Here is a 288,358-nt window from a genome sequence, read left to right as displayed (position 1 = left end):
CCAACGCACAATAAGCATTCATTAGGTGCCTCTTGGGTACAGAGCCCTGACCAGGAGCTGTGGGTGGTACACAGACACCTACTATGTGCTAGTCGCCATGCTAAGCACTTTGCAAATGTTACTTCATTCGGTTCTCCCCTTTCTGAGAGGTAGGTGTTATTACTATCCCCATCGTACAGCTAAGAAAAGCAGTAAGGGGTTGAGTGGCTTGCGCAGGGTCACACAGCCAGTAAGTATCTAAGGCTAGATTTGAACTCAGGTCTTCATGGTTCCAAGTCCTGGACTCTTTCCATTGGGCCACCCACTGCCTTGACATCCCTAATCCCCAGTATTTTCAGTGATAACCGCATTAGAGGCACACAATCCAAAGTCATGGGGAGGTCCCCTTGAAGGCAGCACTGTATAATGAAAGGAAAGGGAGATTGCAGTTGAAATGCACCCAGGTAAGTCCTGCTGCTTGTGGGTCTGTGTGATTGGAGTCTGTTACCTAGGCTAGCTTAGGCCTTTTTCTCCTTTCCACAAGACAGAACAGGCACGCTCCAGGGTTTAGAGAAGGCAGGGCAGCAGGGATCGGGACCCACTCTCCCTATTTAAAGTTCTCAAGAAATCTTCCAGATATAATCATATTTGATTAGCCAGTCATGAACTCCTTGAGGTCAGAGATGGGGCATTAGTCTTTTTTTCTCTCCCAGAGTACCACACAGTGCCTGACACATGCTAAACCCTTAGTAAGTATTTGTTGACACAACAATTGTCTATGGTAGATGCTAAAGATTTTAAATCACAATTATGACCAGAGGAAACTAAAAAACAAAGCAGTTACGCAGCTAGATGAGGCAGAGGCAAGACTGGATCCAGACCTGTCATGATTCCAAAAGGAATCCTCTGTACACAACACTAGGCCAGGGAGACTCAAATTCCTGGAGATTGTGTCTGGAGAGAAAGGGCATTCTCATCTGAGCAAAGGCACCAGGGGATGAAGGTGGATGGAGCCCAGTGGACAGAGGGAGACCCAGTCAGCTGAAGACCCCAGGAATGCATGGAATCAAGCAATCAATCAACAGCCCTTATTAAGTACCAGGGACTTGAAGAGGTTAAAGACAGTCCCTGCTCTCAAGGAACCTACAATCTAAGAGGGAGAAAACAAGCAAATAAATGCATAGAAAATGAGCTATATACAGGATAAATTGGACATAATTAACAGAGGGAATGCACTGGAATTAAGAGGGGTTAGGGCAGGCTTCCTTTAGGAAGGTGGGATTTCAGTTAGGACTAAAGGAAGGCAAGGAGGTTAATAGTTGGAGTTGAGAAGGAAGAACATTCCGGTCATGGGAGACATTGACAGAAAATTCCTGGAGTCAAGAGCTGGAGAGTCTTATTTGTGGAAAAGCCAGATCAGTGTCACTGGATCCAAAAAGATGTGTCAAAGGTGGGGTGAATGCCAAATAGAGCATTTTAAGTTTGATTCTGGAGACAATAGGGAACCAGTGGAGTTAGTTGAATAGATGAGTGACAAGGTTGGACCTGTGCTTTAAGAAAATCACTTTAGTGACTGAATGGAGAATGGATTGGAGTGGAGAGAGACTTGAGGCAGAGACACCCTGCCCCCCAGTAGCCATTACAATAGGCCAGGCAAAATATAATAAGGGTCTGCACCAGGATGCAAGATCAGAGTAGAGAATGGGACACGTTGCAAGGGTGAAATCAATGGTTTTGGCAATAGCTTAGATATGAGGAATGACAGATAGTGAGAGGTCCAGGATAACTCCTAGGTTGAAGCATGGGGGCCTGGGAGGATGGTGTTGCCTTCTACAGTAATAGTGAAATAGCAAGAGAGAGTTAGGAGGAAAGGTAATGAATTCCATTTTGGACGTGCAAGTTCAAGGTGTCTACTAGACATTTAGTTCAAGATGTCTGAAAGACAATTGAAAATGTGATATTGGAGGTCAGCAGAGAGATTGGGACAAGGTAGGTATATTTGAGGATTATCAGCACAGAGATGATAATGAAATCCTTGGGAGCTGATGAAATCACCCAATGAAGTAATAAAAAAGGAGAAGAAGTCCCAGGAAGAGCCATGAGAGATACCTGTGATTAGAAGTTGTGATCTGGAGGAGGATTCAACAAAAGGGGAGGTAGAGGAGTGGGCAGAGATAAGAGGAGAATCAGGAGAGGTTGTGTCTCAAAAAGGCTGATCATCTTCTCAAATGCCTACCACTCCTCCCCTCCTTAAAAATCTTGCAGAATATTTTCAAATCCCATATAGAAAATCCCTCACCAGGGAGTCATTAATATAATCCCAGGGTCCTTCTTTTGATGGACATTCTAAGTGAGCCAATGGTTCACAATGTACTAGATAAGGGATAAGTGATATGGGTAAGGATGATTCTGAGGCCCTTTAAGATGAGAAAGCATCTGCCAAATTACCTTAGAATATGTAGCCTATATTCATCTGAGTTTTAGTGGCAATCATATTTTAGTATATCCTCATTTCCTGGAAAAGTGGGAATTTCCATATGGTCTAGATAATAAGTTTCTATTAAGCAGACTTCTGATTAAGAAAGGCATTGCATTCTTTGTACAATTACAGGTAACAGAGTTTATGGAGATTTTTTAATCCAGTGTTAATTAGGAAAGTGATTACCAGAAAGTATGACAAATATTGGAAAAACCAACATCTTAAATAAACCTGGGGGCAAACAATGTAGGAAAAAGGATGGAAGCTGGGGGAGATATCTAACATCCCATCAAAAATGTGAATCTGGGTGCTCTGTGGGATGAGATATTAGCTATAATGATAACTAATATTTGTATAGCACCTAAGGTTTATAAAATGCTTTGGAAAATACCTTCTATTATTTTCTTAAGAACCCTGGAAGGTAGGTACTGTCATCTCCGTTTTACAATCGGGGAAACTGAGGCAGACAGTGGTTATGTGACATGCCCAGGTCACACAGCTAGTTAGTGTCAGAGACTAGACAGGCCTTGGTGAGTTCTAGGACTCCCAGACTCCAAATCCAATGTTCTATCTGCTGTACTCTCATGGATTTAGAATTGAGAGGGAACTTCATGATCACTGTGTACAATTTCCTCATTCTATAGCTGGGTCTGAGGTCCCTGGAGGTGAAATGAGATGCTGAGCCTGACCCAGTTAATAGGGAGCAGAGCAGTGAGTCACAGTCGAGTTCTGACCAACCTCACCTGCTCATGTCACTCTGCTCCCGCTTCCTCATTTGGGTTCATACATCCAATAGACCACTGAAGGCTATTTCATTCCCAGGCCTAGAATCCCTAAAATACTGAGCAGCCTTTGAGGACATATTGTTTTTGCCAAAATGTAATCATCTTAATACACGCACACTTCTCTATATATACATACACATCTAGAAATATGCCTTTCGTCCAGACACAAGGAGGAATTTGATTAAATTAAAGACTGGCTCATTTAAATCAAAGAGAAGAGACTACTCCCTTATTCCTGGATGGGTAATAAATCAGTCTACTGAATTCATTCAACTGGGGAGGTCATAGAGTCAAGTACTTCAGAGGATTTCAAAAGGGGGATGAATAATTTCATGTCCAATAATCACATTGGTAGCTCTCCTATTGAGATAATAGCCCCATGCTGTGTGTAGAGATCCCTGCTGTTCAACAGCAGGGTCATGGAAGATTCCCAGGGCAGCTGTGTTCAGGCTGGATTTGATCTAGGGGTGGAGAAGGGACAATGTCTTCCTTTCCAAGCATCAGTCATTTTTCACTACAAGCGATGAGCAAACAAAAGGCATTTTCAAGGGGGATTGTATTAAAAGACCAGCTATCTCTCCTTTCCTGCCCCTGAATGATCTGAACACCTTGCACATGCCATATCCCATGAATGAGATTTCATCTTGCAGAAGCTAAGTCACATAAAGCTGCCTAATCCTTCCATTTTTCAAGGTATCTGAGATCTCAGTGCTGAGGACAATCCTGCTGATTAATTGGTTGGTACAGATCATAACCTCCACATCTTCTCATCCTGTGTGTTTCTTGCACATGCCTTTCTATAAATCCTCCCAAAAGGATCTACTCAGTGGGCAGGAAGCTGTCTCTGGGCTCTCTCATACTTGATGGTCATCAAGACAGCCATCCCATTGTCCATTCATTATCCTCTGTCTTGATGAAAGGTCATGTCCATGTCCACCCACATGTACTTTAGTTGATGCCTCACACCCAGGCTATCATTGATAGTAAATTGACTCATATTTGTCAAGGATATTCCCATCAGCCTTCGGTGTATATATGGTAAACATACCTCCAGTTTGGTTTAATTGGCCAACTCAAAGTATATGCTAATTCGGTAAAAGTCCAACTGTAGAGATAAGGTTCTGGAGCCCTCCCAGAGACTGAGGGTGAACTCTAAGCTTTAAATATGGTCTATTCATTATCCATAATCTCTCTGGTAACCTTTAATTTGATCTCGTTTTGGCTAAAATGAAGTTTTGGACTGAAGTCAGTCAGTCAATAAGCTTTAATTAGCTGCCTACTATGTCCCATGGATTGCACGAAGTTCTGGGGATTCAGTGGAAGGCAAAAACATGGTTCCTGCCCTCAGAGATCTCACCTTCTATTGGAGGAGATGACTGGTAAATAGTTAGTTACACAAAAGATACATTCAGAGTAAATAAAAGTAATCTGAATGCAGATGGTGCTAGAAGCTGGGAGGGGGAAAGGTTGAGAAAGACTTCCTGCAAAAGCCTAGATTTGAACTGAGTTTTGAAGGAAGTTAGGAAAATGAAGAGGCAGAGTTTCCAGGCTCAGTCCCATAGATTAATGGTCTCAAGCCATACCTACAGGACAACCCAACTGGGTCCTGAAAAGGTTCCTCACTATCACTGGAGGAGAAACAGAGCCTCATCTTCAGGGAGGTATATAGGGCAAATCTCATATCATTGCTCCCACTTCACCGAAGAGGAAACTAAGTCCCAGTGAAGTAACAATAGTAACAAATGCTAATGTTGGCACTTGGACCCTAGACTCTTGACTCCACATCCAGAAATCACTCAGCCCAGATGAACCTCACTGCCTCCCCTAATCTCTGGACAGGTTCTACCCTCTGATTTCTGGGAGTCCTGGCTTCCTCCAAAGTAGACTAAGTGATAGCCCCTTGGGTGGTCACCAGATATGATTCCTGAATATTTTGATGGGTCTGTCATCTCAGGGATAAGGGAGTTCCTTCCAAAGGGGCAGATTACTAGCCACTTAGGGTCTCTTCATCCTTAGCCTGAAGTTTGGCTTCCATAAAGCACAGAGCCTGAACAGGCATCAGCTGCTCAATAACCCCTCACTACTTTTGAGTTGACAGACAAGAGATTACCCAATAGTTTCCCGTGGGGAAATTGAATTCATTTAAAATAGCAGCTGGGACAAAACATTGAAGAATATACTGTAGTGACCAGGTTGGCCTTGTCAGGAAGCTCCCTGGATGATTTATTTCTTCTGAATATATGAGTGGAAACGAGGTGAAGTCAGGTGGCCAGTTATGACTGTAGCCATTGGCAGAGCTATAGGAAGGAAGGGTTGGAGGCTGAATGCTCCATTCCAGGGTCACAAAAGTACACTTCATCCATCACTTTTCTGACCAATCCATTCATTTACAATCTATTTTCTCTTTAGCAGGAAATAATTTCTCCTCCACCAAAGTTCCCCTTCAGGCCTCATAGTGGCCTGGAGCTGACCTTGGGTTCTCTAAGGCTGTATCCACAGAATACTAGCTCTGGCAGAGTCTTCTGAGATACAGTGGCTACAAGGATGGGCCAGGGAACAACCTATGTTCTCTCGATAGCAGTCTGGCTGCTTTCAAAGCCTCCAGCAAAAGGCAGCACAAGTGACACTGTTTTGGTTGAATGAAGTAACTCACAAAGGGTTTTTCCTAAGATATGCTAAGACTGCCCACACTGGCTGAACCAAGGAGCCCACAAGTTGAAGCACAGTTAAACACATTAAAAAAATAATCAATCCAGATACTGTTTCCAGACTATTTAGGAAAAAATAAAAAGTTATATTCTGTTGCTGTCTTTTTTTGAGGTGATTGCATTTCAAACAACTGATGGGTCAACAAATACAGAAGGACTTTTAATGCTGGAATCAAGCTATGATGGCAGATACCCTCCCCACCCCCACTTAAAGGAGGTACTAGCTCATCTGAGACAATGAGACAGCATGTGCCACTCCCAGGATGATCTCAAATGCTCCACCTCTCAGCCAGCTAACTCCCACCACCTGCAAATAAACAAGATGAGCAACTACTAGCCAAAGAATCTCCCTTCCATAGAAAAGATATAGGTAGGACTCAGCTCCCTTGGTTCAAGCCAAACCAAACAGTGAGTCTCCCAGCTCCCATAATGTGGGAAACCAGCTAAAGGAAACCAATGTCATTGTGGTCTACCTCCAAGTCCCAGACTCATCCTCAAGTTACTAACCAAATTTAGTAGATCTCTACCCTCCACTCTTCCCCTGGAAAGATGATATTAGATCCTAGTCTCAAGAGTTAATAGCCTGGAGTGATACCCTGCCAGAACTTCACTCTACCCAGGGCTATGTAGGTCATCTGCCTTCAGGTTAATGAGAGGTATCTCTTGTGTCCTTGCAACAGCTCAGAGGAGGAAGGTTCCCCTGGCTTTAGACAAGATCTTTACTCTATTATTGCCAAATTTCATTGAAAGGAGTATATGGTTCCCCATATTCCACCATCACAAATCACATGAGCTCAAAACAAAAGAGAAGTTCTAAAATGTGCCAGTCTGCTTACTTGATGGCATCTGTACAAGAGGGATCTAAACCCTCAGACTGAGGCTGTCTGCAGGCTGTAAACTCACTATTTCTGCTTTGGTCACCAAAGAATGACATTATGTGTTTATTGTTTGCCGAAGTAAGACCTGTAATTGAATTCCCCATTTGAAGGAGGGAGTGGTGGATGGAAATGCAATGCTCGTTAGCACACATCTCCCATCAGTCCCTTATTCACTCTCAGAATAAACACATTGAGTTATCCCTTGTTAAATTCATCATTTTCCATTAAAAGAGTGATGGGGTTGGTCAAAGGTATTGGCTAAAGAGAGTTACACAATCAACATCGTGTGAAATGAACTTAAGCACAGCTTGGATGTATGGCTTCCAGTGGGCAACACTTACTTCAGGCTGTACACGTGAAGGGGAACCTTGGAGACAAGCTCTCATTTCTGTTTGCAGTGCAGATTAGTGAAAGTGTTCTGTGTTCTGTGCATTGAGCACAGCAGCATATCATCAATCTCATTGTTCAAATTTGATTCTTGTAATGATCAGGAGTGATTCTTGGACTGAGCAGTATGGACCAAGGAGGGACAGGGACCAAGACCTATAGTAAAGTCAGTGACAAAACCAGAGCTAACACTCCCCACTCCAATGCTGTCGCCTTACCACTCAGCTTCCTGTCCAGTAAAGATGGAGGCTGGGGATGAGATGGTTGGGATGCCTAAACCCACACTGATCTGACCATTTTCCAAGTGCACCAATTTAACCAGCCAGGACATGAAAATCATCTTGATTCCACTTAGATAATAATGGGCTGAGGATCCTCTGCTCAGTAATGACCCAGAGCACTCCCAGCATTTTATCAGCTTTTACATCTCCTTCCACTTGCTTATTTGTTTGTCGGTCTTTATCTCTGTGTTCATAAAGTTTCCATACCGTAACAACAACAGTGAACGTTCAGAGAAAACCAAACACAAAGTGACGATGATCCAAGAATTTAGGTGAAGGTTCAGAATGTGTTGAACTGCTCAGGGTCTTAGGATTTCTCTTAGAATTTAGAGGGACTTAGTCATCAGATCATAGGTTGAGAAGTGAGAAGGACACCTTAGAGCTACCAAAGCTACAGAATCATCATCAGAGCTTTCATCTGGAAGACATCTTCAAAGTTACTGAGTCACAGGATCACAGGCTATAGAGTATGAGTCATCATGGAGAATATCAAATTCAAATTTTCTATATGAATAAGCTGGAGCCCTGAGAAACGAATTGTCCAGGGTTACACAATCCCTAAACAACTGAGCAGCAGCTTGAATCCAGGTCTGATTCTAAAAGGAGTGTCTGTTGGTCTACCCTACCCTTCCAACTCCTTCATTTTTAAGGCATAGAAAGATTAAATTACTTGCCCAAGGTCACAGAGCTAAGCTGAGGTCCAGACTCAATCACTGTCTAGGCAAGACTGGATAACCTGCAGCCTCAAGGCCACATGTCCTTGAGTGTGGCCTTTTGACTGGGTCTAAGTTTTGCAGAACAAATCCTTTTATTAAGAGTATTTGTTCTGTGAAGTTTGGATTGAGTCAAAGGGCCACACTTGAGGACCTAGAGGGCCACATGTGGCCTTGAGGCCACAGGTTTCCCTCCCTTGACTCTAGTCTAAGAAAAGTATTTAGAAGTTTTTGTTGTCTCCCCAACTAGACTGTGAGCTCCTGGAGGACTCCTGGAGGGCAGAGACTGTATTTTGCCTTTTCTTTCTATCCTCAACCTTTAACCCAGTGCCTGGCACATAGTACACATTTAATAAGTGCTTATGAACTGAATGTAGACGATCCAGTCACTGTGAACTTATTCAGATACAAGCCATAGTCTACCTCCTATTGAGGGAGTAATGATTCTTCATAGCTAGTTAGCTTGATTCTTGTGTTAGGATGTCAGATCTTCTATTCAACTCTGATGTTTTCATCAAGAATGCTTAAAAGTCCTCTATTTAATTGAATGACCATTTTCTCCCCAAAGTATTATATTCATTTTTGCTGGGCCGATGATTCTTGGTATTAATCCTAGCTCCTTTGACTTCTGGAATATCCTATTCCACGCCCTTCAATCCCTTAATGTAGAAGCTGCTAGATCTTGTGTTATCCTGATTGTATTTCCACAATACTTGAATTGTTTCTTTCTAGCTGCTTGCAATATTTTCTCCTTGACCTGGAACTCTGGAATTTGGCTATGATATTCCTAGGAGTTTCTCTTTTTGGATCTCTTTCAGGAGGTGATCAGTGTGTTTTCAATATTTATTTTGCCCTCTGGTTCTAGAATCTCAGAGCAGTTTTCCTTGACAATTTCATGAAAGATGATGTCTAGGCTCTTCTTTTGATCATGGCTTTCAGGTAGTCCCATAATTTTTAAATTGTCTCTCCTGGATCTATTTTCCAGGTCAGTTGTTTTTCCAATGAGATATTTCACAATATTTGCTCTTTTTTTCCATTCCTTTGGTTTTGTTTTATAATTTCTTGATGTTTCATAAAGTCATTAGCTTTCATCTGCTCCATTCTAATGTTTAAGGAATTATTTTCTTCAGTGAGCTTTGGGATCTCCTTTTCCGTCTGGCCAATTCTGCTTTTTAAGACATTCTTCTCCTCATTGGCTTTTTGGGTCTCTTTTGCCATTTAGGTTAGTCTATTTTTAAAAGTGTTATTTTCCTTAACATTTTTGTGGTGTCCTTTAGCAAGCAGTTGACTCATTTTTGATGATTTTCTTGCATCACTCTCATTTCTCTTCCCAATTTTTGCTCTCCTTCTCTTACTTGATTTTCAAAATCCTTTTTGAGCTCTTCCATGGTCTAAGACCAATTTATATTTTTCTTGGAGGCTTTAGATAGAGTAGCTTTAACTTGGTTTTCTTCTGCATACATGCTTTGGTCTTCCTTGTCACCAAAGTAAGATTCTATAGTCTGATTCTTTTTCCAGTTTTTACTCATTTCCCCAGCCATTTACTTGACTTTTGAGCTGTTTGTCAGAGTAGTTCTCTGCTTGCAGGGAATGGGGGGGTATATTTTCAAGGTGTTTGAACCCCCCACAATCTGTGGTCCCAGAGCTTCAGAAACAGTGCTTCAGAGCAGCTGCCCCTGCTCCTACTGTTGCTGCTGTGGATTACTCTGCGCCCTACCCTGTCCACCCTGTCACCCTGGGGCTGGAGTCAGACCACTTCACTCTCCTCCACTGGTCCCACAGGTATTTTCCACTGACCTTCCAATTTATCCTCAGCATTTTAGAGGGTCATGAAGTCTGGAGACCACCACAGTCTCAAGAGAGTAAGCCACCCCAAGGCCTGCTCAGATCCCCTCTGTGCACTTGTGGCCCTCACCAGACTGCACTCTGCCCCCAGCATGGCATGATAGACACTTCCTGGCAACATTCAAGGCTGTCTTGGGCTAGAAATTTGCTTCACTCCTTCATTCTGTGGGTTCTGCCACTCCAGAATTTGTTTAGAGCTATTTTTACAGGTATTTGGCTGGGTTTAGTGGAAGCACGCTAGAAAGTCCATGCTGTAACTCTGCCATCTTGACTCCCAGAGATCTACTTTAAAAGCTAGGAAAAAGGCAAACATCATGAACAAGAAGCAAATCAGAAAAGCAAAGGCCATAGAATCTTAATATGGGGACAAAGACCAAAATATGAATGCAAAAGAAGACAGCATTGACACTATACTCACATCTGAAATCTCAAAAGGGAATATGAACTGGTCTCAAGCACAAAGAACATTCTTGGAAGAGAGCAAGGATTTTAAAATCCAAATTATAGAGGTAGAAGAAAAATTGGCCAATGATTTTAAAAATACAATTGACAAAATAAAACAAGAATTCACTGAAGAGAACAATTCCTTGAAAAGGAAAATTGGGCAAATGGATAAGGAGGTACAGACCTAATTAGAGAATAAAATTTCTTAAAAGGAACAATTGGACAAATGGTAAAGGGCATACTAAAGTTAAGTAAAGAAAACAACTTATTAAAAATTAGAATTTGGGCAAGTAGAAGCTAATGACTCTATGAGACATCAAAAATTAGTCAAACAAAATCTAAAGAATAAATAAAATAGAATAAAATGTGAAATATCTCATTGAAAAAACAACTGACCTGGAAAATAGATAAAGGAAAGAAAATTTACTAATTATTGGTCTACCACTAAGTCACGATGAACAAAAAAGCCTGGACAATATCTTCCAAGAAATTATCAGGGAAAACTGCCCTGAGGTCCTAGATCCAGAGGGCAAAATAGTCATCAAAATAATCCACTGATCATCTCCTGAAAGAGATCCTAAATTGAAAATGCCAAGGAATATTGTTGCTAAATTCCAGAACTATCAAGTTAAGGGGAAATACTGCAAGCAGTCAGAAAGAAACAATTCAAATATCAAGGAACTACAGTCAGGATCACACAGGACCTTGCAGATTCTACATTAAAAGATAAGAGGGTTGGAATACAATACTCCCTAAGGCAAAAGAACTTGGACTATAACAAAAGACCAATTACCCAGCAAAATTGAGGATAATATTTCAGGCAAGGACATGGACATTCAATGAAATAAGCATTTTCCAGATCTTCATGATGAAAAGGCCAGAGCTCAATGGAAAATTTGATCTTCAAACATGAGTCTCCAGAGAGGCATGAAAAGGTAAATGGGGAGGGGGGAACTTGTTATTCAATATGGGCAAACAGTTTACATCCATATATGGGAGGATAACACTTGTTACTCTTGAGAATTGTGTATTTATCATGACATTTAAAAGGTACATACTTAGAGGGAATGTGTATAAATAAACTGAGATGATGATAAAAAAAGTAATTAAAGGCTGTGAAAGGATTGTAACAGAAGAAAAGAAAAGTAGGAAGCAGAAGAAGGCAAATCACATCACACAAAAACGCATAAAAACATATTATAGTAAAGGGAAAGAGGGGAAGGAGATGAGCATTGTTTAAAATCTGATGCAAGGAGAGAACAACATACTCAGTTAAGCATAGAAATATAACTCACCCTACAGCCAGTAGGATCAGAAAGGGGAAAGAAAAGGCAGGAATTTTTAAAGGGAGAGAAGAAGTAGTAAGGGAAATAAAAGGTAAGGGACTGACAGAAGGGAGGGAAGACTGAGGGAAGCGGTAGACAAAAATAAAACTCTGTTGAGGAGGAGAAGGGAGAAATAAAAGCATAAATGGGGGGAATAGGATAGAGAGAAAGATAGTAATCATAACACTGAATGTGAATAAGATGAACTCTCCCATAAAATGGAGACATATAGCAGAATAGATTAAAAACCATAATTCTACAATATATTGTTTACAAGAAACACATTTGAAAAATCGGGATACACATGCAGTAAATGTAAATGGTTAGCACAAGATATATTATGCTTCAGTTGATTTAAAAAAAAGCTGGGGTAGCAATCCTAATTTCAGTCAAAGCAAGAGCAGAAATAGATCTAATCAAAAGAGATAAGGGAGGAAACTATATCCAGCTAAAAGGCACCATAGATAATGAAGCAATATCATTACTAAACATATGTACCAAGTGGTATAGCATTCAGATTCTAAGGAAGTTACAGGAAGAAATAGATAGCAAAACTATATTAGTGGTGGATCTCAACATCCCCCTCTCTGAACCTGAGAAATCTAACCTTAAAATAAATAAGAAAGAAATTAAGGAGATGAATATAATTCTGGATAAGGTAGATATGATAGACCTCTGAAGAAAATTGAATGGGATAAAAAGGAATATACCTTTTTTGTTCTCAGCAGTACATGGCACATAAACAAAAATTGACCATTTACTAGGGCATAAAAAACTCACAATCCGGTGAAGAAAGGCAGATAGTCAATTTCCATTTCAGATCATAATGGAATAAAAATTATATGTAATGAAGGGTCATGGAACGATAGACCAAAAATTAACTGGAAACTAAATAATGTAATCCTAAAGAATGAGTGGGTTAAACAACAAATCATAGAAACAATTACTCATTCAAGAGAATGACAATAATGAGACAACCTACCAAAACTTATGGGGTGCTTCAAAAGCAGTTGTTAGGGGAAGTTTTATGCCATTGAATGCCTATATGAATTAAATAGAGAAAGAGGAGATCAATGAATTGGGCATGCAACTGAAAAAAACTTGAAAAATAACAAATTGAAAAATCCCAATTAAATACCAAATTACAAATACTGAAAACCAAAGGAGAGATTAATAAAACTGAAAGTAAGAAAACTATTCAACTAATAAATAAAACAAGCAATTGATTTTATGAAAAAAACAATAAAATTGATAAGTCTTTGGTCAATTTGAATTCTAAAAAAGGAAAAAAACCCAAATTACCAATATCAAAAATGAAAACAGTGAATTCACCTCCAACAGGAAGAAATTAAAATAATAATTAGAAATTACTTTCCCTACTGTATGCCCATAAATTTGACAATCTATGTAAAATGAATGAATATTTAAAAAATATAAATTGTCCTCATTAACAGAAGACAAAGTAAAATACTTAAATAACTCCAGGTCAGAAAAAGAAATTGAACAAGCCATCAACAAACTCCCTAGGAAAAAATCTCCAGGGCCAGATGGATTTATGAGTGAATTCTATCAAACATTTAAAGAACAGTTAATTCCAATGCTATATAGACTATTGGGGGAAATTATTGAAGAAAGCATATCCTACCAAATTCTTTTTATGATAGAAATATGGTGCTGATACATAAACCAGGAAGAACCAAAACTGAGATAGAAAATTATAGACCAATTTCCCTAATGAATATAGATGCAAAAATTTTAAATAAGATTTTAGCAGAAAGATTAGAGCAACTTACCATGAGAACAATACATTATGATGAGGTAGGATTTATACCAGGAATGCAGGACTGGTTCAGTATTAGAAAAACTATGAGCATTCTTGATCATATCAACAACAAAACTAACAGAAACCATATGATTATTTTGATAGATGCAGAAAAAGTTTTTGACAAAATACAACACCTATTCCTACTGAAAACACTGGAGAACATAGAAATAAATGCATCCTTCCTTAAAATAACAAGCATTATCTGCCTAAAACCTTCATCAAGTATTATAAACAATGGGGATAAGCTAAATGCATTTCCAATATGATCAGGGGTGAAACAAGGATGTCTGTTATCACCACTGTTATTCAATATGGTACTAGAAATATTAGCTTTAGTAATACGAGAAGAAAAAGAAATTGAAGGAATTAGAATAGGCAAAGAAGAAACTAAGTTATCACACTTTGCCGATGATATGATGATATACTTAGAGAATCCTAGAGAATCAAGTCAAAAACTACTTGAAATAATAAACAACTTCAGCAAAGTTGCAGGATACAAAATAAACCCACAGAAATCACTTGCATTGATATATATTACTAATAAAGTCCAACAGCAAGAGATAGAAAGACAAATCATATTTAAAGCTACTGTAGATACTATGAAATATTTGGGAGTCTACCTGCCAAAACAGACCCAGGGAATCTATGGACAGAATTACAAAACACTTTTCACACAAGTGAAGTTAGATCTAAGTAACTGGAAAAAGATCAGTTGCTTGTGGGTAGGCCAAGCTAATATAAAGAAATGACAATTCTACCTAAATTAATTAACTTATTCAGTTTCATACCAATCAAACTACCAGAAAATTATTTTCTAGAGCTGGAAAAAATAAGGTCAAAATTCATGTGGAAGAATAAAAGTTCCATGAAAATTCATCTGGAAGAACAAAATGTCCAGAATATCAAGCGAATTAATGATAAGAAATGATAGGCAGGGTGGCCTAGCCCTACCAGATTTTAAATTTTATTGTAAAGCAGCAATCATCAAAACCACTTGGTACTGGCTAAGAAATAGAGGAGTAGATCAATAAATAGGTTGGGTATACACGACACTGTAGATAATGATTATAGCAGTCTACTGTTTGATAAACTCAAGAACCCCAGCTTCTGGGATAAGAACTCACTGTGTGACAAAAACTGCTGAGAAAATTGGATAATAATGTGGCGGAAATTGGGTGTAGACCAATGCCTGAGACAGTACTCAAGAATAAGGTCCAAATGGATAGAAGATCTAGGTATAAAGGCTGATACCATAAAGAAATTAGGTGAAAAGAGAGAGTATATTTGTCAGATTTATGGAGAATGGAGAAATTTATGACCAAACAATAGAGAACATTATGAAGTACAAAATGGATAATTTTGATTACATGAAGTTGAAAAGTTTTTGAACAAACAAAGCCAATACAATGAAGATTAGCAGGGAAACAGAAAACTGGGGGGAAAATTTTACAACTCCTGTCCGTGATAAAGGACTCATTTCTAAAATATATCGAGAATTGAGTCAGATTTACAAGAATACATGTCTTTCCCCAATTGCTAAATGGTCAAAGGATATGTACAGGTAGTTTTCAGAGGAAGAAATTAAAGCTATCCATAGTCATATGGATGCTCTAAAAATGATGCTCTAAATCACTATTGGTTAGAGAGATATAAATCAAAACAACTCTGAGGTACCACATCACACCTATAAGATAGGCTAACATAACAAAAACAGGAAGATGCTAAATGTTGGAGAAAATGTGGGAGAGTTGGAACATTAATTCATTGTTGGTGGAGCTGTGAGCTGATCCAACCATTCTGGAGAGCAATTTGGAACTTCTCCCAAAGGGCTACAAAAATGTGCATACCCTTTGACCCAGCAATGTCACTTCTAGGGTTGTATCTCAAAGAGATCATAAAAATGGGAAAATGTCCCACATGTTCAAAGATATTTATAGCGATTCTTTCTGTGGTGTCCAAGAACTGGAAATCGAAGGAATGCCCATCCATTGGGGAATGACTGAATAAGTTGTGGCATATGAATGTAATGGAATACTATTGTGCCATAAGAAATGATGAAGAAAGACTTCAGAGAGGCCTGGAAGGACTTATATGAACTGATGCTGAGTGACAGGAGCAGAACCAGGTGAACATTGTGCACAGAAGCAGCCACAGTGTGTGAGGACTGTTTCTGAAAGACTTAGCCCTTCACATCAATGCAAGGACCTAAAACATTCCCAAAGGACTCATGAGGCAAAAAACCACCCACATCCAAAGAAAGAACTACGGAATCAGAACTCAGAACGAAGCAGACTGTTTTTTCTTGTGTTATGTTCTGATTTGGTTTGGTTTTCTGGTGGTTTTTTTCCATTCCTTTTAATTCTTCCATTCAACATGACTAATGTGAAAATGTGTTTAATAAAAATGTATGTGTATAAGATTGCATGTCATCTCGAGGAGGGGGGGGAAGAGAGTGGGAGAAAATCTAAGATTTATGGAAATGATTGTTGAAAACTAAAAATTTTTAAAAAAGAAAAAGAAAATCTTGTACAACTCTTGACTATGCTCTCCCAAAAGTTCACCATAAGGAGCACATCTTCTGTGCTAAATGTTTTCCTCCTTGTCTCAACCTCTATGACACTGTGAAGGTACCTGTGGAACACTCTGTGACCTCACCTGTTGTACTTCCTTCTTGCCATATTACCAGTCCGTCTTCTCTTCTTTCCTTGAAATGCATCATCGCACTTGGCAAAAGTCCTGGTCCTTGAACCTAGTGTAAAGAAAACATTGTATGCTTGAGTTCAAGATGAGTCTCCTTCACACATGATCCTTCTGGGAGGGGTCATTCCTATCCTTTTCAGACCACAGCCCAAGCATCTATTTAACTTTGTTGGCTTTCACAAGTGCCTTATCCTGTGTCAGACATACACTCCTGGCTTGGGGCACTTGGAGATGAGGGGAGACCATTCAGAGCACTGGTTGCTGCTTAGGATCTTATAGAGATGGCTCACGTCTTTCTTAATGTACTTTAAAATAAATTCTATGCAAGCAAACTAACCCTGAGAAAGTCCCATTTGTCCAACCACAAGAATCCTTTGAGCATAGTAGCCTGAACACGAAACCCGTTGAGATAGGTAGTACAAGTGTTTTTGTCCCAGTTTTATAGGTGAGGAGACAGACTCAGGAGGGTTAGACAAATTGGCCAAGATTACAGAGGCAACAACTATCTAAGCTGGGGCTCAAGCCTCTCTTCTCACATGTTGGACCCCCTGGCTTCTCCACCAGGCATATATATATATTCATCAAACTTGTGGGTGGCAAACACAGCCCATGACTATTGAAGACATAAACACCTACCTTAAAAACCTTCTACATACACTGTACTGGGTGAAATCCAGGGGAGCCTCAAGGATGATAGCACATGGTCCTTGCTCTCAAGTATGATAACATACAGTCTCTCTCTCTCTCTCTCTCTCTCTCTCTCTCTCTCTCTCTCTCTCTCTCTCTCTCTCTCTCTCTCTCTCTCTCTTCTCTCTCTGTCTCTCTCTCTCTCTGTCTCTCTCTCTCTCTGTCTCTCTCTCTCTCTGTCTCTCTCTCTCTCTGTCTCTCTCTCTCTCTCACACACACACACACACACACACACACACACACACATAAGCTAAGATAAGAAGTGTTTCAGGAAAGGATAAGGAGTTTAGGTTGGATGATAGAACGGCTGCCATAGTCATTATGGGACCAGAAAAGACTTCATGGATATGACAGAGGAGGAAAAGGAGGAGGAGATGACTTTCAGCATAACATCCATCCCAGGATGCTGCCAAGGAGATGGTGATGCCTCTCCTATGTGATTCTGTTCAAGAGATTTCTACATCATTTGACCCTCCACTTTCTGGGTTAAAATTGGATAGATCTGGATGCCTGAAGCCTCCTTGATCTTCCTAACTAATGACCCAAGTTAAGGTTTCTGGTTTGGGGGAAGATTGGGTCATGCCTACCTGAGAATTTCAACCCGAATATCAACAAATATGCAATAACTGGCCTGTCATGCACCTACTGGGCTGAAAGCCCTTGGCTTATTTCACACACACCCTAACCCTGCCTTCATTGACTGGGATGCCCACACAAATAGGATCACATCCACGGGCACCCATAAAGTAGCAGTGGCTTTTCTCCCAGAGAGATAGAAGTCAGGAACTAGCAGAGGAACCCAGCATTATGTTCTTCACTGTCACCTTGGACGTATTGCTGGTTGCCGCAATTATCAAAGCCTTTCTGCCTGGTTTTCTATTTCTCTTGCTGGTCAGGTATGCTTGGTTCAAGACCACATACCAACTACTGTGCTAGTTGCCTGGGACACCCTGCAAAAATGGGACACTCGTGTACATTGATTGAGATTTGTATCTTTGAGGATGGTGCAACTAGGTTATACAGAGGATAGAGCACCAAGCCTGGAGTCGGAAAGACATGAATTCAAATCTGGCCTCAGACACTTACTATGTGACCCTGGACAGGTTACTTAACCCTATTTGCCTCAGTTTTCTCATCTGCAAAATGAATTGGAGAAGGAAATGGTAAATCACTCCAGTGTCTTTGCTAGAAAACCCCAAATGTGGTCAAAAGGAGTCAGACCTGACTGAAAATGACTGAATAACAACCAAAAAACTGAGGATTCCCCATCAAGGAATAAGCCCAGATTTTGCCCCTCATTCCTGCTCTAAACTTCACTGCCTCACCTATTTTCTCTCACACCATCCCCTAACTTATCAAAGGACCATAGTTACCCCTTGCTTTATTGTGTTTCAAAGTTCCTCTTCTTCTTAAAATATTTTTATTCATTCTTCCTTCTTTCTACTTTGGTATCTTCTAAAAAATTAAATAAAAGCTAATTACTAGAAATGGAAGAAATTTGGATCTGGTTGTGGATAAAAAAGGAACTAAGTGAGGTCAGGTTGAAGAGAGCTGTCAGAAAGTGAGATCACCTCAGTGTAGCTGATAGAGGATTCCCAGAGTATCATGGCAGAAAAAACATCTTCCCTTCTCTGCCTTCCTGAAAACAACCTATCTCAGCCGTACCTCACACCAGATGCCTGTGGATGGACAGACTGGCAGGTGAAGGGGGAGTTCTCCAGTGAAGGAGCTGTTTCCAACTCCCAAACAGCCAGGTGTATAGGGACAGAGGGAATCAAAGCTTGTTAAGAAGGCAAGCCAAAAATCCCAGGAATTTGCAAGCAAAACAGGTGAAAATGTAACTGGTGATAATTGAAAGCTAATTATCTTCAGCATGCAATTGCCAGCCAGGTGTTCTGAGTCACATAAAAGGCAAGATTGGGAAGAAAGTAAAGATGTTTGCTTTTGGCAGAGATGAGAGAAATTGGAGTTTCCTGACTGGGGCTTCAATCTTAAAAAATGAGAAGCCTGGTTTTTTCACCTTGAAACTGTTCCCAGAAGGCCAGGAATCGGGAAGTGAATTAGGGTTGGGTCTTTGGTCAAAGGTACCTACTTGGGGACTTTATCTGAGTAAGCCAGGCCTGGCTCCGAGAAACTGCTACAACCCTGGTTCTTGGCTCCAACTGAGTGGGGCTGGCCTTCTCTACTCAACGTTCAGTTAGGGTCAAAGAGGTTGAGAGACAAATACGGGCTGTCCCTAGAGGCAGGGGATTTAACTTCCACATGCCAGAGTTCAATGTTATGGAATGTAGAAGCTGCCAATTTGGTCACCAGAAGGAATGGGTCCTCTAGAAGGAAGAAGGCTTTCAGGGACAGCAGGAGATACTGGAGCAGGCATCAACACATGAAGAATATTTGGGGGTTATTTAGTGTCCAGTTTTCAAAGGACAAGGCTTGCAAAAGGCTCAGAAGAGGATCATTCTATTACCACATTTGAAAAATGAGGGAACTGGAGCCAGAGAGAAGGAAAGTGACTTTCTGAAGGTTACACCTCCAATCAAGAACCCAATGCCCCCCATCACCCAATCCAGAACCCAATGCTCCTACCTCCCAATCCAAAACCCAAGACCCCCCACCTACCAATCCAGTAGACTAGGTGTCTTTTAATTCCCTATGAATTCCAAATCTTCTTATCTTTTGTGTACTGCTCTGTCATATTTGCACATATTATCAACAAAACATATACCTCTTGAAGATTAGGGAGCTAATTATTGGGTCTGTTGATTAGCCCACAAGACCTTTTCTCCTCCACCTTCCCTTTATTTGTGACCACGCTTTAGTCATTTCCTGACTTATTATGACATGTTCTGAAGGTGGTAGAACTGGAGTCACATTGGGATTCATGCAACACTCACAGAAGAAAGGAGAAAGAGGAGAGGGAGAGGGTTGAGAGGGAAATAAATGAAGAGCCCCAGCAGAATTGGAGAAAGGGATGAGGATGGAGGCTGGGACATAATAGGAGTGATAATAAGGTCTATGCCAAGGAGAATGTCTCCTCTAAACCTTGCCCCTCGTCTATGGTCTAGCCCAGAGTTATTTAATAGATGTTTAAGAGCCAGTTGGGTGGTGGAAAGGGTAGAGTTACAATCTAAAAACCAGGAAAAGCTGAATTCAAATCCTGTCTCAGACATTTATGAACTGTGTGGCCCCAGATTTAAACCCTGTCAGACTCAATGTTCTCAGATCCAAAATAAATATTAGAATAGCACTTACCTTGCAAATTGGTTGTGAGGATAAAATAGTGAGGTAGTATGTATGTGTTAAAAACCTTCAAGGGCTGTTGGCCATTATTAGTCTTATTGTTGTTATCATCACCATCATCATCATTGTTAAACATCTGTATCCCTTCAAAAAATGATCTAATCAGGAATGCACATACAGGACATGTTTAACAGGCAACTGGGTGGCAGGTAGGTATGTGTGTCTGGTATTATATATATATATATATATGCATACACATACATGAACACATAAGTATATACATGGGCATCTAGGTGGCACAGTGGGTGTAGAGGCGGGCCTGGAGTCAGGAAAACTCACCTTTGTGAGTTCAAATATGTCTTCAGACACTTTGTAGCTATTTGACCATGAGCAAGTCACAACCTTGTTTGCCTCATTTCCTCATCTGCAAAGTGAGCTGATGAAGGAAATAACAAACTATTCTTTGCCAGAAAATTGGAAAGGGAGTCATGAAAAGTCAGATGCCAGGAAAAAAAACTGAAAATGTACATACATCCATAAATCTGTATATACAGTCAAGTAATATTCAACAAGTATTTAATGTTCTCTCAAGAATGAAGACCTGAAGACACAAACAGAAAAATATCTAATGGGGAAGAAAAAGGAGAGTTGTATAAAGAGATGGATGTGGCCTCACAGGAAGCTCATTGAACAACTCAAGGCTGAAAAATGAACATGCACAAAAGACGAAGTCAAGGACAAGAAGAAAGAATGATTGACAAATCTGGGGCATCGTTCTCCTGTATTCATAGTACTGAGAATAGGAAAAGCAATCCAAGACAAGTTTGGGGAAGAAGCTAAGATAATCAAATGGCCCTTGTTCTTTTACAGTGTAGAAAGAGAAGGACGAAAAAAGGGTTAAGATTCCTATTCTGACTGCATAGGATGAGGACAACAGACAACAGAGAAAAGGCAGATTTGCTCAATTTTACTTTTGCTTCTACTTCCTCGAGCAGAGAAAGATCTTCAGATTATAAAGGACAGAACATAACAAAAAAAGTGCTCAATGGATTTAAACTCCAAGTAAGTGAGAATGTGATAAGATAATACCTGACTTCCCTGGTAACCCCTGGGTTCCACATCTACATCAATCACACAGAAGGTCTTGATTAAGTCAATAAATAAATCTGAAGTGTAAACTAGCTGTGAATAAATAATACAAGAGGATTAAAATCTTTTGGTAATTGCATAAAGACAGATGACATCACATAGGAGAACATTTTGTGATTGGTTGAACAACCCTGACTTATCTGTGAGCCTATGTATAAAATGAGGAGTAAACTCACTAGGTGGTAAGACAAAAATTTGGAACTTGACATCTTATGGAAATGAGTGTTGAAAACTAAAAATGAAGTAATTAATTAATAAAATGGGGTATAGAAATCTATCTTGTCCTATAAGGAAGTAAGAGGGAAGGGGATGGTGGGGGTGATAGAAGGGAGGGCAGACTGGGGGAAGGAGCAATCAGAATGAATGCCATCTCAGGTGGGGGGAAGGGAGAAATGAGGAGAAAATTTGGATCTCAAAATCTTGTGGAAATGAATGTTAAAAACTAAAAGTAAATAAATTAATGTGGGGAACTACAGGACATAGGGCTCCAGAAAAGTTCCTGAGAGGAAATCACCCTTTGGGAGGGAAGAGGGTCTCTCTCCTCACTGCCCATTCCATTGACCATATTGTCTGGCCATGTTATCTGTTATCTACATACCAATAGAAGAGAGTGTATCAAGAAAACACACAAAGTTTGAATATAGACAGAGAGAGAGACAGCAAAGGATACAGTCAAGGTCTAAAGGAGTGTGACCTCCTGGAGTGCAACCTCTAATAGAGAAGGATGTGGGCTATGAACTCAAGAGAGGACTCCCAGGAACCAACAATTGTGTGTTAACCTTTGGCCACAAGCACTCTTTATGACAATTGCCTAATCTCCCATACATCCATGTGTACCTGTGGGACAGTGGGCCCCAGCCTCTGAAGAGAATGTTTTTCTAATTTTCCATTCTTCCTATACCACAACAAATATCTTTGTTAAAAACAAAATTAAGTCCAACTGATTACCAATGTGAAGCCCACCAATGGGTCTTATGAGCAACAATACTTGAAACTGAGTTCTTTAAGATGATCCCTAGGACCCTGAGAATATAGTCAGATGGGGGTTCACTGGGATCAGAAGTGGGAGTTGGAGAACTGGCCCCACGGGGAGGACACTACACTGTAATGAGCTCAAAACACTAGGATCATTTGAATTGTATTTCCAGGTAGTAAAAAACCTGACAGTCATGATCATTGAATCACTGCCTCATATCACTGGAAGATCATGAAGAGGAGGAAATGTAGTTCGGAACTAGAAAAGGCCAAATGTTGTCATGATTTTAAAGAAGAAGGTGATGAAGGTTATAGGCCAATTAGTTTGACTTTGACTTTTGAAAAAAAATCTAAAATGCATTGTTAAAGATGCATTTTCTGCACACTTAGAGAAGATCATTAAGAACCAGAAAGTGTTCAAGAGCAGATCATGCTAACCTAACGCATTTCTTTTTGTAATCGGTGACTAGACTGGTAAATTAGTGGCATTCTATAGGTATGCAGTTTATTTAGATTTCAGAAATGTGTTTGATAAAGTCCCTCATACTGAGGGGAGAGCTGGAGAGATGTGACCTAGTTAATTATTTAATTGGAAACAGATGGATAAAACTTCTTGATTCAAACAATCACTTAATCAATAAACATTTATTAAAGGCCTACAGTGTGAATGATCTGAATGAAAGAATAGTGATTAATGGCTCAATGGCAACCCTGGAGGAAAGAATAGAGTGGATGGTCTAGGAAAAAGTGGGGAGGAGGGGATGAAAGAGAAAAGGTAAAGAGAGAGAAGTATCCTCAACCCAAAGCTTAGACCCAATTTCAGGATGGTCTACACCTTAACATACTTTGCTCTGATGGACCTCCCTGCTAAAAACATTTAGCAGCCTTTGAACATTCCCATATCCCAGGCAACTAGTTGGAAATTAGCAGAGGTAATGAATGAAAGGGGGCTGGAACCAACCCTTTAGGTTTTGTCACCTCAGTGTAAGAGCATTTGGCATATAATCCCTGATCCTAGGAAGAACCTAGCCAATATCTACAATGCCTCAGATCCCTGGATCCCTCACTTGCCACATTTCCCTTGAATAAAGGACCTGGTGGAACCCAACTCCCACCCAAACCCCACTCTAACCCCTGCAACCAGCCTGAACTTGAGCAGACTGGCAAAGAACCAATACCTGATTCAGGAGTCTTCCAATATAGCTATCTTCTTTCCTGCCCCATCTGCCTTGCAGCAAAAATGTAGAAGTAGGCCTTGGAGCCCCCATATAGAGCTCCATCTATCTACCAATGACCCATTTACTCAGCGTGAAACATGAATACCAAGCTGCAGACTTTCTAATGTCTCCACTCCAGACCTTAGAAACAGAAGTATTTTTATTGTTGATATCATGTACTTCAAGGAAAGCAAATCAAAACCCAGTTCTAAAATTGGGATCTGTCTGTGCTGATGGAACATCTGGGTGGTGGTAATAGAAGGAACAGTAATCATAATAATAACTTAGGGGTTTTGGTTATACAGAATTAGGGTTCAAGGCAACAACCATGGCCCTGGGAAGGTACCAGTGGGATTTAGTTTGGTTGGGATGCCGGTAGTCAGTGCCATGCTTATTCTCCAAGGCAGCAGGGCTTAGGCTTAAGCATGACTTCATTCTGACCAGTCATCTATCTGAACACTCATCAAGGAGTGGACTCACTGCACAAATGAAATAAACAGTTTAATAGAAATGTTAATAATATTTTAATGAGTGGGAGAAAAAAGCCTTTCTATGAAGAAATTCTCTGTTCATTAGTTTGGGAATAATATCATTTTAGTTAATTAGCAGCGAAAGTAGAACACCATGAAAAGGTTTGATTTTGCCCAAAGGATGCTGTTACCCTTTCAGAGAGACAATCTTGTATTTATTAGCACATCCTGGCAGGTGCTGGGAACCCAAACCATTACAAAGTTTTCTTACTCTCAGAAAATGCTATTGCTCATCTTTAATCAAAAGTACTCTCAAGGAAGACTCCTGGGTGGAGAAATTCAGCATGGAAGGTGTGAGAGAGAGAGACAGAGACAGAGACAGAGACAGACATACGGAGACAGACAGAGACAGAGACAGAGAGAGACAGAGATACAGAGAGAAAGAAAGAGAGAGAAAGACAGAGGGAGAGAAAACGAGAGAGCACACAACATAATTCTGGGCAAGACGGACCTTCAAGGAAAACCCTTGTTCAGAGGTGTGAAGATCTAGATTTCAGCACACCCTGGAAGGAGCAGAGCAGTATGTTCTTGTGAGCAAGAAGGTGGAGCATCCTCGCTCTGTAACTTCTTGAAAGATTGTGAGTCTCCAAATGGCACAACAAGCTTGAGATAGAAAGGAAAGCAAATGGTCTAACTCCTATGTATCTCAGAAACAAAATCGTGACCACCTCTACTATGCTTATAGTGCCATCAGCTTCAAATGATGGAGCAAAATTTATTTTCCCATTCAAGTCTGGGCATCAAAATGCCACCACCTGCATGAAGTTCAAACAACACTTCAATGCTTTAAAGTGACCTTGACCATTAATGGCACAATACAATAATACAGTGGGGGGAAGTTTCTGTGCTTGTGTGTGTGGGCATTTATATGCTGCTAGGATCTACTCTGTCGTGCATTTCCAAATAGTTGTCTTCTTCATCATTTCAGTCCTGAGAGCCAAGATCCTTTAGGGATTTGGGGGCTATAGAGGCTGCAGGTCTATGTTATATCTAGAGTCTCTTTTAATGAAGTATTGTATAGCATATTACATATATAATATAATTCTCATGTCACCAACAAAATAAGAGGCAAGTATTATTATCCATATTTAATAGAAAATTAAGCTTGAAATTAGAGAGGTTGAGGGATTTAGCCCAAATTCAACTCTTAGTAAAAAGTGGAGCCAAGAAGCAGTATTTCAGATTAGCTCATGAAATGCCTCTGTGAATGGATGCACGCAGACTTAGATCAATCCCTGATCTCATCTCTAACAATATACCCATCACCACTCTCAGTAAAACCTTGTCCTACTTTCTCCTCCTGGGTTGTTTTTGTGCATGTCCTACAATAAATATTTCCCTAGAGATGTGTTCCAACATATTAGAGCACCGATACAAAGCATTTTCACATGTCATGGATGGCGCAGTGACTCTTTAGATGTTGATCTTTGCCCATTTATTCTAGGCTAACTTCCTTTTCCAATTAGTTGCATGTTCAATGACTTTAATTACAACCCTTTTTGCTACCAGGCTTGGTCATCCATGTGCCACAACTTACTCTACACAAAAAATATCTTTTCATTCCCTTTAGCAGAGTCCACAACTTTAATTCTTTCACAATAATGATGATCCATAACTTGCCACAATCCATCCTCACTAGACGAATATTTGAGATAGAAGACATAGGCCTTTGTGGTCCAAATAGCATTGGACCATGGAAAGCATTGTGCATCTGCTCAGTTGTTATCCAATCTCATTTTTGTCAAATGTGTGTGTCTGAGAACATTTTCAGAAGTCATCCAAGACAGACAGGCACTGTCCAAGACAGGTGTTGATGGACTACCTCAAACGACTGCCTATCCATCTTCATGCCATAGTCTTGACAGTAAGAGTTCTTCATCATCCATTTGATTTTCCCTGCATGAATTGCCAGATCAGTCTCTTTTGAGTAGATGTGAGGAGTCTTCCAGCAATCAGCAAAATGTTCAGCCACAAACAGGAGTAATTGGAGGATTTCACCACTCATAAGGAAGCCCTGCAAGACAAATTGGAAGATTACATGAGGAACAGAGTCCCCCAGATTTTTGCTTGCCTTGATGGGCACATGGTGATACTAAACTAGATTTGGGTGGTTTCAGCTAGCCACTAATCTTCTAAGAACTTTAAAGATGCTTGAAAGATAGCTTGTTGGAGCCCTTAAGGTTGCATTTCACTGGTCTGAGCTATAACCAGAAAATGATAAACTCTATAGGATCTCACACTTTCTATACCTATTAATCACATATATGGATATGAAGATACAAAATAGTGCAAAATTTCTGTCAGACTCTTGCCTTCTCATCTTTTCAGCAGGGATATCTGCAGCACAAAAAAATGATCATTCACAAAAAGATTCATTAATTTTTCTCTAAATCTGTGAGATAGAACAGTAAATTCCTCCAATAGTAAAGCTCACTAGTCATTGATGACTTCTCATTCCATACATCTGTGGTCCATAGCCATACACATTCTTGTAAGTTGGGGCCTTTCTACATTTCATGGTAGCAATGCAGCATGTAGGCTACCAGAGGTAATCATTTCTTGTTCTTGCTGCATGACCATCCCTACCGTTCAGACAAAAATCCTCTTTTTTGATGTGTTCTTCACTTCCTCCCAAGCATACATCCCTTTATTTCTCCTGGCTGTCCTACTTTGACACTTCTCACTTTTCTACCAGGCTCTAGGAAGCTCATTATTGGGAAAACACCATCACCTTGAAATATTTCATCAGCCTTGGAGCTCCTTCTCATCATTGCCTTCTGTCCTCTGGTTGGCTGGTGGAGCCATGAGCTCTAAGCTTCATTTAAGGAGGGAGCTCATCTCAGAACATCTCATTTCTCATCTGACTGCCGTACTTTGTGACTTCTCACTTTCCACCATGCCCCCACATTGGGTACATTTCCTGATCAACTCCACTTGACTCTCCCACCCCTGCTTTTTATCTTCCTTTTGTTTATCGTCATCCTCTTTTAAGTTGTGAGCTCTTTAAGGGCAGGAACTGATTTTTCATACTTGAATCTTCAGAACTTAGAACAGGGCTGACAAATAGTAGGCACTTAAAAATACTTGTTGACTGACTGCCATGTCTACTGTCAGTCACAATGGAGCCGTTGTTTGCTCTTTAAGTGAGTAAACATTTTAATTTTTCAGATATTGTGTCACAGGAATCTTATATACATATATAATTTTGGTGCTGAAACATTGTTCTCTCTTGTTTTTTTTTTAATTTTAAGGAGATTTAAAAAACACTATGTTAATCACAAAAGACAATGTGGCCCACTCTGCTTTAATTCTTCAATCATGGGCCCAAATCATTGTTTTAATAGGAGGACTTGTTCAAGATGGATGTGTTAATGGAAGAGTTCAATGTGTTATATCTTCTATTGCATATCACTGTCTTAAACTTAATACTCTTTAATAAAATGCATCTTTGGCGCTTCTTGTTGCCTTCCCCAAAGTTACCACTGAAAGAGCCTTCTCTTGTAACAAAGTGGAATGGAGTGAAGTCAGGTAACCCAAAGATAATATCCAAAACTGTATTCCCCATTTCACACTTCTAGTTACCACCTTTTATGTTGATAGACATGTATCACCAGTTGTCCTCTGAAGTTACACTTCATTGATCAGAATGCTGAATTCTTTTAATACTGCTTTCCTTTAAATTCCTTTGGGAACCATGTCATTGTTCTGGTTCTATGAGAGTGGAAGAGCAATGGGTTTAGGATGAGAAGATATGAGTGCAAATCCCAACTCTGTGACTTGTTAATTTGGTCAGGTCACTCCATTTTTATTGAGGCTCAATTCATACTGTGAACTGAAAGGGTTGGACTTGGAGCTAGATGATCTATAAGGTCTTTTTCATATATAAACCTATGATCCTATGAAATTGGGTTTATTTTACTCTGGATTCAAACACAGATGCTTGAAACAAAATCCCATATATGTTCACACCTATTATGTGGTGTTTGATGGAGTTTTCAGGTTCTTTTAACTTCTTTAATGCAGCACTTGATTTCCATGGGCTAAGCTTTCTTTGGAAGGTGGCTTTTGCAAGTCCTTTAAGAAGTGACTGTGTATTTTGTTCATTTTGTCCAGTGTCTGCTCTTTTATCTATTTCCCTTTTCTATGTTAATTATTTAAATAGAGCAGATTGAATCAGTAAATCACATGTATCTTCTCAGTTTTATTTTTTCTTCCATTCGGTGCTGATTTTCCTTTCTTGCTCTAATGAGTCAGTAGTCTCAATGCACAGAGACAGTTGATTCAGAAATTACTCTAATATGCACAATCAGTAATTTTCTGTCTATGAAAATATGATCAATTTCATTTTTGTGGTGCTATTTTCACTACTTCTCAATTATTTTCTCAAAAGAATTAAATTATGGAATGTATTCATCATATATAGAACTTAGGGTCCTCCAATACCTAGAAACTTCCAGTTTATTATTGCTGAACATGGTTTTAAAGAGTAATAGTGATGTTAATAATAAAAATAATGTAATTTTTAACATTTGTGTAGCACTTCAAGGATTTCAAAGCACCATAATGTAGAATCTCCTTTTACCATTACAAAAGACCTGGAAGATGGAGGAGCTAATATTTTTCCAATTTTACAGATGAGGAAATTGTAACTGAGAGGTCATGACTTGAACAGAGCCACACAGATATGAAGTGCTTGAGGCAGAATTTGAACTCATCTCTTCCTCCCTACAAGCCTTGTGACATCAGCTAAACCCCTTAGTCCCTTCTGAGTTTTTCAAGTATTGGGATGGGAGTTAGGAAGACCCAAGTTGTTCTACTTCCTAATTGTGCGATCATGGGCAAGTCAATGAACTTCTCTGAACCCACTTTCTTTGTCTGAAAAATAAGGACAAATGGGACCAACCCCACAACTTAAGCAAAGGCTGTTGAGATTTTCAAATGAGTTTGTGTATGTCAAGGGTCAAAAACATAAAGATTCTATGAAAATTATATTTATTATTTTCCAACATATTTTCTCCATGCTTCTCAATTACTGCCTTTGCATAGAAATCACCCAGCACTGAAGTATATGCTAATTAATTATGGAGGATCTTATGACATTCTTCATCCAATTAATTTCTTCAAAGAATGGCTTTACTTCACCTTCTGCAAACAATGTCATTTCATAGTCATGGCAAATGCTGATCATGAATGTTGCAATATGAGGTGATGATGTATTTCACACAAATGGTTAAATGCACACTGATTGCTTCGCTTCTGGACCCATGATCAAAATCATTTCCATCTGTTAATTGCTTTGTCTTTCCAAGAAGAACCTGTGAACCTCTATTCTATTAAGTACAAAGCCCTTTTTGACTTCTAGTTCCATTATGATAAAAATGTCAATATCCATATATAACTGCCATACTACATCAGCCCATTGATCACTTTACAAGGACCTCACATTGAAAGGACCACCAGCTACTTTAACGTTTAGAGACAATTTAAGCTCTTCATGATTCTTAATTTATGTTAAATCTTCTATTTATCTCTGTCACTGAAGAAGTAGTATGAGTATGTGGTACATGGGAGACTACCCTACAGAACTGAAGGCCTTTTTTGGTTTCTTGTTTGTTTGTTTGTTTTATGAACTGCCATGACCAAAGAATCTGACAATGATTCTAAACTGCCCCCTGAACAAAAACCAATCTTTTAACCAAATATTCTCCCAGCTATTCTCCATGGCACTGAATCATGAACCACTATCTTAAAAGACTTTTTGAAAATGCAAGTGACATGAGGCAACAGGGAGACATAATGGGAGCAAACAGAGTGTCATCAACCATCTCTTCCAAAAATGTATGATTGGAAAAGGAGGGGAAGCTGTCAGGCACCAAGATCAAAGGATAACAGATAGACAGCCCAAGTGACAGCCTAGCATCCATGGAATACAAAAATGCCTAGAGGAGCATTTCCAGTGAGTTGAATGGATCATCTTTGGAAGTTTTATGGGAGGACAGAGAGAGGAACTGAAAAATGTTCAATGGCACCAACATATTTACAGTTGCACTTTTGTGATAGCAAAGAATTGAAAACAAACACTGATTGAGAAATGAATAAAGAAATTATAGTCCATGTGTAATGGAATATTCCTGTACTGTAAGAAAGGTTAAATGTGATGAATTCAAAGAAGAATGAAAAGATCTACATGAACTGATGTAGACTAAAGTGAGGAGAGGCAAAAAAAGTACATACAGAGTGACTACAACAAAGTGAATGAAAAGAAAAGCCACACAGATATGAATGTGTCAGTCCTATAAAGAGCAAGCATGACTAAAGAAGAGATGTGAGACAACTCTCCCCATCCACCTCTTTGTGGAGGTCAGAGGTTCATAGGTGTCACCCACTGAAAATGTTAGTCAACTTTTTCAGTGTCTTGTTAGTTGTGCTGATTTTCCCCTTTTTTCTTTTTATTTTCTTTTTTGCCTTTCAAAATACTAGTACTTATATGGGATGGATCTACTGGAGGGGAAATAAGAGGGATATCAAGGAAAATTATGATGATGTAAAAAACAAAAGACACCAATAAAAAACATTTTTAGAAGAAAAATATTAAATATCCTGGATTAGCCATGATCTACAGAACTTGATGGACTAGCCATCTCAATGGGTAATTAAATGATCAAGTAGTACTTCAATGTGTTATAATTTATTGATTTCTAACTCTCATAACTAATAACCTATGACCATTTACTTTCAGTTATCAGGAATCATTAGGTCATCAAATCATTTGTCAAAGAGGAGTTTCCCATGTATATTTAGCAAATTCTATGTCTCCTAACAAGCTATGTCCATGGATGAGCATCCAAGAGAAGTCAAGACCAAGATGTAAGCTTAGAATGTAGGTCTTGGAGAAGAGCAGGAGGGAGTAAGATGCTGTAAAACAGCATCCCTTTCTCCCTGAATTCACTCACACTCTCCCCCCTGCTCAGAAGGAAGTCTTGTAGAGAGTAGGCACAGAAGAGTACTACGCAGCTCTCTCTTTTATCTGTTCCTTTGATGTGTCTGGATATTAGCAGCATTCACTGAGTTGGGATCCTGTTCTTTGGATCCTGTTGTCTCTACTAGCCACTCTTTATAAGATAACAAACAGCTCCAGAACACCTTGGTTCTAGTCCAATGCGTCCTGTCTAGTCTCCTTAAATAGCTTGGTGACCTTGGGCAAGTCACATAATTTCTGGTATCCCATTTCTTCCATAAAATGTGAGTTTCAGATGAATAGATTACTAATGTACCACTCAACGATGAAAATCTTATAGGGGAAAGACTCATGCTGTAGTTCTAGGAAATTGAGCCAACATTTCGAAATGTGAAATGCTGATTCATTTCTCCAGAGGTCATATGTATTCATTACTTGGTTGGCAAAATCTGGCATTGATGAAAACCTTGAGATATGCCTCTGAAAATCATCGACATTATTCATTTCCATACCATGGCAGCAAGAGGAGATGATTAATTAGAAGAAGAATCCATATGAAAAACTCGTGGTTCACCCATGGAATTTCCCATATGTTTAGAAAGTATTCTATTCTGAAATATACTCTGAGAAAAGTTAGAATTTTCTAGCAATAAGTAAACTATTCAGATTTCAGCTTCATTATGTGTGTTGTCCTGACACCATAAGTGCCCTGCCCCCCAAGACTGCAGGCCTGTGGAGACAAGAGTCTCGACCAGCAGCACCTCTTCCTTCAGTGGGATTTATGCATGAGTCTTTGGAATCTCTTCCATCTCACCCTCAGGGCTGGAGAACTGGAGAGCAATAGGACTGGTCTCATTGTAGGAATCACATATAGACTGTCGCTATGGGCTTCATCAGCCTTCTAATGCTCAAAAAGAGAGATTTTTTGTGATAAAGGTGGTCCTTTTTACCAAGAAGTATCATAAAGAATACTGTCAATAGAAGACATGAGTTCAAACACACACACACACACACACACACACACACCTACTGGCTATGTAATTGTGGGGGTGGCACTCAATTTCTGGGCCTCAGTTTCCTCATCTTAAAAATAATCATACTGGATGTGCTAACTTCATAGGAATGTGGCAAAGCTCAAATGAGATGTTTTTAAAAACACCTTGCAAGCCTTATGGTCCTGTGTGTATGTCAAGTATTTATAATGCCAAGCTGAGATTGTTTTTGATATGTCTCTGCCTTCATTTGCTTTGGTTTCTTTGTCAAACCCAGAATTTTCACCTTGCATCCCAGAATCCCTTTTGCCACTATGGTAGAGCTGAACATCCAGGGAATTTATAACAAACCTGAAACTTGGCCCTGCCACTTGGTCAGGACAGTATATGTGTGTGTGTGTGTGTGTGTGTGTGTGTGTGTGTGTGTGTGTGTGTGTGTGTAATTTTGTGAATGTTTGAGAAAATATTTCCCCATTCAATGGGTTGAGTGAATGTTGTGTGGGCACCACCCTTCTCCTTACCTCTTCCAGTCATAGCAAAATTGGATGGCTATCGCTTTGCACTTGTTTTATGGAAAGACAACTGGCAAGTGTGCAAACAAACTATACTTAGCTGACTCAGAATTCGATATGGAACAGCAGGCCTTAGAAGTTTCAGGAGAAGGCTGACATTGTGACAGGTATGACTTACTACAACTAAGACTGTGGAAGGGTCCATGACACACACATAGATTGGGGAAAGAACAAGGCCAAGGGAGCTTTCATGGAGCTGAAAAAGAAAAGCTTTTTCTATCCATGCTCCAAATACTGAAACTGAAGGGGTGAAGTTGATGGGATTCTGTAGTGCTTTTGAGTTTGCCAAACATGCACAGAAATGAAAGCTCTGTTTCATGTCTGAGCCCATTTGTTTCCCAAAATGTGACTTGAGTAACAATTATCTTATCCCTTTTACTGATAGAGACACTAAGGCTCGGAGAATGTCAAAGGGCTTGCCCACGGGGTATGTGTCTGGTGACTCTTCATGGCTTATGCTCCTTCCATTCCCTGGACAACAATCCCCTCATAAGTAGACAGAGCGAATGAAACCATCTATTCACTAAGATCCTTTTCAGTTCCAAAATACAATTACCCTAATTCTCACCAAATACCAGGGCAATGCAGATGGCTAAGTCCTTCATCAGTTTCAAATTTGGATTTTTTTAAATTTTATCTTCTTTTTATTGATTCCTTTTGTTTTCACAACACATATAATTGTGAATACTCTTCTAACAAGTGAAGCTCCCCTTGTAGCAAAGATTTTAACAGAAATAAAGGGAAAACCACTTCATCCAAACTAAAAAGTCAAATGTGAGAATATATGTAATAGTCCACAGTCCTCCTACTCTGCACTGAAAAGAGGAAAGTGTAATTAAAAATGCACATATTTTAATTTCAAGCAAGTCCACAGCTCCACCAACAATGTATTAGTGTACCTGTCTTTCCATAGCTCCTCCAAGACTGATAGTTCTCAGTTTTTGGCAATTTTCTGTGTATGGAGTGAAAATTCCAAGTAGTTTTACTATTTTTCTTATTTTTGATATGGAACAATCACATGATTTTTAATAGTTTGTGATTCTTCTTTTGAAGACTTTAGACTCTTTACTGATTTATCTACTGCAGAATAGACATATTTTATCTGTATATTCACACCTTGAATATCAGACCGTTAATATACAATACCCATGTGGCTCTGTAATCTCATCAGAATGGATGTTCCCTTCATGTAGTGCCAATGCAATATTCACAGCACCCATGGCAGGTATGAATGTCACGGTGCAATTCAGAATTGCAAAATACCACAGACTCTCCACATGGAAGGCAGAACCAAAACATTTATTCAGACCCAAATCCATCAGGGCAACAAAAATCTATACACAATAACAATGCAAAGGACAATGCCATCCCCAAATCTCACCCCTCCTGCCCCCCGCTAGGCTTACCACTAACCAGGTCCATTACACGTATCACAAGCAGGACATCTTAAACAAAATCCCAATCACAAAATCACTCATGCTCCCCAGCAGCCAGCAATTCTTCCTAGCTCTGATTGGTCTCAAGACTAACTTCTTCTCAGCTCTGCTCTAGCTTTGCCCCTTCCTGCTCCACTCATTCAGTGAAAAACCTCCCATCACAGGTTCCATATGTCTTAATGAGCCTATTAAAGAATAGGAAAAATTTTTCCAATTCAAATTACCATTACAGATACACATCATGATCCATCCATTCCTGTGAAACTCTTGATCATGTATGTCCTCCTTAAGTTTACTACAGAAGACCTGCCCCCATTCCTACTAACTGCTCAAAGACACCAGGAGAGCACTCAGCTCAGACTTTTCTTATCAGAGGTGTTGGTTACAAAGATTTATTCTCCTAATTGATTCTTTGCCTTTGCACACAGTCTCTTGTATTTCATGTCATTGAGATTGTCTATTTTTTTCTTTTATGCACACTTCTAGACCTTGTTGACTTAATAATGAGTGCTGTCTCAAGCTACCCTTGGTTGTGAATGACTCCTGATATGGCTTACCTTGGTTTTCAATAGTAAGACTCAGTGCTGCAGTGTGTTCATATGGACCTAGTTCCAGGATAAGGCATAAGACATCAGTCTAAAACTATTTGTTTGCCAAAGTGCTTTCCAGTTTTCCCCCAAATTCCCAAGTAATGTATGTTCTCTGATTTATTGAAGTTATTGACTTCATTTGCTTCTAATAATTCCCTATCTAGACTGTTACACTGCCCTACTTTTCTATTTTTAACCAATACTAAAAAGATTTTATGATTACTGCTTTACCATATAATTTGAAAATTGTAAATGTTCTTTCCTCCCTTCATACCTATCCTTCTTATTTATGGATTCAGCTAATATTGCAACAAGAAAGCTTTCTGTAGTAACATGAGTATGGTTTATTTCATACAATTGTTTGCAGACATTTTGGTCATTGGACAAAGACCTCACTCTGATGATAGCAACTACTCAACTACTTCAGGAGAAGAAATGGATTCTTAACACCCACTATTCCCTTCTGATCCCTCTGTCACTAGCTCTCGAGGAGAAGGGGAGAACAGTGCAGCACTGAAGTCCATGGTGTATTACTACTTATTGCATGAGTTACTGTGGCCAAAGAACTCATCCCATTGGGTTGGTCTGCTGCTAGTGGCCATCTCTGAACTTCACTAGAACATTCCTTGAACAACAGACCAAATCTGTTGGCCTGTCCATTCCAGAAGTCTTTCCAGCTTGGAATAAGCTGTCAGACCTTGTGCTCACCAGCCTGTTCTTAGTCAAATTTGGGTCCCCTTCAGGCCACAATGAGGTCTCAATACTTATGAGGAGCTTAGGAGAGAGACTGACATGTAAGGAGTTAGAAATATGATGCCTTATGTAGACCAAGGGATGGAAAATAGTTGGAAGCATTCAGTCACCCTTCATTCAATTATCCAAACATTTTTGAACACCCATATGTGTAGAAAATATAGATTTGACACAGTCTATGCCCTGGTGGGGCTCACAATCACTAATTTGTTCTGAGATTCATATTTTAGCTGGGCTCTCTAAATCAGAGTTGCAGCTTGGATTCAATTTTAACTAAGAGCTAAAAAGGCCATGTCAGTGTGCATGTCACTTCTATGGTACAAACCATGCAGAATGAGAATCTGGGAAAAACAATCAATTTCATAGGCTGTCAACACTCTCATACTTGCAGAGGAGATGAGGAGAAAACAGGTTTCCATCGGCTATGAGGGCTTCCCTAGAGAATTGACAAGCAGCTTCACCATCTGGGCACTGGGAAAGCATTGCAGCTTTCCCTCTTTCCTTTGCCTCCTTCAGGCAGCACTTTATATTGATGCTGCAATTCTGCAGAAGGATTGGATTCAATTAACAGACTGCTCCACCATGAACTTTTGTGCTGTTTGCAACCCCAGCTCATTGTGATCCATTGCAAAGGCCAACCTTCGCTGATATAAATGAGAAGGCTCACTGGCAGCAGAAATGGCACCTAAGTCAGCTAAGGATGTGACAGATAGTCTGTTGATTTCCCCCAGGGTCCTTAAGGGAGTAGCCTGTAGAAGGCATAGGAAATTGTCAAGATGGAGAAATCTCAGCAAATTTTGCATTTATGATGGATACCAGTTGTTACAGCTGAATCGATAATGGAGTTATGCATGTTGGTCAGTAAAGAGAGTAAAATGGCCAGAAGGGCAATGCTGAGTCAGGCATTTTAGATATGCAGAGAGAGGAAAGGAAAGTTGGTTGTTCTGCACTTCATTTTATACTCCTTTGAATAAGACAGTGTTTTAACCAAGGCCTTCTGCACTGAGGGGGACATTAGCCTATAAATGCACTTAAGGCATCTGGCTCTTGTTGAGACATTCAGATTTACTTCTCAAATGCAAACACTTTTCCCATTTATTAAGAACCATAATCAAACTAAAATACTTAATTAAAGCATTAGCTACAGGAATACATACTGAAACAGAACTATCATGCAGAGACTGCTAATCATTGGATTTTAGTCAATGGAAGGCACAGAGCTGGATTTTTTCAGAGCTTGAATAACTCATGGGTAGCTAGGCCCATCTTTTGATCACTCCATAAGATCAGTTCAGAAGACATCTTTCTCACCCAGTGAGATTTCTGTCCAATGCAATCAAGATCCATTCAAGGTGCTGGAAGATTAACTCTCTGAAATGAGGAGTTGCATCATAACAACAACAAAAAAAACATTGTTCTTGAAGCTCAGGAACTGGAGTTAGGTTGGGAAAAGTATCCTCCTTCAACTCTCTCCCTCCTAAGCTCCTCCTGTACCCTCCTCCAACTTTCTATCAAAGAATATTTTAAACAAAAAATAAAATGGCTTTTTCCTGTCATATTAAAAAGAAAGCTGACAGTGCCCTGTTGTGGGCACCTGAGTTGAAAGAGGGAATTGTCTTATTTTTTGCTAACAAATATGTATGTGTTTGCAGCTGTCCACAAATACCCATCCTATTCTAAGCCCTCCCCTAGACAGTGGCAACTCAACTTCTCTATGCATGATTTTTGATATATTGGACTCTGCATAAAGAAAACCTTTGGCCTACAGGCAGAATGACTTGGATCCTGAGAGACCAAGGCTGACTGGAAAAGATGAACCTGTCCCTTTTTCATCTGCTCTCCTGTTCTGTCAAGGGAAGAACTCATTAGAAAAGAATACAACTTGTTTTCTCTAAGCTATGAAATTGTGGATCAATAACTTAGTTGATGTGTTTTCATAGCTACAGCTTTGAATCTATGAGTATGTTTTGCAACTGCCTTCTTGAAGACTTATCTATGGGCATAAATAGAAAAAAGGGAAAAGTTCTGAAGAGGGTCCCTTTCCATCCTCACCATTTGGAGGAAAGAAAGGGTGGGTAGGAGATAGAGAGGAGATGTTTCAAGCCTGAGTGACTGAGAAGATGGTGGTGCCCTATACAATAATAAAAGAGTAGGAGGGGAGAGAGTGTTAGAAGGAAGGGTAATGGGTTCTAGTTTGGACATGAGCCTACGATTAGAGAGAAGGTATGATCTGGAGGAGGATCCAGCAAAGAAGACTTAGAAAGAGTCGTTAGAGAGGTAGGAAGAGAACTGAGTTTCTTCATTTGCAAAAAAGGCAGGTAGAAGACTTCATGATCTTCCAAGTCTAACACTTATGATTCTGTGATAGGACAGACAAGGTGCTGGAGAGGCTGAACAGAACCTTTGTGTCCTGTAGGTATGTCTATCTGCTTCAGAGAAGATTGGGATGGATTAGGAGCATGTCCAGAGCATAGAAGAGGATGGGAAAAAGAAGATGCCTGTTGGCAAAGGGGAATAAACCTAAACTATCACTAGTAAAACTGAGTAAAAGAGGGAAAGGGGCTTATCTCTGTGAGTGAGGTTCTAGCAGCCAGCAGAACCAAAGCAGCTGAAGAGACAGTAATCCTCCTAAATCTCCCTGATCTGCTTAGGCTTTTCTGGGGATAATGCCCACATGCTGCTTTGCTACAGTCCTGCAAGCTAAACTCTGACCTGAGGGCCAGTCCTGGGGCCCAGATACACAATGCCCAGAGCAGTGAGAGGCTGACTCCTGGAAGACCATGTGTGCATTTGCGGGGTTCAACTTTCCTTCTAGGAAAAGCAAGGACATCTTAATGAGAGAATCCCAAATAAAAGGTTTTAGTGAGAGAAGATTCCCTTTAAGAGATTCAAGAAATTCTAAGTCCATCTGATCTTTGCTCTGTCTTGAATCCTTAACTTTCTCATGTGTCTGATTATAGGCCCTCTGGGAGCCTGAACCTTAATGATTGTTTTTAAAGGATTTCAAGGAAAATGACTTAGAGAATCCTGTCAATGGCAGCCAAGGAGACCCCCAAAATGAGTTCCAGGACAGCTGGAACTAAAGCTATGTCACAAAGGCTGTGCCCAAGTTCCCAAACATAGAAGGTGATGAATTTGGAGGATTCCAATGCCACTGAAAATCCTTCAGCAGTGTAGAAAAAAGTTGAGCTTAGTTCTTAATTAACAAGAATAATTGAATTAATTTGAAAGCTACCAGATGTCCTGTTGGAATGAGCATGGATAATCATAAAATAATAACAATAGCTAACATTTCTAGAACTCTTACTATGTCCTAAGAACTGTGCTAGGCATTTTAAAATTTTTACCTCATTTGGCCCCTTACAACAACCCTGAAAGGTAGGTGATATCGTTATCCCCCTTTATGGATGAGGAAACTGAGGCAAACAGTGGTTAAGAGACTTGCCCATGGTCACACAGTAGTATCTGAGCCCAGATCTGAATTCAAGTCATCCTGACTCTAGGCCCACTCCTCTACCTACCACGCCACCTACCTGTCCAGGAGAAGGGTTATGGTACCTGTACTGAGCACAAATATTCCAATTATAATTTTCATGTCCAGTTATACTTTATTCCTGATTTCAGCCAGATTGAGATGATGAGTGTTTTCCAAAGGTGTAGAGTTATAAGTGAATATATCTTGACATAACACTGATGTAATAACTATTCTCACTTAATGTCAGATAATCTCGATTTGGAGGTGAATTTACTGGCTCTTGACACTAAATCACTCATTTAACAATGAGAAAATAAGTCCAGGCAAGACTAGACTTACTTGACCAAAAGAATATTGCTTGAGAGCAGCAAAAGGCAGGATTTGAATCCAAGCTTTCAGCTCCAAATTCAGGGTTCTTTCCACTATTTTATAATGAATCTAACTCATCGCATTCAGGAAGTCATTAGATTCTAGCCTAGGCACTTGGTAGAAGGAATAGGCTGTCCACAAAAGGTTTTGAATTAGTCATTCACCTGGAACAGGTGGCATTGATGATAGTCCTTGAACTTGCTTTGGAATGTAAGGCGAGGGGGGTCAGGGATAATGGAGGAGTAGATTGAGTAGCAGCAATCACTGGCCATCACTGTTAACTCTGAAGAGTATGGAGCATCACTTTTGTTGATACAAAAAGGAAAGACTCAGAACTCAGAGTTCATTTGTCAGTCTTTACCACAGCAATAATTTCTTCTACAACATACAAGATAACTGAGCCTACATTTACAGCCCCAGTGAGGAGGAAGGCAGCCCAGCCCATTCTGCTTTGGGAGGAGGAAGGTGGTCCATTCTGCTTTGGAATAGCCCAATGGTTAAGACATTTTCAAAGCAAGCTTCCCTGAAACTTAAATTGCTCTTAGTTCTGCCCCAAGGACTCAGAAATATGTCTGACCTCTCTTACTAAAGGGAACCCTTGAGTTAATTGATGACAGGCATCACGTGTTCTCAGTCTTCTCCTCCCCTAAACTAAGTATCCAAGTTTCTTTGGTCAGCATTTTACAACCTGGATGCTGGGTCCTTCACCTCCCTTGTTTCTCTCCTCTGGGTATTTGCCAGTTCATGAGTAGCCCACCTAAAAATGGCACCAGACCTGGAATGTATATTCCAATGTAATCTGAACAAAGGAGAGTCCAGTTGGACTCTAACCTACAGTCTTCTTCAAGTTCTGCCTCTTTTGATGCATCTTCTAACACTTCTAACCCTAATTCTGAGCTTTCTTGTCTGCCAGGTCACATGACTGACTCCTATTGACCTGTAGGTTCCCTAAACTTTTCTAATACTGACCTTTTAGGCAAACAAGTACTCAGCCATTCTTCTCTTATCCTCTACTTGTGAAGTTCATTTTTTGGACCCAAGTGTTACTTTACATTTGTATTTACATAAACTTGCCAACAGTTCTCTAGTGGAATGGAGTGTGTGCATGTGTGACATATTTAACTACATTGAATTTCATCTTATTCAACACAGCTAAATATTAAGTGCAAAGATCTTTTGGCACTCTCATTCTGTCATCCAGTATATTCTTGGTGTTGTTCATTTTCAGTCATGCCCAACCCTTTTGGACTTCATTTGGGGTTTTCTGGGCAAAGATACTATTCCTTCTCCAGATAATTTTACAGATGAGAAAACTGAGGCAAAGATGGTAGAGTAAGCTGTCCAGGGTCACATCATTAGTCAGTGTCTGAGGCCAGATTCGAACTCAGGGAGATGAGATTTCCTGATTCCAGGCCCAGCACTCTATCTACTGCACCACCTAGCTATCCCCATCCATTGTGTATGAGTTATCCCTTTTAGATTTTTTTTAATCTTCAAATTTGATAAGCATGCCATCTATATTTTTATTCAGCTCCTAGATAAAAATGTTAAATAACATGAGTCAAACAAAGGTTCTTGGGAAATATGACTGGGTACCCTTCAAAGATGATAGCCAGTCCTTAAATTTTCCAATGTTCAAGTAGTTATGTGCACTCATCAATTTGAATGTTCCTCTAGCAATGTCAATTGAAATCCAATCATGCCTTCCCATCTTGTGGACAGAATTTCTCCTCCATGACCTCCCTGAAGTTCATCCCAAGGTCCACCCAAAATACTTGAGGCCTTCATCACTTTCTTTCTCCTGGCACAAAGTAAATAGGTATTCTTTCTGTGTAACCTTTAAATCAATTCTGAATGAACCTAATTTGACTACCATCTGACACACCTCTCTCTACATTTTCTACAAGCATGGCATAAGAAAATGTGCTAAGTTCTTTTCCTAACATCTAGGTAAACTGTATGCCCAGCATTCCTTTGATCTCTCATCCAATTAAAGAGGGAGAGAAGGGATGATATCAGTATCAGCTGTTTTGGCTAAATTTTTGACAGCAGTTGTGTTCATTGATTCCTTTTCCAGATGTTCACAGTCTCTAATTATACATTTTAAAAAGGTTCCAAAACTCAAAACTAACTCATTGGCAGGTGCCATGCTTTTTCCTTTTGTCCAGACTGGGAAATCTGTCCTTCTCCAATCTTGTGACACTTCTCCCAATATCCCACTTTTTAAAAGATCACTGATGAAATTTCAGCATTAACACTGCTCAGTTCTTTCAGGACTCAAGGATGTGATTCATCTGAGTCAATTGACTTGAATTCATTAAAGCTAAGTCATTTATCCCTTAGTATCCCCATAATTATCTCAAGTACTAACCGTCTGCTTTCTATTTTCATTTTGTTTTGTTTTGCTTTGTTCTGAGGTGTGTCTTTTTGTTCTAACCCTTTTCAGTCCATAAGTAAATCTGCCCAGCCTGGGGCATGGGGGACCCTTAAATACTGCAGTATTCAAATGGATCTGTGATCTCAACCATTCCTTCCAACTGAGTAAACTCCATCAGTGCCTGCCCACCCTGTGTGACTCTTGTCTATGTTCCCCCATAATACCCCAGAAGGGGTCAGTCCAACCCTGGAGCTCTCCCCCACTTTCTTCTTCCATCACAAGAATACCAATGCAGAGTTATCACTGTCACCTGTCATCCCTCACTGTCATTGCGTGGCCAGACCATCTTCTCTGCCTAGCATGTATTTCCCTAAGAGTAGACTTCACTCCTGTTCTGCAAAATCCCTTTTTTATTTTATGTTATTACCCATTAGGAGGCTTTTAGGATTAGGGTTCGGGTTAGAATCAGAGAACTGATTCTAACCCTAGCCCTAAATACACTCTGATCTCTCTCAGAACATACTTCCCCATGACTTTCTGCTAATATTCACTGTCAACTTTGCAGACACTGTTATGTTCCTTAATTTGGCTCCCTATAGTAACACTGGTAGATTGTCAATATTAAAAATTTGGTCCTTTCTTTCTCAAATAAGTTTGAGGTCATTAAATGACATTGTTATTTCTCTGAAGTCAATATAGTTTGATCACTCTCTTCTATTTAATTCCGTGCCTAACTTGTCCACTTCTATTGTGTTTCTCAGACACATACTGATGGACATGCTCTATGAGTCATCCATCCAGCTGTGTGTAATAATCTGCACAATAGATATTCTTCATCTACTTAGTCTTTTCTGCATGGATGGTCAGGTCATATTCTTTTAGGTGGTTATGGATTTACCCCACATGATTCTGAGACCCTGTACAACCAGTAAGGTGTCATCCATGAACTGGAGGATCTCCCATCTCTTTTTGACTTGAATTCTGACAGGGTCTCCTCCATTCCAATAGGGAACCTTTGGCAAGTTCTATATAAATCATTTAACCACTCTCTGCCTCAGTTTCCTCATCTGCAAAATGAGGGTATTAGAAGACCTATAAAGTATCTCCTTCTCTAAAGCCAATATTCTGAATATCTCCCTGTTTTATGACTGAGTTGATGATCATAATCAGAGGGTCATTGAACAAGGTCTTCTCCACTGTCATATCTTGCCAAGAGTGTTAAATGATTTGGACATATGGATGGCAGACATCTGGATGAAAGAGATCTGTTAAGGAAGCATTTTCTTCTGTTAAATCAAACACTTTTTATAGTCCACAAACATTAAGGAAAGTGAAATCTTGCAGTTTTGTGTTTCAATCAATTATGTAACAGGAAAGAGGCAGTTCCCTGTGCAGTATGGCTTGTGAAAAGTTACCCATTCCCTACGATCACCCTCCTCTAGCATGGCCTCAATGCTTGGTGAGATTATCTCCTCTGCATACAGTTCTTACTGTCATCACTTAGGGGTACTGATAAGGGTCTAGTTGTGTTTTCCCCACATCTTTGACATCTTTACCTCCATCAGACACATTTCAGAATACACTCTTTCTCTCCTTGCCAGGTGCCCCTGGAGACATCTCTTTTCAGTTTCCTTGCTTTAATTCAGTTGCTTTGTCCTTTTTTATTCCCCTTAGTATCATTTCTATGTCCTCTCTAAACTTATCTGCAGCCATGATGGAAGGGTCCAAGCAGGTGCTTCTATTATTGATGGTGAAAAAAAGCTGCTATGAACATCACTGCATATCTTTCCATGTTTTTCTGTTAATTGTCTTCTTTCCACTATTTTGTTCAAAACAGAATCAAAGCAAAATTTGAAGAAGTCTTTCTTTTCTCTTGTTAATTATTGGGTTAGCTCACTTTGGCAGAGGTCTTACTCCTTTTATCCCTGTCTCATCCTCAAAGTAGATTTTAAAAATCACTTTCGGTATCCTTAGCTTTGCTCAGCAACCTAAGCTCATCCCCGGCTCCATGACTCCTGTCACTATTAGATGAGTGGACCATGTATTTGTCTTCATCTTCTGGGACCTACCCTCAAGCTCCCTGAGCACATGCCTTGTTCCACCCCATCCCCAGTGGCTGGCACAGTCCTTGCCCCTTAACAGGTGCTTAGTTAATTATTGTTGAATGAACTGAAGGAATCCTCACACCTTCTTGTCACTCTTTGTTGATCACTTGCTCCATTCTCCTTTCTTCTTCATTAAGGCTGTTCATTTCAATCATCAGAAATTGATTTATTTCTTTAGATTTTCTTTCCCATCCCTACCCCTAGTGAATTTTCTCATAGAATTTTAGTCCATTAATCCTACTGATGCATTCGGAGAATACTTTACAATTTACTCATCTAGGATTGGAAGGATGGCAATGGGAGTGGGTCATAGGACTCATGTCCCAAAATCTGTCTTTGATCTCAAAATTTCAAGACTGAGTCAGTTCTCTGCAAAGCTTCATTATTTTGTCCTATGGTAATAAGATGCTCCCCCTTGGTGAACATTAGAGCCACAATAGAAATTCTCACTGTTGATTCCTCTAGTTTTTCAAGGATAAAAGTATATTTAAGTTAAGAAATGATTGATCATTATGGTATGAGGAGGGTGTAGGTATATGTGTATATGTATATTATATGTGTGTGTGCATGTATATACATATGAGTGAGAGAATGAATTCCTTCATAGTTCCAAATAAATGGCACCTACACACACACACACACACACACACACACACACACACATATACACACTCCTGCTAACATGCCTCCACACCAACAGTGTGCTTTCTTTCCTTAATTCCTTATCCATTTCCTCCTGTTCAGGTGTTTTCTAACAGACTACTAAGCCAAGCTCTCTTCTGCCTATATTTCCAAAATCATCCTACCCCCTCTGTTTCCTTAATCCCTTCACATGACTACATTTTCTTAAACATAGTAGGACATCTTTGTGCACCCACCCATTGCCCCTTTAAATGGCCCATTTCTTTTAAATAGAGTGATTGTTGTCAGAACTTTGGACATTTGCGGCTATGGGTTTGGCCGCTTCCTTTCTTGGATTTTGTCTCTAATGAACATCAGACTGTTGCAACTGCTATTCTCTAGTACCTAACACGCATAGCCTTCTCCCTTCTCCTTTTACAATTTAAAGACTTTTTCTTTAGATTTGCAAGTCTACAAGCAAACTAATCGCTACTAACACTTATTAGGAGCACTTCTGACTGACCAGCCGCATATGCTTCTCATATTTTAAACTGCAGTTGAGAAGTTCAAATTTCACTCCTCCAAACCACTTTCTTGAGCAGTTGTTCATATCTTTAATCTGCATTTTCATCTGACTCCCTGGACCATAACAGACAGCAGTGCCACCACTTCAGCTCATCCCCTAAAGGTCCTCAGGCCCTTCAGTCAGTATCACGTAGGGCCCCACGCTACCCTAGTAGAAGTTTCATGATCGCTTTGAACAGTCTTGAGAGGCACTCCATCATATCCCAGAAGCATGCTGGAAAGATCACAACCATTGGTTTTAATGTCACTTCAGAAAATACCTGTCTTCCACCTTTTACCTTAACAAGGAGTCAGCAGGCATTACTGTTTTCCCTCCTCTTCCTCTGGCCCATACTGGCTTTGTCTGACACCATCTCTGTAGCTATATCATTCTTCTTTATAAGACAAGAAGTATTTTTTTCCTTAAGAGCACATCTGCCTATATGACTTCCCTGTTCAACCAACTCCAATGGCTCCCCATTGCCTCCAGCTTTTAAAATCCCAACACAATCTATTCCCAACCAACTTTTGCAGTGTCATTATACATTATTTCCTCTCCAAGAATCTGTGATCCAGCCAAAATGACCTTTTCCCTGTTCCCCTCTCCTAAGACTCCATCCCCCATCTCCAAACCTTCTTGGAATGCATTTCCACCTTCCCTTGGCCCCAGAATCCTTCTCTTCCTCTTATAGACAGCTCAGGAACCATTTTTTTCATGAAGTCTTTTACACACACACACCTCCCCTCTTGCTTATATTTCCACTCCCAAAAGATCTTGTATTTAAGAACTGTGTGAATAGCTATGTGTGTGTGTGGGGGGGGGGGGATTGTGGGTATTTAGTCACTCTGCGTTTACACTGTAGTGCTTGCCCATCCTCCCTTATTATGCTAATATCAGCTCCTGAAGAACAGAAATTGTTTCATTTTTGGTACTTGGATCCCCAGCATCTGGCACATAGGAAGCATTTAAATACTTACTGATGGCTTGAAGAAGCTGCTTCCTCTTCAGAGCGTGCAGCTCCCTCTTCTGTGAGAAAGCTATCCTTCTACCTTAATGAAAGCTAAGATTTGCATCCAACTTTCAGTTCTAAAAAGTATTCACAAAAAAGCCCTGTGAGGGCTTATGTACCCATTTCATAAATGAAGAAACAGTCCCAGAAAATTTATACAACTGACCAAAGATCACATAGCTTGTCCTAGAGGTGGGACTCAGGCCAGGTAAGCACTTTTCACACAAGCATTTTCTAGGCACCTACTCTGGGCTAGGCATTGTACTAATGACCAGAATAGGCAGTGCTGGAGCTAACTTTGTCCTGAAATAATAGAGCAAGTACCTGAGTAAGTCAATACCAGCTAGTCATTTGAGAAATGTAGATTGGGATTTTAAGTAACCATTCTCCACTTTTGTGATCACCCCCTTCCTCAACTCTGAGAAGGGCTCCCAGGAGGTTAGAAGAGAGTCTCAGTGAAGGTATGAATGACAACATGGTCTCTTCCTTATCTGTACCAAGCCCCAGCAAGTGTCCTGGGATAGGAATGCCCACAAGGCTGCTCCCCACATGACTCTCCAGCCTGATTGGGGATGATTCCTAGACTTGGGCTAGGCCCCCTCCACACAAGATGAGCTAAATACAATCCTTGCTGATTCTGTTATTGAGCCTGTGAGATCAGCACAATTCCAGCACAATGGAGAGCCCCACCCTGGGCCTGAAATGTGTGCCAGGCACACACCTGGCATTTATGGTGGTCCTCAAGGGCAAACCGATTTTTCTAAAGAGCAGTTGGCATAGATTTCCTCTCCTTTTAAATGGAAAGAAGTATGAGGGAATGGGGAAAAAATAAAAAGGAAAGTACTTATATTTTTTCCTTTTTCTGATACAATTTTAGTCCCTTTTGCACCAAAATATGGTGAGGATTTCTTTTTTCTCCCTAAGAAAACACTATATTTTCTAAGAATGGACAAATATAATTTTAGAAAAAAGTCAATGTCCAGGGATTCAAGAGGATGGCTCCTGTCACCCCAAGAACATGAGGCTGCCACGTAGGACTGTGAGCTTTGGAGCTGAAAGATCTTGGGAATGATTTTGCCTAAATCTCTAATTTTATAGATAAGGAAAAAGGAGACTCAAGCTGGAGGCGCAATCTGCTCAAAGTCACCCAGGAACATAACTAGGGTTTGAGCCCTAATCTTCTGACTCCAAATCCAATATACCAGGAATCCTTTTCCATGGTCAACATCAAACTCAAAAAGCTAGTCACTTACCTGGGAGTATTTTTCCCAAGAGAAGCCAGCCCTTCCATTGTCAATGAGCAAGAATCAGTAAGAAGGCAGAGCCCAGGGCTAGAATCTGGAGCCTTCCCTTTTGATTTCATTCAACAAAGCTTTGCCGTGCCTCTCATGGGCCAGATTCAGGGCCTGGGTCCCTTTTCTGTCATTTACTACTTATGTAGCCTTGAGCAAGTCAATGGCCTCCCTGCACTGGGGCTTCATTCTCTGCAAAATGGAGCTAGCAATGCTGCACTGATTCAGCTCCCAGGGCACTGGATGGAAGGCATTATTGCTCTGGACAATGATGGGATTGCAGCAACTGATGCTTTAGAAGACAATGAGAATAGAAAGTAGCTCCCCATTCCAATGAGCCTTATGCACCTTCCTGTGGAAGGCAGGGGCTTCCTCTTGTTAGGCATATGATTAGGATCTTATCTTATGATTTATTGTCTTATAATGTTTATTATTATTTTATGCACTAGGTGGTACAGGGGATAAAGGGTAGGGTCTGGTCTGAGGAGCACCTCAGTTCAAATTCAGCCTCAGACACTTCCTAGCTATGTGACCCTGGGCAAGTCACTTCACCCAGTTTCCCTCAGTTTCTTCATCTGTAAAATGAGATAGAGAAAGGAATAGTGAACCACTCTAGTATCTTTGTCATAAAAACCCCAAAAAGAATCACAAAGAGTAGGCCAAGACTGAAATATTTGAAAAATAAATAATTCTAAGTAGCCAGGTTAGAACCTGGGAATATCAAACATCAGTGGTGTGTGGAAAAGTCTTCAGTCTGAGAATGCAGAGCACTAGCCTCTCCCCAAGTAAAACCTTCATGTACTAGTGTGAGAAAAATCTTCATTAAACCAAGTGTGCAAAGGATGGAGGTTCAAACTGGTCCAAAAAGGTGACACACCCTTTCAAACAGAAAGCCTTTATTCCCCATTTGATCCTTTCTAATGCTTGTGTGTCTGTTTCCTAAAAGTCCATGTCCTAACTTAGAAAACAGAGAACCCAGGGTGTCACTGAAGTCCTTCTTGGGGCACTGAGGTCTTATGATTTTTCAGAGGCCACCAAAATAACCACCATAAGTTCATTGAGTTGTAGCTAAAGCCCCTGGAAGTGCAGGAGATTGAAGGGAAGAATGGCAGGTGGGGGAAAGAGAAGGGAGAAGAGAGAGTGTAAATTTAAGCCTATCGGTCATTTCCTTTATTTATCTCTTTGCTTAATTAAGCTCCTGATGTTCATTCACTTTCTTGGTCCTTACTTCCTTCTCTTAAATGAAGAACTCAGAAACAAATATGAATAAGTTGTGTGCCAACTAATTAAGGTTTTTCAGTCAGCTTATGGAGAAGAAACAGGGAAGAGTCTCAACAAAAACTCTACTTTTGAAGCAACAAATACACCCAAGGACTGAAGAGTTCAAAGTTAAAATTCAGAGAAGACCACAGAATGTAAAATAAAGTTCATAGTGTGGGCAACCTTAAAAATGAAATGGATTTTCTCTCTCCTCATTTGCTCTCTCCAATGACTGCCTGAAGTTAGAGCATACATCTGTATTGAGGTAATCTCTCTGGTCATTGTAAGAGACCCTAGGTGCTACACTTCATTTCTCTGTGGCTCCTGTTTCGGGTGTAGCTGGAAACTGAGTTTTGCCCTTGTTTATGACCATCCAGTAACAATTCTTTAGGAACTGACTCTGCCAATGTCTATATCAAATTACTCCATTACTATCAAAAGTTGTTGTAAATGTCCATTGGTGAATGTCCATATGTGGTCATTGAATAGGTAGGCCACCTTTGGAGTTGCACTGAAAGATTTGCCATAGAAAACAAAGGTGCCTTTTTTTATTTGGGAGTTTTTTTTTAATTTCAAGTTCTATGTTAAAGATGGAGAGGGACCTTTTCTGGGACTGCTCAATTGCCCAAAAGCAGAATGGCTACCCCATGAGGAAATAGGTTCTATATCATTGGAGGTCATCAAGCAAAGCTGAGTGGTCACTTGTTGGGAGTATTATAGAAGGGGGTACTGTAGATGGAATATTGTAGAGGGGTGGCCAAGTATATATTGGATTTGAGGCCCTTCAGATAACTTTCATGTATGAGTCTGGAGTTTTTCTCTTTCCCTCCCCCCAAACCACAGTTTTCAAAAGTGAAGTTTCCTCTGTTTTCTACTTCTGTTTATTTGTTGGGATCTGCTGTGTGCCACAGAAAAATGCCACATCGAATGGCAGTACTCAGTATTTTATAGGCATCAGTCCCATCTGAGAGAAATTAAATCCAGTTGCTAAGTTTTCCACCAACACCGCTGCCCCACTTTTTCTGGGTTGTGCTAAGTCATTGCAGCAGGACCAACCCCAAGCTTTGGTATCTTCCTGCTGTCCCCCAAACCAATTTGGGAAGGAAGAGTAAATAACAAAAAATCTCCCACCTATCCACTCACCCCCCAATACAGACAGAGAACAGCCTTCCATTGCATTAGAAACTTGACTGATTGTCAATGTAGAGGGTACCTAGAGACCGTGACCTTCCAGGGCCCAACCTCAGAGGGTGCTCGGCAGCCCCCACCCTCATGGTGGCCCAGATGGGATTCACCCTGGCCGTCCTGAGATGTCCCATGCAAGTGATCAGCAGTCATTCCTGCAGCTCCAGACACAAGCAGAGCCAGGAGGTGAGAAGCTATAACGTCCAATTCCAGTTTCTCCCGGAAGCCTTTGAAATCACCGCTGACACAGGACATAGTGAAACTGAACTTTAAGTATTTTATTTCTATGTACATTTCATCTTCGTCCAGAAATAAAACTCTAACTACAGACAGACCGTAATGCTGTGTATATGTATCGCTTCCAACAATACGTTAGCTGAGTAAGTGCTGGGTACAGAGTTCTGTCTTGCTCGTGGATTTACAGCTACATTGCTAAGATGGACTCTGACTCCTCCTCGTTCCCTTTTTCTTTTATAACCAATAACAAGCAGAGAGACAAGTACAAGTTAATATTAATAAGCTGCTGAAATAACACGGGATAAACTATGTACAATACAAACCATTCATACAAATGAAGACTAGGATATTGAGTTTGTTACAATGTGTGGGGTAAAGATAAGACAGCCACTTACAACTTACATGTCGTCTGTCTCTTGGGCATGTCCCCTTGAGATCTAGTGACTGGGGAGTTTCTAAGCGTAACTCTGCCAATGCCAGTGACCCAGGGCAAAAGCTGAAATCTCAAGACGTGCCCACATGTAAATTCCAAAGGTTTACTTATCTTTATACAGAGCAGGCCTCCTAGGGCCACCTCAAATGTGCCTACAGGATGCTGGGTGGGTGGGTTCATTTGGGAAGGAATACTGAGCTCTAGAAACACGCGTTCCATTGTCACAAGCAGTTAGGCCTACGATATTGGTTACCAGTGCAGCTATCTGAAGCAGGAGCACGTGTGAGAGGGAAGGATGGATTTACATGTATTCAAGACTTGGAAGGATATCTCCACGTCAGTGCCTGTCAGAGCCCAATTCTGTCTAGCTATTCCCTTCTGCCTTGACTGGTTATCTAAAACTTTATGACCCAGAGAATTAAAAGACCTCTAAACAGGGGTCCTAATAGATGCAAGCCAAAATATGTGTGTACATGTACATGTATGTCTGTGTGTATGTATGTTTTTCCTTGGGTGATTTTATGTAAAACCTGCAGTGATTCACAACTACACTGAGAGATGGAGCCGATGGGCAGAAATGACACCAGATTGTCCCCCCTGGGATCTTGGCAGCCCGTGGACAACAGCAGCATTGTAGACACAATCCAGGCCCCAGATGGGACCTTCTCCTTTGTAGTAACAGCCCTGTCATATGACCTCTTTTATTCCTCAGGCTTCAGTCTTACCCACACTGGCTCCTCCTCAACCCGAAGGGAAGTAGGGTGTGTCACTGTGATAATTGTAATCAGGACACACCTTCTGTACTAGTTTGTAATCGGTACTATAAAAGGAAATGTAAATACAGATGACCTTAAAGGGCTTAGAGCACAGCCAGGACACATGGCTCTGTGTCTGCTCCTGGTAACAGGTTTTGGAAGGGTCATAGTTACAGAGCGTGTTCTTGGTCGCCTTGTCAACCTTTTCATACTCGATCCGGCAGTTAAAGGACTTGGAATCTTTGGCATCAATCACCGTCTGCTGGGCCAAGTCGAATTCCACAATCTTGGTTGGGGGCACCAAGCTCACTGAGACATTACCTTGCCCGGTGGAATTGTGCCGGAAGTACACGCTGAAGGTCCCGTTACCATGGTCAACGATTTTCCCAGTTATCAACAGGTTGAGCTTCACAGTTTTGATGTTGGAATGAAAATCACCCCAGCCAAACATTTTCTTAAACTTCCCCGTCTTAACAATGGGTCGTCGCTTGGCTCTGGGCCGAGGCTCCTGAAGCTCCGTGGAGTTCCTCAGCCAGTCCCAGAGATCTTGTTCCGAATAAGGTTCTGGGGTGTCATAGCGCAGGTCCAAGTCTGTACCGTTGTCTTTGCCACGAAAAGTCTGTGAGAGAAGGCGGCTGATGGACAAGTCTTTGCTGCTTTCTGTCCAGATGTGCTTTAAGGTGGATTTGGTGCCTCCGGATTTTAGAAGCTCTGACTTCCCTCCATTTGTTAAATTGGCACATGTGACCTAATGGGGAAAAAAAAAGAAAGATGACATTCTTATCTCTGCATGCAAAGAGTATGTTTAAAGCCAAGATATACATGAGTGGGGCCTCCATTACCATAGACTGAAAATTCAACAGTCAAAGAGTCATACCATAAGCATGCATCCCATCAGCATCCAAGCAAAACTATTTCTCCCTTCTCATAGATATTGCATTGTGATGCCATTAAGAACAAGGGGGGAAAGACAGTGGAGAAAGAAGCCAGGATGAAAGCATGAGACTGATTCCTACACGTGTACTGCCACCTAGGAGGAACAGATGGAGTTCCCAGTTCACAAAGGCAGAAGCTTAGGAGCTTTCATACTCAGCACCAGAACCAACCCAGATGCTTGAAACAGAAGGACACAAACTGCTTGGACCCAATCAATAAGACCTTCTCCATTTGTTCTGTGAGGGAAAAAAAAGATTCAAGGCTCCCTTTAGCTCTACTTGAGATTAAAAATGATTAAAAGCCAACTATGGAACGGAAGGAGGATGGCTGCTCTTACTTGTCTCTGACTACCTACTACATGGACAAAGCAAGATGACTTTGTAATAAGATCCTAGTTTTTTCTCTTAGTGAAAAAATATGTATATAGACCTGACTATATATGGCACCATATGTGGGGAATAATGTGAATCTAAAATCCTGCCCTCTGGTGATCTCTGTTCTAGTCCAAGAACAAGCCATGAGCACAAACCTGACCCAGACTCAGAGTTCGGCAGAGGGTAAATGCCAAATGAGAAATCCCTCCTCTTTCCAGTGCTGAACAGGTGTGCCAAGGATGTCAAAGACAGAAAGAAAGGTCCTTTCAACCCCAAAACAGTCGTGAAAGTACTTTGTGCCATACATAGCAAAGGACTAGAAATAAAGCAGATCTATCAGTCACAGGACTGATAAATCTTGGTAAATAAAGAGAATGTAATGTAATAAAAAATGAATATGAAGTATCCAAAGAAGCTTGGGAAGACTTACATGAACAATATGAACTGATGCAAACTGAGAAGAGAGAACCAGGAAGACAATATGTATAACAATAGTATTGTAGGAAGGGAAGGGGGAAGTGAGGGAGAGGGGAGGGAAGGGGAGGGGAGGGGAGGAGAGGAAAGGGAAGGAGAGCGGAGGGGAGTGAAGGGGAGGAGAGGGAAGGGGAATGAAGGGGAGGAGAGGGGAGGGGAGGGGGAAATGAGGGAGAAGGGAGGGAAGGGGGAAGTGAGGGAGAGGGGAGGGAAGGGGGAAGTAAGGGAGAGGGGAGGGAAGGGGAGGGGAGGGGAGGAGAGGAAAGGGAAGGAGAGGGGAGGAGAGTGAAGGGGAGGAGAGGGGAGGGGAATGAAGGGGAGGAAAGGGGAGGGGAGGGGGAAATGAGGGGGAGGGGAGGGAAGGAGAGGGGAGGGGAGGAGAGGGGAGGAGAATGAAGGGGAGGAGAGGGGAGGGGAGGGGGAAATGAGGGGGGAGGGGAAGGGGAAATGAGGGGGAAGGGAGGGGAAGGGAGGGGGAGGGGAAGGGAGGGGGAGGGGAGGGAGAAAACACTGTATAACTATACTGATTGAATAAGAAATGAGAAAATACATTCCTTGTAGAGGTGGGTGATTATGGGTGTGGAAAATTGCATGTTATCAGACTCAATTAATACATTGGTTAGTTTTGCTGAGCTGCTTTTTTTCTTTCTCTTTGTTTTTTTTTTTCTTCATATTTTTTTTTCCTTACAGAAAAAGTTTTGCTGAATAGGGGACAGAGAGGAAGATATTATTAAATGAAATTATATAAAAGGGAAGGAAAGGTAGCTATCAAGGCAGCTATAAAAGGAAAGGTAGCTACACAAAGGTAATCCTTTCCTTGAACTCACTCTTTCTTACCATTTCTACTCCATTATAAATTTTGTCTCTTTGTTTTAAAGCTTTCCTGTCACTCCCAGCTACTGAATGCAGACTTCATCCCTGTCATTACACACTGTCCTAACAAATCCCTAAGTCAAGCTCTGATGCTCCAGAACCAACTCCCTTCTTGGAAGTCAAGGGGAATAAGAAAGAGTTTGAATTGTGGTCATGACTGCCTCGAGGTTAAGCTGGGAAGCAGGCAGTTTGGCTTGAGGTCCCCAGCCTCCAATGGCACCAAAAGTTGGGTATGGGCAATTCTGGGACTACCTCATCTTTCTAATGCCTGCTTCCTTAATGCTATGGTGGTGGTGCTGACAGGTTTCATTTCACAAGGTGTTCTTTCTCTGTAACACCCTTGTCAATCAGTCAGTTGGTCAAGTGACATTTTTTAAGTGATTACTATGTGCCAGGCAAAGTGTTAAGGCCCAAAGATACAAAGAAAAGTGTGAGAGAGCCTCTGACCTCCAGAAGCTCACCATCTACTGAGGAGTATGGCAATAGAGATGATTACCTTCCCCACTATATGAAGAAATAAGCTTCAAGACATGAGGTGAAGGGAATGGCAAAGACTGAGGGTATGGCTCCAAGATATTCATAAACAAGAGGCCACCACTTCATGCACACAAGCTCTGAGGAAAGTGTCCCAATGTCTCTCCTTTGACATGGCTATGATTTACAGTCTGACAATGTAACACAATTGACCATCCAACGACTAAATTCATGTGAGCTTATGCTGATGTTGGGCTGGATATTCAGATGTGGTATGAATCTTCAAAGGGGTGTTCATTACAATAATACTCTCTCTTTTCAAGAGTTTCAGGATACTACTCTCTCCTGGTTCTACTCCTACCTGTCTGGACACTCCTCTGTCTCCTTTGCTGAATCCTCTTCCACATCGTCCTCTCTAATCACAGGTGTCCTCCAGAGCATTTTCCTGGGTCCTCTTCTCTTCTCCCTCTAAACTACTTCACTTGGCAATCAATCTCCCCCTTCCATGGACTTAATTATCATTTTTAAGCTGATGATTCTCAAATCTACCTTGGAGATCTCTGCTGCCCTCCAATCTTGTATCTCCAACTGCCTTGCAGATATGTCAAATTGGGTGTCCAGTAGATATCCCACAGTCAGCACAGCCAAAACTAAACTCATGATCTTTTCCTCTAAACCTACCCTCCACCTTCCTTATTACTCTAGGGGGTAAAACAATCCTTTGCATCCATCAAGTTCATAACTTAGAAGCCACACTGGACTCTTAACTATCTCTCACTGCTTTCCACATCCAGTCTGTTGCCAAGGCCTGCAAATTTTAACTTTGCAACATATCTTGAATACACTTTCTCCTCTGACACTGCCACATCCCTGGTGTAGGCCCTCAACACCTCACACTTCGACTACTGCAATAGCTTGCTGGGGGTTGCCTGCCTCATCTCTCCTCATCTCACTCCATCCTCCATTCAACCAACGAAATGATTTCCCTAAAGCACAGGTCCAACTTGGTCACTCCTCTACTCAATAAACACCAGTGGCTTCCCATCACCTACAGGGTCAAATGCAAAATCCAAAGTAATTCATAACCTAGCCCTGTCCAGTCCTTCTAATCTTCTTATGTCTTACTCCTTCATGTACTCTGATTCAGTGCTCCTGGCCTCCTGGTTGTTCCATGAACAAGACACTCAATCTCTTGTCTCCGCACATGTTCTCTGACTGTCCACCATGCCTGGAATTCTCTCCCTCCTCAACTCCAGCTACTGGTCTCCATAGCCTCTTTATGTTTCAGCTAGAATCCCATCTTTTACAAGAAGTCTTTACCAACTGTTCTCAATTGTCATGCTGTCCTCATAAACATTTTCTATTTTTCCTTTGTATAGCTTGGTTATTTGTCATTGATTTCCTCCCCCTTGCCATTAGAATGTGAGTTTCTTGAGGGCAGGGACTGTCTTGTGTTTCTTTTTAGATCTTCAACCTTTTACACAGGGCCTGGCACATAGTAGGTGCTTAATAAATGCTTATTGACTGGCTGTCTTTGTATCCTCAATGCCTGGCTTACAGCAGATACTTGAGAAATGCCTGTTGATTGATGGATTGCTCTGTGTGAGGTGTATATTTTTACCTCTTTTAAAGATAAAAAGGCTGCCTATTAATTTCTTCCAACCATTATTTTTTTTTACTGTAGCTCTGTTACTACTCATTACAGATAATTATAGTGTTGCTTTGGAAATGATATATTTCTTGATTCAAAAGCATGAATACTTGAGAGCAGATAGATATGTAAATAGCATGATGTGTAAGGATAAGAAATCTCACTCTGGGTGAATAGCAAAGACACAAAGAACAAGGCTGACACAAGCACGAATATGGGCTCAAGTTGCATTTGGGCCAGCCTACATTGTCTCTAGGGATGGTGCACTGCTTAGAGATGAAGTCCTAAACATTGTAGATATTCCTGGTTCTTTTCTAGGTAGTTTCTCCTCCCCCAGAAAACCATACGGTCTTTGAGGTTGTAGGGTAGAGAGCAGGCATTTGGTATCTCCCTAAATACCATCCACATAGAAGGTGGGAAACTGAACTGTCCCTTGGTTGTTTGATGAATAATAGACAGACAAAAAATAAAGAAGGAAATGGAATCCAAGGGTCATCAAGAAGATAGAGACTTTTTTCTCCATGGCTGTTGGGATGGGGGAGGGTCATTCAGTGGGAACATATTTTGTAAAGAGTCAGGCAGAACAGTAATTATCTATAAAAAGACCCCGTTGCAATGCATTATGTCCTCTACCCTTTCAGCTAGTCCATTACTGCACGTAGGGATCATCTTTCTGGTCAATGGCCTTTCCATCCACCATTCCATCTGCCTTCCATCCCCCATTCTTAAGCGTCTGCAGACTTTGCTCCCATAAGCAGAGGCAGCATGTCTGAGGAAGAGGTATTGTAAGACCCCAAGTCTGAGCTCTTCCCCACTTCCATGGCATTGGCCTAGTTTCCTTGATCCATCAAACACAGCTCGAGATTCCCTTCTATAATCCAGATTTCTCTCTCACACAAGATGGGTGCCTTACTCTCACCAACAGTAATGACTTACTTTGCTTTAGTCATTTTGAGCAGCCACAGGAAATGACTTAGAATTTTGAAAAACCAAAATTTGTCACTTCTGGATATTGTCTATAACCTCACCCTAGAAAATTACCATTGCAATAAGCCATTTGGGTAAGCAGAGACAGGACAGAAGGGTGGGACATCATCATGTGGTCAGTTAGGGACACAGTCTATGAAAATGCTGGAAGCTTGGAAGGTACTGTGCTTGTGCTGAGGAGGTCTTTAATAAATGCAAGGGTGAAATGAGATGCAGTTCCTGCCTATGGGGAGCTTACAATGTAATAGTAAGTGACAAAGGTGTTCAAATTTGTATTTATACCTATTAAGTACAATCTTCCATGAGCATAAGAAATACTACACAACATCTGCCCCAGTTGCTCTGCTAGAAGATTCTCATTTGACTTGTTTTGGAGACCAGAAAGAAAATCTAAAACACAGAGTTGCTTGTGGAAGGAGGTTTGGGTCTTAACTATTCTAAAGGTCTAACTATTCTAAACAAGAACTTATTGGGATACCCATTCCTACTTTAAAACATCTGTTATTCCAGCACTGTCAGTATGTGTCATGGACACAGATCATGACTACCCTCTTGGCCCCCTTTGCAACATGTATTCCAGAGTGATTGTAGTTTTTAAAAAATACACTGGGTCCTGAGCCTTTCCAAACTTAGCCGGGCTGCTCTTCAGAAGACAAACTACCCATTGTTGTATAACTCTAGGAAACTTTTCAGCTTGAGAAAACACTAGCTTTGCTAGCGGAACCTTTGAGAGACCAGAATCAACTCCATACCCTAATGAGGCAACAAAGAATGATAGGAGAGAAGGGTTGTCATTTCTTTCTGTAGCATGAACATAAAGCACTTGTGGCCATGGAATGAATTGAGGATCATGCTAACTTGTCTAGAAAGCCAGCATGATTGCCCAACAAGGACAATCATATTGTCACTGCTCCATGACTCCATTAGATTAAAACATCCTCCCTCAAAGGGCTACAAATGTCATATAACTTGTTCACTAAGTGTGCCCCCAACCCCATGCACAAAGCCTCTCTAACCCAAGGCTTGCAGTAGCTGCTCAAGCTTTGTGCTGTTGAATGATTCCAGAATCACAAACTCAGTCACAGAATATCTGATTTGGAAGGGACCTAGAGGCATATATTTCAACTCACTCATACCTAAAAAGGAAATTCTTCTAAAATTATATGAGTTATCAAATCCCCCTCAAACATGGTACCCTGGAATCATTAACCTCTTCAATTCTTTTTATTGTAGCTACTCTTAAGAAAACTATTTCACAGCTCTTCATGGTTCTTCACATTTGAAAAATTATGGATTGTGACAGCCATGAAAAAAATATATTTTTACTATGGAGAAATCAAGCTTTCTTTCATGTTGAGAAAATAACCCTCCCTCCCAGTTGCTCATTTTGTAAGCACAAACACACATCACTTTTGACTCACTTGCACATGAATATTGACGAGAAGCATTATTCCCAATGCCCCATCCTCATCACTTGGTTCATTCTCCCCAAATAAAATTACAGGTTACTCACATTTTCTGCTTTACAAAAGGGTGATTCTTATATTAATAAATGTATGAAATGCCATTAATACAAAAGAAAAGAAAGTCACTAAAAAAGTTAATATTTTATGTTATTTCCTTTTAAAATGTATAAGGAATATCTTGTGTGAAAACCCTTGGGCATCTATGTCCAATAACGAGCAACACATTAAAATAACATTTTAAGAGACTAGTTCCCACCTAAAGACTAAAGCTTCTTCATTCTTGCATTATGCATTTTCTCATTTTACCTTGCCTGAACAATGTTATTATAGTGGTAATATTTGTAAATCAAATGAAAGAAGGCTTTTGGCACCTCCATAGGCAACTTACTTTGCCTCTGATTCCATTGGGAATCTTCAAGGAAAAGAAAGAATCTCAGCTTGGCAGAGAAGTCCCTGGGGTAAGATCCAAGACCTGCTCTGAAATGGGGGAGGCCAAACAGCATGATAATTTTAGATTGGCAATTATTGCATGCATGAGGGTGGGGTTGTTCCCCAACATAGAGGCTCTATACAGAGTCTAATGGGTTACTTAGGGAAAAAATAAACATTAAAACCAGCCTGGAGTAAACATTTATGAAAAGAAAAATTCTAAATGTGCAACAACCATACAAAAGAGTCCTCTATAATCACCAGTAATGAAAAATACAAACTACAACATGTCTGAGGCTTTACACCACACTCAGCAAAATGACAGAGGACAAAAGGCAGATGTAGACAGTTCAGGATGGCTCCAGGCACTCAGGCACACAGCACACTTTTGGCAGAGCTGGCAATCGGGACAGCTACTTGGGAAAAGAATTGGGAAGGTACCAGATTTATTTCCTGAGGTCATACGTGTAATGGAAGTAGAACTGGTTCTTTAAGGGAGGTGGAGAAGCTGGGGGTCATTCTCTCTGCCTGAGGCATTAAAAACCCAACCCACCCCCCAGCACACTGCTGGAGGTTTTCACAGACTTCGTATTTCTAGGCAGAATATTATTTTTCTGACCAAATATTATGGATGACCATGTTGAATCCAAATGCAGAGGGAAAGAGTGGCTTGATTTGAATTTAATCAGGAATTGTATCCTTTTAATTTTTTGGTAGAGGTGTTCATCACATTTTATAATACACAAATTTCTCATGACATACTAATCCAGGGCCAGAATCAAAGGATTGGCATCAATTAGGCCTTATCTGGATTATTTTTTGACCTAGATGCAAGGGGAAGGAATATAACAAGAAACTAATATACACAAAGATTACAATCATGCAAATGGAAAGAAGAATAAATTAATTTAAATTAAATCCTAGAAATTGAATTGAATTGAATTGAATACTAGAAAGCCATGCTCACTTCCCTCATAAACAAAATTTAATATTAACTAAGGATTATGAGAAAATATCCCCTTAGTTTATCTGTAGAGATCGAACCATGGGTGTAGGCATAACCTTTGACATCAGATACATACTACATTGTTTAGTTTGATCAAGTTTTATTTTGTTTTTACTTCAAAAAAGTTGAATTATGTTTTATTTTCTGGGAAAGAGTGGGGGATGAGGCACTGAGAAATGTAAGAGGTGAGAGAACAAAAGATAATTAGATTTTAATTTTAAAAAACATACTTCTGGCTGGTTATGGTAGCAAACATCTGTAATCCCTGCTACAAAGGATGCTAAGGTTGATGGATCTATTGAGCTAAGGAGTTCTGAGCTGTGATAGTCACGAGTCAATCTAGTGCCTGCATTAAGCCAGACCTTAGGAGCAGTGGGCCACTAGTCTGCTTATGGAGAGGTAAAATATGGAACATGGCCAAGCTTCTGGGACAGTCATAGGATTGAGCCCATGAGTGCCCACTGCATTGCCAGCCTGAGCAACATAGATAGACCCAAATAACAACAACAACAACAAATGATTACAGAACTGCACAGCTAATGTTGCAGACATCAGTCGCTTCAGAACCTATGAGAATCAGGTTTCCTTTAAACTTTGTTATTTCGACTCCTTTCACCACCATCATATCAGGACTTTGAACAGCACCCATGCTATACTTGGCACACAGGCCATGGAATGTTAAGCAAACTATCCTGAAGTCAGGAGTGTAGGAGTTAGGTATAGCTTATTCTATTCTTCTCTCCCTTACTCTACAGCCTTTGCCAGCACCAAATGGAGAAGCACTGTGTGTTGGGAAATACTTTCTGCCTCTGACCAAAGGAAGAAAATATAACTGAGAGGCAAATGTGCTAGTGAAATGCCCCACTAATTTTTGAGGAAAGATGAAAGCATAAAGATGTCAAGGGATCCTGTCTTGTGTCAATACATTCCACTTGCGACTAACAGGGTGACAACATAGGAGGAGAGAAAATAACATTTGAATTGACTGGGCAGAATAGGACATATTTCAAAATTCCTTATGACTAGAGAACTTATAGAGACCCGGTTTCACAACCTTAGATTAATTCTTCACTCTCCCACTTCTTAAGTTACTTGGTATCAAATCTTTTAATATCAACTTAACCCCATCTTCTCCATTCCAGTCATCTCCTTTAGCTGTACAGCCACCACTCATGTTCAGTCCCTCGTCTCCTACTCGGACTCCTGCACAAACCTCCTCATGGGACTGTCTGCACTCAATCTTGTCCCTTTACAAACAATCCTTTACAAGTAATATTCTTTTTTTCTCTTTACTAGTATTTTATTTTTCCCAATTACATGTAAAGATAGGTTTCAACATTCACTTTTATGAGAATATGAGTTCCAATTTTTTCTCTCTCCCTTTCCTTCCTCCTCCTCAAGACAGAAAGAAATCTGATATAGGTTTTACATGTATGATCATATTAATCTTGTTTCCACATTAGTCTTGTTATAAAAGAAGAACCAGAACGAAAGAGAAAAAACATGACAAAGGAAAACCAAACAAAAAGGGAAAGTTGTATACTTCGATCTGCATTCAGACTCCGTAGTTCTTTGGGTATGAGTAACATTTTCCTTCATGACTCTTTTGGAATTGTCTTGGATCGTTGTATTGCTGAGAAGAGCTGAGTCTATCAAAATTGATCTTCACACAATGTTGCTGTTGCTGTGTACAATGTTCTCCTGCTTCTGCTCACTTCCCTCAGCATCAGTTCATGTAAGTCTTTCCAGGTTTTTCTGAGGTCTCCCTGTGCATCATTTTGTATAGCACAACAGTATTCCATTATATTCATTACCACAACTTGTTCAACCATTCCCCAATTGATGGACATCCCCTCGATTTCCAATTCTTGGCCGCCACAAGAAGAGCTGCTGTAAATATTTTTTACATTTGGGTCCTTTCCCTTTTTATGATCTCTTTGGGATACAGACTAATAGTATGCAATTGATATTCTTAAACACATATCTGACCATGTAATATCCTGGTATAGGAAACTTCAATGACTCCCTATCATTTCTAGGATAAAATACATCCTCCTCTTTCAGGCAGTAAAAGCCCTTCCCAATCTGGCAGCATCAGTTCTTCCAGGGTGACGATCCTTTATTCCCTCTCTCACACTTTGCATTTAAGCCATAGTGACCTCTTGATTTCTCCATGAATCTAATTCCATCTTCCACCTCAACACCTTTGTATAGTCTGACCTCCATTCCTAAAATGCTCTCCATGCTCACTTCAGTTTCTAGAAAACCCAAGTTCCCTTCAAGACTCAGCTCCAGGACTACTTCCTACTACATACACTTCTTGACTTCCACAATTATTAGAGTTGCATATTCAAACTAGTTGGTATTAATTTGATTCACGGGTAGCTATGTGGCACAGTGGATACAATGCTGGGCCTGGAATCAGGAAGACTCATCTTCCTGACTTTAAATCTGGTCTCAGACACTTACTAGCTGTATGATCCTAGGCAAGTTGCTTCACCCTGTTTGCCTCAGTTTCCTCATCTGCAAAATGAGCTGGAAAAGGAAATGGAAGATCCCCTTCAATATCTTTGCCAAAAAAAAAATCCAAATAGGGTCATGAAGAATCTAATTGAACAATTTGATTTGTATTTTACAAGTTAATCAATGTACAAACCCCCCACCCAGTGGAAGCTCCTTGAGGGCAGTGGTTATCTTGTTTTTGCCATTTGTGTTCAGCACCTAGCACAAGGCCTGACACATAGTAGGTACTAAATAAATATGGAAACTTGAATGGATAATCATTTCAAGTTGTGGAGCAGCAAAGGCACTGAATAGAGCTAAGCAATGACAAAAGGCAGGTCAATGGCATGTGCAATAGTCAGTAAACACCATTAGGGCAGGAGGCTACAAAGATAAAACGTGTGGCCTATAACTGAGGAACCTAGAAGAAAAGACGATAGAGCTCACGGCCCAGGCAGTGGGTGGTGTCCACCACCTCCACAACTTTTCATCCCCATGGAATCTCCTCTGCCCATAGCAATGAAAACACTAAGCAGAGGCCAAAGTCAGTGGCTACCAAGTGTGCCTTGCCAAACTTCTCGGTACAGTCTTTTCTCACAACATAAATGGGCTAATAATTGCTGATGGGTTTTGCATATTTTCTTAGGCATGGGTGCTAGAGATTTGTGTTAGAAGGTTCATTTGCCTGGACCAACATGAGGATTTGGAAATTGAAAGCAATGGACTCCATCAGAGGATTGTGTTTTTAAAAGCTCAGAGTAAGTCTGTTTGAAGGCAATGCAAATATGACCATGGCCAATTTTGCCATAGAAAACCAGATACAGACATGTAGATACACATTCAGAACCTTACAATACATACTCCCAGGTACTTTATATTGTCTACATCTATTTTAAGTGAAAATTTCTTACTATGAAGCAGCTAGGTGGCACAGTAGATACGCCACTGGGCCTGAGTTCCAATCCAGCCTCAGACACTTAATGTGGGACCCTGGGAAAGTTACTCAACCTCTCTTTGCCTTAATCCACTGGAGAAGGAAATAACAAACCATTCCTGTATCTTTGCCAAGAAAACCCCATGGGCAATTGCGACAGAATTGAAGAACTGAACGCCATCTCTTACTGTCCCTTCTTAGCTCTGATTTTCTGAAGCTGTAAGGAAGTATGGCTGGAAAAGTGGCAACATCTGACTCTATCCAGTGACCCTTCCATGTCATACCACTCCACTAGTGAGATGTTGAGAATGCAAGGCTCTGTTATCATTGTGCTGGCCTCTGGTCTATGAGAAGATAGAGTATTAGCTAGTCCAAACCCTGTATTATCAGAGAAAGAAGTAAGGATGCCATAGAAAGACAAGAGGCTGCCATAGCTAGAATGTGTGGCACAGGGTGTCTCTTTCCAGCACCTTGTACACTGAGCAGTCATCTTTCCATGTCAGATAACCCCAGTTCGAAGAGGTCACCTTGGAAGTGTCCTAGCATTTCTATAGGGTTTGAGGTTTACAAAACATTGACAAATATTATCTCATTGTTTCCTCATAAAAACCCTACTTAGAGGGAAGGGTTATTATTTCTCTATTTTATAGTAATGAAGAAACTGAGGAAGAGAGAAGTGAACTGATTTGTCAGGAGTCACAAAGCTGGTAAGGGTCTGAGGTGGAATTTGAATTCAGGTCTTCCTAACTGCAAACCCAACACTATCCAACCTGAGGATGGAAAGATGAGAAGGGGAGGCAAAGCAAACTCCATACATTTAGTGATGGCAAATCTGTCTCATCTTGGTTGGAAGCTTCAGGGAATCTAAACTGGCTACAAATCTAACATCAGCTCCTACCTGAGCTTGGTTGGCTGAGGCCCAAAAGATCTCCCACAGATTTCTAGCTTCTAATTATTAGACTTGATCAAGAACAATTACCATTTGACATTTGACAAAGTCATACGGAGTACCAACTATAACTTGGTCAGCACTGAGGGGCTGCTCAAGGGGAACTATTTTAGTCCCCTCTCCTTTAATTCATACTCCCACATTGCCCATCTCCAACTGAATAAAGTAATTACCAATAGTTCCCACAAATATCATCTATATTCACTGAGGAGGAATAAGTAACTGAACACACTGGGACCTCCTTATAATGCTGCCTTTTGGAAACTGATGGAAAAGCCCTTAACTGTTGATAATATGAAGCATCTTTGGGGGATTCAGTTCCCTCCTGGATGAGGTCCACAATGGATCCTTTCATACTAAACAAACTGGACCCTCATGATGGCATTCTTTAGGCAGTGAGCTTTGAGTACTTCTTCTGGCTATCTCTCATGCTTTAAATGCCCTCCCTCCTCATCTCTGTTTCCTAGCTTCCTTTGCTTCCTTCAAGTAGTCCCACACTTTTTACAAGAAACCTTTCCTGGTCCTCCTTAATATCTTCCCTCCGAGAATACACACACACACACACACACACACACACACACACACACACACACGTATGCACACACGCACACACATGCACACACATGTGTGCATATGAATTCTTTTTGCACTTGTTTGTGTGTTGTCTGCTTTAGATTGTGAGCTCCTTGATATTATGGATTGTTTTTGTCTTTTTTTGTATTCCAAGAACCTCATAAATTCCCTGACACATGGGGGGTGGGGAATACTTCTTAGATGCTTATTGGTTATTAACTGACCACCTAACTCTTTTGGGGACCTTCCAGTTTGAACGCCTGATGGTCAAAGCTGCCTTATGTCAAGGTTCCTTTGGTGATGCATTCTACCCCCATCCCAGATTGATAGGAATATGAGTAGGACCTGTCTCATACTAAGGCTGCTCTGTCAGCCACCTCGAACTAATGCGCTGGTACTTTGTTGGAGCCCAATTGGAAGGCCAGGGGTGGGGGAAGAGAAGGGTGCAAGATATCTAATATTCTATGACCCCTGGAAAAATAAAATGGCACCATCACTATTGATGTTGTCACGGTACAGTATCCTCATGACACAGAACTTATTTAGAAGAGTTGATATAATTTTACAGACAATTAATCTGCATTATGTACAAATTGTTTTCCTATTATTGAAAATAAGCTCATTACTATTTGGCACTTGTGGTCTTTGTCATTTTGCATGCTTCTTTCTAAGGCTGATGTTTTAAATAATTTCTTTCCTGGATTCCCTTCACTATCATCGTGGGGCAATTGTGCTAAAGGAAACAGGAATTACCCAACAGATGATCCCTTTAGATGCTCCTGGCAGCCAGCAAATGGATAGATAATTAGGGCAATAACTCACCTAACTTAATACCTTTTCACTAGTAATATCATTTTCAGATTTTGAAACTCTAAGGCAGTGGGAACTCATTCAAAGCATTGGATTCAGCTACTACAGGGCCCAATCTTGTTCCCTACCAGACTGGCAATCTATAACATATGCTGTCCTCCAACTCCATGACCAACGGGTTTCCATAAGAGCTCCAGAGAAACCTTTAGTCTGTGTTATGTCAACGACAGTGTCGCTGACCCAAGCCCTGAGACAGCCATCAAATCACTGAACCACGGAGCAAAGTCTCTGTAAGAGGAGCCAAACAGGGCACCACCTGACAAGCTGTAAAGCAGGTGTAATGACTAAGGGCCAAATTTATGCATCCTGCATTTTACAACCAGCCAGTAGAGCTATAGAAACCTAACTGCCAAATGTGTAATGAAGTTTTTAGGGGAACTATAAAGGGGGGTTGAAATACTTCCTACTCTGCCAAAAACAAAGTCAATTCAAATGTTATTTTCTCTCCTCCTATGTTATCCCTCTGGTAGTCAGTACTGGGATGCATTTCAGTAGCAGATAAATTGTCTGTTATCCTCCACTATATCATATAGGGCCAGGCCGGCATGTTCCACAGGCCTGGGTGGTGCAATGTTGGGGCTCACCCATCAATACCCTGAGGTAGCCTCATGCAAAGACCTATCTTGGTTGGCTGTTCCAGACACCATGTAAAACACTATGATGTGGTTTGACTCATTAGAATGGGAACACTCAGAAGGGAGTGGGGGTTGTTTTCATCTCTCAACACTGAAGTTCTTCTTAAAAAGTCTAAGAAGCTAATTCAAAACCTCTTTTCTGGTTGAGTTGTGAGTGACTTTAGAAAGAGTTAAAAGAGGACAGAAATAGAACTCCTTGAAAGAGCTTATTAACTCTTGCCCCTGTTTTGCATTTGGAGAAAGACATTTAACCCAACTCTCTCAGCTCTTTGCCTATGATGGCATTAAAGAGTTCTCACTTGAGGGAATTGCAGCTTTGGGAGCCTCATGCCAGCTCTGTGCCACAAGAGATTAAACTTTCAGGGGACAAATTCAATTGGATGAAAAACCAAGAGGAGTTTGAAGATTCTTGAGCTCCATTCCAGTCGCCCAGAGCCCTGTTAACTTTGCAATCAAACTCTAGTTAGGTAAATAGCTACCATCAAGAGCTTCTCTCTCTGGCAATGCCCTACTCTAAGCCCTGGTTTATTAATATCACCTTGCTATTTTCAGCACAGAGGCAGAAAAGAATGTTAAATAAAATTAGAGCTGAACTACAAGGCCATGCAGCTCCACTTTAATCAAAATCTGAACTCAAGTCTGCTTTACATATGAGACGGGTTCAGAGAGATTCCTTTCTCATATTAATCATGAGTGTGGACCTGCAATCTTGGGGAAAAGGGCAAAAGAGTTTTAAGGAGAAATTTAAAGGTACTTTTTCCTCCACGGTGGAAATAAAGAAACAGGCAAAAGAGTATTATAAATACCCAAAGAAACTCTTCAGAACACATTAACATTTTATCAGTTATTAACAGGTATTGATGAATTTTAGAACTCTGAACTTTGAGATCCCTGCTTAACTACATAGTATTATGTGATCTCATATTTTAATATTTACAAGGAAAAGCTCAAAACAATTTCTGAACTGGAGACTAGGAAGCAAAGGTACTGCTTGTCCTCCATCCAATCCTCCTGCAGACTTGCTCATAAGAGGAGCCCAACACTTCCACATTTATCTGCCTTAGATCATGGGGCAAGGATGTTATGAGCCACACATGGCTCAGGGACTGCCCAAGTACTTCCTGACAAGGCTGGGTCAAGGCTCAGCTAAAGGTGAAGGTCACCTTTGGTTCCTGGGAAGCCTGAAACTAACCCCAAAGCCACACTTTGATGCCAGGCAAGAGCTGAAAGTTCAGCCTTGCCCATGAACCCAATACCATCCAACAAGTATCAATGAAGCTATGCCAGGACATGGACAAGAGTCACTTGAAATTGTTGGGCCTAAATGGGCCACAATCTGTATTTCTGCAGGCAGCTTCCAAACTGATGAGATCTTAATGGCATATTTGAGTAGGTGCAAAGTATTATCTTAGGCACTACAACAAAACGAAAGCCAATATTTGCCCTCAAGGAACTTACATTCCAGGATGATGACATTACATGTACATATAGATGTCTATATGTGATCATTTCAGGGGAGAACAAAATCACTAGACACTAATGGAATCAAGAAAGGCTTCCTTCAAGAGATGCACTGAGCTTGGAAGGAAGCTCTGGATTCTAAGAGGTAGAGGTAAAGAGGGAGTGCCTTCCAGTCATAGGGGATAACCTAAGCATCTGCTTCAGCTATATTCATGGATACTGGAATAAATTGTTCTCATCTGGCCATCCCACCAGAGGAAGACTTCATATGTTTGGGGCAGATATCTCACTGTCTCATTGATGGGTCTGAGGCCTGTTGGTTACCCTCAATCTGGTTTGACCCATCTGCTAAGACAGTTTTATGGGGTGTGGCCTCCACATGGGCTACGGTTTCTTGGAGGCACAGATGAGAGTTGGAAGAGAGGTAGACATCAAAGGTGAATGAGCAACCCTTGGCAAGCCCTCACTCCAGAGGCTCTAGTCTTCTCTTATGTGTTTAGAGCCAAATGGAGGATTTTATATTTAATCTGAGATGTAATGGGGAGTTTGCTGAGTGAGAGTGGGGGGAAGGAAACATGATTGCACCAATGGTATAAGAAGATAATTTTGGTAGAAGAAAGGAGGATAGAACAGAGTTAAGAAGAGATTTCTTAACTTAAGAGGCAGAAAGAAAAGACAGAAGACCATGACAGTAGTCCAGTTGTGAGGTGTTAAGGTCCTGTACCAGGGTAGTGGTTGTGTGGTAGAGAGAAGGGGTCTTATACAAGAGATACTACAGAAGTAAAATTGATAGGACTTGACAACAGACTGCATGTAGGATTCCAGTGAGAGTGAGCTTGGTAAGGTGTACTCGGTATGAGGACATGAAGGCAAAGTCACGTAGACTAGAGGAGAGCCTTGGTCCTTCATTCTTGAAGAGGACCACGACATCATGGAGGTGATGCCACGACATGCAAATAAATTGAATTTGAGTGAGGGAAAGCTAAAAGAGAGTGTAGAGTTGAGCTGATTCACAAAGGAGTGATGGCGAAAGCAATAAAGTATAGCCAGGGCTGGAATCATGACTTAGAAAAGAAATGAGAGGTAGAGGAAATGGAGGTCATAGGGAGGATGAAGAACAGTGTGAGGTAGTAAAGATGGAATGATACAAAATGATCATCAGACATATTATTTCTTTATTCTTGGAAACTAGTCATTTCAACACAGCCTAAGAAGATGTTTTCCTTTATAGCAAATCATATTTGACACATCTTTATCTTTCTGTCCCCTAAAAATCCAAATCTGTTTCACCCTGTTGTTCTAATCCTTTTTGCCCTATCTTGTACTTGTGACCCTGTTTTCTTCCAGTTCAAATGTAGAATCTTGCCTTTAGCACTGTTAACTTCACTCTATTTTCAATCCTTTTCACCAAATGTTAGAATCAATCTCAGAATTCAAGATGTCTCAGAGATAACCTAGTCCAGCTTCTCTGTAAACAAAGAAACTCTTTACATCACAAAACAAGTGATTATCTTACTTCTGATTGCAGGTGTTGGATTGCTTTTAACTTTGAATGTGTCTTTCTTGACTTCCCCAAAGAGATTGTAAATTGCCTGAGTACAAGTAGACTCGTAGTGTCCACCTTGAAACTGCCCACTGAGCCAAGCAGAGCTTTGCACATTAAATTGTTGTATGAATAACGCTTTTGTACATCAAGCTCAGCAATGATCCAAACTTTCTCCAGGCCTTCTCTTTTCCTGGGCAGGAGCAGGCTCCTTGCCTTACTTGTACCCACTTTGGTAATTCAGTGTGATTTCCTACAAGGGCAGCCATGAAACTGCTATTCATACATCAAGTTCCTGAACCTAATCCTAGGGTAGAGAAGGAGAAATCCACTACCCCCCCACTATAGATTCTAAGCTCCCACTGGGGTGTTTCTCATTTACACAAATCCTGACATGATGACAACAACAATTTTTAGGCATGAAGCATTTACTAAATTAGAAGTAATAGAACAACATTTACCTAATAGAAGGCAAAATCAGGAATAATCAAAATATCAAAATCAAAAAATCCTATCCCCTAAACTTGAGTCATGCTCTCCTATCAATGGGAGCAACTTTAACAGGCAACAGTGGGCACAGACTTAGAGCAAGAAGTCAAATGAGTAGGAAAACTCATCTGTCTGGTCCAGCTCACAACCCTAGACTGAAGGTCTCAATGTCCTTCGTCCCTTGTGCCCATGGCTCAAGTCACATTCTGGGTTACATCAGTTATGTGCTGTCTAATCTCTGTGTGGTCTTCATGGCTCTTCTGCTGATCAAAGCCTCTTCTCTGCTACTCCTAGACCACTGAAGTACTGTTAAGCTCTTTTAGCACACAGCCATCCTTACTTGGGTGCTAAAGCAAAGTTAAGCTCATTCAAATTACTTCTTTGGTTGAAAGATTGCATAGATCCTCAGATCTTCTCCCTTCCAAACCAGCAAGAGGAGCCATGGACAGTGCAATCAAACCCAGGATTTTCCCCTATGTAATACTGTAGGTTGTGCTAGACAGGAGCAAAGTCCAAATAGCCCTTAATGTGACATGAAGTCTTATTTTCCTTCAGTGAACTTCCAGCAATTTATAGAGCTTTACTCCAGTGAGAATAGTAGCTAAGAATGCTCCTGACTTCAGGTACCTTTCTTAACCACTTTAGTCTACTTCTGCTTCTATCTTCTCACTCTCCTCCTCTCTACTTCTTTGAGACATAGTCTCCACCAAAAGCTTCTCTCTTTACGTAGTTGTTCTGTCTTCCTATTTTCTTCTGAGCTTTAGGCAGCTGGATGGTGAAATGGATGGAGCATGGGACCTGGAGTTAGGAAAACCTCAGTTCAAATCCTGCCTCAGACACTTTCTAGCTTTGGGACCCTGGGCAAAGCATTTAACCTCTAAGTTTTCTCATCTGCCAATGGACATGATAAAGCACCTATCTCCCAGGTTGTTGTGGGTATCCAGTGAGTTCACTAACACAGAGCACTTTGCAAACTTCAGAGCACAACATAAATACCAGGTATCACAATTATGAATGCGATTCTGATGCCTGACTTCTCAATCCAAAATCGTCATCAGGCTTCTGATCAGCACCTCCCCATGTTTCATGCTTCATTTCCCTACCTTAGAAGGAGAAATCCAAAAACTTCTGCCTGTCTCTCAGGTTTGGCCCCCAGGAGTGTTTGTACAATTCTCCCATAGACCCCAGTTAGTTGGTATATATTTTGTCAGTTTTACCCTTAAAAACCCTGAAAATAATCATATGTAAATGAGCTGGTGGAGCACAATGAACTGTAGGTATCTTTGACTAGGTCAAGACATTAGTTTCTGTGAATGTTTTCTCTCTGGTCCTCCTAGAGGCTGGCTAAGTCTCTCCTCAAACATTTTTATTTGATAAGTTGTATTTCATCTCAAATTGATTTTACTAGCATTCTACACTTGCCCTGCCCTGTCTCAGAAGCTCAAATGTCCACACAGCAATGGCATAGTACCCTCTTTATTCATCTATTCTAATGGATCTCCATTTAACACTTGGATAGATAAATGTCATCTCATCAATGTTAATGGTCCTTCTGAGGAGGCACCTTAGTCTTATTCATGTTCTTCTATTAGTTCTCTATAGGGTCTCTATCCAACATACTTTTTTTTAGAGACTCTGACAATGGATGAAACCGGTGGGCTGACCACCATCTATCTTTCAGTCTTACTCATGACCCTTTACCTACTCTTCTAATTAGACAATTTCCTGGTGACATCTTTCATTCATCCACACTATGACATCCTTTGGTGTAATATTTTTATGGGCCACTCACACCCACATGACTCTCCTCATTATCCTTTGGGTGAACCCCATTCTCTTTCCTTGTAGACTGGCATTCCCAGACTCACAGTCAGACAGCGTCATGATGTTAAAAATAGGAGTCTTTACTTCAGGGAGAAACAGGGGTTCATTGAATTAGGAGCTGCATTGGGTAGTCTCCCAAATGCAATTCAGCTTCCTTCCCTTCTGCCTGATTCTGGAGGTAGCTCATTGTCTGTTCACAGTTTCAGCCCAAGACATGAGTACTGATGATCCCACTCTTAATTGTTCATGCAACTTTAACATCTAAACAGTAGGCTTTCTTCATCTACTTGTTTGTTATTTTTTGGGGGGAGAGGGGGCTTGCTCATATGAATGCCATGTCATATCTGTCTTCTAAATCAAATAAAAAATTAAAACAAAAAGGTTTTAAATACACCCTTTATTTAAAAAATGGTTTGTTGCCTACCAATTGGTGCATGTCAGGGGAAACAGGGGCCCAGAACTAATCTCATCGTCTAGATCCATCTTCCTTTACTTATATACAAATGTCAGTAGTATCCCTAGCACCAAATCCAATGCCTGACAAAGAGTAGGCATTCAAAAACTGCTTGTTCATTTGATAGGCTAACATTCTCCTCATTCCCAGGCACTACTAATCTCACTATGTTATTTATTTGAGGATAAAAACAGAATAATGTATCCAGCGTCAAAAGCATGAGAAGGGCCCATGGCTCCTTTAATGGATACTTTGGCAAAGAGTTTCACTTTCTTCCAGGAGCAGAAAAATATCCCAGGAACTCACCAAAAAAAAAAAAAAACCATTCTCAGAAAATTCCACTTTGACTACCCAGCTGACATCTCAATAATTCTGGGAAATGTATTGAATGATATTTTAGTTTATCTTAATAAATGGAATTCATCTTATGAGTATTCAGTCCATCTTTCACGTCTCATCATAGTTTTTACTCTTTCCCAGAGCCACTTCTCGATGCTATCAGCTCTACAGCTATGAAGACAAATCCAAGATAATTCATGAAGTTGGGAACTAATTCCACAAGGCCTGCACTACCATGTTATTAACCAAGCTACCCTGGCCTTGTTTATTGAGTAATGTACCCCAGCTTCAAGCCTCCAGCCTCCATGGTTAAAAATGCTTAGACATTAAACTGTGTTGGTACAAACTGGAGAGACAATGAAGTACATAATAGATTTGAAATTTCATGTGCAATCATCTTTTTTTCTCTGCTGCTATGCTACAGAAATAATTGTTTTATTTCTTAACTTCATAATAAAATAAATAAAATATAAAAGGGAACTTTGGTGAAATGATGCAAAGCCACCTGCCTGAGAAACTCCAGAGAAGCAAGGACGTGCACTCTCACACCTGTAGTTAACACAAGACCAAGGAAAACCAAATAGAACATTGTGAGATCCAAAGCCCTCAGAGCTATCTGTGACATTGGGTTAAATGGCTCCATTGTCAGCTATGCTCTGCAGCTTAAAGTGAGAATTCCTGCAGAAGCTGGAGCTTGTTCTGGGAGTCAGAGTTGGAGCTTCCAAGGAAGGAGACATAGCAAGGAAGCAGAGGCCTTCTCATTCGAGTCTGTTGGTCATGAACCAAAGAGATCCTTGAATGACTCCTGTAGACATGACTTTATACCTCAAAGCCTGAGATTTGATTCATCCCTCTTAGGACAGGCACCTGAAAACCTTATTGCTGATCACAAAATGATCCAGCCTCAATATTGGTTTCAAAATCCTCCTGAGGCAACATATTAAGCTTCTCGACTGGTCTATTTGTGCGTGTGCTTCACATGCTCATGTGTTTGTGCCCCCATGTGTATTTCATGTTTTCCCCTGAGTGTGATGATCCCTTATCTCATTCAGAGAGGTTCTAAACAAAATGACTTTTGTGTTCTCAGACAAGACTCCTTCCCCAGGATGGCTGCCATTGGGCAAATCTAAGCCGTTGTTTCCCTGAGCATGTGTCAAAGGTGCATCTTGCTCAGTTTCTTGGTTCTGGGGGTCCCCAGGTGTTGGGGGTGTAAGCTCAGTTCCATGTGGACAGTCTCGGGCGGGTAAAGGTGAGAACTTCTAAACCTTAGAGTTCTCATGAGGCCCCCCAGGGAACAGCAGGGAATTGAGGTGTGAGACTGAGCTATCTCGTGCATTTCTGCCTCTTCCCATGAGAAACGTGATGGGAGAGAGCATCCCCGCCCTCGAGATTGGCCCAGATCTGGGCACACCTATTGTAATCTAACAGGCACGGTATTCAGGTGCAAACTACGTGGCAGGAGAGCTTAAGTAGGGTCAGGAAAGCCTGAAGGCGCTCTTAGCGCTGAGGGGCCCTTACAGGACAGAAGGCCCCTCTTCCTTCTCTCCTCTCTTCACTCTTCCCTCTCCCCTCTCTCCCCACTTCCACTTCTGCTTTCATTCTCTTACTGTAAGATCTTTGCCTCCTTGGGAGATTTTCCTCACTCCCCAGGAAGAGTTCCCCCTGCACATGTAACCAAGACCCTGAATAAAGCCTAACCCTCGTTCGACTCTGGAAAGTCTCTTCTCTCATACGTTTATCTGGTTTGGCCAGCCGAAGACCTGCGATAGGTAAGGTAAGACTCGGGTAGCCCTCAGGCCTCTAGGCCTAGCACCCAGGTAAGTCAGAATCTGGTCCTGTGTCCTTCCCTTCTTTGGTACAGATAGCCAAAGGGACCAGATCTGCAAAGCCCTGAGCATCTAGAGAGAACAAATGGCCTGGAGCCCTGAAAAATTTGGTGACTTGCCCAGGGTCACACTGGCAGAAGGTGACAAAACTTCTTACCTTCCCGAGCTCTCTGTCTACTCTGCTTACCCTGAATAATAATGACGTTGTTGACATGATTGAACTTCAACATTGGCAAAGAGTTTGGAATGTCTTATCTTGTTGGATCAGTACAATGCCCTGTGACATGAATACTATAGGTCTTACTGTGTCCATTTAACAGATGAGAAAACTGAGCCTCAAAAGAGTAAAATGGTTTGTTCATAGAGCTGATGACTAGCAGAGACCAATTTGAACCTAGGTCCTCCAGAATCCAAATCTGGTAGTCTCCCTTCTATTTCTGTTTCCTCTCTTAGTCTGTCATGTTCCTTGGAGAAAAGGCTTTGTCTGGTGAGGCTTACCATGTGCTTTAAAGACTGGCTTGGAATTTCGTCATTGCTGTATTTAAACTGAATCTTAGCTATGAGTTGTTTATTTCTCTTTTCCTCCTCAAAAATGAATAGAAAAAAAATTTCTGGTTAGCTGGAAACTAGTTGAAGTTCCAATTACACTTAGTTGTACTGTGCACGCTTACCATATACAAAGGCATAAATTTGTGCCTCAGAAGTTCTCAAAATGAAACTATTGGGGCCATCAATGCCAATTGATCTTAAGCACTCTCTCTTCACCCAGAAGACCCCTCAGCCTTCCCAGAAGGGTTCCCCCATTTCCCATCCTCCATGAGTATTGACTTCTCATGACATCTTTAGCCCAGCAATGCCTCTTCCTTCTGTTGTTCCCCATGATCTTTACTCCACAGCCTTGTCCAGGGTCACATTTGATTTTATGAGTGCCCAGTCTGCTGCCTAAGCTGACACTGAACAGGTCCCTAAACTCACATCTAGCATCTTGCCTCCACCTAAGGGAGTAGCCTCCAGCTAAGGAGACAGCCTTCAACTATGTACAGGCTTCATTTCTGCCCAAACAAATATGTGCTACCAGAACTCAGAAAGCCTTAAGGTAATTAGATAAATGACAAAGATCATTGCAATTATCATTATTATCATGAAGTAACATCACCATGCAGGCAAAAGGTTCACACATGGAGCTTTTGAAGGGGGTTTGATCTGGGGCTTTTCCCTGGACACTTAAGGTTCTTGGACCAGATGCCACCTAGGACTCACCTTGTACCACCAAGACTATGGCATTGCTAAACCAAACAAACAAACAAAAATGACAACAAACCACAGAAGGCAGCATGATTTCCACCATGAATAGCCAGTCCCAGTGTTGCCACTGATAGCCCTTATGGCCTTGGGAAAATCCCTTCATCTCTCTGGGCCACCATTTCCCCTCTTGTGAAATAAGAGTATTAGGAAAAAGATCTCTCAGCTCCTTTCCTAGGAACCTATTAACTTACCAAAGCTTACAGAATTCAAGAATTTCTTGAAAGCTACCAGTTAATAGAGTGACTTTTTCTGCTTGCTGAGGAAGCAGATGCTATTTCATAAAAGAATCTTTGCCCCAAAGATCCCTCCAAGAGTCACTTACAGGCTCATCCTGCTGAAGACCAAGACAAACAACTCTAATAGACTCAGTCTCCAGCATGCTGGTAATTTATTTAATGCTGAGACATCTTTTGAATTCTTCATAGAATCAACTACTCCAGTCTCTTCAGCACTGTGGTAACTGAAAATGTGAGATGAGTCCTTTCTAGTAATGTATTCAGTTTTAAACTAATCTGATCTGAAAGATGCATAGTCGCAGAAGTACAGGCATGTTACTCTACAGGAGTGTGCTCTCCATCAAAGCCAGGTTGCAAGAGTTACTTACAAAGGAAAAAAAGCTTTATTCTATAATGTTTGTCTTTTCTAAACTATTTGAAAAACAAATGAGAAGGAAAGTACACATCAGAGAACAAAGCTCTAAAGCTTTTCTGGGCACCAAGATGTGGATCCCATTCAGGCAGTCAGAGCCTCTAAAAGATAATGGTGCATGGCAGGTCAGTACCAAGGACAAGCCCTTTGTGGGCCAGTGTACTCTCTCTATATTGTCACCTTCAGGGTGACTTGGACCTAATGCAAGTGCATCCTGGATGAGGGCACAAGAAGGGAACGGGCAAGGATTCACACTGTTTTGTGAGATCACGTTGGAAAGTCAAATATTTGACCAAAAGAGGTGAAAAATGAAAAGGACTATGGGCCTTCTTGTTTGTTGCCTATAAAGGAGCACTTGATTCAAGAGACCAAAGTGCCACTATAGAGATGACTGCCAAAGTGCCAAAATCATACAAGAGTCCTTGAAAGTTAAAGCCACAGAAATGATGCTGAGCAATGATCTTATGATCATTAATAACAATCCATCAGCTTTGATTTAGTGTCTGCTAAGCTCCATGCACTGCTCTAGGTGCTGGAAATACAAAGGACAAAAGGAACTAGTCCCTGCCCTCAAGGGTCTTCTCTAAGCCTAATGGGGAGCCAAGCTAGCTGGACAGCACATGGTCCTTCTCTGTCACCACATTAATGAAGCATTGGGGAGGCAACAAATGAATAGCCAGGGGTGTGAGGCCTTGGAACCTTGGGGATGTTGCCCAAATCTTCCCCTAAAACAAAGTTCTGTCTTTTCAAGAAATAATAATTAACATTAATGTAACTCTTCAAGTTTTGCAAACAACTATATAGATGAGTATGCCTCAAGCTAATATGGAAGGGAAAAGACATGAGTCACAGAAATCATAAATGATCAAAATATCTCATTTTAGAAGATGCTTCCTTTCCCACTCAAAAACTCCACACCGTGGGCCCACTCCCAAAACCTCCCGGTACTTTCAGCTCCCTCCTCCAAAGGTACTCCAGTCTGGCAACGACCTTCTTAAAATGTAGTACTGGTGGCCAAATCATACCACTGGCCCCTATTAAATTTGTGGTCACAAAAACCTCCAAGTCTTTTTCATATAAACTCATGTCTAATCAAATCTCCCATCTTCTATTTACATAGAGGCTATCTGGTTAGCAATGTTCTGAGGTATTATTCAGGACAATATGCAAGGAAAAACATAGGGACTGTGGGGTGGATCCCCATGATGGACTTTTGAGAGGACATGGACAAGGGTCATAAACAAGAAGGAAAGGCATTCTCTGAATATTCAATAATATGAGGGATATAAGCAATTTCAAACAGGGAATCAATTGAACTTTAAGTAGTATGAATATGTTCACTTTTTAAAATCATTTTTAAAAATCATACAAACCCTTTGATTTTTTTCCACTACAAAGCTAAATAATGAAGAATGAAACTTCTGGAGATTCTGGGCATGGATTTGTGGGTCACCCCAAAAACAAGATTTGGAGGGTCACCCCAGATTGCTGATAGTCAGAGGAACCAATTAATCCATGCTAGAATTAGATCTCTATAGCCCTAGACTAAAACAATTCTCTGGCAAGTCTCCCTGCAGAATCCCTCAGGCAAAATTTCATTAACTTGTCATGTAGAATGAAGCCCAGACATGTGGAGTTCATACAAGGCAGAAGAGCACAGCTCAACTCTGATCTTCCTGTGGATTTCAGGCCATCATTCTCCAGGGAAAGGATAGCTGCATTTGAGGGGAGGGTCTTCCATTCTCAGAATCACTTCACTTGTCCCTAGAATCATCCCTTAGAAACCAAGGCCAGAGAGGTAAAACATGGATGACACCACTTATATGAGACAGGAAGGCACCTCGTCCCAGGAACTGCCCAAGAAGTGAGTCATCTTTCATCCTCCGTGAGTGAAAGAAAGAAATGAAATCTGATTTAATTTTCGAAAGGGAATTTCATTTGTTACCTGTCAAACACTGATGCCAAAGATAAATACAAGTAATAGAAACCTCATTCTCGGGCAATATGTAACAGCACTCCACAACATTATGGGAGTTAAATAACATTCCACCAGCTCATAAAGGATGCTAAATAGAAACAGTTTACAATTCAATTTTGTTAGGAAAAAATGACAGTTTCTCAGGTACTTTGCCGAAGAGCTTTCTGATGATGCTCTGTCGTGCCTTCCACAATCACACTAATGAAAAGTAAATTTAGCTTTGGGCTGCGCCATTTATTCAGTGGAGACACAGTATCTCTGGTTTGCACTGGATTTTTAGCAGATGAAATATTTCCTAAACCAAGTAATTTGATTTTGTGCAGATAGTAACCCCAGACAGGGTAATTAATTACTTTTCTATCTTCCTCACAGTAAGTAGATCTTCCCCTCCTCTCCTTGAGACAAAGCAACCACAAATCACCCCACTAAGCAAGGTGCAGCAGGAAGATTAAGAAATCTGCTCAAATGTGTGGGCCCAAGCTATTCATGGCCCAGCAATAAAAGGAAAACATTAAAATCAGTCTTTTAAGACGACACCAATTTCTCGATGCAAAACGACCCAAAGGGGTGGAGGCTCACCGCAAATGATGTTGGAAGACTGGAATCAGGCAAGATGGAGCCTTCCTGAACAATGTGAAAATAGAATTTGCCTTTGCTGGGGCTCGCCCTCAAAAAAAAGTCATTCATTCAATACTTGTCGTTTTGTTTGTTATTCAAGCATTTTTCAGTAATAACTAACCATGATTCAAAGAAAATGTTTGGGAAAATGGTCACTAGTGCTCTGACACACAAACTTTCCTTGCCATTCCAAATCCTTTTTTTTCCTGAAACCTGCAGCCAGCTGAATGTCCTCTCAGCTGTCCTTCTTGGAGATCAGAATGCCAACACCATTTGCTAAAGTCTAACGATAAAGCAGGTGGGAGAAGGTTTCCCATATGCTCACTCACCCAAACCAGAATGATTTCAACAGTAACAACAATATGGAAAACAACAACTTTGAATGATACAGAGCTCTGGTCAATGCAGTGACTGATCAGGATTCCAGAGGAATGCTACCCACCTCTGGGCAGAGTGGAGGTGGGTTAACAACAGAGAACAAGGCACCCACTCAAAGACATGGCCAATATGACTTTGTTTATTTTTAACTTGACTTCGCATCAACCACTGGCTGAGGGGAGGGGAGAGACAGACAGAAACAGAGACAGTGTCTCTCTGATTCTACCATTCCAAATTAAAATATCAGCCCCTCAAACTGAGCGTGACTAACACTGAACTCAGATTCATTCCCATCAAACTGGCTGCTCCCCTGACTCTTCTAGGTGTGTTGAAGACAACATTGCCCTTCCATGAAGCCAGGCTCAAACTTTCCCCATCCTCACCCTCCCTCAAACACACATGCGCACAAACATACACACACTCACATACACACACAACTACTTTGTCACCAAATTCCTTATGGAAGATGACTAGAATCCATCCTCTAAGACAGCACTTTATTTCTAGCCTTGTTACTTCAGAACTATAATAGGTCCTCAGCTTATCTCCCTACCTCCAGGACTTCCCACTCTAAGCCATTCTCTATCCCATCACATTGATTCAATGAGAGTACAAATTAAATTGAGTCATTTCTCGGCTCCAAAAAAATCAATGGTTTCCCAGTTCTCACAGATTAATACTCAACATTCAGTAGAAAATATTCAAGACAACCCTTCAGAAGCCAGCTGGAGTGAATGAATGAGTGAATGAATGAATCCGTTCATGGTTGGCTAGCTGATATCATTAACTCAAGCTAATATATTCAATGTTCACTGAGCATAAAGCATATATTTCTTCCTAGAACATTTCCTGCCTCAGGCACCAAACTGTTAGAGACATTCTGAGGGCAGCCAAAGAGGCCAAAGCTTGGTTAGGTCTTTACAGCCAGAGAGAAGGGCTGGTTGATTATGGGTCTTCTAGGGAAACAAGCACAACAAGGAAGCCTGACTGAGAATTGGGTGAGCTGAATGTCTCACTTCTTATCACTCATGGGATCTGAGGGTGGGGCGGAATAATGTAGTCTTAAAAAAAAGTTCTCTGTTGTATCAAATTCTCATGCCTGGAAACACAGGCTCATTGGTATAGTTGGAAAACGAGACAGAAGAGTGGTCTTCCTCCTCTAACTGAGAATGATGATGGTGGTGGTACTAACAAGAGGCATCTTGACATAGGAAATGAAGGGCTGGCCATGGAGGCAGTAAGATCTATATCCACATTCTGCCTCTGAAATACTGACCCTGGACCAGTCACCCAATTTCTCAGGCCCTGGTCAACTCTGTGACTTGAAGCTATAGATGAACTGGCCATCTGCACTGAGAGACGGAATTTCTATGCCAGAAGTCCCTACACTGATGAAGTCTCAAGTCAGAACTATTAAAAACGGTAACAATAGTAATAATTAATAACATCAGCCACCACTGTTTCTATGGCACTTTAAGGCTTAAGTCCTTTGTTCACACTGGCCTTATAAGTCAGTTATTGCTAGTGCCATCATTTTGATTTTATAGTCAAGGAAACTGAGGCTGAAAGAGGTTAAGAGACTTGCCTAAGGTCACACGGTTAGTCAGTGCCTGAAGAGGGAAGTTGTCATCCTTCCACTCCACCTTGGAATGAACTTGTAAGAAAGAAATTTTCAGTAGTTAAAAAAAGAAGTATCTTGCAACTTTTTTTATTAAGTTGGCTTCATAGAAGATAAATATTTCTCACATGGACAATTCTTGTCATGAAAAGGACCTGAGTCTGGACTGGGAAATTGTGTCGTGTGGAAGTTGCATCAGTTCTACATGAGAATCCTTGTCCTGGTGCTTTGGGATTCTCCAGTGTTGGATGGTTCTGGAGGGCATTCGCGTTTGCATCGTTGGCTGTCAATCATCCTCTTTGTTGGGATCAATAAGAGTTCAGAATGGTTACTACTACCAGGAAAGCAATAGTGATTTCTCGAATCTTAGCATTACTTTACCACTTCCTCAGCCCTGAGAGGAAGGCTACCATGGGAGGCTATGGGGCCCACACTCCACAAATATTGATAACAAGGCTGAGAGCAGCCCCTTGAATTCACAGTCTCATGAGAAAGAAGAGATCAAAGGGCCAATAATAGTTCCGTGTGCTAAGTACCATGAGGAAGGGAGAACCAAGGGACATGAGCCCTGTGGGAGAGATCTAACCCCACCAACTGGTGAAATCAGGGTACAAGCAAGCTGGGGCTTGAACTGCAGATAATAAGTCATTCGATAAAAATGATTCCCTTGATTCCATTTCATTTCCTAGTAAACAATCAAGAAAACCTTCTCAAACCCAACTCCTTTAAGCAGACTTCTGATTGACCTCATTATGTTTAGGCTAATTTCATTGATGTACCATAAAGAGGGATGTCCTAGAAGCTACATCAAGATTGCCCAAGATTTCCAGTTGGAAGGAAAGTCTAAGGACATCCGAGTTTTATGAATAACAACCCTTTGTTGCCTCGGCTACTTTTTGGACACAATTTCCAAAACACTTTACAAAAATGATTTGCCTTGTGCCTCCCAGATGCTCACCTTTAGAGTTAGTGGGCAAGTGTGCTAAGCAACAAGGAGATGGTCAGTGCTCCCCCAGCCCTGCCAAAGATTTGCTGTGAGCCCCCAGCTGGGTCCTCATAGGAGAGTAAAACCCCACTCAGCAGAAATATGGGGAATGAGATGTTGAAAATATTCTGATTAGCTTGGTAAGTGTCACACATCAAGTATAAGCAACAATTCAGCATGTACCTGATGGGAACACAAGGCTGGGCATTATTTCACCCTTTTTTGTCTACTCAGAATGCAGTAAAGAATCTAAACACCTTCACCATGGCCATCAATGATCACTCTGTGTATGTGTGTATATGTATGTATACACACATATACACCTATATGTATATATGTATGCATGTATAGGATATATACGTGTATACACACACATGTATACAGTATGGATGGGAGGATGTATATACATATGTATGGCCATCTACATCTAGCTTCTGAGTAAACTTGATTATCACCCTCCCCCCTCCTTGTGGACTCTACCAGTAGTATTTTTTACTTTTTGCTTCAAAAGTCAGTGGACAGAATCAGGGGCAGAGCATGGAAGGGGAAATCTCCCAGGCCCATTGGTCTGCTGAGCCATTCTCAAGAGAACCATCACTTGACATGGAGTAGCATCTGTCAGAGGTCTGGGGAAGTGAGGATGGAACCTCTGGGGAACTCTGAACTCACCCCCACCTTAGCCTCCCACTACATGAGAGCAGCGATGGGGAGACCCCCACGAACAACACCTCCCAAAGTTCTGAGTGAGCACAGTGTTTTGCCTTGCCAACAAGCTCCCTCTCATCCTTTCACCGTGAATATAAACACAGAGACCCACACCTCATGTCCTCAATGGCTCCTCTACCATTTCTGCACATCAGATTCTGTTTCCTCATTGATTTTCATTATAAAATTGAAGTTGGGCTCCTCTGGAAAAAGCATTGGCTCAAAGGCATAATAGGATCTCACTCAAGAATGCGATAAAGCTTACAAAATCATATATTTTCTGATAAAATAATAATGATACTTAAAACAAGTCACCACAAAATCAATGCAAAGGCTTGACAGTTAATTTTGTTTGCAGATCAAGGCAAATAGATTCCATTCCAAAGGAGATTATTGTTCAAGAGGAGAGTGGCTGGAGCATCTCATTACCATCATAGAAACCAGGGGACTTTTTTGGGAGGGTGAGAATCTGCTTGGGGGGAGAGGTGAAGTATGTCTCCTCCACTCACCACTCCCCACCACCATATTTTTTTCCTAAGTGCAAATGAGTATATCTCAATTTGCGCAGCATCCCTGTCTTAGGACTCAGGCCAGTGACCTCTAATTGGATTTTCCTGCAGGCTATCACCAAGGGCATCGGATAGAACCAGTATTCTGCTTTATTTTACAGAATTTATATTCCATAATTTACTCTCTCATACACAGGATACAAGGTGTTTTAATTACCATCCACAGGGATAGAGCTGAACCTCTATAAGGGAACACAATTTACACTTTCTGAATGTTAGCTGTGTTTCCAATGTCTTCAGTAGGAGAGGAGAAAACCAAATACTGTTTATGAACAAGTTTTTAAAAGGTTGTTGTCTCTAACAATGGGGCCAGCCTGATCTTCGAAGCGCTTTAATGGTGACAGAACCAAAGTGAAGGTTACAGTCACCAAGAAAGATGGGACCTCTAAGGAATTCTCATTTTTAAAAGACCTTTAAGGGACACACACTAGCTTAGAAACTGCTGTGTCCAGGGCCACTTCTCCAAGGGACAAAGGAATCATTCGGACGAAAAATGGTTCTTCTTGGCATATTGGTGAAAGTTTCCATTCTTGTCAATATGGGGGTGATATTTTTTTCTACTTTGTAAAGACAGTAAAAGAATGGCCCAAAAGGCACTTTTCTGCCAAAGGGAGAAAGAAAAGGAGAAAGGTGAGTCACCGAAAGGAAGGAAGGATGGAGATGTGAACAAGAAGTGTACTACTGTGATCTGGTCCTCAGTAGGAAGCAAAGAGCATGACGAGGCTTTTGGATGGCCAAAGTTCAGTGTGAGACAGCCATGCTTCCAGAAAGCTGGAGTCTGGTCAACTTGTAAGGAGAGGGAAGGAAACCATATCAAGATCAGGATCCATGGGAGGAGAGAGACAGAAGGAATGAACGAATGAATGAATGAAATAAGCACTTATTAAGCACTTAAATAAGTGTTATATGTAGAAGATACACATAGTGAGGCTACATCAGCTCATGAAGAGCTCATATTCAAACAAGAAGGGACAAGGATAGAGGGGAGCATCAGCTAGGGAAGCCAACACATTGACCAATACACTAGAAAACTGAGCTCCAGAGAACTGAAACCCCTCCTTCAAGGTTATCCAGTGAGAAACTCTTTCATTCCACTGGGATATTCTCTAGAGGCTAGACACCAGGTAGTAGCCCTCCTGCTCCTGGCCCTTAACACTTGTTTATGCCATATTTGGGGAAAACTCATGCTTGGTCCCCATTCTTTTGAAGTCATGTAGTCTATCATCCCCACCACATGTCCTACCCACAAGGAAATGAAACTGAGGGATTAATTAGTTTGCCCAAAGTAACACTTTCCAGCTCTGTTAGAAAAGAAGTTGGCTTGTTTCCCTCTGTGTATCTTAGCAACACCTATCCAGTGTCCCTGGTTCTGCCTTCTGAAGTGAAACAGAATAAGTAGGGACAGAGAGCTAGACACAGAGTCAGAAAGACCTGACTGAGCTCAATGCCCTCTGTTTACCTCCATTTCCTCAGCTGTAAATGGGGCAACAATAGGACCCATTTCTAAGGCTGTTGGGAGAATCAAGCAGGATAATATTTATAAATCAGTTAGCACAACATACAGCACATAGTAGATGCTTCGTAACTTTTTGTTTCCTGTCTCCTTCCATATGACAAGGCTTCAAAAGCTTGAAGACAGTGACACTGTCCCCATGATTTCTCTTCTCCAAATCACATATGACCAGATCCTCCAACCACCCATCCTACTTGGTGGACTCAAAGTCTCCACCATCCTGGATGCCTTCGGTTGGATGCTCTCTCCTCCTCAATGTTCTAAAGTGTCCTGAGCACAATGCACCCAATGATGCCCGAGGAGAGCAGAGGACACAGGAAGTTCTGCCTCCTTTTAGTGAAGCCAGGGTGGCTTTCTCCATTACAGAAGCTGTGACCATTCTGCCACTGTTGACTCACTCTAAGCTCCTCTCCAGCATGCCTCTCTCCTATCCATACCTCCCCTGCCTGAGCTATTTGGTTTTGTCCCCAATTGCAAGATTGGACATTTATACATATTGAATATTATCCTGCTAGATTCAGCCCTGTGCTTTAGCCTGTCGAGATCTTTTTGGAGACTGACTCTGTCATCTAATGTCTTAACAAGTCTTCCTAGTTTTGCTTTGCATCATTGGAAAATTAGGGAATCACACCACCTGTATGCCTGTATCAAAGTCACTGATTTAAAAGAATGCTAAATAATCCCCAAGAGATCATAAAAATGGAAAAGGGTTCCACATGTGCAAAAATATTTACAGCAGCTCTCTTTGTGGTGGCCAAAAACTGGAAATCAAGGGGATGCCCATCAATTGGGGAATGGCTGAATAAATTGTGGTATATGAACATAATGGAATACTATTGTGCTATAAGAAATGATGATGAGGAAGACTTCAGAGAGGCCTGGAAGGACTTATATGATCTGATGCTGAGTAAAAGGAGTAGAATCAGGAGAACTTTGTACACAGCAACAACCACAGTGTGTGAGGATTTTTTCTTGTATACTTAGTCCTTCATTGCAATGCAAGGACTTAAAAAATTCCCAATGGTCTTTTAAGGTAAAATGCCTTTCACATCCAGAAAAAGTCCTAAGGAATTTAATCACAGAATGTAGTAGATCATTTTCTTTTGTATTACATTTTGGTTTCTTATATGATTTCTCCCATTCATTTTAATTTGTCTATACAACATAGCTATTGTGAAAATGTATTTAATAGGAATGTATGTATAGAACTTATATAAAATTAAATGCCATCTTGGGAAGGGAAGGGAGAGGTGAGGAGGAGGGAGAGGGAGGGAAGGAAAGAAAAAATCTAGGTTGTATGGTAGTGATTGTGGAACACTGAAAATAAACAAACAAACAAATGAATGAATGAATGAATGAATAGACAGATAGATAGATAAACAAATAAATGAAAATAAATAATACAGAGTCCTGGAGGCCCTCCACTGGAGACCTGTTGGCATGGTGACATGGAGCCATTTCCAACAGTTTTGCATCCAGTCACACAACCTTAATTCTGAATGCATTTGATCGTATTCTTGTCTAATCTGTGTCTTTTCATCTTTTCGGTGAAAATGGCAAGTCGTGTTTTACCCAAAGATTTGCTAAAATCTAGGTAAACAATATTCCCAAAATTCCTCTCATCTAATAGTTCAGTAATGCCACAAAAAAGGCTCTTCCTCTGGTGGCATCATATGCTCTTGAGGAAGTCATGATGGTTCTTTGGAATCGCTGTTTTGCTCCCAAATACATTTCAATTATTTCTTTAGTGATCTACTGTATATCTTCCCAGAAACCAGTCATGTTCACTGGCCTGTGGTTAACAGACTTCAAAGCTGGAATGTTTCTCTTGTCCAGCCCTGTGGTATCTTCCCCAGTTTCCATTATTATTGACAGTGAGTCAACAATTATGTTGGACAATCCTTTGAGGTAATAATCCTCATGATAATAATACTAAGTATAAATGTGTATCTATATAAAGCATTTCAAAGTTTGCTAACTATTTTACAAAAATTATTTCATCTTATCCTCACAACAGCCCTAGGAGGTAGGTACTGTTATTATCCCCACTTTACAGATCAGGACAATGAGGTAGATGTAGATTAAGTGATTTATCCAGGGTCACCCAGCTAGTAAGTGTCTATGGTCTAATTTGAACTCAAGTCTTCCTGACTCCAAGCACAACCTCCTTTCTACTGCACTGCTGACCAGGAGCCAGAAAGCAGCTCATCTGGGCCAGGTCTCTTGAACTTATCCAGGACATCCAGGAGTTCACTTACTATCTCTGGTACTAACTACCACTAAACCACTTCTCTCCATTTCAGTACAAACAGAGGGAGGAGAAGCAACATCTGAATCAGACAGCCATGGTCTCCCTCTGTTCCCAGCCATCATTTCCCACCCACCCAGAGTGGAGTTCCTCTTCCTGCTGAGCTTATGAAAGGTAGTCTTTTGATTGTCCTTCCCCACCTTGCCAACCGCAGCCTATTCTGGGCTTTAACCCTCCTGATATTATTTTTCTAGGCCTCTGCCATTGTCCTTGAAGGTCTGACCTTATCCCCAGTACCTAGCCCAGTTCTTGGCACATAGCAGACACATAAGAATAAATGCATTTAGAATATAAATTGGAATTGGAATATAAATTATTGCATCCAAAGAAGGATCTAGAAATCACTGGCCACATCCAATTAAAGAGGATGGGGGAAATGGTGGAGCTGGAGAAATAAGATGGCAAAAGAGATGAAAATAATGAGGAACTTCCTAGTTATTGAACTCAAGGCTGGGTTTAGAATACCTTAATGACTTTGCCTGGTTGTTTTGTTTGTTGGGGAAAGTCATATATGTTGAAGTAATTGTAGCCTCTTCTCCCCTGTCCCCCGGGCATGAATCTACAGAGATCTTTTAGCAAAGTCGTCAATCTCTTAACCCTTAAGACGTCCCCAGTGCTTAGTGATAGAAGGTCTGCAACTTCTCCACCAGTTTACTTTCTTCTAACACAGACAGTGGTGTAGGCTGTAATCACCACTCAACGCTCAGTTAGAGCGCAGCCTTCCCCTCTGAGATTGCTCTGCGAGTGCGTTCCTTCCCCTTCTCTGTATCCCCAGGATTTACACAAAGCACTTAATAAAGCTTGTTGTAGTTGCCGGTGTTACTGTCCTACCCCCTCCCCCCACAAACCAAAGATCATACTTGCCAAGCTCACTCATGAGCCCCGTCTGTGAGATTTACACACATGGATCTTAGGTGAAGCCCCAAGGACAGTCCAGAGGTCTTTGGTGTAGGCTCTAGGACACATCAAATCTTACCTGAGGCCCAGAAACAGCCCTTGCCTACCAACAAAACCAGGAAGCCTCCAACATCTGGCACACATGCTCCTTGGCATAGAGAAGTGAAAGCTCTTTGTTCTGCCTGGTGGACCAACCTAGGCTGCTCATGTCCCTCTAGCAGCTTATCCAGGGCCTGAGTCCTGGCCGACCTACTCCATACCTTGCCTTCATCCTTCAGTTGCAATGGACACTTTATCCACCACAAGTAACTCAGCTTAGGTCTGCCTCTGGGCTGATGCCAGCAGTGAGTGACTGGTTTTAATGCCTCCTGGAATCCAGTAAGAATCATGGATAAACTTGAACTCATCATGATGATCAGGCCTCAATCCAAGGGCTGCAACAGGACCTTGTCTGATCAATAGATTAGGCAGTGAACCTTTGCAGAGGAATGAATTGTCCATATGCTCACACACACACACACAGAGAGAGAGAGAGAGAGAGAGAGAGAGAGAGAGAGAGAGAGAGAGAGAGAGAGAATTTAATCCCAACAAGCCCATGCAGGACTCAAATCTATAGGATCACAGGTTTGGAGCTAGAAGGGCTCAACTGGGGCCTGGAGAGACTTGTCCAAGGTCACACAGGTAGTAAGCACCTGAAGAAAGATTTGAACCTAGGTGCCTTACATCTAACTCCAAGTCATTTTCCACAGTGCCAATGTTGGTAGAAGTGTCAGGACAAGTAGTCCTCCCTTTGCTGGGAAGAGAGGCAGAGGAAAGGAGAAGGATGATAAGAGGAAGAGGGATAGGAAAGGGAAAGGGAGGGGAAATGAAGAGGGAGGAAGAGAGGGGAGGGGAAGGAAAAAGTAGGGAGGGAGAGAAGAGGAGAGGGAGAGGGAGAGGGAGGGAGGACAAAAGAAGAAGGAGAGGAGAAGAGGAGGGAGAGAGAGGGAGGAGGGGAGGAGAAAGGGAAGGAGAAAGGGATGGGGAGGAGGGGGAATGGAGAAGGAAATAAAGGAAGAGGAGGAAGGAGGGAGTGGAAGGGGGAGGGGGAACAGGAGAAATTGAAAATAATAATGATGAAGCCAGCAAATGGCCCAAGTGTGCTGTGGTTGGCATGGTCCTTGGGAGCATCACTTGCCTGCTAGTGCTTTGTACTCCAGTCCATTAGATTCATTAAGGTTTAATCACTTTTTGCATTTAATTCTTAATAAAATGCCTTTCTAAAAATGCTGAGGTAGTAAGCAACAATCTGGGAATGGGGGGAAACATCCAGATTGTCTCTCAGCGGGACTACTGCACAGGCATCTTTATTCCTTTGCCGTTTGGAGCACTGAGCTGCACTCCTCTTATCTGGATTCCATAGGGGAGCCTTGGCAAAGCAGGTGCCTTGGAGCCCTGCTCAGGCGTTTGCCTTTTCACCTCCTTGTCTTTCATTCTTCTTAGCCTTCATTCCCTGTCACCAGCTATACCAAGCACAGGCGTTTCTTCTCCTCAAGGTCCCCATGCACTGGCTCTCAGGCACCCCAAGTGCCATTCAACACCAGACTGGTTATAGTCCTACACTGGCACTGGCAGCAACCACAATCCCCACCTGTAACCTCAGTGAGCTTCAAGGGCTGCTTGCTCCAATCAAGAGTCTCCCTGCAGCCTGACCTCAAATCTGGGTAAACTTCTAGTTCAGAAAAAATTTTGAAGATCCAGCTAGGGCCACTGGCTGAGCATCCCACTCCCTTGTCAGAGGATGGTGAGGTGGGAGGTGGGGACAAACAGATGCCCCAGGCCTGGCAGGTGCCCAAGGTTCTACTGAACCTTTTCTGATTGGGCTACTGGAGCCTTCAGAGGAATTCAGAGTTCACTTCTATCACTTGTTTGTAAACTTGGAGTCAGCCCTAAATAAGCACCTCCCTCATCCCCTATATTCAAGTACCAGGTCTTGTCAATCCCACTCTTGCATCTATTCCCTTCTCTCCACTCACACAAGCCCAGCCTAAAACGCAGGCCCTCATCACCTATCATGGATTATGGTAATAGTCTCTTAACAGGTCCCTCTCCATTCAAATTTGGGCTCCATACACGTGCCAAGGGAGTCTTTCTAAGGCATACATCCAACCATGGCACTCCTTTCTCCAGTCTCCTAATGGTCTCTAGGCCTGGGAGCTTGAACCTCCTTTGGGTGTCATGGACCCCTTTGAAAGCTGGGCGATACCAACAGGCTCCTTCCCAGCATCACACATGTAAGCTACTGGAGAAGATACATTTTGATTGGATGCTCATGAAAATTAAAATTCTTTTATTACCATTCAAGTCCATGAAACACCTAAAATCTATCCATGGACCTCTTAGGGTTCTGTGGAGAGTAGGTTAGAAATCTCTGCTCTACAGGAGATCAAACTATCAATATCTGAATGAAAAATTATTCTAAATCACTAAAAATTATAGAAATAAGATTTTTTTAAGACTCTGAAAAACACTTCACAGCCATCAGATTGGCTAAGATGACAGAAAAGGAAAATGACAATTGCTGGAATGGATAGAGGAAAAGAGTCACTCTAATGCATTATTGGTAGTGAACTGGTCAACCCATTCTGGAAATGCCCAACAATCGATTAAATTGCATTCCTTTTGGCTTACTGTTATCACTGATAGTTCTGTGCCCCAAAGAGACCCAGAAAAAGGGAAAGCACCGCTATGTACAAAAACATTTATAATAGCTTTTTTAGTAACAAAATGGAAAAGTTGTAGAATGTGAATGTGATAGAAGATTATTGTACCATATGAAATGATGAAGAGCATGGTTTCAGAAAAACCTAGGAAGATGTGTATGAATTGATGCAAAATAAAATGAGCAGAACCATGAAAACAGATGACAACAATAACATTATAAAGAAGACCAGTGACAATCCAAAGACTCATGATGAAATGTGTTTCAGATAGAGAAAGGATGGATTCAGTTTAGACTGAAACCCATTTTCTTTTCTTTCTCTTTTTGGGTAGAATGTGGTCAGTGTGGGAAAGTGTTTTGTATGATTCTGCATCTTTGGAATAGACTTTGGCTTTCTTGCTTTCTTAATAGATGGGAGAGGAGGAAATGGAAAGGAACAAATCTGGAACTAAAAATAAAATAAAAATTGAATTTACACAAAAGGGTCCCCACTCTACGAAGCAGCACAAACTCCTCTGCTTCTCAGTTCAGCTCCCTTCTACCTCTCATTTCTGATTTCCCACAATTCCCCTTCATGCCCTCCATGGTCCAGCCAAATGGCATCCGGAGCCAATCCAGCGTTCCAGGATCAGTTCATGGGCATTTCCACTGGCTAGTCTCCACACCTGAGATACACTCCTGCATCTTCCACAGGCCACCTGCTGCATGGATCCTCCTCCCTGAACCTCTCATCTATTCACATTCTCTCCTTCTCAAGTTACTTTGAGGCAGCTAGTTTCTCTAGGAGACAGAGTCAAGAAGACTCGAGTTCAAATCCTACCTCAGATTCTTACTAGCTATGTAATGCTGGGCAAGTCACTTTACCTCTGTCTTAATTTCCTTATCTGTAAAATGAAGATAATAGTCACATGAGTATCAAGATAATATAGGTCAAGTGCTCAGCACACCATCAGTGATGTGTAAGTGCTAGCCATCATTACTGCATGGCATAGAGTACCTCCTCACAAATTTTATCTGCCCTAACGGAACATCAGCTCATGGAGGGCAGGGATCATTGCCATCTTGGCTTTATCATCTTGAAATTAAGCACCTAGTCAAGTGCTAGGTTGTTCACAGTAAGGGGCTATTAAATATTTGTTGAATTTAATTAAATAGAGTCAGAGGTGCAGATTGGACTAGGTACATTCATACATTCAGGAAACATGTATTGAGCACCTACTGTTTGCCCCATTCTGTACTAGTTAATGGGAGTACAAAGACAGAGGTGACTGAGCCACCTTGGCTGGAGGAACTTGGGCTCTTCTGGGACTCCAAGGACCCTTCCAACCCTATGACCCCACAGGTCCATGTTCTGACCCCTGAGTCACAAAGAAAACATCTTCCATGAAAGCCTTGACAGATAGCCCCCTGCCCTCCGGGGATGGCTGCTAGAGCCTGATAGTTTTTTTCATGGTTGGTGGAGAGACTTTCCAGTGTAATGTTTTTTTGCACTGCCTCGAATAATTCTTTACTCTCTACAGGCTCCAGATTGAGGCTTTTAATCTTTCTGGCATTAAAGGCTACTTTTTTTGGGGTAATATAACAATGCATCCCTTTAGGTTTACGCACCTTGATCCCTTCATCCTCTTCAGCTCAGTCTAGCCCAATCACTGATGCTCATAAGTTACTTCCTTTGAGTGATCAGATTTCTAAGATTCACTTTCTAAATTGCAAGCAGAGCTTTGTCAAGCCACAATTTGGAAAATGCAGGTGTCTTGACCAATGGAGTCTCCTTGTTTAAAGTTAATTTTTAAAGTATTCCAGTTCTGTACTGAATGCCTGAAATAAGGTTTCTTTTCAATATATTCTTGAATGTCTTAATCAAATAATGGCCCTTATGTTTCTCTCTACAGTTCAGAATGAATGAATGAGGGTACTGGCTCCATCTGGCTTGGATCCTTGATCAATCATCATATGTTAAGCCCTTAGTCATGTGGGCTGGGGCTAACCTGATTCCCCTCTTCCTTCTTTCTGTACAAGCCATGCTGGTCTTCTGTCAATCGATGCCCATTTCACTTTGTGACCATGGTAGCAATTAATGTTCTGAAGAGCCACAGCTTTTGTCAGAAAGTCAGAACCTCTCCTACTACTCCTCTGGATCTCACATTTCTCTTTCAAATGTCCTCCTACCATGTTTCTCTACGGCTCAAGCTTCTGGGGACAGGTTACCTTCTATTAACTCAGCTTGTCTAACCCACCCTAGTCAACTGATGAGAAGAGGCTTCCTAATTGTTCTGACTCATTCATCACAGAACTTGCCCATTGGGACTGATCCACCATTTTCTTAGGCCCAAAACCAGAGCAGAAGAAAGTTCGGCCAACAGCCTGGAGTCTAGTATATATCACTGGAAGCCTCAAGTGCTGAAAGCTAGTTCCTCTTCAGGACAAATTCATGACTGTCCTCAGTGCCTTCACCAAATCTACATTCACTTATGAGAAGCAGTAAACAGGAAGTGGCAAGGAATAGAGGGGAAGAAGACCAAAGAGTATGAACATTTAGTTCTTTCTCCTCAGGGTGGGCTTTCTGCACTCATCTCAGATAATCTGAGGATGCAAAGATAGAAAAAGCCTAGAGATTTGCTTTTAAATCACTGCCTTAGCCTTGCCCATCATAATTTGTGTTGAATTTCCCCAGGTGTACTCGGAATATGACTTTTTTTAACCAAAAGATCAGATTCCTTCAGCCTCCTCTGGGACCTCATAGCATGCCCTTACAAGAGCTTTCTGGCTTTTGGCATTCAGGGATAACTGACTTTGTCTTCAAATTGCAAGTCTTTAATGAACTTTTGCAAGACCTTGTTGCTACTAGCAACCAAGTCAGTTTGCAAACTGCCAGAGCGACTTGTTTGCTGGTTTGTTTGTTTTAATGACATTATATCTTCTGTACCAACAGGAATTTTTGAAAAATTAGACACAATTTTTGTTCTGGAGCTTAAACGACTATCACTGCAGCTCCTGAGAGGGCAGAAGTATGACAGAATGCTGGTCCAAGGTGTTCCTTATTCCCATGAAAGGGACAGCAGGAAGGTCTTAATGACTGGAACACCATGCCTGAGGACTGACCCAACCTCTGCTCCATACAGAGAGGGGCACCTTTTCTGTGAGCCTGAAATTCCTCATCTGAAATATGGGCATAAAGACAGAGCAGCACCCCCTCCCAGGGGTGCTGAGAGGCCTGAACAAGATAACGTGTGGGAAGCATGTTGTAAACATTGGAGTGTGGAGCAAACATCAGTTATTTTGTCTTCAATGGAGCACAGTGACTGGCCCATAGAATGCTCTTAATCAGTTCATGCTGACAGACTGACTCACTGCCCACCCCCAGCATCCCCAGAACCCTGGGTCCTTCTGTGGACAGATGTCAAATGCTCTTTGAGCATCGAATAGCGTACAACAGGGAGACCTGAAGTCTAGAAAAATAGCACTCCTTAGGAGCTGCCACCCACCCTGGGTGTGACCCTGATCCACCCTAAGCTTCATCCAGGTCACAAATGAGGGCTCTGAGGTTCCTTTCCCTCTGGGCTGGTTACCCTCAGCATGTGGATACATGTGGCATGAAGGGAAGAGGGTTCAGTCTGGGGGCAGGAGACCTGGTTCTGATCCTCATTCTGTACTGAGTAACTGCATGCCCACAGGTTAAGTCCCCTCCACCCACTCCCTTCCAGTCACTGCTTACTGATCTCTAAAATGAGATCAACTAAACCTTCTTGTGTGTCCTGGAGCCCCCAGGAGAGTCAGTCTAACGGAGCCCATGGATCTTTCTCAGAACCACGATTTTAAGTGCAGAAAATAAAATACTTAGGTTTACAAAGAAAGACAGTTATATTGAAATACAGCTATCCAAATATTTAAAGAAGAAAGCCATGGACCCCAAGCCTGAAGCCCTCACCTAAGAGCATTTCTGTTCCCGACGAGCTCTTCTATGCTATGAATCTGTCTGTCTTGAATGCACTGACTGCTATGAAGGGAGAAGGACCTGAAACAGAAAAGTCTCCCCAGGAAAAAGGAGCCAGATTGCATCCTCAGGCAGGTCCTTGCTCCCCTCCACCTCCATAAAAGAAATTGTGGACCTGGAGGACCTCACAGTCTCCAGTAGGAAGGACATCAGTTCTCTTCAGTGACTGTGCAGTTGTCCTTAAAGCTCAGAAGACTGTGGCTTTGTCTAATGCGCATGACCTGGAGATCCCCATGGTTCCCCTGCAAGCCAGGCCTGGGCTCTCTTATCTCCTCAGACATACCCCCAGGCTTCCATTCTTAGCCTGCAGAGTCAAGGGCAGAGGATTCTGTCCCTGCAGTGTTTACCCCCACCTGCCTCCCCCATGTGTGGCTTCTTTCTGTGTGATCCTCTCCTGGTGGCTGATCCAACTCCTTCTGTCCATCTGTGCTGCTTCCAGAAAGCCCTGTTGGGCTGCCCTCTCTCCTTTGCCTGCAGTGTTTGCTCCTTCCTACTCTCTCCTTCTAGAGCCCCAATGAAGCTCTGCTTCTCTAGCTGTGCTTTTCGGTAGCCTTGAACTGCTTCAAAAAGTAGAGCTCTGGACAAGGGTCTTATCCTTTTCCTTTGGAAAATGGGGATGTATTTGGAATTCAGCCAGACAGAATGCTCAGGCAACATGGCCTCCCCAGAGAGTCTGGGGCACTGGCAAAAGGAAGGTTTTGTCTGTTTCTCTGCTTGTTTGGGTGTTTCATGGCTAAGGCAGGCACGTGGCTCCAGAGCTTTCTTGGTTTGGAATATCGGCATCTCCAGAGTCCCAACGACACAACCATCTGCTCTCTGCAGAGGTGGGCAGCCTTTCCCAGTGTCCCCTGGAGAATAATTGTCCCTCTCCAGACTGCAGACCTTCCCTCTCATCCCAGACTGGTTACACAGCCTTCCCTCCTCCCCCTACTTGCTTTGCTGTTCAGTCGTTTTTCAGTCATGTTTGACTCTCTGTGGCCCCATTTGGGGATTTCTTGGCAGAGCTACTGGAGCAGTTCGCATTTCCTGCTCCAACTCATTTTACAGATGAGGAAACTGAGGCAAACAGGGTGAAATGACTTGCCCAAGGTCACACAGCTAGTATCTTTGACTGGATTTGAATTCAGGTCTTCCTGACTCTAGGCCCAGCATTCTATCCACTGAGTCTCTTGGCTGCCCTTGCCCCAGGTAAATAACATACCCACTCCAAACAACATGCTTCTCCCAGGCCATCTCCCATGTCTGGAGCACTCTCCCTAGAATCTCTAGCTCATTCCCTGGCCACCTGCCAACCCACCAAGGTCCTCCATGAGAACCCCAGATTAAAAAATCACTTCATTTGCTGTATGCATCATTTTGTTTCCTGTTTCAGCACTCACTGGAATCAGGTGGGCTGAGGTCCAGCCCCCACCTCATTCAATTTTCTGTCCAAGACACTCAGTACTTTGTCCTGAAGACTTAATAAGCATGCCTAACATATAGTAGGTGTTTCAAAATTGCTTGTTCACTTGATTTAGCCAACAAGAACCTCAATTTCTCTACCTGTAAAAGTAACGAGGGTGTGAGACCAGATGGCCTCTGAGGCCCCTGGCAGATCTTGGAGCCTCAGGGCACAGCTATCTCACCTCTATCTTTGTAGCCCAACCCCTAGTCCAGTAACTAGCCAGTGAAGGTACATTGATTTGAGATGAACTGATTCTGGAGGAAGAAGATGACCGTGCTGTTGTGTTTCCAGCCAGGAGGGGCACTGGGGCAGAAGCTTCCTTGTGCCTGTGGTCTCAAGGTGAACAACAAACCATTCCTCTTCAGGACTGCAGTTTCTAACTAGTTTTGACTTAAGAGAATTCTGCAGAAACCACCCAAGCATGACACATTCCCAGCAGATTGAGACCTGTCACCACCCATCCCAGGCAGCAGAAAGTCACCAGAGGATTAAGAAAATGGCATCGTGCAGACACCAAGAAGGGTCACCAGAGAAAATGATACTTCTAAAAAAGCCTTCAAGGAAGCAATTTCCAAAACATCTATGAATGTCACCCACAGCCAAGGAAGGCCTCAGCCCTGGTTCTTCCCAGGACTGGGCCAAATGCTTCCCCCCAGAACACACCCCAAGGACCCCAAATCCTTGGACAAGCCTTCTTTTCTGGCTTTCAGGGCCTGTTGAGTTTCTTCCTCATCACTTAGGCCTTTCTCTGATCCTCATGGCCATCCCTTTTATCAGCCTTGAAACAACTGGACTCTCTCCTTGGTGCCTTTTTGAGGACAGAGTTTGCCCCACAAATCTGAAGTCATCCCCATGCTACGGACTCATGACCCCAAGGTCCAGCCAGGGTGACAGTGGTGAGACGTTTAGAGGTGAGGTCAAGGAGTAAAGGGGTTGTGCAGCCCAACCCAGGACTGAGCTCAAGTTCCAGCACCCACCTCCTGTGTGTTCCCATGAGGTCCCTCAGGGAGAGACATATCCAAAATATAACCCGACTCTTCCTGGAGAACTATGGCTTTCCTTCTGGACAGAAGTGGTCTTCATAGACCTGAAAGGACTTATATGAACTGATGCTGAGTGAAAGGGGCAGAACCAAGAGAACTTTGTACACAGCAACAACCACAATATGTGAGGAATTTTTCTGGTAGACTTAGCCCTTCACAGCAATGCAGGGATCTAAAAAATTTCCAATGGACTCTTGAAGCAAAATACCTTCCACATCCAGAGAAAGAAGTATAGAGTTGGATTGCAGAAAGAAGCAGACAAAGTATACTTTCTCTTTTGTTATGTTTTGTTTTGGTTTGGTTTTTCTCATGGTTGTTCCCATTCATTTTAATTCTTCCATGCAACATAACTAAGGTGAAAATATGTTTAGTAAGAATGTATATGTAGAATCCATATGAGATTGCATGCCATCTCAGGGAAGGAGAATGGGGGAAGGAGAGAGGAGGGAGGGAGAGAAAATCTAAGATTTATGAAAGTGATTGTAGAAAACTGAAAATAAATACATTAATTAATAAAAAGTTAAAAATAAAATAATTTTTAAAAAAATAATAAAAAAGAAGTAGCCCTCATGCAGTATTTTCCCAGAGAACATCCCAGGAGATGTCCCAGGAGAAGATGGGCCTGTTGTCACATCCCCTTCTCCATCCTGGGAGCAACTAAATCTATATGTGTGCAGGTATACATACATATATGCCTCCCCCGCCAACAGAGCCTGATTGGCAGATAGATGTAACAGTGCCCCTGTCTGTGCCATGATGCATCTGATCTCTAACGGTGGGGAGGGTGATGCTGAGCTGGGCTTTCCCTAGGGTTCTACCCTGGCCCCTCTCAGGTTCAGTAGCCTGAGGCTTCATGATTCCATGACCTTCCCTACCAGATCATTAGATACTCACTAAGGCCCTATCAATCCTTACAGAAAACAAAGCCATCTTTTGATTTAGGGAGAGAAAGCTTACTTCTGAATGGAGCCCTTACTGCTTGGCCAGCTATCCATAAAGCTCAGTCTAGTGAGGGGGAAATATCCAACTTAGTAATATGTGAATTAAGCAAGTATTTTTCTATTTGACAAGCAGAATAAATGACAAATATTTCAAAAAATTTAGTTTTATGTTATGGCTGGTTGCAAGGCAGACAAAGAGGTAAGAAGGCAGCTCATGGAGGAAGAAAAACAGGAAGAAAGAGACAGAGACAGAGAAAGGTCAGGAGAGATTCGCATCCAGGGACAGAGACAGAGAAAAGCACTGTGGGTTTTCTGATGGGGGGAAGAAGGATTGGCAGAGCCTACTAGGCTTAAAAATGTGAAAAGGAATCTGGGGGACTTGGAATTTCATAATGTTAGGGTCAGAAAGGGCCTTGGTCATCACAGGGTTCAAAGCTGAAGGCCAGAAAGGTCACTCAGATAAAAGAGGCAAAGCTTAGAACACTGTTGCCAACATGCTCCACTCCATGCTCCCTTTCACCCCATCAAGGCTACAGAATGGAGGGCAGAGAACACGAGATTTGGAGTTAGTGCCCTGGGTTCAAATCTCAGCTCTACTATTCACCCCCTTTAGAAATTCCCTTCCATTCACTAGGCTTCAGTTTCCTCCTTTGTAACATGAAGGGGCCAGGACTCTATGATCTCTAAGGTGCCCCTACCTCTGGTTTGATTTTCCTATTTATTTATTTTGATTTAAAGGAAACTAATCCTGGGTGGCAGAGGAAGATGGCAGAGAGGAAAGATGCATATACTCTAGTGTTCCCCCCACAGCCCAAAAAATACCTGTAAAAAATGACTCTCAACAAATTCTAGAGCAGTAGAAGCCACCGAATAATGGAGTGAAAGAAGTTTCCAGCCAAAATTAACCTAGAAGGCCATCTCACAGCATGCTGAGTGGAGCGGAGTCCAACCCTGGACACACAGCACGGGGAGGACCTGAACAGACCTCCAGGGCAGAATTCCCAGGAGGGAGGGTCCCAGATCCCTCAACCCACAAGCGACAAAGAAAAGTCCAAAAGTAAGTGTGGAAGAGCTTTCCCAGCTTGGCTGAAGGGGGAATGGGTTCCCCCAGCACTAGCCCCAGGTAGTGGCAGCAGCAGCAGCAGTAGGAAGTTGGCTGGGTCCATTGTCCAGGCAGATCAGCTTAAAGCTTCTGGTGGAATTGAGCAACTGATTTGAACCTCAGCCCTCAGTGGCAGGCCCACCCCCACCCAAAGCCCCTGGGGGAGTTGAGCAGCTGATCTGGATCTCAGCCTTGAGCACGTACTGGGGAAAAGAGGAGGACTGGGACCTTCCTCTTGACAAAGGATTCAGAAGTCAAGTAACTGTCTGGGAACACGCCCAAAAAAGGGGGAAAAAATAACACCATGGAAGATTACTTCCTTGGTGAACAGGTGTCTCCTTCCTTCCTTTCAGATGAGGAAGAACAAGGCATACTGTCAGAGGAAGTCAAGGCCTCTGCCTCCAGTTCCTCCAAAATGAATATGAAATGGGCTCAGGCCATAAAAGAGCTTGAAAAGCACATCAGTAGCCTGCTAAAGGAGAACCAAAAAATGCTGAGGAAAATAGCACCTTTAAAAAGAGGCTAACTCAATTGGAAAAAGAGGTCCAAAAAGCTAATGAAGAGAAGAAGGCTTTAAAAAGCAGAATTAGCTGAATGGAGAAGAAGGTTCAAAATCTCACGGAATAAAATAGTTCTTTAAAAGAGAGGATCGAGTTCAGGGAAGCTAATGACTATGAGATAAACCAAGAAGTTAGAAAACAAAACCAAAAGTTTGAAAAAATAGAAGATAATGTGAAACACCTCATTGGAAAAACAAGTGACCTGGAAAATAGATCCAGGAGAGACAATTTAAAAATTAGGGGACTACCTTAACACCATGATAAAAAAAGAGACTAGACATTATCTTTCATGAAATTATCAAGGAAAACTGCCCTGATATTCTAGAACCAGAGGGCAAAATAAATATTGAAAGAATCTACCAATCACCTCCTGAAAGAGATCCAAAAAGAGAAACTCCTATGAACATTGTGGTCAAATTTCAGAGTTCCCAGGTCAAGGAGAAAATATTGCAAGCAGCTAGAAAGAAACAATTTGAGTATTGTGGAAATGCAATCAGGATAACACAGGATCTGGTAGCTCCTACATTAAGGGATTGAAGGGCTTGGAATAGGATATTCCAGAAGTCAAAAGAACTGGGATTAAAACCAAGAATCACTTACCCAGCAAAACTGAGTATAATACTTCAAAGGAATAAATTATCACTAAATGATATAGAGGACTTTCAAGCATTCATGATGAAAAGACCAGGACTGAATAGAAAATCTGACTTTCAAACACAAGAATCAAGAGAAACACGAAAAGGTAAACAGGAAAGAAAAATCATAAAAGACTTTCTAAAGCTGAACTGCTTACATTCCTACATGGAAAAATAATATTTGTAACTCTTCAGACTTTTCTCAATATTTGAGTAGGTGGAGGGATTATACATACACACATATATAGACAGAGAGTACAGGTTGAGTTGAATCAAAAGAGATGATATCCATAAATAAATAAATAAATAAAAAATTAAGGGGTGAGGGAGCAAAATACTGGGAGGAGAAAGGGAGAAATGGAATGAGGCAGGCTATAACTCATAAAAGAGATAAGAAAAATATTGTTCAATGGAGGAAAAAAGGGAGAAGGTGAGAGGGGAAAAGTGAAGCTACTCTCTTCACATATGGCTTAAGGAGGGAATAACATACACACTCAATTTGGTATGAAAATCTATCTTACACTACAGGAAAGTAGGGAAGGAGGGGACAAGTGGTGTGAGGGGGATGATAGAAGGGAGGGCAAATGGAAGAAGGGAGTAACTAGAAGTAAACACTTTTGGAAAGGGACAAGGTCAAATGAGAGAATTAAAAAAAAAGGAGGGGACAAGGTAGGATAGAGGGCAATATAATTAGTATTACACAACATGATTATTATGGAAGTCTTTTGAAAACGACACATATATAGCCTGTATTCTATTGCTTGCCTTCTCAGTGAGGATGGGGAGGGAGGGAGGGAGGGAGAGAAGTTGGAACTCAAAGTATTAGAAATGAATGTTGAGAATTATTATTGCATGTAACTGGGAAATAAGAAACACAGGTAATAGGGTATAGAAATTTATCTTGCCCTACCAGAAAAGAGAGAATATGGAGATAAGGAAAGGGTGGGATGTGATAGAAGGGAGGATATGTTAAGGGAAGGGGTAATCAGAATGCAAGGTGTTATGGGGTGGGGAGAGGGGAGAAATGGGGAGAAAATTTGGAACTCAAAATTTTATGGAAATGAATGTTGAAATCTAAAAATAAATAAATAAATGCAATTTAAAAAAAGAAACTAATCCTTAAAAAAGAAAAAGTAAACATAGCCAGAACTTGCCATTTTCAAGTATTTAATTCCACCTAGAAGTTTTAGACTTAGATAGGACAGTGGGTGTTTTTAATTTTGTTTTAGGTTTAGAAGCATGAGCTGTGTTGGAAATCCTCTAGGTCCCTCATTTTCAATAGAGGAACACTAGTCTCCCATTGAGAAAAGCATTGGAATGTCACCTCCTAGAGCGTTGCTCAGAAAAGAGGGAGAAGGAAAGACCTGAACCTGAACTCCTGCCCTTTGGGCCCAACTGGATTCAGCAAAGACAGAAGCCCGAATTGGAAGGTCCTCAGCAAAGGAGCAGAGGGTGGCCTAATACCTCAAGTATTGTGAGGAAAAAGGTGGACCCTGGCAAGGACAAATACACACACACACACACACACACTCGTATGTACACACACAGAGACATCAGCAGAGTCACACACACATATATATACTCATGCGTACAGTCACACGCTCACATAAATATACACACTCACACATACTCACAGAAAAGCGTACATACTTACACACATGCTCACATATGCTCACTCACACAAACACACACTCACCGTCACACACACACAAAATCACACACTCACACAAACACATTCACACACAGTCACACACTAACACTAACGCACATACATATACACACAAAGTCACATACACTCGCTCACACTAACACACACATTCACTCACACACATACACACTCACACATACATACACACTCACTGAATCACACTCACACATACACAGAGTCACACACGGTCACACACACTCACATGTACACACAGTCACTCACACAGAGTCACACACACACACACACACACACTCACACACCCATGCACAGCCCTTGATGCTTCTGGTCCTTCTGAGGGGCACAGAGGATGAATGGCCTTATGCTCCCCAATGGTTGAAACTGACCCCAAGAGAATGGACTCCCTGAGGGCAGCCGACTCAGCTTCACTGGGGGTAGCCCTCCTGATTGGATGCTGGGGGGATGCAGAGAGGCCCCGACATGGTGTTCCGCTCAGAGGAGGGTTGAACTAGAAGCACCTGAGTTTCCTGACATGTCTGGAATTATTTTACTCCACGAGTCAGTATTCTTTTCTGCCTTCACCTCCAGAGACCATTGCTCAGAAGTGCCTTGATTTCTCTCTCCCAGAGCCAGGAGATGGGCCACCGCCTCACTCTGACGTCCGAGAACATTAACTAAGCATCTACCTTGCGTCCAGCTCTGTGCTAAGTGCCAGGGATACAAAAAGAGACGATGCACCATCTCTGCCCCCAAGGAGCTCCCCGTCTGACGGATCTAATCCCGCAGCAGGCTTGCTCCTTCTTCACCTCATGGCTCAGGCTCGCAATGGAAGCAAGACCCTTTGGACGTTCCTAGAGGAACCCAGGCATGAACAGCCCTATAGGAAAACAAGGGGAGCCCCGCTAGGGGCAGCCCCTCTGGGAGAGGGAAGTCCGTGGGTTTCTCTCGGGTTTCCTTCACCCCAAGAGGATCCCAGGTCCGGTATCAGTGCCAGGGCGGTGCCAATCCGCTGAAGAGGGAGAGGATGGACCGAGGCTTTGAGGGGTAGCCCCTGGCCCTACCCATGCTTCCCTCCCCAAGGAAGAGCCAGACCTGGCTTCCTGCCGGTGAGAGGTGGTGTGCTGAGGGCCAAACAGGACCACCTATGACTGAGAGAGGCGCAGGAAGGCAATTCGACACAGCGCACAGGAGCTTGGGCTTGCCATCCGCGACACCTGGACTCAGATCTAACCATTCAGTGGCTGTGTGTCCCCAGCCAAGTCGTTCACCCCTTCGGAGCCTCTGAGGACAGAGATTCCCTCAGTAGTACAAGCAGCGGATGGGCGAGTGGAGCTCCTTCCAGGGGCAGCCTCTTCCTTTGCCAAAGACCTCAAATTATCAGGGAAGTTCTTCCTTCCATCGGTCGAGCTCAGCCTCTACAAGTGTCCCCCTGGGGTGCCTCAGTCTTCCCTCCTTTGGCCAATGATCCCCACTGTCTTCAACCCGCCCGTGAGCATGGACCACGTTGGTGCCCTCCTCTGGACACTCACCAATGTGTGCATGCCCTTCCTAGAAGAGTGCCTAGAACCAAAGCTAGCGCTGCAGCTGCTGCCTAACCTGAGCAAAAGGCAGGGGGGCCTGCAGCCCCTTAGTCCTGGATGCTGGGCTTCTAACACAACCTAAGAACTCACTGCATATGTCAGCTGGTTCACTATCTGCTAACCCCTCCCAGTCTAGATCTTTCTGTCCTTTTTTTAAGGGTGAACTCAGAGTCTACAAGACAGGTGCACAGGCGCGGCACATATGTACATGCACACACATGTGCATGCGCATATGCACACATCCACACACATATGCACACACATGCACGTGCATATATATACACACGCACATGCACACATACACACACACCCCTCTCTCTCCTCAGACCACACACACTCTTACCTACTGCTTCCTGTGTCTGACAACCACTGAACTTTATTTAAAATGTCTCTGAGGATATTTTCTAAGAGCATTTTCCCCATCATTTCATTAACACTCACGCACATGGGGAGGCCTCGAAGATCCCAACGTACTTTTTTAGACCTTGGCAAGCTTGAGGTCACAGAGCACCCCCTCCAAGGTTCACTGAAGTGGTCAGAAGGGGAGCCAACGTTGGACTCCAGCTTGTGGGAGCCCAAACCCTCTCCCAAACAGCGTTTCCTAGCAAGGGCAGAAAAGGGCTCTGGAAAACAGCTAAGCCTCAGGACCAAGCCCCCAAGGGTCCACTGCACTGCCCACAGACCTCAGGTGGACAACTGTCTCCTCACTTATCAAGGAACTTCAGGAAACTTCCTTCATCTCCCACAAGCCCTTTTTTCATGTTTATCAAATGGGACTTACAGCTACATCAGAGCTGCTGAAAAGATCTCTAAAACCATGCTTGAAATGAGGTTTAAAAGGGGTGGATCATTGAAGAAGAGATGGGCCAGGGGCAAGGGGCCTACAGAAAAGCTAAGGCTTTAGGACCAAAAATGGTTATGTCTTGGGCATCAGAGTGATAGATGCCCACTCTGAACATTATGGCTTTTTCTTTCCCTCTACTTTCTCAAAAGGTTCAAACATAGTTACTTATCTGAATAGAGAAAGTCCTGAAATCAGGACAAGACCTCAGATCCAGCTGAGTCTCTTGGACTTGGCAGGAGCAATCAGAGCACTGCCTCTGCTGGCAGAGATATTGAGACACCAAGGCTCCCCCCACATTCCAATACCCATTCACCGGGGGTGGCAAGGGAATGTTTCTCTCCTGTGTCTCTGATTACGAGGGAACATCCTGGAGTTTTGCTTGGGGATGTCCAAGCAATAGTGGGCTACCTCCACTGCCCAGCCAAAAAGATCCATTCTGGGAACTAGGGAGCTCTCAGTCAGGGAAGCTGAAAGATTCCCATCAATGAATTCAGTTCATTCCTTCAATTCACAGAGTCGCCCACCTACAGAAAAGCGGATGGATTCATATTTACTCAAGGGTTCTGATCTCTGCTGTTCCCATGGAGCAAAGCATCTCTCCCAGATCTCCAGAGACAACAATTCTTCAAGAAGAGCTGGGAGTCTCATGTCTCCACACCATAAACCACAAGAGAAACATAGGATTTCATGAGCTCAAAAACAACAGTGCCAGGTGAAAAAATCCATCCATCATCCCCTGTTTTCCCATTGGCATCCATGCTCAAAGGTCAAGTTTTAAATGGAAATCAATCAGCAAACAAGGTTCTGAAAGCCCCTTGTAGTCCCTTGGAGGTTCAGGGAAAGAGTTACTGTTAGCCAATGAATGCTCTTCAAGACACAAAGTCTGCTGGGAAATGGAGGTCAGGAGGACACAGCCTCCAATGCACTGACTGATGCTGTGTCATAGGCTCAGATATCTATGATGCTGGGCAATCACAGCTAACCTTTCTTTAATTGTTTCCTGACAAGAACTTCCTAGGACAAGATGTGTAAGGATTCCTACCCTCATTTTACAGATGAGAAAAAGGCTCCAAAGGAACACATGATTGACAGGATCAAAATCAAACCAATCCAACAAATGTGTTGAGTATCAAAAAGGGGCTAGCCCCCAGGGCATGTAGATCACTGAATCCTGGGTCTAGAGTTGGATCTTGGGCTGAGAACTAGAAGGGAACCTGAGTGACACCACTGGGTCCAAATTCTACCTCAAATACTTACTATGTGACCCTGGACAAGTCACTTAACTTCCATTTGCCTCAGTTTCTTCATCTGTAAAACAGAGACTATAACGGTACCCATCTCCCAGGGTTGTTGTGAAGATCATATGAAGTCTCATTTATTTATAAAGCACTTTGCAAACCCTCATGTGCAGATAAATGGGTACTATTATTATCACTAATGTTAGGAAAGGTCCAATTCAGCACCTCACAGTGGAAGGTGAGAGAGATAGTTAAGAAAAAATTGGAGAAGGTCTGGTCTGCATGGGGCAAAACTACGAAAACTTGACCTGAGAAGAAACCCAATAAGTATCTACAGTTAATGGCTGGTCTGATCAGCTTCACAAGTACAAGGGGAAGCAGCTGTGGCTAGACAGCAGCAATGCATCTGAAAACGACCTCAGGGGCCTAGTGGACTGCAAGTTCAATACGATTCAGTAGTCTGACAGGTGGTCACCCAGTGCACAGAAACGATCTGCCTGAATCCTGTCTACCCTGAATGATTTTGTGAGCAAAACCACAGCTTTCCTGGGAGGTAGCTATTGCTGGGCTTGGTCGATAAAAGTAAATGCATGATGGGTAATTTCTGGGAACTGAAATGAAACCTGTCGCCAGACTTCAGAGGATTCTATCACCTCCTGCCCTATCACTGACAGAATGCCATATCAAAGTGATTTCAGTGAATCAGCAGCAACATATTGTTTTCTGATTTTTCTTCTACTTGTACCATGGGACCAACCACAGGATTTCCTGGGGCCAGCCATGTGACTCCAGACTTGTAAAATTATCATCAAGCAGAATAATAATATGGACAAGACAGTTACATGGACACAAGTTCAGTTACATGGACACAGTGATCAGGGACTGCCTCTTCAAGCATTATGACTCACAGTTCACAGCTCATTCCTGTTGGCCCAGGCTCAACCACTTTTGTCCATGGCCTCCCATAAAGTCACCACCAGAAGTTCTCCTCCTGGAGGCCTACTGGAGGAGTAAGCTGTGCCCCATCCTCCCAACTCATGAATAAAGGGAAGAGACAAGGTTTTCACAAACTCTAAGTTAAGTGAAAGTTCAGAAATGAGACTAGATAGGCCTTTATTCTTCCAGTCATGCATTCACAAAGCATTTCTTAAGCACCTTCTATGTGCCTGACCCTTCTTTATGCACTAGGGAGGTCAAGACAAGAAAGGGAAACATTCCTTTAAAGACCTTTGGGAAACTTAGGAAATTATGGAAATTTAGGGATTTACTCTATTTTTTTTGTATCTGTCTTAACTGGGTCTTACTATTGGCCATTCTCCAAGATTATCATCAGATTTTTGATTCACTTTTCCAAGTAAATATCAGATATGGTGACTCTTCATTATGTTATAATGTTTGCCACTAGCTAATTTTACGATATACGTTTATTCCCAGAAAGCAGAAATTTTTGAACCTTTTGTCCCCTCTGAATACCAGTGGAATAGTGACCTCCACCTAGGACTTCTTCTATTTCCTGCACGTAGGGACTTGACAGAACTCAAACCACTCATTTGGATGGTATCTTGTTCCCTCTTTTCTTTTCCAGGTCTTTTAATGTCCCTCCTCTTCATCCATTAATTATTGCTCTAGGCAACTGTTAGGTACAATTAGGCTGAGATCTTTGGATAAGTCTGGATTTGGTGAAGCCAATTGTTATTGGGGGATCAGTCAGTGAGGCTTTGATAGTGGTGTTCCTGAGGATGAAAACACGACACTTTGCACTACTGAAGAGGTCCCAGCTGTTTCCCATCAGTCATTCTCAGCATACTTCAGCTTTAAGGAAACTAAAAGTTTCACAGGAGTATCTGAGGAGAAATCAGAGGCAGAACTGTTCTGAGAGTAGAAAATAAAGATTCCCTAAATATTCGAAAGCCCTGGTCGCTGCTCTGACTGCTTATTATTCAGATATGATTTCAAGGGAGAATAATCACCCAGCTGTCCTTTTCCATGACACTGAAATGCTCCTTAATCAAATGTGATGACTTGAGGAAGGTTCATTCCATCTGCACCAATCTATGGAGAGAGGTTTTAGTCCATTTAAAAAGGAGGGGAGGAGAGAGGATAATTATGGATCAGTGATACCTCCTGATTTTCCGTGTTATGGATGAGTTCTCCAGAATTTTAATTTGGGATGAAAACTATTTTCTCTGCTATACTGACTGGTTATTCTTAAGAAAAGGTAGAATTTCAGGGTGACAACAAACTGATTAACCTCAAAGTTAATGTCTGATTGGATCTAATGCCACATTAGAAAGAACACTTACCCACATTCAGTTCCATTATTTGGAAGTTCACGTATGTATTTTTTCTTGCATCTGAGCTCGCTCCGATGATATATAAACAGAGACCCAATAAGTTTCTGATTGTGATCATTGCAAGGTGTGTTGGGGGGGAGGGTGTCCCTTAGTGGATTATTTCATTTCTAAACAGTTCATTTCAATTTGCATTTCTCATGCCAGAATGCCACCCACTGAAGCACCCAAACCAATGTTATTATTATTTTTAATTCTTAATGGCCCGGACTTGTCATTCATTTTGCCCTTTATTCTTTAAAAATGCATAGCCAATTCTAAGGAGGAGGCCACTCTTATTTCCTGCCGGAGATCACCATTCATAGATTCATACAAAATAGCATTGTACCCTGGATTGTTCTGTCCCTTGATTAGCAATGCCACCAAGGGTTTTTTCCAATAGAACGCCCTTTCACCACTTCAATCCACTATTCATGCCATAACCACAATGAGAGGGCTTCTGTTCTCTCCCCATCATGTGTTTAGGGCACTCATCCTCCATTCAAACTCATGGTCATCTTGGATGATCTTGGATACCAGGTGGAAATCATAGACAAGGATATGAGAACCTATGAGTCTATTTGTTATAGAAAGAGTATACTAGGCTGGGATAGGAAATAGTCAACTTTCATTTATCCATGTTCATAGAAGGATTTGGTGACTCAGACCATCCATCACTGGGTATTTTAATAACGATTGTGGACCTCCCCAGCTTGTGAAAGAGATCTGTTCAAAAAGATCCTGGGTAAGTAGCATGGTGAATGGAAAGCTATGCATTGGGAGGATTTGAGTTTCTTCATCTATAAAATGGAGATAATCATATTTGCATTGCCTACCTCCCAGGGCTGTTATGAGGAAACTGTTTCATAATCCACAAAGTATGAGATCAATGGGAAAATGTGTGAGGATGATTTTCTGTCTCTCCCCTACTTCCGGAGAGAAATAGTGAAACTATCTTCTTTGAAAGCAGACTGGGAGAATCACCTTGATGTTGTGGTAGGGAAAGGTTAGCTCCTCTACCCCAAAGACCCTCCTGAAACATTGCCCCCTCCAAGAAGCCCATCAAATGAAGAGAATTTTAGTGTGGGCACAAGGGAATGTGGGCTTAATGGTTGTTCCCAAATGTGGCATATGTTTGTATGATCTACCCATTCCTGATCAATGGTCAAATAGTCTGTGGTCTGAAGATAGAGAGAATGAGGCCATCTTCACATCATGTTTGGCCTTTTTGTATTGAAAATCATCTTGAAGTCTTTCCCTTCATGGAATGCCACCAGAATAGAGCCATTCACCATCATTCCTTAAGTCTTTGTGAAATGCATGTACTTGAACTCAATTCTACTACAGGTGGTGGGAGGCAGGACTACTCAGCACATCAGGGATTTGTGATTTCTTTGGTGTGGATGCTCCCTCCTCAAATCAATTAATAAACATTTAGGAAGTGCCTACTATGTGTCAGGCACTGTGCTAAACACTGGGGACACAAAGGAAGGCAAAAGAAAACCCCTGCCTTCCAGGAACTCACAGTCTAATCCTGCACATTGAGACCCACCAGTGACTTCACTGTGTATCTCAAAGAGTTGCTTTGCCAAGAATTCCATCTCTCTGTGGTCAAATTGGTAAAAATTCTCTCCCCTCATCACTACACACACACACACACACACACACACACACACACACACGCACGCACGCACGCACGCACGCACGCATGCACGCACGCACACACACCACCTGGAACACAGTTGAGCCAGACCTCATAGAGATTAATTGTTGCAGTCACTTCAGTCATGATCCCATTTGGGGTTTTCTTGTCAGAGATTCTAGAGTTGTTTGCCATTTCCTTCTCCAGATCATTTTTATTGATGAGGAAACTGAGGCAAACAGGGTTAAGTCACTTGCCCAAGATCACATAGCTACTAAGTGTCTGAGGCCAGATCTGAACTCAGGCCTCCCTAACTCAAGCCCAAGATTCTATCCACTATACCACCTACCTGCCCCATATAGATTACAGTTATGAGTAAAGCCTCTTGATAAAACCTCCCACATTTTGAGTCCCATTATCACAACATTTGAGAACCCAAGGTCACCTCTATGTCTTCACAAAGCAAAAGGAGTTGGGCGGTGGACATCAGACACTTTTTTTCTGCATGGTAAAAGGATTCCTTAGGAATCTTTTAGTGGTACTCTGCAGTCAAAGGGATTAACTATCAAGTCAATATATCTTTGTGCCTATACATACAAACAGGTATTAAGGTTGAAGTGGATTTTAAATTGGTATGAACTGCTAACATGAATTTAGCTTTTGAAAATACATTCCAACTCATCGACTATGAGCCTGAGAGCTCAGATGAGTACAGAGCTGCTGGTGGAGTGGTTCACTTTAATCCGAGAAAGATAATAGACTTGTTCTCTTGCCTACCAATAATGGCACTGATTTCCAATGTTTTCATTACTGCCACTGGTGTCATGACACTACTGGGCCCTCAGAATGGCAGCGAACCTTTAAGAAAAAAAGCCTCAGTGGTACTCCTCTGAGACAAAACTGAGTCTTTGCCCAAATAGGCAGTTAAGTAAATAGCCCAATCACTAGTTACTGAATTCAGGTAGTAGATTCAAAATCTCTTACTCATTTGTCCCATCAAGCGTCATTATAATAATGATGCCCACCATTACTAGAGGAGTTGGAGGTATGGGATGCCCATAATGGAAAATAAGCTCACTGAAGTACCCTGGGAGGTAAGTGCTATAGGAATCTCCCCTTTACAGAGGAGGAAACTGAGGTTCAGAGAAACACAATGACTTGTTCATGGCCATTCAATGGACAAGTGTTAAAGGTTAAATTTGAACTCAGATCTTCCTGACTCTAGATCCAGTGCTCTGTCCACTATATTACCTGGCTGGTAGATTTACTAGGATTCGTTTGTTGTTCAATCATTTTTCAGTCATATCTGACCCTCTGTGACTTTATATGGGGCTTTCTTGGCAATAATACTAAAGTGGTTTTCTTTCTTCATTTCCTTCTCCAGCTAATTATACAGATAAGGAAACTGAGGTAAACAACATTAAATGATCAGTCCAGGGTCACCCAGTTAGTGTCTGAGGACAGATCTGAACTCAAGAAGATGAGTCTTCCTGACTTCAGGACTAGCACTCTATCCATTGCCCTTCCTAGGATACAGTTGGACCTTAATAAAGGTATTTTGACTGATTGATTGATGGACTGCTGCTACCTCATTGCCAATGGGCATAAACCAAATCAAAATTTTCCAACACTGCTGCCAGTTAAGGGCTCTTCATGGCAACTGTCCCTCTCCTCCCAAGGAAGGTGAATCACTAACATGGGGGAGAGGGAAATCGGTACTGCAATATGAAGAGAACAGAGGGCCAGCACCAGTCCTAGCGCTGAAAGGGAATTTGGACAGCATCTGACCGTTCTCTATCCTACACATTTTATGGATGAGAGCCATGATATCCACACAGGTGAGTGCAGTGACTTGACCAAGGTGACACAGATAATAGGTCACAGTCAGTATTAGAACCTATTTCTCCTGCCTAGAAATCCAGTCCTCTTTCCACGGCACTATACAGTTTTCCCCCATATAGTTTAAGCTGTTGTGTACGTAATGCCTTTCACCAGCACAAAAGAGGTAAAGAGAGAATGAAGATAATGACATCTGGTGTTCTACAACTCCTTGGGAGCATCCCTTAAGTGCCAGGTCATGGTGGACACTTGCTCCTCTCTTCTTTACCTATGTGATTCTTTGTAGAAAGGGCACTGTCAAGCCAAGGTGAGTCAGCTCCAAAGTGAAATACTTAATGGGATTGGGTCTGATGCAATCTCCAGCCAGGGGCTGGTTCAAAATGGATGAAATCAGTCTTGATAGAATCCTGAAATATGCATTCTGAATTCTGGCCCAAGAAACTCAGCAAAATGATAGTGAGTATGTAACAGCTCTTTCATGAGCCAGACAGGAAAGCGAGTTTATGCCCAAGCCTTGTGTCTGCTGCCCATTGACTGACAGGCTTGCCTCTAAAAATCAACATGTTTGTCAAAGATGATGATAAGGCAAAATGAAAATGAAAGCCCAATTAGGTCTCTTGTTCTAAAGCTGATCAGCCTGCTTGCAAGAGTGGTCCGTTGCTGCCCAGGTCACATATCCATGCAAGAAGTACCGTCCTTTTGTATCTTGTTACACTTTGTATAATGGAAGACAGCCCTGAAAATAGCCTCCGTAAAATCTAATGTCAAATATCCATCCATTTAACATCAGAACTGGGGCTCAGGCACTCAACACTGGGAGGTAGTGAAGTTCCATAGAAAGAACACTGGTTGGGGCATCAGAAAACCTGGCTCCATCATTTAGCATCTGTGGGACATGGGGTAAATCACTCAACCTCTCAGGGCATGTTCTCTCATCTATAAAATGAGGAAGCACTGAATGAGAGGATATGTAAAACCCCTTTCCAACTCTGTGATGAGCTTCTGATGAAAAAAGAAGCGGATGAACAATCTTAGAAACACCCATACCTAGGGTGGGTGATTAAGGCTCTCTCTGGTCACCAACATTTAGAGTTCACTTATGCTCCTTCAGCAATAGAGAAGTGGTTCTAATTAGCACCTTCCTATGAGCACTCAGTCCTGGCATCTTTCTGTGAATACCATTTCCCTATGGGACATCCCATGATTGAATTAGATCATTGTCCCATAAGAGAAGTCTTATTTACATTGACTGGGCTAGCTTGGGAAGCAGAGCATCTCACATTATTCCTGGGGGCATGTGGTATATTCAGTCAGACCTGAAGCTTGGAGTCAGTTGCCTCTTCAAATCCTGGAGCCCTTCCTATGCACTAAGCCAGTGAGTCTTTTATCCTTTTATGGGTAAAGGGGTTCAGAGCTGCCAATGTGACAGTAATGGGCATGCAGCCTCCTGATGCAGCAGGGGCTGGTTGCTCAGCTCCTGTTTTGAGTGGCTTCTATACAACAGATCATTACCATGGAAATCAGTCATTCAAAAGAGATGCTTATCATCAATGATATTGCATTCCCATCTTTTCTCTGAAGGGCTATCAGACACTGATTTCATTTTATTCCCATGTTCTTCTCACAATACCATCAGAAGTGGCCTAGGCAGATGGCAGCTCTTTAATGTGTCCCCACAAGACAAGATGTTCCTCTACTTCCCTGAGGTGCCTCTTCAGAGCCCAAGAGCATGTATGGTCTTGTGGTGGATACAAAAGCATGTGTCTTCCAACTAAAAGGGTACTTTTTGAAAGCAGGCCCAAAGCACTTTAGCCATAGAGTGTAGAACACTCATTGATAAGGAGGGGGGCTGTCCTGTCCCTAGAAGCAATGCTGACATGTTTTTCCTGCCATTTACAACTCCATCAATTTCCATTAAAATGTAAGCTTCCTGTATTTGGGAAGTTCCACTCATTGTCCTTGGATTTCCAGCATATCGCACAGCACCTGGAACCAAAGAAGCATTTAATAACTCATTGATTGATTGATTGATTGATTGATTTCTGGTTGATTGAGAAACAGAAGATGATTCTAAGATCATGAACCTAGAGTTCACCTTTCTTGTCTCCACCCACAGGAAGATCTGGGCCCCAAATCTGACTACTCTCCCCAGTTTATCTGGTGTGCTGAGATGTGGTTAGAACTGGAGACCCTCAGGCACCACAGAGGTGCCTGCCTGAGTATCTCTTGCTGGTTTGGGCTCCTTTTCCAGGGGCCTTGCTTCATTCCGTTGGGCAGGCTGATCTGCACCATCTGTTGTCCTTCGTTCTAGTTACTTTCTCTAGCCTCTCCATCTCCATTTTTCTGTAGTCAAGCTGCCTAATCCAAATAGAATCATATTTTTTTTCATTTCTCTCTCCAGTATTCTTGAATATTTCTTTAATTCATGTGGAGATATAGCTGGTTTACCATGATGATTTAAATTAGTCCGTCAGGTCCAAGCATAGTTTCAGCTAAGTTCTGACCCTTATTAGCTATGTTACCCTCCCCGGTCAAGTCACCAACCACTGTGAGGGGAAGCTTTCTCATCCATAAAAAGGAGAAAATAATACGTGTTCTACTAACCCTACAGAGTTATTGTGAGAGCACTGTGCATGCTATTGGGATGTTAGATGTTACATAATCAATGCTATTATAATAGAATTTATGAGAAATTATCTCAAGTAAATTCCTTTTATCTGAATCACATCCTACTACAGACTTCCATCTCAAAGATTTCTCTAGCCTGTGGATTATGTCTTGCTTCCCTGTGTTAAATGGCAGACCCACAAAGCTTTGTGTTACTGAGTCATCAGCAAAGTCGGTAAAGCCTACTGAGGTACAAACAGGGATTGGAATTTGGATTATTCATAATCCTAATCTGTGTCAAAATAACCCTGTAGCCCAAAGATGTCTAAGTCCAAAGGAGACAATGCAGCAAGTCTACAAAGTTTGGGGCTGATCTTTTTGTCCTCCAGAGCTCCTTTCCATGTTCTCTGGCCATGGTTTCATGGCGTCTCCTGGGGGATGCAGTATCCTCAGGTTATAGCTACCAATTCTGATTCCAGGTACAATTCCAGAGGAGTAGAGGGAGATGGGACTAGGGGTGTAGAGCTCTCACCAAGAGAGGGCACTTCTTGACCCCAGAGAGTCCAGTCACTGTCCCTGTAGCAGGAATGATGACTGAGTCCCTATTCCTGGAGAAAGTGGAGGTGAGGGTTGTCATCCAAGGGGCACAGTGGTAGGGATGGCAGGCCGTAGGAAAGATGAGTGACAGCAGTGCTGTCTAGTGTTATCAAGTCAGGGCAAGAGAAGGGTACAAGGGCAGTGACACCATATGGCACAGGACATCAAAAGACCTTGAGGCCTGGACTGGCAGACTAGAGGATCCTCATGGTTAGGAAGTACTCTCCCTCCAGCCAATGTTAGCCTTTAGGAGCATAACTGTAATCACTCTGCCCTCACTACAGCTCTGACTGGACACACGTTGTATCTCCTCAGACTTGGTTTGCTTGTCAAATGAGATCATAATTGTAAAGGGCTTAGCATAGTCCATGGCACATACTGCTGAAAAAATATTAGCTATTATTACATTATGTTATTATTATATATTATTATGATTATGATTATTAGGACAGCCAGGTGACTCAGCAGATAGAGTTCTGGACCTAGAGTCATAAAGACTCATCTTTGTGACTTCAAATTCAGCCTTAGACACCACATCTACTAGCTCTATGACCCTGGTCAAGTCATTTCACCCTGTTTGCCTCATTTTCCTCATCTATAAAATGACTGGAGAAGGAAATGGAAAACCACTCCAATATCTTTGCCAAGAAAACCCCAATGGGGTCATGAAGAGTTGGACCCAACTGAAAAATAGCTCAATGACAACAACAACAAATTATTAATATTGTACAGAAAGAGTAGTAGACAAGCAATCTGGGAAGCATAGGCAGAAGCCCAGTTAATCATATTGGCAGATAAACAATTCTGCAGATGGACTAGAATGCTTCTTGGTCTTGTCTGCAAGGCAGCTTTCTCATTCATTCTCTCTAAGTGATCCCTTGGTGGCTGTCCTGAGTTCAACTTGTGTTTAAAGTGAACACAGACCCAAACAGTGAGCACTTCTCACTTACATTTACTCAAGTCTCTCTGTGGGTGGCCAGGGAGCTTAGCTAGTGAGTGAACATGTCTCCTGAGCCTGCCAAGGTAAACAGCAGCCTAGGAAGAGAAAAATGCCTTCAGCAGAACAGGACAGGAATCCCTGCACAGGTGCTAGATAGTCCTGAACTGTTGGATTTGGGATACTTGCTTTGGGTAATCAATGACTTCCATGGTAAAAAAAAAAATCCCTGCACTGGACTCTCAAGCTGACCACCTCTCCCTGAGAGTTCGACCCTTGTAAAACAGGTGAGCCCAAGTGAGCCAGTTTGAAATCATTGGTCACTAATGAAACCAGTCACACTGTCCAAGAGAGAAAGGCTATTCCTTACAACAATGAAGATTCTGGCGACCCATCCCAAGGGTACTTCCCTCCCTTCTTCAGTGAATTAAGTGCCTGACTCATAGTCCTGGCCTCCTCCTTCCTTCTTGCCCTCAACACACAAATTAATAGTCCCTCAAATATCCTAACTTCCCAGTTCCTCAACTTACTCATTTCTCATGACCTACTCCTCCATGACACTTCAGCTGCACACAAAGATGATCACCCTCATGATCCTGTTCTCACCCACAAGAGTTCCATTTCCACATTCATGAACTCTGAAATTCCTTTATCTAGCTATCCCTCTACCTTATAACCTCTCACTCTATGTTTTGTCCTCACTATTATCTCCAGTTCTTCCACCCCTTGGTCCTTTCCCAAGCCATCAAGACCTGCAATGGCTACATTCTCCTCCTTTTGTGATCTCAAACTCTTTGTTAATTACTTTAACCCTAAACAACCCTGTACACTCATGTCTTCTGCCCCCTTATATTGTTGCTTATTATGCCTTGTCAAATCCAAAGCTTGGATAATCCCCACCATCTACCACCTGTGTCCCTACTCACATATTGCTGAACAGGGCTAAAGAAAAATCATAAACTCACACTTACCGGGTCCATTACAGATTTATATTACATTATTTCAACGGGGACCTCACTACAGCAAGGCAATTCTTTTCAGACTCAGGTAATCAATCCATGCACCTACTCATCACTATTACAAACCTTTTCATACTTCCTCAAGTGGAGCATGGCTGTCCCTTCTACCACCTTCAATTTGAGGACTTTGCCTCTTCACTGAAAAAAATGAAGCCATTTGAGAATAACTCTCTCTTCTTTCCTTCTCATCTCCTCACTTGGAGATCTTCCTCCTCCTTCAACTCTGTATGAGGGGGCCCTTCTCCTGCCCCCACAAGTACCCTTTGTCCTATTCCATCACATCTTATCGAGAAGCCTCCTCCTCTATCAAACCCACTCTCTTACTAATCTCCCCACTCTTCCTGTCTACTGGCTGCTGCCCTGCTGTCTACAGAGATGCTCATGTCCTTAAAAAAAATTCCTCCCTTTGATCCTGCTAACTTTTGTTCCCTACCTCCCAACTTCATCATGGGTAAATTTCATGAGAAGGTCATCTCTACTCGCTGCCTCTACTCCCTCTCCTTTCATTATATCCTAACCTTATATCTTTCATTATATCCTAATTCCCCAGCAGTCTGGCTACTGACCCCATTATCTGAATAAAATTGCCCTTTATGAAGTCATTGATGATGTCTTGTTCCAAAATCTAATGGCCTGGAATCAATGGCCATCCTTCTTGACCTCATTGCAGCATTTGACATTGTTGGTCATAATCTCCTGAGGAAAAAACATCTCTCCTCTTGAAGTTTTCATGACACTCGTCTCTCCTGGTTCTCCCCCTTCTTCTCCAATAGTGCCTTCTAGTTATCATTGCTGGATCTTTACCAGGTCATGCTCACTAACTGAGGGTACTTCACAAAGATCTCTTCTGGACCCTCTTCTCTTCAGCCTCTGTGGCATCTCCCTCAGTGATATCAATAACTCACCTGGGCTCAGTTACCATCTCTATGTAAATGATTCCTAGATCCATATGTCCAGCCATAGTCTCTCTCATTACCTACAGTCTCACATCACCAAAACAAATAAACAAACCTGATAAATATCTTTAAATGAAAAATGCATAGGTATGTCAATCACAACATGTCAAAAACTGATCTCATTATCTATCTCCCCAAACCCTGGCCTGTCTCACACTTCCTCATTACATTGAAAGGTATCTCAACCCTCCCACTCACCCAGACTGGCAGGTTCAGCACCATCCTAGCTCCTCCCTTGCTTTCACTCTACGTTCCTCTTCTCCACTCACACAGTCAATACCATTATTAGACTGGTACATTCTCTCATCACCTCATATCTGGAGAATTGTAGCAACCTTCTGGTTGGTCTCTGCTCCAAGCTTCTGCTCACTGCAGTCAATCCTCCCTTCAGCTACCAGTGATCTTCCCAAAACCCAGGTCTCAATATGTAGTCACCACCATACTTACACTTCAACTCAAGAAATTCCAATGACCCCTCCCCATTATCTCCAGGTTAAAAAATAAAACCTCTGTGGCATTTGAAGTCTTTCACAAAATCCAAGATGCCATAATAGTGATAAAAAAAGAAAGTGTCATTCAAAATAATTACGAAGTGTATAAAATACTTAGAAAACACCCTACCAAAACACATGAAATCGTTATTATAGATTTGATAGCAAAGTGTTCTTCAGGATATAGAGAATAACCTAACTAGCTAGGTGCTCATTGCTAGGACATGTCAATAACAAAAACAGTAATAATACCACTTTTATATCACCTATTATGGACCACGCACTGTGCTAAGTACTTTACCAATATTATATCATTTGATCTTCACAATAAGCCTGGGAGAAAGCTGCTATTGTTATCCACATTTAACAGTTGAGGAAACTGAGGCAAACAGCGTTAAGTGACTTGCCTAAGGACTTCCAGCTAGTGTCTGAAGGCAGATTTGACCTCAGGTCTTCCTCACTCCCAGCTTGTGCTTCATTCACTGCACTACCTAGCGGTCCTAATATAATAAAATGACTAGACTACCCAAGTTAATTTACTCTTTTAATTCTATACCAATCAAGTGGCCATAGGAATGCTTCACAGAAAGCAATACAATCACAAAATTCGTTTAGATAAACAAAAGGTCTAGAATATCAATGGAAATAATAAAAAAAAAATAGGGATGAAGAAGGAATAGTACTTCTAGAACCTAATGAAATTACAAAGCATTTGTCCTCAAAACAATTGGTTTTTGGTCAAAAATAGAAAGGCAGATCAATTTAACAGCCTAGACAACAGAGAATGAGGAAGAAAGGAACTCAATAACCCAGTGTGTGATAAACTGGAAAACATAAATTACTTAAGAAAGAACTCCCCATCTGATACAAACTACTCTGAAAAAGTGCAAAGCAGCCTGGCAGAATTCTGGCTCAGGCTAACACCATACATTCTATTCCACAGCAAACTCAAGATGCATGCATGATCTTAATATTAACACCTTTAAAAAAAAGAGAAGAGAAGCCCAGCATGTCTGTCTCCCAGCCCTAGACAGGAAATGGACTCTTAACCACACAAGGAGAGAAGCCATTATGGAAGATAAAAAAGAGAACCCTGACCACATGAAAGATAAAATTAACACCAAGGATTAGCAGGGAAATGGCCAGATGGGGAAATAAATCTTTGCAGCAAATTACTCAGAGAAGGGTTTTGGTATCCAAGATTCATAAGCAACCAACAGATGTATTGTGTACATGTGTATACATGTGTGCATTATGTATACATGTAGGTTGAGAACATTGTGTGCATGTGTATACATGTGTGTGCATTTTATACAGGAGCATGTGTATATAAATGTGAGTTGTGTGCATGGGTTTACATGTGTGTCCATACATAACCATACATAACCATACATTCTTCAAATGTCAAGGGACATAAACAAAAGGTTCTCAGCAGAATTGCAAACTATTAACATCCATCAGAAAAAATCCTGCAAATCATTAATAATAAGAGAAATACCAATCAAAACACTCTTAAAGTTTCACCTCGCATTTTGAACACTGACATAAGTAACAGCAGACGGAAACAGTTGAGGAGGCCAGGATGTTGTAGTGAAAGAGGCCCACTTATGCATTGCTGGTGCATTGTGCATCTTACAACCATTGGGGAATACAGTTTGGAATTATGCAAACAAAGGAATTAAAATGTCACTAGAGATTCCCCTACTAGACATACCCCAGGAAGGTCACTGATAAAAGGAAAATCCCCACAGCTACTAAAACACTAATAGCAGCAGTTTTTTGTGTGATAGCAAAGAATTGAAAATAAACTAGACTCTCATCAACTGAGGAACAGCTAAAGGAATTGTGGTCTGTACATGGAATGGAATATCACTGTACTCTAAGAAAGGATGAATATGATGAAGACGAGAAGCTTGGACAAACTGACACAAGCTGATGTGTAAAGGGAGCAGAGCCAAGGAAACAGGAAGACTGCAATAATTCAGGGTGAAAACATAATCACAAAACAATCCAAGGCACTTGCTGCCAAATTACAAGAAGAAGCCTGGCTCAGAAGAAGAGACAGAAACCTCCCCCTCCCTCTGCAGAAGTGAGAGATCAGCAAATGTGGCAAACTGCACATTTTCAGATTTTTTTATGTATTAATTAGTGTTGCTCATTTTCTTTCTCCAAAAAATTGTATTTGCCACAGCGGATAATTCCTGGGAGGGGAGAAACTTTGGAAATATTGTTTAAAGAGCTCAAAAAATTATATATAATATATATATGCACACACATACACATACATATACACATACATATACATGTATATATTATATATATAATGTGTGTGCGTATATATATATACACATACATATACACATACATATACACATACACATACACATACACATACACATACACATACATACACATACACATACACATACATATACATACACATATACATATACATATACACATACACATACATATGCACATACACATACATATGCACATACATATACATACACATACACATATACACATACACATACACATACACATACACATACATATGCACATACACATACATATACATACACATATACATATACATATACACATGCATATACGTACACATATACATATACACATACATATACATATACACATACACATACACATACATACACATACACATACACATACACATACACATACATACACATATACATATACACATACACATACACATACACATACATATACATATACACATACACATACACATACACATACACATACATATACATACACATACACATATACACATACACATACACATACATATGCACATACACATACACATACACATACACATACACATACACATACACATACACATACACATATACATATACATATACACATACATATACACATACATATACATGTATATATTATATATATAATGTGTGTGCGTATATATATACACATACATATACACATACATATACACATACACATACATACACATACACATACACATACATACACATACACATACACATACACATACATATACACATACACATACATACACATACACATACACATACACATACACATACATACACATACACATACACATACACATACATATACATACACATATACATATACACATACACATACACATACACATACATATACATACACATATACATATACATATACATATACACATACATATACACATACATATACATATACACATACACATACACATACATATACATACACATACACATACACATATACATATACACATACACATACATATGCACATACACATACACATACATATGCACATACACATACATATACATACACATACACATACACATACATATGCACATACACATACATATACATACACATATACATATACATATACACATGCATATACGTACACATATACATATACACATACACATACACATACACATACACATACATATACATGTATATATTATATATATAATGTGTGTGCGTATATATATACACATGCACATATACATACACATATACATATACACATACATATACATACACACATACACATACATATACACATACACATACATATACACATACATATACATGCACATACACATACACATACACATACACATATACATATACACATACATATACATATACACATAATATGTAACGATCTCCGGCAAGGCTTTGACTGGCCACAGAGACCCAGGAGGTTGCCATCCTTCCCACCTGGAGAAGAGAGGACAGTCTGCTGAGATCAGCCTTCGGGGTCGGAGTTTGAGCGACTCTTGGGAGACAACAAGGAGAGACAGCAGAGGTGGCGGCTGACCCGTGAGAGCAGCCAGTGGCGGCCATGTACCAGATGCCTTCTTCAAAGCCATGAGAAAGAGGGATAAGAAGCACGCCGCCACGTTTGTATAAGAAGGTGCCTGCCCGGCGGCACCAGACACAGGTGCTTTCTGCCAGAGAAAGCGCTCTATTTCCCTTTGCTGCTCATGAACACCTGTGGTGCTGGCCCATCCCTTCAGTTGCCTAGGTCGTATCCCTTTGTCTGCAACAGGAGAGCGCCTTGGCAGCCAGGCAGGAGGGAAGGACAGCTCCTAGCTCAGAACCTAGCTCTGTGCACCAAGCGCGTTACCACAGGTGCACACTGTCCACACAGAAACACAACACCAAATATCTGTAAGTTACACTGGCCATTTTAGGCTGCTAGGGGACGCCATGGTGCACCAGGTCTGGAGGCAGGAACGCTCATCTCCATGAGTTCAAATCTGACCTCTGACGCTTCCTAGCTGGGTGACCCCGTTCAAGTAACTTCATCCTGTTCGCCTCAGTTTCCTCATCTGTAATAGGAGCTGGAGAAAGAAATGGCAAATCCTTCCCTTATCTTTGTCAAGAAAACCCCAGATGGGGTACTGAAGAGTCAGACAGGACTGAAAAAACTGAGCAAGAACAGCCTCATCAACAAGAACCCTTAACTACAAACCCAAGACTTAAGCAGGGGTCACATTTTTAATCTTTCACCAGCTGGGCCCTTCCTGCCTTTCCAGGCTTCTTACATTTCCATCCCCTGCCCACAGACAGGATGCCCAGGCACCGGCTGCCCCCAGTCGGGGATGCTTTCCCTCCAGATTGTTGCCTTGCAGTTCCCCTGAAAGTCTCCAGCCAAACTCAGTCTTTTTGGGGAGTGCTTTCTCTCCAGTCTCCCCACTTCCCCGTAGTGCTTTACTTCTGAAGGAGCTTTCACAGCATCTATAATGTCCCTGCCCTCTTCCCTAGCAGAACATGATTTCCTACAGGGCAAGGATTATTCCTTGCCTTCTTTGAATCTCTAGCAGTTAAAGTGTCTGGTATACAGGAAGTACTTATTAAATGCTCATTGACTAACTGGAAGAGCCCACCCTTTTATACCATGGGCTCAGAGTATGGGGGGGCTCTCCCTAAAATGCTCTCATGAAGCAGCTATGTCTACACACACACACACACACACACACACACACACACACACACACACACATACACATACACAATGGGAGTCTGCATACATCACTGCTAATTTCCTTGAAAACTGCCCATCATTAATAACCATCAATGGAGCACACAAGTTACACCAAGGGTACAGGTTGACCTTGCCTGGGGAAGACACTGGTCCACACTCAGGCTTCTAGGCTACAAGACCTGGGAGGAGGAGGGGGGAATGGAATTCCCCAGCTGTTGCTGTTCCTTCCAGATCCTGAGGTTCTACAACTTTTGGCTTTAATAGTGTTCAGAACAATGGAGAAAATTCCAGTGACCAACTGAGCCCAACAGGATCTCCCAGACCAGGCTCAGGGGAGCATTTAGAACATTACAAAGAGAAACTGGGAGGATGAAGGATTTAAAAACACAAGAACTCTTCTTCTGAGGATGATAACTGTCTGGCCACACAAAAAAAGTGACTTGATCATCTCAGAGCTAAAGTCTGCTGTCCACCGCCCCTTAAAGAGCCAGTTGCACCTTCAGAGGGGAAGCTCCTGCTCATCAGAGACTACCCTCCTCACTGCTCTGGGGAAACAGAAATTTGAGCTCTAAGTTTCCTTGCTCAAGGACTCCCAGCTAGCATCTAAGGACAGATTTGAACTAAGGTTTCCTGACTCCAAACTAGCTGCCCTAACATAATAAAATGACAAGACTACTCAAGGTAATTTACACTTTCAGTGCTATTCCTAACTGCCCTTATATAACATAGCTGATACTTTCCAAGCCTTCTTCAACACTCAAGCTGAGCTCATAGGAAATCTCTAGCTGATCTTAGCAAAGGTCTGGGGCCATTGGCCAGCGTTGAACTCTGGGCAACTCTTAATCGAGATGGTTAGAGATGGCCATTTTAACAAATATCCAGCATTCCAAGTACATCTATGAACTCTAGTCATGGATCCCAGATGGACACTGGCATTAGGAAGCCATAGGGTCTCCCTGTCATGCATTAGCTGAGCAAAGGTCTTCAGGGTCTTTCCTATGGTCTGCAGAGGATGTTCTCTCACCCCTGGGGTCCTTAATTCTAGATCTGGGGAGTCAGAGACCTGGTAGACAAATCTTACAGACAAGGTTAAGCCAACAAGGTTGGCTCAGAGTATGGCCTGGCAGCTCCTGAGCATTCACTCCTATTGGCTTTGACATCCATGAATGATGCCCACACAAGAATGACAACGTTCTCCCTCAAATGGGATCCTCTGGAAAAGCTCTTTCATGTAGTAAAGGGCATGGATGTGTGAGGGAAACCACCCCAGAGGAAGTGTTCTAGGGACCTGGGGCAATAACTGTGTCCATCCTGATATCCCAGACTGCAATGGGGTAACTACCAGAGTCACAGGAGATGCCAGCAGAGGAAGAAAGAGCTGATTGTTCCTCAGTATCCACAGAAACATTCGAATTTTCACAATGGAGCAGCAGTCAGGAGTGCCCTTTCACTGAGGTGGACACAGTCTCAGTCAACCCAGTATCAAGTCCAAGATCTTATACCTACTAGGCAGATAATAAGTATTATTGAATTGAATTGGAGATAGACTGTGTCGTATGTCATATGATAAGAATAAACGATCCTATAGACATTTGGAGGAGAAGAGAATTCTTCTGGAGAGAGGGGAAATCAGAAAAGGCATCATGAAGGCTGATGAGGCTTTGGGCAGGAGTACAGATGGAGGACAGGAGGGGCTGAAGTGGACCAGGTTACTGGCCTGACATGACACTAGGAAAAAAGACACAGGGCTGAGGAGATAATTAATACAGTCACTGCAGTCCCTGCCATCTTTCCAACACTGGGACTTTGTAGGAGATCCAGAAAAAATTCAGTTCTGGCCAGACAGGTGCCTGAGAGTCCTGATTTCCATTTAAATTAAAACAGTCTCAGGGAAAGGCTGCCCTCACAGCCATAGACTTTGGGCCTGAGTTTGGGGTCCTTTTACCTTGAAGGAAGCACAGTGGAGGGAAGGCAGAGGGACCTGGTAGCAAGCAGTAATGGCAGCCGCCAGAGCAGCCAGTCTGGGTAATAGCAAAGAGCCCTGGATGTGGCACCAGAAGACCCAAATGGACGCAGTGCCTACTCCTCCACTTACCTTTGACCTTAGGTGAGTCACTTGAGTTCCCCAAGCCTCTGTTTCCTCTTCTGTAATGTTAGAGGGTTGTGCTTCATGATCTCTAGGGTCCCTCTCAACTCTTAAGTTCTATGGTCATACAACAAGGTGCCCAGCATGACAGTGAGGAAGGCAGAGCACAGACCAAGCAGCCTGTCCACTCTTACCTCTTAGTCTCTGCCTGCCCCAAGGTAGAGCTCCATCTATCCAGAAGAGACGCCAGGTTGGGATCCCAGACAGAGCCACATTAAGTATGAAAGTGGAGTTCTCTGGGCCTCCTGCTCACCTCTGATCATAACCCCCACCTGACGGGGCAAGTAGAGGATCATTCTTACCCCAGTCTTAGAGGGGAACACTGAGTCACAAAGAAGGAGAAACTAATGAAAGAGGCATGGATTAACCACTCACTGTATGCAGCAATCAAGGATGGGCCCTTGAGGGAAGGGATACAGGTTTACATAAAACGCTATCCATGAGGAATAATATTCATACACATACACACAGAGAATTATCCCTCAAATCAACTCATGTGAGTACATATGCAATTGAGGTGCCACCATAGTGCTGGATGATGGCTGAGGGGGCAAAGACATAATTAACAGGAAGGTCAAAGAAGTCTTCCTACAGCAAGCAGAAATGGTGTTGGCTTTAAAGGTTGGGCAGGAATCCCCTGGGTGGAGGAGGATGGAAACAAAGCTCCAGACTCAGAGAACATCTTAAGCAAGAACACAGACATAGGAATGACCAGGACACATTCAGAGAACAAGGAAAATACAATTGGTTGGAACATAAAACAAATGAAAGGCTGTATTAAATCTATAGGATGGGCCAAGAGATATTGCAGAGGCCCTTGAATGCCTGCCTAGGATACTGACCTTCACTGCTGGGGCAATAGGGAGATACTGAAAATATCTGAGCAGAGGAGTGACGAGTCTTAATGGATATGGAAGATAAAGCTGGAAGAGCAGAAGGATGAATGGGAGTGGGGGAGGTAGATGCAGCAGGAGCCCCTGTCGTGAGGCTGCTAAGATTGTCCAGTAAGATATCATTGAACCAGAGGAGGAAAGGGAGGAGGGGCAAGAAAATGGACCAGAGAGGCTGTGGTGGCACCTGAGCTAGACCTGGGTTCTAATCCTCTCCCAGTCAGTCACCCCCAGAGATGAGCGATTTTGAGCACAGGCTTCCTTCTCTGTGAAGCGAGTGACTGTGGTTAACCAAGAGAATATTCTGCCCAAGCTGATTTTTGAAACAGTGAGGAGACTCGAATCCTCCATCTCTGCTCACCATCCATCTCCAGGTATTAAGGACAGTCAGTTGGCCACCTCCACTTCACAGAGCAGCACTGCTGCTCTCTAGTGTCAACTGTCTGAATTACAGGCACAAGATCCCCAGGGTCAAGTCAACCACTGACCATGTTCCTTTTACTGGAAAGGGCAGTAATCACCTCCTCTGTCCTCAAGGAATTCTGGACCTCTTGGTTTCCACATCTATACCAACTACTTGGTACAGAAGTGATTTACACCAGGTGACTACTAATGACCCTGCTGTCTCTAACAATAAATGGCCCTCCGAATTATCATCTATTAGTTAATCCTATTTCTTATATGCTAATATACCAGCACTAGACTTCAGTTTATTCTTATAATTCCCCTTGGAGCCAACCACCACCCAAGGATTGTATTCTCTTCATATTTCTCAGACTTCGAGGTTAGAGGTTACCTCTCCTCTTACAGAAGAATACCAGATCCAGACATGATCCCTCTGAATTCTCTCCTCATCCCCTCAATTCCACCAAAATAGCTTACTCCCTGGGTAGGTCAAGAATTTTTATTGGCCCTTTCCTACACAGAGTTCACCCTATGTATTGAATCTATCCCCCAGGCCATCAAGAGTATATCACCCCACATTTTGGTCACAGGGTTTGCTGACAATAGCTCTGCTTTAGAAAAATCCATCCTACCATGGCAGTTCAGGAAAGCATCATTTTGTGTTGTTCAGTTGGTCAGTTGGGTCAGACTCTTTGTGATCCCATGAACCATAGTACACTAGACCTTTCTATCCTCCACTACCTCTCAAAGTCTATACAAACTAATGTTTATTGTCATTTTGCCACAATTTCAAATTATGGTGCTGGAGAATACTTTTGAGAGTCACTTGGATAGCAAGGAGATCAAATCAGTCAACACTCAAAGAAAATTAGTTCAGGCTGTTCACTGCAAGTCAGATACCAAAGCTGAAGCCTAAATGCTTTGGCCACATAATGAGAAGGCAGGACTCATTGGAAAAGACCCTGATATTGAGAAAGATTAAGGACAAAAGGAAAAAGAGATGGCAGTGAATGAGATGGAGAGACAGTGTCATGGAAACAACGAACATGGGTTTGGACAGACTTTGGGAGATAATGGAGGATGGAAGAGTCTGGTGTACTGTAGCCCATGGGGTCACAAAGAGTCAGACATGACTGAATGGCTGAACAAGAGATAGCTTCCTGCTCCAAAGCCATGGCCACAGCTGAACAACACATCCTAGTTAAAGCACTGATACCTCACCAGAAATATTTTTTATCAACCCAAGAGGTCTAGGCTTTCATAGGCAACATGACCAAACTAAGAAGAAGAATTTCAGTGATATGTCTATGGTATAGCATCCAAGTGACTGATCTGACATGATCCACTCACATCCCATAGATATATCATAGAAATTCCACTTAAGATTTGATGGTCTTTGTATTATCTATAATTCACATCCTATGGTGAAAAAGAGATAATGAGCCAAGTCTAGAATTGCATGGCAGAAGGAAAGATGGTTGGATTACCTTTGGGAAGGGTGGCAGGCTCACTCATGATCTCGCACTTTTTCCAAAACACATGTCAATATTCTTACAGTATGGAATACTCCGATCTCTGAAGAATGAAAGTTAAGTATCACCGAAAAGTTAATGGAGATGTGCAGAGAAGATGTGAGGAGGCCGACACACATTACAAAGAGGGAATCATTATAAAGGGTGACATCAGGGAAATGAATCACTAGAGAAGAGAGATGAGTTATAGAGTGAGAATGAGGGGAAATTCCTGGGCGATTGGGTGTGTATCCACATGAGCAAGAGAACAAGAGATAAAGGCCCCTGTGGCTAACTCGAAGGAGACTTGGGAGTCGTCTCTATGTTCCATAGGATGAATGGGCATGGCTGGGGATTTGGAGCATCAAAATCCTGCAAACGGCCTAGACTGTTAGCACCAAATGAGGTCATGGGTGATAACTAACTTGAAAACCCATACAGCAAACTTTAAAAGGAATGAGACCTTCTCCAACCATTCATAAGTCAAATTAATGTTTTGATCAATATACTTTCCCTATGGCTCCTCCTCAGAGAAATGATTACCAAAATGGTTTGGTCCTAATACAAATGATGTTCAAGTCAACAGGCATTTCTTAAGCATAAACCATGTTCTAGACACTGTGTAACACACTAGGACTACATCAAAAAACCATGAGATCCAGTCCCTGCTCTCAAAGGGCTCCCAGTTCAATGGGGCAGACAACATACAAACACCTACGTACAAATAATAGAGACCAGTAACTAGGTAAATCAGAGATAATCAAGCCAGGGGAGGCGGTGAGATTGAGGAGGACGAGGAAAGGTTTCTTGGAGAAGGTGGGACTTCATCTGGGAACTGAGGGAAGCCAGGAGTTGCCTATTAGGAGGGAGAGAATTTGGGCATAGAAGACAGCTATCGAAAAGACCCAGAGCCAGGAGACAAGAGTGTCATGGGTGGGGAGGGAAATAACAAGGTGCCATGTCCCTGGATCACATATTGTTGAGGGGAAAGAAAAGAGCAAGTCTTCTGAAGAATGGTAAGATGGGATAGAGTCAGGTTATAATGGGGTTTAAAAGCCAAACAGAAGTGTTCTGTTCCTTCTCTCCCCCAACCACACAAGGCAATTAGTCCTGTTGACTCGATTCATCATGAATTTTGCCAAGAATTAGAAAGCACGTGGCCTTGACCAATCTCATTAGTCTAATGATACTGAGATAGATGAGGGAGTAGTTGTCCCACCCACAAGTTCTGGCTTCCAGGGGAGTAGGCAGTCATGAGCACACCTCATCCTGAAAGCCCAACTCTGCCTACCTCTTTCTCATTAAAGCAATAAGATTCCTCCCTCCTTTTCCTAGGCATTAATTTCTGTTCTTAACTGGATCACCATTTTTTTTCTTTCTTTCAGCCATATGTCCTTCTGGAGACTGCTCAGCCTTATCACAGACACATCGGGGACTCTTCCTGATGAAAACCCATTGAGTTATCTTTGAGATATGTACAGCATGAAGCTTCACTTTCTTCCTCTCCACAGTTTCTATTCTTTCCTTTGCCCTCAAGAAACATAGGCTCCAGGTTTCCAATGAAAAATGTTGAAAACCGTTCTGTGGTTGCCCTAACTACACCCCCCAGTCCTTCATCAGTTGCTTTTTCCTAGGGTTACACTTCTTTTTGTCATTACCAGACGCCCAACTTTGCACACCCCTCCTAACATACTGTCTTATTCCATAGTCAGTGAAAAGAACAAGAAGGAAAAATTGTGCTGCAACTCTCTCCAAAGGGCAGGGTCATCCATCTCTCTCCAACATCCAGGATGTGTTTATTTGTACCTGGTCATTTCTGTCCATGGTGAAAATCTTTTGAGAAAATGTTAGGCACTTCTGAGTCATCCTCACATCCTTCATTTAACTTTCTCTTGCTTTGATCTTTAACAGTCCAAGGATGAAAAAAAAATCCTTCCTTTTTCCCTATTATTTGTGTGTGTATCATGTGAGTGTGTGTGTGTTTCTTAAATAACAATTTCTGGACCTCCTTGTGGGCTCTGCAGTCCTAATCTCTCCTTTGGGCTGTAGCAATTATCCTCCTATATGCCTGAATTAATCCACCAAGTCTAAACATCTCTCTGGCCCTTTTCTTCCCTCTTTATGCCCACGCAGTACCTTTCATCCAAAGATCTCAAAGTGCTTCTTTTCTTCTAATATGCCTTTATCTTCACCGAGAATCAAAGAGGCTGCCTTTTTTGTGTGGTTGCTCTGGCTTCCTTTGCTGGGTGAAATAGGCTCTGGTTGCTAAGAAGCCCTGATTTGAATATACTCTCACAGTTCCTACCCTTTTGCTTTTAAAATGGTCATTCCTTTTAATCCACCAAAGAGCATTTGACTATCTTTTTAAAAAAATCTCCTTCTAAAAGTGAAATATTTCCAGTGTTTCACTTTTAGAAATGGAATCCAGTGAATGGAAACCAATGTATCTCATTGCCGTGAGACTGTAGGTTCTCTGGCTTGCTGATTGCTAACCCCTTCCTCTGCTGTCATAATACTATGCATCAATCATCCTTTCCCAAGCCCCTGGCAGGATGCTGAGCCCTGGAAGGACACATGGGACTGCCTTAGACAGTGGGTGCATGGAGAGAACAAAGTGATTCTTTGTTTTACGGGAGAAAGTCGCCGAGGGTTGTACTGAGTGAATGAGTACATCTTCTTGCAAATTCTGTGTTCATATATCTGTTCTTCATCAACACAAATATGTTCAGACTTGTCAAGCAACTTCCCACCTTACTTGGGCTGCCCAACCATCCACTTCCGAGATGACCAGCATCATGTTTAAACAGCATTTGTTAAGCCAAAACGACAAGAGCCTAGAACTATCTATCTCCAAGTAAATGCCTCAGTGTCACAAAAACATGAACCCCCTGGTTCCTGGAACCTAAAATATCCAGTGCAAAGGAGGCACCACCTACTGGCCAAGTGTGATATTGATTTCTATCTGTTGTAAGAGCCCATAAGAAGGAGGGTGAGTGATGGAGAGGTCAGGGAAGGGAGCAGAGAGTCAGAGCATCTCAAAGACCAGTAAAACTTGGGATGATCTAAAGAGGATAGCATTAGTAACCATAAGTAACAAAAGTATTGAGAAATTTGAAAAAAGAAAGATCATGTTTCTAAAATGTGGAAACTTCAGCTGCCCTCTGGTTTTAGGATGATGGAGTTATCCACAGACTGTGAGATCTACCTCTCTATCAACACTGTGGTCAGACTCACAAGGTCCCGGGAGCATTGTCACCTCTGAGCCTTTGAACACACTATGCCCCAGGCCCAGGAAGTTCTCCCCCCTCATCTATCGGGGCCCCTAGTTTGCTTCAGAGTTCAGCTTCAGTACCACCTGCTACATGAGGCCTTTCCTAATTCCTGCTTCCATACTCCAGCTATTCCACCCCACACATCCACCTCTCCTACTCACCCCTGCATATTACTTTGTGTTCACATGATATATACCTCTATGTGTATGTGGAAGTTTCTTCAGGCCAGGGACTTTCACCTCTGTCTTTGGATGCCCAGCCCCAGCATAGTTCCAGGTAAATGGTAAGCATTTAATGAATGTTCAATGTCTAGCATTTGACTACTTGTTGATTGAATGATTACTCTGTTGATTGATAGGTGTAGGTACTGTGGCCATTGTGCGGGGCCCAACTCGACAGGGACAATAGCTACCTCAACAAAAGTTTCCAATTCTACTCAAGAATTTGTGCTTCCCATGGGGACCCTTCCACCCTTGACTGTTAATGGAAGGGGTAGGAAGGACAAATTTCCCAGGATCTCCTTCACTGTACTACCTATTGGTCTGTGTACATCCTTGAGTATAGTGGCCCATTACAATAGCATGTCCTGAAGCAGCAGGAAACCTTCACCTAGTTCATCAGTGGGATATATAATGTCCCTCATGCATCTGATGTCCACTGTCTTGGAGTTCCAACACTAATAATAATAGTATTAATTAAAATATTAATTCATTAATAATAACCAATATTTACATAGCACCTACTATGTGTCAGGAACTGTGCTGAGTGCTTTACAAATATTATCCCATTAGATTCTCACAACAACCCAGCAAAGCAGGTACCATTATGTTGCTATTTTACAGAGGGGAAAACTGAGGCCCACAGGGGTTGAGAGGACTGGCTAAAATCTCACAACTAGTAAGCATCCTGTGGCAGAATTTTAGCTCAGGTCTTCCTGACTCAAGGTCGAGCATTCTGTCCACTGCTCCATCTAGACCCAGTTACATTCTGAGAAGCATACTTGGCCTCCCGACTCCTCCTGAGTTATCTTCTCCAGTGAAATCAGCTGCCAGGGTACTGTGGGTTAATAAACCCTCAATGCTCTGCCAAAATCATTTGCAAAACTCTTCAGCTTGACACTGATCAAGGATAACTGATGATACCCAAATCCCACAGAGGACTGGAGACGTTTTATCCATTTTTGTGATAACCAGGAACCAAAGGCTTTATCAAAGCCATCTGGTAATGAGGCAGATCTCTCTCCAGCTTCTGGTAAATGTTCTGAGAAATGGGAAACAGTCGAGTAAGAAGGAGTTTGGAGGCTTCTCACAGAACAAGTGCCTCTTTGGGAGATCTGCAATTCATAGACTTTATAGTCTACTTGAGGGTGTTCCACCACATTTCTTTTAGTCACTGCAAGAGGTGGCAGGGCTTAATTGCCTGGAGAAGGGATTCATCATTCCCAGTCTGCCATCTCATCATGGTGCCACAGTCTGAACGAAACTTTCAAATACCCACCCTGGCATTTTTGGCCAGCCTTCCAAAGGTACAGTGTGTGTTCGTGTGCGTCTGTGTCTGTCTATGTGTGTCTGTGTGCGCATAGGGACTGGGAGGGGGGTAATCCTAGCTAGCACGCAGAAGAGAAGAAAGGAGGTTCAAATGGAAACAAAGGATGTGAAATTTATATTCTCTTAAAATGAAAGTTGTATGAAGAGATTTCTGGTTTCGTGTGCAATCCTCCTTGTCAGTTCTCCTTGCAGTTTCTTTATACACAACGTCGCTCACCTCTGGCTTCTTTTCTTCACTCCCACAGCTCCCACTATGTTCTTGCCTAGATTTTTGCAATAGGCTCCTAACTGACCTCTCTGACTCAAGTCTCTCAACTCTCCAGTCTAGATACATATTGACAGTCACAGATATAGTTATATATACACATATTAGTAGGCAACAAGCTGCACTTCAGGAATATAGTTACACCTGAATGGTGTTGCCAATATGACCACTGGAGAGAAATGAAACACCTGAAGGGATGTCTGGTGTGGTGGAAAGAACAGTGGCCTCTGGGTGGGGCAGCCCCTTAACTTATCTTAGCAATTATGTGTAAAGGTGAGAAAAGTGTGACCTAGACTTATGAGTTAACTGTGACATACTGATTATTCCTGACACTGCTTTGTTTTAATGGATTGTGATATTAATATGATTATTGCTTTTGTCTTATCAGTAAGTAAATAGTCTACATTTAATACTTAATGGTGTCCTCATTGTGTGCATTGATGGCCCCCATTGACTAGCCCCCAACCTACTTTCTGAGTTTTGCATATTTTAATCATAAAATACATGCCAATTTCTCTCCTGGGCCAGATCTAACTTGGGCTAGCCAAGTCCTCAGGGTTCGAATGTAAATAATAAAAAGCAATAAAGGCATTAATGGAAATAAGATTTAAAATTATAATATCCCTGATTAAAGTCCAAGAAAAACTGTACCCTTTGCCTCTGCACTCATTAGAGCAGCCAATAATGCTAGGTCAAAAAGGTGTTGACCCTCGGCAATGGGAATTCCACTAAAACCTCCACACTAGACTTGAAAGGCTAGGCCTTTTGTGTCTCAAGCAGTAAGGATGCCAAATAGCCTCCATTTTGTATTAAAAGACCAGCCTATGTGCTGTCCCTATCACATCCTTGGTGGAAAGGTAACAAAATTTTCTTGAAGACATTTCACCATTAAAATAATCTTAAGGCAATCCTAGTTGGAGGAGAGGAGAGGGGAGGGGAGGGGAGGACAAAAAGTTCAGAGGGAAACAAGGTGGAGCTAACATGCTAAATTTATTGTGTTTATTGTATTCTTTTCTTTATGTAAAATAAAAAAAGAAATAGAAGCTTTTGCTTCTATTATCTTTCTTCCATGTCCCCACTCACCACAAAAGAAACAAAAAAATAACCAGCAGGCAAAGAACAAAAAATGAGAGTCAATGAGTGGCTTAAGTGCTCCACAACCTGCAGAGTCAGTCCTGGAACATTAAGGAATTGGTGACATATATTCCATTATGGTGGACATCAGTTCAAATAGTGGAAAGGTAAACAATAGCAAATGCTTCTTTTTGAGTCAAGAGGACCTTTCCCTTCTGCTAAGACATGGGAGAGAAGGAAAGAAAGAAAAAAGGAAGCCAGGAAAGAAGGAAGGAAGGAAGGAAGGAAGGAAGGAAGGAAGGAAGGAAGGAAGGAAGGAAGGAAGGAAGGAAGGAAGGAAGGAAGGAAGGAAGGAAGGAAAAAAGAAGGAAAGAAAAAGAGAGGGGAACGGAGAGAAATTAGTCATTTGGTCCAGTTTTCCCCTTCTCAATTGGCTGTATTCATCTTTAGATATGACCCTGTGCAAATCATTTACTTCTCAGTACCTCTAGGCATCTCTCTGAGACAGTAAATTAAAGAGGGGGTGCAAATCTACATTGGTTTATGGAGTTCCTTATACTAGTGAAATTCTAGGTTCAAGACAAAAAAATCCCTTTGTGTAAAGGAAAGATCCTTTAAAGGAACTAACATAACAGTTCATTTTTTCTGAAACATGTCTTCCTCTGAGAAGAGCAGTTGCTAAGTTTAATCGGTTCACTTATCTGGGATCCAGGTCTGTTTATAAGGTATTAAGGTTAAAGCTGACTCAGAATTCTGAGACAGCAGTTGTACATTTGGATGTGACATGCTGTATAATACTGGAATAAATGAAAAGATGCTTCACTTTGGTAATTTACATATGAATAATTGTAAAAATTGGAGCACTTTTAGGTTAATAACTGGAAAAATATGGACAACACTTTTCTATGATTTGGTGATACATTTAATAAATTACCAAATCATAGAAAATGAGAACTTGGTTACTAATCATCAACCAAGGTGAGTTTGTTTGCATAGAAAAGCCAGAGTCTGAACCCAGAAAGATGAGAAGTAAAAGAAAATATTTCCAAATGATAGTTTAAAAGAGACCATAACTCTTTTTCCTTATTATGTCATTTGCTTCTTGGTAGATTTGTTGGCCAACAAGACCCCAGAAGACCCTTTAATGCTACCTGATACTAAGAGGAAAAACTGTGTTCTCTAGTTCGACTTGCTGATAAAATGAAGATTAAGAAGGAGAAAAGATAGAAGGGTTTTTTTTACATTATCACCTATTGTTGTTGAGAGGTGGACAAGTGAAAGACAAAAATCTTGCCAAGAAACAGAGTTGGAGAGATGTTACATAACTTTAATATAAAAATGTCATCTTTTTTTCCCAAAAGCGTGTAACATTACTTCAGCTGAAAGCATCAGCTAAGCTTGTACCTGAAAGTGATGTACACTATAGTTGCTATGGAGAAAAAATACAAGTGAAGAAGAGGAATACTGTGGAAGCAGAGAATCAGATCCTCAATTTGATTGAGAAATTGTTCCCAGTGACATATCAATCAAGCACAGAATGGATCACCAACTTAGCTTAGCAGTGGAAACATCTTTTCAATAAAGAAGCTATATTCAAGGAACTTTAGTGGCCACTTGCTGACACAGAAAGAAGAGACAAAAAGTGACAGAGCCCAAGTTGCAAGTTGCCCTGAGCACACTAATTCCTAAACTCTTATGCTTCTCTGATGGGTTTCTGTATAGGTTCACTACACCTTATAATACTGTGCATTTGTCAGAGAATGCAACTGGGATTTACATTTAACTACGATATATTTATTATTTCTGCATTAACCTTATATGATTTTTATATTATTGTAGTTTTCATCTTATTATCAGATTTTATATTATTATTTGACAAATAGCTATATGTAAAGCCCAAGATGGCATCATTATGAGTCACTGGGTTTATATTAATAGAAACATACCGGTTGGGGCTCTGAGAGCTATTGTGTTGAGTTGAGAAATACAGTCTCCTACAATATAGCTATCCCTGGGATCCTAAGAAATATATAGTGATGGTCCTGCCAGTGTGTGAAGGCAAGTTGGGTTGAGTGAGACAGCCCAGAAAAGAAGGGAGAAAGCCACCATATGTGGACATTCCACTTAAACAACGTGGTCATGTGGAAAACAAAGCCAACATCAGAGAACCTCAAGCTTACATACGTCTTCAGTCTTCTGCAGATACTTCAGTCAATGAAAGTGATTTTATTATTATTACTGATATTATTCCCTAATGAAACACTGTGATTTAAGACTATTGAAGAAAGTAACCAGGAAGAGAAGCATTGGAAGGCACCAACCCAAGCAGATAACCCAGGTACACTTTGATCTGGTGGAAGACAAGTACTTAGTTCTACGGATTACCGATCTTCTACAGATAGTTCAGAACAGGCAGGCTTCACTGTTTAATTGTCACTAGCACTGGAGTGGTGTTGATTATCATCCAAATAGAAGGCACAGGACCACAGAATCCTGAATGGAAGCGATCTCAGAAGCCAGGGCCTCCTCTCTTTACCTGATCAAGAATTCCCTCCACCATATTCAAAGTATCATTTTTGCAAAGAAACCATAAGACTTCCTTAGAAAATAGGCATGTGTATGCTTACACATCCCTATGTGCTTAAACTATGTAGCTTATAAACAAAATGTCAGTTCCTAATGGAAAGATTTTGAAAGAAATTCTGAAGCATCAACAGACTTCTGGTAACCTCTAGAATGCCTTGAATCTAAGCAGAGGCTGACTTCTGAGGCACATCTGGAGTCATTTCCTAGAGTGCCAGGAGCTCCAGAGTTATAGGAGACCTGGGGGGGGGTGGAGCATCTGGTCCTGCCTATCTCTAAGTTGGCATAGCCAACTCTAGTCCCCTCAACAAGTTGCTGCCCAAGCTCTACTTGAAATCCTCCAGGGAGGGCCCAGTGCCTCAGAAGGCAGTCTGGACCATTTTGAGACAGCTACTAAGCCATATCTAGCTAGTTTCCTTCAGGGCCATTGGAAAGCCTAGGGTAAAGCCAACAACAATGGAGAAAGGAAGGGAGAAAGCTGCAGCAGCAGAATCATTGCCTCTCATTTTCCATGCTGATTGCAGTGTGGCCAGCACGGTGTGAGTGATGAAGCCAGCCAAGGTTTACAGAGAAGAAAAGGGAGACTTAGGAAGATTAAGCAATAGACCTAAAGCCTAGTCAAGGGGTGAGGCTGCAGTGGGTCACCCGACCTGCCTGATTGCCTGTCTAGCTTCTTTCTCTTCCATGAAAACAAAAACAGGATATGGGATTGTTTAGAGAGGAAGAATCCTCCTCCTGGGTGTGTTGGAGACTGACAACCAGCATGAAGTAAGTCTATCTCTCTGAAAACTCTTGGTGGGGAACAAGGGAGAGGAAGGATAAGGATGCTCAATGAAGGGCTCCTTTGGGGGTTCTTAGATCTTCTTTCCCATGTGAATTGTAGAATATCTCAGGAATGTTGATGGAAATGGCCCCATGATTTCTCAGGGGGAATCTTCTTTAGCTTAAAAACAAAAAGCCCCCGACCACGTCTGCTAAAACCAAGCCCAACCTAGGTAGAAGGCAAAACCCCAAGGTACCTTCCTCCAGCCACTGACCAAAACATCATCTACTATCATTTTAATTATACAGACTCATGAAAAAATGAGTAGGGCCATGGATTCCCCAGGACTGACAGACAAAGGAATGAGACCCTGCTTAGCACGGCCACCCCCGCTGACATGGCTCTGCCAGGAACTCAAGATGCCAGGGTTCTCTCTCTCAAAGTGTCAAGATGTCAGTTGGGAAATTCATCCACTTGGCCTTTTCCCTGGACCTCTTAAGAATAAATTGAGGAGCCCAAGCCAAACGTACGCCTACAATAAAGAAACCCACCCCTCCCCACCCTGGGTCGCTCTTCACCTTGTTCAGGAATCAAAGATAGGCATTAAGTTGCTCGACAGGATTTGTTTTCCGTGAACTCACGTTGCTGACTAATTATCACATTATTTTCCTCCAGATGTTTGTAAATTGAGGGAACATAAAAATCCTCTTTGTTAAAGGCCAACATGAAAGCCTTGGACAGTGGGAGAAGTTTGATTCATTGGATGTGTGAGCATTTAAGATGGTGTGGATCAAGTTGAAAGAAAATATTGCCACATCTTAAAAATGAGTCTGGCAACCGAAAATGGGAACAGAAAAAGTTGGTGTCATGGACATCAGACCAGTTTCTCTGTATGCGGCAAGCTGAACATAAGGCAGCAAATCCTGCAGGAACCACCAGATGGAAGGGAATGCCATTGGCATGACACATGGGGACAGAGACAGACAAACAGACAGTTATATATGTTTGTGTGCATATATGAGTGTGCAAGCATGTGTGTATGCATGTACACGTGTGTGTATACCAAGCTTCATTGACATAGAAGTCCCTACCCTGAAGAAATCACAGATGTATATACACACATATATTCTCACATCTGTGCAGCACACGTTTGTGTACATTTCCTATTGCTTTTATCTTGTATACATGCATATAGACAAATCACGTATTCACTAGAGCCACAGAGAGAGATAGAACTATATTATGCATAACATAAATACACACATATATTTTATTGAACCTGTGATTTCATCTGGGCTAGGGGCTCCTAGCAAGGGACTTCCTCAAACAATGCAGATCAGCACCTCCACTAGGTTCATTGACTCACCCAGGGACACAAGGTGAAATTCTCTCTCTCTTTCTCTCCCTCCCTCCCTCCCTCCCTTTCATCTGCCCATATTAATGGTACCATCCATTTGCATTTGCTCAGCTGACAGATCCAACTTGAATGGAGTTTGGAGTGGGGGCACTTAGGATGTTACTTTAGCCCCACGTAGAGAATTTTCACCACCTTCCTTAGCTGCGTCCAAGTGCTTGGAAACTCAGAAGGGGCATGCCCTGCCAGGCTGGAAGGTGAAGGTTAATCTCTGAGGTGAATGGGCACTACCACTGGGCCTTGGGAATACAGGTCAAATTAGGAAGCAGGATGAGTTGGTCTTCAGAAATTCCATTCCCCCCCCTTCTCTCACTGTTCTCCTTCCTTTTCCCAGAGAGGATCAGTTCCTTCCATTGGGCCCTAATGGATTAGAACCCTCTCCACACAGTACTGCCTGATCCAGGGCTGCCTAACTGGGGCAATGGCCCCATGTCTCAGACCATACATCCAACACACAACATATACCGAAGAACATTCATGCCTAGACCCCATTTCTTCCTGCTCTTATTCCCTGTCACAGAATCTTAATTCTTTGTACTCAGAGTTCCCAGCATAATAGGATAGTGGACCCAGCTATTAGGATCTCCATGTGTCACCCAGCAGCTAAATGACGCAATGGATAGTGCTGAGCCTGAAGTCAGGAAGATTCATCTCCCTAAATTCAAATCCAACCTCAGACTCTTACTAACTGTGTGACCGTGGGCAAGTCACTTCAGACTGTTTGTCTCAGTTTCCTCATCTGTAAAATGAGGTGGAGGAGGAAATGGCAAACCTCTCCAGTATCTTTGCCAAGAAAACCCCAAATGAGATCACAAAGAGCCTGAAATGACTGTAATTACTGAAATGACTGAACAAGTGTTACCCTGATGAGAAACAATAGCCATATTTTAACTGAAATGCCCTGTGCTTGAACTAAAAGGAATTGGAAGCTTTCCAGTCTTGTGGAGGGGGTCATGCAGGGCCCATTCAATCGTGGCCAGTTGGAAGTTTTCTTCCAAGCCACAGAAAGTCTATCTTCACTCCTGAATAAATAGATTACAAGGCCTGGGAGATCCCACAGTGTTCTAGATCCTGCCCTCCCTATTCCAAGGGTCACGTCTGGAGGCAGGAGCATCTTAAAGAAAACCATCTCTGATGTTCTCAGTCAGATCCAATTGCAGCAAAAAACATATTTCATGGAAAAAACAACAGGTTTATTTCTATTAGCAAGTTTCTATTTAAAATAGTCTTCTGGATTCATCACTATGTCCACAGCAGGCAAATACATCCAAATTAAGGCTCTAAGCAGGGGCTATGTTCAATGCAGCCTCTTCCAAAATCTAATCAGCAAATTTAAATAATGTATCCCTTGCAAAGAGCTGGCCAGGTAGAGTAACAAGAAAAAGGCAAATTCCTACGTACATCACTGCACACTCTACCTGACAAACCCAACAGGAAGCAGGAGCCTGAAATATGCCAGACAAGGGACCCTTTGTTTCATCAAGATTAGAAGACAAGCTGGTGTTTGTGCTATGTGTGTATAAGTAGACGTGTGTGCATTCTTACATGTGTTTGTGTGTATATGCTAGAGCTCAGCAAGAAAATCCCTTTTTATTCATTCCTCATGGGACTTTGAAGCTCCCTCAGCAGGCTCACCATGGCTGCTGGACATGGGTTAACCAGAGGAGGATGAGACGTTGGCTTTGGAACAAGCATTCTCCTTTGTAATGCTGGCTCAGAGGCACCTCTATAAACAGTCACCAGTGAGAGCACATTTCAGACTGGCAAACAGCTCTGCCCCTCATCCTGCAATGCTGTGTCTCAAACCCTTTGTCTGGAAGCCCAAAGGTCTTTGCTGCCATGATCTAAGCCCCATTCATTGTCCCTAGATCCCTCTGAGTAATCAACCCTGCTTTTCCTGGGGAGCCCCTGGTGAAGCCCCCAGACTCTTTGCTGTCCCCCTTTTGCCTTCAGGGTAGATAGTTACAGACCTATCTGCCTCTCCATCACAATTGACACTGGGAGAAGAAAAGAGACCGTCAGAGACAACAGCGGTTTTATCTCAGAATCCAAGGATGAAGGAGAAAAGGGGGGAAAGGAAATGGTTCTTGTGGTGTTTTCCCTTGGGGCAAGAATGGTCAAAAGTTCTCTGGTCCAGTGAATACAGTTCACCAAGAGCTGGGGAGATGTGTAAGGGAGGGAGTGCCCCCAACTACAAGAAAGGAAGTGAAAAAACAGGGCTTAAATCTGTAAAATGTGTGAAATCACTCTCAGGAGCAAACACTAGGTTCTGGACTCAGCCTTGAGGTTCCTATGGTTTTCAGAATGTGGTCTGAAGACCATTCACTAAGCAAATATTGACAAAGGACCTACCTATTCCGCACCAAGATTTGTGTGATGAGCTATCCCACAAATACATCCTCAACAAAAAAATCTACCATAAATAAGCCAGCCCAACAAGGTCCCTAGCTCTGGTTCATGCCTCCAGAGAGCACTCAGCAGGGAACCAGAGACTTTCACCACCCATTATCAAAACTTTCAGAGCACTGACCTTCTAAAAGGAAAGGCCAATGGCAACAGATTCCATTACAAGGATTCATGAAGAGACCCCCACATAGGGTGAGACTGCCCAGGTCATAGAGCAGAGTAGGAATAAGTTCACTGGAACACTCTCCCAAGGAAAGTCATACCTGCAAAATGGGTAGACAGTCCACCAGACCAAAAGGGTGGCAGGTGGGAGTTTCACCAGGAAATCTGTGCTCCTTAGATTTGGAGATCACTGTCTCCAGGTGAAGATAAGGCAGGGATGGAAAAAAGCTAAGATTTCATCCACAATGATCCCTGTACTCTCTGGAGGTTCTTTTTACTAGCCAAATACAAGCCAGGTCCCTTTATACACAGACATGCACAGGCTCACAGGTACATGCAGAGACACCTGCACATACACACTCACAGGCAAACATTTACAGAGACATGCGTGCATACATGGACACATGTGCACACGCAGACAAGCACAGACACACATGTAGATACAGAGACACAGGAACAGAGAGGCATGAAGGAAGCAAACACATGTTCACATACACAGGTGTGTGTACACACATGCATGCAGATACACAAGCATGCAAATACACGCTTGCACATATGGACATATGGACACATAGGCACACAGACACACAGAAACACAAGAAGCACATGCATACAAACATGCATTCACATACACACACATGCACACACACCCTTCTGGTTGGTCCAGGCCTCCTCCCAGGTCCGTGTAGGTATCCCCCCTCCACTTGGGCCCACTGAGATACAGCTGACTCCAAATGGAGGAAGCCACATCAACATCAGACCCTTCTCCAACACCAAATCCAGCCCATTTAAGCAACTCTAGGAAGGGCTGAGGAGCACCAGCCACGGTCCTCTCTCTGGACTCATTGCACCCCGTAGGGCTGAACAACGTGACTGCCCTGGATCCCAGCAGGGATTGGAAGCTGGTCCTGTTCCCAGTCGTTGCCTTGATCTCATTATGTTGCTAGACTGGCAGAGGAAAGAGCCACTTATGACTCTAAAACAGCAGAGCTGCTTCCATGGCCGCGTTCTGACCCCCGCAGGACAAATGCACTCGAGGCAGGGTAGGTATGAATTGCAGAGAGGGGGAGCCTCTCCCCATCCCCGAAATTACAGGCGACAAGAAGGAGCACAGCCATCATAAGCTGCCGCAGCCCACAACCAGAGCTCTGCAGGCTCTGAGCCCAGGCAGGGGTCCTTAATGAACAGCTCCCAGACCTGGCTGTTGGGTTACACAAGGTTTTTTAATAGGGTCACAGTAGGTCACTGCAAACCCCCTTGGCAATCAGTTTGAACTATTTTTACATAGTTAGGAGGACAAAAATATGAATATTCAAACATGATCTAATTAATTGTCTAGAAAGACAGTCTCTCTCCCGAGAGAAGAGATTGTTTTCATTTTCTCCTTCAGATTAGGGTTGATGGAGGGAAGAGGAAAGAACTCCCCAATTATATTCTTTGGAAGCAACAATCAAATAGAAGCTCATTTTTGCAAATCTGGGAAGGGCGATGTGGTGCCCCGGTGAGGTTGGCACACAGCCTCCCCTGATGCCTTTTTCCCTGGGCTGGTATCTCCACAAAGTTCTGAATTTGCCCATTTTCCAAAGTGTGCCCATTTGGGAGAGCCAGTGTGAGCCCTTGGTTGGCAAACTGTGCATTTTGATCTCTGATGCCGAACATCTGCAAACTCTTTTTATGTGCATGATAACAGCCCAAATCAGAGAGGATAGAGAAACATGGCTCCATCTCACTCAGCAGATGTTCATCTGATTCTACTGAACAGGAAGCAGCCCCCATCCTAGGGATGGTAAAGTGGGGTACCCGTACACCCAGCACCCCTCTCCTTCTTGGAAAAGTGTCTGGCTCCTTGCAGCGGAATGTATGGGATGTCCTGGCCCAGGCTGTTCACCCTGCTGGACGTGTCATCAAATGGTAATAATGAAAATGGCCAGGGCCATTATCACAGGGGCATGGACTGCACCATCTGTGATGCATTAGCCTTTGCCATCCCCAACTGATGCTCAAGCCAGACTCCTGTGACTGCCCCTCCTGCACTCAGCACTTGTGGCTCCAGATCCAGTCCCCATGCCCCGAAGCCAGCTTCAATCGTTTCTATTAGCATTTAGTCATTAAGGACAGAGCCAAATGGACTAAATAAATGTCCTCTGAAATCTTCAAGGACCAGTCACAAGATTAAAAAATCAATAGAGTCAACATAGCATTCAGCTCAGTGGGTCAGCTGCTCAGTACTGTGGCTGAGGCACTGAACCTGGGACATTTGGAAGAGTGGAACCTCTCCCCCCGCACCGACTATGGAGGCAGAAGACCCAAGTCCCTTCTGGCCTCAGTCACGTGCTGGCTTCAGATCCCCAGCACAAATGCTCAATGGATCATATTGGCAGAGAGCATGTGAACTCCGGTTCTTCATGCCCACAGCAGAATGGCGAGCTCCTTCTACTCCTGGGGACTGAATGGTAGGAGGGTCCCTTGGGTTCAGCATCCTGTATCAGTGGCCTAAGCCAGGATAAGACCAGAGGCAATGCAGTCAGGTCATGTAGTAAACAAAGGTAAAATTACATAATATGTGTGTATTATGTATACACACATAAATAAAGAAATTTAAAAGATCTGTGGTCATGACGAAATAGGGAGGGGGTAAGGAACACCCTAGATACAAAAAGAATTTTGTGCATTTCCCAAAGGACAGAAGATGTCATTGATCCTCTAGTCCAACCAGCATCTCCTGAGAGCCTCCTATGTGCCAAGAGCTGTATGGGGTGCTGCAGAAACAAAGACTGAAAGAAGGAGTCTCCATCATCAAAAAGCTTCCATTCTATGAGGAGGAAACAACAGATCCCAGAGCAAGACACACACACACACACACACACACACACACACGTGAAGAATTTAACCTCTGTATCCCAATTCAATAAATTCAATTCAATAAATATTCAATAAGTGCCTACTAAGTTCCAAGGGCTGCTGTGGCTAAAAATATTCAGTCAAACTCTTGAACTTAACTCAACTGTTACTCAGATATCAGATTCAAGGTCTCCCCCAAGGTTGCAGCCTAAGTCTTGTTCCTTTGCTAGATACTGTCAGGGTTTATTTCTACTGCACAAGCTTAATGGGATCTAGACTCAGCTCCCCAACAAGAGGAGGCCTTGGAGGACAGAAGCAGAGGTGTCAGAAACAAATCAGAAAAGAAAACCTTCTAGTTTTTTCAAGGAGAACAATCTTCCAAGTAGGTAGCACGTCAAAATAACAAAAAGAAAGACTGAACCAGGTGTTATGTTAAAATTTAAAAGAAAAGCCCCAAAAGACAAGAAACCTAATCTTCTGAAGACTTCTCAGAAACATCCAAGGAAGACTACATGCTGATCAATATCCCTGAGGGAACAGACTCTCCCAATAAACAGTTACCAACTGCTTAGCTACCAAAACAAATAAATTGTTTTCTATCAAAAAGCCCAGAGCTGCATAGAACAAAAAGATTTGGTGGAAATCACTGAAAACCAAAAAGAACCATGCATCCTGGAAGAGTTAATGAGGAACCCTGAAGACTGCCACCAGGCTTGGGTGGGTGATCCATGGAGGCCAGAACATTCTTCTGGAGAAAAGGTTAAATAGCGTATCCTCTGCCAAGAAGACAACTCACAGTGAATATTGATTCAATTTGGATAACTTGGCCAAGAGGTCAACCACCATTACCATCATGATCACATCTTAGGAGGAGTTAGTAGCTAGAGAGGTAATCAAGTATTCATCACAAACTATTTGCTGCTATTTGGCATACTTAAAACTTAACATATGATTTTGAATAAGGATTTCTCCAAAGCTTCTGAAAGAAGCCTCAAAGGAAGAGTATTTTTACAAAAATGGGAAATATTTCAGATAGTCCCAAGTTGTAGAGAAATGCCAGTGAGGGTATAGCCCTATGGATCACTCACTTATTAATATAAGGTGGTGAAAAGGTGAAAAGAAGCACACAAACACATACACACACGCACACATGCAAACATGCTCACAGATTCATACACATTCTCACAGAGATACATATACACAGATATATGCACACACACACACACACACACACACACACACACACACACACACCTCATCTCTTCCATTCCACCAAGGGAGAAAGGTGCCCAGTAGTCTCGCAGTGGCAGTTCAGCCACCTGTCAGTTATGGATTTTCTGCTAGGACTTTGACTGAAATGGGTGGAAGGCAAGTTCTCTTTGGTGACCAGCAGGAGGCAGGGGGCTTCTTTCCTAAAATTTCTGTAGCTTGATCTTAATAATGATTCTTCTTTGGGGAGAAGGGAATGCCCAGCCTCAAAGAGGGGAGGTTTCAGAATCAACATTGAATAAAAACCATCTCTGAGTTGGTCTGCAACTTTATTGAGCATGTATGACACCTAGGTTACTGGGTGGGGCTAAGGATCCTAAGACAGAGGAAAAAGGCCCTGCCTTCAAAAAACAGTTGTCATCCTCATCACTGAATGCCTCCATGGTATGTGATCTAAGTGCCAGAGTGCAAGACTTGGCAGAACATGAACTCTCCCCTCCTTCCCCCCCACCCCTGGCCAATCACCTATGTCACTCAGGGTTTTTTCTCCCTTAGATTCTTTCTATCTCTTTACTACTATCTTTTGTAAGCCTTTTTCTTCTGACATGTCAACTGTCAATTTCTGTTAGATTTTTCTGATCAATTTGAATTACTTTAAAGTGAGTAATAATAAGTATCCTAGCAAAAAGCCTATTCATAATATTAACAAAGTAGAAGGTTCATCACCACAAGGAAGATCCAGAAAGACTAGTCAGTGCAGCTAATTCAAGAAAATGGTAGAAAGTCTGCACCACACCTGTACAATGTGCAAAAATGTAGTACCTACCTAATACCTAGAATTCCTTAAACAGCACAAGGTGCCATGCACTTATGGTGGCCAGAATTATATATGAGAGATTTGATATGTCTCAGAAATTAGCAGGCAAAAAATCCCTATGACACCAATATAGATCTCAAAACATCCCTCAGAATTCAACAAATTGGTCTCCAACCACCACTATCTCAGACAAAGCTGTTACCTACAGTCACACAAGCCTAGCACTGATCCATAAGAAATTTAAGAACGATTTGAATAGATTGGGGCATGCTAAATACTCATTATCTCCAAAGTACTGGAAACAAAGAGCTTTCCATATTTAGACAACTTGCTGAAGAAATCCAAACTATGTGGGAGCAGAATGGGTCCATGTGAGTCCTGTCAACCTGTCAGTGGCCCAGGCAGTCCCAAAGGCACTTTGAGTGAACCTCCAAAAGATGGACTCACATCCCCATGACACAAAGCAGTTATTTTACTCATCTGTGAAAGAATCAGAAAAACATTGAAGATGACAGAATATTGGCAGCAGAGCCAATGTCCCAGCATCATTTCTCTCTGAACTCCACCAGAAGAGGCGGAAAATATTATTAATAACAAAAATGATGATGATGATGATGGCTAACATTGACATCATGCTTTCAAGTTTGCAAAGCACTTAGCATATAATCTCCTTTGCTCTTAACCACGACTCTGGGAAGGAGGGGCTATTATTATCCTCATTTTACAGATGGGGAAACAGAAGCAAACAGAGGTGAAGGGACTTGCCCAAGGTCACACAACTATTAATGTCTGAGGCAGAACTCCAGCTTAGGTCTTGCTGACTCCATGTCCAGCACCATGTATTGAACCAATTATATTCCCCCGGAGTGGATGATTCTGAATACCCAACAAGAAATGTCCTCCTGGCAGGAAAGACACATCAGAAGCTCATTATCTTTCTTGTATTGATTGATTTCAAATCTGCCTATTACAAACACAAACCTCAAGACAGGCTCAAACACTCAACAAGAAAATTGTCGTGAAACTGGATCATTACCATAGACTAAAATGGAATCTGTAGTCACCCCTTTTTCCATTAAAAACCTGAAAACCAGTGTTTTTAATATATCACCACTCCAAGAATAGAGGCCTGCCCAGAGAGATAGAAACAACGTGGGAACAGAAAGAGGCACCTATTGTCTCTGATGACTTGTCGGAAGGTGGACTTGTGACAAGGACACCCCTAGTGGGGACAGAGGATGAGCTCACATCCTGACACTTGTATTCAGTTACTGGAAAAGCAGTTATTTTATTCACCTGGGCAATGGTTCACAAAATATTATGTGTAACATACAAATGTACATATGTATGGATATAATGGAAAAAATGGATATTGACTTTTCTCAAGGTTATTTCTATCTGTACAGAATCGACAGAAATGATAACTATGTAATAAGGGCTAGATGAACATAATTGCCCAGTCAATTACAGGTACCAAGTTAATCGAGGCTTATAAGAAATGGAGCACTGTACTGGGAGGTCTGGGAAACCTGAGTTTGAATCCTGTCTCAAACTCTTACTAACTGGAGACTGTCAGTAAGACATTTCATCTCTGTCCCTCTGAGTTTCCTCCTCTGTTAAATGGAAATAATAATAGCTATCTCACAGGGTTGCTGTAAAGATAATAACAATAATAGCCTTAAGGATTCTATGAATGTTAGTGATTCCACATGATAACTTGCTTCCCTGGAACTACCCGGCATACCCTTTGTGACCTTCAGCCAATATGACATTTTCTTATGTGATTCCAGATTATTTTAGTGATTGATAGAAAAGTGAATGCTTTACAGAAAGTTCACAATGTGCAAATAGCCTCCATGTTCTCATCTTTTAGTCTTAGAGATAGGTGATGCCCTTTGTTGAGAAGGAGGAGATTAGACTTGCATTTGAGAGGAAGCTAGGAAAGTGCCCCCCTAGTAATTCCTGGGTCTTTGTGAAGCATTTCCTCTTATCAGGCCCTATCTGGAAGACTTCCATTCACCTCCTTGGACATAATAGCTATTATTAATAGGAGACCTCTGAGTCAGTCTTGCACTTGAGACTTATTCATGTACTGTCAGAATATAAAACAGACTTAGGCATAGTGAGAATGTTAGTATATTTGTTGTTCACATGAAAAGTAGTTCTGTTCTCTGTTTTAAACATGATACCAACTCAATAATGTCAAAAATGATTCATAGAAGGCATCATATATTCCAAGGAGATATCTTAGGCATTCTCTGGTTATGCCTAGCCTTACATCCATTATCATGATTCCTGAATACAACCGTATATCAAAGAGTGAGACATACCAAAACACAGCATTAATCACTTAATGTACATACATGACATCAAGTTTGATGGCTACACTAAAAAGCACCTTCCTCTCATGGAAGCTTTCTCCAAAAATGTCAAAATGTCATTTCAACTCAATAAGCAAATATACGTTAATACATTCCAAGGAAAAATGAAGAATGAAGACTTGAAGCTTAAATCTAGGGATCAAATTGAATCAATGAATGAAAGTAATAAATTTAGGCACAAGGCTACCACGAAGAAAGTTAATAGTGTGTATGTTAAGAGACAGACTGGCATCCTGAAGTCAAAGCTGAAAGAGAAGAACACATTTAAAACAACTAAAAACTAAGTAATACTAGTCTTAACATATTCTTTGGGCATAATAAAATGGAAATCAGCAGTTCTAGAAGGCAGCCAACCAAAACCCTGTACAATGTTATTAAATCACAGGACTCTTCCCTCCAAAAGAAGGTCTAGAAACATTACCATTTCTTCATCTCAAAGGTTGAAGAGTAACAGATACCCTCAAAGCATCTAACAAACACATTAAAAATTGACAAAAGTACTTTCTAAACAAACAGACTTCACTTCAAAAGACATTAATAAACACTGACAACAGATCAAAAGATTTAGCAAATGTAATTGAGAGTGATTTATCTCTGAATCTTGCCTATATAGTAGTTAAAATAAAAATAATAAATTATGAGAATCCCCATGGATAACACCCACAGGATCTTGAGCAACAGTCATTGTTTGTAGAAATAATGGGGTTTAAAATGGAGATGCAGGATCAGGTTATTGTTATTAGGAATCATAGAAAGATTATCCTTAAAGACTTTGCACTTATTGATAAATGCCTACTGTGTCATGAAGCAGTGGGAAATACAACACAAAATTAGCTCCTACTGTATACCAACACAAGAAGCTTCCTATCCTAGGTGGTGCAGTGGATAGAGCACCAAGCAGGAGTCAGGAGGACCTGAGTTCAAATCTCATCTTAAACACTTGACATTCACTAGCTGTGCGACCTTGGGCAAGTCACTTAACTGCAATTGCCTCATCCTATGTCATCTCCAGTCATCCTGAAGAATATCTAGTCACTGGATTCGGATGGCTGTGGAGGAGAAGTGAGGCTGGTGACCTGCACAGCCCTCCCTCACTCAAAACAAAGTCAAGTGCAAGTCATGTCATCATTTCTCTGATGACATGGTCTTCTTCGGCAATGAAGGACTAACACACAAACAGCAAATCCCCATGTTATAAATATAAACCCCAAAATACCCTCGAGAACTCAACAAATAAAATATATGATGTTGGAAAGAGATCCTCATAGGGAATAACATTGTTGCCTACAATTGTCCAGACAAAACATTTGTCCGTAAAAATTTAAGCACATTCCAACACTGACACCATACAAAATACTCACAATCACCAAACTACATGAAATGAAAAGTTTTCAATATTAATTGCAAACATACAACATGTCCTGGGTTTATTTCTATCTGAAATCTTTCCAAAAATACCAGAAGAATGAGATGATAGTCATAATAATTAATAATTTTGCCAGATCTATTCACAAAAGTACTAATCATCCACCAGTCCAACAGCCTAGAGAACATAAAATGCCAATAACAACTTCCTGAAACCATTTCTATCTGAGCTCCATCAAACATGAAGAGGAATTAAATAAATAACAGTTCATACTCATCATTTTAACATTTGCAGAGCAATTTACATACCCTGTCTCAGTTGAGTTTCTTGACAGTCCTTCTGGCCAGGTATTACAGTTTTCATATTTCTGTTTCAGAAGATGAAACAGAGACATAAAGAGGAAAAATTATTTGCCCAGTGTCCCCCAACTAGTAGGTGTGTGATGCAGAATCTTAACCCAGGTCTTCCTGACTCCAGGCCTAGTTCTCTCCCTATTCTGCCCCACAGCCTTATCTAGACAACAGGGTGAGCTAAGAACATTCAGTGATCACTAAGCCCCTCCCATAGACAATAGATTCAATGATTCCAAGACCCCAAGTCACCTGGTAAGATTTGGTGCCTATCCACAGCCTATGCAGAACCATTATTTATTACTTCAAAGTGAGTCTGAGTCAATGCCACTGTTCTAGAATGACCCTTCCAGGATCTCCTGCATTCCTTGGTATGTCACTGCTACTGACCCAAGCTGATTTCATTGTGTCTATCACCACCTCTTGTTGTTGCTGCATCTGAAAAGGTATCCATGAATATTTTCCTCCAAGGAAAGCCTGCTATCCTCATAGACCAGTGGTAACAGAATTCCCTTTGGTAGGAGCATATGAGGGATGCCTCCCCCAGGGCTGGAAGGATGCAGGCCACAGGGGTTCACAACATGCCCATTCACCAGGCCCTACAGCCTGCTTCCAGAATAAATGGGCCACATTTGGAAAGGTATACATGGTTGCACAACGGGGGAATCCATTGTTCATTGGGATGCCAGTTCAATGGCCTATAATGTTTTCATAGCAACATAGGATACTGGGAAGAATTCTGGACTGGAAGTCAGAAGTCCAGGGTTCAAATCCCACCTATGTTATTACCATCTGCACAACGCTGAACAAGACCTTTCCCCTCTTTGGATCTCAGGCTTCTCACATGTAGATGGGCTAAATCAGAGGTATCAAACATGCTGCCCTTTGGTCACGTATATCCCACAACAGTTTAGTATAGCCTGAACCAGATACAACCATGCCTGGGAAATAATAAAATAAACAAAAATATAATTAAACATAGATAATTTTAATATATAGTTTTCTAAGTCAATATGTATCCACAGGGATCCTTGTGTGTTGTTTCATGGTCCCTGTTTCTATTTGAGTGTAACATCACTTACCCATATAATCTTTTATTTTATTTTTAAAATGTATTTTACTCTGAACTTAAGAAATAAGACAAGTATTTACATAACATAATGGAATGGGGGGTTGAAGATAATTTCACATAAAAATGCAAATCTAATAAATTGGAACCCTAATAACCATTTAATCAACAAAATCTTCCCCCATCTGTATAACAGGCTCATTAAGTGGACATACATGTACCTTGTTTTTGGAACTCCGCTTCCCCCCACAATGAGGGAGAGCTCACTTCATCACAAAGCAGTTCATTCTACTGTTGGATAGCTCTAATTGGTAAATAATTGTCCTAGAGATCAAACCTAAACCTGTGTCTTTGAAACGTCCACCTGGTTCTCCTAGTTCTCCTGGTTGCCTAGTGCCAACCAAAACAAGTCAAATCTCTTTTCCACATAATAATTGAAGGCATCTACCATCTCTTCCCTCTATCTCTTGTCTTCTCTTGGCTTCACATCCCTTCCTCCAGATACTCCACCATTGTAGGTGTTCCGTGGGTGTGGATCCAGCTTAACAATATCTTTCTAGACTGTGGTTCCCAGAAGTGAACCTAATAATGTAGATATAGTCTAACCAGGGCAGAGGATAGGGAAACTATTGCCTCCCCAATCTTGCTTGCTAGGTATTGCAGCCAAAGATCCCATAATTGTCTTGTTTGTAGCCCACTGAATACTTCTGATCTTAATTTAAAGTAAATTCAGCCTCACTCCACCTGCTCCATCTGGCACTGGTGAAGTTGATTTTTTTGAACTACTGTAGGACTATACATTTGTCCCTGGTCAGAAAAGAGAGAATATAGGCACCGTAAAGGATTTCAAGGACAGGAGGGGGCCAAGTCATGGGGTACAGTCACTCTCTTCCATAAACATCTTTCTCAGCACTCAGTTCTACCACTCCTTCATGTGAGTGGCTGGAATGGAGACTTTCATAGCCCAGTGTTCATATGGAGAGAGCAGGCACTTGGCACAGAGAGCACATTCATCCAGTACACACCCAAAGCAGAAGGGTAGTCAGGGGAAGAGCACAAGGTGCAAGATTGTCCAAGAAGAGAGATCCAGGTCTGGGTTTTGCAGGATGATACAAACTTAGAGTTGATTCCAGCCTTGGCTCTGCTTCTTACTAGCCTTGGGATCTTAGCTAAATTGTCTCATTTCTCTGAGCCTCAAGTTCCTCATGTGTATAAAGAGGGACAGCATGGTGTGGTAGACAGAGAACTGATCCCAGAGACTGGGTTCAAGTCTTGATTTGGAATCCAGGACACATCCCTTCACTCCTCAGTGTCCCCAGACAACTCTCTTCAACTCTTAGGTTGCAGAACAACTGGCAGTATCCCTACTAAGGGACAGAAGGTTGTCTCCTCACCATGAGTTTCTGAAACCATATGTCAGGAACCAAAAAGGGGAGGGATGTATTAGACTCAATTCAGTTGACATTGACCAATATTGATTTACTAGATTCTGAGCATGTGCACTGTCCTGGCCACTGAAAATTACACAGACATTCAAATCGAGGCATTTAACAAACTCTGACGAGGTACAGATGACTTGTCAACAGGGGAGCTCAGGGCAGCTTCATGGAGAAGATGGAGCCTGAGTGACAAGGGCCTTGAAGGACAGAATCTCCTAGGGAGAACAGAAAAGCAGATTCTTGCCGAGCATGAAGATGAGGGTGAGGAAAGGGGGTCAAGTAGCCCATGAGCCAGGTAGGCTGCAACATTAAGTGTCTAAAAGGGAGTAACATGAAGTGAAGCTGGATATGGAGGAAAAATCACTTCCAGTAGGACTCAACACCCAACTGAGGAGTCTGCCTTCTTTCCAAAGACAGTAGAGAGCCACCAAAGTATTTTCAACTGGGTATTTTCATGACTAGGAGTGCTTGCCATCCCAAAGTTAGAATGATGAAGGATAAGGGAAGAGGGGAGTGGCTAGTAGTAAGGAGAACACTCAGGATAGGATTCCTGAAGGTCCATGGAGAGATATTAGGGGCCTGACCAAGGGAGTGGTCATATGAGTACAAGAGGGTACCTGACTGTGGACAGACTGTGGGAAGGAGACAAAGAGAGAAGAGGGGATACACCTCCCAGCTGTGTGAGTAACAGATAACAGAAATCAACAGAAATAGGAAAGGTTAAAGGGGGAACTAAGTAAGAGACAACGCAGTGGAATGTAAAGAATCCTGACTCTGAATATCTGAGTCCAAATCCCACTCCATCATTTACCACATGGGTAACCTTGGACTAGTCTGCCTCTCTGAACCTGAGTTTCCTCACCTGTGAAATGACAGGATTAGAGGAGATGATTTCCAAGGTTCTTTTCAGTTCTAGATCTATGGTCCTACAAGATGGTGAGTTCACTTTTGGAAACATTGAGTTTAATGTGTTCCATCAAGATGGAGATGCCCAATCAGCAATTACTGAAAAGGAGACTATGTGGGGTGAGGCTTGGGAGAGGGTGTAACTTAATGAAACAACATCTATTGGGGACCTGCTACATGCAAGGCATAACTTCAAGATCTAACATCAAAAGCAAGAGCCCCCTTGCATTCAAAGGGCTCAAATTCTACTGGACAGTTGAATGGCTAGATTTAGGAATCATCCACCTAGCAGGTGTATCAGCAATGGGGGAACATAGAAATACAAGTAGAAACACTGGAGTCTGTCGCCAGAACTCCTAGGGATGGATGCCAGGTCCTTTCCAGCTGTGTTCTCCTGGGGATTCTTGGTGTCTCTTTACAAAAGAAAAAAGTCCTAGATCCTAGAACTGGTATGGAGATGGTTGGAAGTAGACACATGCACTTAGGGGTGTTTCTAGTACTATATCTGGCCTCTAAGCCTCTGCCAGCTCTTAGATTCTGAGCTTCTCAGATGGTTATGAGAAGCAAGAAATTAAACAAGAAACATAGCTGAACCTCTCCTTAATTCTGACTCTGCACCAAGCTGAGAAGGACTAAGTCTATTTTCTCAAGACAGACCATGAAGGAGACTGAGGACTAAGACATCCATTAATGGCTGATTAGGCATTCCAGAATTCAGAATAGACACCACATGAGATATAAAAGAAGGGCCATCTAAGGCTGATCATTTCCCCAGAATTCCTTCCTAGGAACCCTACTCCTCCCAAATCCCTCCATGGAGATGCTGAGAGAAAAGAATGGGAAAATTTCACGGTGACATTAAGCAGCAGCTCAAAATTGGCCTCAATATGAACAGTAATAAAGATGGCCAGAATGACATATACTCTGTACAATCTCAAGCAGTGTGGGCAGGATTCCAGCCTTGGTGCCATTAACTATCAAAGAAGAAAGAGACAAGAAAATTGCACAATAAGAAGACAAAGCTTGTCTACTCTGCATCCCAAGGGAGGTTTTAGTCTCCTCCATGTTCACTGACTACATGGAAATGTTCATCCTAACCATTCCATCTAGTCAGGGACTACACTGATTGGTCATTCACTCCCAGAAAAGCCCAAATGATCATCCAGCATTTGCTTAAATACCTCAATCAAAGAGAGGGAATCCTCTCCCACAGCCTCCTAGTCAGTGTCTGGATGATTCCAATGCTTAGGAAGTTGAGTTGGCTCCAAAGCCTTTGGTTAACTCCAAAGAGAATGAATTTTTATGACCCCTCTCCCAGTCCATCACTTGGATCCAAGTGACTACACATGCCTTGGGGTAGGCCGTTACCTACCATGAAGTAGCCTCTCATTGCTCTTTAGGTCACCCTGAAGACCCAATTCGCTGACAACTTGGAATGCCTAAATCACCAGGACAGGCCAGATTAAGCGACAGTGACATTGCCACAATCACTCAGATGGGCTGATTTTCTGGATGGTCTGGACTCACAAAATCCCCTGTGTGGTCTATGGCTTATTTGATGTTGCTGTTGGCAAAGACCAACTTCAAGTATAACATACTCTGAAATAGATACTCAGCTGGCACTCGAAGCTGGCTTCTGTACACTGCCACATGCAAAATATTCTGCAATGCCCCTAGAATGAAAGTTCCTTTCTCAGGCTCCCTTACATGTTTTCAGACATCGCCACTTCGACCTTGGCCCCAGTAACTTCAGAATACACCAAGCCTGCAAGCAGCACTGCCAACAGACCTGACTTAGGAGTGAGTGTCTCAAAAACTGAATATTGAGCTAGGAAATGAGAAATGGAGATCCATTCTCAGTTTTACTGTTTAGGGTGGGAGAGGTCTTTGGGTCTCAATTTCCCCATCTAACAAAGAGAACAGTCTGTGTTTCAGAGACTGACAAACACCACATTACTTTCAACTTTTCCATTAATTAATGTACTTTAGGAAATGAATTTGTTCCTAAAAAGGGCTTGTGTAAATCAAATTTGTGTAAATTCACTCCCAATTTCCATGCCAACATGAAGATGGGGGACAGTGACACCAGAGGGTGCTCTCTATTCACCCAGAGACTGGAACAAAGGGGAAATTTTACTCAGTTCCTATTATTCCAATCTGTAGACTCTTGGGTTTGATCAAAACAGTGGAAATCTATGCTTTGATCAAATGTCAGCTATCCAGGGAAGAGAAATATTGTAAACAAAATGGCACACAGCATCCCTGGGAGCCTCAATACCTCTTGGATAGAGCATCACATAATATTTAGTCTTTCTGCCTCCAGCATCCATCCTATAAACTGCTTATAAATTAACACCAATCCTTTCATGTGAAAATTTTCCCTGAAGCCCTATTCAGATCATGTCCACCAAAGGTCAACTTCAGTAAATCCCACTAGCTTATCTGTGCCCATCCTTAAAGATACCCAGGCTCTGGGGTAGAGTCAAGATGGTGGAGTAGAAAGATATACATATATTAGCTCTTCCCACACAGCCCATAAAATACCTGTAAAGAAAGACTCTCAACAAATCCTTGAGCAGCAGAAGCGGAGAACAACAGAGTGGAGGAAATTTCCAGCCCAGGGTGACCTGAAACACTGATAGGAATCACCTGCTGCACTGGATGCAGAGCCCAGCCCAGCATTGGCCATGCGGTGTGGCTCTGGGAGGAGGACACGAGCAGGCCTCACAGGCAGAATCGCCTGTCGCAGTAGCAGCCATTCATAGATCCCTCAACCCACAGGTGCCAAAGGTCAGTGACAGGGTTTTTTCAGCAGGCCAAGAAGGGAGAAGGGCCTTCCCACAACTCTGGCCTCAGGCAGGGGCCTCAGAGGCCACATCCACCAGGTGGCAGCATTTCCCACAGTAGCCCCTACAGCATCCTGCATAGTAAAACCCCTGGGGGCACTGAGCAGCTGATTCTTACCTCAGCCCTGTGTAGAGGCCCTGCAGCAGCTGATCTTTATCTCACACTGAATGGCTGCCCTGCCCCCAGAGCTTATCTGAATCTCAGCCCCCAGTGCTGGCTTGGTGGAACTGGAGGTGAGCTGGTTGTAAAGAGGAAACTCTACTAAGATTCCGGGCACAAAAATCTCTTCTTGCTCCCAGACTAGTGTACATGCTTGATTGTGCCACCTTGAAGGAAATGCGATCTTACAGATCCCCAGAGTATACCCTACTCTTGACAAAGGACCCAAAAGTCAAGTAACTGGTTGGAAAATGCCCAAAAAAGAGAACAAAAATAAGACTATAGAAGGTTACTTTCTTGTTGAACATATATCTTCTCCCATCTTTTCAGGTAAGGAAGAACAATGTTTACCCCCAGGGAAAGTCATAAAAGTCAAGGCTTCTGTATCCCAAACATCCAAAGTAAATATTCAATGGTCTCAGGCCATGGAAGAACTCAAAAAGGATTTTGAAAATCAAGTAAGAGAAGTGGAGGAAAAATTGGGAAGAGAAATGAAAGAGATGCAAAATAATCATGAAAAGAGAGTCAACAGCTTGATAAAAGAGACTCAAAATAATGCTGAAGAAAATATCACCTTTAAAAATAGGCTAACTCAACAGCCAAAAGAGGTTCAAAAAGCCAATGAGGAGAAGAATGCTTTAAAAAGCAGAATTAGCCAAATGGAAGAGGAGGTCCAAAAGCTCACTGAGGAAAATAGTTCTTTAAAAATTAGAATGGAACAGATGGAGGCTAATGACTTTATGAGAAACCAAGAAATCACAAAACACAATCAAAAGAACGAAAAAATGGAAGATAATGTGAAATATCTCATTGGAAAAACAACTGACCTGGAAAATATATCCAGGAGAGACAATTTAAAAATTATGGAACTACCTGAAAGCTATGACCAAAAAAAGAGCCTAGACATCATCTTTCATGAAATTATCAAGGAAAATTGTCCTGATATTCTAGATATTGTCCTGATATCCTAGAATCAGAGGGCAAAATAAATATTGAAAGAATCCACCAGTTACCTCCTAAAAGAAATCCAAAAAGAGAAACTCCTAGGAACATTATATCCAAATTCCAGAGTTTGCAGGTCTAGGAGAAAATATTGCAAGCAGCTAGAAAGAAATAATTTGAGTATTGTGGAAATGCAATCAGAATAACACAAGATCTAGCAGCTTCAACATTAAGGGATCAAAGGGCATGGAATATGATACCCCAGAAGTCAAAGGAACTAGGACTAAAACGAAGAATCGCCTACCCAGCAAAATTGAGTATAATACTTCAGTGGAAAAAATGGTCTTTCAATGGAATAGAGGACTTTGAAGCATTCTTGATAAAAAAGACCCAAGCTGAAAAGAAAATTTGACTTTCAAACACAAGAAAAAAGAGAAGCATGAAAAGGTAAACAGCAAAGAGAAATCATAAAGGACTTACTAAAGTTGAACTGTTTACATTCCTACATGAAAAGATAATATTTGTAACTCTTGAAACTTTTTTCATTATCTGGGTAGTTGTTGGGATTACACACATACACACACACACACACACACATGCACACACACATGCACACACGCAGAGAGAGACAGAGAGCACAGGGTGAGTTGAAAAGGATAGGATCATATCTAAAAAAATGAAATTAAGGGGTGAGAGAGGAATATATTGGGAGGAGAATGGGAGAAATGGAATAGGGCAAATTATCTCTCATAAAAGAGGCAAGTAAAAGACTTTTCCATGGAGGGAAAAAGGGGGGAGGTGAGAGAGAAAACATGAAGCATACTCTCATCACATTCGACTAAAAGAAGGAATAAAATGCACACTCATTTTGGTATGATAACCTATCTTACAATACAGGAAAGTGGGGGAGAAGGAGATAAGCAGGGTTGGAGGAATGATGAAAGGGAGGGCAATGGGAGGAGGGAGCAATTAGAAGTCAACCCTCTCGGGGAGAGACAAGGTCAAAAGAGAGAATAGAAGAAATGGGGGGGGCAGGATAAGATGGAGGAAAATATCTTTAGTCTTAAACAACATGACTATTATGGAAATCATTTGCAAAACTACACATATATGGCCTATACTGAATTGCTTGCCTTCCCAAAGGGAATGGGTGGGGAGGGAGGAAGGAAGAGAAGTTGGAACTCAAAGGATTAGGAACAATTGTTGAGTATTGTTCTTGCATACAACTTGGAAATAAGAAATACAGGTAATGGGGTAGAAATTTATATTGTCCTACAGGACAAAAGAGATGGGGATAAGGGAAGGCAGGGATGTTAGAAGGGAGGGCTGATTGGTGATAGGAGTAATTAGAATGCTCAGAGTTTTGGGGTGGGGGGGAGAGAGATGGAAAGAAAATTTGGAAGTCAAAATTTTGTGGAAATGAATGTTGAAAACTTAAATAAAAAACAAAGCGATACCCAGGCTCTGGTCCCAATCTGTCTTCCAATTGGATTGTATGAGTCACTTGTAAGTGCCCTAGGATTGAATCCAATTAAACTCATTGTTGTTCCCTTTGAGTATGTCCTCCCACCTCTACAATTTGACTCGTTATTTCTCCTACCTAGAACACCCCTCCTCAATATTCCCTCCAAATGCCCTTCTCAAATTCCTACTTGTCCTTCAAAGTCCACCTAAAATGCCAATTCATTCACAAAGCCTGATCAGATATCCCTAACTAGACCCAAGTGTTCCTTGGTCTGATCTCTCTGAAGACACTGCTTGTACCCTCTCCTGACTCAAAGCATAGTTTTACATGTACAAGAAATCAAACATACATCCCCTGATAAATCAGCAGCAGCATCGCCTGCATTGAGGTAGTGCTTAAAGGCTGACAATGCTCTCAGCTACTGTGATTTCATTTGATCCTCATAAGAGCCCTAAGAGATTGGTATGATTTTTATTCTTATTTTACATATGAGGAAACTGAGACAATTCAGGGATTCTTACAATTCATCAAGACCAAGAGGGGAAGAATTAGCCTGGCTAGAACTAGACTGACATAACCCAGACATTTTCATGCAATCTGTCCTCCACAACTGAGCCTTTCCCTGAAATATGACAGTGGAGTTAAAGCAGGAAGAATCAAGTAAATTCCAAGAAAAGAGAAGGCAACCGTGCCCTGCAGACTTTCAGGGCAGGCGGCTACCCAGCAGGGACTCTCTCAATATCTGAACCTTTGGAATTGGCAAACAGAAACATAATGGAAATATTAGATGAGATGTGCAAGGTCACCCCAGGCCTCTGGAGGGGCTAATTTGAATAGAAATACTCGTAATGGTCACCAGTGTACTACAGATGCTTACAAATGAGGCACAGAAACAGGTAGGGGGCTGATCCCAATAAATAACAGAAGCAGTAAGCAACCCAACAATAAGAACACGTGGGAACAAGCTTCATTTTTCAGAGTCTGAAACAGGGGAAAGACAGAATCTGGCTTTGTGTTTAAAAAAAAAACTAATAAAATCTCCCAGCAAGATCCAAGTGGAAGCTTAGAGCCCAGTTTCTGATGACATGTCAGCCAGTGAGACCAGAACTGGAGGTCTGGATGGCTGAGCCCAGCCTGGAGAGCAGGCAGACTTGGGTTTCTCTCTTGCTTTACAAAGGCCATGGAATCTTTCAGCGACTCCATGCCTTCCCTTGCCTTGAGGTTACCTTTGGAAAATCCTTCCAGACCAACATCATGATTAAACGTTCACATTGATAGAGGAGAATTCAAACCCAGGGCTCCCGAATGCCTTCAGCTCCCTCCACTGCCCTTTCTCCTTTGCTGTCATCACAAATATTTGTCTTAGTAGCCTTCCCCCATATTGTGATAATGATTAAGAATTTCATTGAGCTTTTCCCATTTATTTACGCATTTTTTGTAGTTAAACATCCTCAATTCACCTTTAATTGACTCCAGAGGCACAATTCTCAAAACAAGAAATGAGGCCTCCCCAGGGTTTGGGGACTGGCGGGCAATTCACTGCAAGAAAGCAGACATTGTCTTTTTTGTGATTGGTGAGATTTGCATATGAAACTGGATGATGTGATCCTAATTCTGCAAATGCCACATGAAAGGCACACCAAGCATTTTAATCATGCTGTAAATCACTCTTTGGGACCACGTTTGAGGAAGCTAAATTATGCTGGTAACCTACATGAGATGGTTGGATGTTTCCAAAACACTGGAAGCCAAAGTCACTTTCAGATACAAAGTTTGGAGGACAGTCAACCAGACATTTGCCTCGAGTACTTTTGGGGCACCCAGAACTGAGATGTGAGGAGAATGGACAATTAGGTCAGGGCCTAGGCCCTGCCTTCCAGGGACTTCTCATCTGGAGAAGAAGAAATTTCCACCAAAGAAATGATTTTAGATGGACAGAGCATCCAGGAGAGAGCTGGAGGCCGGAGATCTAAGTTGGAGGTTGACTCTGCCATTAACTGTGTGGCTTGGGACATACTACTTAACCTCTAATAATCGTAGCTGGCATTTATATAACACCTACTATGTGCCAAGCAATTTACAAACACGATCTCCTTGGATCTTCATGGCAATCCTAGGAAGCAGGTACTATTATTATCCTCATTTTACAGATGTGGAAACTGAGCAAACAGAGGTTACACAGGCAGGAAGTAAAGCCAGATTTAAACTTCCTGCCTCCAGGCCCAGCACTTTCTTCACTGAGCCACCTCGCTTCCTGAGGTTCTCTGAACCTGTTTTCTGATCTGCAACATGGGGCTAACATTTTTAATACCACCACCTATTTCATTCTCCTTGTCAATAATCTCATTTTTCTCATTGAAATGATTCTTGTGGTTTTCCATTTTCCTTTTTCTGTAATGACCTTATTTCCCCACAAAGAGAAACTAAAGGGAAATTCATGTTGCCTTGGAGGTGTCAGGTTCCCCACAGACAACCCAGGTTCTGCTGAAAGTAGCCAAACCACACACACAGGAGTCACACAAGCTGGTTGGGGGAGAGTGGCTGACAATTGTTTCCAGACCAGTCCCACAAATGTGCAGAGCCCTTACAAGTTCCTAGAAAATGACAGTCACTTCCACCAGAGGCTAAAACACATGAGTGAAACAGAATAAGGGAGGAGGTCACAGTCCTGACCCAAATAAGATGAAGGAAACAGTGCTTTCTACCTTTGCCCTGAGCCCAGAATCAGGAAGCAACAATGACCATCAGGTTCCTAAGGGCACTGTCTCAGCTGACGGCTCTCTTTCTTAGTAGCATTCTACCTTGATTCAACGTATGATGGATCTGCGATCACATCCATGAGGAGCCTCCCTTGAAAGGAGCAGTTCAAAATCCCTCTATATCTGCTCATCCTCTGGGACCTACATGCAAGCCCTGACACAAATCCTCCTCCACACCAACTTCTAGCACCTTCCTCTTGGTCTCTCTTCACTGCCTGGACACTAGTGGAACACCCACCTCAAAAAGTAGCCCTCCAGACCCAACCTTCAGAACCAGGTCCTGAAGGAGCTAAATCCATTCACCTTCAGAACTCACACCTGGGACTATGCTATGTCATACCCCATCTAGCCATCCTGTTCTCCATTGTTCACCCTTCATTTTTAAGCAAGACCAATGGTATCACAGGTGATGTCTTGACTTGCAAATGAACCGGATATATGTGAGGCAGAGTTGTGTGAAATCTTCAGCCTTACTCTCTCTTCCTGAGTCACTGAAGTCCAGTAGCAGGACTCAAGCAAGGTTGGATGGTGATTGCTCGAGATGTTGTAGATGACCTTGGCGTTCTATGCTTGACCAAGCTCTATGCAACAAATCCACAGCACCCACTTCTGCCACCTCCATGGTCATTGGAACAAATTATTCTCTTTCATCCATTCTGCCAGGGGGAGGTCTGCGCTCACTTGGAGTAGACATCCTCCTAACTCATCAATGGATTTGAGTTCTGTTGGTTGCCCTCAACCTGGTTTAGCCCATCTGCCAAAATGGTTTTACAAGAATGTGGCCACTGTGCATGCTATAGCTTCTTGGTGCCACAGGTGAGAGTCGTGTGAAAAGGTAGACACCAAAGGCGGATGAGCAGCCCTGTAAAGGACTTGGTAAGCACTCAAACCAAAGGTGCTAGTCCTCCTGAATACCCTATCCAGCCATTCCCCCTTCTAACCATCTTGCCATCAGCCTTGCCATGTTGACTGCCACCCATTCCCAATGCATTCCACTTCAAGATATGGGTTCAAAAATAAATCAATGTGGATGTTGCTGTGGGAAAGGGGTGGATTTCCATATGGATCAAATTCCCATCCTTGTGACTTTCCAGACCAAACCTCCCTTCCCTGGTCATTCCTCCCTTCTTTGACTATCACTTCCCTATAGAGTATGCATGATGCTGACTTTGGGGAGTTTTATCTCCTTGGACTTGAGTTCCCATTTGACCCCCTGTCAAAAAGGTATAATATTTGCCTTAGTTACTCTGAGTTTGGTGTGAACATCAAAGTGATGTTATGTAAAATATAACATTTTAGAACCTCCAAGAAACAAAGAAACATGGTTTCTCACCCTCACCCACAAGGAACAGAGTCCAAAATCCTTGGACCAAATCTCTTTGTTCCTTCTAGGGGCTCAGGTTACTTAGGTTCTCAAACATCTTTAGTTTTCATTCATGACTCAAATTGACTTTTGCCCAATATTAACTCAGTGGGTATTACAGATTGGTAATGGTGCATTTGTCCATTGATTTTTTTCAGGGAATAGGGTGGGTGGTTATAGGTTGGAAGTCAGTTCAAAGGCAATTTAAATAAAGTGAGAAAAGGACCTCACTTCTACCAACACACAGTCTACTTCCTAGTTTTGCACTGAATCACTCTTAAGAAGTATTTTGTGGGGTATTTGGCTACCTTGTGCATGACTTACTGATAGCAATGCTAGAAAATGTCGGGGGGGCCTCAAATACACCTCTTTTCACACTCTGGAGCCAATGCCTTCCATGCTACAATATGCTTCCTCACCAAGGCCATCCAATCTCCAAAAGTCCAAAATTCTAGGTTTGGGGTTGGCTGGAACTAGAGAAGTCCACCGAAAAATTTCTATCTAGATCTGGACAGTATCTGCTCCTGACCTTTCCCCATCTACCTGAAATACTACAGAGTATATCTCTTTTCTCTGAAAACCTTGTCACTGAAGGTGTGGTCACCAAAGCTCCTCTCCCCCAAATCACAGGATTTGAAGGGGAAAGGAAACTTCGAGATCAACTAATGCAATCTCTTCATTTTACAGGTGTAGAAATTGAATTCTGACATCAAAGGAATTTCCCTGGCCTGCTGAGAAGAGATTGTCCAACCAGAGTCCCTGAGTCTGTGATCAATTCCAGGCCAATCTTCTATTTTCTGGAGTCTAACTTTGAGATTACTCCCCTTTTTAGAATATTCATTCATATGCCATGCTTCTTTCCCCATCCCAGAAGTTAGGAAAAAATATTTAGGAAGCTAAAATTTATTTCTGAAGATGAGTCATCCAGGTGTGAAAACAGGCAAACAGTATTCCACCAGAAACCTGTTCTGAATCCTTTCTATGCATTGATAACCTGAAATGATTTTATTTCAAATGACAGACTTGGCACTGAGTTTCATCCCACTAACCTTGGTACCAGTGCTGCCTGTGGCAGAGGGCAAAGGGCTAGAGATAATGATAAGAGCATGCAAAGAGCTCCCCTGCCCAGTCCATGGATAATAAGATACTTCCCAGAGAGAAAAGCAATATTCCCCAAATCACTTTTTCTAATTATATACTCACTGAATTGACAAGACTCTTGCAAATTAACCTCTCTTTAAGTAGCTTGCCAGCTTCCCCTGACACTTGGTTCTTAACTTTTTAAACCAAACATATATGCACAAAAATCTGAAGCAACACAAACTAGGCCCAGATGAAATCCCCAGAAATTGAGCTTTGGCCCTCCAGGCACATATAGCCAGGGTGTTCAGAGCAACCAGACTGCATCTGAACTTTATATGTGGATTGTAGCTGCAAGACATTCTCCTTACAGATGTCAAATGACCTCTGAGCATACAACCTGAGCATCTTGGAGGTTCCTCCTTTTGAATTTGCTAATTCAAAGATAGATGCTATTGTCTATAACACTAATGGAAGCCACAAAATCAAAAACAAGATGTTGATTCTTGCTATTTTCACGTAGGTACAATGTGGAAAGAGTTGCCCAAATTCCTAAGACCTGTAACTTTGCATGTGACAAAAAAAATGACTCCAAACCAGTCAGTTCATCTTGGAACAGCCTCATTCTCTGAGAACTAATCAGAAGTTGTCTCTATTATTGGAATAAGGGGCCAGAGGACCTACCTTTACTCATAGAGGGATGCCAAGGTGCTGGAGGACTTGCCTTTAGACAGGGAGAGGTTCATCAGATATTCCAAATAAAAGACAGTGCTTTGCAATTTCATGGATCTCAGTTCATAAAGGGCCTTCCCTGGTCAGACCCTTTCATTGAATTTTCTTGACAAATGAATTGGTTGAATTGTTGAACAAAGTCACTTGTGACTTGGTTGCATTGTCTCAGTTTATCTTTCAGACAAATAGCAGAGGAAGAGGTATTTCACTGAAATGGATTCAAGAAGTTCCAGAAAGCCCAGCCTCTTTCCAAGCACAGGTCAGGTACTTCTCCTCCTTATGATCCTTCCTGATCTCCTCCAGTTGTTCCCACTCAAGCCTTCTTGAGGACATTCAGTACATTCTTTGGATTTTCATACCTGGGCACAGTTTGTATCTCCCTAGTTACTAGGGCCTAGCAGAACATTAAGTTCCCTGAAGTCAGGAGCCAGTCCTGTTTTGTCCTTATATACTGAGTGTCTACACAGAGCTTTATCTCAACTAAGTTCCTAATAATGTTTGGAAAATTGATTTGAAGGAAATGGAGCAGGAAGATAAGCACTTGCCTACACCTCTGAAAGTAGAAAGCAGGGCTCCCAGGAATAATTGAGACATTCTGTCCTCATGCCTTTCCTTTCCAGCCTATATCTCAAAAGTAGAAAAGCAAGGCAATATCTGCCTTGTTTGTGTGCCACATGCCACATACATACACACAAGAATGAGTAGGTCCTACCATACATTCCTGGGAAGCAGGGACCATAGAGGCAAACTTTGCATTTCCCACAGTGTTCCTAACTTGCATAGTAATGTTCATTGACTGACAACATCCTCTCCATCAGTGTCCTTCCTAAAAACTCCACTAAGATTCTGGAAATCCATAGGTACTTCAAAATTAGCTTTTGCATAAACTGTGCCCTAAGCCTGGAATGCCTTCCATCCTCCACGTCCCCACCACCTCTCTAAAGCCCTGGCTTCATTCCAGGCTCAGCTCAGAAACTACTTCATTTATCAATCTCTCTGGATTGCCCTGGTCTTAATGCTCTTTTTCCCTTTGATTTTCTTGATTTTGATTCTTCTTGAGTCTAAGATATTCTGTAGCAGCAGCAAAAAAAAGTGTCAGGAACCTGAGTATAGAATCCACCTGTCCTCTTCTTGGCTCAGGCCATTGCCAGAGAACTGCCTGCCCTGCTAGGGTACCAGCACTGAGTGATGGTGACAAACCAAAACCAGTACAGAAGAGACCAACTAGGAGATGGAAAGAACTCAGAACTAGGCCATGGAAAGGACAGTTGTTGGAGTAAGGATGTCTAGTCAGAAGAAGAGAATATTCATTAGGTGGACAAGACAGCAAATCTAATTCCCTGTCCAATTTTTAATTTGCCCTGTTGCCCTGAATCCTCCCCTATGGAGGTTAATCATCTCCATTTGCTTCCACTGATGGCACAGCCTCCAGTCTCCTCACCACCCTAGTTGTTCTCCTCGGCATGCACTTGACTTTATTAATGTCTTTAAAATGTGACAGTCTGGAGGCCTTTCTTCATACACACAGCCCTTACACAATGCCTAGAACGTTTTAAGTGCCTGGTAGATGTTTCTTGACTTGAAATAATTTAATGCACAGCATTGAATGGGATACTCCAGATGTGTTTGGTCCTAAGACAATGAAAAGATCGTTTGGGGATCATTTACTTTTATCCCTATTGAATTTCATTTGATTAAACTCAGTTCAATGCTGAGATCTTGTATGATCCTGTCTCTGCCATCCGGTGTATTTGCTAACCCTCCTTGTCTTAGATCATCTACAGTTCTGATAAGCTGTTATATGTGTCTTCATCCAAACTATTCAACAGAGGAAGGCCAGTAATAGATTCCTTGGTCATTTCACTAGAGGGTACCCTCTATGATGACTCCAACTCATTAAGTGACCCTTTGAGGGCCCCCATTCCACTCATCTGAACCCTCTTCATAGCACTGTCATGTAGCCTTCATGGCTTACCTTGTCCACAAAGATAATAGAAGCCATGATCAAAAGTCCTGCAATACTCCAGAAATGCTACAAATAACTCACTACCTTCATCTACCATGATATTCAGGTCAACAAATATTTATTTATCAGACATCTACTACATCCAAGGCGTGGCCTGGTATATTATTCATGAAAAGGTACTTTTGTATCAAAAGGAGTGTACAAAGTAGAGATGTTTATGGTTCTTTTTGAACCACATAAATTCCCAAATTACCTAGGAAACCTTCAACAGCATCTAATCAAAGACTTGCTGAAGACAACAGGATCATTGAACATGAGAGTTAAGACAGATCCTAAAGGTCATTATCTCTGCCCTCCCTCCCGATGTAACAGATGATGAAGCCAGGGACAAAAGAGGTCAAATGCCTCAAGGTGCCCCTGATAATGACAAGAGATCTAAGACAAGAGCAAATCTCCTCACTTCATCCCCTTTCATTGCCTTTGCAACGTAAACTGACTAAACTTCCTGCCCAGCTAAAAAGAAAGAAGTTCAGAGTGGACATCGTGATTGGTTTTTTCACTTTTTAAAGTTAAAATTAGCAAAGATGCCTCTGGTGTATCTTTTTCCTTCTCTTTTGTGGAAATGAACTTTTTTCTACCTCCAGAGATGTTGTGCAAATATATTAAACTCTGCTGTTTTTTAGCTCTCTGGATAAAGTCTCAGCTAAAGGCCTTCTGTTCATGTCAAAGCTGAAATCATAATGATTTGTATTTTCATTGCCAATGTTTTTGACAGTTTGCTAGGCCTGTAGTAAACATGCGAATGGTGACCATGAAACAATGAAGGACATTCCAAGGAAGGATGGAGGCCGTGGGCAGCACCATCTCAGGAGTCAAAGGGCAAGAATTGATGGCATTCAGTCACAGAACTGTACTGCTCTCTGGTATTCCTCCTCCCATGCCAAAGACCCAAATTCTGACCTCCCAGAGTTCAAAATCTAAGGAAACTGGCAGAGAAGAGAAGTATACTCTCTGAGCATTCAGAACATAATGTTAGGAAGTCACATAGACAAGGAAAAGTTGGATGGCAGAAAGTGGGGTGCCAATACAGACCTTTTATTAGACCTCATACTGTCCAATGTTTCAGTCTATTAAAGATGCATAGGGACCTGGATGGAAAGGGATCTGAGTGAGCCATCCTTTGTACCAACCATTCCTGGGAACCTGAAGTACTCCGCCCCAACCCTTCACTACTGATTTATAACCAAGGATGTTTCAGTAGTGTTTTAAAGTGTGCAAAGTCCTTGATATGGGATATCTCATATGAGCTCATATGAGCTCCCTTGGACAGCAGTCTCTCGGATATTTCATGCTTACCCATCATGGGGAGGTCTCATCCCCACTCTCCCATCAGTCTGCCACACAGAAACTACCCACCATTCCTTGTTTTCTCCTGATATCACAAGGGTAGCAATAGAGCATGAGCTCTCTTCTCTCTGTATCTCTGTCTCTTTATGCATCTCTGCCTATCTTTTTGTCTCTCTCTGTCTTTCTGTCTGTCTCCTCAAATAGCCCACCTCCTTTTCCACTCACATATTTTTCATAAATTTCTCTCAGAGGCTCCTTTGTAATTCTTATTTCTAATGTACTGCAGTCTCTTCATACCCACTATGTGTTTGCCTGTTGGGTAATCTTTTCACTCTCAATTCTTTGGAGAAGTTCCGATCTCCATGTTATAGATGAGGAAAGTAAAACTCAAGGTAAGGGAATTTCCTGTGGTCTCACAGATAGCAAGTAGCAAGGATGTGGTCTCAATCCAAAACTCAAGTCCAAATCCAGCTATCTCCATAAAGATTCAAGATAGGAGGAAGTATGACAGGAAGGAAGGAAGAAGAAGAAGAAGAAGAAGAAGAAGAAGAAGAAGAAGAAGAAGAAGAGGAGGAGGAGGAGGAGGAGGATGGGGGGGAGGAGGAGGAAGATGAAGAGGAAGAAAGAGAGGGAAGGAAGGTAGGAGGGAGGGAAAGGAAGGAAGGGAGGGAAGAAGGAAATGGGCAGAATACACATGGTCAAAGCCCCTCACCAATGAGAGCCTTGGCTTCTCTGGGTGTAAAGCTGGACTGACATTCTGCCCTCCAATCTGAGCTTCAGTGAAGATTCAGGTGGACCAGGTCTTTGCCTTGTTCCTCAGAAATCCTAGATCATGTTCTTTCTGGTGGTGTCATGAGTGGGCATTACACAAGTGCCTCACAAGTAAAGGACTCACATTCAGGAGGAGTCTCTTGGGCCAAGTCAGGCTAAAGCTAGAACAGTCTCACCAACCCAGACCCCTGCTCTACTGAGACCCAGCACATCCAGAAGGGGCCTTGCCCAGCTCTCCCTGTGCCTAGCACATGCAGAGGGGCCCCCACCAGCTCTCCCTGTGCCCATAGGTAGGTCAATGACTTAAACCCACTTGAAAGAGGTTTCATGTTTCATTTTCATTTCAGCAAATTCCAAACATGAGCTCCAACGTCCTATTAGAATTGCAACCCATAAAACAAAAGAATTTTAATGAGTTTTCTCCCCAAATACCCAGAGGTACTAATCCACATTAAAGATTAATGACCTGCCAACTTTTATTTAAAGCAGAGAAGAGACATTTTAGTTATAGAAGTGCAAAAATAAAAGAACTCAGAATTGGAGAACTTGTAACTGCTTTTTTCCCCTTTTCTGTCATAAAAATGAACTGACCTGATTTATTTGTTTTAAACTGAGCAAAAGTAAAGTCCATGAAATTGTGGGTCTTTTGAGTTAAAATACATCCTGAACTGTGTGCCAAACAACATGGATAAATCAGACCTTCTTCTAAGCCACAGACACTCCCCGCTTCACTCTCCTCACTTCACAGCCCATGTCTGTATTGCATTCACAGAAGGGCAAAGTGCTTTAAATGCATCTGATCACCACAAAGCCCTATGTGGCAGGTACTATCAGTATACCTATTTTAATGATAAGAATAGCTAGCTTTTATATAGCACCTACGTTATAATCTTGGCAAATATTGTCTCATTTGATATTTAAAACAATTCTGAGAGGTAGATACTGTCATTATCCTGACTTTACAATTGAGGAAACTGAGGATCACATAGGTTAAGTGACATGCCCAAGGTTACATAGCTCCAGGTCCAGTACTCCATTCACTATGACACTTGGCTGCTTATTTTAGAGATGAGAAAAGTAAGACAGAGAGTAATTAAATGATTTACTTAGGATCGCACAGCAAACAATTACCTCAGACACACTGGTAGGCCTCAAACCCATCCATGAGTTGGGGGGTGCCTACCCCAAATATGTGGAGACATCCTCTGGTGGAACAGACAGATGAGAACAATTTGTTCCAATGGCCATGAAGGTGACTGAAGCAGGTTCTGTGGAGCACTTAGCACTTGGTCAAACATCAAAGATACAAAGGTCATCTACTGCATCCCAGACCATCCCCGGTCATCCTGACTTTTGTCCTGCCTCTGGACGTCAATTACTCTGGAAGAGAAGGTGAGGCTGATGACTTTAGGCAACTCTGCCTCACTTAAATCCAATTCATACACAAATCAAGTCATCCCCTGCGATGTCATTGGTCCTCATTGAACATGAAGGACAATCAACAAGACCCACTGTGAACTCAGGTCTTTTTGGCTTCATGCATGTTATCTATCATACCCCACTGCCCCTCTGCAAGAGACATACATACTCTAGAAAACAGGGCTTCCAGTATTTCAGGACTGCTATATGCAAGAGGAATTCTACTTATTCTGCTTAGTCTCAAAGGACAAAACTGGGAGTAATGGATGAAAGAGGTAAGGAAGCAGATTTGAAATCAATATAAGGAAAAAGTTCCTATCTCCTGGGATGGAATGGTCTACCTTGTGAAGTAGTGACCTCTCATCACCAGAGGTCAAACAAACTCTGGGTGACCACTCATCAGGCATGTTGTCCATACAAAACTTGTAGTTCAAGGGCCAGTTGGACTGGATGCCTTCTGAGCACCCTTCCCAGTCTGAGTTTTTATAAGTGGAAGAGGCATTTGGTATTTCCGATGTTAGAAAACATCTCCTGCTCTTGCTGAGAAGTTGAAGGGAACCAGGATGACTGCTGGTTGCTGGCTCTCTCAAACCTTCAGTGCAATTCTGGCCTATTTATAAAAATCTTATCTATTTCAAGTACCATGTAGTGGGGCATTTTCTGATTCATTTACACTTAGCCCCCCATCACTCCAGAGAAGTGCTATTTGAGCTACAGGGAAAGGAGAGATACATCTTTTTTTTTCTTTTTTTCCTTTGACATGGGAAGTGATGTTTTGACAGTGCCAGGCAGAATGCAAAGCCAGAAAAGATCAAGCTGAATCGCAGAGTTGGAGGTGACAAAGTTTCAAAAGACTTTCCCAATTTAGAAGCTCACATTGTCTCAGCCTCAGCATGGTCCCTCTTTAGAGATACAAATGAGCACATGCACGTAATGGGCCACCTTGAGATCACATAGAAATATCCGTTAGAGGCTGTTGCTGCTGCTGCTGCTGCTGCAGATGATGGTGGCCAATGACAGTGGCAGCAATAGTGACAATGACGATAACAAAGAAAACGTAATGGGAGAGAATCTTTGAAAATCTGATGCTCCTGAAGGCAAGGACCCCATCTTCTTTGTCTGCATCCCCCAGCACCAAGCACACAGAGAGTGCCGCACAGGGTGGGCAAAAAAATGAGGAAATGTTTCTTGAGTGACTAGAAATCAATCAGTTATCTTCTCTTAAGTGCATATTCTGTGCCAGGCATTGGGTTAAGTGCTAAAGATGAAAAGACCAAGCAGTCATGAGCAGAAATCATTTATTTTTCTTTAGCACTTTAACGATTATAAAATGTTTTCCTCGTTCCATGACAATAGGTTTCACAAACGTTATGATCCCCACTTTACAGGTAACAAAATAGAGGTTCAAGGAAATACAATAACATGTTGAAGATCACACCGCTAATAATTGCCAAAGGGAGGATTTGAATCCAGATCTTTCCTAACTATAAGGTCAGTCTTGTGTCCATGAGCTACACTACCTTTCCCATCACATATCATTGGCTTATGCACAACCCTGCTTTAGTCATTTCCCAAAGAAGGTTAACAGATCTAATTTCCATCTTCTTTGTACCTACACCATCCCCATGCATATTGGGAATCTGCCATTAGTCTACATTAGGCTGGAATTCCACCTAACACACATTTAATGAAAACTGAAAAAGATAAGCATTCAGACTCTCATCTACAAGATATAAAAAATCTGCATACTTGTAAATCCATGGGTGAGGGACTTCAACCTTACTTCCTTCTGCATGTTTGGTGCTGTGCTCACTAAAATGCCCTGTGCTTCCCCCACCACCAAAGTCCCAACCCTGGGATTTTCTAAAGGCAAGGAGCTAGTGACCTTCTATCTGGGCTGTCATGCTTCTACCCTTGAGCTGGAAATAGCTTGTGGCTAGGCCCACCAAAAATGCCCAAACCAAGAAGTACCTCCTCACTGAGTTCCCCAAGGGGGCATATGGGGGAAGGGAAGTCAGGTGAGGTATGGGGAACATGGCCTCAACCTATTTTGGTTTAAAATCCTGAGGGGACTCATGCTCACAACAGCTTTCATGGAGATCTGACTTACTGTAAGAATCAATAAAGCCTCTTTCTTTGAATAAGAAGAATGGTAAGAAAGCTTCACACCATTAATGGTTGCTGATTTTAAATACTATTTGTGTATTTTAATCCAAAAAATTCAGTATTGTTTATAACTTCCAAAAGAGTCAAATGACAACCCTATTCCTATAGTACCCATCCCCATTTAGAATGCTTCTAAATAGACCAAACTGAAGGGGGTGTGAAACATGAGTAAATGCTCCCTCTATGGAACATATGTGTGAACATCACCAGTTTCAGGGACAGGGAGATAATCCATTCTTACTGCACCCAGTATGCTGTGAGTACCATCTGTGAAAGATGAGAGGACCTGGAGGAAAATCTCACAGGCTGAAAAGGTGGACCTGGGACCCATAGGACCTGTGCCAGTGGAAGGGATCCCCAGACTAACATGACCACAAATCCACCAAAGTCACAGAGTAAGAATATGAGAGGACATTTCTTTAATCTAGGCCAAGTCCCTGAGCCACCACTTGCCAGCATAATTGTTGTTGTTGTTCAGTCATCGAGGTATATCTGATTCTTTGTGATCCATGGACTAAAGCATGCCAATACTGTCTGCGGGGTTTTCTTGGCAAGGATATTTAGGTTTACCATTTACCAAATGGTAAAAAAAAGTTTACCATTTCCTTGTCAAGTGTAAGACAAATAGAGATTAAGTGGCATGCCCAGAGTCACCCAGCTAGAGACTGAGGCTGGATTTGAACTCAGGTCTTCCTGTATCCAGGGCCAGCAATCTGTCTACTGAGCCATCACCGTAGGTCGTTACAACTCACATTTCTATGATGTTTCTGGAAGCACTTTATTCAAAGAACGTATGTGATATACATCATACATAAGTTATCAGGACCATTTTATAGATAAGGAAACTGAGAAGAAAAGCAGTAAAATTGCTCAGAATAGTCACATGGAAAGTGAATGCCATGAATCGACCTCCAAACTGGTTCACCTGTGCCATGGTGCATTTCTAGCAATGCAATCACAATTTGATCATTCACACTGTGCATTGAAGTCTAAGTTTTAAATACCAGTTTTCTGCTCACTGGGCAAGAGAGACGATGTAGCTCATTAAGCATGGAGCTCAAAGTTAGATCACTCTCTATCATCGCAGCTCTGTCGTAAACCAGCAGTGGCCATTGTCAAGTCTCTTCCATGCTCTGGGCCTTTGCTTGCCCATTTGCACAACTGAGGGCAGGGAGAAACTAAGTAGTGTATGACTTTGTGATGCCAGCGTGATGGAGAAGGAATTATGGAATTTTACCATTAGCCTATAAAGTAAGGAAAATGAGGCTCAACACTTCTCACAGATTTTGGTTATAGTATTTTCCCCACTAGTCTACTGTGTGGGTTTGTGTTTAATAGGCATCCATTTCTGTTTAGCTTTTTCAAAGTTATTTGATACTAACCCTTAAAAAAGTCACTTTGGCATATTCCAAGCAACTGGAGGCATCTGACTTTGGCATATCCCAAGCAGCTGGAGGCTTACTGAAAGATTCTCTGATCTGGATTACGTGTTAAAACTTGGCACTCCAGAATGCTTCCCCCTGCCGCAGCAGACAAGCAGCTCAGAAGCGGGCATAAATACTACACTCCATCTTCCAAACTATGTTCAGAAAAACTTCCCCCACTGATGATGCCCAGTAATTCTTTTATTTTCCCTCCTGACTTCTCCGAGCTCTTCTGCCCAACTTCTGGCCAACTCTAGCGGGAAGGTCTTGCCCAGCGTAACTGGTGCCATGGTGCCTTAATCGCTTTATATTTGCTCTGATACATTTATTCAAGCAGAGGACCTAGACACTTTTTACTCTGAACCTTGAGAATTTTGCTAAGTCCTCAGTTTGCATTAAGAAAATGAATACACTCTGGACCTCAGTTTTTTGGGGAAAGGAAAAAGATGGATTTGGGTACTGAGACAAGGGAAGACAATACAGGAAGGCACAAAGTCCTGAAAATCCCCCATTTACATATTTGCAATGCTTGCAATCATGACTACATCTGAACCAGGGTGAGGCTTGGCTGCCAGAAACCATTTTCACCTGGAGGGAGGGGTTGATAAGGAACTTTAGCTCTATTCAGAATTTGGCTGAGGCTTGGACGAACTCGCGGAAGGGATGGGAGGTGTAGAGAGTTGTTGGCTGGCATTATTGTGGTTCTGGAAACCAGCTGGACTCTGCAAAAGGGAGATAAGCTCCCCTTGTCTTCTTACTCAATGCCTTCCACCTGTCGTGTTGCTTGGTGGTAGGCTACGGTAGAGATCTGAAAGGATGAAGTGAGGCACGCCATCCTGGCTCACATACCACTTAAGCCCCCACCCTCAGAAGTGATTTTCTACTCTAGGAAAAGGAAAGATGCCCATCCAGTTAGAATTGGCACAAGCTTACAGGATAGGCAGGTGGTTCTTTGTATTAGGTGTGAAAAGCACTTGGTCATTAATGCAATCAGAGGTGAGCCTGCTGTCTCTCATATTTGGTAATGATGCCGAGTTTATCCAGCACACAATGGGCAAGGTCCTTCAGGGACTAGAATGGGATGGATCTGGGTGATCCACAGGAAAGAAAACAGCTATGCCCCTAAAGGATACAAATGCATTCCCCTTTTCAGAATGATATAGCCTATTGTTTTCAATAAAGTTACTTTTATTAAGGACCTACGTACATACTGTGCTATGCCAGGCACTCCATCAAATAGGGTGCTTCTTAGGGACTTATCAGCAAAAACATTGGCAGATAGTGGATGCTGAAGAAATGCACAGTGTTTTCAGAAACACTGAGCTAACAAAGGAGCTTTCCTCCTTTCTGCTCACTGACTGAATGAAAAAGTAAATTGTGTCCTAAAGAAAAAAGCAGAGGGAATTCAGAAAGACCCAAAACACAAAACAGTTAAATCACCGTGCTCTAATATGGCAAGCCTATATGTCCTGAGCATGTAATACACCGAGCACTTTAAGCCAGTGTTAACATTGCTCAGCCCCTATCTGGATCATTGTATTCAGTTCTGGTGGGGTGCCATATTTTAGAAATGACATTGACAAGATGCACAGCATGTGGAGAAGGGCAGCCAGGGTGGTAAAGGAACAGGAGTCTATGTTATAAGAGGATGTTGAGGGAACTGGGCATATTTAGGCTGGAGAAACGATGTTTAGGGGTATGATTGATGGATGTCTTCAAATGTCTGAAGGGAAGAAGGGTGAGACCTATTCTTTCCAAGCTTAAATGGCAGAACGGTAGATACTATAAAGACATTATATTAAATGGCAGAACAGTGAGTAGATATTATAAAGAGACAAATCTCGGGGTTTTGCCAGCAACAAAAACATTTGTTAACCGTTAGAGCTCTCCCCAAATGTAACGGACACCCTTGGGTATGGAACAAGTTTCCCTTCACTAGAGGTCATCTATTAAAGGATGAGTGGTTGAGTATGTTACAAGACCATTGGCAATCCACTCAACATTACCAAAACTCAGTCACCTCCTCTGTAAAGGGAGTGTAACAATCCTACCCATGTTACTTACTTCCCTGTGTTGTGGACATTGGATGACATCATGTATATGCCAGGTTTCACAGATAAAGAACATTTAAAATGTCTGTGGCTCTCATCATCGTCATTAGGAGATCTTGGTTACAACCAAATTGGACTAGATGCCTCTGAGATTCCATGATACCAGGCATGGTGTTGTATGATAGGATTTAGAACTGAAAAGGTCCATGGAGATTATCTTGTACAAACTGCTCATCTCAAAGATGAAGAAACCAAAGCCCAGGGCTAAGAGTTTCCCAAGGTTACTCAAGCAGTATGTAGCAGACCTAAGTTCTGATCAGATCCTCTGATGCCAAATCCAGGACTCTTTGTATTGTCCTAGAAAATGATGCCAGTGATAAGTGATTGTTCTTTGAAAGGGCTTCTTGACAGCCTCACTTTTAAAAGCAACTTATGTTCAAGTGTGCTGGAAAATAGCCACACTTCTGCAATTGCCCTAGTCTCATCCTATTTGACAAAAAACACAGAGATCCTTTTATGTTAAAAAGCAAATGCAACGCATCCAAATAAACCCAAATCTTGAAATTGTTGTTGTTCAGTCATTTTGGTCTCTGTGACCCCATTTAGTGTTTTCTTGGCAGATGAAGGAACCAAGGTAAACAGGGTTAAGACTTGCCCAGGGTCGCACAGCTAAGAAGTGTCTGAGACTGAATTAGAACTAACAAAGCTGAGTCTTCCTGACTTCAGGCCTAGCTCTCTACTCACTGTACCACCTAGCTGCCCAAACCTTGAAATGGGATGTCTTATTGGTTACCTGCATGTGGGCTTCTTCAGTGGCCAAGCAAACTGAGTGATGCCATGGTCATGGATCTCTGGTGAATTCTTTGGATGACTCAGAAGAATTAAATAGAATCCCTTCCCTCATGGAGCTGCCAGCCTACTTATAAATGACACAAATGAGCACAATGCCACATGTCTCTGACACATGCACCCCTCCCCCAAATGAATCTCCACCTTGGGCGGGGGGTTCCTATTGGTGTTGTCTCTATTTACATTAGAGGAAACTGAGACTTGGCAAGGTTAAGTGACATACCCTCAGGAACAAATGTTTTAAGTAAGAGAGATTGAACTTAAGGCCCGTTGTTTACTTAACCCAATTCCAGAACTTTTTCTACTATACCATTTTTTTCAATAACAGGGAGCCAAAGTGTGATTGTGGCTTAGAGGTGGGAAAGGTTACATCGAGCTGGAGAAAGCAAAGAATAACTCACAGAGGAAGGAGAATGTGAGGGGAAACCATGGAGGGTAATAAGAAATTAAAGAAGCCTCGCTGGCAGTGAGATGATTGCAAATGGAGGAATGACAAAGATGCAAAACTGGGACATTCTCCTCTTTAACCTCTCCAGTAGAGGACAAGTTAGAAAGAGCCTTGACTGCTGGATGAAGGACATAGTGCCTTGCCTGAGGGAGTTCGGATGTTGTCTGTATGTAATTGGGAGCTATTATCTATTGCAGGGTAGTGGAGTGACCTGTTTAGATGGGAGATTGGTGCCACAGAAGGTAACTCTGAGTTCCAGGAAAAGCTGATTAGTCCAACTGATTCTCCTGCAGTCCCCAGACTGAGGTTCAGTCCCAAACCCTGCTGTCTCTTGATGTCTAACATTCCCTCAATTGATCAAAAGTTTCCCTCTGGAAACCACAAACCTTCTCATGAACTCTTTGGATATTCTGAATAGTATCATACCTGAGAATCCAAATTCCTCTAGGGCCCAGTTTACTCCAGTCATGAAAGGTTGGTCAATAATGACTCCAACAGTACCAAATCCCCCTTATTGAGGCCAAAAGAGGAGCTTTGGACACTTGAGGCACAAGCTTTTACTCTGCTTGAATATTTTTTACCTTTCAAGGTCATCATGGACTGAAAATGGATATAGTAATCCCAATACTATATCCTATATATGTATAAAAGGTGGGCAAAAAGCAAAATCCTCTCCATCATTCCCAGTCAGTGAGTGCACCCAAGAGGGAAGGAAGGGATGACTTATGCAATTGTGGACTCACATTTTCCTTCTTTGAAAGGAGTTACATGCTGGGAAGTTTGGCTGGACTCTCTCAAGCCTCAGTCACTAGGTTTCTAAGAATGACCCTGAAAATTTTAGGCAGAATCACTAGAAAGGATGGGAGGCATCCCTCCTACTCTGAGGTGGCTGTTTGATGAGCCAAAGGTGACAAAGCTAGACACATTTTTCAAGAGAAGTCTCCTATTTTATCTCTGTGTCCTGCATTGAAGGGAGGCTGCAGAGGACTATTCACAAGTGCACTTCCTAAAGGGATCAGTCTGCCACACAATAGTCAGAGATGCCACGGAATGGGACCATGGTTTTAATGGAACTAACTACTCAAATGACAGAACAACAGCGAGCAAGATAAGCCCACGCCCATGGTGCCTTCTTCATCTGCTTCCAGTAAAAGCCTTTTCAAGCCCTGGATCCTGAAGAGCAGAGACTTGTCACTGCTACTGACCTTGGTGGAAATTCTCTAGTGATGCAGAGTGAGAAGAGGAAATGGGCAGTGATGTTTTTAAAAATGAAAATCAAATAGAACATTGATAAAAATAATTTTTAAAAGAAAATGCAAGGGTCAAATTTCATCTTGTTGAAATCCTGACATGAAAAGAGGGCCCTGCTTTAAATAACCACAAATTATTCCTTCCTTCCTCATCAGGATTCATATTCATTTTCAATCTGTCAGGAAGTCTACAATGCTAACAAATCAGGAAGGCAGCCACAGTCTCTGGATTTTGAGATTGTTCACTTATTCTTTTCATTCATTCATTCACAATTGCATTTGTAGAGCACTTACCATGTGCAAGGTCCTTCCTGGGATACAGCTACAGATGAGGCATAATCCTGTCCTCAAAGGCACTAGGAGGGGACATAAAGAGGCTGCGGGTATGAATATAAGGACAGCTATAGTGAGAAGTGGGCATTAAAGAAGCATAGCTGGCAGTGAACCAGCATTAGTCAGGAGTGCTGACTTTCCATTAGGATGGGTCTTAAAGTGAGTTCAGTTCCAAGGATAGATGCCACTCCTTATATAACGGTGAAGACACAGACAAGGGGGAAAGTGAAGATGCTAAAATCAAGTCTTTTGTGTGAGATTCTTCAGTCATGGAGGATTCAGTTAACAGTCTCCTTTTAAGACATGGAAATAATTTATTGCTATGCTGGTTTAAAAATATTTACTTGGGCTTTTTTTGCAAATAACTAGGATCTGTTTTGCTAGAGGAGATTATAAGTTGGTATGATCTCCTGGCAGAGGAAAGGCTACCATCTCCCTCTCCCTCCGTATGTCAAACAGCACCAAGCTGGTTTCCTCGTGGTTCAGAATTTCCAGATAAAGGAAGCATTCCTCTCCTTGTTTTCTTTTTTAAAATAATATTTTATTTTTCCCAATTACACATAAAAAAGATTTTTAACACCGTGTGTGTGTTCCAAATTCTCTCCCTTCCTTTCTCCACTCCCCCCTCTTCAAGATGGTAAGCAATTTGATATAGGTTATACATGTGCTGTTTAATGACATTCCACAATATAACCGCTCTCATTGTTTGTTGGAGAAAGAACAGAGGAAAGAACACTGACTTTTTGAGCCAATTTAGTATCTTAATTACAAAACTGAATAATTGTGTAACCTGATACAATTCATTTGACCTCTATGAACCTCAGTTTCCTTACATGTAGAATGATGTACAATGCATGAACTCAGAGGCTGTTGTAAGGAAAAAGACACTTTGTAAATTATGAAGAATTCTTTAAATGTGTGTAAGGTATGAAAGTCAGAACTTTCCCCAGAGTATGCAACCCTAACTCCTTCTACTACATTCTTTGTTAATTCTGATAACTTCCATATTTCTATCAAAGGTGCCATCAATCTTCCTCTGTCCCAGATTTGGAACAGTCATCATCCTTGACTTCTCACTCTCCCTCACTTCCCAGATCCAATAGGCTGCCAAATCTTGTTATTTCTATCACCCAAACGTATTCTGCATCCAGCCCCTTCTCTCTGCTCACAAAGTTACCATATTCGGTCAGACCCTTATCACCTCTGGTCTAGATTAATTGCAATGACCTCCTAATTGATCTCCTACCTCATGTTTCTCCCCACTTTAGTCCATCTTACACATGGTTGTCAAGGGGATTTTTCTTCTTATGTACATATATGACTATGTCCCTCCTTTATTCAATGCACGCCAGTGATATCTTATTGCCTCTAGAAGTCAAGATAAACTTCTATCCTTAGCTTTAAAGTTTTTCACAATATGGCTCCAACTCAACTTTACAGATTATTGGATATTGCTCCCCCTGTACAATATATCCAGACTACCATTCTCTCTACTCTTCATCCATGACCCTCCATCATCACTCTGGGTGCCTTTGTACTGGCTGTCCCTCACTACTGGTATGCATGTCCTCACTCTTGCCTCATTTGGTTGTTCTTCCTTCAAGAAACAGTTCCACCAGTGACTCCTATAGGAAGCTTTTCCCGATACCCTCCATTGCTAACTCAAATTACTTTGTATTTATTTTCTTTACATCTACTTGTGTTTGTATACCCATTTTCTACCACAGTGCCTGGAATGTATTTGGTCCTTAATAAATATATGTTAATAGAATGGTTGGTTGGTTGAACATCAGTGAAGATGGAGACAAGATGATCACACTTCTCCATATGTATCATGCCCTTAATACTGACATAACCTCAGCCTACTGCAGCCTAGAAAAATGGAAAAAGTGGTGGACTACAATTCAAAGTACTTTGGTTCTGGTCTGGCACTAATTAGCTCCATGAGAGGCTATGAACAACACCCCTCTCCAATCAGGGTTATCTCCATTTCCTACTCTGAAAGCTGAAGCAGTTGGATGAGTGGACTTCCAAAAACCTGCCCACGTCTCAGATCCTGTTTTTTCCACATACTGAACCAGATTCTTTGGTCTCTCCCAAGTTTTCATTTCTTCTGTTTTCTTGAAATAACAATCAGAGGGAAGATGTAGGTACTATATTTCATTGATGCCTGGTAAAGATGATTTCCCAACATTTTCCTAGGGTTTGGTTTCATGGTTATTCTCTTTGGAATCTGCCCAGAAGTTTTAGCATTGGGCCATAATTGTGTATATTGGAAAGTTGCATTCTAAGCAGCTCAGAATTAAAGTTAAGCCAGCAGACTCTGTAAATGCATTGAGAGCAGGGACTACTAATTCCTGTCTTGGTGCCCCATTAACAGTACCTGGTACGTAATAGGGACTTAATAAATGTTTGTTGAATTGAATTTGTTAAACATAGGAAGAAAACCCTTGAAGAGTCAATGATATAAATGGTCAAGTTATTTGGCTGTGAAGGTGCCAGAGAGAAGCTAGTAGTTCATAGATCAGCAGGTCATATATTGTTTGACTCTGAAAGGGATATTTAGTTTTAAGTTTTTGTTGCATGTTTATAAAAACAAGTTTATTGTTCTCTGCCTCTTGGAATTCTACTCTTTTTCCCTCCCTTCCCAGTTTTCAGCTCACCTTTTCCAAAAGACCTTTCCATTCCGCGCCAACCCCACCGAGCTCTCCTTCCTCTACGTGCCTGGCTCACTTAACACCTCTAAACCTCCTTGGCATTCTGCACCGTATCTTGCCCCTGACTTTTGCGTCATCATAATTTCTTTGTATTTCACCCTGTCAGGTATGTTCTAGTGAAGATCCCATTCCGTTACAACGTGGAGTAGGTGGTTTCCAAGGTCCCTTCCTATAAACTCAAACTCTTTGATTTGCTTTTTTATAGATTTAGAGCTTTAAGGAACCTTAAAGGTTTGATAGTGTTTATCCCCATCTTCTCTTTGATACTCCTTGATTTTCATGGCAATGTTTTCCCCTGTCTGACTGCTCCTTCACAATCTCCTTTGCTGAACTTTCTTCAAGGTCAAGCCTGTTATCCTATGGAGCTCCAACCGGGGCCCTCTTCTCTTCTCCCTCTCTACTACTTCACTTGGTGACCTCATCATCTCCTATGGATTTGACTATTATCTCTATGATAATAATTCTCAGATCTATTGATCTAACCATTCTTTCTCTCCTGATTTCCAATCTCACATTTTCAGATGCCACTTGGGCCTCTCAAACTGGATGCCCCATAGACATGTTAAGCTCAACAGATTATCATTGCATTATCTTTCCTCTAGAACCCTCCTTTCTTCTACTGCCAGCCTTCCAGCCTACAGGTCAATCTCAGCTTCTCACTCTCTCACTCTACCCCTGTATCCAAATAATTGCCAAATCTTGTTATCTCTACCTTCATGACCTCTCTCGTATGTGCCCCTTATCTTAATTTAAAGCAGCTGGTAGTACAATGGTCCCAAAATCAGAAAGACCTGAGTTCAAATCTAGCCTCAGACACTCACTATCTGTGTGACCATGAGCAAGTCATTTAACTATTTGTCTTGATTTCCTACCTCACAGGGTTCTTGAGAGAATCAAATAAGATAATAGTAAAACGTGCTTAGTGCAGTACCTGTCACATGATAGGAGCTGTAGTAATGCTTAGCCCCTCCTCCTCTGACACCTCCTTGGTGCAGGCCCTCATCATCTCTCCATGCTTCCATTAAGTTACGAGAATGATCTTCCTAAAGCACAAGTTTGATATGCACGCACGCACGCACACACACACACACACACACACATTCACCAGGATCAAATATAAAGTCACCTTCTAGCTTTTAAAGCCCCTTCTGACTTTTCTTACACCACCCAACATCCTTCTGCATTCTAGTAGCAATCCTTTCCTTCATGTTCCTTGTTCAAACCACCCTGTTTCTTGCCCTCAACATTGTCACTGACTGGCCTCTCACTCCCCATGTCTTACTTGAAAATTCATTGACTTGGTAAGTTTCATCAAAGTTCCCACTGTGTGAAAGGGTCCTTCCCCAATCCTCCATAGTACCAGTGCCTCCTTTCTATGATTATCTCCAGTTTACCCTACATGCATCTTACTTATACAGAGTGGTTTGCATGTCAACTCCTTCATTTAATGTTAAGCTATTTGAGATCAAATATTGTCTTTTACCTTTCTTTGTATCCCCAGTGATTAGCAGAGTGCCTGACACATATTAGGCACTTAATAAATGGTAGTTGATTTATTGACTGACAGATTACCTATCTAAGTCATTCACTTTAGAGATGAGTAAAATAAATAATTTGTCTAAGGTCATACAGTTAACATCAGATGCCCAGGTGAGGTGGCCACATGCTCAGGGCTCCATCCTACTCGACCTAACATACTGCCTGAACTATTGTCTGCCAGCCTCCTTGTCTCCTGGAAGGTGAACTGACACGTAACACACATAGTTCTGACCATGTCACTTCCCTGTCCCCAAAAACTTCCTCTGTGCCTTCTTGACTTTATGATAAAATACAGATTCCCATGGTTGGCATTGAAAGTCCTTCACAATGTTTTCAACCCATCTTTCCAGCCTCACTCCATAGCAGCTGCCCTCACACCCTACACTGCAGGCAAATTGGTCTGTTTGCTGTTGATTGTATACCAGATTTCATGTCCCACTTCAATGCCTTTGTTACTGGCACTGATGTCCTGAATATATCCCTTCCTCACCACAACCATTTAGAATCCCTAACTCTTTTCAAGGGTATAGCTTAAGCACCATCTCCTACAAGAGCATTTCTCAACCTCTTCCAAGCTGTTTCTAGCATTCTTCCTGAAATTATTTGGGATGTTTTTATATTTAACTGTGTACATTTTGCCTCATGTCTGCAAGCTCCTTCAGATCAAGAGCTAGTTCCTTTTTGTCTTTGCAGCCCTAGCACTTAGCCTAGTGCCTAGCTCATAGTAGGAGCTTCACAGATGCTTACTAAAGGGTGTCAGGATCATATCTGATTGAAGGAAGAGAAGCCAATCCCAATTCTGATCTTCACTGTCTTTGATCAGACGCTATACTGGGAGCTCTTTAGTAAGGAAGTTGAAGGAGGGAGGAAGTGTCAAGGGCTACCTCCAAGAATATACTCTGAAATAAATTTAAAAGTCGATCCCATTTCTGCAAGCAATGCTAGTGGTCCCTCAGGTGCACTGGATTGTTTCATTAGTAAGGAATGGCTCAGCACCTCAGAAGACACCTCCTCCCTAGCCAAACAGTCACCAGAAATTTAATTAGATGTGACAATCTCTGCATTCTTAGCAACTCTGACTGCCCAGCTTTTCTGAACATTGACAGACATCGAGCCAATGAACTTCCCAGTCTGCTGAAGGATTGAAGTCAGTATGCTCTGACTGGCTCTGCTTTGGGTTACTTGTAAAGAGTGGAACAAAGGTAGGGACTCTTCTAGGGTTAGAGAGGATGTTACTCCCCAGTTGTGACCGTCTACTCCTTAGCTGATGTGGGAAAGTTGGGAGGAGAGAAGACTATTTAAAAAAGAATTCAAAAAATAGATTCTGGAGAGCGATATATACTTAAAGGAAAATTAAAATAAAATCAGACTTAAAATACAAAGGTGAATTTCAACATTTCCCCGTGATCAATAAAAGAGGGTCAGAAGGGTTTAGAATATTTAATTGTGTTTCTATAACAGCACTGGAAGAAAATTATTGTTGCTCTCTCTCACCAACCTAAGGTCCTTTCTAGTCCTGCCCAAGAATCCTTTTTGGTTGGTTATTGTCTTTTGTGTTTGAAGAGGACCAAAATGGCGTCACTATGTTGAAGTCAAGGTACATTGAGTCCAGCTGTAGCTGATCATATCATTATGAGTTCAGAAGACTGTCCCACAGTTCGGGCACAAATAATCCATATAAGCATTTTGAGTGGAGATGTCTCCAGACTTGCACATCTTATGCTTTTCTTGAGCTACTGCAGTTCTGCTTTGTTCATAGAGCACAGTGCCTTCTTTGATGCTGGACACTCTTGGGCCAGTATCTCTTATTTCATGCAATCAATTCCAAAGTTCTTCAGAGACCTTGAGAATGTCCTTGTGTCACTTCTTCCGATCTCCATGTGAGCACTTGCCTTGTGTGAGTTCTCCATAAAATAGTCCTTTAGGTAAACATACGTTTGGCATTTGAACATTGTCAGCCCATCAGAGTTGTACTCTCTATAGTAGAGTTAGAATGCTTGGCAATTCAGCTCGAGAAAGGACCTCAGTGTCTGGCATCTTACATTGCCAGGTGATCTTCAGAATCTCCCTAAGATGATTCAAATTGAAGTGATTCACTTTCCAAGCATGGTACTGATATGTTTTCCAGGTTTCATAGACCTTGTATTTGATAGGCAGCCTAATGCCATTTCTCTCCTACACTTTCCTTCAGAGCCTCCCAGCTACTGAGTTAGCTCTGGCCACGTGTACGTCAACCTCATCATCCATGTGGACATCCCTGGAAAGCATACTGCCAAGGTGAGTGAGCTTACCCACAGCATTCAGCACTTCTTCTTGTAACTTTCATTCAGTCGCCTTACCTGTTCCACTCAGATCCCTTCTCATGGCTTCAGATTGACAGGCATCAAGGAAAAGAAGGGCCTGAATGCCTGGAGTTCTCTTGGAAAAGGGTAGTGTTTTCAGGGCCTATGGACCATAGCATCCCAGAATCTCCAAGTTGGAAGTGCCCTCACACACACATAAACCCTCCAGTGAAGCAGCCCAGATTTCTTGGGCTTGGCCCTCATGGAAGACTCAGATACCAAAGTGAAATCTGCCTCTTTTCTCCCCAGTTATCCTAGTTGTGTCCTGTGGGGTCAATCAGAACATGTCGGACTGCTCTCCTTTACACATAATTCATTCAGATAAAGGGGATATTCAAAAAAGGGCAACTGATTTTCCTAAGGTCACACAGCTAGTCAATGGAAGAGGCAGACTTCAACCCCAACTCTTTAGATGCCAAGTCCACCATAGCAGCGAAGTAGTAAACCCCAAGTCTGGGCGTTGCTCGTGCATACTGCCACTATCACCATCCATCACAAAGGATAGGGTTGGTTATGCATAAATATTCCTAATTCATGCTCATTTCCTTTTTCTCTTTTCTAAACTCCCTACTTGGTACGTCTGGAAAGAACTAAGGTTGTAATTCTTAAGTCTCCCTCCCCTCTGAACCCAAAACATATCCTTGTGAGCACATTTAGGCTTTCTTAGCATCTAACAGCAGGCACTGTGCACGTGTCAGCCACTTGGCAGTTGTTAAGAGTATGAAAAGTGGGCATGGCCCCACATATTTCTGGTCACAGCACTCTTGAGTGGCACACATCAATTGATGAGCCTTTACTTTGTATAACTTTGAGGCAGCTAGGTGGGGCAGTGGATTGAGCTCGGTCTGGAGTCAAGAAGACCTGAATTCAAATCTGTCCTTAGACACTTACTACTAGAGAAGCAAGCCATTTAACTTCTCTTTGTCTCAGTTTCCTCAACTGTAAAATGGAAATAGAAACAGCCTCAGAGGATTGTTGTAAGGATCAAATTAAATTATATTTGTAAAAAGCCTCTAGTACAAAACCTGACATATAGTAGGTCACATAAATTCTTCTTCCCTTCTCTCCCCCTCTCCTTCATGTATCCTGTTCTCATTAGTGAACAAGGTGTGTCCTCTAGTTCCTTGAGCCCCCAGGAACTGCATCCCTTCTGTGGCATCACCATTCCCCGGACTGGGGAGAGTACCAGCCTCATAGTAGGTACCTAATCAATGGTGGCTGATTGAATTATTGCAAGAGAACACTAAGTTTGTGTTTTGAACAGAACATTAAGTAGAAACAGATGGTTCCCATCAAGTGGCAGTGACCCTGAGGGGTGGGGGGGAGGGGTAGTGACAAACAAATAAGTTGTTGTTAACACCTCCACTGAAGCAAGCCACTGAACTCCTGCCTCAGAGTGGCCCACTGGATTTTAGAACTGTATTCTTGGCATAGTCCCCAAAGACCTTGGGTGAGTCACTTCACTTCAGTTTCCTCCTCTATAAAACAAGGGAATTGGACCAGATGGCTTCAAGTTCCCCCCTCCCCAGCTCCTGACCAATTAGCCTATAATTCAGGACAGGATGGCAAAAGATAGATACACACCTGGTTAATTTCCACTGCCCTCTGTACTGTGCTATCCTCATTGCACTCCACCTAACTGTCTCAAAAATAAACCCAGCTCCCAAAGGCCATCCAACAACAACATGCTTTTCATTTGTTTGTTTTCACATTTTTGGGGACAGAACCAAAACACTCCACCATGTCTGTATTGAGTATGCTGGAGAATAGCTAGAAATCCCCTTCCTTGGAAATGTGGGGGTCGCTTTCCAAAGGTACCACATCTCCACTCTGATGAGGCAGAATCAGCTGCCAACAACAGAATCAGTCTTTCACTGCAGGGCCAATCCCTCCTCTCACAGAATCAAGGATGGAGAAGCAGGAGTGGTCCTTCCTGGTGGTCTTCTCACCTGTAGCAGTGCCTGTCTCCCTAGCATTTTGAGACTTACAGACCCTACCAAGGAAGGAAGTCTTCTTGTCCCCTTTTCACAGAGGAGAAAATTGATTCCTTGAGATAGGTAACTTTCCCAGAGGCAGAGAGCAGAGGAGCCAGAATCTAGCTCCATGCCTCCCAACTGTTACTCCCCAGCCCTGACACTCTAGGTCTCATCATCTGAGTGGAGCTAGCTCCCCACAGATTCTCGGGACTTGAGAGAATGAGACAAGTTGTTCTCAAAGTGTACTCTGCAGACTCCTACGGGTTCTAGAGACCTTTCAGGTGATCCAACAGGTCATAACCATTCTCAGAATAATTCAAAGACATTTTAATTTCTCATATGGTGAATATCAGTGACTATAGTCCACAGAAATAAAAGCTTTCGATGGAGTGGCAGGGGTGGTCCTCAATAACTATTGAGAGTATAAAAGAGTTCTGAAATCAAGACATTGGAGAATTGCTCATCTAGATCATCCCCATCCCTTGACAGTGGAGGGGACCAAAGAGCAGTGAGACAAATGGTCAGCCCAATGTCACACAGCTAGTTAATGAGCTAATTAGTCCCAGATCCTAGATATCCTGTCTCCCAGCCTAGGAACCAACCCTTGGAGCACTCTCCAAGATATTCTCCATTTCCAAAAACATATCCCATGAGACTTTTTCCCTGTTACTTTTCCTTGTAACTCATCGACCCCCTTGGCTTGCCATAACCTGGCTGGGTTGCAAACTCTCCTCTGCCCTGGCACTTCTCCTAGTGTATTGAGCACCTCAGTCTTTAAAGGGACAGAAAATACAGCACTTTTCAACCTCCCTTGTTCCTATACTTTGACTCACTCGAATGTAGAACAAACACAATGTCCTGAAATACAGTCTCCTGAGAGTTACCACAAGCAGCTTTCCATTAAGGGCAACAAAATGGTGACATTGAACCAGTCTTGGAAATAAACATGGCCTGGTAATCATGCAAAACATGAAATCCACAGCAAATTGAATTGGTTTTTAGCCCCATGGCCACATGCCCACAAGGAGAACATTGAGGCACGTGGGCTATTTCCAAATGATGAAGCCAATTGCCCAGGGTAGAAAGGAAACAGTTTAAGAAATCATAAAGGGGCACAGCCCAAGGCTAATACTGTCTGAAATGGAGGAGCCAGGGAGCCATTACCACCATTGTCTGGTCTCATTGAGCCTCTCCCCATCCAGGACCAGATGTATTTATCTTTTACCTTGACGTCTGATTGCTGTGCTAATGCCATTTACAACTAGATGGGAGAAAATTATATTCTCCCAAGGACTTGGCTGATTCTTTTCTTTAAGGAGGAGGAAAAAATAAGAGCCCTTTTCATTTGTGGGAAGTCCTGCATAGAAACCTGTGTGCACAAATCGCATTAGGCCCCCACAATTTGTCCCTGGATCTTGGTTATTGCTGGGATAAATGCACAGAAACATGATTTATGTAACTGGCAGCAACACCAGCCCTGGACCAAGGACTGAACCCTCCCACAGAGAAACACAAATCATTGCTCGCCCTCTGCTTGGGGCTGCTTTTCCTTCAAGGCGAGGGAGTGAAGCCAAATGGTCTGATGATACTCTGCCTCTGGAAAATTCAAGTTAATTTCTGGGCAAGAAAAACAGATTCCATCACTAAGTCAATGTGTACCTCCTTGTCTGAGGGTGAAGATGCTAGAGGTTTAGGGTGACTGTCTAAAGAATGTGGGCATCCCCAAGTAAGCAGACCCAGGAGCAAATGCATGGTTTGGTCACCAAAGGCAAGCAAAGTGCTCAGCTGTTTAACCCAAGAATTAGGGTTCTGGCTTGGCCAACTCCATTTTATTCCCTGTTTGTGATGTCTTTGGCACAAGCCACCAGAAAATGACCCAAGAAAGCAGTAACTAATGCACCTAGGGGAGGAGGAAGACACAAGGCTATGACCACATGAGGCACATCCAGTGATTTCCCTGCCTCTATATTAATAGTAGCAACATACCTGTCTCCACTTTCTTTGTGGATAGCAAAGTGTTTCCCTCACAACAACCCTATGACATAGGGAGTCAAGGGAGGGAAAGTAAAATGTTCATTTTATAGATCAAGAAACTGAAATTAAGTGAGATCTTTAAGGGGAGGAATTGTCTTGTCTTGGTATTGACATACAAGCCAAGGACAGTCAGTATTGTGTAAGTCCTAATTGCTTGCTTGACCATCACCACCCTCTCTCTGGAGTCACCTGTCCTTCCCCCTAGAGACACAAATAATCATCATATTCCAGAGCTAAGAACCTAAAAGCCAGAAAGCTGCATATTTGGATCCTGGCGGGCAGGTCAGGGGACCATCTTTCAGCCAGTTTTCCAATTAAGTTGAATATATCTATCTGAGGTTCAAAGCCCAGGTGCCATCAAGCAGCTGACTCTGGGCAGCCTGGGCTCTGTCACAACCTGTGCATCTAATGACAGATACTCTTCCCTGTTGGTTTACTCTGGACAATAGAAGGGCCATTAGGCAATGGGTCCTTGACTCTCCTCCCAGGAATCCAAGCAAATCTCTGACAGTCTGAGGCACTAAAGGACATAGGTTCCATCTGTAGCCTCCAGGGTCCTGCTGAGACAATTGGGTCTTTGGTTCAGGAAGCATCAGTCTGTTTTGCAGAAATTCCTTCAGCCCTGGCTTTACTTCATACTGGCCTTGGCCTAGAAACTGGAGCACCATGAATAGCTTGTGTTCTTTCTACGCCCCAGTCCCTGGCAGGCAGTGGTGGCTTTCCACTTGTTCATCTCAGCCTGCAATGTGCCTCACAGTCCAGTCTGAGCAGATCTGAAATAATTACATTTCCCTTTGTCTCATGTCAGCCAACAAGTGAGCTCAGCACATTTTAATGGGATCCAGCATTGCCTCCTGCTCTTAATGAGGCCACATTTTGATAAGAGACTCTGGTGAGATCAGGAATCATAACAGCTCTGAAAGCCAAGGTTTAGATTCTCGGTTCATTAGGCAACAAGAATAGCTCTTCAGAACACTTGCTCCCAAAGAGAATCAAAGTGCCAAGTTGTCAGAGACCTGGGGAGCAAGTGGGGGATCGATGGGCTTTCATCTGTGGTATCCAAGGAGCTCTTCTCTGAATTGCTCTTGTTCCATGAGAACATGTCAAGAGAACATGGTGGGAGCAGCCCAGCTTGAGGGAGCAGGACGAACTAGACAAGAAGGCCAAAACCCTGGGCTTGAAGTTGGAGTCACACCTAAGGACTGGGATCCTGAACAAATCGCTTCACCTCTCAGAGTCTCAGCTTCCTCATCTGCAAAATGGGTAGATTTGGACTCAATGTTTTAAAAATGAAGGGTCAGGAGATTTACACTCTTATTCCACCATATCTGCCACTGACCCACTATGGGAAGTAAGATGTCACTTTCTCTCTCTGGGCTTCAGCTCCAAATGTAAGATGAGGACAGACTGAATTGTTCCAAAGGTTATGGGCTCACAGCATTTGAAACTCGAAGACACTTTGAAGGTCATCTGGTCTAAACCTCTCTGGGTCTCAATTTCCCCATCTGTAAAACATGGAGGAGCTGATCACCAAAGCCCCCTTCAGATTTAAATCTCTAAATTATCCCAAGTTTTCCCCTTCTCTAGATCAGGAAATTAGGGCCCTGCAACTTTCTTGGGATTAACCAGGTACGACACTGCAAAGTCTGTTTCCAGGGCTGATAGAACTCTGTAGTTCTTAGTCAAGTTTTAGAGTTAGTGAGACTTCAGAAATCATCCAACTCCCAGGGGAATTGAATTGCCCAGGATCTCACAGCCAGGTGGTAACTGATGCAAGGAGTTCCACAGTCTGATCTAGTGGCCAAGTGAGCAGGACTGGAGAAGGATGGAGAGACCTCTGCCTCAAATAGCATCCCTCACCCCCAACCCTGGCCAGGAGTTCCCTAAAGTTTCCACCATTCATGTCATTCCTTCAAGTTTTGCTTAAGGAACGCAGCACAGAGGAACTTAAAGGAACACAGAGACCAGGGTGCATTGTGATCTTTGCCTGGGGGTTTTCATGCATCTAGAGAGTCTTTCTACCACTCACATTCAGTTAGCAGAAAGTTAGGACCTTTAGGGATGGCGATATGGGCACCCATGTACACTGGGGCTAGCCCAAGAGGGCTTATGGACATGATGAGGGATCCTGGAAGAGAAGAGACAAGCATGGAATCCCTGGAGAGAAGGGAGGGAGAGGAGGAGAGGGTGCTAGAATGAAGGACAACATAAAAGGGTGAGGTAAAAATGACCCTAATGACATTTTTATCTGCCTCATAGGGTTTCATAAAAGCAGACTTGTAGTTAGATAAAAATCTTGACCATTCTTGGTCTTAAGAAATAAGATAAGGATGTACCTGAGCCCTTTCAATGAAGAAGTAGGGGCCTAGGAGACAGAATGCTGCATACACTTGTTGGACATAGTTTTTGTACTAGAGGGTTTTCCTTAACTTTTTCCTTCTTATGCAACAAACAAGCAGATGAGGGGAGTGGGAGGCGGGACATGTAAATCTGGAAATTGTTCTGATGTCAAATAAAAGATGTCAAGAAAATCTTTACTGAAAAAAATGGGGGGGGGGGGGAGGAATGGAGCCAAGATGGCAGAGTAGAAAGATGCATATACTCTAGTTCTTCCCCTATAGCCCATAAAATACCTGTAAAGAATGACTCTCAACAAATTTTAGAGCAGCAGAAGCCACAGAACGAGGGATTGGAGAAGACTTTGATCCCAGAGTAACCTGGAAGGCTGACAGGAGAGGTCATCACACCACACGTGGAGCAGAGTCCAACACAGCCTTGACCATGCAGCCACAGGGAGAAGGACCAGAGCAGGCCTCGGGGGAGGAATCCCCAGTGGCAGCAGAGGCAGTTTTCAGATCCCTCAATCCCCAGGTGCCAAAGGTCGGTGAGAGGGTTTTTTTCAGCTGGCCAAGAAGGAAGAAGGGTCCCCCCATAGCTCTGGTCCCAGGCAGTAGCGGCAGAGACCTCAGCGGGCAGTGGGGCTCCCACTGCAGGAAGCAGCCAATATCCGTTGTTGAAGGCCTCATCATAAAACCTTTGGGGGAATTGAGAAGCTGCTCTGAACCTCAGCCCTGAATGCTGACATGGCAGAGCTTGAGGTGAGGCTGTTGTGGAAAGGAAATTCTACTATTCAAAGATTCTGGGCACAAAAGTTTCTGGTTGCTCCCAGATCAGTGTGCAGATTTGATTGTGCCACCTTGGAGGAACTGAGATTTTACAAGTCCCCAGAGTATACCCTACTCTTGACAAAGAACCCAAAAGTCAAGTAACTATTTGGGAAAATGCTCAAAAAGGGGGGGGGGGAAATAGAACTATAGAAGGTTACTTTCTTGGTGAACAGGTATCTTCTCCCATCCTTTAAGATGAGGAAGAACAATGCTTACCACCAGGGAGAGACATAAAAGTCAAGGCTTCTGTATCCCAAATATTCAAAATAAATAATCAATTGTCTCAGGTCATGGAATAGCTCAAAAAGGATTTTGAAAATCAAGTAAGAGAGGTGGAGGAAAAATTGGGAAGAGAAATCAGAGAGATGCAAGAAAATCATGAAAAGAGAGTCAACAGCTTGATAAAAGAGACTCAAAATAATGCTGAAGAAAATAACACCTTTAAAAATAGGCTAACTCAACTGCCAAAAGAGGTTTAAAAAGCCAATGAGAAGAATACTTTGAAAAACAGAATTAGCCAAATAGAAAAGGAGGTTCAAAGGTTCAATGAATAAAATAGTTCTTTAAAAACTAGAATGGAACAGATGGAAGGTATTGACTTTATGAGAAACCAAGAAATCACAAAACAAAACCAAAAGAATGAAAAATGGAAGATAATGTGAAATACTTCATTGGAAAAGCAACTGATCTGGAAAATATATCCAGGAGAGACAATTTAAAAATTATGGGACTACCTGAAAGCCATGATCAAAAAAAGAGCCTAGACATCATCTTTCATGAAATTAACAAAGAAAATTGCCCTGATATTCTAGAATCAGGGGGCAAAATAAATATTGAAAGAATCCACCAATCACCTCCTGAAAGAAATCCAAAAAGAGAAACTCCTAGCAACATTATAGCCAAATTCCAGAGTTACCATATCAAGGAGAACATATTGCAAGCAGCTAGAAAGAAACAATTCAAGTATTGTGGAAATACAATCAGGGTAACACAAGATCTAGCAGCTTCTACATTAAGGGATCAAAGGGCATGGAATAGGATATTCCAGAAGTCAAAGGAACTAGGACTAAAACCCAGCAAAACTGAGTATAATACTTCAGGGGAAAAATTGGCCTTTCAATGAAATAGAGGACTTTCAAGCATTCTTGATGAAAAGACCAGAGCTGAAAAGAAAATTTGACTTTCAAACACAAGAATCAAAAGCAGCATGAAAAGGTAAACAGGAAAGAAAAATCATGAGGGACTTACTAAAGTTGAACTGTTTACATTCCTACATGGAAAGACAATATTTGTAACTCTTGAAACCTTTCTCAGTATCTGGGTAGTTGGTGGGATAATACACAGTTATTTAGAACATTTTTTCATATGACAATAGATAGTTTGGATTTCTTTCTTTGAGAACTGCTTGTTTGTATCCTTTGATTACTTATCAGTTGGGAAATGGCTTTTAGTCTTATAAATTTGAATCAGTTTCTTCTGTAACTTTGGAATGAGAGAATCATTATCTGACAAACGTGTAAAGATTTTCCTTTAATCTTGGCTATATTGGATTGTTTGTGCAAAAAAAAAAACTTTTTTAAAATTTATGTAATTAAAATTGTTCATTTTTATCTTTTGTAATCCTTTCTACCCTTGTTTGAATTTCTCTTCTTTTCATAGATCCAAGAAATTTCTTCCTTGTTCCTCCAACTTGTTTATGAAGTGACTTTTTATATCTAGGTTATATATCCATGTAGGGAAGCTAGATGGTGCAGTGGATAGAGCGCCAGTGCAGGAGTCAGGAGGAACTGAGTTCAAATCTCACCTCAGACTCTTGACACTCACTAGCTGTGTGACCTTGGGTAAGTCACTTAACACCAATTGTCTCATCCTGGGTCATCTCCAGTCATCCTGATGAATATCTGGTCACTGGATTCAGATGGCTCTGCAGGAGAAGTGAGACTGGTGACCTGAACAGCCCTCCTTCATTCAAAACAAAGTCAGGTACCAGACATGTCATCATTTCTCTGATGACATGGTCTTCGGCAACAAAGGACAAACAGAGCGGGGGAAGTGGGGGGTGAGAGAGAGAGAGAGAGAGAGCACAGGGTGAGTTGAATAGGAAGGGATCATATGTAAAAAATAAAATTAAGGGGTGAGAGAGGAATATATTAGGACAAGAAAGGGAGAAATGGAATGGGGCAAATAATCTCTCATAAAAGAGGCAAGAAAAAGTTTTTTCAGTGGAGGTGAAAAGGGGGGAGGTGAGAGGGAAAAAATGAAGCTCACTCTCATCACATTTGGCTCAAGAAAGGAATAACATGCACACTCAATTTGGCATGAAAACCTGTCTTACAATACAGAATACAGGAAAGTAGAGGAGAAGGGGATAAGCAAGGTGGTGGGGATGATGGAAGGGAGGGCAAATGGGAGGAGGAAGCAATTAGAAGTAAACACTCTTGGGGAGGGACAAGGTCAAAAGAGAGAACAGAAGAAATGGAGGGCAGGATAGGATGGAGGGTAATATAGTTAGTTTTACACAACATGACTATTATGGAAGTCATTTGCAAAACTACACATATAATGCCTATATTGAATTGCATGCCTTCTCAGTGGGGATGGGTTGAGAGGTAGGAAGGAAGAAAAGTTGGAACTCAAAGTTTTAGGAAAAAATGCTGAGTATTGTTCCTGCATACAACTGAGAAATGATAAATACAGGTAATGGGGTATAGAAATTTGTCTTGCCCTACAGGACAAAAGAGATGATGTGGATAAAGGAAAGGAGGAATATTAGAAGGGAGGGCAGATTGGTGGAAGGGATAATCAGAATGCTCGGCGTTTTGGGGTGGGGGGAGGGGAGAGATGGGGAGAAAATTTGGAACTTAAAATTTTGTGTAAATGAATGTTGAAAACTTAAAATAAATAAATAAATAGTTTTTTTTTTAAAAAATGAGGCAGCTGGGTGGTGCAGTGGGTGGAGGGATGGGCCTGAAGTCTGGAATATCTGAGTTCGGATCTGTCCTGGGAGACTGGTAGCTATGTGACCCTGTTATTTAACTGTGTTTGCCTTGGTTTTCCAATCTTGGGGTTTTCTTGAAAAAAGATACTGGAGTAGTTTGCCATTTCCTTCTCCAGCTCATTTTACAGATGAGTAAATGGAGGCAAACAAGGTTAAGCAACTTACTCAGGGACATGTGACTAGTAAGTGTCTGGGGCCAGATTTGAACTAGGAAGATGAATCTTTCTGATTTCAGGCCTAGTGGTCTCTCAACTGCACCTAACTGCCCATCTGGCACATAGTAATTGCTTAATAAATCCTCAATTGATTGATTGATTGATTCTCAATCATTTTTCCTTTTCTCATATAGCAGATAGAAGAGTGAAGTGAAAGTCCAGCTGTTGTGGTTCCTTTACGAGTAATGATGAATAAAGTTTGTAGAAATGCTGATAGAAATCTGTCCAAACTATAGTATAATAAGAACTCATGAGTTACGTGTATATTGAGCACAATGAGAAGAATTGACGAGTGTGGCTTAATGAGGTATATAAACTTTCTGGGATGTTTGCACTTTGACAAGGAAAAAACAACCTTAAACTAAAGGGATGAATCTAATTTTTTTTTAATTTCAGACCCTAACAAACAGTTAGGGAAGCTATTTGGTGACACAGCCAAAGGGGATACCCTGAAATCTTTCTCTTCCCTCCCTCCCCACATAGTTACTCTGACTATGCAATAAGATTGCTTATAACATATAAAACCTATATCAAATTGTTTACCAAATCAGGTAGAAGGGAGGAGAAGGAGGGAGGGAAAGGATTTAGAACTCAAAATATTTTTTAAAATGAGTGTTAAAAATTGTTTTTACATGTAATTGGGGAAAAATAAATTATTTGGAAAAATTTTTTTTAAAATAAAAAGATTGCTTATATCTGCTACTGGCTGATCTCAATTCCACCCAGGATTTTGCAATCAGTGTCTGAAAGTTTTAGATTGGGGATCGAATAGACAAGAATCATAGGACCCTCTCCTGGTTGCACCTGGATATATCTCTGTTCTTGTCATGATTTATATCAACACATATCTGCCATGGCAAAAAGATTGCCAGTTCTTCTGGTTCTTATTTTTCTCAGCCCAGGAAGAAAAGGTTTTGGAAAGTGAGCAAGGCATTTAAGGAACCCTCTATCTCTGCTTACAGTTACACCCCATCCCCCACCCCCACCCTATTTCTCAGGATCAAGGCGGCATGTATAGATGGAAATACTGGAGATGCAACTTGGATGCTGTTATGTGAAGGGAATTGCAAGTGGATTCAGCAACAGGTCAAAAGGAAGCATAAATACATGATCTCCAGAATGATATCTAGGTTTTGCTTGAAGGTATAAACCAGGATAACCTTTCCTATAGAGTAAATTGATTTCTTTGTTCTTGAAAGATACATGTATATGCATATATACGTAGTATAAATCAATCAATAAATGTTTGTTAAGCATCTTCAAAAACTGAAAATTCTCAGGTGGATATTTGCACAATTCTCAGAAAATTGGCCCAACAGTACCTTGTGTTCTATGCCTTGTGGGCTAAATGAAATCTATAATTCTGTAAGCAAAATATATAGAAAAATAGTAGAAGTATTCCTGTCTAAAAGTCTGTATTAGAGACTCTCTGGGTGCCCTTTGGAAGTTTCAAGCACCTCTCAATATGATGAATACACGTATATGATGAGTGTCTTCAAACTGCAAGAAACCGATGAAACAAAGCTGCAGAGGAGAGTTAACATGCTGAATGACAAAGGAGTGTCCCCAGTGATGCCATCAGTTTTCTATGTTGAGCTAAAACTGATGAAAGAAAATTTAGAAAGTGTAAATTGAAGCTTTAAACTTCTGCTCATAAAAATCAACTTTTCAAGTCCAAGATGGGACTAGAGGAGTCAGACTGAAGTGAGACTGGGGTTTGGTGTGGACTGGAAACTCAAGCAGAGCCAATGGCAAGACATGGCAGGTAAAAAGGTGACAATAATGAGTGACAAAAGCATTTCTTAAGCACTAGCTGAGTGACCACCACTTGACTTTGTGCTGGTGTGCAAATGCAAAACCAAAGACAGACATTGCCCCAAAACAGCGTGGATTCAAATATGGAAAACAACCCATAGAGAAGAATGTGGACTAAGGGGCATCACTTTGGCCGAAAAAAATTACAGGGATGGTGGAGTCAGAAGGGAGAGGTTTGCTATCCCAGCCAAGATCAATGATAGAGTGGATTTGATCATGGTTCATAGTTCAAGAACTGGGTTTGGTAGTGGGGAGAGAGGAAAGGACACAAGCATGATAGCAAGACATTTGGCAAGAAGACTGCTGAGGAAGTGGTTGGAGAGGAAGGAATGACATGAACCATGATTGCTGTGACTTTCCTAAAACGCTGTTTTAGGAAATAAATACTAAAGTACTCAAAAAGTAAAAACAAAGAGCTCACATTTATGTAATACCTACTATGTGTCAAGCACTGATCTAAAGTGCTATACCTTTGAACTTCACAACTAAGACCCAAGCTACTGTTTTTGTGTTTTCAGCCTTAGCTGATGATGTCTGAGCATATCTTTCCCAATCTGTACTCAGACTGTTAACTTTTTAACTCAAAGGTTGAACTTCATAATTATCCCTATTATATTTGGATTCAATTCATCTCCACATAGGTGCAAAGTCATCTTGGATTATGACTCTGTCATCCTATATATGTTGTGCTATTTGCAGCTTCCTGCAATCTGCTAGTGGGATCAACAGACCTTCTTAGTCTTCATCTCTGTAAATGGAAAAAAATGCAGAGCAGAGGGAAAGCCCTGCAGCACATCCTTCAAGACTAGCTCCTTAACTGATATCAGTCCATTAGCTAAGGTGGCGCAGGCTTGCTCATTCAATAGTCATGAGGCCACCTTTAAACTGCCATTACAAAAATCACATCTTTGAGGATTTCACTCAAAAAGGTTATTGGGTGTCTCGCTGGATATTTACACAACTCTCTTTTTATCATCCTCAAAATCGACCAGCCTGATGCTAGATTGATATTGTAGAAATATATGTTGAGATGAGCTCAAAGCCATGTCCCCGGAGGACCAGAAGGAGGTTGGCACCCTCAACAGAACTGAAAAGTTAGGAAGATGACTGGGATGTACGAAGGAAGATGCTAGCCAGAGAAACAGATGACAAGTGGAAATAAGTAAAGTATGGTCTTACATATGTGTTTAGATAGATAGACAGATAGATATAGACATACATGTATGTATGTGTACGTATGTACAGATCTACTATATATGAATGTATATATATACATATATATAATGGGTATATAAAATACCACACTTAATTATAGTCCTCTTTAGGGGAGGGGAAAGTAAGGGGAAAAAATAAAGCAAAAAGTGCACAGCAAAGAACAAAAGAAAACCTAGAAGGAAGCAAAGAAAAGCTACACAGTTTTGAAAACAATGTGGAGTATTTATTAAATAGGTTTTCTTGAAATGGAAATTTATTGTTTTGTACTGAATCCTCTTATGTTCCTCTCCATACATGGCATTGCGCTTATTTTTCTTATTTTGTATTTGTTTAAAATTTAAAAATTACAGAAAAATAAAATAAAAGCACCAAAAGATGCTAAAAAATATTAGGAAGAGGTGTGGACTTGTGGGGGTGGAGGGAGAAATAGTGAGTTCTGTTTTGGACATGTTGTATTTGAATTGTCTAAAGAACACATTTGGTGAAGAGAGCAGGAGAGCTATGAAGGCTTGATAGATAGATATAGGAATAATCTGTATAGAGAAGATGGAAGTCATGTGACTTAATGAGTTCTATGTAGAAAAATAAAGGAAGAGAGAGAAAGACCTTAAGTAAAATCTTGGGCTACACCCCAAGTTAGAGTATGAAACATGAATTATAATCCAGCAAATGATACTGAGGAGTGGTCAGACGCATAGGGAGGGAGGAGAACCAAGAGAGAGGAGAAACCCAGTGAAGAGAGACTACCCAAGAGGAAAGGGTATTCAGGGGTATCATATACTGAAGAATGGCAAACGGGCATCAGATTTGGCAATTATGAGATTATTAGCAACTTGGAAGAGAGGGGTTTCACTGGAGTGGTGATGGCAGAAACCAGACTGAAGAAGGTGGAGAGGTGGGAAGAGAGGAAGTGTAGATAACAAATTGAGCTAGCATTTTCTAGGATTTTAACTATGAAAGAGGTATGTAGTTTACAGTTCAATGTTGAAGGACCATCCAACTAGACTGAGGAGAGATCTGCTTAAATCAAGCTTCCCCGGAGCATGTGATGTTCACTACATGAGCACAGTAGCCCTTCAGGGACAGGGAAAGGTAAGTACTTCCAAGGCACTCTATTTGTGAAGAAATAAAATAAGTCCCAAGGATGCTCTTAGAACATTGACTGCCGAGATTCACCTGAAAATACTTCTTTTACTCAGCCACTCAATTGGGGCCCTGAAATGGAAGTTCCTGAGCACAGGAAGGGAGAGCCCTCTCTTTATTGGCCCTCAATACAAAAACAAGATGACTAGCCATAAACATGCCTGAATATTGAGAGGAATTCCCACCAGAGAGCCCTGGCCAGCAGGCCTCTGAGCTGTGCTCAAAGGCTCAAAGAAAGAGATTTTTAAAAACTCAACCCCATTGTTCCAGAAGGATCAATTCTCTGTGTAAGCCTGGGGCTGGAAGCAAACTGGTGTGACATCTTGGCAAAAATCAAGTTAAAACTGAAAGTTTGCACTAAATGAGGAAATTCACATCAGCCTCAGAGGTGCCATCTCCTCACAATGTCCAAGACTCTGCTCCAGTTCAAGGCTGTGATATCTCTAACTGTTCCCATTGCAATTGTGGAAGTCATCAATAGCACAGTAATTGAGCATTTCCATTAAACAATCAGACATGAATTGAACTGACTGAGCTCAGTACAGGGCCATGAGCTCATTAGCAACATTAGAACTCCACAGTGCTTTGGCCTGGATCATTCTTTCAATGTGACTTAAGCAAGGCTGTGAGGGACCCACATTCTCTAAGTGAGAGCCCCAAGAGCAGTTTTCTCAGGAGTTCAGTTTCCATGGATGAGTCATCATTGAGGGAGCATGTACACTGAGAGCCCATGTGGCTGTGGGAACAGCCTTCCTCTTGAATGCTGGAGCCAGGTACCACAATGACATGCTAGACTCAGTGATCTCAGGCAGTCAGATGCTGTAGTACATACAGTGTTCACCTTGGAGCCAGAAAGACCTGAATTCAACATTTACTAGCTGTGGGACCTCTCAGCCTCAGTTTTCTCATCTATAAAATTGGCATAATAATAGCACCTATTTCACAAAGTTGTTGTAAGGATCAAATGAAGTAATAACACATGCAAAACAGTCTAAACCTTTTAATGCAAAAGAAATGGTGACTTGCTCTTAGATCATAGATTTCCAGAATCATATGGAGGTGATATGGTCTAATACCCTTGTTTAATAGAGGCAGAAATGGAGGCCAACAGAGAAGTGAGTTGTCCAACGTCACACAAGCAGCAAAAAATAAAGATAAAACTTGAGCTCCAGGCTTCCCATCACCCAATGCAATGCTAATTCTTACCATTCTGCTTTGCTGGCACCATCTTACTTTGTGTCATTTGGAAGATATTCCTCCTTTTAAAAAAGTTTCCTTTTCCTTTAATCTGTATTTAATTTTGTATTAATGTGACCATCAGATCAAAGAAAAAAGAAGTGTAGTACCATGAATAGATACAAGCCAAGAACTTCTCTACTAAGACACTCTACTGGTGAGAGGAGTTTTCACACTGGGAGCTTCCCTCCCCCTTGCTAACAAATTCACAAGGCTGACACCCAGTGCCTGGAACACAGTAGGTGTCACATAAATGCACGTTATTATTATTATCACTGTCATTATCACTATCATCTTGATTATTAGTTCCATGCTCCTGTATCTATAGTAGCTGAGCTGGCTGCTTCTCTCATCACCATTTGGACATGAATTGGGTCCTGTGGCCAACATGACGCAGTGCACATGATTAATGCTAAATCTCATCCCATGGAATACCAGAAGGAGAAGGTGAAGGGAACTTTTGAGACCTTCTAGAGCACTACTCTCAGTTTATAGATGTGGAAATCTAGAAGCAAGAGAGGGCCCAGCCACAAGTTGAAAGTAGTCTCATTATGTGGAAGGGCAACAGTGTCAGAGGCCTTGCACACAAAGGAGAGAGACTAGGAACTCAGATCTTCCAAAGGCTCTCTCCAGCTAATTCTCTCCAAGCCAGTAGCTCCAAACTTGGCTTCCAGTGTGAGGAACCCAAAGTTCCCTTTCAGAAACATCCAGAAATGGAACATGACGAAGGGAAAGAAACTTGGATCTCAAGCCTTGCAAATCAGAAAAGGGATCAAACACCAGTGGAGTGCCCATCTCTGGCTCACACTTAACTGGAAGATGTTCTTAAGCCCATAATGACATGCTCTTGTTTGCAAATAGTCTTCTAGCGCACCTCAGACTCTGAATGCTCCAAAATGCAAATTCCTGCTTCCTCTCCCCTATCCCACACCAACTCTGTCCCTTAGAATGAACACTTTCTCATGGTTTTCCAAGATAGTAAAGACTATAGCAACAGCCCTCATCTCATTTAATGAGTTATAACAGTGACGGCTAAAGCTCTCCTGAACCTTGGAAATGCTGAGGCCCTTCAATCAATGAGTTAAAAAGCATTTTAAGCATGTGTGGACATTATGCTAAGTGCTGGGGATACAAAGAAAAGCAAAAATTGGGGGGTTGAGGGTGGAGCCAAGATGGCAGACTAAAAGCAGGGACTTCCCTAAGCTCTCCCCCAAAGTCCTCCAAATACCTGTAAAAAAATGATTCTAAACAAATTCTAGATCCACAGAACCCACAAAATGACAAAGTGAAACAAATCCCCAGCCCAAGACAACCCAGAAAGTCTTCAGAAAGAGTCTATTGCACCAGGCAGGAAGCAGTGCACAGTTTGGCATGGGCCACACCACCACAGATGGGCCTGAGCAGGCCTCAAGGGACTGAATCATTGACACCTGTGTCAGTTTCCAAACTTCTCAACCCACAAACACCAGAAAGGTGAGTGGGAAAACTCTGTGTGACCTGGTGAAAAAGGAGCCCAGTCTGGCCAGGTCCAGCCACAGCCCCAGGGTAGTAGTATTAGTGGTTAAGAGGCTGGAGGTAGTGGTAGCAGCAGCAGCAGCATAGACTGCTTCAAGAGCTCTGGGCCCACAGACAGTGGGGGATTTAGTAGCTGATACAAAATCCCTAAAGCCTGGGACAGCACACACAACCCACCCCCAGCCCCACTGGAAGCAGAGTCCGACTTTGACAAAGAGGTAGAAAGTCAAGTATTTAGGTGGGAAGATGAGCAAACATCATAAAAGAACAGACTATAGAATCTTGCTTTGGTGACACAGATGATCAAAACATACAAGAGAAGAAGACAACAAAGTCAAAGTTCCCATATCAAAAGCCTCCATGAAAAATATGAATTGGTCGCAGACCATGGAAGAGCTCAAAAAGGATTTTGAAAATCAAGTAAGAGAAGTAGAGCAAAAATTGGACAGAAAAATCAGAGTGATGCAAGAAAATCATGAAAATCAAGTCAACAGCTTGCTAAAGGAGACCCCAAAAAATACTGAGGAAAATAACACCTTAAAAAATAGACTAAACCAAATGGAAAAGAGGTTCAAAAAGCCAATGAGGCGAAGAATGACTTAAAAAGCAGAACTGACCACATTGAAAGGGAGGTCCAAAAGCTCACAGAAGAAAATAATTCCTTAAAACTAAGAATGGATCAAATGGAAGCTAATAACTTTATGAAAAATCAAGAACTTACAAAACAGAATGAAAAATAGAAAACTATGTGAAATATTTCATTGGAAAAATCACTGACTTGGAAAATAGATCCATGAGAGATCATTTTAAAATTACTGGACATCTGAAAGCCATGATCAAAAAAAAAAAGAGATTACATATCATCCTTCAAGAAATTATCAAAGAAAACTGCCCTGATATTCTAGAACCAGAGGGTAAAATAGAAATTGAAAGAATCTACCAATTGCTTCCTGAGAGGAAAACTCTTAGAAATATCGTAGCCAAATTCAGGATTCCCAGGTCAAGGAGAAAATATTGCAAACAGCCAGAAAGAAATAATTCAAGTACTGTGGGAAAACAATTAGGATAACACAAGATCTAGTCAATTCTACATTAAGGGATTAGAGGGCTTGGAATACGATATTCCAGAGGTCAAAGGAGTTAGAATTAAAATCAAGAATCACCTACCCAGAAAAACTGGAAAAAAAATGGGCACTCAGTGAAATAGAGGACTTTCAAGCATTCTTGATGAAAAGATCAGAACTAAATAGAAAATTTGACTTTCAAATACAAGAATCAAGAGAAACATGAAAAGATAGGCAGGAAAGAGAAATCATCAGAAATTTATTAAATTTGAACTGTTTACATTCCTACATGGAAAGATGATGTTGGTAATTCATGAGACCTTTCTCAGTATTAGGGTAGGTAGAGGAAATAGATAGGTAGGTAGGTAGGTAGGTAGGTAGTAGATAGATAGATGAAAGAAAGAAAGAAAGGAAGAAAGGAAGGAAGGAAGGAAGAGAGAGAGGAAGGAAGGAAGGAAGGAAGGAAGGAAGGAAGGAAGGAAGGAAGGAAGGAAGGAAGGAAGGAAGGAAGGAAGGAAGGGAGGGAGGAAGGAAGGAAGAAAGAAAAAGAAACAAAGGAAGAAAGAAAGAAAGAAAGAGAGAGAGAAAGGAAGGAAGGAAGAAAGGAAGGAAGGAAGAGAAAGAAAAAGAAAGAAAGAAAAGAAAAGAATGAATGAATGAATGAAAGAAAAAGAAAAGCAAAAATTAGCCCCCTGGTCACCAGAACCTCAAAACTGAATGGAGGACACAGTATGCAGACAATTATGTACAGACAAGAACCTCTGCCCCTCAGGACAGGGCCGCTGAACACATCTCAGTTTTTGTGTGACACTGTCCCTAGAGAAGTTTCAGAAGACTATCAATGAAAGCCAGAATGGTAGAAGAAACCATAGCGTTTGGACCAGGAAACCTGGGTTCTCTTCCCAACTCTCCCAGGAATAACAGTGGCATCTCTATAGTGCTTTAAATTTTGCAAATCACTTGACACATTGTATCACTCGAACCTCACAATAACTTTATCCTGTAAGTAATTCCGTTTTTATTATCCCGGAAGTGGAAACTGATGCAGAGTCATACAAGTCTCATCGCTCGACTCCAAGGCAGGGCTACCTATCCAAAGCATGAGTCCTGTCTACAACATTCCCTCCAAGATCATTCTCCAACATCCTTCACTCGGCCTCTGCTGGAAGACCTGCCATGACAGGGAACTCCTTCTTCTTCAAGGCAGCCCTTTCCACTTTGGACACTTCTAACCATGAGGAAGCTTTCTGCATGGCAGGACATTCCTCTTCCATATCACAAACCTTCATATACTTCAAGTTATCATGCTCCCTTTGTCTTCTCCTCCTCCCGACTCAAAGTTTTAGGACACACACCTTCTTCAATAACTTCAGAAAACAGAAAAGGGAGCTGTTTGATGGGTGAGAAAGTTATTGGACACCAGAATGTCCCAAGTTAATCCCTGGATGTTGGAAAGTTTAGATTTATTAATGCATGGGATTGGGGGTGTAGCCCTCCATGCAATAACCCATTAAATGGGGGAATGAGTGAAGGAACAAAGACAAAGAAGAAAGAATTGTAAATAACCTGTCAACTTCATCTGAATCCCCAAGTCCCTGATTTTTCTCAGTGGCACCTGTCATTTGCCTGAGTAAGTCTGAACTGCCTTGAGTAAGCACCTGGATTTCTCTGTGCAAATGCAGAAGGAGGCTCTTCAATGTCTCCGATTGGATGACCCTCATTCACATTACTTCCTTTCCTCCAAGGAGTAGCATGGTGTTTAGTTGCATAAAACCTAAGGAGATGTTCACTGTTTTTTGATAAGTTCATTTCTTCTATTCATAATTTATAACATGTGTGTTAGTGACATGAGCATCTGAAACTACTTGGCTAGATTCTTTTCAGTTTATTTCTGAGATAAGTCACAAGATGATTCCTCCATACATTCCTCCAATAGTATAGCCATGGGCCACAATTTCAAATGGGGATGACAAGGTTGGTTTGGGATCCTCCTGCCCCATTATCCAGTTACCCAGAGGATGTGCTATGAGGCCAATGTCCATCTTCTCCACGAGTGGTAATATATGAAAACCAAGATGTATGCCCTTGCTGTCTAGGAAGGTATATATCCAAGTGTGAACTTGAGGATAAGGAAGTCATCACTGTAGCTAATTATGCCAATGCCTATTGTCAGTCCAAAGGAGCTCTTGTCTCTCAAACATTCAAGAAGAGAAATCCCTTGAAACTGGCTCTGTTACCAGGTGACACCATGAAATACCACTAGGTTCTACAATCAAAGGAGCTGAGTTCAAAGCCAACCTGTGATATCTACCTGTAAGTCATTCAAAACTCTCTGCCCTTAGTTTCCTCATATATGAAAAAGGGTGGTGGTTGTACTAGAAAGCCTCTGAGGTGATTTCCAGTTCTAGAGCTAGTCAGGGAGGCCACAAATGAGGCTGTATGATCCACAGTTGGAAAGCCCATGACCTATCACTGGCTCATACCACTTGCTTATTACTTGAGCATCCAAGGGAGTGTGATCCCAATACTGTTTCCAAGTCCATAAAAACCCCTCATTTGCTATCCCATACTCCTTTAAAAAAGAGTCTTTGGATCACAACAATCCAAAAGTAACACATCCCCCTCTCAAGGGAGTTGTAACTGGCTACCTGACCCCTGGGGTCAATCTGCCACCCAAGGATCTCTGTCCTGGTTAGTTTCAGACATGCTGCCCTTCATTCCCTAGTCATCTTCCTGTCAGCTAGATCACCCTGCTCTCACCACTCCCATGGCCATGCGGACCTCAGCACTGAACCCATAATCAAATCAATTCCACCATTTTTCCTGGATCTACCCTTCTACGTCTCCACTCACTATCTCTGTACCAGGTGAAACCAAAGCACATCTTTCTGGTCACCACTCTATTCTATGTGTTGTCTCTCCCACTGCAATAGAAACTCCTTGAAGGCAGAAACTGTCTCCTCTTTTGGATTTGTGTACCCAATATTTGTAGCACAATATTTGACCTATAAGAAGTGTTTAATAAATTATTTATCATTTATTTACTTTTGCACAAAGAGAAAGTTTATAGAAGTTTCTTCTCATGTTCTGAAACCACGTGAGAACTTGCTACCACCATCTCCTTCCACAAGCATTTACTGATTACCTAACATGTGCTAGGCTCTCCAGTAAATTCCCTCACAATGAACTGAAATCTGCCTTTCCACCACTTCCACCCACTGCCCCTTGTTTCTCTCTCTGGGTCTAAGCAGAGTAGGTCTTATGCCATCCAAGGGACAGACCTTCAAATACTTGAAGACAGATCTCCTATCTCCCTCCTAGTCCTTCTCTAGACTAAACATACAAGTTCTTTCAACACATCCTATATGTCATGATCTCCAGAGTTCTCCCCACCATGTCTGTTCTCCTCTGAAGTCATTCTCTTTCTCTGGGTCCTTCCTTCAAGGTGACCCTCTGAAGTGATCACAGTGTTCTAGATGTTGTCTGGAGAGGGCAAACCACAACAGCCCTATCATGCCCTTACTGACCGATACACTCCCTTGGGATGGAGCCAGAGACCACCAGAGGATGTGTCTTTGACTGACTGACCACATCCATGCTGCATCTACAATCCAGCAGATGCTTTGCATGTGGTCACTCCTCCCTTGTCTTGAACTTAGGATAATGACTTTTTAAATACAAGTATAACCTCTTACTTTTGTTCCCCTTCAATTCCATCTTATTAAATGCCACTTATCTTTTTAGCTGCTGAAATATTTCTGGATCCCGACTCTTGTCACCCAGTTTTTGAGCTATCCCTGCCAACTCTTATAGCCAGGACAGAAGGTGAGCCCCAGAGATGATGCACAAAGACAACACTGCCCTCCTACCCCTTCCAGGGAAACAGGAATGGAAGTATTTGAAAAGAAGGATTCAGTGAACGTTTCTGGGACAAAATCTCTCATCTAGTCAGTGACCCAAACTGAACCTAACCAGACAAAATTGAGGAAGTTCTTGTTAAGTGTTAATGAACCAGTCTCCATCATGAGAGCACATCCAGCCCAGGAGTGTTGGTCATTCTGCTGCCCCCTCTCCTAACACCAGGTTTCAATCATATTCTGACTTCTGGCATCTCTGACATGAGATAGAGAGGGTCACCAGCGACACCTGTAGCAAAGTTGGTCCTTGGAGAGACCCCATTTTATCACTTTCATTCTATTCTATGAGATGGCAAACATTTCATTCAGTGTGAAGGTATTGAAAAAGAATAAGTCTCTGTTAAGGCAAGGATGCAGCAGGTTAAACAGCAGGGATCTCGGTGAGGCTCACTCCCAACTGCCACTTCAGAGCCAGAGTCTCTCTCCAAGTCTCTCAAGGGGCACTTAAGTTGAACCCTGAAATGAAGAAGCATTCTAGGAGCCAGGCAGAGGAGAGGAGGCAGAGCATGGCGGGAACAGGGACTACTCAAAGGCATGGAGGCAGGAAATCTTGCATCTTGTATATGGAACAGTGAATAGTCCAGTTTGTCTGGAAGGTAGAGTGCATGAAGTGAATAGCATGAAATTAGTCTGGAAAAGTCAGCTAGAGTTTGGTAGCATGGGCCAAGCTGAAGAGTCAGGGCACGGTATCTAACAAAGACCTTCAGTGGAGTTAAAAGTTATTCTAACTGCCACAAAGGTAATGTGAAATGGGCTTCATGAGAAAAGCACTGATCTGTGTCACCCGTGTGGATTTTTGCTCAGGACTTATGGTCTTCCGAGCAAGCTGACCTTAAAAGTATATGAATTTCGACATTTCAGCAGGCATGAAAGTCGGGTTGATTGGGTCGTGCCTACATGGCAAGACATTACCAAATCAGCTGAAAATGTTTGGCCTTATCCATGGTCAATTACGTGGAAATCATTGGAATTGACTATAAGTCAATTTTATCGAATTTCAAGGAGAATTTTACCTGGTCAAGCCTGCTGCCACATACTGCTGGTTTTTAATTCATATTCAGGGTTCAACTTCTCCCCAAATGAAAAGTTACCAAGACTGATTAAATATATACTGGGTCTAAAGTAAGACAATAAGATTGTACTGATGTGGTCAGTAGAGATTCCTCGAATAGACACTTCCCAAGAACTCAAGATGGCTTGAAGGCAACCAAGATTCTTGAAAGTTGTACCAGTGGAGAGCACCAGACATTGCAAAGACTCCACACTAAGAGGCTGACTGAGGTGGGCTGTGTTCTCAGGGGCAAGCAATTACAGATGCCATCACCTGTGAGGAAAGGAAAGGAGTTGGGTGGGATCTGCACTAGCAACTGCTTTGTATGCTGTCTTCTCTCATTAGAATGTCAGAGCATCTGTCCCCCTGGTTTATGCTTTACTTATTGTTCATAATTGGAGGGTCGGTGAACAAAATTGTCTTGATCGTTACATATTTCATGGAATCTTCTTTGATTTTGATGCAAACATGAAAAATATCTTATTGCGAAAGGACCTTTAAGACTGTGTTTTGTCCTACTTCAAAGGCTTTCTTGTGGTCCTCAAATGATAAGACCAAGGGGATCCTGTATTGTTCATTTGGAGACACTAAGTTATTTATTGTTCAACCTCTTTAATGTTATAAACCAAAGGTTGTCAAGAGCCAAACATGAGATACGTCTTTTTGTCATTCTGAGGCCAAACAAGATAGCATGAAGTGTCTTGTGTTTTCCACCCACCCTCCATCTGACTGGAACCATTTGGCATAACCCAAAGCAGTCCTGCTTTTCACAGTGTAGGCTTTCCAAGCCAATGTTGTTCCTGTAGTAAAAAAAATGCATGCAACCTAATTTCTGGGTGTAGGCATTAACATCAGAAGGTCTCCTTTACCTTTGAAGCCTTCAGAGGCTGAATGACCCCTTGTCAAGTGTGTGAGGCCAGAGCTTTAACACTCACTGGCTGGATGACCTGGGGAAACTGACATTAGGCTCAGTTTCCCCATCCATAGAAATGAGAATGATCACCTCTCTCCAAGGCCTAAAGCAGATGGCCTATGTACAGTGTTCCCCAGACATTAAAGCGTATATAAATGAGAGTGAGTCTTGTTACACTGGGGCTTCCTTCCGTGGATGGGCTGGACCAGAAAGCCCCTACGGTCACATTTAATTCTCAAATCCTGGGATTCTGTGGAATCAGGAGAGACTTTTGGGAGAAGGAGACCTCTGTGCTCCAAGTGAAGCTGGGCATTCAGTGAAGGAGAGCTGAGAAGGAAGCCCCTCAAGGCATGAGAATGGGAAAGAAAACCTAGGAAGAGGAGCCAAGAGAAAAAATGGAAAACCACTCAAGGGAAAGATGGGGCTGGCTGATCTGGTCGAAATCGGGAATATGTGAAGGCAGCACATCTGGAAAGGTAGAGCCAGTTGTGAAGGCCCCCAAAAAACAAAGCAATTAGTAGTTAATTCTAAGGATAATCAGGAGCCACTGCAGAATCCTGAGTAAGGCAGTGGCTGGATAGGCCTGGAAGGCAGTTGTGCTAAGAATGGACCAGAGAAGGTGAAAGCCTAGCAGCTAGAGACTGATGAAAGGCTATTAAAGGACCGAATGGATGAAGGTCTGCTCAAGTGGAGGGAGGGTGCAGATGGAAAATAGATCACTGAGGTAGAACTAGCAAGACCTGCCAAGAGCCCAGGTGTGATGCATGAGGGAAAAAGAGGCTAGAAGAACTTCACTGGATAACCCCAACAGCCTGGAAGGTTGGGATGTCCTCAACAGAAGGAAGAAAGTTGGGAGAATAGGAGAGTTATGGATAAAGCTATTGAGCTCCATCCTGGACAGGGTGGACCTGAGATAACTACAGGCCATCTAATCCTGTACATCACAGCCATTAAAATTCCCAGTTAACTGTTACGCATCTATGACAAAGTGAGCTCAGCACCCGTCGTGCTTACTTGTGGAGCTTGTGTGGGGGTAAAGGGAGGCTAGAGATCTCAAAGTATTCAGCGGGGTCTCAGTGGATAAACAGGAGGCACTGCTTCCATGTGATGTCTCTTCCTTCTTTTCTGACTATGACTTCCTAAGATGTCCTTTTGCACTTGTAAGGAGCTTATGACAGTGTCCTTCCTGTTTTGGAAGCTTTGTAATCTCTACAAAAGATTACACAGCCCCATCGGCCCTGCTCTTCACCCCATTAACTGCTAGCCAGGCCCCATTTCCAAGGAGCTCTGCAGTCTCAATGGGGCTGGGAAGTGATTACCAGAAGAGAACTCAGACACACAAACTGCTTTTCCTTTTTCCTTCAGAGTCCAGACCTTGGATTCAGTGGATTCACCATGCTGGCTCAGCACTGAAGCAAGCCTGAAATGGGAGGAAATCTCAGGAAATTGGAGGTTTCCAGTTGTTCTTTTGTGTGACTGAAATGTATGACAATCGCTTTTCATTCCATTTCTTTTCACAAAATGGCAGTTTCAGTCTTCTTGAGTCTTTGAGGACCCAGCATTCACATCTATCCTCTGCAACCTATAGCTGCCCCTTGTGCTGCTGAGGCAAGGCAGTAAAAAGTGAGTCAATAAACTGGTAGCTTTGTCTACCCTGCATCAATGTGTCTAATTTGTTCTTTCTTTGTTAATGGTTCCCTTATGAAACTGACTGCCCTTCCCAACAGTACAGAACATGAATTGTGAACACTGGGTCCAAGGTAGAATTGCTATTTCTTTTGTGAGCACCAGAGTTTGTTTGGCTACAGCATGGCCCAGTGGAAAGAGCAGCAGTCAGAGGAAAACTGAGTTCTCCAAGCCTGACCACTTCCTAGCTGTGTGGCCCTAAGTAATTAACTTCCTACCTCAGATTCCTCATCTGTAAAATGGGGATAATAACATGCCTACTACCTACCCCATTAGGTGGTTGTAAGGAAGGCATTCTGTGGGCTTTAAAGCACCATAGAAAATAAGCTTCTTTAACTGGAGAAAATGAAATCACTATGTGTCCCATAGGGCATTTCGCAGGGTCAGCAAACTCCCTCACTTTCCTATATGGAACATGGGTGACCAGTGTCTTGGAGCCTGGGCTTTCCAATTTCCACTTGGCTTCTGATTTCACTCTGACCGTGCTTGATTGTTCTCCATCCCTCAGTTAACAGCCTTGGACTGAGCAAGGAGCTGCCTTCACTGTCTACTCAGAAGGATTGTCTGGAAGTTTGTAAGATGAGGACAAGTGTCTTGGTGCTTCTTGAAAACTCAGCTTGATCAAGGCTTTCATTTCCTATGAGGAAGCACAGAGGCACTAGGGCTTGAAAGAAGCCCCAGATCAGAGTAGAAACTTTGTTCTCCAACATGGAAGGCTAAGACTGGGGGTGGGGTGAAGTTAGGAAGAAAGAATGGGGGCTGAGGTGAAGCTCCAGCATTAACCTGGACCACAGAATAACTTTGGGTAACTTTCCCAGAAGAGGGACAGCTCCTGATTTCCATTAGACCCCAAGACGTGTGAGCTGCGCTCACTGCCAGTTAATAAGTGTGTACTAAATCAACAGATTTAGTCTTTTTTATCTTTTAGCAGCCACTATAGTACAAGGACGCCTCTGGTCCAAAGACAAGGCTGAGGCTGTGGATGATGGGCCGCTGTCTTCTTTCCCACACAAAGGTGTCTGCTTGCATGGGTTTGGGGGGGGGGGGTCTCTTCCAGTTGAGGGGCTGATTCATAGATTTAATTACAGAGTGCGCTTCCCCATCAATCCAGCTTTGAAGCTAGTTGAGATTCAGCCTGGGTGCCAGATTGAATCAAATGGTTTTTTAAAGCCTATAAAGCAGCCAATATCTTCCCCTGGTTGGTATTTCTCTCATATTGGTTAATAAGCATCTGTAAGCTAGAATGGGCTGTAAAGTTCATTTTCCAGCCCAATTGGACTTTTATGGCTATGCATGTTTTATTGAGAACACAGCAGAGTTACTGATGGTGCCGCTAACCCAGAGACCTCTGAAGCTGCTTGGGCTTTGAATCTCTCCCCTGGAGTTGGAAGAGATTCTCCAGAGAGGGGAAGAGAGGAAGACCCCTTACTGCTCTGGGCCAGCCCAGGGAAGGGGGCCAAGGCAAAAAGAGACCCACCCACATCCTGGAGATTCATCCAGAGAAGCTGAGATCACTGCCTAGGGGGTGGGAGGTGGGGCGGCAGTCATCTCAGTGCCACAGTCATTTCAGTTACACAGACAGAAGGATCTGCAAACTCCTCTCTTAACTCACAGGGGACATAGGTGATTTTCCAGGAATTTTCAAGGTTCTTGTGTCTGGGTTCAGATCTGCCTCTGCCCTTTGCTACCAGTATAACCTTGAAATGAGTCAGTTGAATCAGACTCTTTCCAAAGTCCCTTCTAACTCTAGACTGATGCTGCTGCTGTTGAGCAGAAATATCCTGGTGTCCACATCTTGTCTGCCCGTGGTCAAGCCCTGCCCCAGAATCATGTGACTGTGTGATCTCATTCACCACTGAATCCTGACGGTCCTCAAAGACATCTTCATAGATATCACCTTATTGGATTCTGGGGTAAGATGCCAGGCCTCTCATCTCTCCTTCCCAGTGATCTTCAGCACCATGGAGACCCAAGTATTCAGGTCATCTGGACCTGCTCAAAGACAGAATTTTGTAAGTGGCTGATGAAATGGAATTAAGAAGACTAGATCCTCTCATCTAGACTTATGGGCCCTGGCCCAAAGTGATGGACAGCAGGACTGTAGCCTCAGAGGTGGGGGTCAGCACAGAGAAATGAGTGAACAGAGGGCCCCCACTGAGGCAAAGATGAACATCCTTAGCCCAATGGCACGTGTCCAGTGGTGGCCTTGGATTAACAGCCCTTCTGACTCCAATCTTGGATCTTAGCGGACAAATAGGTTCTTTGCATTCCAAAGGCCAGAAGGCTGTCATTATTCACTGCTGTGTCCTCAAGTATCATACCCACTGAGAGAAAGATGAATGAGGCTGTGTTACCAAGCGAGTGTTCCAGTATTGCCAATGACACCTGGACCTTCATGCAACCAGTAACACTGCCCAAATAGTGCTGGTTTAGGAAACTAGTCACTTACCCTTCCACCCAGGGCTCTTCTTGGAGTGAGGTGACTTGACTCAATTGGTTTCAAGTCCCCAGTGATCTGACTGTTCGTGTTTTTTTTAATGTCCCTAATTCGCAATGTAATACATTGTATGGTGCATAGTAAGAACTTCATGAATGCTTGTTCATTGATTGACCGATCCTCTTTGGCTATCAATGTACTTTGCTAGTGTGCTGACCCTTAAGCAAAATCAGCGAGGTTTCCAGGTGATGTCTCTGTTATTTCTGAGGTTTTGTCTGCCCATGGTTAAGCTGAGATAATGGCTCAGAGTCATGGCCAATAAGACCCTATCTGAGAAAAGTTTAGAGTCAACAAAGAGTCTCTATTGAAGGAACGCTGGAGAAGAATGGTCCAGAGATACAGGTGAGGGACTGGGGAGAATTATAGAAAAAGGATCACAGTGTGTGATATAAGATATAAACTAGGAGGGTGAAAGAACTTGGACCAGGGTACAAGGCAGCTCTGATAGGGAATGAACCTAGCAAGATGTAGACATCTAATATTAAGCAACTCTAGTCAGTCTCTCTCCTCCTCCTCCTCCTTCATCTCTTTCTTTCTTTTTCTTTCTCTCTCTCTCTCTCTCTCTCTCTCTCTCTCTCTCTCTCTCTCTCTCTCTCTCTCTCTTTCTCCCTCCCTCCCTCCTTCTCTCTTCCCTTCTCTCTCCTTCCATCTTCCCCCTGATCCTTTACACCACTCCTAATCAAAATGCTCCCATTATTTGAATTATTATTCTGAAGGAGATTGTCTCCACTCACTGAAAAGTATCAGAACACTGAAGGGGAAAGTCTAATTCTTCTCACACGTGCCAACCTTGAGTCTTCCTTTCTCTCTACTAAATCTCCCTGGGTCCTTCAGCTGACCTCTGTGTAGCTTGGGATCAAGACCTTTCACCGTCCTCTGGAAATGCTCCAGCTCCTCAATACCCTTCCTTATGTATGAGTCCCTCCACAAAAAAAAGCCAGGTCTTCCATGTGGGCCTGGACAGGACTAAGGACAAAGGACACTTCTCCTTTAGGACTGCAGTTCCCATGATTTCAGTACCAGCTGGTCCTCCCCGCATGAATGTCCTGCTAATATATCAAACTCAGTGTGTCCAAAACTGGATTTCCCACCTTCCCATTCAACCCAAACCTTTGCCTCCACTTAATGGCCTTCTTTCAGCTGAGGCCACAACTTCTCTCACCCCTCCCCAATAGAAACCCCAAAATCCTCCCAGCCACTTACCTCCTCTCTCTCTCCCATGCCCAATAGACAAAAGAGCCACTGACCTAATAGGCTCCTTACAATCACAAGGGTCATAGCAATCTACATTTCAGCAAGGTAAAAATTCTACACTTTTTCATTTCAAAATTTGGTTCTATCTGGAAGGAAAATACAATTTTAACAAATGTCTTCACATGCAAATAAGGCATGATGTCAGATAAGGGGCTTAAAACCAAAAGATTCTATGTAACTCATCAGATGCTCTATTTGCAAACTGTTTTGTGCCTCATGGGTTTCCACTTGCTCAGATTCCAAATTAAATGGATCATACATCTATGGGGGCTGCTCACTGAGCAGACCGGTGAGTTATGGGGCCACTGAACAATACAGATTCACATGTGCAAGCCCTAGCCCAACACTTGCTGATGACACAGGCAACTGGCCACCCTTTCAGGCCTGCTGCTCCCCATGAAACTGCCATGGTCAGTTTGGGAAAGGTTTCTGAGGGTTGGGTCCTATTGATAGAGAGGTAGCATAAGATTCCTCACCAAAGGTTTCAGTGCCATGGGGCAGCCCATGTTCTGCCTAGGCTGCTTTCAAATCAAGCCCACAAAGGGGCCTTTGCTTGGGGGCTAGACCAGAGCTGCCCCTTGTGAATCCAGATGAGAAAGATTGTGATACTGGGGATCCCAGTGGCCACCCACCAATCTTGCCGCCCTTGACCTTTAAATGGATGTTTCCTGTATCCCAAGGTGATAGGTGTCCATATGCCTCTATAGAATCTCTAAGGACAAGAAGCATCATCCCCAGAGGCCCCAGCTCCAAGCCTCTTCCCAGAAGCTGCATCAGTGCAGCAGCCCATGAAAGGCTCTCCATCAGAAACCTCGACCCATAAGAGTGATAATGCCAAGTCAAAAAGGGAAGAAGAAAGAGGCCCAACCTTCTATGGATCCAAAAAGCGCAATGGCCAAATTTGCATCCAAATTCAGGAGGGAGCAACATGTCCAGGATGGACCAGGGAGAGCACAGCCTCCAGAGAGATGGGAGGATATAGTTTTCAGGAACTGACTCAGGGACCAAGGGTGAAGCTGCCCCAGCAAGAGGAGGGTCTGGTCCTTCCTTACCATCCACACCCAGGTATCTGGTCTCAGGGATGATCTCCCACAGCACCAGAATTTGCATTTCCCTTCATCCCTAAGTTGTCCTAATTTCTTCTACACAAAGAGACTGAGGCATTCCTTAACCTTAGAGTACATCAGTCGCCTACAGTTCTGAACTTGGATATATCGTCTGAATCTCCTACTGACTTTGTGTGTGACTTTAGGGAGCCCCAGAACAGCACAATGCCTCAGTTTTCCTTCTATAAAGTGGGGCAACAATGCCTATACTGTGTATCTCACAGAATTATTGTAAGGAAAGTCCTTGTACATCCTTTGTACGTAGAAACAGGAGGTGACACCACCCCACGGCAAGAAGGTAATGCTGGGCTTCTCCCAGGTGCCAACAAACTGGAAAGGCCACAGGTAGAATCTAGCCTTCCATCCAAGCAGCAGCCTATGTCGACAGAGATTGTTGTAAGGTTTATATCTGCCCAACTGAGGAGGGGCTGCATCAGTGAATGGTAGATGCACCTGAAGAAACCCATGTCCAAGGATGGCTCCACCTTCCAAAATGCACCTGCTCCTTCTCCCACTCATGCACTCTCTGAGGTTTGGCCCTACCTCACCCAGAGGGCCTTCCCCCACCCACAGTATCCTGCCCCCAACTCTGAAGCCTGTGCTCCCTACCTGGTAAGCACATTCATTAATCACTCACGTACTGATCTGGGACGATTCATATGTTGTTGTCCTCTGTTCTGACTGGTATCTTGTGTCTGGCCTCCTACCTAGACTGGGGGTCCCTGAGTGCAGACATGTGCCCCTACTCCCCTTCACGTCTCCCTTAGCACCTGGCCAGTGGCTCCTCCCCAACAGGCCTTCGGTGAATGTGAAATGGAGCCAACATCCCGTTGGGTGCAGAGTCAGAGCACCGGAATTTAAGCCTACGCCTCTCCATCACCTTGGTCAAGTCACCTCAAGTCTGGGCCTAAGAGACCAGAAAAAATTAGAGTAGGTGGTCTCCAGGGTCCCTCCAGTGGTGAGAGTCCATGTAAGAAGCCCTGCATCTGGGACTAGGTCTGAAAACAGACAGGGAAGATGAATTAGATAAAGATTCCCCCTCTCCCACTCAGTTAAGACACTGGAGACAACCTAAGCTTTGCCTCTTGTCCACTTCTAGACCAAAAGCCCAAAGCTTCCAAGACACAGAATTGTCCATGAGACCATAACACACTTCCTCTGAGAAGCAGAAGCCTCCTGGCAGAGAGAATGCCCTCCCCACTCCCCGGAGCAGACAGGACATCAAGGCTAGTGGGCTGTCTTAACCATGCCCAGACTAGGGCTCCCTGGTTCAGTCCCACCTGGTCAGACTGACACCTGCAAAAGTGTCAAGTCTTCACTTAACTGGGGGTCTCAGGGCTTAGCTAGAACCCACAAAACCAAGAGGAGGATGTCCTTGGATGGGCAGACATTCTCCTCTGGAGGGAAGAAGTCCAGAAATGACGTCATCCCAGGCCCCAGACAAAGACTGGAGCAAAGTACATCCTCATAGGCCTCCAATTGCTTCTTTTCTTCTCTCTCTCAAAAAGCATTTGTGGAATTGCTAGGAAAAAGTCAGGCAGCAAGCTATGAATATTTCCTATTGATTTTCTGCTTTGTCAGAGAAGGATGTATGAGTGCTTTCTCTAGCCCCAGCTGAAAGACTTGAAGCCAATCTCAGTCACAGGGTCTAGGATGTGGGAGAGGCAGGAACTCAGAAGCCGACATTCTGCCACTCGCACATCCTAGAGTAATCAGGTCCGACTTCTCCTAAAGATATCATGGGTGAACATGGCCTCCATTGCCTACCAAGCCAAGTCACACTCCTTTTTCTGCATTCAAGGCCATTACCCAGCATTATCTTATACTACTCCCACACACACTCCATATTCTCCCACATCCATGCATTTGCTCACACTTCTCTGTGCCTAGCTGCCCTCCCCGGTTTACCTTTCAAATTCATCCTCCTCCATACGATCTCTCCCCTCACTCTATTTCCATAATTGTGATATTTCACTGTATTCTTTCACTGGAATTGGTCACCTTTGGGAAGGACAGAGGAAAGAAAGCCTTGTGAACTCCTCGGAAAGGAAAGGCCAGCCAGAAACAAGTGAATATCTAGACCCCAAGACACACTGCAAGAAAGCAAGCTTGAAGATATTTGGGCATGTCCTTGAACACAAGGCACGTACTCAAAAAGTGTTTCCCCAACAAGGACTTCTCAGAAATACTGCTTAGAAGATTACCAGAGACCTCTGGGCAGATCCATGTTTACAGGAAGACTTGGACAAGAATGCCTTGGGGAACAAGGCAAGGATGGGCTACCACCTGTACCAGGGGAGGACCCACAATCACTAAACTGCAGATGACCAAGGTATCCAATCCAACCAAACCTAAAAGGCATTTACAAAGGACCTCATATAGATCTGCAGCTGTGCTGGCTGCTAAATAAAAGCCCCAAATGGGTCATGCCCTCAGGGTGTTTCTACTCTACTGGGGGGGTATGGGAATACAGTAAGAAAACTGACAAGGAGGTCTATAGGTCACAAAGTAGGGAGCCAAAAAACTATTAACATCTCAAGGGAAGAGAAAAGATTTCTCCAAAGGGGAACATGAGCCAATCTCCTTGTACCCTGCCCACCCCTGTCCTCTGGCACTTCAGCCCCTGGGCTCCATCATCTCATGCCTGGACTATCACAATAGCCTGAGGGTTGGTCTCCCTCCCTCAAGTCATTCCCCACTGCGGCTCATAAACTTTTTAACTGCCAAAGTGACCTTTCTAAAACCAGTTCTGAAAGCATCACCGTCCCCCAATAAACTCCAGCAACTACCTGTAAGCTCAACCATCCAGTAAAATCCCCTCCTTGGCATCCAGAGCCCTTGGGAGTCCCTTCCCACCTTTCCAGTCTTCTTTCTCCTTATTCTCTTCCACAGAAGCTGAGATCCAGGCTCACTAGTCTCACTTCTCTCTTTCCTAATCTCTGCCTTGTAGGTTCCCTGGGCTCCTTCAGACTCCAGGTAAAATCCCACCTCCCACAAGAAGCCTTTTCCTGCCTTGTTTGAGGCTAGTGCCTGTCCTCTAAGATTGTCTCCAGTTTATCTTGTCTGAGGCAGCTGGTGGGCATGGTGGATGCTGCTTTTGTTTGTGGTGGTGGTCCTTTGTTCTCAAAGGGACCCAATGGATAGAGTGTCAGGTTGGAGTCAGGAAGACTCATCTTCCTTAGCTCCAATCCAGCCTCATGCCCTTATTAGCTGTGTGACCCTGAGAAAGTCACTTCACCCTGTTTCCTTCAGTTTCCTCATCTGTAAAATGAGCTGGAGAAAGAAATGGCAAACCACTCCAGTATCTTTGTCAAGAAAATACCAAATGGGATCATGAGTAAAAGAGCTGAACAATCACAGCACAGTTATGACAACATTCTAACATCCCCAGTCTTTGGACAGCCTCTCGGAGTCCACTAACAAAGCGATTTCTTCTCTGCACCTAGGGAAAACCTTCAGCCAGGGTTCCCCATTGACTCATGAATCCCAATAGACTCCTAAGAGCCCCTAGGGAAATGTCGTTAATCAAAAGGGCAACTGGGGCAGCTGAGAAATCAGTCCTGTGTTTGTGTCATGAAAAAAAAAGATCAAGTGACGGGAAGTAATTTGGAGAGTCTGGGCATGTCATAAGAGGCTTGGGAACTCAGTTTACCCATTCATAAAATGGGGGAGAAAATAGTATCTTCCCAAATACAAATCAAAAGACTGACTCTGAGCACCAGCCAGATGCCACCCAAAAACCTTGGAAATACTTGGAAGAAATCTGATGAGGAAGCCCAAGTTTCTAAAATATTGCCCCAACAAAGGCATGGATTCTGAAGCACAGCTTTCTCTCTGGCAAGCTCAGTAAGTGTCCTTGGGTGCCACCACAGGGCCATTCTCTTTCTGGGTCTTATCACCCACAATATATAAAGGAGACATGTCAAAATGTTACCAGTAACAGAACCTGTTACAGACATGGTTTCATTTGAGCTTGGCCCAGGCAGGAAGGGCCCCCACATAGCATCTCCCACATAGATGAAGGAGAACACAGAAACTCCTCAAAGCCAAGTAACTTGTCCAGAGTCATGCGCCCAAGATCCCACCACAAACACTATTGACCTCATTTTACATGTAGGGAAACTGAGGCTCAGAAGGATTAAAGGACTTGCTCAGCATCATACTACAGGGGTTGATATCATCATTTTACAAATGAGGAAATTCCTGGAATGTCATAGGTGCTTGAACTGTATTCATTGGATTGGATTATGCTCCCTGATTCCCCCCTCAGAGCTCCCAAGAGCCTTCCCTGACCTCTACTCTAGCCTGGTCCAAAGAACAAAACAGGGAGTAGGGACTGTCTAATGGAAAGGGCTGGGGTGATGGTGGGCCTCACATTCCTGGGAGTTGCCTTTCCTCGTATCAGCCCTGATGAAAGCAATGGTGCCAACCTCCAAGTCCCAGGGCCATGTCCTGTTAGAGCCCTTTCCTGAGGCCAGGAAGTGCAGGGAACTGATGGGATGGGTCTCAGCTGAGGGGCATTCTCCACCCTAGGGATAAGGGTTACTGTTGCCTGTAACTATGTCTGCAACCCTAACGGCAATCTTGGGTCCAAGAACGCTTACCTAAGCAGGCCTTGCCTCGGGGTCTCCAGAAGGTGCCAGGCTGAGCCCAGGGCCTCCTTGGTACCACTCACTTCCAGCTGCTGTGTTTGGGTCAATATTTCCAGTTCCACAGCTCTCTCCCACCATTCAGCAGCACATCTACCTTGTAAGATCTCCCTTCTGCTGCCTCTGTTTTGAAGAGAGCCCTAGGGCAAGGTGCCTGGCACCACAGATCACCAAATGTCAGTCCAATTCAGTAGCCATAAAGAAAGGAAAAGCAAAAAGGTTGCTCCTTCTCCAGGCTAGAAGGGGTGGGAAGAGGTGAGGGTGGCCAGCAGCCATGAGGTCACAGGAGATAATGCCCGCTCCATAACAGGACCAAAGGTAGAGGCATAAGAGCTAGATGAGGCCAGCTCCTCCATCCTAAAGGAGGAGGGAGGCAGCTCCACTGCCCCTGCCCTGGGAGGACATTTGGTCCTGCTGGCAGGATCACAAGGTTCCGCTGCAATTGTCCTTCAGGCACTCTCTTCACAGACCTGTTTAAACCAGGCTCTATTGTTTTTCTGACAAGAGGGCTTATTTGCCAAGTTAGGAACCCACATGGATGATCTTTATTGCTCTAAGATCAAGAAAACAAAGGGCAAACCCAACTTGGAGCCTGGGGAAGGGATTTCCCCCAAGATCCTCTGACAAAATGAAAGGAAGCCTCCACCCCTGTGCCCCAGCATCCATCTGGGGATGAATCTGGGCTGAAAAGCAAATGTCTGTAGAATGAAAATTCCTGCTGCTGCCTGTTATAGAACGTAGAAATAACCCCTACCAGTCCCATGGTCCTTTCTGTTCTGGGGCTCACCTTACTCTCTCCATGTCTGGCAGCCTGAGTTTTTGACCAAGGACAGGACTCCCCATCGAGGCACAGGGTTCCAGGTGACCTTGGCTTTATGTCAACTCTCCCACCTAAAGCTAGAATGCAATCTTCCTCAATTGTCCAGTTCCCAAAAGCTTAAAACATTACCCTGAACCTTGTCAACCATGCTGAGGTGGGGAGTCTGCCATTATTGTACACCTAAGTATCCATAGAGAAAGCAGGGCATCCAGCCCTCCACTGGAAAACTCTCAACTGCTGCTGCTGCCTTGTGAAAGGGGCATCCACTCCAGGGCCCAGGGTTCAACATTCCCAGGACCGGACTTACTCCTTCCTTTCCTGCATTCCTCAGTCAAGGGCTTCACAATCCCTAGCTTCTCCTGGATGCCCTGCTGCCTGACCTCTGCTCTCCTCCTCACTGCTCTGCTGTCTTTACCTTCAAATGTGATGACTCTCATACCTGAGACTCTTCAGCCCAGCATGGTCCCCTGTCCATTTCCTTCAGCTAAAGCCTCTCCCTTTCTTCCTTAAGGGCTCACTCTACTCATGTTCACCTTCACCAGAAAGTCTTCCCTCTCCCCCTTCATAAGAGGCAGCTAGGTGGTGCAGTGGATGCAGCACCAGTGGAAGAGTCAGGAGGACCTGAGTTCAAATCTCACCTTGGACACTTCACACTCACTAGCTGTGTGACCTTGGGCAAGTCACTTAACACCAATTGCCTCACCCTGGGCCATCACCAGTCATCCTGATGAATATCTAGTCATTGGATTCAGATGGCTCTGGAGGAGAAGTGAGACTGGTGACCTGCACAGCCCTCCCTCACTCAAAACAAAGTCAAGTGCAAGTTGTGTCATTATTTCTCTGATGGCATAGTCTTCTTCAGCAACAAAGGATGAACACACACAATCACACACACATACACACACACACACACACACACACACCTCAAAATCATTTCCTTGAGCCTCTCCCTCTTGCAAACCTTTCTCAACATCAGTGCAGAAGGTCTTGCACAAACTAGGGATGAGAGTCCTGGGTGTGAATCCTCCTTCCTCTTTCTCTGGGAACAGTCACCAAATGATTTGCTTCTGTAAAAGGTGAGACAACTGACTTCACTGCTGATGCTCCTCTCTTGCTTGCCAGCCCAGGGACGGTAATAAAACTACTTTCCCAACCACTATTCCCTTAGATGGGCTGTCTTCCAGACAGAATGAAGCTTCTTGAGGACAGGGACTGTTTCACTATTGCCTTTGTATCTCCTCATCGGTGCCTGTCACACAGCAGGTGCTCAATACACATGATTTCATTCATTTGGGAAGAGGTAGGCAGAAGGGTCCCTGTGACAGTTTGGGAAACACTATGACAGCCAAGCACATGGGCAGGAGGGCTGTGGCCAGCTGAGCAGAGACAGCTCCGCATTCCGCATTCCGGGGAGATCAGAAGACAAAAGGCGGAAATAGTCTACTGCCAGGGCACATGAAAGGCTGCAAAGTTCTTCACATGTGGTGTTCCTCATGGTCCTCACAGCATTCCTCTGAGGGATGGAGGGTACATCTGAGTACCCCTATTTTATAGAAGAAGAAACTGAAACTGATTTGCCCAGTCACCAGATTGGCAAGTTCTTGAAACATGATTTGAACCCAGGTCTTCCTGACTCCAAATCCAGATCTTAAACTACACAACTATGCTCCTCTCAGCACCTAGCAACCTAATCTGACTACAGACATGGACTCCAAAGACCACATATTTGGAGCTGGTCCAACACTATGGAGTCCAACCACACAGGCTTGGAGAGACTTTCCCAAAGACCCCCAAGTGTGAAAGGGAAGGATTCGAACTCAGGTCCTTTGTCTCCACATCCTAGCCTCCACAGAAATGGATTGGAAATACAAGTATTTATAAATAGAATCCAATCGCAATGCCTTGGGAAGATGCACCCTCACAGGAGCCCCACAGTGCCAGCAGGCTCTGTGATTAGGAGCTGTTCTACCAGTATCCAGGTTTTCTAAGGGCAGCTTTTACCTACTGCCTGTTCTTGCAGCTGAGCCCCCTCCCCAAGACCTGCTGCAGAAATAAGTCTAGGATTGACCCTGAGCCCGTCTCTGAACTCCCCTGCCTTCCTAAATGAAATTCTTCACTGCAGTATCTACCTTTGAATACTTCTCATGACAACTTGCCGGCCACATGGGAGGGGAACGGCATAGTCAGCCAGCACCCCATGGACCTGCACAGAAGCAGCTTGTTGGATCTCTGGCCCTTAGCTTCGTACTAGCCTAACATTTAGCACGAACTTGAAGTGTTGTCCTGAATCGAATAATCCATGTGAAGAGTGTCAGGAATCTTAAAACCCAAAATGGCTATGAGGAAAAGGAATGATGAAGGACGAGGATGAGGCAGGATGTAGGTGAAGCAGCCCTCTCAGGTTGCCCAAAGGCCTGAATGAGAGGCACTGTGCTAAATGTTGGTGGACAGACAAACAGACAAGCAAGGATGAAAAAGGGCAGGGAGAGACACAGGAGGAGCAGAGAAAAAAAAGGATTGGAGGGAGGAAGGATCCAGAACCCAATCGTAATCATTCAAGTCCTCCCTGTCACTCAAAATAAACCCACTCCTCCACATTTCTCACCAGGCTGTCACCTCCTTCAATGTGCCAACCTCCCATGGGTCATGACCAGGAAGTGAGGACAGGGATCCCTGATTAGCAAGTACAGAATAAGGGTGTACTGAATTTTCTAACCAAATACATGCCATGATCATGCCAGGTGCCCACTGTTTCTTACTCTTATCAAAATGACTCCACAAACTTTGGATGGACCTCTTCCGGTTAATGCATGGTAGGATGAGGGCAGCCATGGACAGGTGGCTACCTGCACCATAGGAAGGAACACAATGGTCAGATTGTGCATCTGGATACAGAAATACTGGAATGTTGAGATCAGTTTTCAAAAATGCTTTGGATTGAAGGCTGTGATTTTGTAATTTACATGCATATACAAACATGCTGTGTGTTTACATGCATACATGCACACACAGGGTGTTTCCAGAGTCTCAGAGCAGCTTTAAGTTTTAATGGCTATTCCCATTTCCATTACTGAACTACCAAGTGACCTTGGGTCACTCATGTGCTCTCCCAGATTGGAGTCTTCAGTCTGTGAAACAAAGACCCACGAAATTGGGAGCTCTTTGGAGGCAACGAATATCTTATATTTGTCTCTGGCTCCCTAGTCTGAGACTGAATTTAAAGCCAGGTCTTGGCTCTGGCCCTGACCTGTATCCACTGTCCCAGCCTTGAATCCATAGTGGAATTGGATGAGAGCCTCACTAACAGGAAAACAGAGATCTGGGTTCAGATCCTGCCCCTGACCCACTAGGACTATGCATGTGCAACCTTGGGCAGGCAACTGCACCTCTTCAGGCTTTTGCTTTCTCCTTAACTTGGATCTGCAAACTTGGTTATTTTTTTTAATATTTTATCAAAGGATTTCAACCCTCTCAAATTCCTTTGCAATCCAATGTATTTTATTTGATGCATCTAAACCCTGCTTATAAGGAAGGGTTCAAAAGGCCCATTGGACAGCTATGTGGCCAAGGAGTCCAAAGCACAGGAAAGGTGAAGAGTTCCAGAACTCCATGATGCCTATGGAATCTCCCAGCTCTGGATCCTGAGATCTAGTCTTTGACTCTGATCTCACTTGGGCTCATTGGGAAGATGGGCCTTGATGGCCATTTTGGTTGGTCCCTGGTCCACAGGGCTGCTTTTGAGCTAAAGAAAAATGAAAATCTTCTGCTTCTGACCATCGCTATCATGGCCCATAGAAGCATTCTCGTTAAACTCACTCTTATAAGCCAGGTGCTTGCTGTATCATATCAATTACTCATTACAATCCATCCTGCATCTTCTGGGTGTTCACAGCATATTCCTTACTTCATCTCCCTGATGATCCTGCCAGCTCAGTAACTCAGGGCTCATTTCCAAGATGAGGAAACCAAGATCCAGGGACTTTAAGAGACTTTGAGTGATTATTTAGGGTTGCCAGGGACTGAGGGACTAAGGTGGTAAGGATTAGAGGCCAGACCCAACTCATGGTTTATGACTCTTTCCTGCCCAAGCCAGTGGAACCATCAATCCTATTGGAGAATCTCACAACTGAAGCAAGATGTTTCCTGTTTGCCTAAAAGCAAGACATTCTTGGAGGAGCTATCATGCGGACAGGGCATGGACTCGGGTCCTAGTTCCACCCTTGGCCTGCCACGAGACCAGGGATAGTTCTCTTAAGTGACCACTTAACAGGTCCTCAGCTCTGCAATGGGCACAAACCAGTTTCAAGATTTGCCACTGTATTACTTCGATGTTCACCCCCAATTAGAGAGGGCTACCACCTTGATGTCTGAAACAGCAGGTGCTGTCCAACAGCAACTGATCTGAGGGAAGGTTGGGGGGACAGCTCAGCCTAAAATCATGGCCATGCCAAAGGCAACCAAGGCACAGAAAAGGCTGCTTGCAAACCTGCTCTCTCATTCCAAAATCTGCCCAGTCCTCATCTCAGAATCTGGTCCCAGGTCCTCTTATCTTCCTCTACCTGTTTGATCCCCATCATCTGCCCCCATTTTTGAGACCAACACTGCTTTCTGCCTCTGCCCCTGTCTCAGCGTCTTGTCTTCCAGACAACAATTCTTGGGCTCTCCATGACCAATAATTAGTCAGAGTCCAACCATAGCCATTCAACTACCACTAACAAATCCTAGAAGGCTCTCAGGTCTAGTGTGTCTTAAGTCCAGCCCTTATACCAAGCCCCATGTGAGGGCATGAGGAAAAGGAGATTTAGGAAGTCACTAAATTTCCGTTTGGGAAACCTCAGTTTCCCAAATGATGAAATGAAGAGGATGACTTACATGTCCTCTGGTAGAACCTTCCAGCTCAGGCTTTCTAATCCCAGCATACAGAGTGAAATAATGAGCTACCTCACCATGAAGGGTCAATGGAAATTGTGGTGTTCCAGGGGCCAAAGAGCAATTGCTACTCATTTCTACTTCTTCCTTTAATTCAAAAGTGTGATTTCTCCTAATTTCTTTTTGCAAAGGTTTGGCTTCAGTTCCATGGAGACATCATCAGGGGCAAGTGACTTAGGTGAGACTTAGGAACTCCAGATGTTGGGTTTTGAAATGACCAGATAGATGATGACTATACATTCTGCTGCCAATGACTGATTGACCAAGTGATTTTTCCAAAGGATGTCATCGAGGGCAGTTAGCCCTGATTCAGCCTCTACTCTGTGTTCCATGCTGTTCAGAGAAAGCAGGACATCATTGTCCAACACTTGTAGCAAATGGGTCACAGAGATTAGGCTGTGAATGTAAGGGTCAGACCTCAACCAACAAAGTCATCATCCATTGCCCAATCTTATGGTGATAGGATGGCAGATGCAGAACTGGAGTGAACAGAGAGGTGACCTCGGTTATAAAGCCATGTCACCTCTGTGGGCCTCAGTCTTCTCAGCTGTAAGTAATTCTCTGAGAAAGACCCTACCTGGCTCTGGCATTAAGTGGTTTTCTGAACAATTAGATTTTGAAAGTGGAAGATGTTGGTCCTGTTTATTCCATTCAACCAGATGGGGACAATGCCATTGGTGGTTGCATAGGTAGATCATCAGATCATTAACAAATTCTACTCCTGGGAGCCCAGTCAGGAATAAGGCACATCAGGGTAGGGGCAGTAGACAGAAGGACAAGCATCCTATATAGCCCCAACCCTGCCCTTCATAGGACAGGACAGCTTCACACCTAATGTCCATATACTGTAACCCTCAGGAGGTTACTCAGCATCTCAAGCAGGAATTGTTTCCAGTTGTCATATGCCCATTTGGCAAGAGCTAAGACTTGTGATATGCTAAAAATTCATAATAATAGGAGTGGTTCCTGACAATACTTTAATTTACAGGTTGGATGCCATGATAATCAGACTACCCAAGAGACACTTGACAGAGTTAGAAGAAATAATTGCAATATTCGTTTGAAGGAGCAAAAGATTCAGACTATCAAGGCAAATGAGGAGAAAAGGAATTGAGGGGAAAGTACCACCAGACCTCAAACTATACTATAAAACATCAATCATCAAAACTCTTTGGGATTGGTTAAAAATTGGAAAAGTAGATCCATGCAACAGACTAGACAATGAAGGGTCAGAAATAAGTTAGATCAACAATTCAGTGTTCAACAAACCCTAAACACAAAGTAACAAGGAAGGAAAGTTTAAAAAGAAACTACTGGGAAAACTAGCCCTAACCCTAAATGACTGGCAGAAATTAAACTTAGATCAACATCTGATATCATACTCCACAATAAATTCAAAATGAATATGTGACTTGAATGTTAAGATCATACCATAAATTTATTTAAAGAAAAGTATATTCTATATCACAGGGCAGCTAGGTGATGTAGTAAAGAGAGTGCTAGGCTTGAAATCAGTAAGACTAATCTTCCTGAGTTCAAATCAGTTTGCCTCATTTTTTCATCTATAAAATGATCTGGAGAAAGAAATAGCAAACCACCCCAGTAACTAGTAACCAAACTGCCAACATTTTCTGGATTACAGAGTAAGCAAAGGAATTCCAGAAAAATATCTACTCCTGCTTCATTGACTACACTAAAGTCTTTGACTGTGTGGATCACAACAAAATGTGGCAAGTCCTCAAAAGGAGGGGAGAATCAGCTCATATTATTTGTCTTTTGAAAAATCCATTTGTGGGTCAATAAGCAACAGTTAGAACCTAACACAGAACAAGAGAATGGTTTCAGATTGGAAAAAACATGACAAGGCTGTATATTGTTACCTCATTTACTTAACTTGTATGCAGATTATCTTATGCAAAATGAGAGGTCCGATGAATCAAAAGTTGGAATTAAGACTGCTGGGAGAAATATCAACAATCTCAGATAGACAGACAACACCTCTGTGATGGCAGAAGGAGATTTAAGGAGCTTTTTGATGAGGGTAAAAGAGGAGAATCTAAAAGCTGTCTTGAAGCTTTTGAAACAAAGATCTTGGCAACTGTTCTCATCACTTCCTGGCAAAAAGAGGGAGAAGAAGTGGAAGCAGTGTCCTATTTCACATTCTTGGGCTCAAAGGTCAGTGCAGATGGCAGCTGAAGTCATGAAATGACAAGACATTTGGAAAGAAAGCTATGACAAATCTGTACAGCAGACTAAAAAGCAAAGACATTGTGTTGCTGACGAAGTTTCACAGAGTCAAAGCTATGTCAATAAACGACTGTGAGAGTTGGACTATAAGGAAAGCTGGGCGCCAAAGAATCAATGAGAGAATCTGAGAATCTGAGAATCTCTTGCACATCCAGGAGATCAAATCAGCCAACACTTAAAGAAATTAATTGAAATGTTTAATTGGAAGGTTACGTGCTGAAGCTGAAGCTTAAATACTTTGGTCACATAATGAGAAGATGAGACTTATAGGAAAAGAGTCTGCTGTTGAGAATGACTGAAGGCAAAAGGAAAAGGGGACAACAGAGGATGAGGTGGATTGAGAGTGACACGGAAACAACGAACATGAACTCGGACAGACTTCAGGAGATAGTGGGGGATAGAAGGGCTTGGTGTGCTATGGCCAATGGGGTCATGAAGAATGAGACATAACTGGATGACTTTTACAGCCACAGGTAGGGGGTGGATTTATAACTAAATAAGGGGTAGAGTAAATTACAAATGAGAAAATAGCCATGACTATTAATAAATTACATAAATTTGAAAAGATTTTATATAAACAAAAATAATGTGTCGAGGATAAGGAGGAAAGTAGTCAACTGGAGAAAATCTTTGTATTAAACATCTCTGATAAGGGTTTGACATCCAAAACAAATAGACAATTAATAAAAAAAGCTAAGATTAAAACACATTCCTCAATAGAAAAATTTTCAAAGGATGTGAAGAATTAGTTATTTCTTTTTAAAAACTGCAACCTATTAACAGTTATATGAAAGAATACTTCAAATCACTAGTAAGAAAAATGCAAATTAAAACAACTGCAAGATTTTACATCACATTCATCAAACTGACAACAGAGACAAAAGTGGGAATGGTCAATGCTGAAGGGCCTGTGGAAACATAGGGCACTAATACAGTGTTAGTGGAGCTGTGAATGGGTACAACTACTCTGGAAAGCAATTAGGAAGTATTCAAAGTGACTAAAATTTCCATACTCTCTGACCAGAGATTTGCTGCTAGGCATACACACCAAAAAAGTCATTGACAAAAAAAGAAGGTTCCATATATACCATTTTTTAGAATTTGCCATTCTTCATGATTACAAAAAACAGGAAACAAAGGAGATGCCCACCAACTGGTGAATGACTACACCAATTATGGTACACAATGGTAATGGAATGTTATAGAACTGCAGGGAGTAAGAAGTAGCAGTAATAAAGAGTAGCATGGAAAAACTTCCATGAGTGGGTGCCAAATGAAGTAGAACCAAGAAAACAACATACAGAATGACTATAAAAACGTAAATGAGAAAAATAACGCCCCAAAATCAAATTGGAATGCTGTGGAATTGTAAAGGACAGGTTTAACCTCAAAGGAGAAATCTGGGGAAACACCTTTCTCTGCCTCTTTTGCAAAAGCTGGGGCTGTGGGGATGACACTTCACATGTGTCATTTTGGTCATGTGCTCATGGTTTTGCTGGATTTTTCTCTTCTTTTCTAAAAAGGTATTTATTTTAAAAGATTGCTGTCTTGGAGGGGAAAGGGGAAGGGACCAAAAGGGAGATCTAGGGTTGTCAATAAAAATCTTTTCTTTTCCAAGTATAGCTCCAGGTTCCTAGTGTAATGCTATGAGATCAGTGACACTCAGCAAAGAGAATGACTGTTGCCAGCATGCATCATCACTTTGGTGTATCACACAAGAGGGAGTCCCTTTAAAAAAAAAAAAAAGCTGGTACCAATGTGAAATACCATAGCCCCACAAGTGGGTCACCATTCTTGAAACGTGATCCTACAGAGGAAATTGCCCCAAGTCTCTTGTCCCTCACCTCTGACCTCTGACTCCCATGCAACCTAATAGGAAGCTTTCTAGGGCACACGAGGATTTAGAGCTAAGGGTGGGGGTGGCCTTGAAGACCATCAAAGATCCTGAAAGAGAATGAGGATGGACTTTGAATAAGAGTCAGCATTTATATGGTGCTTTAAGACTGGCAAAGCACTATGCCCTTTGACCCAGCAATATCGCTTCTAGATCCTCGTAGAGATCGTAAAAATAAGCAAGGGTCCCACACGTACAAAAATATTTATAGCAGCTCTTTTTGTGGTGGTCCAGAACTGGAAACAGAGGGGTTGCCCATCATTTGAGGAATGGCTGAACAAGTTGTGGTATATGAATGAAATGGAATACTATTGTGCTATAAGAAATGATGAACAGGCAGACTTCAAAGAGGCCTGGAAAGACTTATATGAACTGATGCTGAGTGAAAGGAGCAGAACCAGGGGACCTTTGTACACAGTAACAGCCACAGGGTTGGAGGACTGTTTCTGATAGACATAGCCCTTCACAGCAATGCAAGGATCTAAAACATTCCCAAAGGAGTCTTCAGGCAAAATGCCATCCACATCCAGAGACAGACCTATGAGATTGGAACGCAAAATGAAGCAGACTGTTTTCTCTTGTGTTATGTTTTGGTTTGGTTTGTTTTTTCTCGTGGTTTCATTTTAATTCCTCTATGCAATTCATTCATTTTAATTCCTCTGTGCAATATGACTAATGTGAAAATTTGCTTAATAAGAATGTATGTGTAGAAACCACATAAGATTGTATACTTTCTCAGGGAGAGAGGGAGGAGCAGAGAAAAATCTAAGACTAATGAAAGTGATTGCAGAAAGCTGAAAACAAATAAATTAATAAAAAGGGGGGAAAAGATTGTGAAAGCACTGTACACATACCTCTCTTGATCCTCACAAGAACCATGTGAAATAGATGTTATTATTATATCCATTTTGCATGTATGGAAGCAGCCTGAGAGATCTGCCCGAGATCACACAGCTAGTGAGTCCATGAGACAGGATTCAAATCTCCTGGCTCCAAGTCCAGCACTCTAGCTGCTGCACTGCCTGGCTGTCTCTGGATGTTTGCTGGCTTCTCATGTGCACATGGAACCACCACATTTAGTTCTAGCAGATAATGTGTGATAAGAGTTTTGTAAGCCTTAGGGAGCTACAAACAGGAAGCCAGAACAAGGACAGGGTGACCAGGCTTTGTCCAGAGAAATCAGCTCTTGGAAGAGGATCCTTCTGGAGAGGTGCTCCCTTCAGGGAGAGTGGCACAGTGCCCCAGCCATGGCAGTTTCGAAAGCACCACTTCCATCCTTTATACTTCACAGGCCTCAACTTGCCCTACTTGAGGTTCTATCACCATAGTAACTCTTCCCCTTTTAGAGCTACTTCTCACTCTCCCCTGATCCCTGGTGGACTCTCTAGGGAAAAGACCAGTCCATCTCCTGGAACATGTCCACCCCTACTGGGACTGGCCTCTGCAGCACCTCAGACTAGCCTGGACATCATCACTGATGGCACCTCCAACTTTTTGCACCAGGCCAAAATAATCCTACTCCCAGTGAGGGTGTGTGGTCCAAATGCCAACAACCATTATTGTGTAGCAATATATACATATTGTATTTTACTGCTGACCTCAATGAACTGAAAACTTGTCATTAGTTTCCCTCTAATCCCCAAAATAGGTATTTATTCCTGGTCAAAGTGAAAAAATATATTGTTATTTGTGTAGCAGTTTAGATCTATAGACAGAATAGTAAATCATTTCAAAATGTCGTTTCTTTACTTGGTATTGACAAGTTGAAAGGGAATGTCTATAAGAAGAAAAAGCTTGAGGAATTCTCCCTAGGCAGGAATGACATCAGATAAGCCCCTACAGAGTGCCCAGCACAGGGACTGGCACATTTGATTAGCCATGTCAGTCATGTCCAACCATTTGGGACCCCATTTGTGATTTTTTTGGCAAAGATACTAGAGTGATTTGCCATTTCCTTCTCCAGCTCATTTACAATTGAGGAAACTGAGACAGATAGGTCTGAATTGTCCAGGATCACATGGCCAATGTCTGAGAACATATTTGAACTCAGGTCTTCCTGATTCCAGACCCAGCATTCTATACATTTGACCACCTAACTGCCCAGGACTGGCACATAGTGGGCTCTCTTAACAAAAGCTTCTTGGTAGATTCAGTAGATGGTTCCATTTTATTATCATCAAGACTTCTACACTGCTAAGGTTCCAGGAGATTTGGAACCAATGTCTTCCTCCATCAATGATGAAATGTCCACACCTGGAGAATTGGAATGTCCAGTGCCCCCACTGATTTCCTCAATGACCAAGACAGAAGATTGGATTGACCCTGTCACTGGAACCATCCTATCTGCTGGCAACAAAGGGTACCATGGCCCTCAAGCAGGGGAACAAAAGGTAGAGGTGATCAAGGGAGAAGGTTTTTTTCTTTGAAAGGGTGCTTTTAGTCAAATTCAGGTTCAGTCTCTAGGGCTCAGTCTCCTTCTCTATAAAATGAGGGGACAGATTATATGTCCTAGTCCCCTTCAGTTTTCTATCAATAATCCTGTGACCCTATGAGCCATCTACACAGGCATCAACACCAACACAATATCCCCTAATGAGACAGTGGCCAAACTACTTTGGTGTATGTGTGAGGGGCAGGGGACAGGGACACACATTTTACACTGTTGGCAATGACCAGGCAAGCACCAGAGACAGGACCTGGGAAGTTGTAAGTCAGGAAAGCTTAAGGTCAAGTTTCCAAAAGCAGCTCCAAAAATTGCCAAGTTCAGGAGGCAGACCAACATTCATCAAATTCAAGATCAGTCCCAATAGTCACATACTTCCTTGAGAGATCCTCTGGAAAAACATGCACTGGAGATCAGTGTCTTTCCAGAGGTCAGTGGTACAAGCTGTGACCCCACAGGAGTCAGGCCACGTGTTGCATATAGTAATTGCATTTTCCAGATGGTAAGGACGAGCTTTGGTCTGCATTGATTTTGATCATAAACTGAAAGGAGACAGGAAGAAACAAGCAAGGCTTTGTATGATGGGGTCAGTCAGCTGGAGCTGCAAAAGAAAATGGAAATTGGCTCAGGGAGTGTGATCCATTCACATTTCCTGGGAAATGAATGTAGACCCTTCAAGACTTCCATTAAGAGCCAGTAGAAAAGCTAGAAAGGTAACAGTGGAAATTCCTGGTCAGCTTGGAGTCAGTAGGGGACCATTCCCTGGGATTTAAGGTTGACTGTAGGAATCTAGTCAAATGCATAGGTCTTTCTAGGGCTCCCTCTACTCTGAATGCCATCAGAGTGGCTTATGAGCCAAGGGAAGGGAATATCTATGCCTTTGTTATGGCATTTCATGTGTCTCTAGAATTCAAGATGTAAACTCAGTGAGGATCATCCTACAATCCTGGATCTTCACCATGCTGCCAACATTTGTAACTTTCAGAAGCAGATTTTCCAAGCATTATTCTTTTGATTTCCTTCACTTCCTCATGCCCTTCACAGCCCGCAGAGCTGACGGGATGTTAATGCAGCAGAACCACTCCATACCCTTTTTCAAGGCCAATTTTGCAATATGGGCAAAATGATTGGAAATGTCGTCCTGAAAAAGCTTAAGCCATCTGTCAGGGACTCCACAAAAAAGATCCATGCTGCTTCTCAGCCAAAGATGTGGATAAATTATGCCTGGCTGGAAATGTCCAGGCGTGGGGGTTACTATTTGAGTTTATTAGGACAAATTACACATTTTTTTATTGTTTATTGCCCCAGGAAGATCATCTTTTCCAATGCTAATAAGCCATAAGCCATGCTGATAGGAAAGAAGGCGAATGATAAGAAGCAACAAGAGTGACTGGGATAAAAAGGGGCGGGAGCTGTCCCATCACCAGCCAAATGTACAAGCCCCCCAGAGTGTGTCTGGTGGCCTATTTACATTCACAGGCACACCCCTGTGAACAGTTCCTCTGAGCATTATAAAAATAACCCTGTTAATATTTCATGGCAAACTCCAAAAGTACTTAGAGAATATTTATTCATGAAATGTATTCGGTAAAATCTTCAAGAGTGGGAGGGTGGAGCTGCTGTGATTAAATTATAGAGCTGGGGATATGGCTCTTTGGAAGAAGGGAAATGATTCACCCCTTTCTTCCTTAAAACAGAAAAATATTACCATTCAACACAGCTAACAGTGCGTCCCACACATTAGGTAACGGAGGGGTCTGGTGCTAGCAAATGGCAGAGGGAAAGCAATGAGTTCTCCTCCCAAAGGTCAGACAGGACTGGTTTGAGAGGCACCAAGGTGCCTCACTCTTACCTAGGGACAAAAGTAAATGAACCAAAGGTGCCAGCTTGTAGTTCGGGGCAAGGTGGGTTCCCTACCCTGAAAGGTCCGGAAAGAGCTTGTGTGGACTATGCAGACAGCTAATAGAAAGGATTTGTTTTGTTTTGTCTTGTTTTTCTTAATCTCTGCATCTGTGTCCACATCCAAGTCTCTGAGCTTGGCCTTCTGCCACCGCTTTGGACTGATGCCATTAGGAGAGCACCCTGGGAATTGGTACAAACGAGAACACTGAAAGTGGGCACTTTCTGTTTCTCCTGATTTCTGCCATTTGTCTTCATCTGAGGTGCTGTCATGGTGGTTCAGTTGATTTTCCACTGAGCCACACTTGCTTAGAATGTTTAGAGAGGGAATGATGGGAAATGGGGACTCAGAGCATTCAAGAGGACGCAATTCAGAAAAATTCCCATCCAAGCTGCTCCTCTGGAGAAACATACAAATTGACAGAAGACCTCTCCACCATATCTCTACCTTGGAAAGCAAACTGTAAACAGTTAAAAATGATGCTGAATTCTGCAGTTCTCAGAAGGAGTGAGAAGCCGACCCACATCACCCCACCCACTGCAGCCCAGCCCAGCTGCCTGGAGTCCCAGAATCCAAACCACCACCGTATTTCAGAATCCGAAAGGTCATAGCAGCCACCTAGTGCACACTGCCCTTGAAAAGGACTCCTCCCCACCAACGTACCAAGCAAGTGACCATTCAGCTTTTGCTTGAAGACCTCTGTGGAGTGAGAACCCACCATGTCCCAAAGGAAGCCAGTCTACTTTTGAATCATCCCTCAAAGTAAACCTCCCTTTGCCTCTTAGTCCCACTTTATGGGACCAAAATGAGCATTAATACCAGCATGTACTTCATAAGGTTTTTGCGCAGGTCAAATGAGATCATCATGTAGAGTGCTTCACAAACCTGAAAGAATATAGGAGTGCTTAATGTTAGGTGTAGACCTTTTTTCTCATTCCTTGCAAATAGAGGAGTCTCCCCCACCCATGTCTTCTCTTCTCCAGGCTAAGTCTGTGCAGGTTCCTTAACTGGTCCTGCAACCCATCACCAGCCATGGGGACCTCATTTTCAGCATCCTTCCTAAAACAGCACTCTCCATGTTACAGGACCAGTACCAAAAATGGCAGGACTTCACTTCCCTCTGTTCATGTGGTCCCTCTCTTTCTGCACATGCTCTCTTCCTGTTGTGGAAGATCACATTGGCTTTCTTAGCTGTCACTGTACACTAGAGATTCATGTCAAACTAAGGCAAATTCACTAACCCCCACCCTCCATGTCATGCTCAGATAATTCACGATCTCTTTATGCTACACAAACAGTTGAATTGCTAAACCCAAGTGCAACACTCTCCATTTGTCCTAATGAAATTACATCTTCCTCAGTTCAGTCCAATGTTCAAACCCACTAAGAGCTCTTTGGATCCTGTCTCTGTCCTCCAGGATGTTAGTCGTCCATCCCACTCAGACTTATGCCATTTGAAAATGTGATAAGAATGACATCTATGCCTTTAGCCAAAAATTTGATCAAAATGTTAATTCTGAATCAAAACCAGGTACCTGGGGCACTCTATTAGAGACCTCCTTTCAAGACAAGGAATTCCTTTGTCTTCAGCCATTCGATCCTGATTAGCTCTCAGTGCATTAAGACCGGGATCCCATTTACCCTGAAGGCAGGGAAGGGAAGGACAGTTTGCCAGGGAAGTCTCTAAGGCCTGGTTTTCTCTATGCTGCTTCACCTGGCTCTTGTGTTGACTGACTGTGGAAGGAACTGACTCATGTATCATCTAGTGACCAGACACCCCTGGATGGTGTTGCTGTAATGACAAAAGTCCTTGAACTTCTCTGCAGATTTCAGGAAGCCCAGAGTGGCCCCTGGACCATGAGACCAAAGCTCTAGAGTGGGAAGGGACCTCAGGAATCAAGCCCTTCATTTTACAGATTAGGAAACTGAAGTCCAGAGAGGCAGCATGAACAACCTCTTCTTTCTGCTCACACAGCTAGCCTCTGGGGCATCACGACTCACTTAGATGATGGTGATGGCTCCTCACTGCTCTCTCTACCTCAAGCCAGTGCCCACTTTAGTTCTGCCTCCAAGGCCAAAGAAATTTTTCTTAAACAGAGATCTGATCCTGGTCCTCCTCTGCTCATCACATGGGGTAGCTCCCCATTGCCTCTAGAATCAAAGATAAATGCCTCAGTTTTGTTTTTAAAGCCCTTCGCAACCCAACTCCAACCAATCTCTCCAACCTCATTTACCCTGGAGCTGAGCTGTGTGTGTACTCTGTGCCTAAGTCCTGGCCAGAAAGTTGATCTCAATTGGGAAGAGAGTGGGAACGAAGCACATGCTGATGGGGGATGAGGGGAGGACACTGGACAGAGATGCCCGCTGGGTGTTTCTTCCCTGGGTAACCTCTAACAAGCTCTTCAACCTCTCCGGTCCCTGCTGGGCACAATGAGGGTTTGGTCCAGATGACCTCAAAGGTCTCTTCCTGCTCCTTCTCCAGCTGCAGATGTCTTGCCCTCCATCGTCCCAGAGTGAGGGGCTGGAGAAGGGGAGTGCTTGGAAATTTCCAAGCCTAATGCCATCTCTGTCCTACCACTGATGCCCTGATAAATAGACTTGCTGGTCAGGACTTCTCTCCATTCTTGCTCTCCTGGCTGAGCCCCAATTCTGTGTGGTGAGAAGCATACTTTCACAAGATTCTGGAGGAGGGTCTCCATCTCTAAGTCAGCATGGGATAATAATAACAGCGGCAATAACAGTAATCATAACTGGCATTGATACAGTACTTTAGAGTTGATCATTGTTGTTCAGTTGTCTCGTTCCTGCCCCAAGAGTTCTTTATGACCTCATTTGGGGTTTTCTTGGCAAAGATCCTGGAGTAGTTTGCAAAGGCCTTTAGAAGTATTATCTCATCCAATCCTCACAACAATCCTTGAGGCAGGAGTTATTGCTATTCCCACTGAGAGAACAGAGGCAAGTAGAGGTCAAATGGTTTCCCCAGGGTCACATAGCAAAGAAGTATCCGAGGAGGATTTGAACTCAGGGTTTCCTGAGCCCAGGTTCACTGCCCTGGACTGTGGAACAGAATACTGAAGAGGAAAAGATCCACCAACAAGAGACAGAATGCAGACCCTCAGAGGAAAAAAAATCAAGCCTCTTTCCTTGTTCTGGGGAAAGGAATGAAGTCCACCCTCCATGAGCCATACAATAGGGTCCTGGTGCTCCCCATCCCCTTGCCTGCAGAATTCCAGGAAGCTGGAGTCAGAAGCAGTATCACCAGAGGTCACTGAGTCCAATTCATGTCTAGAAAAGTCCTCGGGCCTCGAGGGGGGGCCCTGCACCCTGCCCAGTCATCAGAGGTCATGTTTCCTCTACCCCTTCCTCTCTTTCCCACTCCCACAGCCCTCCCTGGCCCAGGGAGCCTCCTTCCCACAGCTTCCCACCAACCTGCCACGGATGCCACCACAACAGATCAGACTTCCAAAAGTCACCCCTTTGCCCCCTCCCCCAGGCTTTTCATCACTCACCAAATAAGGGACAGATTCAGGGCCTTCATGGCATCTACATTCTACAACGATGGGGGCTCAAAGCTGAGCCCCAAAGGTAACCAGAGCTGGAGGAGATCTCAGAAACCATCTTGTCTACCTTATAGATGGAGTCAATGAAGCAAGGACAGATGATGTAAATAGCCCCAGGTCACACAAGTAGCAGAAATTGAACCTAGGCCCTGACACCAAGCCACCCAGTGGACATGCCCAAGAGACAGCATTTCCAAATGGTGCTCTAAAACAGCAGGAATCAGGATTTATCCAGAAATTAGTTATTAGAGCTGGATAAAGCGCCACCTTATTCCAAGCAGCTCATTTACATTGCCAACTGGCAAATGCTCATTTCCTTTCTGGTAGATGTGTCCAAGTTCAAAACAAATCAGAATGTAATGCAAATAAGCTCATGGGCGAACCTCCTGTCCTGGGCGCTAATTTCATAGTGTGGGTTGATTCTCAACTCTCCTTGGAAATTAGAAACCCTGCCTGGCCCCAACTGAAGCTCCTTGCAAGAGCTTTACTCTTTCCCAAGATCTCTTCCTTTACAGCTGATGACCACCCAAGAGAAAAATGATGCCCTGGCAGGCCTTTCTGTTCTGCTCGCCCAAACAGTCAGTCACCTTCCACCTTGCTTCAACACTGTCAACCTGCCTGGTGAATTGCTTATTCTACAGGATTAAAAAGAAATAAACGCAACCAATTCATGAAAGCCCCAGATTTGGGATCAAAGATCTGAGTTCAAGGCCCAGCTCTGTCCCTTAGCCTCAGGTGACTTTGGGCAAAGCACATCCGTCTCTGAGCCTGATTCCTCCCATGAAATGGATCTATCTATGATCCCAGACCTGCCTTTCTCACAGGGCTGCTCTGAGAATGGATGGCGACCAGAAGAGGGGATGCACTCTGTCATTGAAAAGGGCTTAATCATGCCGCTTTATCATTATTATTAGGGATGTGTTATTATTGCAAATTGAGTTATTCTGGTTGTTTCCAGAGTGAGGGATTATTTTTTTCTTTATTTCTTGGTGAAGCTTCAGCTGGGTCTCCTCTAGTCAGGCATCCAGCTCCAAGGTCTAGATATCCACTACAGAAGAGATTCTCGGTATTCCCCCACCCAGAGCCCATCAGGAACTGGAATGTCCAGAAGCTAAAAGATTCTGAGGAAGAAATGAAAAGGGGGGAAATCCCTGTAGGAGCACCCTGTAGGCACCCACTGCCAGTCCCAGGAAAACAGGCTTTAATTTCCCAGCTGGGTTGGAAGAAGTTTGCTCCATGAAGAGAACAGGTCCTGGGGGTGGCAAAGTTCGCATCCTAGGAAGAGAGATGATAGAGGGTCAGACTGGCTTCTGGGAACAGTCACTAGTAGCCTGGTGAGCTAACAAGGGAGTCAACCACTTTGGGTGGGGACTCAGTCCACTGGGAGTCACTGAACACCACTGGGACCCTCAAGGGTAGACAGACTCACTCAACAACTCAGTAAGCAGGGCTCAGGGTCTTCCCTGGAGGAAAATGCTGAATGCTGAAAAGACTCTGGACTGCAGGAAGGTAATGGCTCCCCTGGAAACATAGGGTCTTCTCCATGGGTTTGAGTGGTCAGCTTTAAGAGTGAAGGGCATCAGTGGCCAATATGATCTCAAGCTTCCAAGGTGGGCAAAGATGAGATCTAATCATTGAAAGGGGCAGAGGGGATTCTATCCAACACTTTCATAATACAGATGAGGAAACTGGAGGCCTAAGCAAGGAACTGGCTGAACCAAGGGTCCACTGAAAGTTGATGTGGCAAGGCTTGGGCAAAACTCCACGGCTCCTGACCTGGCCGTCTTGGGTTGAAAGGTCTCCAGAGCTCAAACATTCTCTTTCCTAATTTCTTCCTCTTTCTGCACATCTCCATTATCAGAGAGGAAAAGAAGCTGCCAGATCTACTGACTTTGCACTCATCAGGCTGCACTGAAGGCATGTGTTCATTTCTGGGCACCACACTTTAGGAAGGATGTTGAGAAGCTGGCAAGTATCCAGAGGAAGGGGAGAAGGATGGTAAAGGATCTCATCTGAGGACTTCTGAGGAGAACTGGAGATACTTAGCCTGAAGAAAACCAGATTTAGGTGGCCAAGATAGTGGCCTTCAAGCACTTGAGGAAGATGGTAAGGGATGGAGCTATTTTCTGTCTGGCCTGGGAGATCAGGGCTAATAGCAATGGGGGTTAGTTGGAAAGGGACAAATTTGAGTTAGATGACCAAAAAAAGAAAGAAAGAAATTTCTTAGCAAGTTAAGCTATACAGAAGGAGGAGAGGCTGCCTGGGGGCAGGGGTCTCACTTTGCCGAACTGGACGTTCTGGTTCAGGTCCAGCTTAGACTTGAGGTCTCAGAGTCCCCTTCCTTCTCATGCACTGGGTGATGTGATGGACCTTAATCTGTCCTTCCCTCTCTATACCCTAAGACCTCTTTTCAACTCTTCCCAGGAAGAACAATGACACCCACCCCTCTGTTTAGAAAGGGCTGTGCCTCCCTGACCCCTTGGAAATGCCAAGAAAGTAAGTACTCTTTGGGAGCCGAGCAGTCTCCCATGTGACAGAAGCATTTTGTAGGGAGAGAGAGCCAGACTTGGACTAAGAAGTGCACCCTGCCCTCCAATCCTGCTCGATCACACATATTCCTACTACATGACTGGGGAGAAGTGGGGGATAAGAACACCCAGGGCATTTGGGGCATCCATTGCTCTTGGCACTGGCACAAGCCTGAAATGAGATCATGGAGGAAGACCACTCTGCAGACTTGGGAGGACTACACAGATGCCTGCAGTTATTGACAATGATTGGCAGTGCCAGAGAAACAGTATGTGTGTGTGTGTGTGTGTGTGTGTGTGTGTGTGTGCACGCGCACGCGCGCAAACGTGCGCTCTGGGGCCCTTTGTGTCTGCTCCTCCAAGAAATGCCATCTTCTTGCCTCTGCCTCCCTCTGGAGCAGCTTTGTCCTACATCCCACTGGTATGGACTTCGATATCACACCTGCTGTGACTTGCTGTGCCACTACTTTTTTCTCTTCCTCCCCAAAATGAGTAGTGTTTCCTTCACTGGAGATTCTAGGGTGAATAGCCAAGGTCTGGTCTCCAGACAACCTAAGCTCGCAGCTCTTATCCAAGATAAGGTAGCCTCCAGTCAGCATCGGCACAGCTGTGTCTCCACCCCTTGACTATTTTCTCCTCCCCTCTCTCTTCCATTTGGGAGCTGGGGAACATCAATCAATGTGTTTTCAGCTGTTGTCAGTCTCAGCACATGGGGGGTGGGGAGGAGGGTCCCAGGCATGCAAACATCTATACTAACTCAAGAGTCCTGAGTGAGAGCTATGAGTCAAGGGAGTGAGAAGCCACCCTAAAAAGTAGCCAGGCCCTTCATAAAATAAGCTCATCTCTAACCAAAGGGTCACATCAGATTGGGGTTAGACTTGATTAAGGAAAGACTCTTTCCAAAACACACACACATACACACACACTCTTCTACTTCCTGATTTATCCTGGTTTTCTCATTTCCTCAGGATCAAAGCCTTAGATGCACTCTGGCATGCATTTAGAGAGACAAAAGTGAACCGTGTGCACCATGACTTTTAGCAGAAGAGAATCTTCTATGTAGTTAGTGGAAATAAATGAAGGAATCAACCAGGCCAGGTCCAAGCCCCTGGCACCTCCAGTGGGCCCACTGTGCACCATGTTTGGGTCCAGCTGGCTGGAGGAAGGCACATTCTCTTCCCCAAAGCTGTTTAGAGCTTGATCTGCCATCTTGATGGCACACAGTTGAATTTCTGATCATGCCTCCACCAGGCCCTGGACTCAATACCATGCAGAAGGAGGGTAGAGTCTAGCCTTCCTCTTTATCTGGGCATTCAAGCCAGTGTTATCTACACAGAAGTCACTTGGTAAATGTTAACTGAATTAAACTAAACCATTTTGCATCTCTGCTCCTTCTCTACTCCCCACAATCAGACCTGTTTCAGTCTCATGGGACAGGAGTGGAGGCCTTGCAACTGAGGGCAGTTCAGAGGGCAGCAACTCAGGCAGGGCCTCCTTCAAGGCTGAAGCCTATCCAGGAGACACATCGAAGGAAAGCAGAACAACTCGAGGAGGCCTGCCAAGGCCTGCCAAGACCAAAGGGGGCTAGCTAAGTGGCTCTTGAAGTCTGGGGGCTCAATTCTGATGGGCAGGAGTCCCTGGTCCTCGGCCTGTTCTTGAGTGAGTCCTCCAGGGCCATGATGCTTGGAAGGCTCCACTCAGGGCCATGATGCCCGAGTTAGGGGGGAGCTCCATTGGGGCCTTGAGACCCAGGTTCCCTTCATTCCTCACCAGCGTGGGTTGATCCGACCTCACTCACTCAGACTCTCTCCCTCCACTATTTCCCTACACCTACCGAATCTCACATCATTCTTGCTCAGTCAATTTTTATTGAATTGAGTTATGTTTGTTACCTTTTTAAAAAAACTTTGTTCTAAAGCACTAGTCCGCTTTGATATTTGCTTAATGTTGGCTTGATTGTATCTACTTTGGCATAGATTTATTTTTATACTCAAAAGTGTGGAATTTTTTATCAAAAATGAGGAGGGGGAAAAGTAGCACCACCCCAAATGGTTACTTCTATTCATGCAGAACTTTACAACGCCACATAGCCTTTGCTCTCAACAACTGGATGAGCCAAGAATCACTGCCTTCATTTTATTAGTGAGGGTGGGCTTGGGAGGGAGAAGCGACAATCATTTTGGGAAGGAGGTGCCTCACTGACCCCACTTTTCAGATAAGGAAACTGGGGCTCAGGGGATTCAAGTGACTTGCACCCAGTCACTGAGGGGAGGCAGAGATGTGCATGGATGTGTGTTTGTGTGCATGAATGTATGTGTGTGTGTTTATATGTGTGTATTGTGTATGTGTCAGAGGCAGGGCTTACATAACTTCCCATGGCCAGACTTCTTGTGCCAGGTCTGGTGCCCTCCTGTGCATGGTCTGTACCCCCTGCCATCACACAAAGCCTCTGCCTGACCCAGACATCAGTGGGAAGAGAAGGGGCCTTACCACCCATTCTTGCCCCTTCGTGAATCCCAGCTAAGAAAAAGAAAACTGAACATTGAGAGGAAGCTGAGGGGGGCTGGAAACTAAGCAGAGCAGAAGACCAAGATGGTGAGCATAGGACCAGAATGGCCCAGGATTGGGGACAGAAAATCCTCAGAATGCCTGTATTCTGTGTGTGTGTGTGAGTTCTCAGACTGGCCATGATTTCCCTGATTTTCTCGCTGCACTTTTGAGGTCGGTGCTACTGGAATGATTGTTCAGGAAGTGCCCATGGCAGGGTTCGAATCCAAGCCCTCCTGACTCTTAATGCCCCCTTGCTCCAGGAGGCTGCTAAATCAACAAGGGGAGAGCTGGCTCCCAGTGTAAGCATTTTTCATATGTCCTGGAAAACTGAGAGTGTGGGGCAGACCAAAAGTGGTCTTTGCCAACCCCACCTCCACCAGGGCTTGGCTCCTTCTGTCTTATAGTTCTATAATTAAAATAAAGATAGAGGGAAAAAGCAGAATAAATGAGATCTCTACCATTCAGGCCACTAAGAAGGCAGCCTTTAAAATTGATGGGACAACATTTTGTTGTTAATTAGATCATCCCCAACAGATGGAAGCCTAATAGTCACAACAGACCTGGGAAGATTGGCTGATGAGGGGTCTGCTGACCAGCACATCCCATCATCCATCAAGAGGCTGTCTAATGGAAGGGAGCTCCTGCTCCTGGGGGAGTGGTTCACCTGGAAAATGATATCAGGAGTGGGGTCTCCTGCTCAAGAGGGTGACTGGCTCCTGGGGGGGGGGGGAGGTGGGCAGGCCAGAGTGGAAATGTGACCTAGGACTCCGCAGAAAAAGATAAACTACCTTGAGCCCATGGAAGGGGCAGATGTGCGCTGCCCAATGTACCAGTTACATCAGATGTAGTAGGCAGGATGGTCTGACCCATACAGAGACTGAAGGCACAGCATTCCAAGTGTTGGTGAGCAGCTAAAGGCAGCGTCATGTTGGGCAGCTCTGCCAATTCTCCACTCCCAAGCTGAGTCCTGAACCTAGCAAGTGGGTCCGAGGAAAGGGGCATCTGTGAGGGACACAGAAGCCCAGGCAATTGAAAAGATCTTTCCAGGTCTGCCTACGCCCATGATGCTCTCAAAGAGCAGGGAGGCTCCACAGCATCAGTCATGTCACCCTATCAGGAGCATAGAGAACTTGTCATCAGGGCCCAGATCAACAGCAGTATTTGGGACAGTTAGCTCTGCCCATGTAGGGTGCGTCTAAGGAGTCATCAGAGAGGAGACTGTGGGCAGCATCCAGCCAGGGTGGCCCAAGCCAGGCTTGAACCCAGCTCCCTGCCCAAACCTGTGTAGCCAAAGGCCCTGAGGAGCCAGCCTTTCTATGCCTATAAGAATCTGCCCAAAGGGAACCCACCACCCTTATGTCCATGCACACACATGCATGCATGTGCACACGCACACACATACACACACACGTACAGCATCAAAAACCCACACATCAGAAGAGAAAGGAAGAATGACCCGTCTACATCAGCCACAGCAGCAGCCTGGCAGGCTCAGCTGCAGGACAAACCGGGCTCCCTCGGTGCTGAAATCTCCTACTTAGCTTGCGCAGCTGGGCAGCCTCCCTGGGCACCAGCACTCCGAGGTCTTCCACCCCTTCTGTTTTCTGAACTCAGCAACGAATGTCTATGCAAGCAAAATTAGCCCAGCTGTGTATCCATGGAAGTGAAATGGGAGAATCAGGAGCAGCTCTCCTGACTCCTCACACGGCAGAATGTGGGTACCCAGGACGAGGTGGTAAATAGGGTGGTTTGTTCCCCTTCACTTCTAGTCTAGCTGCCTGTGTCCATTGACCCAATGGGAATCTTCTGTGATTTCTGGGCCAACCCTGGGAGCCTCCAGCTCTCCTGACCCTCCTTGGAAGATCAAGAACAACTGACAGACAACAATTTCTGTCACTCCTTCTCCTCGGTCTCCCTTGAGATCTTGCCACAAAGTCAGTAAATCCTGAGCCTCCATCTCTTACACCTCTCTCTCTCTCTCTCTCTCTCTCTCTCTCTCTCTCTCTCTCTCTCTCTCTCTCTCTCTCTCTCTCTCTCTCCCCCCCCTTTCTCTCTCTCTCTTTCACTAGGAATGTTAACCTCTTGCTTTCACCCCTCTCTCAAGATTAACTTCCACCACCTCTGAAAGTCACACTCGATGCCTTTCTAACACCACATTTGGCACACAAAACAATCACACTACCCTGGTCTCACTCAGCCACTGTACTGGCCAATGTAATCATCCCTCCCTGCCCACCCCCCAACACCATGGATTTCAGACTTGGCGGTCCAGCCTAAATAGTGCCTATTGTTAATGCAGATGGGTCATCTGTGACATGTACACAGGAGCAAGATGTGTAGACATGGACCAAGAAGCACATCTCAGCAGCCTGGGTGTCTTCCATGCTGGCACTCCATTCCAACACTTGCTTCAGCCAGAATGACAAGGACATACCGCCTGCATTTCCGGGGCTGATATTTGCAAAGACTAATTGCAGGATGTATTTCACACTTTATGAACAACAAAAATATGCAATCCGTCAGCATGTGCCTCATATTTTATTAAAGAGAAAGAAAAACCTTTAATTTTTCCCTAATTTTTGTTAAACTATCTCCATCTTGTCTATTCTTAGAGATGAGGAGCAGTTCTAAATGTGTTGGTTTAGAAAACGGCATAAAGCAGAAAGACAATACATCACTGGGAAGATGCTTTCATCTAGAAAAATATGTCTATTCTATTTCTGAATTTGAAAGATGGAAGATCTTTGAGGCTAATTTTTTTTTTTAAGAAATGAGAGTGAAGGAAAAGAAAGATAGGACGGTACTGAACGAGGCAGGTTTGAAAATGTCCACCTGCCCTTCTTTGCTGTCATCATTATGGACAAGTGGCAAGAATCCCCAGACCCCTGGGCCCCCACTGCCTCCTTCCGGAAAGGTTTCTCAGATTTCCTTTTCCCACTCTTCAAAGATTCTGCTCACCTATGAGCAGGAAGTTTGGGGTAGGCTAACCAGCCTAACCAGGCTAACCAACACAATCACAGTACTGCACAAGAGCAGGGTCAGCCCTAGCCACGCCCTAGCAGGCAGTCATGTGCTACCATCTGTCCTTCTGTGGGCTTCTGTCGTCCTTCCTTTTCCTGATGCCATCGGACCCCACCACTCACTGGAAAGAGCCCTGAATTTGGAGTCTACCTTCTCTTTGGAGGAAGTTTAAACGTCACTTCATCTCTCTGGACCTCTTTTTCCATACCTGTAAAATGAGGGATGACTTCTAGATGCTTTCCAGTATGGTGACTTCCTCGGAAGTCTGGATGACTTCTACGTCCCTTCCAATTCTAATACCAAGAACCCCTGCTTTTTATTCTCTGCCCCACCCCAGCCCCCACTCCACAATACTACTTTGCACAGATCCCCTTGGTATATATTTTGTTTAATACTTCTCTGTACCAGGTCTGGATAGTGTATGCACACCTTCTCTCACCCCAGTCAAATCTAAGCCCTTTGAGGGGAGGGTTGGCTTCATTTTTGTCTCCATGTCCCAGTACTTTACACAATATTTGACACATGCTTTGAATTGAATTGAATTCATGTACCTAATGCCTTTAGGATTATCTGTCTTTCCTCAGTCAAATGGGTTCGTTAGGAGGGAGAGGAGAGGCAGCACCTGTGCCTGCCTGAGGGCGTGGCCCTCTCAAGGTGGAGGGTGCGTTGCCAGATTTATCTCAGAATGTCCAGTAGAGGCACCCTGTCTCTTTAAAGGAATTTGTGGTGCTGGTAGGAGAGGCCTTTGCGAAGGCAAAAGGGACTTTGCCCAGTGTGCCCAGAATGCTATTGTGTGAGTGTCCAGGTGGTAAACCTAGCCCTGCACGTCCCTCGAGCAAAGATGCCTTCTGCTCCTGACTTCAGGGAACACTAAACCTTTGGGGAGGCCTCATACTCAGAGCACCACGAAGACGCTGTAGTCCTGGGAAGTCAATGGGTAAGAGACTGAGGAGGTTCCCAATGGGTAAGACATTAAGAAGACAGCATCTCTCCTGCCATGCCCTGCCCTAAACCCTCAGCATTCCCATCCTTGCTGAGGGACAGAGGGCACAATGTTCCCCTCATTTTCTCCAATTAGAACAGAACCACCACACTTGGTCCAGGAGCTGCGCCCCTCCACCAGGCAGCCCTCCAGCCTCCTCAGTCTTCCCAGCTCCCAGCAGAGGCCCAGTCAGAAGGGGCCCAGTCAGAGATATCCCACAGCTGGCCAACACTACCACAGGCCAACACAGAATGCATGAGAGGATGTGGGGGCACAGCCAGAGGCAAGGTCCCAGAAGAAGTCTCCTGAGTCTTAAGCCTTGAGATATTACATGTTGAAGGAAGAAAAGTCCTGGAAGTGATCACACCAGAAGGACAAATAAAAGGTGTCTACTAGCTCCAACGGAGAATGTTCAAGGACTCCCAGTTCTGAACTGAGCTCTCCTGGACCCATAAAGCCCCTTCTGGGAGCTCAGGTCCCATCACCAGCTAGGGCCAGATTGGGCTGAGCAGCCACACATAGAGAGGCAGGCTTGTTCTTCTTCTGGACATCGGTGGGACTCTCTGAGCCCCTGGAAGAACCCTGGCCACCAACAGCCTGCCCTGCTACCCACTTTGTGCCTTTATTTCCAGTGGGTGTTGTGTAACCAGGTGCATCCTTCAGCCTCAGCCAGACAGCACTTTCCATCTTCATACAGCAGCATCCCCTTCCATTCTCTCACCTCATTTAAACATAGGCACAATATCTGCATTGTCTTTTTTTCCCCTTTCATCTTTGTACAATTTATCACACAACTAAATGCTCGATAAACTTTATTAATTAACTGCATAAAAATTATGGGCATCTGTAGAGAGTGCAATCAATAACAGTGATAGTATAAGGTGCCCAAAAAGCTTAGAACTGGCCTCAAAAATAAATAGCCTGGATGGGTAATAAATTGTCTAGGACCGAGTTGGCAGGATCTCGGGTGGCAACACCCTTCCTCTGAGACAAAGTCTCTCCGAACTTGTTTGCTTTAAATCAAAAGTTATCTGTGGAGAATGTCTAAGGTTCTGTCCTCAGCCCAGTGGCTTAGGCCCCAGCAGACATGCAGATGAAGACACCCTGAGATCCTTCTTCTATCTTCTTGAAAGCAGCAAGCCTTGTTAGAGACTCGAGGGTTCAAAGAGCTTTGGAGCCGGAAGGGAGAGCTGAGATCTTCCCGTCTAACCCCCATGTTTTACAGAATAAACAGCAGGGGCCCTGAGAGCTGCTGCCTATTTCCAAGAGTCCATAAATAGGGACACCAATGACTCATCAAAGATTTCATGACCTCACCTCCCTTGACCTTCACTTCTCTCCTAGACTGAAGCATCTGCTCAAGTGGAGTAAAAATCCCTGAGGGCAGGGGCTGTTCCATTGGGGTCCTCACACACCACAGCTGCTTAATACGTGCTCGATGGTTGCTTTCTTAATTGATTAGTTAGTGTGTTTATAAAAATACACTTCAAGCATACAGGTTATGGAAGAAAAGAGAAATAAAGAAATAAGATGCAATACTACATGATCCGACAGTCAAAATTCAACCAGAAAATGCCTGGGAGTTGACAACAATTTAACGAGCCAGTGGAAAAAGGACTGGGTCTGGAATTCTGGAAGTGGCTCTGTGGCCCTGTGTGACCACGGGCTAATCAGTCTATCTCTTTGGGCCTCAGTTTCCTCATCTATTAAGTGGGGAGGGGGTTGTAATAGATGCCTTTGAAGTCCCTCCCAGCTCTAACCTATGATTGTGGACCATCAAGTATATTTCAATAGGCAAACAAGCTTTAGAAAAATACTGAAAAAGGCCCAAACGCCTGACAGGCCTGGGGATCCCCATCCCACAGGGCTGACCTAGTGATGCTTTTGCAACAGCAGAAACATTTTTACCCAATAGGGAAGGACACAATGATTTAGTCTAAGCCTGAAGCAGAGAGATGGTCTCTTCCCCAACAGAGGGGTCTCTGAAGAGCTGGGACTCCCTAGAAGGTCAAGATGTTGTCCCCTCACATCTTCCAATTTGCTTCCCTTTCCAGTAGAGTCCAAACCCTCAAGGTAGGGCTATAATGCCCCAGGCCTGTGTAGAATCCTGGGAATGAGCTGGTATTCACCAGAAAGTCAAAGGTGTCTCTTAAATGATCTCAATTTTGTTTCCCTTAGGACAGGACTTCAAAAAAGTACTAAGATAGTACTAAGAATCTGGAGAGCGGTCAATGTCCGTGGCAGAAAGTAACTCTTACTTGAGAGGAAGAATTAGATTGACCCTTAATGAAGTATTAGCAGTCCCTAAAGTTGTTTTTCATTTTCCGTAATGTGGCTGTCCTATACCTCATATGCATTCTTATCTTGAATACTTACGTGGGAACAGGGGACCCTTTGATCTAGACCTCCAAAGAGCCAGACATAAGCTATATCCTAAGGGTCCCAGAGGAAATGAGACAAATGAACCAAAGAATAATGATTGGAAGGGCCACCCTCAAGATTCAAGCCAATCCATGTAAGTTCAAGGTTTGAAATGCTGAACCAGGGATTATTAGACTAATAGTATGTGAAAACCCAGGAATTATTGAAAACTTATGTAGTTTCTTCAAGCAATTTGAACACAAAGAAGACAGGACTCCAGCACACATTTCCAACATCTTCATTCTTGCTAACTAACTTTAGGCCTCTCTAATCATAAAACTTCATAATTAAAAGTTTGAAGAGAAGCCCGATGTATTCTCTCATCTCAGTGCCTCCATCCATCACTCATTTTGCCAAGCTCATAAAAATAGTTCTACTTCCCCGCCCTCGATGGAAGCCTGATTGCTGAGGAGCCAGTGTCCATTTGTATAGGGAGCATTCGCTGTAGTGAACCTATCAACCTCATTAGCTGCTTAATGCTATCTCCAGGGTTCCACAAAGCCTCCCCAAAAGGCCACATCAGCAAAATGTCCTGACAAAGGCACAGTTCCACTAGGCTGTCAGTCCCTGGGACTCAAGCAGGCTTTCAAAAGATATTTAACCCCTTTACAAGAAAGCCTTAAAAGAAAAGGGAGTGGAGAGACAGCAGGCAGACCAAGACCAGAGTGTCCTTGTCGTATTGTGGTCCACAAGGATCAGCACCTATGAGCATGAGAAGAATTCACAACCCAGACATCCAGGACCCAATAATGGACGTATCCCTTGGTATCAAACCAAGCATGGAATACAAAGGTGTGGTTCTGTTCTCTCTACCCAGAATTCCTCTGTAGCTTCACTGATGGTCCTGGGAGGTGACCATCGCTGCATGTGGGGCTTCCAATATGGCAGCTAATATTTACATTGCCCTTACTTTGTGCTAGGCACTGTGCTGATCACTCATCTGGAAAGTGTGTGCTGATATCCCTGAGGTTGGGAAACCTAGTGAATCATTAGAAGCAGGTGTTCCGATTTTGAAATATCCTTCCATCTTCCTAGGGTTTGAATAACTTCGAGGCAGAAGTGTGATCAAGGAAAGTGGAGTGATAGTGGCGGGGATGGATGCAGGGGCAATGTTTCCTACTTTGTAGTTCTTCTTCAAGGTCCTCTGACCTGCCTGAAACCCCTGAAGATCCTCATTCTAGTGACACCACTCAGGAAATCAGAGCTGCTATCACAGGGACCTAGCCAAGCCTTCCTACCTCCACATAAGGAAGAGCTGGACAAGATAAGAGCTGAGAAGACAAAAGTCTCTAAGAAAGTGACCTTGATCATTCCCTAGTTGATAAATGGTCAAAGGATATGAACAGGCAGTTTTCAGAGGAAGAAATTAAAGTTGTCTATAGTCATATAAAAATGCTCTAAATCATTATTGATTAGACAGATGCAAATCAAAACAACTCTGAGATACCACATCACACCTATCGGACTGGCTAACATGACAAAACAAGATGATGTTAAATGTTGGAGAACATGTGGAAGTGTTGGAACACTAATACATTGTTGGTGGAGCTGTAAGCTGATCCAACCATTCTGGAGAGCAATTTGGAACTATGCCAAAAGGGCTACAAAAATGTGCATATCCTTTGACCCAGAAATATTGCTTCTAGGACTGTATTCCCAAGAGATCATAAAAATGGGAAGTGGTCCCACCTGTTCAAAAGTATTTATAGCAACTCTCTTTGAGGTGGCCAAAAAGTGGAAATCTAGGAGATGTAGGAGAACTTTGTATACAAAAACAACCACAGTGTGCGAGGAATTTTTCTGGTAGACTTAGTTCTTCATTGCAATGCAAGGACTTAAAAAATTCCCTATGGTCTCTTAAGGCAAAATACCTTCCACATCCAGAGAAAGAACTATGAATTCAATCACATAATGTAGCAGATCATTTTCTTTTGTATTATGTTTTGGTTTGTTTTTTGATTTCTCCCATTCGTTTTAACTCTTCTATGCAACATAACTAAAGTGAAAATGTATTTAATAGGAATGTACGTGGAGAATCTATATAAAATTGTATGCTGTCTCAGGAAGGGAGGGGGAAAGGAGGGGGATGGAGGGGAAGCAAATCTAAGTTATATGGAAGTGATTGTAGAACACTGAAAAAAATAAAATAATAAATAATGAAAAAAAGAAAGTGATCTTGAGGCAAAGATTAGTTTCTGAGAAAAGCCAGATCCTATGGTCACCCGGGCAAAGAAAAGTGAGAGACATGCAGGCATCAGAGAACCACTGGCTCAGGGCACCAGGCAGGTTGGCCTCATAGTACATGCCAGGGGGGGAGTCTGGGAGACATCCCATGAAGGTGACCTGAGATATTTCACAGGATTTCTTCCCTATTCTCCCTCCAGACAATGGTGAACAACTGGGCCCAACCTTTGATGCTGGGTCCCATTACATTGGTGCTTCTGTTCTTGATAATAACCTATCCCAGTCTCTGAGAGGGAAGAGTTTTCAGAGCCCCGGAGTCCAAAGTGAGGCTGAGCAGAAATATCCTCACTTGCCCACCTGACAAGGGATCACTCAGTGTCTCCTCAGAAATCCCCATTGGCAGGTGACCCCATTCTTCCAGAGGAAGCCATTCCTACTGATCTTTGCCTGACCATGTTTCTGGTACCTCCTTCTCCTTTTCTTGGCCATGATGATCATGCCAGCTTGAGTCCTGGCCACAGCAGGATTCACTGTTCTAACTATGTGACTACTCACCCTTTTCCTGATTCTTCTGCAGCCCCACACCATCAAGGGTATTCTGATAAACATTTAACAACCAGCTCTGGTGGGGGTGCAGTATGCATGACACACTTTTAGGCTTAGTCTGCATTATTAACATCTTCTCTGCTACTTTCTTAAGTCTTAATCAACAAAGCAATAAGTTATGGCTGTATTTGTAGCATTTGCAAATTTCTGAGGTGCAAATGCTCTAATTGAGCTTTTAACAATCAACTCTACAAGCCGGTCCGGCTGCTCCTACCCTTATCACACCCATAGTCCACTGATCTTTGGAACTGCTACTCTATTCATACATTCTAAGTCATGACTCTGACTATCTCACATGCTTGTGGTCAAAGATCTTCAATGACTCCCCATTACCTACTGAAAGCCAAATTCCCTGGTCTGACTTTTAAGACCCTCCACATTCTGACCTGGATCTTCCTTTTCAAGTGATTTCTTACTGTGGCACTATGTGAATATGCCACAGAGTCAGATGGGCCTCTGCTCCAACAAGGGCCTTTCTTTTCTGCATCTTGGCTTCCTCTGCTTTCAATCTCCTCTCCTACCTCTCTAAGCGCTACCTCCCCTTCAAGGACCAGAGCATGTCTCACCTCCTCTGGGAAGCCTCCTTATCACCCCATCTGGAGGAGGTTTCTCCCACCTCTGGACTCATCCAACATTTTTCGTTCTGCCAGTTGCTATTCATGGTCTACTTAATTTCCTTTTCTTCTGAACATGACATGTCTCTAACTAGAATGAGATATCCTAGAGGGAACTGACTATTTCCTGCATCTTTCAAGTTCCTCTCTGTCTTGCACATACAGGGTACCCAATCAATCTTTGTTCATATATAGATGGATGGATAGATTAATGGATGGGTGAGTGGGTAAATTAGGAAGGGATGGATGGGTGGGTAACTGATTCATAGAACAAGAGATGGATGGGAGGATGGGTGAGTGAGGGGGTGGGTGGATAGGAAAAGGGGATGGGTAGATGGAAGGATAGATGGAAGGATGGGTGGAGATGATAAAGGCCAGATAAATGAATGAATGATTGTGATGGAAATGATAAGTGTATCTAAGTGGCTCTTTTGGATCCTGACAACACAATAAACATTTAATCTTTGAAATGTTCTTTTTTCATTTTTTCAGTAAAGTTATAAATGTGTGCTATAAAAGACCTTGAAGAGCTCTATAGATGCAATACAGAAATACAATTCAACCTCAAGTTTATGAAAGCTAGAACTTTATACATCCATCCACTCTCCTAGAGAGCTCAAGAAATCTCTATATTTTCTTCTTAATTTTCACCTAATCCCAGAGAGTTCTAGGGTTCATACATCAAGTCTACTCATAGAATTTGTGAGACCCAGGGTCCAGGTAACAACGTCTTAGACACAAAACTTCCCTGCCAACCTGTATTCATAGGCTCATGAACCATGTTTACATAAGGAAGACACATCCTGTTATTGGTGATAAAGTACATTCTGTCATTGACCACATCTCACAGAACCATTGTCTACTTTAAGGTTTCCCAGATATAGCCATGCAAAGGATTCTCAAAACAATGCAAAAACAAATGCTGGGGTGGTGGCACCAACAGCAGAAGATGACTTCATCCATAATAGATTCATCAACCACGCAACAAACAGGACATTATGCTTTAGAAGACTAAAAGCTCAACCAAGAACAAGGTGTGAGAAAAGGAAGGGAGTGATAAATGATAAATAGTACAAAATAATGATAACTAAAAAGCACATGATTTAGCAGAGAGAGAGCCTCCAAGAGGCTAGGGGCCCAAGGACACTCAATTTCCAATGGGATACTTTCTCCTGTTTCCTTATTACCCCCACAACCGAGTGCCAAGCCTAGTGTCAGGAAGACTAAAAATCAAAACTGGTCTTAAACTCTCTAACTGTGTGGCTGTGAGCAAGTCACTTCACTTCTGTTTGCCTCAGTTTCCTCATCTATAAAAAGGGAATAAAAGTAACACCTACCTGAAAATGTTGTTGTAAGAATCAACCGAGATAATAGCTAGCACACAGCCTGGCATATCATAGCACTGTAAAAATGTTAGCTATGGTCATTGTTTTCAGGCTAAACCACTGACCTTTTTCTCTCTTCCCTGTCCTTATTGAACTGCTGGTTTGAGAGTGGAGTTTCATCCTCTTCTGAGCTTACTTTGGTCTCCCAGGAAGGTTTCCCATGGACAAGAGTTTTTTATTGTGAATAACCAGTCTAGCTCCATTTCCCATTTGTTGGGTCATTGACAGCTCAGTTTTCCTAAGATCTGATTACCCTTTGGATAAGCTAAGCTTGTGGTATGGTAGGAATCACCCTTGTCTGAAAGGGGGATGCCTTCCATGGTTAACTTGACTCTGGCCCAAGCCATACAACTTCAAGCAAGTCATTTCACTGCTCCTGACCTCAAAATCATCTTCTATAAATTGAAATGGAACAAATTGGGTTCTCTCCTTGTAGACCCCAAGATAAGTGGCCCTTGGAGAAATCCTGGTAGATAAGGCATCTAACCAGACTTCTTGGAGCTCTCCTGTAGCAGCTTGCCAGGATATCTGCAAAGCTTTCTTCCAGGTATTGGAAAAACCTCAGGTTGGGTGGCTTCATTTGCATAAGATGGCCAGGTCTGACTCTTTCCCCCACTGGTGTCCCACCTTGTCTGCCCTCTTACTTAGGACTGAAGGAAGGAGTTTCCATCCACTGTATCCCAGCCCAGTAAGCATCCCCCTTCCAGCCTCAATGGGCAGGCTTCCTGCTTGTGGAAAGGGCAGTGCCGACTTTTGCATTAATATTCCTAAATGCATGCCTGTGCCCAGGCCAAACCCAATTAGGTCCTTTCCCGAAGGAAGCTGCAGATGCTGCTTCACATTTCCAAACTGTAGTACTTGGAGTTGTTGTCTCTGTTGATGAAACTGTAATTGTTCTATTGGGTGATTTAATTAACTTTGTGTTTTATTACTGAAGTCCACGATGGAACCGAAAGAGAGTTAAATTAATGGGACATAAAGAGGTTTGTCACATCTCCAATAATTTTTGTGAAGGGCCTTTGGCTTTAATTTGTACAATCCGGTAAAGTCTCTGCATGATAAAGTTAACCACTCTTTTCTCATGTCATTTCAGCTCCAAAGCAGGTAGAAAATGGGTCTTGTTAGTTGCTCATTACTGGAAAGATACTAAAATTCTCTGATAAGCATTTAACTGCTAGAGGCCAGAGACCACTCAGAATGTTCATTTAGTTAAGCTCAAATCTACTTAAACAAATCCAAGGAAAACCATGACTGGGTCAAAATTCAGAAAACTTTTTCTCTGTGCAGCAGACAATTGTTGGGTGAGAAGCATGGTTGTGTGTGGAGGCTGGGGGCTGGATTTTAAGTCCCACCCTCATATCTAGAAATTCTGTGCAACTATAAGTCATTGACCTTCCCCTCTATAAAATGGGTTGGCTAGTCACCATCATATCTACTGAAAAGAAGTTTTTGTGAGGCTCAAATAATCAAATATTTGGGATTTGTGCAAGTCTTGTATATACAAATGTCAGCTCTGTTTATTTCCCCATAGCGCTTTGACTAGAACTTACCAATCTCTAAAAGGTCTTCACGGTCATCCCTACATTCTGCCACTCTCTCAAATCTATATCCCATACAGGTTTTTGTTCAGAAGTGATGAAATTTTCCAAAATTCTACTCAAATTGACCTCATTAAAGTATCAACATCTTAACTGCTTCCTTTACCTTCACCTTCTGTCTCCCATCCTAAGAGCTCCAGCCCTGACTCCCTCATAGAGTTAAAGCAGGGATGGAACCAGGCCAGGGCTGCCAGTCACTACAATTCCAGTATCCCCCCTAAGGGATTAGAAAAACAAGTCAGAATTCCCACCAATAGGTTTCCATGAAGACCAAATAGAGACTGGAAAGGAGAGTCAGGCATGCTCAGTGTGCTTCAGTAGGAGCCTGGATTCCTACAGCAAGAAGGTGTTCCTCCGCTGGCCCCCACCCTAGGCACAAAGCACTTTTTTCTCCAGTCATCTCTGCTTGGGTAAATTCTACACCTTCTAGAACATTTTAAGCATTCTAGAACAGAGGAACAGAATTACAGACTCTCTGAGCCCTCACAAGGACATCAGAGGTCACCCAATCCGAGTCATAGAACAAGAATCTTCCATCTTTTCTACCCAACATTTGGCCATGCATATAAGGAGGAACCACTTCCTCCCAAGGCAGCCCAACTTGCCTGGACATTACTCTCAGTATTTGGAAGTTTTTCTTGACCTACTAGCTGATTTTCCATTTTGAAGTTCCCCCCAACCGATTCCTTCTCATTCTGTCCTTTGGGACAGCTCTTCCCAGACTTAAAGACAGCTATCAGGCCTCATCCCCTTACCTCATCTTCTATTAACCAAGTTAAGAAACCTAGAGTATTTAAATTATTTGCATTGCAAGCATTCTCCTTGGATATTACTGCCAAGTAAACAACCAGAGGAAAAAGCATGACCCCCCCCCACCCCCACACTGTGAGGCATCATTTTTCTTGCCTTTGTCATCTGCTAACCCTACCCAAATCATATCGTGGGGCCAGGAAGACAGACAGGCAAGGCTCCCCAAGCTACAGTAGATGTAAACACTCACACACATGGTTACTAGGGTTTTCACTGTGATGACAAAAAAAAAATGGAGCCCCAAGGCAGTGTCCTCTTCTGGGTATGCAGGGTAACCACACAGCTGGGAGATCTGGAGCAAAGGAAAGCAGAGGGCAACCTCCAGCGGATAATCAGACTGGGCAAGGACAAGTTTGGATGCTTGCAGAGTTAAAGAATCAGGTTGACTCCCAGGATTAGGAAGGACTGAACTAAACTGTCTAGATTTCCCAGGAAGTTTGCCAGACATGGGCGTGGCATGTTGGGTCACCTCCCCCGACCTGGTGAGGAAAATGGCAGTTCCTATCTGACTCAAGGACCATATGCCCACCTAGAAGAGATATCCCATGTATTCAGGTAACAACAGCCATATTACCTTTATATAGTGACTTGAGATTTGCAAAGCACTTCACTTGTTATACCATTTGATCCTTGCAGCAACTTTTTGAGACAGATTCTATTATTATCCCCATTTTACAAATGAGGAAACTGGGGCAGTCAGAGGTTCAGTAATTAGCCTGGGATCACACAGCTACTAAGTGTCTGAGGCAGGATTTGACTCCAAGCTCAATGCTCTTACTCACTGCAACATCTGCCTGCCTAGGGAAGGGAGTATCATAGGGAAATTCGATGATCCAGTGGAAAAGGTTACGGAAGAGCCTGAGGAAGAAGACGTGCTGTTAACTGAGGGAATGGAAGAGGCTTATAAGAAGACTCAGCATGTGAACGTGAACCCAAAGGTCTAGGGCTCTTTAAGGTTTGCCAAGACTCACCCCATGCTCTGTGCCCAGGCAGTGGAGGTCTTATTGTGTCCATGGATGGAGAATACTTTGACAGATGTGTGAAGGATAGATGGGACAAGAGAGAGACCAGTAGTAGGGATATTTGTAAGGGAAAATAGTAATGGGTGGTGGGCCCAGGCTTGGGGGCTGTTGGGAAGATAGAGGTCAGAAGATGTAGCAAAGAGGTGGGGAAGGGGAAGGGAGAGAGAGGAATAAATTTGGCCATTTGGGGACAAAGATGCAATTTCTCTGGCTGTTCCACATGACCTGAAACTTATATAGAGACTAAAGATTTATAAAGTGCTTACTTATATTGTCTCATTAATAGGAGGAATTTAATAAATACCAACTGATTTGTTTTAGAGATTTTCCCTCCTACCTCTGCCTTACCAAAACCCAGCATTCCTGGTCACTACTCCGCTAACAGGTGTCACTCCTATCAGAAGGGAGGTTTTTTCCTACACTTGCTTTCCAGATTCCTCATTAGTATCCTTCTGCCATCAGAACTGCCAACCAAATTCAGGAAAACCCTGAAATCATTTAAGAAATAAATGACACACAATGTATAAGAATACAAGTCATTCCCTAATTGATGAATGGTCAAAGGATATGAAGAGGCAGTTTTCAGAGGAAGAAATTAAAGTTATCTATAGTCATATGAAAAAATGCTCTAAATCACTATTGATTAGAGAGATGCAAATCAAAGCAACTCTGAGGTACCACATCACACTTATCAGATTGGCTAACATGACAAAACAGGAAGATGATAAATGTTGGAGAGCATGTGGGAGTGTTGGAACACTAAATTCATTTTTGGTGGAGTTGTGAGCTGATCCAATCATTCTGGAGAGCAATTTGGAACTATGCCAAAGGGCTACAAAAATGTACATACCCTTTGACCCAGAAATATTCCTTCTAGGTCTGTATTCCCAAGAGATCATAAAAATGGGAAAGGGTCCTACATGTACAAAAATGTTTACAGCAGCTCTCTTTGTGATGGACAAAAACTGGAAATCAAGGGGATGCCCATCAACTGGGGAATGGCTGAATAAATTGTGGTATATGAATATAATGGAATACTATTGTGCTATAAGAAACAATGAACATGAAGACTTCAGAGAGGCCTGGAAAGACTTATATGAACTGCTGCTGAATGAAAGGAGCAGAACCAGGAGAACTTTGTACACAGCAACAACCACAGTGTGCGAGGATTTTTTTCTGGTAGACTTAGTTCTTCATTGCAATACAAGGACTTAAAAAACTCCCTACGGTCTCTTAAGGCAAAATACCTTCCACATCCAGAGAAAGAACTATAGAATTCCATCACAGAATGGAGCAGATCATTTTCTTTTCTATTACATTTTGGTTTGTTTTATGATTTCTCCCATTCATTTTAATTCTTCTATGCAACATAACTAAAGTGAAAATGTATTTAATAGGAATGTGTGCGTAGAACCTATATAAAATTCTATGCTGTCTGAGGGAGGGAGGGGGAGGTGGGGGGAAAGGAGAGGGAGGAAGGGGGAAAGAATCTAAGTTATATGAACATGATTGTAGAACACTGAAAACAAATAAAATAATAAAAAGAGATAAAGAAATAAATGACACAAGAAGAAAACAGGCATCAGTCTATCTCCAGGCACCCATGTTTGTTAAAATGATAAGAAGTCAAAAAAGAAGGGGCAAAAAGGCCTTAATGCCTAAGAAATTGTTTGGGAGAAAAATAGAAGGTTTCCCACCTGCCCCAGAAGCAGCAGCAGCCATCAATGAGTCAGCATTAGTTAAGAGCTTCAAATGTGCCAGGGACACAAAGGAAAAGATCAAGCATCCGTTGCCTTTGAGTAACTTTCATGCTAATGAGGACGATGAGCCAAATCTGAGCAGGCACATTGAAGAGAAACAGTACAGATACCTGGGGAAGGTGGTTTGTAGAAGCAACATCCCGGGGAACTACTACCCCCTGGTGGACGTAAATGCTTCCCCGGTCTTTGTGGGGTTGAGGGACTTTGAGATCCAATACTGAGACACAAGAAATACAAACACAGCCAGGGTAAAGGTGGTCCTTGCTGCCAGGTGAGAACAGAGCTGGTTTGTAGGAGTATTGAAAGAAAGGGAAAATGATGCACAAACATATGACTGAGCTAAGGAAAAAGGAGAGCAGAGCTGAGAGTAGTCCATCATGTTGGCTTTGCCAAGTCTTAGGGGGAAAGCCCATTGCTGAAATGGAAAGTCTCCCAACTCTCAGATTTGAGACTTTTTTATTTAGTTCAACTTGGGGATCTTTTTCCATTTTGTGGTGGTTAACCAAGACCAGGCAATATCTGAAGCCCCAGAACTATTCTGTATGTATGTATGTATGTATGTATGTATGTATGTATGTATGTATGTATGGAGAGAGAGAGAAGACAGATATGAATACATATACATACATATGTGTTATATGTGTACATAGTTGCTTGATTTTGAGTATTATTGTCACAATTGGGATATAAGCACTTCGATCATAAGGACTGTTTTTGCCTTTAACACATTAAGCACTTAAGAAATGCTTGTGGAATGACTGACTGACCAACCAACTGGCTGGTGGGAGGATGCCCTTGGCACCTGATAGTTTCATCTCAAGGAAGTCAAATAGATTAGGAAAAAAGTTCAGTCCAGCAGGGCTGTCTAATCTCCAGATTCATTCCATGACTCAGGGGCCCAGAGATTGCCACTCCATCTGGCTGGAAGAGAAGCCACCACCACTCAGAGAAGAACTTGGTTTCCTTGACCCCTGAGCTCCATTCATCATGTCAGTTCCATGTTGAGCAGACAAGGACACTTGGGTCAAACCCAAGGTCCTGTGGCCTCTATTGATTCTAAAGAACTGAGTCCCATAATTCTATGATTCTGTGAAATTACTCAACCCACAGTAACCTTGGGAGCAACAGTGTAACCAAAAGCAAGCTTTAATTCACGAGTAATACCTGAAGCAAAAGTAAACTCTGCCAGCAACGAGGTATTCCCTAGGGAGATGCTGGTTCTCTCATGGCCTCAGAAACCATTGGACCTGGCCATTTAGGAACTCTGTTTGGATTCTTCCCTAATAAAGCCTAAGGTAACAAAGCTGTCCACAATTAGGAGTTTGGCATTTTCCTGGGATAGCAATGAGCTCTGATGAGAAGCTGATTTGGTGATCAGGAGAGAGTGGTTCTGGACTCTACCCCATCATGCCTAAACAAGTCACAATTCTCTGTACCTCAGGTTCCCCATCTGTAAAATAGAGTTAGCCACACCTCCACTCCCAGCACTGCCCCCAAACTCAACAGGATCCTTAACATCTGTGGAAATCTTTGGAAGGAAGGTATCATCCTGGCTAAAGACTTTTCATTGAACTGGCCATTGTAGGTATTCCTGACAGCTCCCCAGGGAAGTGATAATCCCTCAGAGAGGTTTGGGAAGGGCCAGCAAAGAAGGCAAATAAGTGGATGGCAGAGACTTGGGCCCCTAGGAAATCCCTCTGGCCAAGAAACATGAGTATGGACACATAAGGATCAGTCACTTCACATCTCATAGGTCAAAGGAGGGATCAACTTCCAGCAGCTATGGATGTGGAAGGGGAGGGGAGAATCTTTTGCTTCTCTTTTGGAAGAAGCAGCAAAAAGGTAGACATTGATAAGAAAGTAATTTCCTCCTAACAATTGTGTACAACTGGTTTGTGAAGGCAAAACTCCCAAGCCCAGCACATAGCTCAATTCTTTTTCATTCTGAGAAGCTGAGCCAGTCAAGGCCTGCCTGTCTCACAAAAGACAAGGGTTTTCTCCTGAGCTGAGGTGCTGACTTGGGACAAGAGCTTCACTTTTCCCCCTCCTGCTAATCCCCAAGAGAATGACTGTTAAGGAAATGATTTCCTTTTGAAGGGGACAGTGGAGCCAGAGATTACTCCTGGGGGACAGTATCAGTTTTTTGGGTGCTTTGCATATCATTTGGTCCTGGATTAATAAACACATGGGTTCTCCTTATGGTGGTGCCAGCTCCACATGCAGGGCACCAAGGGACAGAAACACCAGCAGTTCACATTTGTGTCTCCCTTCAGGGTTTCCATGATGTTTTCTTCCCAGCAATCCTGTGACCTCATTGGCCAACAAAGTATTATCATACCCAGTTGACAAATGAGGAAACTGAGGCCTAGAGAATTTAAGGAACTTGCCCTAGGGTTACTAGAGTTGGGAAAAACCCAGTGCTAAAATGGGAAGTCTCTCAAAAGTCAGATTTGGTGCCTTTTTTTGTTTAGTTCAACTTACCAGAGCTAGGAATTGAACCTGATATCCTAACTCTAACCCTATCACACTCATTACTGGATCCTGCAGTGGAAAGACATGGGCTCCATCCTTTCATCACACTCTTCCCTCTCTCTGCCCATTTAATGAGAATACATGGATTATTAAGTATCAATCACTGGGACTTGTTTTTAAAGGGGTGATGCTGATGAGCCCACCTCCATTTTGAAAGTGTCACTTAATTGTCAACCCAAGCAGAGCATCTCAAGGCTGGATAGGCACTTTCACTTCAAAAAGGGGCCTCTTTCAGTTCAAGGGAGGGCAGAAAAGAGATGTATCCATTACTGTTGAGACTGCTGGGCCAAAATTTGCTCTGTAAGTGGAAGGCAAGATTCTTCCAAGGAGCCACAAGCCATGGGAACAGGGACATTCAGCATCAGGGCTCCACAGGGCCATTTACCTCTCATTTAAACAGTCCTGCCAAAGTCCTGTCCTAGTGTGGGGAGCAAGTAGGACTGGTAAATGGTGCTCTCTGCCCTTTGCATCTCTCTCTCTCTCTCTCTCTCTCTCTCTCTCTCTCTCTCTCTCTCTCTCTCTCTCTCTCTCTCATGCACACATACACACACACACACACACACTCACATACACTCACACACTCACATACATACATCTCTCAGGGGAAGATCCATAAAGAGGACCCCAAAACTAAAAGGAAAGGGGGACCTTAAAACCTTCCTAAAGCACCTCCTCTTCCTGCTAATGTATGGCAGGCCCATATTTCAGACAACGAGAGAGAACATGTATTCTGGGAAGGCTTGGCATTTTAAAAAGTTCAAAGTTGACTAAGCTGAATGCCCATTCTATAAATAAATCCACAACGAAGCACAGAAAGGTTTATTTCTGATTTCTTATTTCACAAACTAGGAACGAGGCATAAAAATATTGGGTCATAAAATGCTTAAAAAGTAGATTACTAGAAACTAAGCGAAGCCATGATAATCTATTGAGACAGTGATGGGTCAAACGGCGTTTGGAATTCTTGCAGAGAACATGAACCTGACCTTCATGGAGACCATTTACAGGAAGCCATTTTATTTACATTTTAAATCCACATAAAGGTGAAAGATGATCCTGCTGCAAAATGGAACATTTAATTTTTTGCCCCAAGGCGTTACTAAGCTCTCCCAAGGTCAAGTGTAGTACAGGACTGAAATGAAGCCAGATTCTCCTCTCATCAGCTGTCAACGCGCAGGCTCACTCCACTCGCCTCAAGGAAACACCAAGGCTCTTTTTCCATTTTCAAGAGCAAAAAGAGGCCCTAAAACCAACAGAATTCACTAAGAAATAACTGAAAAATAGCTTGCCTTTTTTCACCCTCCCCAACCCTGCCAGGGATGGCTTTAATCCCAGCCTCTAAAATGCAACTCATGGAATCACAGATTTAGGCTGGGAAGGGCCCTTGGAGATCATCATATCTAACTCTTCCACATTATAGATTAGGAAACTGAGGACCAGAGAAAGGGAGTCAGCGGCCCCAGGGCAAACAAGTAGTTAAGTGGCAAAATGGGACTCCAACCCAGGTACCTGTCATGATAAACCTAGTGCACTTTCCACAAGGCTACACTGCCTCTCAAGAAGACACTGGGGGAGGAGGAAGTAGAGAATCAATTTTGCCAAACATCTATTCAGTTCAGTCAAGAAGGCTTAATTTTTTTATTATTTTTTTTTTTTAGTATGCTCAATGACAGGTAGTAGTAGGGAGAGACTGATTATACATACATACATACATACATACATACATACATACATACATATATATATATATATAACCAAGTTTTTTCTAAAGACTACATTACAAAAGATGTGATCATTATGATCTTTAAAATATATTGTCTGATATTGCAGTTCTAATGTTAGGAAGCCAGTATGGAGTCCCTTACACTGTGATCCTATGATCACAAATACATAAACAATGCCAGACAGCTTGGACTCTTCTAATGTCCTGCCTCATTTTGACCCTGGGTCAAGCAGGTCAGCATAGCTTCTAATTGGGTGGGACTCTAGGATGACTGCAGAAGTGTTAAGTCATGTCTGTCCCTGGAGTCTGGAAAGTCCTCCACCCAAGCCTAGTCTCCAAAAATAACAGGAATTTCCCCACCCCATCTGGGTCGGATTCAGAATGTCCCACATCTGGCATTTCTTACCTGTTCTCAGCCAAAACCATTTTTAAGGTCTAAAGTTTCCCTGCTCAGATCCTACTCCAAGCATGTACTTTGACTGAGATCTTGGCCACTGCACATCTCCCTCCTCCTTGAGCTATGTGGGACTGAACCTCTGTCTGTCCGTATTGCCAGATGGTGTGGGCAGGCTGTGTGTGTGTGTGTGTGTGTGTGTGTGTGTGTTCGCTCTTCTGCATAATAATAAAGTTCATGCATGTACTACCTTCCCAAGCACCAATTTCTTGTGAATCCCCGAACCCCAATCTGCTCCGATCTGATTCATGAGGTCAAATACAAAAAAAGGGACTCTTTTTGTTTAATCCTAACAAAATGGTTTAGTTGAATCTGGTGTCAATATGATCCTTGTGTGTGTATACACTTACATATGCATGTATCAACATATGTATGATAAATATAATGTTTATATACGACATAATAACTTACATAATAGATGTACTTATGTGCAAAATTAAAATAAACAAAAGGATATATCCTTCTATTAACGGGACTTGTTCTGTGAAGTTTAGATTCAAAGGGCTGCATTTGAGGACCTGGAGGGCCACATGTGGCCTTGAAGCTGCAGGTTCCCCACCCCTGGCTTAGATTGATTATTGTTCAATTGTATTTTATTTTAAGTTACCTTAATCCACAAGACTCTAGGGTTGCTATCTTTGGAAAGATTGTGGGACTTGATTCCTTTGCAGCTAAGACCTTTCTCAATGTACAGATGAGAGAGGAGAGCTTCTGTCTGCCCCTCCCCCTTTCCGGCCCCCTCCCTTCTTCCTTGCAGGAAGGCTCAGCCAGGCCAGAGAAGTTTGCTGGTGCCCTGTTGGTAGCCTGGCCTCAGCCACTCTCTAGTTCACAGACCCATCCATTAGGTCAATAGAGGTAACTACATAAAGAGATAATGCTGCAGATGCCACCAGCTGGAGACAACATCAGGCTTTTTAATATCCAACCCACATTTGAAAGAATGAAACTACTGGGAAGGCAGCTTAGCACCAAACAAGACTTTCTAGGCCAGGTATGGGCAGTGCCCAACGCATTGCCCTGCACCCCTGACCATGAAGAGAAGTGTAGTGTTGGCAATGGCCAAGAAAACAATACCTGGACCCGTTCTAACCATGGGGGCCTCTATGAAAATGAAGGAATGCTGAATGTGACCCTCCTCCACAAACTGGGATGCTTAACTAGCACATGCCCAGGTGAGCCAGAGGGAGGAGAGAACTGTTCCTTCCACCCAAACATGGGTCCCAAAGCTTCACAGGGCTTCTGTGCAAAACCGACATGGTCTATGTATGGCCCTATGCCAGGCCTAGAAGGGGGTGTTTCTGCCAGATCTCACAATGCCTGCCTCTGAGGGACTCCCTCACCTCCATTTCAGCTTTTGAATCAAGATGAGGATAGATCATCTTGAGAAGAGAATTCGGAGTGGGGGCAAAAGGCTAGGCCAGGATGGTTTAATTCACTACTCCTAGAGGATGCTAATGCCAGGACTCTCTTAGGTTTATAACAAATGTCTAATTCCAAGAACGAAAATGCCTTGTGACTGTATCCTAAGATGGTCACTGGAAATAAAGGAACCTGAGAATGGAAATTTTAATTGTGCATTTAAAAAAAAAATTAACTGTTGTGGAAAGACATATAAATAAAAATACCATGCCCATTTTAATCAATATTTAAATTGAGACTGAAAAATGTCCACAGTGAGTGCCAACCCAAAAAACCCTCCCCAAGACTCTTGCTTTGTAGATAAGGTTCAGTTAGGGGTCTGGTGGCCATTCATCTCAAATTATCTTTGCTCATCGATTCTGGAAAGGACAGTTCTCCCTTTGCCAGAACAACAATGAACTAGGGCCAGATGAAATGCATATGGCCCTCTTGGCTGGGCATGGTTACTCCGCAGCAGTTAGTCAGCTGCAGAAGGAAAACACAAGGTATTGGTGCCCCCGAGCAGAACGATCCAGTGTTCAGGAATGTGCTCACTGCATCTGGAGCAGAAACCTGGCTTCAGCCAACAATGGTGCTTTGCCTCTGATTTGCACCTTTGGTCCAGAAAATTACAACTAACTGTCCCACCAGCTTCCCTGAAAGCAGAAGTGAGAGACGCCATTGACCATCATTGTGGGGAAGAGGGACCCCTTCTCCTTTGTTCAGGTGTTCACCCGGGGCTTGAGCAACCTATTTTTTCTTCTTCTCCAGGTTACTTCTGATTTTAACTCCATTTCAGTGGGATGGAGTGGGAACAGCAGAATCTTCCCTGGCCCTAAGTTCATGCTGCCTAGATAGGTGCTAGCCTTTTCCTGGTACTTCCCATAATCTTTAGCCATCCATCTTCCTGGCTTCTCTCTCTATTTACTATTCTTTTGAAGCAATGCTAAAAATAAGACAACTTGATCTTAGTGGCAGATTTGTAACTGGACACACACAAACTAGCCAATTACAGAGCCACTTACTCCCAAGGGTGCAAACATCCAGTGACATCTGAGGCACTTTTCACATTTCTCCACTTGGGAGCATTTCTCCTGCCCTCAAAAACTAAAAATGTGCCTCGGCTTATCTGACAACACCAGGTCTCCATTTAGCCATGTGTTCAGCCACAGACCAACTCTTACAGCAATCTGATTATCAAGCCTATCCTGTTAAATGCAAACCAATAAAAACAATTAAGCATGAATATCATTCAACTATATATTCTGATGAAATAGTCAACATGTCTGCTGTGTCTCATGAGACCTCTGCATTCATAGTAGTTAAACTGGAAATATAAAAACAGAGGAATACGGCACTGATTAGATAAATAATTGACTGCAAGATGGGGGATTAGGGAGAAAAGAAGACAGAGATGAGGGGATCTTTCTTTGTAAGATTATAAGTGATGGAACCCTGATGCTGTGAAATTCTAGAATGAATGGCCCAAGGAGAACTGTTCCTCTCAAGGGTTATAGGCAATACCTCATTCCCTGAGCCTGAGAACCACTTCTGAGCCACAGCGAATCCCAACCACTCAGCCCTCTGCAAAGAAGCTTCAGGCTCAAATCTGGGATTCATTATGACATTTTCATTTATCCCTCTCCTCCTCCCAGCCATTAGAATGTAGACAAAATCAAGTACAATTTATCCTGTGATTTCAAGGTTTGACTATGAACAACTGAGAGGGCCCCTTTGTGTCTGCACCAAACTCCTAAGACAGGTCACTGTCCACTTGGACCGTGAGGATCTCGCAGAGAAAGGTTTAAGCAACATGTGAATATTCTAGTAAATCTAATAATTGAAGAAAGTAAGCACACTTGGGAAGGGCCACCAAGAGAAGGTTTTTTGCCTTCCTCCTCTCCAGCTCATTCCAAAGACTTCATAGTTTTTAAAGTGTAATGTAACACACACAGGAAAGTACATTGGAGGAGCTGTGCCATTTCACAGAGACTCAGAACTGGGGAACTGAGAAAGTGGAGACAGTATGCCACAAGGGATGGGCTTCAGACTGAGGGCACAACGGAACAGCTTCATGGTTGTCGATGTAATCTGCTCGGAGAAAGCACAAAGGGTCAGATGCCTTTTCATCCCTATGAACCTCCATCAAGTAGTCCACATTTCTTGCATCTACCATAATGAAAAGCTTCTGTCTTTTTGCTCCTTACAAATGATCTCTGCTCCCAGCAGCACTGTGTGATACTAAAGAATTACTGAAGAGAGATTTTCCATCTTCAGACTAGATGATGAAACTGAGTGGTCAGGTTTGCTGTAGACCTTCTTGCTCATGACCTCATCTGGAGCCCAATGTATCTGTCAGGCCCACATGTGCAGCTTTCCTCTACAGTAGATAACCCTGGAATTCTTACCATTGGCTCCCCAACAGACAAGTAGCCTTAAAAGAAACAATTGTAGAAACAAAGACTGAGCAGCTGGCCAAAGCACAAAGACTGACTATAAATTTCCATTTCACTGTCAAACGGGCTTGAGACACAAGCTGATATCTTCTGTCATTTCCAACTATTGATTGTGCACCTAACTTGACTTTATATTCTTCCTGCTTTAAGGAGATGCAATATTTTTCAAGGACTTCTCACAATGAAAATGAGACTGCAGATGTAAAGCAGTCCATTAATTTTATACAAGCTGGTTTATATACCTGTGGGCCCCAACCACATTCTGTTACAAGGGAGCTAAAAGGGGGGGGGGGAGTTCTATTAGCAAGTTCAGACAGAGAACCTCCTGGGCAAGGAGCAGTAAGCAGTTACCTCTGTGATTATTGTCCAACCACTCCTATCTTTGGGGCCACAATCCCCTTCCTATATCCTGTACTGAGTGAAAACCACAGATGCATGACATAGAACTCAGGTCCAGAGCAAAGGCAGAGGCAGCAACCAGAGCTTTGTGCTGTCACAAGGCAGCACTTCCTAAGCCTGGCATTTGGGGAATATTATCCTTTTCCTCCCTTTCTTGGGATTCCCTAGATCCAAGTGCAGGTGGAGAAACAAAGAGACTGGAAAAAGGTGTTTTTTATCACTGGGCAACAATTTTTACAAACCAGAAAAAAAACTTACCCCAGAAGTTTCCATATTCACCATCGCTAAGGCAATGACACATCAAGTAGCAGGAGCCTCTGTCTCAGTCTCTCTCGCTGCATTTTAATTGTTAATAAAACTCTTATTTGCCAACATTTGCATCAGCCTAATTTCATCAATCTTTTGACCAGCGCTACATCTTACATTGCTAGCATGTGGAGAATAAAAGAGAAGGGGAAAGAGAAGGCAAGGGAGGGGAGGGGAGGAGAGAAAAGGGGAAAGGATTGTACCATATTTCTAGCTACCTCTTTCTGCTGAGATAGATGTATTCAAGGCAGCTTTTTGCAGAATCCTGCTAATGGAGACACTGGTCTTTTATGCTTGTAGGTCAGTCTGGGTTTATAAATGTCCCTCTACCTTCTATGCAATCCTTCTCCTCCTGGAGGCAAGAACTAAGGTCAGACTGCAGCCATGTTCCTTTACCTTGGACACCATAATGCCATGGAATCTTAGAAGACAACATGGAATGTCAGAACCAGAAGGGACCTTAGACATCATCTAGTCCAAGCCTTTTTTTTTTTTACACAGGAGTTATTATGCTAGAAGGATAAACCAAAAAGACATTTCTTTGAAAAATAAAATAAAACCAGTGAGACCTCAATAGAAGTTCTTTGAATTATCTTCATCAGTGCATTACAGGAATTAAATGACCAGCCCTCCCATTGAAGGTAGGCTACAGAAAACAAATGAACTCTAATGACAACCCCTCTAAAGGGAGCAAGGGAAAGGAATGATTTTGGTGGTTCCTTGCTCTTTGACCATTGTGTTGGCAAGTTTCCCTGACATTAAAAATAAAACAGAGGGATGGTTCAAAATCAGCTGGAAAGGTTGGGTCGCCTGCAGAAGCAAGCAGATGCATGTCTGTTGTCATTTATCATTTCCAAAGTTCCTCTGCTTTGCTTCTGTCTCTACCATTTGTTTTCCTCTAATCACTATTGAAGTTGATACTTCAGAACAGCCTACAGTGTTAGGAAAAAGCCCCAAAAGAGGATGCTTTCAGTTCCTGAACACTCTCTAAAAAGCAGCTTTCTCTTGCCTGCTTAGCTAAGGCAGCTCAGATACTCTCCAACAAAGATGAGAAGAAAACTGCCTTCAGGAAACATATCCTGATCTAACCTTAAATAAGAATGGGACTAGATCTGAGGTGTACTGAGTATCCTGGGAAAAAGTGAGGGCAGCCTCCCCCAAGGAATGTGTGTTCCTCCACACACTTGAAGCTCCCAAAGACATCACTCAACAGGCCTGAGGGAGGGCAGAAGGGAGCTCACCGCTAGAATGAAGCAGCAGCACCAGGATCCGGTTGGGGAGAGTATTTTGCAAAGGGGAAAAGAGTAAAGGAAAGTCTAGCCTAATGGAGTGAGACACCTGATTCAACTCAGGATGAACCGGGCTAGAGAAAATACTAGAAATCTCTCTCTCTCTCTCTCTCTCTCTCTCTCTCTCTCTCTCTCTCTCTCTCTCTCTCTCTCTCTCTCTCTCTCTCTCTCTCTCTCTCTCTCTCAGAACTGAATGGGGAGAGAGGCCAGCCACAAGATGGAGAGCTCCAGGCTTTAGCCTAGGGAATGAGGAGGCATATCTAAACTCTACAGTAACCCTTCCCACCACACACACACCCAGGAGACTGGAAATCTAACTGAACAAATAAAAAGGGGAGAAGGGAGACTTTGCCTCTGATTTTTCCTGCTCATTGCCTTTCTGCTTTGGCTCCTCTCCTGTTCTGATCTGCTGGAATCCCTCAGCTCAGGCTTTTGTCGCCAAATACTGCCTTTATTGACTACAACCTGCCAAATACACATTTATCCGAGCTTTGGAGCGCAAGGAAAACAGCGAGCAGCAGGAGTGCAGATCAATGGTAGTTACTTGTTTCGAGTCCTGAGGACGGTGGGCAGACCCCTCAGGCCACCTAGCTTTGGGCCCACATATTGCCCTCTGGCTTCCTAAAGCGAATCCCTTGATCTGCTCCTGGAATCCCTTTCTCCTGATTCTGAAGCCACTGAGGCAGAGACTCAGAAGGCAGGGGCCAGGAGGTAGGGGGTGGCAGGAAGTCACTGGGCTGTGGTCCTCAAGAATCGGAGCCCAGGGAATGATGAGAGGAACTGTGGGGGAGGAGGCAGGTCTGGCGGGCAGTGTGTGTTAGTTGACCGCCCCCCGACTCGTTCCTCAGATCTAATGATGATAAATAAAATCGAGTTTGCCTTAGCTCCCTGCGGAGGCCGTAAACCCACAGGGAATAATGAGGGCTGTGCCCCCATCTGTCTACATTAACAGGGAGCTGGGCACTTCCGATAGCTAGGGGATCGATTTTTCTAGCCGGTGCAGAGGTTTCCCCGACTCTTCGTGAATAATCGCTGCCCTTTGTGAAATTCATAATAATTAGTACGGGACTTTTTCTTTCTCGCTCTCGTTCCTTTCCCCAGGAGGCTGGAGGCAGGAGATCGCCTGGGGACCCTTGGAGAGCCTCACCTCCAAGCTAGCTCAGTCCCTGAGCTGACAAGGAGGTGGGGGGTCGTAAAGCCTGGCTGGGTCCGAGGAGGAAAGGATCAGGGGCCAGCCTTGCCCAGAGAGGGGAGGTGGGGAACAAGAGGACCGAAGATGTTGAGGGCAAAGAAGTGATGAGTTCGCGGCCTCGACTGAAAACAACCACCTTGTGCGTCCGGGAGGGACAGAGGCCCTGGAATAACCGGGGATTTGAGCAGCCAGGGTAAAGCTGCTTTGTCAGAACCCAGTCTATAGAGAGGCCGGAGGCGGAAGGGGGGGGGGGGGGGGTTCGGAGAGGTGGGGGAGAGAGAAAGCTAAGGGGCAGGTTGCACCAAGTGAGACGCTCAGGGGAGCTGTCCTTCCGTGGGACTCTCCAAAAAAATGTGGTTTTAACCGCTGCCGTGAGAGGAAAGCAACCTTCCCTTCGGTCCTCCCACAGACGGCGCTTGTGTCTGACTGTGGTTTTCCGGGAGTCAGTCCCTGGCCACTGAAGAAACTAAGGAGCGTAGCACTGTCCGAGGTCTGCATAAAAGGTCAGGCTCTGCCAGGACCCCAGGTCCTGATTCCCAATATTTCAGGAACTAGAAAGGAATCGAGGTTCGGGAAAGACTAGGAAAGAAATGCAGAACTAGAAATGCGGCGCTTCCTGCTGTTCCGAAAGAGCCAGACTGTGACTATATCCGACTCCCACATTCCGAGGAATACCGCGGAGTCAGAGGCACTGGGTGGACAGGGGAAGCTGAAACGCCAGAAATGGCTTTGTGAGTAGTGCCGAAAGAGCGATTCCCCAACCCCGATTGCTACTGTGTCCTACTAGGCATCCAGAGGTTGGAGTCAGAAGCCGAGCAAGATTAAGAGGAAAGTGCCAAGCCAGGGGTGGTGCGCTGTCCACGGTGTTGAAAGAGTGCCAGTGTGCAGTGCACCCTAGCTTCATCCTGCCGGGAAGGAGCTGGCGGCGCGACGCCGCTGGTTATCTGGTCTCAACCTGGGCTCCCAGAACTTTATACATCATATAAGCCACGGCAGTTTCAGGAGAGAACCAGACTCCTTTGCATTATCAGCTGCCAAAAGTGAACCTGGAAGAGGCTCCTAGGGAGGCGATGAGGGGCAAGCCTTTTTGTAAACCTTCCCTCAAACTTAGGCAGACGTTGTGGGATCCCAGAAGTAAATATGTCGGGCAAGCCAGTTGTTAAGCGCGTCCGCCCGTAGAGGAGGTGGTTGAGTCTCCGATTCTCTGAATATTCAATGACTGAGCCGGGAGACGAGCATTTGCTAGTCAAATGGCTTCATCTTGCCCCTAAGAAAGCCTCCCTCCTCCCCAACTTTACCAGAAGGTTTAAAGATAGCTTTAAGGCTTTAGTAAGGATTGAGATGGAGTGTCTAGTCTCTCAGTCTCTTCTTTCAGTGGTATGTACACAAAACACTGAGACCCCGCTCTGGGTCTTGAGATTCTCCCCCTGCCTTGGCTCTCCAGACAATATCTTTCCAGTCCCTGTCTGTGAGAAGCCTGCGGTAGAAATTGGAGTGGAGAGGAGTGAAAGGCAAACCGTGGCCTGGGTAGCCCAGGGCGAAGGAAGAAAGGAAGAAGAAAGGAATGGAAGGAGGACGGTGCAAAACCCAGAACAGAGAGGCGAAAGGAGGAGCTGGTTTCTAAGGAAACACTGTGCTTGACTAAGTGGCGATTTGACTGATTGTGAAAAAATAAATACAAAAGAGGAAGTCATTCTCTCTCTCCCTCTCTCTCTATCTCTGTCTCTCTCCCCCCCTTCTTCCTTCCCTCCCTCTTTCTCTATCTCCCTTCTTCTTTCTTCCCTCCCTCTCTCCCTCTCCTTTCTCTCCCTCTCCTTTATTCTCTCTCCTTTTCCCTCTCCCTCTCTCTCCTTTGCCCCACTTACCACTCTCTCTCTCTCCCCATCTTAATTTAAAGTGTCTGTGTTTCAAAATAGTCTCGGGTTCAGGGTGTAGAAGGAGGGCGAATAGGGGTTTGGGAAGGATATCGGTCAGGGCTGACAAAGTGGAACTGAAAAGGAGCACTGAGGTAACTCTGGGTGAATGAATATTCCTCTCATGAGCATTCCTTTCATGAGCAGAACTCCCAGAAACCCCATAGAAGAGGTGCACCTTTCTGTGAACCCCACAAGCCTATTGAACTTTCTCTGCTGCTGCTGAACTTTCTCTGAAGAAGATCCCTGAGGTTTCCTGAGCCAGTGCCTCCAACGTGAAAGAAACTTCTGGCACTTGTTTACAGACACTGTGCTTATGTTCACAGCCAGAGTCCGGGAGAGGGCGAAGGCCAGTGCCAAACTGGGGAAGCCTTGGCCCCTAGTCCCGGACTTCTTTCTCTCCTTCCCCAAACCCCACGAGTCGTCAGTTGCTCAGTCTCCCCTTCCTTCCTCCACTCTCCTTCCCATGTTTCTCACTGTCCCTCGATCCTTCCATTCGAACCTGTCCCTCCCTCAGTCTATCCTTCCCGCCTCCAGACTGTTCCGGGGCCAGAGCAGGAGCACCAAGTCTGGTCCCGCCTTGGAAGTCTGCCAGTCCAGGTCTCATCCCAGAGGGCTCCTCCGCCCTGCCATAGAATGGTATAGACAGCAATTGATATTGGCGATCTTTTCAGCTAGGGCCTGGCATTTTCTCCTATCAGCCTGACAGAGCCAACTCCGGAAATTGCCGGTAATATTCATCTGGGGAGCACTTTCATTAAACGTAATTCATTCGACTTTCACTATAAATTGAGTGACATCCTTACAGCGGAGCCTTTTTATCCTTGATTAAGTGCTTGCCAAGCTTTGGTTTTTCTCTTTATTGTCACATTCCTTCAAGCGGAGTCGTCAACATGCCAATCTGCCGCATAAAAACGCGAGCGTCGTGTTTACAAAGCACCCGAGAGCTTGTTTAATGCTGACTTACAGAAAGAGCTCGTGGGGACCTGATAAATCACGACAGCGACTTGACACAAACCATGCGCGGGCCCTGGCGCGGGCAGCCGGGGATCAGGAGGGCAGAACCAGAGAGGGGAGACCAGCGAGCAATCTTAGGAGGTTCCCCGGGGCACTCCCCCTCCGGGATGAACAGGATCGGAGAGTTTTCTTTTTATTCATTAAAATGGCGCTTGAAGAGACCAACTAGGTCATTATCGTGCTTAAAATGGATAACTACAAGTCGGGGAGTTGGCTACCTCCGGGCATCTTTATGAATTGAATCTAGGCGAGCTGCCTTCTCCTGAAAACGTGGAAGTGGAGCGTTCCAAAGCCCTCCTTGAGCCAATAAGTGCACAGCACACGCGCTCACACACGCTCGATCTCTCTCTCTCTCTCTCTCTCTCTCTCTCTCTCTCTCTCTCTCTCTCTCTCTCTCTCTCTCTCTCTCTTTCTCTCTCTCTCACACACACATACACACACGCACCTTTCCAGATGGTGTCAAGAAATCCAGGCACAGATTCAACCTCTTTACAAAACTACTAAGCAAACTGTAAGAAAATCTACAAGTACCTTAGCTTGAGCAGAGCTGACAACAAAATAGACCCCATTCCAAAAAGAGAGGGAAGGGGAAGTAGGGAGGGAGGAGTTCAAAAGGAGATCCCTTCAAGAGAATTAATTCTTATTAAGCATCCAAGAGTCCCCAAATATTTTGAAACTGAGAGAACTGAATACCACGCCCTTCTGGTGTATGTACCTTGAAAGATTCTGTCTTCCCTTTCTCCCTCTCCTTTAAAATCGAAGACGCAAAAGACAGAAAATTGCTTATTTGACAAAGCAATACCCAAATGCTTTCATCACAAAAGTGCCTTTTGGAAAATACTGTAGACAGTTGTTATTACTGGACAATGCTGTCAATTTCTATGGTCTGCAGAAAATCTCCCCTCAGGTAGAAAAGTAGGCCACGGGCCCATATCACAAAAATCAGCCGATTTCCTTCCCTGCCACCTGATCTATTTTTCACCACGACAACACTTTCATTAAGGTGGAAATCGCCGTCAAAAATTCAAAGCCAAATAGGAATCAAACCAGCACGGAGACTAAGGCCACGAACTTAATGGATTTTTCCAGTAGAAAAAAAAGCAGTTCAGGATGGCTTAGCAACAACCGAACCACTTACTTTTCTCCCAAAGCCTCGGGACCTTCCCCTAAGCCATCACTTTGGAGAGGAGAAGGCCAGGCTCCAAATGAAAGCCTTCTCTTCTAAGGGACCCCGGCCAGGTTTGGCCGGCTGAAGCCCTGGGGTTCCTATCTGATTCCTTCTCCTCCACACCCCCTACAGCAAAATATTTGGTCTCCACGTGATGATTGTTTGACCCAGACCCTACATGCAGAGACCATATTTGCTATGAGAACTTAAGGCTGGGGGACTTAGATCCTAAATCAGAGATGTGAAGGGGCAGCGCATTGCCGCCTCTGTCCATTGCGCTCCTGACCTTTTCAGTCTGGCTTAGAAAACTGGCCTTATTAGGGAAATCAGCAGATGACAAGGAACTGTGGCCCTGTGGGAGTTCTTTTTTGTCCTTTTCAAGGACAAAAATAAAAAAACCATCAAAGACATTCCCTTTACAAAAAAAAAAAAAAGACCTATTTCATTTTAAATGTCCGGGGACAGTTTAATCTGTAGTCATTGAAAATTACAATAACCCAGCCCAAAGACGTGACCCTCACCATCCCCTCCCAATCCTGCTCTCTCTTCCTCAGCTTCCTCTTTTCCCCACAGTGATCGTAGCGTGGCAGTTCATAAAGGAGTAAGCATGAAATTATTGTCTTTCCCAATAGCTCAAAGTACAAATATTCCACTGGCTCCAAGATCCCTTATAACATTTGGTGAGAAGTCACTGGGTAAACAGCCTCATCCAAATCTCAGCTCTTTCCCCACGTTGGTTTGCCAGAAGCTCCATTCTACTCAGATTAGAAGCAGATTTCTAGAGATTTTGACTGGGTGTTTGCCTGTTCTCACCAGCCAGAGGAGGTCCCCCTGGGGCTCATTCTTCTCCCTGGGGGCATGAATATGCCCCATCCCGGAGCTATCTCAGTGACAAGGGGCACGTTTTCTGCAGGCCCTTCAACCAAGTTACATTTCTGTCCGTGTTGTTGGGGGCTGCTTCACAGACTTCTAGGTTGGAGAGGGTTCACTCCCAAACTAGATTCCTCCACCATCTCTAAGGAAATGTTCTCATGAGTCCCTTGTTGTTCTCCACCTGCCCAAGGGAGAAATAACTCCAGTTAAGATGTCCACTTCTCTATGCTAATAACCACACATGCTTCTCCCCTCCACCCCCTTTCTCCAAGAAAAAGGAAAAAAAAACATCTATCTCATGTGGTGGCTATGACTATTAGGTCACTAGGGAAGGTTCTAGAAAGCATCTAGCCCTGAAAAGGGAGTGAAATGCTGCTGCCTCTTTTTTCCAGGAGGTTTCACAAAGCCAAGACCTCCTGGTGTATGGATCACCCCAAAAGACTTCTAAATACAGCGGGAGCAGGGGCACTTGTCTAGTCAGATCACCCGGCTTATGCTTTTACCTTCCCTGGCAGGCAGTATTCAGATGGTCAGCCCCTTTGGGAGCTCAAGTGTTCTACTAGCAAATGAGTCTTACAAGTGAACTTTGGGAACTTTTTTCTGACTCATTTCCAGGGGAAAACGAATCTTTCTTGGAAGATGCAAGCCCATTCTCTTGGACCCTCCTAACAGCTGGTTCTCCCCTTAATTATCCCCACCCCTACCACAGTCCTTTTGTTTATACCTAAATGTACTTCAAAAGTAGAAAACCATCACCTCAAATTCCTTCTAAGATTCCTTCTGCAAAGAGTCGATTTAGGAGCCAAGAAACTAATCAGGCTTGCTGCTCAGCAAAGAGCTGGTCCCAGGTGGTGGCGAGGTGAAAGCAAAGGGCTATGGGACAATGGGGAAAATCTAGCCCTAGACACATGGGCCTCTCTCTTCAGTAAGCAGATGTTTTAGTAAATCCATCCCTATCCTCACAATTTCTAATGCTACCTTAGAACCAGATCTGTTAGCCCAGGAATGGAGCAATGGAGGCAGACAGCCCCCAACTCAACTGCCTCTCTGCAGGGTCTCCCCGACAGGTATATGCCTAATCTTCCTTGGGTGAACTGAAAAGAGCCTGAGTAAAAGAAATCTTCAGGCTTCCTCTACAAGCCCTTCCAAAAGGTAGGTGCCTCCAGGGCCCAGGCTGCAGGAGGAGCGTTGGGGGACTGGAGGTCGTGGTGGGGAAGCTCAGTGCAGAAGTCCAGCCGGCAGGGCCTGTCTAGTGTCTTTTAGCACCAGAAAGCCCTTCCTCCCAGAAGATAGATAGCCGCAGGCTTCCTTATCTTCTGGACAGCGCCGATCCGACGGCCTGACGCTGTTTGTTTACAAAATTCAAGAAAGTTGAATTTCTTCCCCGGAAATCTCAGTGGCTCTAAGTTGAAACTCTCAAGAACCACGGAACCCCAACCAGAGGGGCGGAACAAGACAGAAGGATTGGAGCGAAAAGGGTTGGTCAGACAGCCTGCCACCCACCCCATCCCTGCAACACACTCATACACTTACACACACACACACACACACACACACACACACACACACACACACACACCCCACCTAGGAGAGGGCTGCGTCCCTGCCTCCCCTTCCAGCAGCAGTGGTTTTATTGTTCACATCGGGGATTGTTTTCCAGAAATTGGGAAATCGCCTCTTTTCTCGGTGCTGCCAAAAGACATTCAGGTAATGAAGTCTGTGAGTGAGCGGTAATTGGATCCGCCTAATTTGCTCCCGGAATGGGTCTCCCAAGCTCCCCGTTTACAATTAAAGGAGACTGGGAAGGTGGCACTGGGGCCTCAGAAGGCAGCAGTGGGAGCCGGGTTGTTGGGCTCCGAACTGCGGGGAGACCTCAGCTGTGCACACGCGCACACGCGCTTGCACACACACATACACACACAACACACACACACAACACACACACACACACAACACACACTGACCAACACTTGCTGCAGTCTTCTGTCTGGTTCTGGACGGCCCTCTGGCCAAGACCAAGAAGAAACTGAGCCCACCCCATGAAGGAGCTCCCGGTCTTACTTCCTGAGAAGATCTGTTCAGACTAGCAGCCTGCCTCTCGACCTCCCTGCCTGCGAGAAGGCCGGGGAACTCTTCGGGGACACGGAATGGCAGGTATCTTCCCCCCAACCCTGTTTGTGGGCCTGTCCTGCCCCTCTCATGGTAGACAGTCTTTGCTCTCAGGGTCCTCTTTCCAGGATCACTGCTTTCCCACTGCAAGACTCCCTGTCCCCCCAACACCCCCTCACATGCCCACGCCCACAGACGCACCCTTCTATTCCCAACTGCCTAATACAAGTAAGGGAGTGGGGCAGAGACATTAGTAACGGCGGAGCCTCGAAAAGATGCCGCACGAGAGCATTTTGGCTTTCGAGTTAACAAGGAGCAAGTGGGAGCCGCCAACTCGGATGCCCTTGCCCACAGACCACCCTACGTTCACCTGTTTGCCCCCGAGGTGTCCAAAACCCGAGAGGCTGGCACGCAGCGCCCTCTGGCGGCCTTGATCCGCCACAGAAGGAGGAAAATGCGGCCCTAAGTGGAGGTGGGGGAGGGGTGGAGTTATTCTCACCCCTAGTTACCTGTGAAGGGTTCTCTGTCTCTCTCTGTTTCTGTTTTTCTCTGTTTCTGTTTTTCTGTCTTTCTGTGTCTGTCTCTCTGTCCTCCTCCTCCTATTCCTCCTCTTTCTCCTCTTCTTTCTTCTATCCTCTCTCCCTAATCCCAGAGAACTGGCCTCATCTCTATGTCTTCCTCGGGCCACTGACCCAGATGATGCCCCTGATCCAGAAGCTGGGCTGTCCTGGCCTGAACAGGGGGTCCCCACTATCACTAGACCCAGGTCAGAGGGACCCTAAGGGTTCCTCCTAACCAGGCCTGTGCCTGGACATCACTACCCTTAGAGATAAGGATAGCCGTTCAGAAGCCAGCCAGTCCATGACCAATACAGCAAGGACTGAGCTCTGTTGAGCCTCCTTCTATGAGTCGAGGTCCCACAGAATCCAATGCACTGGCAGACTGATAGACGACCAGAAAGAGGAGTGCAGCACGCAGCTGCCGAGGCTGTAGAAGGAATGAGCCTCTGCCAAGACCTGTGGAAGCGGCCAGACATGTCCCTCGCGCGGGTGCCAGGATGAGGGACCTCCCGAAAGAGTGGAGGAGAGGAAGGGGGTCTTTAGTCACGGAATGGGGAACAGAGAGAAGAGACTTTCAGCCTTGGTTTCTGGGTAATGTGAGCGGTCGAATAAAAGCCTGAAGCGTTTGCGGGTGACCCTGTCTTGTACGCACACTCATCCTAGGCGAGCCCTACAACTCTGAGAGTTACCTGCCCCCTCCTCATTCCCGCTGGAGAACTTTCAAAGTCACCAGCCAGGCGCAAGGTCTCTGTATCCTCCCATTTGTTACCTGTGCCACAAACTCCCCGAGCCTACTGTCCCCTCTGTGACCCCTCTCCGTCAGAACCCGCCCTGTCTCCCCTCAGGGAAAGCACATATACACAAGCGTGCGCAATAAAGCGCTCGCGCGCACACACACACACACACACACACACACCTCATCCTTTCCCTCTGCATCTGGACAGATGGGGTTCAGGACCCTTTTAGCAGGCTCCTTCGAAGCCCAAGAAAACCCGCGGGAAGGATGGGGGAAGGGGTGAGGGACCCCACTGAAAATGGAGCCAGAGGCAGGCGGCCAACTTCTCCTCTGTTCCCAACGAATCCCCCTCCCCACCTAGGTCTCAGAAGCCGCCCCGCGAAGTATCTCTCTCCCTGCCTCCAGGCCCCGATCCCCATCCTTCTGGTCCTGGGCGCTTCCTTTTCATTCAGTTGAATGTCAGACGAGCCGAGACAGCAAAACTCACCAGGTAGAGAGTCGGCTGCCAGAGGAGAAGGACGTACCAATACGCAGCCTGCATCCTCCCGCGTCTCAAACTTCCTCGCCTTCGCCTGCGCTGAGTCTCTGTTCCCTCAAGAACATAGATCCCCCTGACGACCACTTCACAGAGGAAGGAGAGCTCTTACCAGCCTAAACAAAAACGAAATGATAGGACCCATGACCACCCGGCAAGGTTAGCCCGGCCGACAAGGAGACAAGGAGAGGCAGACACTGGGGCACGGCGGGCCAAAACAGCGGAACCCCCAAGAAAGAGAAAGAACTCAGAAAAGCCGGTCAAACCGGCGCCCGCCCTAGGACAGAGCCAGTGACCGCGGCTGAGGGGCTGTGAGAGTCCCTGGCGCCCTGCGCTCCTGGCCCACCGCCCCGGGGGCAGCTGAAGGCTGGAGACCACCGAGCGCTGAGCGCCGAGATCCGTGGCGTGCGTACTGGGCTCGAGCTGGGAGTCCCACTGGCCTCCAACGTGCCTTCCTTTCTGCTTTATAGCAAGCAGGGCGACTCGGACTCAAGGCGGCTGCTGGCTCCCCAGCAGCCCAGCCAGTCCCTCTCCACGCACACAGCAGCCGAGAGACCGGTCGGGGGGGGGGGGGGAACAGGGGGACAGGGGAGAGGAGGAGAGAGGGGGAGGAAAGGAAAGTGGAGAAGTGAGAGGGAGGGGGGGAGAGAGAGAGAGAGAGAGAGAGAGAGAGAGAGAGAGAGAGAGAGAGAGAGAGAGAGAGAAGCACCAGCTTCTCCAGACGTGTTGGGGGGGGGGGGGGTGGAGGTCGTGAGATTTGCATACAGAAATATGTGGAAAAATCAGTGTGCACACACGACCCCTCCCTCCTTCTTTCTCACACACACACACACACACACACACACACACACACACACACACCCCACAACATAACACATATCACACACAGGTTCAGCATCCACTTTCTCAATCAAAGATAAACACCGGTCGCTAACTTCTGGCGCAGCTCTGGAAAGGGGTGGAGGAGCTGAGGGGCGCCCCAGATATTTGTTCTTTCCTCTCTCCACTTCCCTTTCCTCTTTCCTCCCTTCTCCGTCCCAATCTACCGAGTAGAAGGGAGGGATGGGCAGGAGGAGAGGACAGAGGAGGACGGAGAAGGCTGGGGGGGGGGGGGGGGGAGGACAGAGCAGAGGGGAAGAGGAGAGGAGGGAGGCAGGCAGGCAGGCAGGCGCCCTAACACGTACCGCACCGAGCAGAGTGGGAAGGCGACCGGGTCCCTCTCCAGGAAGGCTCCATGTAGAATAGAGCTACAAAGGTTGGGGCCGGGTGGCGGGCCGGAGGTCCCCCGGCGGGCGCTTCGCCTCCATGCCTCAGCAGAGGTGGGTGGGTTCCTAGCACTTGCCCAGACTGAGAGGAAGCGACTCCGAAACGCCTCCCGTGCTCGCACCCAGAGGTGGGCGCAGTTCAAGGAAGCCCGAGGCCGCCCCGATGCCAGCAGGATTCACATCGCAGGAAACTCGAGAGCTCAGGGAGCTCGGAAGGTGAAGGGAGACGACAGGAGGCTCCAGCGAGAGCCAGAGAAAGAGCCGGAACCCAAAGAGACGCGCAAAGAGACAGAGAGACCAGCTCCGAAACCCAGACAAGCCCGGATCGAGACCCTCCAGGGCTTGCACTGGGAGGCGGGACACGAAGTCCGAGGCAGCGGCAGAGGCGGCGGCGGCGGGCTCTGGGAGGAGGAGCTCGAGCAGCCACCTCTCCCTGCTTTCCCTGCCGCTTGTCTCTCTCGGTTGGAAACCAGTGGGGCTGGGGGGTGGGGGACGACACAAGGGGAGGAGGAGGGGGAGGTGGCCAGCCCGCTGGGCGGCAACTTCCGAGGCAGAGCCTGTGTAGGGGAGGAGAGGAAGAGCAGGACTTGAGACTTTGGGGGAGTGGGTTGGAGGGGTGGGAGACCTTGATGTACCTGAAGCTGTGGCGGGATAGCCCTTTTCTCGGAGTCCTTAAGCCCTCCTCTCCCTCTTTCCCTCCCTCTTCTCTTCCAGGGCAGCCCCGTCGCCATCAGTCACCCAAGAAAGAGGACGACCCCCCTCCCCATACATATTAACTCCTCATATTGAACCCCACCTCCCAGCCTCAAACCAGAGCCGGAGCCGGAGCTCCCCTCCCCTTGGCGGCTCCCCCTGACCCCGCCGGCTACATAAACGAGGCAGGAACCTTGACCTCTTCGTCCCTAGCTCACTCCACCCTGGGGGCTTGGAGAAGAAAGCAGAGTGAGAGAGTGAGAGAGGAGCTACACTCTAGGGGTGGGGGGTTCAAAACTAGTTCCGTGTGGGTTCAGGGGACCCATTAGCCAGCGGGCCCAACCTCGTCCCCAGAGCTACCTGGCTTGTCTCGGGCCAGGTAGGGACAGGATTGTTTCGGAAAACTCTATTGGACCCCGGATGGAGAAAGGTGGGGAGTGGGTTGATGTTTAGGCGAGGAGGGGGCTAGACATGGATCTACAAGCTCATCATCCTGTGCTTAATTCTCTCCTCTCCTCTCTCTCTCTCTCTCTCTCTCTCTCTCTCTCTCTCTCTCTCTCTCTCTCTCTCTCTCCTCTCTATTTTCCCTCTCCATCTCTTTTCCCTGTCTGCACTCCTTTCTTCTTTCTCTTCATTTTCATCTCTCTAACTTACCTCCTAATCCGTGCAACCTAAATAAGGGAGGTTCTCCTGTCACTGAGTTAGAGCGTCAGGTCAAGAAGTCATTCCCTCTCTCCCCTTCTTCCCCTCCTCACCCCCTTACTCTGACACTAGAGGACCAGAATTGACCCATTCTGATCTGACCTCTCCGAGTCCCTGGCCTGCTTGAGCTGAGCCGGGGGGAAAAATGCCCTCCCTCCTTCCTTGTTCACCTAAATCTCCCCTTCCAGCCCAGAGCAGCCTGCATGTTATCAAGCCTGGTTTGACCCTTGTCTTTCATCGAAACAATGAGGGTCAGGGTGAGCCCATGCTCCACCAAAAAAGGCGAACCGAGCGTTCGCCTGGCACCTGCCAGCAACTGTCCAAGGGGCCAACTGGCAGTGAACAGATAGCTCCGTGTGACGCTGGCCTTTCTAGGGAGCCAAATCGGCTCGCCTCTAGCCCCTCTGGGTCAACGTCGATGTTCTGGGGCTGTTGAAGAGCTCGCTCCTGTTCCCGAGCCTAGGTCATTCCGGCTCCGGGAGACCCCGTGCAAACCTCTCAGCCAACGAAAAAGAGGCAACGCCTCTCCCTGGAGAGATCACCGAGCTGCTCTCCTGTCTCCTACACATCCCCTCTGGCTTGACGGGGAGCCGGTGGACCTCCAGAAAACCTGCCGCTGCCGCTACTGCTGCCGCTGCTGCTGCCCCAGCTGCTTCTGCTGCTGTTGCTGCTCCTGCTGCTGCTGCTATTAGATTTCTGCCTCTTGGGATCTTCGTGGACAAAGGAAAACCCAGACAGAGAAGCATCTGCCTAACCCCCTGCCAGCATTGTGGTAGTGGGGGGAGCTCTGTTGAAGAGAGACTATGTATATTCTTTTCCCTTGCTGTACTTTGCAAAATTTCCATACTCTAGGAGGAAAAATGGGTCTGATTTGTGTTGTTTCTTGTATTGTCTTCTCTCCCAGTAGAATGGAAGCCCCCCGAGGATGAGGACTGTTTAATTTACACAACAAACATTTGCTAAAGGACCGATGACTGATGAAGGGTCTGTCGTAAATACAACTCAACCTGCTCATTTTACAGATAAGGAAACTGAGGACTCAAAAGAAGAAATGACCTGTGAAAGTTCACACAAAGAGTAAACAGCAGAGATTTCCACCTAGTCTGAATTGCAAATCCAGCTCATTCTGCTGCTTCTCTAATTCTTAAAATGAAGAGTACCAGAGTGTTGTCTTAGTACTACCGAGGGAGCTGCGGATTCCCTACTCAGAAACCTTCAAGCGCTCCCTCTCACTCCTGGGATAAAATAAAAAGCCTATGCCTGGCACTCAATGTCCTCCATATCTAGGTAGAACTGACCTCTCTACACTCACGATGTTCAGGCAGAACTAATTCTCTTTACCTCCAAACTGTCTCATCAACTTCCCTATTTTTGTCGCTGAGTCTTTCAGTTTCAGCCTCCAACCCCTCATGACACCATCTGGGGTTTTCTTGGAAAAGATACAGGAGTAGTTTAAGTGTCTGAGGCCAGTTTTGAACTCCCAATGAGTCTTCCTAGTTCCCAGAAGTCTATCCACTGCACCACCTAGCTGCCCAGCAACTTCTCTATGGATACTTAATATTATTATTATTATCATTATTACTGCCAAGGACCCCACCACCCTCTTTGTCACAGAGGCTGTTGTCACTGATTTTCTCAGTCTCACAAACCCTATATGTCCAAACTATTATCAAATCTTTTCATTTCTATATAATATCTTTCTCCTATGGGGGTGGGGGGGGTGTACCCACAGTCACCACCCTACTACATACCCTCATCACCACTCACCTGAACCATTGCAATAGACTTTTGATTGGTGTCTGTCTTGTCGTTCCCAACCCCAAGCCATTATTTACTTAGCTGCCAAAGTGATTCATCTCAAGAGTAGGCTTGATCATGTTACATATATACTCAATAAACTCACTGGTTCCCTATTACTTTCCGAAGCAAATGCAAAATCATTTGGCATTTAGAGCTTTGTGCAAACTGACCCTTTCCTACTTCATTATCTTCTTAAACTTTACTCCCCTCCATACACTGTACACTCCAGTCACATTGGTTTAGCGGCTGTTTCTCCCACTCAATCCTCTTTGCCCCAGCTCTTCTCGATGACTAGAATGCTCACCCACCTCATCTCTGCCTTCTGACTTCCATTAAGATTATGTGCAAATCCTACTTTTCACTTTCCCAGGCCACATCTTCACCTCTCCTCATCCCATCCTTCCCTCTGAGGTTACCTTCCATTTGTATATACAGATAATTACATATTTTCTCCTTGAGAGTGCTGTTGGTATTCAGTCATGTTTGGCTATTCATGACCCCACTTGGCATTTTCTTGGCAAAAACATTGGAACAGTTTGCCATTTCCTTCTTTTCATTTTACAGAAGAGGAAACTGAGGCCAACAGGATTAAGTGACTTGCTTGGGGTCACACAACTAGCAAGTGTCTGAGACCAGATTTGAACTCAGGAAGATGAGTCTTCCTGACTCTGGGCCCTACACTCTACCCACTGCACCTGACCTTGCTTGCCCTGGCCTTTCTTGGTATTCCAAGCACTGACCGTAATGCCTGTCACATAAGTACTTCAAAAATATTTGTTGACAGTTGGAGTAACCAGTTGGCTTTAGCTTCAGCATCCTGGGGTTTAATTCCAACTCTTCCATTTACAAACTCCATGGCTTTGTCACTTCACCTCCCTGGGTCTCACTTTCCTCATTTGTCAAAGGAGAAACTTGGACTGGATTTCTCTGAGGTCTGCTCCAGCACTGTATCTATGGAAGAGACCCACAGCTTTAATAGGTACTTGGTAAAAGTTTGTGAAATTTGACTGACTGACTGAGTTTGCTCCCTAAACTTCCAAAGGAAGGCTCACTCTAAACCTTGTAGTTCACTCCCAACAACAAAGTCCCCCAAATTTGTGAGCATCAAAGGATAGTCACCTTGGCAGAATCAAGCAATGTTGTGTATGTGTGTCTACCTCTCTCTGTCTGTGTGTGTCTCTCTGTGTATGTGTCTCTGTTTCTGTGTGTATGTGTTTCTCTCATTCTCTCTCTCTCTCTCTCTCTCTCTCTCTCTCTCTCTCTCTCTCTCTCTCTCTCTCTCTCTCTCTCTTCCTCTCTCTCTCTCTCTGAAATGCCAGGTTCTCTGTTTGCCCTGACTTCAAAAACATGCTCATTCCAGGCTCTTTTCACCTTTGATAACACAGATTTGTAAAACCTGATTTGAAAATAGAAAGGATCAAGTACCTTTCAATTTCGTCCTGCACAGAACTGATGATGTTGGAAAAGAAACCACACAGGAGTCCACTAATGGGGATGAATCAGCATCTTGTGTTATAGAAACTGGGAGCCCAGGCACCTTCTCCAGGAAAACCTGACAGCCTGAAGTTGATTATTTAACTTTTATATAAGCTTTGCTACAGTGCTGAGTTTGGAGCCAGGAAGTTTTGGTGCAAATCCTGTCCTTGACACTCATTAGGTATTTAACCCTGGCTTTTCCCAGAGGATTCCAGATTACAGTTCACATCTATAGGGCACATAAAGCTTTGGTGAGCACTATATGGACATGTCTCATTTGATCTTCATAATTGGTAGGTGTTAGCATTTTCCCTATTTTACAGATGAGTAAATTGAGTATGAGAAAGGATAGGGTCACACTATCCACTCTGTTCTCCCTCTCTTAACTTCAGTTTCCTCATAGTAAAATGAGATTAATAATAGCCCTTCTCTGGCAGAGTCATTTTGAGGATTAAATGAGCTAATGTAGTTAAAGTGTTTTGTAAACCTGTATGTTAGAAATTATAGCTAAGATACAGGTTTACAAATAAATATTGCCTTTACTAATATAACTTTTTACTTATTGTGTTCGCATTGATCATAATGATTGCTAATATAATTATTGTTTCCTATTTTGTTTATTTATTATATTATTTGTTAGTTGTTTATCATTATCATTTCTCACTCATTTTCCTCTTTCAGAGAAGTCTCCATAGAAGTGATCCTGGGCCACATCCATGTCCTTTTATTTTCATATTTCATGGTGTTCAGACTTTTCTCCAGATGAATCCAATGACTATCTTTGTGTTTGAACAAAACAGTGGAAAGTCAGCTCCTCTTCTCTCCAGAGGATCCCCCATAGTATGGCCCCCACTGAGCCAGGTGCGTCCTGTGCACAAACTCCTTTTTCCAAGTGATTTCATTCTTTCTCCTTGGTCTTTAGATTTTGAAAATTTTTCATTCCATGTAGCTTGGAAATGGGGGGAGGGGGGTATTTTGTATGGGGACATGGATTAAAATCATTGTCCTTAAATGTCTATGACCAGTGTTATAATGAAGTAATTGTGATCAACAGTTATGCCTGGGATAATGCTCAACTCTTTTGGGTGAGTTGCCCAGGATATTTTGAAGTCAGTATTTGGAGAATGGAATTTGTCTTCTGTTAATGAAAGAGAACTACTGGTATCTAATTCCAGTCACTACGTGGTGTCTTGCTAGATATTCAGTAGGTGCTACATTTTTGCAGCCTGCAATGATGCTATACAGTTTTTGTCATCTCCTTGCATAATCTGCATTGGTCACTAATTTTGGTCTCCCTAAAGATCAATTCTGGAATTT

General features: G+C 43.2%; 1 protein-coding gene across 4 annotated transcripts; it reads right to left on the bottom strand.

The window, feature by feature from the left end:
- Nucleotides 1-49,969: 49,969 nt before the first annotated feature.
- Nucleotides 49,970-284,009, bottom strand: NXPH1 (neurexophilin 1). 4 transcript variants are annotated; one of them, XM_072650788.1, is made up of 3 exons: nt 283,936-284,009; nt 281,058-281,221; nt 49,970-51,879 (listed from the first exon to the last, which is right to left on the bottom strand). In XM_072650788.1, exons 2-3 carry the CDS (start codon nt 281,109-281,111, stop codon nt 51,118-51,120), a joined length of 816 nt encoding a protein of 271 aa, XP_072506889.1. In that variant the 5' UTR covers nt 281,112-281,221; nt 283,936-284,009; the 3' UTR covers nt 49,970-51,117. The 4 variants fall into 4 exon arrangements, 2 of the variants coding, with proteins under 2 accessions (XP_072506889.1, XP_072506888.1); XM_072650787.1 differs by lacking the exon at nt 283,936-284,009 and adding an exon at nt 282,290-283,107; XR_011976475.1 differs by lacking the exons at nt 49,970-51,879; nt 283,936-284,009 and adding exons at nt 263,782-264,220; nt 282,290-283,120.
- Between the last annotated feature and the right edge of the window lie 4,349 nt (nt 284,010-288,358).

Source organism: Notamacropus eugenii, chromosome 3, assembly GCF_028372415.1.
Source record: "Notamacropus eugenii isolate mMacEug1 chromosome 3, mMacEug1.pri_v2, whole genome shotgun sequence".
NCBI lineage: Eukaryota > Metazoa > Chordata > Mammalia > Diprotodontia > Macropodidae > Notamacropus > Notamacropus eugenii.
This window is presented reverse-complemented; position numbering and strand designations above follow the sequence as displayed.

Bases quoted from the DNA above. Each gene is read 5' to 3' on its own strand.
- NXPH1 (XM_072650788.1), bottom strand. From the start codon at position 281,111: ATGCAGGCTGCGTATTGGTACGTCCTTCTCCTCTGGCAGCCGACTCTC. The intron at 51,880-281,057 runs GTGAGTTTTGCT...TTTCCCCATTAG, and splicing joins GGCAGCCGACTCTCTACCTG to GTCACATGTGCCAATTTAAC.